Below are 288358 nucleotides of genomic sequence, written 5' to 3'. Positions count from 1 at the left end.
CTAAATGTCAGGTAAACTTCTCTAAGTGCATTCTTGGGGAAAGGTCTGCCAAAGTAAGCCTGCTGTCATTTTCTAGGCAGCCTACCAAATGAAGGCTCAGGAAGATGGAGGGATGATGTTTATGCCATGCCTGTTCTGCAGATTCCTAAACTTTAGCACTGGTTCCAGGGAGAAGTCACAGTAATTACATTAATACAAAATAGGCACATCTACATGTGCGAAATTACTGCATAGTACAGGTACACGTCTACACGTGTATGCCCATACTGAGCAGTAAATATGGCAACTTACGCCGACTTGAGCATAAATTTTATACTTGCATCATGCAGGTATCAAGTTTAGACCTGATTAGCTACTGTACAGTAACACTTGTATAGATGCCTTACTGTGCAGTAACACTGTGTGGACTCACTTAGGACTAACTTTAGGCCCAAGTGAGTCCACACACAGTGTTAGCGTGCTTTAATGCCTGCACATGTAGATGTTGTCCTACTCCCGCTTACTGTGCAGTAACTTATTGAGGAATAAATTTAAGCCAGTATAAATACGTGTGTAGACATGCCCAATATGTTTAATATCTAAGAAGCTGGAACTCATCTCCTGTTTGTCCTGGAAGCTGGAGCAGCTTGAGCTTCTTTCTGTCCCCCAGAGGCCATTGGTGTTCTGAAGTGAACTCCTTCCTGCATGCTCCTTGCCCATTCTTGAATGTTCCACTGTCTCTTCCCCATTTGCACACACAGAATCAGTCCCAATCCCCCAAATACTGAGATGTATTTCAAGCAATAACACACCCTTAGGCCACATCCAGATGAACGTAGCTGTAGTGCTTCGGACATCTGTGGTGCCACACACTGCACATGAAGGCATCCCCCGTGCTGTTACCTTGCAGCACGGGGGTGTTTTTTGACCCAGAGAGATCCCAGGGTCAAAAAAACCCATAATGAAAAAAAAAGTAGGGCACTGAGCCTGTCCAGCCAGAGCCATGCTGCAGCTGACAGTCAAGCTTCTGGTCATGGCTACAGACCCAGGAAGCCTTTAGGGCCCGAAGTAAGGCTGCTGGGTCAAGTACAGTTGGTGGCTCCAGCCTGTTCTAGCCCACCTGGAGTAACCTGCCAGAGTGCATGTGGAATGGGCGTTCCCCAGGAACAAGTAGCATTGGCACAGTATGTGCCGCTGCTACTTGTCCCTCGGGAAACAAACATCCATGCTGGAATCCCAAGCAGAATTGGTGCCCCATGACCATGTCTGTCCCTCCCCTTTCTCTCCACTTAGCTGCTATTCTGTTGCAAGCACAGTAACTTTACTAAAGGATCTTACTCAGGAGAATACACAGAGACTGAGTGAGACCTCAGATCACTCCTTTGTGGTTGAAGGCCAGGACACTCTTAGACAAATCAGGACAGCTGGCAGTGCAGCGAAGTTACTGGATCAGGTCCTCAGCTGATATAAACAGGCTTAATTTAAAATGCGGGGGGGGGGGGGGGGGGCTACATTATAGCGCTGGAAGATATGGCCTGGTGAATATGTGCAGGATAAAAGTCCATAGAAAATAACTTTTCACATGAAATCCCTGCATCCTCTCATTAAACATTGCTCACATTTTTAAATATTTGGTTGTGGGAATGCTGCATTTACTTGCCCCCATTGCTGCTGACTTTCAATATTTGTATTGTGATACTTGATATTCTTCAGTAAGCCTCTGCATCTGGAGTCATGAGAGTGCATACAATTTTAATTTAAAAATAAAGCGTACATTTCAAGCCTTGATGGCTATGGTGAAAAACTTATTAAATATTACCCCCAAAGCTCTAAAAACAAAGTAGAAAACCCAAAGGACTGAACACCTGTGATTTTATAACATCTTTTGATATGGAAGTCTATGTCATGACTTTTTGGGGACCTGAATATGACTTTTCAGCTTGGTGCTGGCCAGACCATACTTCAGAGGGTATTATAGGCCATGTGAAAGGGTTATTACTTCTCAACCCCCATCTTCCTTCTCAGTCATCTGCCAACTTCCTGCCAAGTCCCATTAAACCCATTATTTTCCATACTTCTACAAGTGGGCCCAGAAACCTAAGCACTGACTCCTAGTTTTCAACCCTTCAGATTAGGTACTAGTAGATATCCTGGTAATACATGCTCTCTGCTGCTTCTAGCAGTTAATTCCCTGTAATATACAAGCCAAATCTAAGAAAAAGAGGAGTAATGGCTTATGGCAAACCTTATGCCTGACCTGGAGAGATGAACATTGTGACTAGAATGAGATATAGAAAGGAATTGTGCTAGCTTTCTTCCAAGTCCCTCCTTTATTCTATATACCTTCATGTCTGTCTCTGAGCCAACAGCAGAATCTCCTTGGTGCAGATACAGTGGAAGCTGTAATTCCAATAATGTGCTATCTGCCCATTTTAACAACCTATGCCAGTTTGAACTTCCTTCCAATCAGCTCAAATACAGACATATTTGAGCTAGCTTCAATGCAGCTGGCTGAGGTACCATTAGCAGTCTAGCTGTAGCAGCACTGAGCTCAGCCTGGCCGAATTTACTCTTCTTGAGAAGCAGGGGACATGAACTTCTGTGTGTGAACATACCCAAAAATCTAACCTGTAAGGTCAATGAAAATATATACTTGATATAATTCTGGACTCATATACTCTATTTTAGTTGTGCTGACTTCAGTAGTGGTACTGCAGATTAGCTCTGGTGTATATAAAGGTGCACATCTACCCTCACTTCAGGAAAGTCAAGGGTGCCCTTATTTTACTTCTTATTAATTAATCTCAGATCAGACACTGCACTGTCTTCTGACTCATTCTTCCTCATGCATCCGGCATTCTAAAACAGGGCTGTTTCAGTAAAATAGGGAAAATAACTCTGTACAAAAGACTTTGCCAAAATACATTTATTTTTGATTTATTTACCATCACAGGGCCAGAACCTGGGCCTTACTACAACAGCAAAACTCATGCAACATGCACCCCCCAGGCCAATGACAGGAATCTCCTGCCAGTGAGCTAGGGGACTGAGGGTCGGGGGAGCTCCTATTATCCACCCCCTCCATACTGGACAAGGTAGAGTCCCCAGCGTGGGAGTTCTCAGATAGAAACTGACAGCAAAAGACCCAGGGGGTTTGTTGTTGAGGTAAGTTTGCTATTTGGGGTATTCATTGATAAATGAAGTGTTCAATATGTGGATATTTGGTATGTCATTTGATATTTTGCAGTTTTCAATATTTGGGCTATTTGATATTTTGGAGTATTTAATAGCTGTGGAGTTCAATAGTTGAAGGGGGAGGTAGGTAAGGCATAATTATTATTATTTATTTACCTTTATTAAAGCATTATATTTGTTCAAAATTGCTTGCACTTGGGGAAATTGTTCTTTTAGGACCCCTAGTAAAGTAGTTTTTTCCCAGGTTTTTGGGTGGGGGCTTGAGCCAACCCTCCCCCCCACTCCCCAGTTTGACCCTAGCCATTATACTGCCACCAGGGCCTGGCAGAGAGGTTACAGTAACCCAACTTTTCTGAGAGTACATGTGCAGGTTCACGTGGCTTACAAAGAAAAAGCCTTTACAGATTCTCAAAGTCATGGATTCTGTTTACATTTGCCTAAGCTGTTGTTTCTTCATGAAAGATTTAATAGCTGAATGACTTTCGCAAACTCCCCTGATGATTGCACTCTGATCATGGAACAGAAACAACACAGTTTGACCTGTCACAGCTAACTGACATACCTCAGCTTTTGGATAGACAGCATTGAATACTCTCAATGAACTGTCCACAATTTCCCGCCAGTATTTTTTTTTAAAAGATAGAAACCACTGCTTAGACATGGATCATAAGTAAAAATGAGGAACTCACAGTTTACAGACATCTTACATATTCCAACAGTAAAACAGACTGAATTTATCAAGGGTCTAGGTTGTAGCTGTGTTGATCTAAAGACATATCAGCCCAACCTCTGGCTTTTTTACTTTTCAGTCCATCCAGGAAGAGCACATACCAACTGCAGAAACTTCCTCAGCCTGACAAAGGGTTTTTAAACCTGAAAGCTGGCTAAATTTTTGCCACAACTATTTTTTCCCCCAGGTAAAGGAGATAGGCGCACAGGTGGTTCTCTCTTCTATCCTACCAGTGAGTGGACATGGAAGACGGCATGAAATGTGTATCGTGGAGACACTGGCGGCTTCAGGAATGGTGTCTCGAGGCAGGCTTTGGCTTCCTCAACCATGGCCGGCACATCACCATGACAGACATGCTTGGATGGGATGGGCTCCACCTTTCCCCTAAAGGTAAGCGTGTGTTTTCTTCTAGGTAGGTGGACCTCCTCTGGTGGGCTTTAAACTAGGCTCATCGGGGGAAGGGGAAGACGAGGGTGGAGGAATCATTGGACTGCCTGACAAATCAACACCCACAAGTACAGCCCAGCCTAGACCAACGAGCGAAATGTATACACAGGTAAGCGACAGGGGCCAGGGCAATGCTGTGATTAAGGGGCCAGTACATACATCCACAGGGGGCCTCAAATGCCTCTACACAAATGCTTGTAGTATGGGAAACAAACAGGAGGAACTCACCCTCCTGCTAGCTGACACCAACCCGGACATTGTGGGGATCACTGAAAAGTGGTGGGACTCAACGCATGACTGGGCAGTGAATATCAAGGTCTATAGGTTGTACAGGAGGGACAGGATAGGAATTAACATTAAGGAGGAATACCCATCCTCATCAATTAACAAAGAATCAGAGGAGGGGCACTCTGAAGTGCTTTGGGTTAGAATACAAGGCATTTGAGGGGAAAGAGACTTAACAGTGTGGGTCTACTGCAGACCTCCCAACCAAGGGGAAGAGCTCGACCGGGAATTCTTAGGTCAGCTCACAGAGGTAGTGAAGTCTAAGGATGTGATAGTCATGGGGGGCCTGAACTTCCCGGACATCTGCTGGGGAGAGCAGTCAGTCAGAACTGACCGCTCACGTAAGTTCTTAGCCAGAATGCAGGACCTCCATTTAACCCAGGAGGTACACAGCCCCACCAGGGGAGACGCCTTGTTGGACCTAGTGCTGGCCACAGGAGACGACCTGGTGAGGGGACTGTGGGTGCTCGACCATCTGGGCGACAGTGATCATCGCCAGCTGGAATTCACCATCCAGCACAAGGTGGCAAAGGCCTGCAGCAAGGCAGCAGCCCTAGATTTCAGGAGGGAGGACTTCAATGAGCTAAGGAGAATAGTCAGGGAAGCACTGAAGTCCCAGAGGGGAGGGGAGCCAGGTGTCCAAGGAGAGTGGTCGCTCCTTAAGGAGACGATCCTCCAAGCCCAAAGGGAGGTAATCCCGACACGGATCAAAGGGAGCAGGAGGGCACACAAGCCCCCATGGCTCACCAAAAGCATCGGGGAATGTATCCTAGCTAAAAGAGAGGCATACACCCAATGGAAAGGAGGGGCCATCACCAGGGATGACTATACTGCAGTTGCTCGGGGATGTAGGGAAGCAGTCAGGAAGGCCAAAGCAGAGATGGAATTGGGAGTAGCTACTCGGATCAAGGATAACAACAAGTCCTTTTTTAAATACATAAGGGGCAAAAAGAAGGTTCCGGGTAATGTGGGGCCCCTGCAGGACACGTTAGGAGATTTGGTTGTCACACCAGACGACAAAGCCAACATGTTTAACGATTTCTTTGCCTCCATTTTCCTAAGCAGGGACCGGAACAGTCACCCCCAGTCTGGGCCCCCCTCAGGCCCCAGGGGAGTCACACCTAGGCCAAGGGTTAGTGAGGAACTAGTTAGGGAACTTCTGGAGGGACTAGATGTATTCAAGTCAGCCGGTCCAGATGATCTCCATCCTAGAGTACTAAAGGAATTGGCTGAGGTCATTGCAGGACCCCTGGCATGGCTTTATGAGCACTCGTGGTGCTCTGGTGTGGTGCCAGAGGACTGGAAGAGGGCCAGCGTGGTTCCCATCTTCAAAAAGGGGAAGAAGGAGGACCCGGGAAACTATAGGCCAGTTAGTCTTACCTTGATCCTAGGCAAGCTGTTTGAGAAAATTATTCTGGCACATATCCACAAGGGGCCAGCAGGGGAGGTCATGCTTAGGGGCAACCAACACAAGTTCATTAGTGGCAGGTCCTGTCAGACCAATCTGGTGGCCTTCTATGATCACCAAATCATTAGATGCAGGGGTAGCAGCGGACATAGTCTTTCTGGACTTTCGGAAGGCCTTTGACACTGTCTCTCACGCTGTTCTCATTAAGAAACTGGGGGACTGTGGTGTAGACACCCACACAGTCAATTGGGTCGCCAACTGGCTGGAGGGCTGCACCCAGAGAGTGGTGGTGGATGGGTCATTTTCAACCTGGAAGGACGTGGGCAGTGGGGTTCCGCAGGGCTCGGTCCTCGGGCCCGCGCTGTTCAACATCTTCATCAGTGACTTGGACAAGGGGGTAAAAAGCACCCTGTTCAAATTTACTGATGACACTAAGATGTGGGGGGATGTGGGCACGCTAGAAGGGAGCAATAGGCTCCAATCAGACTGAGACAGGTTACAAGGGTGGGCGGATGAGAATAGGATGGGATTCAACACTGACAAGTGCAATGTGATGCACCTGGGGAGGAACAACTGGCACCATACCTACAGGCTGGGGAACTCCCTTCTTGTCAGTACAGAGGCAGAGAAGGATCTTGGAGTCATCACTGACTCCAAGATGAACATGGGCCGGCAGTGTGGGGAGGCAGTCAGGAAGGCCAATGGTATCTTGTCATGCATCCACAGATGCATCTCAAGCAGGTCCAAGGAGGTGATCCTCCCCCTTTATGCGGCACTGGTCAGGCTGCAGCTGTAGTACTCCGTCCAGTTCTGGGTGCCGCACTTCAAGAGGGATGTGGACAACATGGAGAGGGTCCAGAGGAGGGCCACTCGCATGATCAGGGGGCAGCAGGGCAGGCCCTATGAGGAGAGGCTAAGGGACCTGAACCTGTTCAGCCTCCACAAGAGAAGGCTGAGGGGGATCTAGTGGCCATTTACAAACTAGTCAGAGGGGACCAGCAGGCACTGGGGGAGTCCCTGTTCTCCCGAGCACTGCCAAGAGTGACCAGGAATAACGGTCACAAGCTGGCAGAGGGTAGATTTAGGCTAGATATCAGGAGGTGCTACTTCACAGTCAGGATGGCTAGGATCTGGAACCAACTTCCAGGAGAAGTGGTGCAGGCTCCTACCCTGGGGGTCTTTAAGAGGAGGCTAGATGTACACCTTGCTGGGGTTGTTTGACCCCAGTACTCTTTCCTGCCATGGCAGGGGTTCGGACTAGATAATCTACTCAGGTCCTTTCCAACCCTAGAAACTATGAAACTATTTAAATTGGTCTAGTAAAAGATATCAGATTCACCCAAAGAACCTTGTCTGCCTATGAATTCATCAAGTTATCTGTGCATCTCTAATGGAGACAAACACTAATATAGCCTTTCTAATGACTGCCTTTGTGCATGCTATTTGCCTACTTACCTACTAACTGTAGAGTTTGCTAATGTTCAAATGTGGTAACTTCACATTAAAATATTTAGATGTCATGTAATGGAGACACTTCATAAAATTACTGTACCTTATACTGGCCAGCTTTGTTTCAATTTGCAATGTGGCTGCAAATAGACATGGCATTTGTCCCAAGGATAAATTGTCCATTCTCCCAGAATAAATCCTGAAAAAGCTCATGGGATAAGAAATACTAAGTTTATTCTGAGACATCACGAAAATGCATCTGATGGGTGTCCTGGAATTGCATCATTGAATCAATGGCAGAAAAGTGAAAGTGTATTCAGCTGCTCACTAAACCCTGGCTAGAAGGGCGATGTGTGTACATGCCAATCCTGGGACATTTTTATCCTAGGACAAACACGGGCACAATTTGTCTGGGCACAAATGCAATGCCTATTCCTAGCCTGTCAGTAATAAACTTTTAATCATAATTTTGCCCAGTTTTAGGACTCTTACAACTTAGCTGTGCTGGAAGAATTGTCAGTGTGTTAAATGATTAACAAGTCTCTAGAGGAACATTGGCTTTAACTTTTTGTCCAAAAATGGAAACCTACAGAAGTGAAAATGTCTCATGTAATGAAGAGGGTGTAATGTAAATAACCTGATAAAACATCCCATGTTTCTCTTCTTTCTTGAACTCTAAATGAAATAAAATCAACTGTCCAGCTTCAAATATTTTGTGTTAGAGATTAGCATATGATTCCTGGTTTTATGTGCTATATTTTTCTATTATATTTTGTAATCCTTTGGCACAGTCTTTCATAGATTTCATAGACATTAGGGCTGGAAGGGACCTTGTGAGATCTTTGGGGCAGGAAGTCAGATGGGGTTAGATGATTCCAGCAAGTTAATCATCCAAATGCAACTTGAACATGTCCAGAGTAGGTGCTTGCACCATTTCTGGGGGGAGTCTGTTCCACGCTCTGGAGACTCAGACAGTAAAGAAGTTTTTCCTTATGTTCAATCTAAAACCATCTTCCAGAAGTCTGTGACTGTTTGACTTAGTCTTCCCTAGGGGAACCCTGGTGAACAAACATTCTCCCAGGTCCTGATGGACTTATAGACTGCCACCAAGTCTCCTCTGAACCTATGCTCTTCCAAGCTGAAGAGTCCTGTGCCTCTCAGCTTTTCCTCATAAGGCTTGCTCTCTTGACCTCTAATCATGCATGTGGCTCTCCTCTGGACTCTCTTGAGCTTCTCCGTGTCTTTTTTGAAGTGTAGAATTGGATGCAGTGCTCCAGCTGCAGCCTCAAAAAGGCCGCGTAAAGTGGGAGAATGATATCTTGGGTCTTGTTTGAGATGGACTGGTAGATGCAAGCCAGGGTTTTGTTTGCTTTGCCAGACTGCAGCATCGCATTGGTGGCTCATATTCATCTTGTGGTCAATCATGATCCCCAAGACTTTTTTGGACGTAGTGCTAGTGAGTGAAGCAGTGCCAAGCCTATAGGTATGGTGGGAGCTCTTTCTCCTGAGGTGGAGCATCTTGCATTTCTCTGTGTTGAAGGTCATTAGGTTTTCATCCACCTACTTTGCGAGTCTGTCTAAGTCTGCTTAAATCTTCAACCTGTTCTCCAGTGTAACTACACTTCCCCACAGTTTGGTGCCATCTGCAAACTTAGCCAGTCTGCTTCTGACACCCGAATCCAGACTGTTAATAAATATATTAAAGAGTACTGGTCTAAGTACTGAACCCTGAGGGGCACCACTGGTCACCATATGCCACGTTGACTTGGTTCCATCAACTATCACTCTCTGGGTCTGACCACAGAGCCAGTTCCCCAGCCATCAGACAGTGAGGTTGTCAAGGCTGCAGTTCCCCAGTTTTGCAAGTCAAAGACTTTTTAAAAATCCAAGTATATGACGTCAACCTCATTCCCCACCCCCCCCGCCAAATCCAGGTGACACGTCACCCAGTCATAGAAGGAGATGAGGTTAGTTAGGCATGACCTACTCATAATGAAGCCATGTTGGCTGTCTCTCAGGACAGCGCCATCTGTTAGCCTGTTATTGATGGATTCCTTGAAAATTTTCTCAAAGCTCTTTCCAGGGATTGAGGTCAAAATGATTGGCCTGTAGTTCCCTGGATCTTCCTTCCTTCCTTTCTTGAAGATAGGTACCACATTAGCCCTCTTCCAGTCTTCAGGAAACTCACCCAAGCACCATGAGTTTTTTAATATCTGTGTCAATTGCTAAGCTAAGATGTCAGCCAATTTGTTTAGCACTCTTGGGTGCATTTCATCAGGGCACACTGACTTATGGATATCTAGCCCCACAATGTCTTTCCCAAATGTAGGTGTATGGTCACCTGTACCCTCGTAGTCCTGTGTCTTGTCAGGCTGGTGAAAAATTGATGAAAAGTAATCATTGGGATTAGCTTTTTCCTGGGAGTTGGTTGTCAGCTGCCCCATTTGATTCAGCAGGGGTCCAATGTTGCCCTTATTTTTCTTACAACTTCCTATGTATCTGAAAAAGGACTTTTTATTGTCCTTGATTCCCATAGTCAGCCTGAGTTAGGTTTCAGCCTTGGCTTTTCTGATCCATTCCCTAGAGGTGTGGGCCAGTGATACATAATCCTCCTTAGAGGTATTACCCATCTTCCAACACTTATAGGCCTCTCTTTTAAGATTAAGGAGGTTCATGATTTTCCTATTTAGCCAAGGGGGTTTCCCAGCCCTTTTACTCCTTTTCCTGTGGGTCAGAATGAACTATTGAGCTATTAGGACTGAGTTTATTAGAATTACATCCTTAAGGAGAAACCACTTGTCTTGGACTCCCATCCCTGTCAGATCATGATCTTTCAGGGCCTCGACAACAGACCTTCTGAGCTTTTGGAAGTCAGCTTTCCTGAAGTTGAGGATTTATGCATTCCTGACTGATCTGGCAGCTTTGTTATGGCTAAGGAAGGTGATCAACTCGTGATCACTGTTTTCAAGCTTCCCTTCAAACCTCAAGTTGCTCACTAAATCATCCCCTTTGGCCAGAACCAGATCTAGCAGCACCTTGCTTCTTGTCAGCCTGTGGGCTTCTTGAGTCAGATAGAGCTCATCAATGTAGGCGAGGAAGCTATGCGACTGATCAGATTTGGCTGAATGCTCCTCCCATGAGATGTCAGGGTGGTTGAAATCACCCATGGCAACCATGCACCGAGAATGTGCAGCTTCTGTTAGTTCCCTAGAGAATCTGTAGTCAAGCAATTCCTCCTGGTTAGGAGGTATGTAATAGACTCCTATGGTTATATCCCCTTCACCATGTTCTCGTATTTTGACCCAGAGGGTTTTGAGTTGCCCTTGTTGGATGCCAATGTCAGCTAGTAGGGAAGTGTACTGCTCCTTGACAAAGAGCTACACCCCCACCCTTCCTCTCCTTTGGGCCTCTCCTGTACAAGGTATAGCCATCTATACCTGTAGTCCAGTCATAGGTGGAGTCCTATCCATTATCCCTATGAATATGAGATCATATTTATTATTACTTAGCAGGAGGACCAGTTCCTCCTGTTTGTTCCCCATGCTCCTAGCGTTAGTGTATAGGCAGCTAAGCCTGCCACTGGAAGCCCTAGGCTTCTCTGTGCACTTAGGAGAGTCCTGTCCATGGGCTGGGGTAGGAGTAAGTTCAGTTGTATTTCCTGACCTGCTGATTATTCTTTGACTCTTCCTAGGCTTGTTCTGATGGTTGTCCACCCGTCCCCCAGTGAGCTCAGCCTAAAGCTCTGTCAAGCAGGTCAGCTCTTCCCTTATAGCAGGGGCAGGCAATTATTTTGGGCAGAGGGCTGCTTACTGAGTTTTGGCAAGCCATCAAAGGCTGCATGACAGGCAGCCAGGGGCAGATAAATATTAATTTTCTAAAGTTTTAGGGGCCCCGCGGGCTGGATAGAATGGCCTGGTGGACCGCATCTGGGAAAAAATAACTGTAAAAATGTAACCAGAAATACAGTACTTGAGTGACTACATCTCTGTACTCAGTGCAGTGTATTCCAGGTAGCTTCTATCAACACTGTAGCTGAGTTTAAAGGGTCTTCCTGTTGGAAGGAAATGCCCACTTGAGCACAACTACTGTGCACTTCTGGAAATGAACCAAAGTGTTACACCCAATGTTGCTCTTTAATATTTATTTTATTGTTGTTACAAAGCAAAAAATGCTTCAAAATGCATTTAGAAATCTCATGGGGTCAGATTCTGATATAAAGTCTGCTGGCTGCAAAAACAGGTATGCATCCTAGCACTGAAAAATCATTATTAACATATAGGATATTATCCTGTCCCCTGAAAATCCACAACAAAACCTGCTGAAAAGTAGGGGGATCACTGAGGCATGTAAACATAGTCCACTGCTGAGTTGGGTAGAACACACTGATCATTTTCTGGTGAAATTTAAATTCATAGAAAATTAGGGTTGGAAGTAACCTCAGGAGCTCATCTAGTCGAACCCCTGCTCAAAGTGGGATCAGCCCCAACTAGATCATCCCAACCAAAGCTTTGGCTAGCCGGCTCTTTAAAACCTCCAAGGATGGATATTCTACCACCTCTCTGGGTAACTTGTTCCAGTGTTTTACTACCATCCTAGTGAGAATTTTTTTCCTAATATCTAACCTAAATTTGCCTGGCTGCAACCATTGCTCCTTGTTCTATCATCTGCCACTACTGAGAACAGTCCGGCTTTATCCTCTTTCAAACCCTGCTTCAGGTACTTGAAGACTGATACTAAATCCCCTCTGTCTTCTCTTCTCTAGACTAAGCCCAGTTCCCTCAGCCAAGTTGGTGTTCTGTCATACTTGTTAGTCTTCCTGTGCACTGGGATGCTTTGTTCCTGCACTCTCAGTAAGATTTCTTTAAAGTACAGCCAGCACTCCTAGACTCCTCTCTCAGACTGGCTTCCCAGGGGATCCTACCCATGAATTCCCTGAGTGAGTTGAAGTCTGCTTTTCTGAAGTCCAGGGTCCTTACTCTGCTGCTCTCCATCCTTCCTTTCCTCAGGATCCTGAACTCAATCATCTCATGGTCACTGCTGCCCAAGTTGCCATCTACTACTACATTCCCCAGTTCTTCCCTGTTTGTGAGCAGCAGGTCAAAAAGAGGTTTGAATGTGCTTTGTTGGTTTTGATTTAAATTTTCAATAAGAAGTTTTGGGTATGATATGAAACAAAACAGGGCATTTTATTGTTGAATTAAGAGTTTTCCATTTTGTTGTAGTGGTTTTGTTTGTTTGTTTGTTTTTAGTTCAGCATTTTGTTCTGAGTTTCCCTGCAGTCTGTACAGACACAACTAACCTTCTTCCTTCTTTCAACAAAACTTGAGAAAGGCCCTAATGTTTCAACACTGGACATGAAACATTCTTTTTGACGTTTTCAACACACCATATCTGCAGAACTTATAGTCCATGAACATTTTCAAAATGTTCTGGTTTCCAGCCCATATCAAGGCAAACTGAAATTCTGAAACTGGAATGTTTTTTGAATATACATTCTGTTTTTCACACTTTTCTACGTCACATGCACATGCAAAACTACTTCTATTGCCTATGTGCAAGCAAACATTAAATTTATATGCGATAGCTTTGAAAAAATGCCTGTAGGATTTACTATAGACACAGAATATATATATATAGACACAGGGAGTTCTTCTCTAACAGTCAATGCTTAGAACCACAAAAATAAGTACCTTTCACTGGCATCCTTAATTAAAAATGATGGAGGTCTCATCTACACACAATTACCACACTTGTATAACCATGTACATTAAAGATATGAGGTATGCTTACTAATATAATTATAGGAATACAAGCCTTAGTATTGGATGTAATGATGTTTACATATCTGTAATATATACCAATATAAAGATATTTTAAATCATTATAACTTATTCCCCTTTCCACACAATACCATATTTACTGAAATCCAAGACAAGGTGTTTTCTCCATTTAACATGAAATAAAAAAGCTCCTAGTCTTGGATTAAAAAAAAAGCTGGGGGGTGTGGGGAGGGGATGGATGTGGGGGGGAAAGGTGAGTGCTGTTCAGGATCAGAGTCAGGTCCAAAGCTGTTGTCTCTCCCTGCCACCTGCAGCCTCTACCCTCTCCTGCATATGCCAGTGACTCCCCCTCCCCGGCCACTTGTCCTCTTGTGCCACTGGCTACTCCCCCCCCCCCCCCCCCACCATTGCTTACCTTCCACAGCTTCAGCTCCAACTCTCTGCATGACTCCAGCTCTGGCATGGGGCACAGAGCATATGGTTGCACCAGCCCCTGCCCAGCTACACAGCAGTGGTGATGGTGGCAGCTCCAGTCCAGGTTGGTAGCAGGGCACAGGGGAGCGGCAAATGGAAGGGAAGGCAGGTGCTGGAGGGGAGGCACTGTTGTGCAGGGAGGAGCTGGGGTATGCAGACACCTGGGGGGACAAGCAGCAAGAGGACAAGCAGTGGAGGAGACAGGCAGCAGGGGGCAAGGGGCAGACCACTTGAATCCCTTGCCACCTGCCCCCCTACTGCTGTTTGCCCTGCTGCCGTGGTGGTAGGGAGGAAATTTAAGATGACCCTCCAATATTTAGATTCCGTATGTGGGCAATTATAACAAATATATACATTTTCTGTGTACAGAATCTAATTATTGGTGAGTCATCTTATATTTAAAGTCAGATAGGATTCAGGTAAATATGGTAATAAATTATAATAAAAGCACCTTTATATAGTATTAACAACAACCACAGTTACAAAGGTAGCATAATTTTAACTAAAGCCCAATTTTTTTTTTGTTTAATATCTGCTGTAATTCAAAGTACCGCAAGGTGCAAGCAATGTTTCTGTTTGGACTGCTGTTTAATTTCCTATATGAAAACACTATATTGTCTGCATGACCTTTGGTAAACTCATTTTATGTTGTGAGAAGCTACTACAGCTCTCATCACACTCTCCCCTTTCCTCAAAGAGATTTCTCTGGGAACAAAGTATTTCCCAAGCTGTGGCACAAGAGAGATCTGCACAGATGAAACACAGGAAATGACATGGCCCCCTGGACAAGAATTCTGGAGTAAATTATTTGCTTCTCATCGGTATCTTCTATAGTGAAACATTAAAAGAAGTGTTCTGTGTTTTTAGCTTTAAATCCATAAATTGAGCTAAATTCTAGAATTGAGTTGAATGTGCCATGCAGGGGGGCTGAACCCAATGATCTGTACCCTTTCAGCCCCTAACATCTATGGAACTATGAAGCTGCTTGACAAGAGGTTGAGAGATGTTTAGCCAAGAGAAAACAATGAGTATTGAACACAAGCATTTTGTTTTAGCTAATACTCCATTCACATAGTTCATCAGTGCCATGGCAGATTTCTCCATTTTCCCTCCTGAAAATTTAGCATTTATCTAATAATCCATTGTTGTGTTTAAGTACTGTATTTCACTGCACAAGGAGTATACATAATTTTTTTTACCTTTATCTAACTGAATTGACTATTTATTCAGTCCATGTGCCCAGTTATAGTGAGTTTTTCTAGACTTCTCATAAGATAATTTGGATCGTCTTTTTTGAAAACTGGCATCTACAGTATACACAGGACTCAGGGCATGTGTAGACGACACAGGCATTAATGTAGACTGCCCGAAAATTTTAATGTGGCTTTTTTTTGGTGCGGTGCATTTTTGTTTGCATGACACGGCGTCCGTGTTTGCATAAATGGTGCTTTGGAATGAGTTAAGCTCCCATGTGTCATTCCCCACAGATTTCAGTAAGGGGAGTCAAATACCAATTTACCCCCTAGGCTGGTCGAGTGGGGTGCAGTAAAGCTTTGATGCCCACACCTCTGTGATGTGTGACTTGAAAGAGGACATGGAGATGTGCTACATGCCTCCTTTGGTAAGTGACACCTGACACTTGTTTGTGCCCTGAGGGTCGTCCCTAGGGGGGTGCCAATACAAGTGACCACCCTGGGCACAGCACTTTGGAGGCCCCACAGTGATGGGCAGAGCAGAGGGGGCAACTCCTCAGCATCACCGCTGGCCTCACATCCGGACGCTCGCCAACTCCCCTGCCCTGCTGCCATGGCATGTGGGATTGGCTGTGCGCGTGTGTGTGGGGGGGTGGTTAATTTGCCCATGGCCCTGCACCAGTGGTGTAACATGGTCTCTGAGACCCTGGGGACAAGGCCAGGAGGCTGCTGCCCTCGCTCCTGTATGCATCAGCCCCAGACAAGACCCCTTCTGTGGCAGTTTTGACAGGGGAGGGGAGGGTGAGTGGCGCAGAGTGGTGGCGGGGGTGCATTGTTTAGTTCAAACTTATTGTAAATGGGGCTGGTGGAATTTTAGGGGTGTGAACAAAGTTACTTGAGGTGCACAAGAGGCAACAATACAAATTCTTTTTATCCTTTCTCCCCGTGGTTTTCAGATCCCCTTCCACTCCTAGTTGCAGGCTGATCAATTCCTGTTGGTGTGACAAGAGGCAGAAAGAGAAAAGAGGAAAGAGAAAATGAAGGAGCATGACAACACTTCCTTCAGGATTCATTCTCTCAACAATTGAACTATTATGCATTTGAATCATAGTTGACTTTCATTCTGCCTGATATAGACTTATAATATAATGACAGGTAATACTAATAGTAGGAGGCAGCTATTAATTTCAGTAGTAATATATTAATAAGATTTTATAGTAATAGTAATATTAATGTTGATTTGGTAATGGTCATTAATTATTGTAAAGGTTCAATTCCTTATCACAGCATTTCAAAATAGGTAGATGTCCCTTATTACCCTGAACACATTGCACACATCCTGAGCCTCCACCATATATGTATAGCCAATGTATGATATAGACTTCTGTTCTATATACTTTTGTTCTATATAAAATTACAGTTTGATTGCTTACCATGAGAAAGCAGATACTGAGCATACGGCAGGTGATTATGCACCCACCCTCCCTGCTTCTTTCACCATGGGTGGGGTGGGGTGTGTGTGTGAAGGAAATGTCCACCTCCTGGTTCCTAAACTTGTCTTACTTCCTTCTCCTGGTTGCTGGCCAAAAGTACCGCTGAGGCTTTCCCTTTGTGTAATACTTGAATTGTGGAAGGTTTCTTTGCAGGCTTTGGCCCAAGCATCAGCTCAAGTATGGTAAGAATTGCACAAGTTTTGCAGGTCCATTTCGTATTATTCTTGCCCTTCTCCTGGTTGGTGGCCCTGTTTCCTAATCAGCATAGATTTAAAAGATTTCATAGATTTCTAGGGTCAGAAGGGACCTTGTACATCATCAAGTCCAACCCCCTGCTCTAGTCAGCCTAGTTAAATAACCCCAGCTAGGTGCCTGTCTAATCTTTTCTTGAACACCTGCAAAGCACCACCTCCCTTAGAAGCCCATTCCAAATTCTGGCAACCCTCACATAAAGAATTTCTTTCTGATATCCAATCTAAATCTATTCTTCTTTAGTTTGTGCCGTTATTTCTAGTAACCCCGAGGGACACCCTAGTAAACAGAGTGTCCTCTGTTCCCTGCTGCCCCCCTATGATGAGTTTGTAGACAGCCACAAGATCACCTCCCAGCCTTCTCTTGTGGAGGCTGAAGTGATTCAGGTCCCTCAGTCTGTCTCCATAGGATCTTACCTGCAGGCCCTCAACCATTTGAATAACCCTTCTCTGAACCCTCTCATGGTTATCCACATCCCTCTTGAGGTGTGGCACCCAAAACTAGACACACTACTCCAGCTGTGGCTTGACCAATGCCACATAGAGGAGAAGTATCACCTCCCTAGACCTGCTCATGATGCACCTACTAATGCATGAAAGAGTTTGGTTAGCCTTACTTATTACCTTGTCACATTGGCAACTCATTCATTTTTGCATCGACCAAGACTCTGAGATCCCTTTCCACTGCTGTGGTACTCAGACTGGTACTTCCCAGTCTATAGGTGTATTGGAGATTCTTTCTCCCCAAGTGCAGCACATTGCACTTGTCCTTGTTAAATTGCGTAGCTTTTAAATTACTTCTTTGCATCTGTGTTCCTGGACGCAGATACAAACATGCTTCGCAATAAGACTTTAGTCTGGCATGAGACTAAAGGACCTCTACAGAATGGTCTAGGGCAACTAAAGCAAGCTTTTCTTGGGAGCTATGACCACTGCATTGGCAGAGGGCTCAGGTCACCTTCCACTAAGAAAGCTTGAGTTTTTCCTCTGAATTGCGGTGGCCTTCTTAGGCCTTATTTTTGGTTGCTGGCCAAGACCTCCGCAGTCTGGGTAGTAGATTCTTTGCCCCACTTGCCCTCCGCCTTACACCTCAGCAATGAAGCAGACACATCCCAATCTGACCTCTCTCCATTGCATCCTTGTAAAAAACCTGCCTGCTTCTCACCCAGAAGCCAAGGCTGCTTCACATGCTTTGGCGCGAGCATCAGCACTTGCCCTGTGTCTTACACCTCTCCGTTGCATCCTTGGAACTTTGCTGTTGGTGGTGGCCACAATGCCTTATTCTTGGTTGCTGGCCAAGACCTCCGTGGTCGTAGTAGTAGGCTCTTCACCCTACTTGCTCTCTGCCTTACACCTCTTGCCCTCCTCCTGGTTAGCTTTGACCACTGCAGTGGAAAAAGCTGAGGCTTCCTTCCACTAAGGAAGCTGATGAGACTTGAGTTTCTCCTCTGAATCGCGGAGATTTTCTTCTTGGTTGCTGGCCTTCTTGGTTACTGGCCAAGACCTCCGTGGTCTGAGTAGTAGGCTCCTCACCCACCTTATTCTCTACATTACACCTCTCTGTTGCAGCCTTGTATCTCTGGAGTTGCTGCTGGCCACAAAGCAAGATGTGATTGTGAGCTATGACCACTGCAGTGGCAGAAGGCTCGGGTTGCAGGGGGGTGCCTTCCACTAAGGCAGCTGTGGTTTGAGTTTCTCCTTTGAATTGTGGAGGCCGTCTTCTTGGTTGCTCTGCTTGTTTTCTGTCTTATACCTCTCGCCCTCCTCCTGGTTAGCTTTGACCACTGCAATGGCAGAAACTGAGGCTTCTTCACTGGCTTTGGCCCGAGCATCAGCTCGATTTGCACAAGTACTGCAGGTCCACTTCATATAGTCTTGTTGCCCTCCACCTGGTTACTGGCCAAGTATGAGCAAATTTGGATTGGGGTACATGTCTTCTGACACCCACCCACCACTCTGTCTCCTTGAAGGAGATTTTAATAAGGAGATTTTAAATAAATTTTAAATAAAAAAAGAGATTTTAAATAAATAAATAATAGTAGGAAGCCCCCCCCACCCCACCTGGGCAGGCAGGAAGACAGCAGGGTATATGGGCAGCAAGGGGATAGGACATAAACTATAGGTGGTGTGGGGGCCCAAAGAATTAAGAGGGGTAGAAAATTAACATATTATTTCTCTCCCCTGTCCATGCCTCCCTTCATCTCTCTCCTCCACCCATGTAAGCTTTGTGCCCAGCAAAGATTCCAAAGCTACAAAGTGACATGCAGAGTAAGTAGCATGGCCTGACTAGCCAGCCAGCTGAGTTGGGCCATTCATCTGCACGAGGGGGCCACAAACATGCCTGGGAGCCCCCACCTGAGGGGGTCCCCTTTGGGACCATGGCTGGGGCTCCCCCTTGACCCAGCCATGTTCCTACTGGGACATAGTAACTGCAGGATGTCTCCCTCCCTCTGCCTCTCTCCCCCACCCACCCATCGGGCCCCCTCCATAAGCTTTGTTCCCAGCAAAGATTCCAAAGCTTCAATGCAACGGAGAACAGCATGCCTGCCTAACTAAGTTTTGTGGGTGGGTTTGCTTTCTTGCAAGAAAATGCTGTTTGTGCCTGGTTCTGAAATGGAATGTGATGAAGTTCAGAAGGTTTGCAATATTGAAGGAAGTCATGTAACCACTCACTCCAAAGTTTCAAACTCAGCTGTCTTCCTGCTGGGGCATATTCAGGAACCAAGAAGGGGGTGCAGGATGCCTCCTTCTCTCCACCCCACTCCTCTACCCACCCACCCACCCACCTGGGGTCTCCCTCTCTCTCTCCCTCCATCCCTGAGCTTTGCTCCCAGCAAAGATTCCAAAGTTACAAAGTGACAGAGAGAGTAGCATGGCCCTACTCAGCCAGACAGTTGAGTTGGACCATTCATCTCCACCTGAGGGGGCCTCAACCATGCCTGGGGCCCCCACCTGAGGGGGCCCCTCCCTAACTAAGCTTTGTCGATGGGTTCCTTTCTTGCAAGAAAATGCTGGCTGCAGACTAGTATTGGCCAAGCATTTGACCTCCCTCCATCTGAAAACAGTCCATCCTTCAACATTTCAGTAATGCCATGACTCCATAAAAGTTGTCCAGTCATCAGTAACAAGGAAGGGCCAGTAACCAGGCTGGCTGCCTGCCTCCCTCCATTCTTCCCCTTTGCCCTCCCACCATGCAGCCCTCCATTCATTCATATCATATCAAGGGACTACTCAAGGGACATGGGAGCATATTGTGAATTGGTGTTTTATCCTAGTGTCTTGCATTTTCTGGCAATGGCTGTAGTGTAAAAACATGTATTCACCAGTTGACTACCAACAGCATTGTTGAGTTAAAAAAAAAAAGTCCGTACTGTTTCAGCTTTATTGTGATTTCTCAATGGAATGAATTGCAATTCAATTTATTGTGAAAAAAATTAAGATGAGGAACAAAAAATTCTGGTTTGAACGTGCTCCTGCTTGATTTCACAGACCTGGGAGGTGGGGTGGTAGACCAGTTTGCAGCTGGCCGGGGGGGGGGGGAGGGGGGGGGATTGCAACACAGGACGGACCATGGTTGCTTTGCAGGCTGGACACAAACAAGGTCCATAGTGCAGATTGATTCCCTCCAGACACTTCAATAATATGTCTGGGGATAGCTATCTGATGCCTACAGTCTGGATATATACGTAGTCAGCCACATGTGTGTGGCTATGCATCCAAAGAAAGCATACCTCTGGATGTGCAAGTACCAAAAATGCACCGTAGATATCCAAGAAGGTGACTTAGGTGAGCAGGAAAAATAGAGAGAGAGAGAAAAAAAAAAAAAAAGGCCTAGGAATAAGCAGGCCAGCTATTGCAATTCTTACACAATGCTTTATCTCTGCAACACAAGCAGTTATTACATGGATGAAGCACCCTCCTCACATCATCCCCATGAGGAACTGTCCAAACACCGCCCCCCCCCGCAACCTCCACCCTCTGCAGGTGCAAACCTGACTCCAACTCTGTTTTTCCCTGCAAACATCTGCCTGCACAGCTTAACTGACCACCCTTCCAATGCAGCAGCTGGTAGACACCTGCAAACCCCATTACTCTCTCTGGACTGCTGTAGGCACTGATCTGAAGGCACACACTGTCCCATATTAGTTATTGAGCATGGGATTTATGAAGACCACATAGACCTCAAATGCTGGAGGCTATGAGGAGGGAGAGGAACTGTGGGAAAGAAAAAAAATCATGGGCATAGTGCTTTTTGAAACCATGGCCTTGGCTAATTAACAGCTCCCTGCTTATCTGAGACCCATCTGATGAGGACATGCCAATTCCTAGTGTAGGAGAAGGAGGTATTCCAAATTCAAGAAAATGTATGAAAAGTTCTTTCTGAATACACTTTATTCTGGAGCAGTCACCCTGGAGTGCCTTAGGAGAAGTTGAGAGAAAGACCAGGAGCAGCACTCCCATCCTTTAAGAAGGCTGAGGGGAGAGAGAGATGGCAAGGGAGGACAAAGCAATCCTGAACAAAGTGATAAGCTCTCTCCAGGTTGAACCAGATGTGGGGGGAGGCAGTCTGCAAACCTGGCTGTACAAAATCCTGCATGTAGCACCTTTCAGAGCAAACATTGCATTGCAAAGAAAGCATTGAAAAATAATTATAATTTTTGCATCACACCTCCTACCTGCAAAGAAAAAAGCAGCTGTTTTGGAGCTGTAGAAGCAGGCATTAACCCCAACCCTCCACCCCCCTTGGCGATTATAATGCATATTAAAGACTTACCAAATTGTCTCTAAAGACTTGCTAAAGGCTAAAGTCTTTAGCAAAGACTAAAGGCCATGAGTGGGGTTGTTTAGTTTTTTTCTTACAAGACATATCTGGCTGGTCCACACCCCAGCCAGCACTTGACAAACATTCAGCCTCCCTCTGATAATAGTCCATGCTGCAAGGCTGCAAGTTTTTCCAGCAATGCCATGACTAAAAACCCCCCAGGCACAACAACTCCACCACTGAGGTGGGTGCCATATCTGAAAACAAACCCGACCATCCCAAAAAAACATGACATCTATTATATAGAACAAAAAACTTTACTGAAATCAAATAGCAAAAATAACTATACACAAATCGACAATATAAAAATAAAATAAATACAAAATGTAAAAAAATAAAAAAGGTTCAGACTCTTGACTTAAGAGTCCCTCTTAACAAAAAATAACTATATACAAGTTCACACACACCATAAAAATAAGAACGTTTAAAAAAGATTTTTTGGGGGTTTTTTCCCCCAGCATCTTGATAGTGACTTGACAGTGATAGTGACTGGCCTGTGGGCTTGTCCCCAGCGAGTTCCACCCTCAGAAGTTTTCTGTGAGGGGGGAGGAAAAGGGAAGAAGAGAAGGAGGAGGGGGGCTTGGTGCACAGTTGAAAAACCAGACTTTTGCCACCCCTCCCCACCCACACACACAGTTGGTGGGATATATTACCTAAATATGCAGCTTCCCGGGTGATATCCCAGGTGCCGTGTCTGGCAGGCAGTGTCAGGGTGCCCTTGGACTCCTAGTTCTGGAATGGAACAAGATGAAATTCCAGTTGCAATACTGAAGGAAGTCATGTAAACCCTGCATCCCAAGTTTCAAACTACTTGCAGGAAAAAAAGAAAAAAAGAAAAAAAAAGCTTACCATTATGCTGATCCTGCCATGGTCTTTGGGAGCCATAGCCACTGCATTGGCAGACAGCCGGGGGTGCAGGGGTCATAGCAGGTGGACAGTACATAGGCGGGGAGGTGGGGAAGGACAGAGACAATAAGTGGCGGGGGGCCAACAATTAAGAGGGGGTAGAAAATTATGTTATTTATTTTCCCTGCTCTTTCCTACCTTTTAAGACAATAACAAGGTAAGAATAATTGGCCTGGTCAAGTAAGCAGACATGTCCCAACTTGACTGCGGAGGAGGGAGGGGTGAGGAACGAGGAGTGAAAGAGGGTTAAAAAACAAACAAAAAACCCAGACAGACACACAGCAGCTAACTACTGGCTAGAGGCTGGAACGCAGTGGCCCCTTGTGGTGAAGGGGATTAGTTACAAGTCTCTGAAGTCTCTGGATTTTTTTCATGCAAACAGCCACAGTTGAAGTGGTGTATCATTAAAGCTACACAAATTAAAACATCTCTGAGTAGTGTTAGTTTAAAGGCATTAAATGGACTTTAAAGTGGTGGGAAATCCTGGGTCCTGCAAATACAAATGCAGTTGAATTGGTATAAATGGAAAATTGTCTACACACGCCCTTAGATTGCAAATTCTAGAGGGAATGAAGTGCATTTTTCATAAATACATCCTTAACAAACTCATTCCCTCTCTGGAGATAAATCTTAACAATAACAACACATTTGTTTGTGTAACTAAAGGTGCAAATAGAAAAATCACATATGCAACAGCCATTTTGTGCATTTAAATACATCTTTTGTTACCGAATATACCTGTTGGCAGTGCCATCTCCACTCAGAGGTTGCACTACTTCTGGAGTTACAAGTGTCTACGACATTCTCATGTATATTAGGGACATCTGTTCAGCCCTGGACATGCTGACACAGCAGTTCTTGCCACAAACTTGCTAGTGAATATGAAAGCCTTATAGCTTAGCAAGTTGCTATTTAAATAAGTTTAGCAACAGAGGTTAAATATGAAGTTTTTAAAATTAATCAATAAACATTTCTGCAAATTCTCTGCCTCCATCTTGAAGTTTCACCACTCTGCTAGCACTGTAACATGAGCTCTTTCCATGTATAAATCAGCAGCAAAATCTCCAATAGACTTCATGGATTCTCTAACACTTCACCCTGTTCTATATCACCTGGACATGTAAAACTGAACCTCAACTGCCCAATTGCTGATAACCATAAGATTTACAAAGGCTGGCTCTGAAAAAATTGCCTGTAAGATTTAGCATGGATTTTCTTATCTGGCCAGTTCTAGTTTGAAGGTTAGCTGACCATTGTAAAAGTACATTATAGCCCAGCTGCATTCCTATCACAAGATGTGGGGGTGTGTGGAGAGGCATGGGGGAGCAAAACAAGCCAAAGACTTAGAATTAGCTTGGAATAAAGTCTCCAAAGCAATGAGCTAGACTGAGGGGCCTCTCCTTCCGTTCTCTCCATCCCATCTGGCTGCAACAAGAGCAGCTGCTTTAGAGCAGCCATTTAAGCTGTTCTCAGTCAGTGATCATTTCTCCCCATGTTTCTCATAGGCTAGGAACAGACATTCAAAAAGCCTGAGGCAGAATCAATCTAAGTTACATTGTTTTCTGAAAGTGGCATAGTTTAGATTGGTAACAAACAGAACACACATTTGCCCTTGGGGGGGTTGGGGAAAGGAGGGGGCAAATCTTAGACTGGGTTCTGCTATTTTTAAACCAGTCTGTGTGTACCAAGCTTCTGTTCTGTTATGGGTATGGACTGGTTTCTGATCCCTTACACTGATAAAAGTGTAGTGTCTGTACCTGGCCTGAGTGTTGCCTAGTGACACTCCACAAAGCTCTTTATTTTGTAAGCAGCCAGTGCAAGGAGGATGTTGGGGATTGCCATGTACTTTGCTTTACGCTTTTCTCTGTGAAGCCAAGAGCCACCAAAATGGAAATCAGCACTGGCTGTGTGGGGCTCTATTTGCAGCTGAGTGTGTGAGTACAAATGACAAATAAAAATCCAACAAAACAAAACATAAAACAAAGAGAGAGAGCTGCTACTAGATATTTGTTCCCACATGGGTATGCAGCCACAGGTCTGTTTTCCAGGTGTCATATCTGTAAATGCCAGCCTGAGTGGAATGACAACCTTTTTGGTAAAAACAAACAGAAAGCTGAGTTTTTTATAAGGCTGTTGTAAAGCAGAATATTTTTAAGAGAGTATTGAAAAGATAAACATTACTCAATTTTAAGTTCATTTGAACAAAGATTTTTTTAAAAGTGCCCAAACCACATTTTTCACAAAATAAAAAAAACAATATTTGGGAAATGGGGGAAATACATACTGTGAAAAATGAAAAAAAGGTCAAATGTAGAAAATGAAAAATGGGTTAATCACTACAAGATTACAGCTGCATCTGAAACAGTGAATTCCCCCCCACCATTTTCAGCCAGCTGTCCCGTTATGTGAGAGGGCAGAGATGAGAACAGATTCCTGCTAGATGACCTACAGCAACAGAAAGTCTTTTTTGTCTCCCATGAGAGGAATGGTTTTATTTTCTTTCTTTCTGCTTTCCTCAATCAAAAAGAGTTACCCAGACCAGAAAGGCCTCATCCAAAGCCCTTTAAAGCCAATCAAATGGAGTCCTGTTAACCCCAGTAGGACTTAGATCAAGCTCAAAAGACAAATTTTTGCTTGATGCACATGGAAAACAAGAGTTGAATTTACAAAAGGATGGTAAAAGGTTGTAAAAATTCTTGCTAATTGTCTTTTATATTGTAGGTGAAAAGTGAGCACTTTCTGACATGACTACGTAAGCAAATACTATTTACATATTCGCTATGGAGTACGATTTATATAGAAAGAGGACGGTGACATCCATCTTACAAAGAAGCTGTTATACTGTGTAAGTGCCCTATTACGACATCTCACCAAGACATGCAAGAGTGAATATTACTTTTTATATTAGTATCTTCTGGTAAGAATAATTAAGAGACTGGGGTCCTGCTGAGCTCAGCACTGTACAAAGACATAGCAGGAGACAGTCTCTGATGCACGAAATTTATAACCTATTATAAAAGACCAAACAGACATGAAGGAAAGTGCCATGACAAAGGCTATACAGAACATCAGCAACAGCGCTGAGAACAAAAATAAGAGGGCCCAGCTTCCAAATGAGTATATGCTGCCTCTTAACTAAGAACAGAGTTGTGTGGGGGGGGGCAGGGAATCACTCCCAGCTCAGTCTCTTTGAACTCACCTGCCATGACTTAGATACAAAGAAAAGACAGGGATTCAGTGATGGTGGTGGTATCTGAGCAAGAATTCACTACAGCCACCTGGATAGTAAACTCACAGAGTAGCCTTTATTTGCACGGCAGGAGTCTATATTGTAACAGTATCCTCGCTAATTACCTCATTAGTGAGGGCATTCAGAGCCGCAGATAAGGACCCTAGGCTCCAGATGCCCGAGGGATACTTTGCAATTACCAGAGTCTCTGGGTTTAAGAAGTCTTACGAGAGGAATATGTTCTCCACATCTTTCACAGCTTATCCTGGGAGCTGCCCCTACTTTTTTAAATGGCCGATCTGGTGTTTGAGCTGCCTCCATGAGTTGGTTGCTGCATCTAGCTCCTACCACCCGAGCCCAGTCCTGAAGCCTCTCTCTCTAGCTCTTGGGGTCCCCAGCAGAGCTGTATCCCGGAGCCCTGCAGTCTTTCCCCGCACTCACCAGATTGGTTGGGGTTCCCGGGGGAATATTTATACTTGTGGTCAGCCTGTCGTTGTCCGGAGTACCAAGATCCCAGCTTCCCTCAGGATCACAGGTAAAGTTTCTCTTCTTCCTCCTTCCAGGGTCCCAATGGTCTCTCCTCCAGTGCCGGCTGTGGTGGGCTAATCATCCTGCCCCTCCCTTGATGTGAAACTTCCTTTACCTGGCAGGGTGCAGTCTCAGGTCATCCTTGCCTGAAACCCATACCTGACCCCCTGTTACACACTGGGAAATGGGGGCTTTTCTACACAGAACCTGTGGCTGAATGATCGGTAACTTCCTCACCTCACACACGGTAGTGCAGCGAGTGGTGGGTGATGGAGCACTAGCCATGGGTGTCCTCTAAGAAGGGGCCACATAAATGGAAGTTATTGCCAGTGCTGGCCCAAGTAGTCCAGCCTCTGCTGCCACTATTACCCAAGGTGCAGACCCTGGCTGTTACACCTCTACATACACATAGCCCTACATACCAAATAAGGCTTGTTTTGAAGACATCTTTTGGATTTATTGTTGAATCCAAATGTGAAGAAATTTATATTCTCTACGGTAACTTACCATATTTAAGCCTAACATATTCCAGGAAACCTCCTAACACTAATATCAACAACCATCAAATACTTTAATGGGCTTCTGGTAATCAGGTCAAAAAAGTGAGTATGTAGGAAATTCTTCTCACAGTAATGATGCAGTCTAATATGGCTGAGTTTCTGTCAGTGATTCTATTTAACAGTAATACATTCATAGGAACTAATCAAGATCTAATTTTCTCTGTTCATGTTTTTATATTAATCATGACATGAACAAAGCAGCAGACTGAGAATGATCTCTCTAGCACCTGTGTTAGGCTTAAGTCTGTATCACATGAGCTAGGGACAGAAATTACACATAAACTGATATGAGTGATTGGAAACAGATTCAAATCTGTAACACAACAAGAGCTCAGGGCACATAAATTGCTTTCAGAATGGCCAAAACTGGTTTTATATAAACCTGGATGAATGTAGTATCAGACTTAACTGATTTAGCTTAAATTAGTTTATGGAACTTCTGCCCCAGATTCACGTTAACTCACAGTTCCCCAGCATCCCAGGATGCTTTGCACCTCCCCTGCAAGTCTCCCATTGCAGGGTGGATGGGCTAGCTTTGGCTCAAGCTATCAGCTCCAGCTGAGCAGAAGTGTGCTCTAGCACCCACCAGCTTCTGGCCTGAGCCACTGCAGGCATATGCCTGCATTTCTTGAATCAAAAGTGAATGTCTGTTCACTTGCTTATTGGTTCTATCTACACAGCTTAGACTAACCTGTGCAGACTGAATTGATTCAGCCTCGGGCTTCTTGACTGTCTGTACTTAGCCATCTTGTTTATCTCAATATGCTTCTCTTGTTCCATGGGACTATTGATACTCTTTCTTGTGGTCAAAATAGCATGTATAAATGGATAAACATTAATTTCAGGTGAGATTGTTGTTAACCTGGGTATAGAAAAGGTTACACAGATAACCTGAAGAATCCCAGGTGCTGATGTTTTCATTGTAAAATAACACCAATTATTTTATATTGTTAATGTCATAGCCATGATCCAATGGAACTTGCTTTGTTTATAAGACATTTGCTCCAGGAATTGGGAGAGCTAGAAATTTTCCAAGAAGACAAACCTAAATGCCATATTTCTGCTCTCCAACCAACTAAAACTGTTGAGAAAGGGCTGATGCCACCACTAGAGGGTAAGTTTTCAAGTCTGCTCTTAAAGGGTCAATAAGTAGGAATGAAAATGATACAATCATCTAAATTCCAAGCAATGCTCTTAGCTCAGCTTTTAAATTAAAAAAGAGGAAAGCAACTGATTGCTACTTTTCATGTCCGAAAACATGAAATTTCACATGGCAGGGAATAAAATGGTACTGCTAGCAGCTACTTACAGCAACATTGTAAGGTTATATAATATGCAATGTCTTGTTTTATATACATTGTCTCGTTTCCTCAAAGGTAATGCATATCTTAAAATCTTTGCTGAACATCTATTCAACTCTGAATTCTTTTTAAGATTCCAATACTCACTCTTACAGGCTAAACACTCTGTTCAAGGTTTAAAAAAACACTCCTTTCAAGGCTTCCTTTATCATTGTTTATCATTGTTTTTAGTCTTTACAATTTCTCAAACTCTGTTTCTCAAACTCTCCCTAGTTTAAAAACTAGACTCTCTCCTTGGACCCTTGATATTGACTTCTTTGGGCAGGTCCACATATGCAAGCATGTGCACTTGCAGCAGCTCAAAAAGAAGTGGTGCAAATTTGAGCCAGGGCTTTGTGCCTCGGTGCACGTGCTTGGACATGCACTTTGTTGTGGAGCAAATTGTGCCACTGGGGCAAAATAACCCTGCCTGGCTCCTCTTGATCTTCAGCCAGGGGGAGCTAGAGCCTGGGGCCAGCACCTGTCCTGTCCCCAGCAGTATAAAAAGCTGCCCTGGCAAGCAGCTCAGGGCTACTTGCTCTCAGGAGCTTCTGGGGCCGAGCCAACTGGTACCTGTGGACACTACCCCTTGTGCCAGCTGCACTCCTGAAGCAGTCCTGAGACTTCCCTGCACCCTCTACCCACTGAGGCAGTCTGGCAGTGGGGGGCTGCTACTTTGGCTGTGATCTGCTGCACACCTGTCAGATTTGGATGGGGACTGCAAAGCCACTAGAGGCATCTGCCCCTCTAGCCCAGCTGCCAGTGAACAGCGGTTGCAGGGTTGGCCTTTGTGCGGCACTACTGCCATTTGTGCCCCCTGCCCAGCCATCTGGGCAGCTATAACTCAGAAGATGTTCTGGGTCTGGTGGCCTGCTTTGAACTGTCAAACAGGCATGTGCAGGAACAAAAAAATGTTCCCTTCACTGCAAGTTTGCCTGCGCTGCTTTTTTATACTTCATATTTTTTAGACCCCTGGATATCCAGGGGTCTAAAAAACATGAAGTATAAAGAAGCAGGGCAGGCAACCAGCAGTTGGGTCCTCCAAAAAGATGCTGTGGCTGCCAGAGCATCTATATGGTTGCCCCTCGCCCTGGTACTGAAACACATGGCTGGCTAGGCTGCATGTTTCAGCACCAGGGCTCTGGTGCCTGTGAGTAAGGAGTGGGGGGGGGGGGCTGGAGGAGGGGGAAAGGGACTGTGGGGGGACCCCTGACAGCCCTGCCCACTCCCCCAGCCTCCCCAACCCCCCTCAGCCTCCCTGAGGCCAGCCCCTCCCCCTGGCAGCCCCCCACCGAGCCCTCAGAAAAAGATCACCTTAGAGGGGGGTACCAGATTTACCCCTGGTGGAGGAAATGCTGGCAAAAGGTTATGGGACTGAAGTCTACTTCATGCTGCAGTAGACTGGGGTGTCTAAGCTCAGTCGACAAACAGTCTAGGAGTGGAACTCTGATGGACAAACAAACAGACGCTCTCGTTTGCTCTGGCAGCTCCTGCAGCCAAGCTGGTTCCAAATGTACTGACACCTGCCTTTCCTTTGAATTAAATCACCAGAGGGGGACACTGATGTGTGAGCAATGCAGTATCTCCATACACAATGACCAAGCTTTTGCACCCTGGAGAGGTCACTCCAGCTTCAGTTTATTTTTAAAATGAGGATTCCACACAGGAGGTAGCAGTTAAGAGTTAATCTGGCTCCTAACTTCAGCTCATTTGGCAAATGGGTTGCCTCTGTCAGTGGGAGAGATTATTGTACCTCATTCATCAGCTACTGCCCACCTAAAGCTGGGCAGCCCCCAGCCAGCAGGGTGCTGATCTTAAATTTAGAAAAATGGGTGGGAGAAAAAAATGAAACTGATCACAGATGGTGTGTTAACATCACAGGCCTGAGTTGTGGACCTAAGAATTTCCCAAGCCTACGCAGGAAATTTCATTGTTTTTCCTAAAACGAAAATCCTTTAGGACTCTAGTTAAAATTTTCTAGATGACAAAATAGGCAATAAAACGAACAGAGGCATTCATCCACTAAGTGATATTCTGGTTTGTATCAACTATGTTTATATATAAATGCACATATTATATATTAGAGACATTAAAATATATTTATTTTTCCCTCTCCTTGCAGAAGTAGAGGCTGAAAAGATATCTGAAGCTAAAAGATTAAACAAGATTCAGCTTCAAAAGAAGACTGTACGACAAATTGAATCTGACCTCAAAGGCACAAGAACTGGTGCAAGAAGGCCACTCCCGCCCTCTGATGGCTTCATGCTGGATCCAGCTCCTTGAAGCTTTTACTTCACTTTCAGTCTGGCCTCATGCAGCTAGATTTCCCACTATTGTCAGTGCCTCAGATTGTGGACTCATCTTATGTTACTGTAGTTTAGGCCTTCCCCAAGCAAAACTGCCATACAGAAAAATTCTGCTCTGAGAAAATGCAGGATAAAGGAGATGACTTTTACTTGAATAACTTCTCCACAAATCAATTTCTATCCACATACTAACCAGGATATTCACAAGCATCTTGCATTCTCATAGATTTCATACACTTTGGGGCTGGAAGGGACCCCAGAGGATCACTGAGTCCAGCGCCCTGCCCTGGGGGCAGGAAGTCAGCAGGGATCATAGGATCCCAGCAAGATGAGCATCCAATGTGTCTTGAAGGCATTCAAAATGGGTGCTTGAACCAGCAGTCTATTCCAAACCTTGGGGGCTTGGACAGTAAAGAAGTTCTGCCTTATGTCCAGCCTGAATCAGTCATGAAGGAGTTTATGACTGTTCGATCTTGTCATCCCTTAGGGCACTCTGGTGAACAGATGTTCCCCCAGATCCTGATAAGCACCCCTGATAAACTTATAGATGGCCACCAGATCACCCCTGAGCCTGCGCTTTTCCAGGCTGAAGAGTCCCATGGCTCTCAGCCTCTCATCAGAAGGTCTGTTTTCCTGACCTCTGATCAAGTGCGTAGCTCTCCTCTGCAGCCTCTCAAGCTTCTCCACATCCTTTTTGAATTGTGGAGCCCAAAACTGAACAAAGTACTCCAGCTGCGGTCTCATCAAGGCTGAGTACAACAGGAGAATGATGTCTTGGGATTTGCTTGAGAAGCATCTATGGATCCAAGCCAGCATTTTGCTCGCTTTAGTAACCAAAGCATCACGTTGAAGGCTCATGTTTATCTTGTGGTCAATCATGACCCCCAAGTCCCTTTCATCTGTAGTGCTAACCAGCATAGCACTGCCGAGCCTATAAGCATGCTGCAGGTTTTTCCTCCCAAGGTAGAGAACCTTCCATTTTTCGGTGTTGAACACCATCAGGTTCTCATCCGGCCATTTCATGAGTCTGTCCAGATCTGCCTCGATCACCCGTCCTCAGGTGTGGGGCTTTACCCCAGAGTTTTGTGTCGTTGGCAAACTTGGCTGGTCCGCTTCTGACGCCAGTGACCACGTCATTGATGAAGATGTTAAACAGTATAGGTCCTAGGACAGTGCTGTGAGGGACCCCACTGGTGACCACACACCAAGATATTGGCTTCCATCAACCACCACCCTCTGGGTCCTACCACAGAGCCAATTCCCCAGCCAGCAAATCATGGTGAGGTCGAGGCCGCAGTTAGCCAGTTTTGCCAAGAGGTGATCATGGGATACCAGATCAAAGGCTTTTCTGAAGACAAGATATATGACATCAATCTCTTCTCCCTTTTTCAGGTGATAGGTTGCCTGGTTGTAAAAGGAAATGAGATTAGTCAAGCAAGACCTACCTGCAACAAACCCATGCTGGGGAACCCTCAGGATATTGCCTTCAGCTAGTCTGTTAAGAATGGCCTCTTTAATAATCTTTTCTAAGACCCTGCCCAGGATAGAAGTTGTTACGAATTATGCTCTTAAAGCCACATGCAGTTCGCTCTAGGCTGGGGCAATGATCATGCAGAGCAAGTATCCAAAGTCAGATACAGAATCTTTATTTGCTGCAGCGAGGTGCCTCCAAGAAGGGAGTTATAATACTATTTTATACCTTGTTAGTACATCAGCATTAGTTTGTGATTAGCTAATGCTTGTAAGAATACCCAGCCATCTACTAACTAAATTACTATTCTATCCAATCAAGCGACATGGTGCGTGTGAGCACCGAAGTTTAACTCTCGTGACTGCATGTTTTATATATTCTTGCCAAGTAGTCTGCTTGAAAGAAAACAATTTTTGTACTGCTTTCAAGGTTTCTCTGTTGACGAGTCTCCTCTGTTGACTGGGTTCAGCTAGTTTCATATCTTATCAGTAACCCTTTACACAGCACTTCTCTTCTCACCCATCTGGTATGTGCTGTGTCTGCTTCTATGGATTGAGGTTAAAGGTAAAAGAAATGGCCTTACTTCTATATTGCAAAATCCACACACAACAAGGTCAGGCTGATGGGCCTGTAGTTTGCCGGATCCACTTTCCTCCATTTCTTGAAGAAAGGCACCACATTGGCCTTCTTCCAATCTTTGGGCACTTCGTCAGAGCACCAGGAGTTCTCAAAGATTCATGCCAGGGGCTGGGCTATGATGCTTGCCAGCTCCCTGAGTACCCTGGGATGTAAACTGTCAGGGCCGGCTGACTTGAAGGTATCCAGCCTCTCAAGGTGTTCCTTCATGAGGTCAGCTTCGATGGAGAGCAAGGAATCTCCCTCACCCAGGCCTCCCTGACCCACAGTGGGCAGGGGCATCCCATGAGACTGGTGAAAGACTGACAGAAAGTACCCATTTAGGAAGTTGGCTTTTTCATGGACATCAGTTGTCCCATGTGGTTTATCAGGGGTCCAATGTTGCCTTTGCTTTTCCTCCGGCTCCCCACATATCTAAAAAAAGATATCAATTGTCCTTGATATTTGTAGCTAGCTGGAGTTCTGTTGCAGCCTTGGCTTTCCTGCTCTGCTCTCTGCAGGTCTGGACCAGAGCAGAGTATTCCTCCTTGGTGGTGGTTCCAGTCCTCCATCCTTGTAGGTCTTCCTTTTCACACACAAGAGGTCCACCAGTTTCCTGGACAGCCATGGGGCTGTTGTGCCCTTTTGTTTCCTTTCCTCTGAGACGGGATGGACTTTGTGTGTGCATCCAGGATTGCTCCCTTGAGGAGCAACCACTCATCCTGAACTCCCCTCCCCTTTGGGTTGTTCCCCTTTAGGGCCTCAGTGACAAGCCTCCTTAGCTTGTCAAAGTCAGCTTTCCTGAAGTCGAGGACTTCTGTATTACTGACTGACTTGCCAACTTTATGGCAGATGGTGAAGGTGATCAGCTGATGGTCACTGTCACCCAGCTTCCCTTCAATCTTTAGGTCACTGATTAGTTCATCCCTGGTTGCCAGTACAAGGTCGAGCAGCTCTTTATCTCTCGTTGACCTGTAGACTTCCTGTGTCAGATAGAGGTCATCCACACGAGAGAAAGCTTTGCGACTGCTCGGATAGGGCTGAGCGCTCCACCCACAAGATGTCTGGGTAGTTGAAGTCTCACATGACAACCATATACTGGGAGCACGCAGCCTCAGCCAATTCCCTGGCAAACTCCTGGTCAAGGTCTTGACCCTGGGTAGGAGATCTGGAGTAGACTCCCACCATAGTATCCCGTGCTGTGTTCTCCACGGATTTTCAGTCAGAGGGGCTCCAGTCATCCACTGTGGGTGCCAATGTCGGCTTTCAGGGACACGTAGTTTTCCTTGACATAGAGAGCTAAACTTAAAGCCTTTTTGTCCACTCAATCCCTCCTGTACAGGATATAGCCGTCTATACCTGTGGCCCAGTCATGGGCGGAGTCCCACCAGGTTTCCATTATCCCTATGACATCATAGTTATTTGTGTTTAGCAGAAGGACTAATTCCTCCTGTTTATTTCCCAAGAACCTGCCATTTGTGCATAGGCACCCAAATGTCCCCTTGGGGGCCCTTGCCTTGCCTACAGTTTGTACCAGGGCTGGGGCAGGGGTGGGCTCCCTTAAATGCCTTGGTCTGCTGGCTTTGCAAGGGTTGTTCAGGGGGGCAGCAGTGGCAGTAGTACCCCCATCCCCTGGCGGGTTTAGTTTAAAGCCTGGTGGAGCAGGTCAGCCAGTCTGGCTGAGAAGAGCCTCCTCCCCAGCAGAGACAGGTGGAGGCCATCCCTTCCCAGCAGCTTGCTGCCTCTCTCACCAAAGAGTGGACTGTGGTCAGGAAGCCAAAGCCTTCCCGATGACACCAGCGCCACAGTCTTTGGTTGACTACCTGGATCCTATTTTATATTATTTGAAGCTCTGGCAACTCTACTCTTTGGGTCCTGTCCCCAGGAATAATATCCAGCCCATAATGACTGGGGGTTCTTGCTGTACCCAAAGGGAGCAAAGTTTATTACTTTCACATGCATACATAGCTGTTTTATGCTTTTTCCAATTCTAGAAGAAACAATGAATCAAGTGTTAACAAAATTCTTTGTGAGAAGAAAAAAAATACCTATTTTTACATCAGTGTAAAACCAGAATAAACACACTGACTTCAAGTGACTGTAAAAGTTGGACTTTCATACTTGAATGGGTGCAGACAGACTAATGCAGCTCCCAGCTGTAACTCAGAACAATTTTTGCAATGTTACCCTAGACCAAACAGAAGTTCACTGTTGGTTCCAGGGGGGAGGGGAATCTAGCTAGGGCTATCTGCTACTGCTCCCTGTTTTCAGAATGGGAGCGAGGAAAGACAGAGGAAGTAGCTCATTCTTGGGGCTGCCCAGCTGCTGCTGAAGGGTGAGGTCATGTTTTCACCTGACTGGCCATTTTTTAATATGTCTGCAGCTGTGTATCTGCCTGCCTCTGCTCTACTGTGTGTTCCTGCACCGCCTTTGCCTGGGCAATTGACTGTGCTTTCCAGGGACCCACATTTGGGCCCCAGAGGGTGCTTTGGCTGTCTTCAGGGTGACCCTCTGACTCGCCTGCCATAACTTTGAATGGTTCATCAGTGGAGGGGGTCTCCCTTGAGGGTGCCTCCCGGGCCGTCACGAGTCTTGGCGGGAGTTCACGGGGCTCCAACCTCCCCTACACCCCGGCTGTACGCCAACCTTAGAGATGGGCCTCTGAGTCTATTCCCGCTGATGTCTTTCCTGTCCTCGGTGTTACCTCTTGATGGTGACCACCCAGGGCCCTGGTTGAGCTCCAGTGAGGGTCTGGAAACCCTCAGCTTTCGGGCTTATCTTCGCTGGTGCCCTTAATGACTGCTGGCAGTAGGCCCAGTGCGTTCTGGTAGGGTTTCTCTCTCTCTGTTCACAGGGCCTGAGCCACCCTTGCCTGGTGCTATGGGCTTTGTTGATCCACCTTCTTCTTTTTCTCCCTCTCTTTCTCCCTGTGTTTGCTTCTGTTCAGGCCAGTGGCCCCATTGCCCCTTACTGGGGCTCCCTTTACCCTACCGGGCTACTCCAGCTTGGGGTTCCCCACTGCTGTCGCTGCCACAGCCAGGGTCCCTTCTGATTTTCCTGCCGGCATCTCCAACCCCTGCCGGTCCTTGACTTGGGGATCCTCTGCCACTCCCGCTGTTCCCACTGTCGCTGCAGCCGCTGCCTTTGCTGGCCTCTCTGTTGGCGTCTTCGACCCCCCCGGTCTTCTCCAGCTCGGGGATCCTCAGCCGCCTCTGCTACTTCCACCACAGCAGCCACTGTGGCTGCCTTTGCTGGCTTCCCTGCTGGCATCTCCGATCCCCGCCAGTCTTCTCTGGCTCAGGGATCCTCTGCTGTTCTCGCAGCCTCTGCTGTGGGCTGCCGGCTGCAGTGGCTGGATGCCTTCTGCCCAGTGGTTCCCCACCAGCTCTCTGGTCCTTGGCCGCCTTCCTGCACTTTCGCAGCCCTCTTTCATATCTGCTAGGTGGCGTCTCCTCATGACATCACCTGACCCCAGCTTTATATGGGTATGGCTTACAAAACGTGTGGGTGGTTTCTTGCCCCGAGCTTCCTTGCTCCTCCCGGCCTGGAACAGGTAAGTTGTTTTTTCCTTTCTTTTCTTTGGTTAGGGGTTTGCCTCTGGGCAAGGCTTCCTGCCTTTCTGGTCCTGTGCCCCTAGCACAGTGTACTTATGTTTAGTCATAGCTATAAACTATTTTCTCTTGCCAGATTGGGCAAAAATTGTCACTTCTGTCTGCACCCAGAAAAGGGCCCCCCCTTCACTCTCTGAACTACTATAGGCTCCTGATGCTGTTTCTCATCAAGAATCCAAACCCTTGGCTGCTTTTACTGAAGGAATGAATGCCTGAGGTTACATTTTTGTTTAAACCTTAAAACAAAACTTTGGACCTACATACAAAGATATTCCTTGTATGTTGTAGGGTGCTGAACACATCTCCATATTTCCTCTGTCATGTTTGTCTACCATTTTGTTTTAACTTGCCTTGCCATTACTCTCTCAAGGTCAACACATGCTGTCTTTCCATATTTTACGTCAAGGCTGCTGGTCAGTCAGTGGGACATGCTCACGTATCAGCAAAAGCAAAATCATTCACCGTAGAAAGGCTGCCAGATTTCATTGTGCCCCCAGCCTTCTACAGCTACTGCCAGACTGATCTCCCAAAAGCTACTTAAAAATGATGTTTTCGTGAGCTTAGCCTTCATGGCCATGTCCACATGAGTGTGAATGCTTGTTTCCTTGGGGACAAGAAGCTGTGGCACACCTGCACCACTGCTACTTATCCCTGGGGAATACCTGTGCCACATGCCCTCTGGTGCACAGCAGGTTACCCTGGGTGGGGTAGGGGAGGCTGAGGCCCCAGCAGCCTTACTTGGGGTCCTGAGGGCCTTGTGGAGCTGCAACCGTGTTATTTCAAAAGCTGCCTTGTGACTTTCAACTCCTCCTAGGGCAAAAAGGTTTTCATGGTGCTGTACACAAAAGAGGTCAGAGTCATTGATAATTTTGCATATAAGTGTTTGCTCAAATTCCTCCCTGACCGTCAAGCACAAAATAATTAAATTATTCTGGTACCATGTATTATTACATAGACATATTATTAATACACTAATGTATTTATTCACTATGGCTCAAACCCTACACCCCTGAATATACAGATTCTCAGCAAGCATGGTCAAGTAGACATAACCTCTCCTTAGTCACATAGTTGCAGCAGAGGCACTTCTTCAATGTTAGTCCACCCCAAAGACATACTAGCTTTCCAGAGCTACTTTTGGAATAGTTAGGATGGGATAAAATATGCCGCAATTGGTCCTCCAATCCTTTATCATCCCCAGCCCTGTAAACCAGTGCCCCTTCATGCACAGATATTGAACTGTCAAAGTAATCTCTGCAACCAAAGGAAAAAAAAGCTCCCAATAGTCTTTTCTATACAAAAGAACCCTGTAGTAACAGTTAATGAAATGTTCAAAAGTGTTCAGGCAGATCTGAAACTTAGGACCCAGGTTCCTTTCATGAAGACGTTTTTAAAAACTTTACCTGACATCTTTTTTTTTTTTAAATCCTCCTTTGTGTTGATGGTATGGATTAAGAAGCAATAATATAAATGTTTTTTACATCTACATCTCACTCAAGAAAGCTACTAAGGAGTAAACCACCTGGAAATGTCCAAGAGCATTAGTATCATAGAACACAAAGGACAGGTAATTCTGCAAAACATATTTAAAGCTTGTCCTTTGCACTAAGTTGTCCTCATATGATGCAGGTGAGACTGAGGGAGAAACTACTGCACACAGGTGGTGCCTGTCGACGTGCAGGGAGACTGCTGTAATGCGCTGTAATTACAGCATGTTGGAGCAGACTCGATTAATCAATTCACAGAGTTTCATAGACATCAGGGCTAGAAGGGACCTTGGGAGATCATTGAGTCCAGCCCCCTGCCCAAAGGGCAGGAAGTCAGCTGGGGTCATAGGATCCCAGCAAGATAAGCATCCAATTTACTCTTGAAGGTGTTCAATGGAGGTGCTTGAACCACCTCTGATGGCAGACTGTTCCAGACCTTGGGGGCTCGGACAGTAAAGAAATTCTTCCTTATGTCCAGCCTGAAACGGTCTTGCAGGAGTTTGTCACCGTTAGACCTCGTCATCCCTTGGGGCGCTCTGGTGAACAAACGTTCCCCCAGATCCTGGTGGTCACCCCTGATAAACTTATAGGTGGCCATCACATCACCCCTGAGCCTATGCTTTTCCAGGCTAAAGAGGCTGAGAGACATGGGACTATCATCGTAAGATCTGTTTTCCTGACCTCTGATCATGCGCGTGGCTCTCCTCTGGACTCTCTCAAGCTTCTCCACATCCTTTTTGAATTGTGGAGCCCAAAACTGGACGCAGTACTCCAGCTGCGGCCTCACCAAGGCCGAGTACAAGGGGAGAATGACATCCAGGGATTTGCTCGAGAAGCATCTATGGATGCAAGCCAGTGTTTTGGTCGCTTTACTAGCCGCAGCATCGCATTGGAGGCTCATGTTCATCTTGTGGTCAATGATGACCCCCAAGTCTCTTTCTTCTGTAGTGCTATCCAATGTAGCACTGCCGAGCCTATAAGGATGCTGCAGGTTTTTCCTCCCAAGGTGGAGAACCTTGCATTTTTCGGTGTTAAACACCATCAGGTTCTCGTCTGCCCATTTGCTGAGCTTGTCCAGGGCAGCCTGGATCACCCGCCTATCTTCTGGCGTGGATGCTTTGCCCCAAAGTTTGGCGTCATCGGTGAACTTGGCCAGTCCACTCCTGACTCCAATGTCCACATCATTAATGAAGATGTTGAACAGTATGGGTCCAAGGACAGAGGCTTGAGAGACCCCACTGGTCACAGGGCACCACGATGAGTGACTGCCATCAATTACAACCCTCTGGGTCCGACCACGCAGCCTATTTCCCAGCCAGTGGATCGTGGTGGAGCCAAGGCCACAACTGGCCAGTTTGGCCAAGAGGTGATCATGGGATACCAGATCAAAAGCTTTTTTGAAGTCAAGATATATGACATTAATCTCTTCCCCCTCGTCCAGGTGATGGGTCACCTGGTCGTAGAAGGAAATGAGATTGGTCAAACAAGACCTACCCGCAACAAACCCGTGCTGGCTATCCCTTAGGATGTTAGCCTGGGCCAGTCCATCAAGGATGGCCTCCTTAATAAACTTTTCTAAGATCTTCCCCAGGATAGAGGTCAGGCTAATGGGCCTGTAGTTAGCCGGATCCACTCTCCTCCCTTTCTTCAAGATCGGCACCACATTGGCCTTCTTCCAGTCTTCGGGCACTACACCAGAGCGCCAGGAGTTTTCAAAGATCTGTGCCAGGGGCTGGGCTATGATGCTCGCCAGCTTCTTGAGTACCCTGGGGTGCAGATTGTCAGGGCCGGCTGACTTGAAGGTATCCAGCTTCTCAAGGTGTTCCTTTACAGGTCAGAATTTATGGAGGGTAGGGGATCCCCATCACCCGGATCTCCCTGTCCCATAGCAGGCATGGGTGTCCCATGGGAGTGATGAAAGACTGACGCAAAGTACGTATTTAATAGGTTGGCTTTTTCCTGGGCGTCAGTTGTCAGTTGCCCCATCTGGTTTAGCAGGGATCCAACGTTGCCCTTGCTTTTCCTCTGGCTCCCCACATATCTGAAAAAGGACTTTTTGTTGTCCTTGATGCCTGAAGCTAGTTGGAGTTCAGTTGCAGCCTTGGTTTTCCTGGTTTGCTCCCTGCAGGACCAGACCAGCGCAGAATAATCCTCCTTGGAGGTGAATCCCGTCCTCCATCCTTTGTAGGCTTTCCTTTTTAGCCGGAGGAGGTCCGCTAGGTCCCTGGAGAGCCAGGGGTGCTGCTGTTCCTTCTTGCTGCCTTTCCTCCGTGTTGGAATAGATTTAGCTTGTGCATTGAGGATCGCTTGCTTGAGAAGCAGCCACTCTTCTTGAACTCCCATCTCCCTGGGGTCACGGTCCCTGAGGGCCTGACCGACAAGCCTCTTGAGCTTGTCAAAGTCGGCTTTTCTGAAGTCAAGGACTTCTGTGTTGCTGACTGACTTGCCAGCTTTACGGCGGATGGTGAAGGTGATCAGCTCGTGGTCGCTGTCACCCAGCTTCCCATCAATCACTAGGTCACCAATTAGGTCATCCCCTGTAGCCAGTACCAGGTCGAGCAGCGCTTTGCCTCTCATTGGCCCACAGACTTTTTGAGTCAGGTAGAGGTCATCCACACACGAGAGAAAGCTTTGCAACCGCTTGGATTTTGCTGAGTGATCTTCCCACGAGATGTCCGGGTAATTGAAGTCACCCATGACAACCAAGGTCATGGAGCAAGCGGCCTCAGTCAGTTCCTGGGCGAACTCCTGGTCAAGCTCAGGACTTTGAGTGGGAGGTCTGTAGTAGACTCCCACCATTGTGTCCCCTGTGCTGTATTCCCCACGAATTTTTACCCAGAGGGTCTCTAGCTGTCCATGCCGGTCGCCAACATCAGCTTGCAGGGACATGTAGCTTTCCTTCACATACAGAGCTACACCCCCGCCCCTTTTGTCAACACAATCCCTCCTGTACAGGGTATAGCCCTCTATACCCGTGGTCCAGTCATGGGTGGAGTCCCACCAGGTCTCCGTTATCCCAATGATGTCATAATTCTTTGCACTGAACAGGAGGATGAGCTCCTCCTGCTTGTTGCCCAGGCTCCTGGCATTAGTGTACAGGCAGGCAAGTGTGCCCTTAGGGGCTCTTGCCTTGCCCACAGATTGTGCCAGGGCTGGGGCCCCTTAAGTGCCTTGGTCTGCTGGCTTTGCAAGGGTTGCTCAGTGGGCCAGCAGGGGCAGTAGTCCCCCCATCCCCCAGCAGGCTTAGTTTAAAGCCTCGTGGAGCAGGTTAGCCAGCCTGGCTGAGAAGAGCCTCCTCCCCAGTGGGGAGAGGTGGAGGCCATCTCTTCCCAGCAGCTCGCTGCCATTCTCGCCAAAGAGTGGGCTGTGGTCATGGAAGCCAAAGCTGAGTTATCTTCCCACGAGTCTCAGTTGCTGAGTGATCTTCCCACGAGATGTCCGGGTAATTGAAGTCACCCATAACTGAGTCTGCTGGAGTGTGTTAATTAGGACACTCCAACAGCCTATGCTTCTTGTGTATCAGCATCCCCACACTTCAATATGGCAAGGGAGGCACTTTAACTAAAGTGTGTTCAATGAGCTTTAGTTAAAGTGCCCCTGCCACCATTTTGAAGTGTGGGGACGCTGATACAAAAGACACTGTAAGTGCTTTAATAAGAGTGCCCTACCCCACCCCAGAGATTAAGGGGCTTGCTTGTGACCACAGAAGGAATTAGTGCCAGGGCTCAGAGTCCTTGGCCCCTCTTTCTATTAAAAGCATGTGCCTATTTCCTATCTTCAGTAAGGCAGTATCATACAAAGACAGCTCTTTAATTAGAAACTGGTTTATATCTGCATTGAGGCTGGTTTGGCAAATTTCCTGGTAGTCTATAAAGGAAAAATTCCCTTTATCTAGACCATGTGCTGGTAGCTTATTTACGGAAAAAGAATAAAGACTAAGGGTGTTGCTACATGTTACCTTTAGGCTATACTAAGTGCTGTGGAATGCTGAGCAATCTTAATGTTACAATGAGCTTAGAGCCGTCGCACATTAAGACTTAATGCAGTTTTTGACCTGCAGAACTGTGACTTGCCACTACAGCAGAAGTGGGCAAAATATGGCCCCTGGGCACAATCCGGTCTGCAGAGGGATTTTGTCTGGCCCACAGTAAGTGCCATCTGGCTTGTGCTATATCCCACTGCCCCCTGGATACACAGTGGGGCTGGGGCAGTTCTGCAGCTAGACTGCCTTTCTAGGCAGCCCAGGTGGCGGTGGCTCCTTCCAGCTGCTGCTGCCACTGGCGCCAGCCCTGCAGTACACATGTATGTGGGGACACATACACACAGCCCAGACCGCACCTTGCCCTGCGACCGGTCTGAACTTGGCTCAGTAGAGTGGATCATTTCTAGACCAGCCCCGATCCTGGCATGCACTTTGCCTGCTCCAGACTCACCCACCCAGGCTGAGCAGCAGCAGTGATGTCAGCAGCTGCTGCTTGATGAGGGAAGCAGCCCCTCCCCTTCACCACTGCTGGGCCCTTCCTTCTGCAACTGCCCATAGCTTAAGTCTGGGTTGCCCTGTGGCTCCTCTGCATTGCCACTGCTGCCTTGCTCCGCGACCTGGAGGCAGCAGTGACAGCAGCAAAAAGGAGCCACAGGGCAGCCTGGGCATGGGCTTCAGGTGGCTTCAAGAAGGGCCCAGCAGTGTGTTCTACCCAGCCACTGCAGCTGCTCAGCATGGGCAGGTGGTCTGGTGCAGGTGTAACCCAGGCGGTACTCCAAGAGGTACCCCCTCTCCAATTGAAGGGATCAAAGCAGATGCACAAGTGCTGTGGGAGGTGTAGGGACTCTCCTCCCCCTATAGAGCAGAGCCAGACCACCAATGGGGACTTAACCATATACCTTTTAATGAGAACAATTCTCAGAACATAACAGGTATAAACCAGGGGGTATAGGGGACACTACAATGCCCCGAGAGGCAGGATTCAACAAAGGTTAGACACTTACAATCACAGATATATTCATCCAGCTGACAAAAGACAGGGTTAACAAAAATGTAAAACCCAAACAGCAGAACAAACAATACTGGTTGGTGAAATATAAAAGGCACAAGATGTCAAATGCCAGGAATATAGGGCCTAGGTACCTGGAGGGGGAGAAAGCATAATAGCCCCTTTCCACTGTCAGAGGAATTTCTCCCTGTTAACTCACTCACCCCAAGACACCACAGCTGGGAACTTGAACACAGATCTCCCACATGGTAGGCAGAAGCTTTACCACACAGCCACCAGTGCTGGCACTACTGTATGCTACTAGGGGTCTTGACCTTCCTGGAGCCCTGGCCTCTTGTTGAGCTGGCTGGCCTTTCACTGGAGGAGCTGGAAGCAGAGCTGGGAACCTCTCGGGTCACTGCTCAGATCCTTACTGGAGCAGAGGGAGCCTCTCCTGCTGGCCACAGCCTCTCGCAGGCAATCCTGGAGCCCAGGGGGAAGCCTCTCCTGCCAGCCGCATGCTGCGCTGCTTAGGGTCCAACTGCTGTCTGCAGGTCCCACTTCTTCAGGTTCTTCTGGGGCAACTGCTCCCACCCCGCTGGCTTAGCTCTTTGAATCTCCTTCCTTGTGGTCCCTCACTGGTCTTCCCTGAGTCAGCCCCGCTGCCCCTTTTATCCCCCTCTCCAGGTGACCCAAGGGGTCAATCAGGGGACATGGAGGGTGAGTCTCTGTGGGGTGAGGAAAGGGAATACCAAGTCCTCCAATCATCTTTTGCCCTTTCAAAACCCCTGGGTTAAGTCACTGCCAGCTAGCCCGCCACACAGGCATGGGGCAGGCCAGGTTTAGGGGAGTGCATGCAGGTTCTAGGTGGTCTGCTCCAGCAAGGGCAAGTCTGAAATGGGTGCAAGGTAGGTCAGCTGGGCGCTGTTGGCGGTGATGAGGAGGAGCTGCAGGGCACATGGGCCTTGGGCCATGGTGGTGGGAAGGGTGCTGACCAGCCCATGGCAGCTCCTTAGAACTGCCTATGTTGCCCACGGGCCCAAATAATGGCCCATCCCTGCACTAGAGACCTGGTGAGGTGAAGTGTGAGCAGTTCATTCTGGCTCAAACAACTTTGGAATTTACTGCGTCACTTTAATTGCATGTGTAGATGCACCCAGTGGGTGGCCCTTAGTTGGGTCTACAAGGCATGAATATAGATGGGGATAGGTGGCTCATGTGGCTTGGACTGGTTCAAGGCAGCCCTTAGAGCTGAACCTAAATATCAGTGTAAGGATACCCTTACATTCAAAAGAACTGTGTGAAGGAGTGAGAGAGAGCGAACAAAAGCCCCGAGGTGCCTTACATGCTGGGCAGGGCAGGTCAGAAGAAAAGTAGCCTGCAGCAACAGATAGAAAGACTGAAAACAAACAACACTTACAGCATGGAGGGCTAGCAGGGCTGCAGCTGGAGACTGGAAGGGAAGAGAAACATTCATTGCACTTCTGGAGCAGCATCTTGCTTAGGATTGGAAGAGGGAGGCTGCCCAGAGGTATTTCCAGCCCTGGAGGGGGGCAGAGGAGGGGTCAGTTCCCTGCAAGCCACAGAGAGGGGAGCGGCTATGGATCCTGAGAGATGAGGGAGTGACCCTGAGCAGGAGGCAAGCAGAGGCCTGTACACACACAGCTGTTGATAATCTCTGGAGCGGAGCCTCAGCTGAGGATCTGGGAAGAGAGAACACACATGGTTTTTGATAATCTCCAGAGTGGTGTCTCAGTTGAGGACCTGGAGGAGAGGCCTGAGGAAACTGCTGTTCCAGGTTACAGCCTTGCTGCACATGGGAGAGATCCCATTGGGACTGTGAATGTTCACAACGAAGCTGGGCAGGCCTGTGCAGAACAGTGACTGGACTAATTGATTTATTTCGCTGTTGTGATTGGGATTTAAGAGCCTGACCCTGGGTGAAGGGGACATGGACTGAGCCTGACAAGGAGACTGAGAGCAGTGTGGGGTGGTGTTGGTTTGTTTTCCTTTTTTTTTTTTGATACTTGAGTACAGGCCAAGGCCAGCCCTGGAAGGGGTGCACCTAACCAAAGCCAAAGGTCACCCTGGTGGTAGAGGACAGAATAATAGACTAACAGGCAGTACTGCAACCTGGCTGCAGAGGGTTTTGAGCACCATTTGGAGAAGCTAGGCTGGGGTAAACGGGAGGTTTGGAGCCCCACAGAAGAAAACAGGGATTGAGACCAGGTAAGATCACCTTGCGCATTGCCTCCTAGAATGTAACTTCATCAAAGTCATGGCAGGCAAGAAACACAAGATCAACTTCCTGGTAGACCAGGTGATCTGAAGCCGAGGTCAACCCTGTCACCGCCTGTAGGAAAATGAACTCAGGGCAGTGGTAGCAAGCCCTACAACACCTACAGCCATCACAAACTGACTCTAATGCCTCTATGCTGGTCATTTTATGTAGGATATTTATATCTGAAGTTTGTCTACATAAACTTACCAAAATTTGAGGTGTAGGACTGGACTTTCATGTGTGTCTAAGCAGTAGGGCTGTGCGAAATTTCACTGGCTGTTTCATTTCAATGCTGTTTTGACTCATTTTGAGCTCAAAACAGCGAAATTGAAATGAAATGAAGGGCTTCAAACCAGCCTTGAAATGAAATGAGGGCAATTGAAACATTTTGAGTTTCAAAGCCGAGTTAAGTTCCCCTCTTCCTCAGCACAATCGTAGCACTGGGGAGGGGAACTCAGCTCAGCTGGGCTGAGTTCCCTTCCCCAGCCTGATTGAAATGTTGAAACACGAAAACAGTTTCGATGAAAAGGGAATGGAACAGTGTTTTTGAATCAAAACAGATGAAGAAGCAGAACACTGCTGTTTCGCACAGCCCTACTAAGCAGGTTCCCTGAGCCTTTTGGGAGAAATACTCCCTTTCTTAGACTTTCTTCTCTGTCCATTTGCAAACTCTTCCAACAGAAATGCCATTCATCTCTGCTGCTGAATCAATATACCAACATGAGAAGAGGAGGAATAGAAATCAAAATTGAAGTCTAAAGATTTGTCTCAAAAAGTAGCTCTGATAGTCTGGTAAAGAGTATGTTATAAAGGCAGAGCTATCATCTCATATAGATATAAAACCACACCTACGGATCCATAAATTTTAAAGCATATTTTTATTTACACAGTGGAGACGCCCAACCATAGATTCAGGCACCTTATACTTCAGCTTTTTTGTAAAAGTATATAAATATATACATGAGACTCTATGAAGTAAACATTATAACTGATAGTTACAGTAAACATTCACTACTTTTTCTTAGGCTAATAGGTGTCTTATTATAAGCTTAAATACTGATTTCAAGTATCCCCTACAAAATAAGCTTTAGTGTATTAAAATGGTGAAAAACATAGCTCTGCTATAAACAAGCTTTTAAAAGAGACCATTAAATTGTCCCTGTAAGAGAGTCCACCTAAGATAAAATACTGCTTTGATTTCCCACCCATCCCCAATGCAGTAGAAACAAATACCAAAAACAATCATGTACATGCCATAGGCATTATTACATTATCATTCTTTTTTTTATTAAAACATTTTTATTTCAGCAAGTCATAACAGATTAAGGAAGCTGCAAAAATGCAACTCTATTAAATAGTGTTTAGCATATACAAAGAACCCCATCATTATATATGAGTGGGTTGGCTGGGAATAGGGGCAATACTGTATTGTGTTGCCTTTTTCTGTGTACTACATACTGTAAGTGGAGTGAAGGACAGTCCTTGTAGAACAAATGATGAATATAAATTGAAGAAAAGGGCTGGGATAATATTGGCAGAACAAACAAAATATGCAAGACCCTCTGCCTCTCTTGCTTTCTTATTGTAAAAGTACTTCAAGCTCCGGGATTTTATTTGCCTCTGTGTTGTTCTTCAGCTTGGAGACGTTTTAGGACATACAGGACAACTTGATAGCAGAAAATGTATTGATCCTGTGAGAAAGGAAAAATCAGAACTACATTAACAAAGGTCATACTACCTAAAAAACATTACAGTTGCTAAGATCCTTATTTAAACAGCATTTCATGTAGCTTAAAAATATACTGCAGTGGAACAAGCAAATATTATGCAACTTAAAGTTTAAACTTAGAATGGGCTAAGGAATTTCTTCTTCATAAATTAACTGTACTCCTAATAAAAACACCACCACGACTTGGACCTTATTTAGAGAGCTTTTTCTCTAAGCACTCCATTAAAGGGAGGATGAGTTTCTTACAGATAAAGAACAAAAAAATATGGAAATTTCCAATTTGATCATAATAATACTATACAATATGGGGCTATTCCTGGAGATTCTTTTTCATAGAATCATAAAGACATAGATACGCAGCCATCCCCACCACCCAGTGCCACTGCCTGCACAGCTCTGAGCATGGCTCTGCAGCGGCAGCAGGAAGTTGTGGAGGCAGCGGCCATAACTGCTTGCATGGGAAGCTGCTCCCGGTTGCCTGTAGGGCTGCCCATGCCAGCAGTGACAGCTGTTGCATACAAAACCTCCCACTGCTGTTGTGGAGCCGTGCATGGAGCTGTGCGGTCGACAGCAGTGGCGTGGTGCAAGGTGGTGGGGATGGCTGCATGCTGCTGGGCTACCACCACGCTGCTGCTGCCGCCTCGTGGCCGGCCACACAACTCTAGGCACAGCTCTGCATTGGCAGTGGGAGGCTGTGGAGGCAGCGGCCGTCATTGCCATCATGGCTGTCCAAGTAGGTGGCAGCAGCTGCTGCATGCTAGCCCAAGCCCAGCTCCATCCCCATCCCTCACTGTGGCTGAAGTGTCAGCCACGGAGCTATGCTCCGGCCACATGCCAGTCTCCCTCTCCCACACCCCTGGGCAGCCACCACACTACCTCCCATATCACTTGCCCACTAAGCCCCCGCAGAGGGGCACCCCTACCCTCACCCCCTGGCCCTGCTCCCAGTTGCAATGTGCCACCTGGGGCTAGCAGCAGCCCCCACTCCCTCAGCCCCCAACCATCTTCCCCAGACCTGCCCCACAGCCTCCAAGCCCCACTTACCTCTAGGATCCAGGGGTGAAGGGCATGGCTCCACGGTAGCAGCACTTTCCCACAAAGCCCCCCCCACCCTGCATCCAGCCGCCACCATCCCACACCACTGTGGAGCCATGCAGCCAGTTGTGGGGCATATTGCTGCATGCAAGCCCCCTGCTTCACCCCCCAGCCAGGCGGCACATATGGTGCCCACACACGGTGGTTGCCACAGCACTGCTGCTGCTGTGCCCTCCACTTGCCCACAAAGCCATTCCGGTGGCTGTGGGATGGTAGTGCAGGGCGCAGTATCAGAATTGCGGTGGCGGCCTCTGTGTGCGAACCTCCTGTCAGGCTGGCTGGCATATGTGTGGCCCAGAGCGGCAGCCCTGCCCTCACCCCCCGGGCCTGATCCTGGGACTGGGCACACTCCCCCCTTCCTGACCTACACCCCTGGCACCTTCCCTTTCCCCCGCCCTGCCCCACCCCTTCCCCACACACACACTTACCTGCTGGGGTGGGTGTCAGTGTCAATGGGTCTGGTCCAGGGGGCTGCTGCAAGGGGCATCAGGAGGGCTGTTGAGACTGGGGGGGGGAGTGCAGGGCACCAGCAGCACTGGGGGGGTTCTGGGGGTCCTTTAATTTTTATCACGGATTTTGGGTTTTTAACCAGAGAATTTGCAATTTTTAATCAGAGAAAACCAGGATCCCTGGTAATCTAATAAACTATTAAGGCATCACTTCCCCTTGGAAGTAAAATAAGCACATTCCAAAATGGTAAGAAGTTGAACACAAGAATTCCAAAATGAGATAAATGTCAGATTTTTTATAGTTGACAGACAGGGTTCAACACACACACAGCAGTTACACATAGGCTTTGACCTGTTAAGCTTCATGTTTTTAAGTGCTGATATTTGAATGCGCTATAGAACACTCAAAGTTACATGCAATGAAATCTGTTTCTCTGCAAGTGCTTGGTTTCATTTCTGCAGCATAAAGGAAGAGCTCCTGGGGCACAGAATAAGTCCACCCACTATTCTTCCAAACACAGATATTATCTGCCTTAAGAAATTTCACTAGAAGCTTTTAGATAAAGCACAAAGTAACAAATGGATTGACATACCTCTGTCTGAACCATCCCGTGTCTCTGAAGTCGCATAGTGCGCACCAAATCAGAGATGTCAAACTGCCAAAACAAACAGATGACAAGTGCAAGTGAGACTTCATAACAAAACAAATGCCTGCGTGCTCCCCCACACAACACAGGTATGGGAAATGGCACCTGGGAATCCACATTTTAGTCCATCAGACATACACTAGTAAAATGCAAATAGCCATCAAGTCATGCACATTTGGTGAACATACCAGCATATACTATACTATCCCAATGTAATAAATTGCAAAAAAAAAAAAATCACACATTTTATTAAAAATTATAAAAATAAATGTGAATATTTCATTAACTTTATACAGACAATTACTACAGGCATTATATAACCCCATACACTGCCTTGTTGTTTAGGTTTCAATAAACAATGATACCTGAAGTGTCTCAGTAACCAACTCAGAGAGATTCTAAATATCATTTTTCTTGTCCTTAACATTTCTTCTTCTCATAGTTATTGCATTTTATACCATATACTGACTAAAATATGATTACGCTATAGGCAGGGTCTGAGACTCAACATTGTTGCACTCTGGTAAAATAACCAAATAGTAGTTCACAGTTCTGTACGGTTACAAACACAGTTCAGTCCATCCTCTGGGTACTCACATCCAAGTCTCTGCTGATTAATCCTAGAATGATGTCTATGCAAATAAGTGTCCCTGATCGTCCAATGCCTGCACTGCAGTGAGTGATGATAGGTCCTGATTTATGGATGTGTCTCATATAGGAAACAAAAGCGAGCAGATCATCTGGTCGAGAGGGTGTATCATGGTCTGGCCAGGCCATGAAGTTCAGATGAGAAACACGCCGTATTTCACCTGTCTGAAATGTTAAAACAAGAGGGAACTAATGCATGTGGAAATGGCAAAATATGACAGGCAAGGTCTCAGATGAAATATTCAAAATACTTCATAGTAAAGATAGACTTGCAAAGTATTTGACCCAAAATTTGACTCAAAATTTAGGAAAACAAAACTATGATCAGACCCTTAAGAGGTGACTATGTAAAATAGCACTATTTTCACCATGCAAACTGTGGTAATTGCAAAAACCTCCCCAAATTGCATAAGTTTAACTACATATGAATTTAAATTTCATGGAACATCCTGCTTCTGCAGTCTAAGGCCTTGGAGCATACATGTAGAGCCTGTAACCTGTCTTGTAAAGGAGCAAGGGGCACATTAGGTAACGTGCTTGGCTATCTACTGAAACGTTCATTTGGCTTGCTTATGCAGAATTAGTTCCAGTTGTGGAAGGAACTGCTCACCCACATTCCTATGTGGGGAAAGAAAATCCCATTCGCAATTTTCATAAGCAAGGACAAAAGAAAAAAAACAGACCTAAATACCTTGTCACCTTCCCAGAACACAGAAGGTTAGACCCTCATGAAAGTGGGCAGGCAAAGATACTATGTCAGGATAGGGATGCAAACACTCAAAGAAAGCTCTTTCAAAACCACCATGGTACAGTATGATTTGAGTCACTTACTTGAATATCTTCTAGCTCCAGCACTCTCACAACAAATCCTTTCAGCTGTTGCAGTCTCACAAGGGCAAGCCGCAGTCTATCATTCACCATGATGGTTTTGCTGAGTGTATCAGGCCAATAGCGTTGGCATTTTATTTTCTCTCCTTCTACCTCCTGGGTCATCATGGCTATCACAGTACACTTCTGTTCCCAAGCCATTTGCCAGAAGTCTGCTACTGTTGTAGGGAGAGGTCCCTGACACGCAATGTAAATGAATTCCTCATTTCCCACTGGCATTCGAATGAAGCTGGCATTGATATATCTGCCTTCAGGTCCTAATGGCACTCTAGTAGTATCATCTGCAATCCCAGCATAGAAATATGTTTTACTGATTTATACTTAATTAAACCGATATACTGTAAACCGATATACCTCTTCTTTATACAGTTTTTCTAATTTTCAAAGGAAGACTTACATATCCTAACCAAGTCCCACAAATCCCTTTTTCACAAAACTGATTTTAGCTACGTCTACATAGGAGAAAGAAGCAGCCAGGTTAGGAATCTGATTATTACAGTGCAGAGCACTGGGACCTCCCATTGATTTGGGTATTTGGCACTTCTGAAAATCTAGCTTGAAGAATCTTGCTCATGGTTATGCAGAGTCTTTGTAAGAACAGAGATCAGAACTATCTGGAACCTGAGTATCTTGCTCCCATCATGCCTACTGAAAGACAAAACTCTACTGCTGTGAGATTACCCCCACAATTGTATTACATATTTGGTGTTCCAGACTCCCACCAGTGTAACCAAGAGAAGTATCTGGTACAATAAAAAGTCAGTTAGATCTTCTGCAAGAAACTCCTAAAACAAAAACAATGTTAATCACAGCACTTATATAGCACTTCTGTTCCAAGGTGTATAAACATTAATATCTCTATTTAACAGAAAAGAAAGAGGTGCAGAGAGAACTGGCAATTTGCCAGGCAGTAGGAGAACTGGGAATATGAATCCAGAATTATTTCTCTAGATATGATGTCAAATCCACAAGCCCATACTGTTCCTCTGTTTAAACCCATGTCAACATTTATCAGACTTACATGGCAGTATATTTTTATATCTGTTTTTCTTTCTGTTCTCTTTAGCTTGCCCAACCAGACATTGATCCAAAGGTTTTAACTCTTGAAGATTCTGTGAACAGAGTGTTAAATCATGTATTTGCTAGGAAAGGCAAAATGCCAGGCAATGTTAACAACAGTTAAGTGATTAACAAGATGTATCAGGAATATGTTGAACTAGTACTCATATAGATGAACAAGTTAAACAATTCAGTAATGCAAGGAAATCTTGCTTCATATAGGTAAGAAATGTACAGCTCTGCAAAAACTTATTATCTGGAAATTGCTTTCTAATGCTCACCTGGAAGCATTAACATGGTTGGCTGCTAATCAGAATTTTGACAGGAACAGAGGTTTGTGTTTTCAGTTCCTCCAGTGCTGCAGCTGGAGTATGCAGAGGTCATTGAATGAATCTCTATCCATTTGTGTCACATTCTTTTGAGGACATTTTTTTTTTTTTTTTTTTACAGTGGGAAATTACATTTTTAGCTCTAAACCCAATATAGCTTATGTGAATTGTGGTGGTGAGATGCCACCACAGGCTCCTGAAAGGGAGATGGTAGTCCCCATAGGCCCCAGACCCCACAAACAGCACCCCCGCGGGGGAAACTTACCTCCTGCTGGGCAGCCAGAGCCGGAGCAGAAACCGTGGCTGAGTGAGCCGGTGTTATGCCGGCTGTTTAATCAGCTGTTCCCCAGGTGGGGAACAGCTGAGCCAGTTGCGGCGGCTGTTCCGGCTGCCATGGGAAGATTTAAAAGCCCCACCAGAACCCAGGGGGCAGGAGAGGAGGAGAGGGAGCAAGGCTGGCATAAAGCACGCCAGACGCACTGAGGATCCTGCAACGGAGAGGAGCAGTGCAGCAACCCCGGCAGGTAGAGCAGGGGAGAGGTTTGAGCCCCCTGTAGGAGGCTGGGGGAAAGGAGGCAACTCCACACCTCTCTCCTCCCCAGGGGTCCATTTCTTTTGAGCAAAAAAAACCGAGAAGAGGCGTAAGATCAAAACGCCCTACTCAGAGGCACTGAAGCAGGTGCCAGCCTATGCACATATAGCTTGCCAGTCTCTAGGGTAGGAAGGCTACTCATCGAAGCAGGAGGGGCAGCCTGACAAGTGCCAACAGAACCTGCCTGCACGTGGGGTCCCCCTCGAGGCAAGCCGAGGTCGATCACACATGACTGAAACACCATTGCTGGTGCCCATCAGGTTGGCGAGTGGGCGGGGTATAGGGGAGGCAGAGCCCCGTGAAACATCGCACCCGAGGAGCCCCCCCCAGGAAGATCTCCACTGAACCCTCTCTTTATATAATAACAGCAAGTCGTGGCAGGCGAGATGCGGCGAGGGGCTCCATACCAGATGGATAATGCATCACTCAGGGAACCCCCACTTAAGGCACCTTCCATCACAGAATGAACATAATTACATAGTGATTGTGGAGTGGCATTAGATGCAGTATTCTCTCCCCATATTTGCAATGGTGCTAGTAATGACAGTTTTTAAGGTCTTATGGACGCATCTACACATTGCCATATGGCGATGCTGCTACAGCACTGTGCTTTAGTACTTCCTTCCTTTAGTACTAAAGCATGGCACAGTAAGTGCCCACATAGTGCACGGTTAGATTTTGCTGCTACATCGCCGTAGAGGTACACTAAAATGGGGGTGTGCATTATTACAGCAACATAGCTGCCAACCACATGATGGCTATGCTGCCGTACTGCACTGCTATGTTACTGTAGGGTGATGTGTAGATGAACACTATGTTTCCAACTGCCTTGCCCTGTCCAAATGAGGGATATTTAAAAAGAATCTTATACAGAAAGATTTTAAACAGTCCATATTTGTTTACCTCAATTTCTTTTGAAGGAACTCCCTGTTCCAGAAGTCCACGTAACATTCTGATGACAGACTTCAATTTGGCTCCTGTATACTTGCCTCCAGGAAGCACTTTGACAATTGGGAGTATAGACAATTCTTCATTTGTCATGAAAGAAGAATCTACCAGAAGAACAAGACTGATTTATTTGTTCATATAAACATAATTCTAAGGGCATTGTACAGTATACCATACTGCAATGCTATAAAATAAGAAAGAGATTTCCCAGAAATAGCTACACACACACACATTTTTCAGACTGTCAGTTGCTTATTCATAACTTATGTATTTATTTTTTATGCTTAAAGGTTACCATAAAGTATCCTTGAGATAAAAAATGCTCTCTGTTTAATTCTTTCAGTGGTAATGCTTGTTACCTGCTATCCCCCTACCATTTCCCCCTAAATTTTACATGGATCAATTAATGATTAGCAATGTGAAAAAGTCAAATTAGGAAAAAAAAAATCATCCCTATACATACCTTAACAAAATCAACATATATCTCAGTATACATTCTTGACATGCTGTCATTTACATAATTAAGTGATCACATAGGCATATGAAATCAGAATTGTGCTCTTAAGCCTCAAAGACTATAGGTTTCCTTTAAAGCCTCACCCTAAAATATATTTTAATCATGAAAGTAAAATGTTTTATATTTTTTAGTGAATAATACTTTAGAAAGGCAAGTGTCCTTTATTATTCATTCAAGCACAACAAAAGTCATACAGTGAAAGTTTCCTTGACACAAGAATGAAAAATGCCCGGTGCCCATTGAATTATTCAAAAGGTTTACTAGAAAAATTCAGGTTCGTTTTTATTCATCTTTGTTTAAAACCACCTTGAACCACATACACAACAGATATGAGTCTGCTAAAAATGAATTTTAGGATGTGAAATTCCTGACGATATTCCAGATGGCAGCAGTAATGATTAGATTCTGGCACACTCATGCCAAGTAGCATTTGCTGTCAGTAAGCCAATTAACTTAATCAGCAGTGGCAAAATTAGGCCCAAAGGAATTAAGAAAATGTTGTGTGACTTGAGTTCAACTCTACCAGGCGCACAGCAGATACCAGTGTAAACTCTGCCAGACTGCGCACTTCGTCATATGACATGCACGTCAGTAAAACATATATTGTGAAATGCAGAGTCTCGTTTACTGACTGAAGTTCTGAGGAGCAATCACGGCTTTGGAAGCTTGATTTATGAGGGTACAAAACCTTTGTCAATGGTTTACAACCTTTTCAGACTCAAGGCATCTCTCATTAGACTCAAGGCAGCCCTTAGAAAATGCTGGCATTGTAGCTTTTCACTTCTTTTTTGACTAGAGAAAAAAAAACCTGAGCAATTCTTCTGCTGCAAAGAACTCAGAAAGATAACAACAGGTCAGAATGATTTAAACACTATGAATTCTTATTTGTAATCTCTGGATCTAGTGAATCATGCTTGCACATCTAACAATATTAACTTTACGTGGATCCCATGGCATGTCTGAAAGGCTTTCAAGGAAATCCAGAGTACCATAGCACTGGTGAAGAATTATTGCCCTATGGTGTGGTGAGCAGTCTCATTTCCCATTGTCTAGGCTTATCAGGATTGGGCCCTAAATGATATCCAGTAGACTGTTATAGCTGATAGCTAGAAAGTGACATTTAGAAATTTTCTTTTAGGAATTGGCTTGTAGGCAGAGTAAATACTGCATTAGAACAAGGGTTCAGGAGAATGGCAAGGGTTAATTGGTTTCTAAAAGTTTATGACAAAAGTTTCATGTCCTCAGCCTTTTAGCAGACAGATAAGCCTTTTAGCAGACACTGTAGTACTTGTATAATCAAATACTAAATAAATGTGCAGTAACTGGAGTTACTGTGCAGTAGCCCTGGCAAATGCCTTTTTAGTGATGCTACTGCACAGTAGCCTAATAATACTGCGCAGTAGTGTATTAGCACTGGTTGTGCTTTGACACGTTACTACACTGTATTATTTGGCTTCTGTGCAGGTAGCATCTTGTATAGACATGCCCACTATGTCTGAAGCTAGCAGACCAACAGGCTAGAAAATTGAAAACATGCAAACAGTATTCTATAACAAAGATAAGGGACCCTGCAGAACTGGCATTAGGTCACAGGGGCCAGCTGCAAAGCCCCTGGGATTTCTGGTTTTGGTAAAATAACCAAATGAGGAGGCCAGGTATGCCCACATTAAGACACGTGGCATCCCATGGCATTTTTGATGATCAAATTAAGATATATGTGTGAGATGAGTTTTGGAAATAAAGAATTATGTGGACAGAACAGAACGTGGATAGTATGACAACCACTGGGAAACTAATTCATGGTACTGTGACAGCGAGGCACCACCACAGGCTCCCGAAGGGGAGAGGGTAATCCCCGTGGGCCCCAAAGCCCAGAAACGGACCCCCAGTGGGGGTGACTTACCCCCATCCAGGCAGCCAGACCAGGAGCCGGGACTGTGGCCACAGCTGCGCGAGCTGGCGTTACACTGGCTGTTTAATCAGCTGTTGCCTGTGAGGAGAACAGCTGGACCAATCGTGGCGGCCGTACTGGCTGCCGCGGGAAAGTTTAAAAGCCTCACTGGAACCAGGGCAGGGGAAGAGCTGGGGAGAGAGAGTGCTGGTGGGCAGCATGCTAGACGTGCTGAGGCTCCAGCATGGAAAAGGAGCGGCACAGCCTGCACAGCTCCCACAGGCCACGCAGGGGAAACTTCTGAGGCCCCTGCAGGAGACAGGGCAGGGGAAGTCCTCCAGCTCCCCGCTGAAAGCAAGCTAAGGGAAGCATTTAAGCTCCCTGTAGGGAGCAGGGCAGAGGAGGCATTTGAGCCCCCTGGAGGAGGCTGGGGTCAAGGAGGCAGCTCTACAGCCCTCTCCTCCTCAGGGGAGTATTTCTTCTCAGAAAAAAAAAAAAAATCCCAAAAAAGAAAAAGGAAAATCAAAGAGCCGAGAAAAGACGGGCCGTACTTTGAGGCCGGAGGGAGGAGAGCCATCTGTGTCCATGGCGACATGGGACCCACCCGAATCACACTGCGTGCAACCCTGCAGGGCTGAAATACCCATTCTATGAACACTCATGTGGTTGGCGACTGGACAGGGTGTAGGGGAGGTGGAGCCCTGTGGAACACCGTGCCAAACAACCATGAGTACTGCCGTTTGTTGGGAGGCACTCCCAGGAAGATCTCCACTGAACCCCCTCTCTTGATAGTTTAACATCAAAGTCGTCACAGGCGAGTTGAGGGTAGGGCTATGCACTCGACGAGCCATACAACACGTAAGGGCCCAGAGATCACAGGTACTCAGAAGAGTCATCAGGAGAAAAAAATACAAACAGAGGGATTTTCAGAGCAGTGGGAGGAGGGCACACCCCTCGAGGAGGCTGGGGTCATGGGGGCAGGCCTTGGCCCTTGACCTCCAAGACTGCTGACATAGGTTATTCAACAAAGGACCACAGGGTGGCACTCCCATACTAGCCAGGTGTACCTTCCCTTTGTAGAACCCTAGGTAGAGAAGTAGGATCGGGGGAGGGGTGGATATTTTGTTTGCTTTGCTGCATTACTGTTATCTGCTATCACTGTGTAACAATAACATTGGTCTATTATCAAATGGAAGAAGTCGTGTTTGGTCTGAGGGTTTGGGTCTGCCCCGGAACAAGTTATCAGGACTGGTTTGTAAATCCAGTGCCAATAACAGCTATTTCTAACATTCTGTGTTTACTATAATCTTTATTTTTCATTGACTGGCTATTTGTTCAACTCCTTGCCTTTATCTATATGATCCTGGTTTATCGATTCGATTGGAAGGTCATCACTTCCCCACATAATTTCATCTTCATCTGCTTGCCCCATAAGAGGTTCTGAAAATAACCTAGACAAGTAGAGAATATACAAGTTTATTATTTTATATTAGAAAAAGGCATTTACGTTTTATATATGTAAATAAATAAAAAGTCAACGCTATTGGCCTGATATACTCAGCAAAACCATCATGGTGAATGATAGACTGTGAAATTCCCTTAAAAAGGAGAAACTACAATATATATGTTTTTATTTTCAGGCTCAATTCAATGTTGTTCATTAAAGATGGAAGTCTTAACTTCTCATTTTTCAAAGTTTATTTAGGAAAATACCTAGTATGCACATAGCAACAGTCTAGGGCTGCTGCTACGGCCCCTGGAGCACAGACTGTTGGGGGGAGGAGGGAAGACATAACATTTTGGCATTCCTACAAAGTGACAGCAGGGACTAGTGACTTCCTCATGGTAATAATGATGGAAATATATGCCGACAAGAAAATGTATGTGGACAAAGTTAATCAATTCAGTCAATGTAATCTAAATCACTACCAGAAAGCAATCATTTTCTGTCCTTCCTCACCTGAACTGGTTGCAAACCAGTGATCTAGAAATGAAAGGCACATTTGATCTAGAAATGAAAAGCTCCCCTTACCAATGAATTTGGTAAAATCAGAATGTATGCAGAAAATTGGGAAAGCAGATATTTTTTCTATGTCCAAGTAACACAACGGAATTCTAATGCAGATTTTTACTATTCACAATTCACTACCAGCATCCCTGAACCTCAGGTTCTAACTCAGGTTCTGTAGGACCTCTCACATAACATGAATACAGACCAAACAACCCAAAAGCAACACATTTATAGACAGGCACTTACGTAGTGCCTGTGGTTTGTTTGAGTTTTTACTTCTTTCATTGCAGAGGTGCAAAACTTACAAATGTCATTTTTACACCACAGTAAAAATTCTTACCTTTCAGGCATTGCTTTGTCTTCACAATGTTCTTCACAGTCCCTTGCTTGTACAGGCTAGCAAAGGAAGTAATGTGAAATATAGTCAGTTACAGTTGATAGGGAACTGTGTAACAACCATACTGTTCTACTATAAGCTCAAACAAACGATGTAAAGAAGTAAATTCAGGTTTTGTGAAAGGTGTCACATTGAAAGCAGTGGGCACTAAAGTTAAGTTCTTTATTCTTCCAAAACGAAATCCATTACCATCCATATAAATCACAAATAGGCAGCTTCTCCCTGCAGCGAAATGTAGTGAAGTTGCAGAAGTCAAGTCATGTTCCACTTTATGGCCAGGGATGAGGGTTGCTGTACGGCTTTGTCATAGCTACTCTTCCAGTTTCTCTCTTGTGCTACTTATTGGGAATAGTGGGTCCAATTGGCCTGCAGAACCTCCAGTGACCCTTTCCTGACTGCACTAGACTTCTTGAAAACTTACAAGCACTCCTATATGGCTGTTCCTCCAGAAAAACCCTACTGCTGGCTCTTTGTGGGGTTTAGGCTGCGCAGCAGAGTCCCTTGCACTGATATTCATTTGCAGATCCCTTTGGAAATTCTGAACGGAGGTGCAGACCCCTTTGAATTGTAAGTGTGAATATTCACAGACTTCTGATTGATCATAGTCATCTTTCACTGGCCCCTTAGACAGTCTGTGGACCACATGTTGGAAACCACTATTCTACAGCATAGATGAATTTCATCTCTCATTCTCAGTGAGAACGGGGCATCAGCTGTACAAACACTGCCATGTTGCCAAGTTAATCTTCTCAGTCATGACTTAGTAACCCTGTGGAAGTAGTAGTTCTTTATATATTGACCATGCAGTCCTTCAATTCTGGGCTGAAACAGCACAAAGGCCAAATATGACTATGTGGAGAGGTTTGCTTGTTTGTTTTTAACTATATGGGAAGAACTATTTAGCAGGAACCAGGCGGAAGACAAAGCCTTATTTCACACAGTCTGGTCATCTGAAATATGTGGTGGAATCATGGGACAAACTGTGAGAGTTTGGAGCACCCCTTAGCCCTAAGAATTTTCTTATTTACAAAGTAGGCCCCTTGTAGGCTTTTGCTCCCACCTTTACTCACTCAAATAAGTGGTCTGTTTTTCAAAAGCACTTTACATGAGATGCAGGAGTCACAGTTACCCATGACTCACTACTGGACAGGTTGCTGAATTCTATTTTTTAACCAAGAGACACCAAGCCTTTCCTTCAAATGAGGAAAGGGTGAGTAGAGAAACAAATATTGAAGAGGAAGTGTTTCCATCATTACAAACAGTATCCGAGGTTTCTTCTTCCTGCCGTGAGATATTGAAGTAAGGAACAACATTTCTTCTAAGGACATTTTCATGGTGACAGATAATATATGTTCAAACATGAAACACTCCCAACATTTGTAATGACTAATTTTTCAGAGAATTATAGGTTTTGCTTACAACCCATTTTGGTAAATTATAGTACAGCATCTTTCTCTGTAGGTGACAGGGCATGTGGGAAATTCCTGCCTAAAAGTGCTGACTTGGCTCTAGTGCCTATTTTACACTTAAAATATTGCCAATATAGTAATATTAATTATGGCTGATTTTTTTATGACATGGCTGTCCTGGCACAAGCACTAGTATGGATACTGCTATACCAGCAAAAATACTATTGTTAAGTAGATATTATTTTGTTTGGGGAGGTGGTATAAGCTGTATATACATTAGGAAGGTTTGCTAATATAGCCATAGCAGTGAACCTTTTCTAGTATAAATTAGGTCAAGGAAAAAAAGATGGTCTGACTTAATTCCTAGGCCATTAGTCCACTAAATTCAAATGGTGGGTTTTTAATTACAATGATTAAAAACCCATTGTTTCAATTTAGGGGCTTCTGTCACTGTTACAGTGAGAGGTTGAATCCTTTTTTTTTCCCCTTGTAGAGCCTGCCTGTCTCTCCTGCAGCTGGAGGGCAAGCTGCTGGCAGGCCAATGGCCCCTGAGCTGCAGAGGGGACCCAGTCCTTCCCTCCACGGAGGCAGTGTCCCCTGGGGCCCCCGGGTGGGCGGCTAGTGGCTTGGTGCTGCTGCCATGGAGGAAAGGTCTGGGGTCCCCGGCATCTCAGGGCCTGCTGGCAGCTCACTCATCAACCATGGGAAGGAAAAAAAAAAAAGAAGAAGAGGATCAGGCCCCTTGCCGCTTGTTTTTCCCCCTCAGTGAAGCCTGCACAGCCCTTGAGCTGCATGGGGACCTGGTCCTTCCCTCTGTGGTGCTGGTGCCACCCAGGGCTGCCTGAGCAGGTTGTTGGTGGTGGATTCAACTCTTCCCTTAGCCCACACAGGGAGCAGCGCCCAGCAGGCTTCCAGCGCATGGACTCAGGGAAAAATTGGATCTGGCAGGTGCTGCCTATGAGCTGCGGCAGCACCCACACAGCTAGCACCCCACCTAGGTAGCCCCAGGGGGTGCTGCTGCCACAGAGGGAAGGATCAGGCCCCCATGCAGCTCAGAGGCTGTACGGCCCAGTGGCAGCTCATGCAGACAGGCTCTGCTGAAGGGAGAAAAAATGTGGCGAGGTGCCTGTTCTTTTTTTTCTTTTTCTTTTTGTGGAGCCCGTCCACCTCTCCTGTGGCCAGGGAGCAAGCTGCAGGCAGGCCCTGAGCTATGGGGGGCCCTGGACCTTCCCTCCATAACAGTGGTGCCCCCCAGGGCCACTTTGGTGGGTGGCTGGCAGGAGGGTGCTGCTCAGTTTGCAGGCAGCACCCAGCCCAATCCAACTGCTCCCTAAGCCCGACTTGGGGAAGCACCCACACACCAGCAGCTTGCCTGGGCAGCCCTAGGAGGCACCACTGCTGTGGAAAGGAGGACTGGGATCCGCTGCAGCTCAGGGACACAGGCAGGCTCTGTGAAAAAAAAAAAAAAGAAAAAGGGATCAGCCCCTTACTTCTGCCTTCAGCCCGCCTCTCCTGCAGCGGCGGGCTGTCAAAGGTGAGCTGTCAAAGGCTGCAACCTTACAAATAGCTATATTGCAAACTAAACTACATGCAGATGTGGCTTAGTTTGAAACATAGCAAAATTATTTAAATCATAAAAACCCTTGCATGTATACAACATGATGCAATTAAACCGCAAAAAGGCCAATTTCCATCATGTGTACAAGTGCCTCTCTATTTTATTTAAACATTCAGATGGTTGACTCCATAAAAGTGTGGGGTTCAAGTCTGATCAGGCAGATGATCTACTCGTGGCTGTATTCAATATATGCTTTTTATGAATGTCTTCTGCTAAATCAGCCTACATGACAATTCTGATATGTAACAGCAGAAGGAGAGTGGACAGCACGCAGCAGAATTTTGCCTCCAAACAGAATACTTCTCAGAATACCCCTCCCCTTGCGTGGTCTGCTCCCTACTGGGGTCTCTGGCACACCAGCTGGAGGAGCTCCAGGCCACAGTCCAGAGACTGCGTGCCATCAGGGACTGTGAGCAGGAGATAGACTCCTACTGCCAGGCCCTTCTCCCCCGGGAGCCGCAGGGTAGAGCACCGTCTCTCTCCAGGACTAAGGAGGACTCTGGGACCTCCCGCTCTGCCCAGTCAGGGGCATGGACCAAGGTGGTCAAGGGCCCCAAGGCCCGCCGCACCAAGGCCGCTGCCCCGCCGGAGCTTAGCAACAGGTTCGCACCTCTTGCAGCCCCTGCAGAGCCCACGCAGTTGCCAGCTCCCGCAGGCAACCCAGGCTCGACCGCAGCTACTGGCCCCGCTCTCCCCAAGACAAAGCGTAAGGTGTTTGTTGTGGGAGACTCCATCCTGCGGGGCACTGAGGGGGCAATCTGCCGCCCCGAACCCTTAGCCCGGGAAGTCTGCTGCTTCCCGGGGGCCCGCATCCGAGACATTGCGGAGTGGATCCCGCAGCTCCTCCGGCCCACAGACCACTACCCCATGCTCCTTATTCATGTGGGCACCAATGACACGGCTTGGAGCACCCCCAGCCAGGTCATGAGGCGCTACAGGGAGTTGGGAGCAGGGCTTAGGGGTCTGGGAGCTCAGGTGGTGTTTTCCTCGATCCTCCCAGTCTCGGGCTATGGGCTGAGGAGGGAGAGGAGGATCCACGCGGTGAACCAAAGACTGCGGCGCTGGTGTCATCGGGAAGGCTTTGGCTTCCATGACCACAGCCCGCTCTTTGGAGAGAGAGGCAGCGAGCTGCTGGGAAGAGATGGCCTCCACCTCTCTCCCCTGGGGAGGAGGCTCTTCTCAGCCAGGCTGGCTGACCTGCTCCACCGGGCTTTAAACTAAGCCCGCTGGGGGATGGGGGGACTACTGCCCCTGCTGGCCCGCTGAACGGCCCTTGCAAAGCCAGCGGACCAAGGCACTTAAGGGAGCTCACCCCTGCCCCAGCCCTGGCACAATCTGTGGGCAAGGCAAGAGCCCCTAAGGGCACACTTGCCTGCCTGTACACTAATGCCAGGAGCCTGGGCAACAAGCAGGAGGAGCTCGTCCTCCTGCTCAGTGCAAAGAAATATGATGTCACTGGGATAACGGAGACCTGGTGGGACTCCACCCATGACTGGACCACGGGTATAGAGGGCTATACCCTGTACAGGAGGGATTGTGTTGACAAAAGGGGCGGGAGTGTAGCTCTCTATGTGAAGGAAAGCTACATGTCCCTGCAAGCTGATGTTGGCGACCGGCATGGACAGCTAGAGACCCTCTGGGTAAAAATTCATGGGGAATTCAGCACAGGGGACACAATGGTGGGAGTCTACTACAGACCTCCCACTCAAAGTCCCGAGCTTGACCAGGAGTTCGCCCGGGAACTGACTGAGGCTGCTTGCTCCAGGACCTTGGTTGTCATGGGTGACTTCAATTACCCGGACATCTCGTGGGAAGATCACTCAGCTAAATCTGAGTGGGCACAAAGCTTTCTCTCGTGCGTGGATGACCTCTACCTGACCCAAGAAGTCTATGGGCCAACGAGAGGCAAAGCGCTGCTTGACCTGGTACTGGCTACGGGGGATGACCTAATCGGTGACCTAGTGATTGATGGGAAGTTGGGTGACAGCGACCACGAGCTGATCACCTTCACCATCCGCTGTAAAGCTGGCAAGTCAGTCAGCAACACAGAAGTCCTTGACTTCAGAAAAGCCGACTTTGACAAGCCCAGGCTAACATTCTAAGGGACAGCCAGCACGGGTTTGTTGCGGGTAGGTCTTGTTTGACCAATCTCATTTCCTTCTATGACCAGGTGACCTATCACCTGGACAAGGGAGAAGAGATTGATGTCATATATCTTGACTTCAAAAAAGCTTTTGATCTGGTATCCCATGATCACCTCTTGGCCAAACTGCCCAGTTGTGGCCTTGGCTCCACCACGATCCGCTGGCTGGGAAATAGGCTCCGTGGTCAGACCCAGAGGGTTGTGATTGATGGCATTCACTCATCATGGTGCCCTGTAACCAGTGGGGTCCCTCAAGGCTCTGTCCTGGGACCCATACTGTTCAACATCTTCATTAATGATGTGGACATTGGAGTTAGGAGTGGACTGGCCAAGTTTGCCGATGACACCAAACTTTGGGGCAAAGCATCCACGCCAGAAGACAGGCAGGTGATCCAGGCTGACCTGGACAAGCTCAGCAAATGGGCAGACGAGAACCTCATGGTGTTTAACACCGAAAAATGCAAGGTTCTCCACCTTGGAAGGAAAAACCTGCAGCACCCTTATAGGCTCGGCAGTGCTACGTTGGTTAGCACTACAGAAGAAAAAGACTTGGGGGTCATCATTGACCAGAAGATGAACATGAGCCTCCAATGCGATGCTGCGGCTAGTAAAGCGACCAAAATGCTGGCGTGCATCCATAGATGCTTCTCGAGCAAATCCCGGGACGTCATTCTCCCCTTGTACTCGGCCTTGGTGAGGCCGCAGCTGGAGTACTTTGTTCAGTTTTGGGCTCCACAATTCAAAAAGGATGTGGAGAAGCTTGAGAGAGTCCAGAGGAGAGCCACGCGCATGATCAGAGGTCAGGAAAACAGATCTTACGATGATAGGCTGAGAGCCATGGGACTCTTTAGCCTGGAAAAGCGCAGGCTCAGGGGTGATTTGATGGCCACCTATAAGTTTATCAGGGGTGACCACCAGGATCTGGGGGAACGTTTGTTCACCAGAGCGCCCCAAGGGATGACGAGGTCAAACGGTCACAAACTCCTGCAAGACCGTTTCAGGCTGGACATAAGGAAGAATTTCTTTACTGTCCGAGCCCCCAAGGTCTGGAACAGTCTGCCAGCGGAGGTGGTTCAAGCACCTCCATTGAACACCTTCAAGAGTAAATTGGATGCTTATCTTGCTGGGATCCTATGACCCCAGCTGACTTCCTGCCCTTTGGGCACGGGGCTGGACTCAATGATCTCCCGAGGTCCCTTCCAGCCCTAATGTCTATGAAATCATATCCATGAGCAAAAGTAAAATATTCCGTAGAGCGCGGATTATTTTTAGTTTCCCTTTGAAAAGCATGAATAATGTGGCCTGACCATAACATGTCATGAGCAACTTAGAACTGAAGTCCACTTAGCATGATTCCTGCTGACTTTCTGCTGGTTCAGCCAAAGAGAGTGTTGCTTTTAAATCACCTACACCAGGGGTTGGCAACCCATAAGCCATAAGCCAGATCTGGTCAAGGAAGGGATTGTACTCAGCCCACAGAGCCAGGATGGTGGCAGTATTTGGAAGTGGGGCAATTCAGTGGCATTCAACAGTGTAGGAATCCACTGCATGATCAGTAGCATTTGATGGTAGAGCAAATCAATACCTGCTGAGTTACAGAGATTAGCCTGCTTTAGACTGAGCTCCATTAATTGGGTTTCCCGCTGCTCAAAGTGTGCATATCCCTGATTTAGGCAGCTCCTGCCAATCAAATGTCCAGCTGCGGATAACTGGGCAGGAGGCTCAAACAGTGAGCTGAGAGGGGGAATTCCATTCACTTGGATAAATTTCTTATTGAGACAGTACACTTTGCTATAATGCCACAGTTTAAAGGAAAGGTTATTAGGAATTTAAGAACATTAATTTAATCTTAGAAGAAACGTAAGGGAGAGGGAGCTTCTGATTTGGATTTTCAGAGATAATATACGAAGTATCTGTAATGCTCTTATTTTCCCCCAAACCTGCTTTTAACTCAGATAACTTTCTGCCTAAAACACTTGAAATAGTATTTTAATGGCATTTTGTTAGCACTGCATTTTTAAAAACCCAGTGACTTTCATTTCTGCCTGTGAAAAGGTACTTAAATTAATTCTCTGGTTAGTTCTTTTGCCCAGTTAATGCATCCCAGCTTAATTATACCGTATTTTAAAAAAACTATTTCCATACTCTTGTTTCCTGACACTATTTTAAAAAAAATCTATCAAGTTATAGGGATAGAGCAATTTAAAATGAAGATGAAATTATTTCTACAAATTCTGTGAGATTAAAGAAATGAGAAGTCAAGGTAAATTGTCTGAGAAATAAGGATCAGCAAAGAATGGCACTATCAACTCTGTCATACCTCTGGAAAGTCTTCAGGCAAAGATGATCCATCACAGTCTGTATCTTCATTTTTCTCCTCTCTCAGCTTCCCATTTGCTGCTAAAGAATCTGCTGGAGAAACACAGTGAAATGAAGAGCTGGAGAGAGAGGAGACACCTAATTCTCAGACAGATAAAGGACATCTGTATTGGTCCAGCTTACAAGGACTTAAAAGTATAGTTTATGACCACCTTGAGGTCCATCTCTACTGCCAAAAGAGTGTAAAGAATTTATAGTTTTAAGTGAGAGTCAATCTATTGTTTGGGGGTTTTTTGTAACCGAATCAACATTTGGGGTTATTTCAATTTTGCTTTAATTGAGTAATTATTTGCACTGGTATTAAATAGGTGTATATATATAAAAATGGCAAGGTTTTAATTGAATTTCTATGTTGGGCTGCTCATGCAGTGTTTAAAGGTCATGGCATGCTGGGACACCGGGATCAAGGTGCCTCATGCTGATCCTGGGGACCACATTGCACCAGGACCTTTAAAAACTACGTGTGTAATCAGGCTGCACAGATGATTTTCTGACATCCTCAGTGCATGAAGCCCTGGGACTGGGGAGGGGTTTCCTGATCTTGAGGTCTCTATGCCAAGACCTTTAAAAACCAGGTGTGTAGCTCAGCTAAACATTCACTTTTTAAAAGTCCAGGGAGCAGTGAGCCCGACATCAGGGAGCTGCTCCCTGTTGTCAGGCTCATACGATTTGTCCATCTACCTCCAGGGAGTGGGTGGAGGCATCAGGTCCAGCACTTGGTGCTGGCCCCAGCCTAATTCCATTGATTGGGTAGGGAACAGCTGTGTCTTGGACCATGGGGCTGCCCCATTCTAGATCCCAAAGTTCAGCTGAGCCTTGAGAACCATCGTGGGTCAGCCCTGGCATGCCACACATTCAGTTTGAGGCATGATAGAAATGAACCACAAAGATGTTACACATTGGGTGTGTCTACACATGTTTGAAATGCTTGCCTAAATTTAATGTGCATTAAGGTGTTTCAGGCTCGTATCTACACATGCACAAGTTAAAGCACTTTAATGATGTGTGTGCGGGCTGATGTGGGACTAAAATTGGTCCCAAGTCAGCCCATACACAACATTAATGCTCCTTAACGTGTTTACACATGCATTATTGTGCTTTGGCTATTCGTGCCTGCTTCTGTAGGTATCAAATTTAGGCGTGAATAGCCTAAAATCGCCATTTTTAAGGTGTATTAAGGGTGCATACATGTAGATGCGCACCCTTAATGTGCCTTAAATCAGGCTAAAGCACCTTAAATTGGCACATGTAGATGTACCCATTATATATAGAAAAGCTCTGTGGCTTGTTTGCTGTATTAACATGCTACAGATGGACTTGAATGTGTGTCAGGGTCACTATTTAAAGTACAATTAACACCTTAACTGTATTAGTGTAACACACAGAGGGGACTCAAGTCACAAAAAGCAGCGCAGAGAAGGAAAAGGAACTGTGCATCTTTTGTGAGACCTGATTTTCACGGACTTAAGCAAGGTGCAAAAGGATCACACTCAGGTGCCCAGATCTGATCCCATATATGTCTGTAATTAAATTTACAATAATCCTAAATCAGGATTCTATTTACTCTGTATAGTCATCATGAGTTATCATCAATTGATGATAATCATCAAAATTAGACCTACATTAACTATTTCACTACTATGACATTCCCTAGGTTCAATGCGCAAGCTGTACTGTTGTATGAAAAGCACCAGATCTTCAGAAGTCATGGAACTAATTTAAACTAGCCGAGTCTCCTCTTACTCAGTAAACACATTCTACTAGTTTTAAGAGCATGTTAATAGATGACAACACAGTCTAGAAGGAACAGTAGGAAAAGGGTTAAAAGAATTATAATCAAGTGAGGGGTGCCAAGAACTAAAAAATTCCAGTGACAGCTACCAACTTGGTGTAATGCAGTAATGTGCAAGTCGATTGTGATGCCTCACAGGAACAGTTAGCAAGTACTATTCCCCATTAGCATTTACTATCTGGCTCATTTCAGCTGACAGTGGCTGTTCTGTTGCAGAGACAGCAATAAAGGTGTGGAGCTGTACTGATTTATGCAGAACCAGGTGCAAAGTAAAATACAAGAGTAAGGAGAGGACTGGCAAAAAAAGTACTGTATGCTTCTCAAAAATGGCAGATGTAATTCTGCAACTGCAATGGATGCAATTTGGGTATCTGATCATACTTCTAAAATATTTAAACTTCATCATCAAATCTACCCACAAATGTCTGTAGGCACAAAAGCACTCCCAAAATCAGGGGGGCAGAGGGTGGAGATCAAGACTTTCCCAAACATTCTCGCACTTAGAAGTAGTGTTTTTCTAATGCACTGCATCTTTTGGAAAAATTAATTTTGCAAGCCACTTCTATTCCATCTCTTTTTGTTAGCTGGTCAGTCAATTGCTCATTCAACATTCATTGCCTCTCCTTTGTGTACTCTTCACTTCCACTCCCATACAGTACCTGGCACTTGGTCACCTGACGTTGCCCTACTGCGATTTAAGAGGTTCTGGGCTTCCTCATCGACAACATCCAACAGATACTGAACAACTTCATTGTGATCATCCTCATCATAATACTCATCATCTGGCATCTCAGTTTCTATACAAATAAATTAAACAAGATAACAGAAAATACAAATAGATGAATGGTCCTAAAGGAAAGAGATGACAAAAAGGGGTAGTTTATCAAACAGCAGCTATTCTAAGCCCTTTCCTTTAAGATATGCCAAAATTTACGGTTTTCATTCGTGCCTTTATGCTATATTTTCCATTTCAAAACTGAGCCTGCCAGGGGATGGGGGGACTACTGCCACTGCTGGCCTGCTAAGCCACCCTTGCAAAGTCAGCAGGCCAAGGCACTTAAGAGAGCTCACTCCTGCCCCTGCCTTGGAGAGAGCTGTGGGCAAGGCAAGGGTCCCCAAAGGGACACTTGCCTCCCTGTACACAAATGCCAGGAACTTGGGGAATAAACAGGAGGAACCTGTCCTCCTGCTTAACACAAACAACTATGAGACCTGGTGGGACTCCAGCCATGACTGAGCCACAGGTATAGATGGCTATACCCTGTACAGGAGGGACAAAAGGGGCGGGGGTGTAGCTCTCTCTCTCAAGGAGAGCTACATGTCCCTGCAAGCTGACATTGGGGCCCAGGGTGGACGACTAGAGACCCTCTGGGTTAAAATCTGTGGGGAACACGGCAAAGGGGACACAATGGTCGGAGTCTATTACAGACCTCCGACTCAGGATCAAGAGCTTGACCAGGAGTTCGCCAGGGAACTGGCTGAGGTCGCACGCTCCTGGAGCATGGTTGTCATGGGAGACTTCAACTACCCATACATCTTGTGGGAAGAGCGCTCAGCCAAATCTGAGTGGTCACAAAACTTTCTCTCATACGTAGATGAGCTCTGATGCAAGAAGCTGACGGGCCGACAAGAGGTAAAGCACTCTTTGACCTGGTTTTGGTAATGGGGGATGACCTAATCAGCGACCTAATGATCAAAGGGAAGCTGGGTGACAGGGACCATGAGCTGATCACCTTCACCATCCGTTGTAAAGCTGGCAAGTCAGTCAGCAATACAGAAGTCCTCGACTTCAGGAAAGCTGATTTTGACAAGCTCAGGAGGCTTGTCAGAGTGGTTCTAAAGAGGCATAACCCAAACAGGAGGGGAGTTCAGGATGAGTGGTTGCTCCTCAAAGGAGCGACCCTGGATGTACAAGCAAAGTCTATCCCATCTCGGAGGAAAGGTAGCAAAAGGGCACAGCAGCCCCTATGGCTCTCCAGGGAACTAGTGGACCTCCTGCGTCTAAAAAGAAAGACCTACAAAGGATGGAGGATTGGATCCACCTCCAAGGAGGAATACTTTGCACTGGTCCGGACCTGCAGGGAGCAAACCAGGAAAGCCAAGGCTGCGATGGAACTCCAATTAGCTACAAGTATCAAGGACAATAAAAAGTCCTTTTTTAGATATGTGGGGAGCCGAAGGAAAAGCAAGGGCAACATTGGATCCCTGATAAACCACATGGGACAACTGACAACCAACACCCAGCAAAAACCCAGCTTGCTAAATGGGTACTTTGTGTTGGTCTTTCACCAGTCTGATGGCATACTCTGGCCCATTAAGGGACAGGGAGGCCTCGGTGAGGGAGATTCCTTGCTCTCCATCAATGCTGACCTTGTGAAGGAACACCTTGAGAGGCTGGACACCTTCAAGTCAGACAGCCCTGACAGTTTACACTCCAGGGTACTCAAGGAGCTGGCAGGCATCATAGCTCAGCCCCTGGCACAGATCTTCAAGAACTCCTGGTGCTCCAGTGAAGTGCCCAAAGATTGGAAGAAAACCAATGTGGTGCCTATCTTCAAGAAAGGGAGGAAAGTGGATCCGGCAAACTATAGGCACATGAGCCTGACCTCTATTCCGGGCAAGGTCTTAGAAAAGATTACCAGAGAGACCATTCTTAACCAAATCATGCCAATGGCAGCATCCTGAGGGATAGCCAGCATGGGTTTGTTGTGAGTAGGTGTTACTTGACCAATCTTATTTCATTCTACGACCAAGTGACGTATCACCTGGACAAAGGAGAAGAGATTGATATCATATATCTTGACTTTAAAAAAGCCTTTGATTGGGTATCCCATGATCACCTCTCAGTAAAACTGGCTAACTGCAGCCTTGGCCACACCACAATCGTGCTACCTGCCCAAGCCTGGAGTCTGGTGCATCTTGACCTCACCACGATCTACTGGCTGGCGAACTGGCTCCGTGGTAGGATCCAGAGAGTGGTGGTTGACGGAAGTCAATTGTCATGGTGCCCTGTGACCAGTGGGGTCCCACAAGCCTCTTGTCCTTGAGCCTATACTATATAACATCTTCATTAATGATGCAGACATTGGTATCAGAAGCGGACTGGCCAAGTTCACTGATGACACCAAACTCTGGGGTAAAGCATCCATACCTGAGGACAGAAGGGTGATCCAGCCTGACCTTGACAGGCTCAGGAAATGGGTGGGCAAGAACCCGATGGTGTTAACACTGAAAAATGCAAGGTTCTCCACCTTGGGAAGCAAAACCTGCAGCATCCTTACAGGCTCGGCAGTGCTACACTTGCTAGCACCATGGGTGAAAGGGACGTGGGGGTCATCATTGACCACAAGATGAACATGAGCTTTCAGTGTGATACTGCTGCTAATAAACCATGCAAAACACTTGCTTGCATCCAATAGATGCTTCTTGAGCAAATCCCAGGACATCATTCTCCTGTTGTACTTGGTGTTCATGAGGCCGCAGCTGGAGTACTGCATCCAGTTTTGGGTTCCACAATTCAAAAAGGATGTGGAGAAGCTTGAGAGAGAGCAGAGGAGAGCCACGTGCATGATCAGAGGTCAGGAAAGCAGACCTTATGAAGAGAGGCTGAGAGCCATGGGACTTTTCAGCCTGGAAAAGCGCAGGCTCAGGGGTGATATGGTGGCCACCTATACATTTATCAGGGGTGCTCACCAGGATCTGGGGGAATGTTTGTTCACCAGAACGCCCCAAGGGATGACATGTTCGAACAGTCACAAACTCCTCCATGACCCTTTTGAGGCTGGACATAAGGTTCAACTTCTTTACTGTCCAAGCCCCCAAGGTTTGGAATAGATTGCCACTGGAGATCTGGATGTTTATCTTGCTGGGATCCTATGATCCTTGTCGACTTCCTGCCTCTGGGGCAGGGGGCTGGACTCGATCTTCCGAGGTCCCTTCCAGCCCTAATGTCTATGAAATCTATGAAAATACTAATCCCACCACTTTACGTCCCTCTTTCTTGGGAAATAATTTTTTAGGAGAGCAATTAGGACCTCATGATTACATTAAAATAAATAAATAAATAAAAGAATTGTTAAGCAACAAAGGTATTTTTTTCCCACTTTTTGTATTATTCAACAATTTTTACTGCCTGATCTCTATCTCCTGCTCTTGAATTCAGTGGTAGGGAGATGTGATCAGAGATATGTTTTCTTCTTACCTGAGTTATCACTGCATTTGGAAAACTCTGATATCTGATTTATAAAAACACTGGAGGGCACATCTCTAGAGACAGTGAAGTTCATTAGCCGTTTTGCCTGATGAATATCACCAGCTGCACTTGCTGGAGAATCTCCTGGCATGGTTTCTCCATTAACCTAAACGAAACAGAGAGATAATAAGCACTTGGTATTTGCTCCTTTAATAGTACTCCATTCTTAGAAGCTACAAGGAGTACATACAGAACAATATAGCCTTTTTTGTTTCCTCAATTGAGCAGGGGAGGGGTGACAATATAATCCCAAATGCAACTTACGTTTTTATAGTTTTAAACTGAAATGCAACTATATTAGGAAGCACTTTAATCAGAAGCTAAAGCTAAAACAAAGGAGGAAAGGTTTGCTAGACTACCTGGAAAAGTAAAGCTCTATTTGACTGTGGCAAAGTCCTGCAAAAGAACAATCTCCCCTACAAGTAATATACCTCTTCACTTGCCTAAGGTAAGAGAAAGAATCATTACGAAAGACTATACAATGGTTTGCACTTATATAGTGTGCTCTATCCTACATGCTCAAACATTAATTTTCCCTCAGATCTCCTGTACCCCCTGTGCAAAAGGTGATCATTGCCTCCATTTTTCAAAGGACAAAGGAGAGATTAAATCAGAAGGCCAATGTAACACATAAGCTCTGGGGGATCTAGGAATAAAACCAACTTTCTTGAGTTATAGCCCTGTGCCTTAACTGCAAGACTATTTATCATACCCTAATGCATACCCTAATGCAATTCTGGGCACTGGAAAAATAACTTCAAACCCATGTTCACTTATTGACTGTAGGCAATTCAGATTCATTCACAATGCTGTGTTCCCATTTAAAAACAATAAGTTTTCCTTAACCGGAGATGCCTGTCAAATATATCTTTTTTCTTTACTTAATGAAAATACCCAGACTATGAAATACTGCAAGTCTAGAACCTACTGGAGGGAAACAAATTAACTGTGTAAGTGCAACTGCTTCTTTGTATTTACCTTGGGTACGTAAATATCAGGTGCCTTTTCTGTTTTGCCATAGCTAGCTCCATGGGGATGGCCTAAACAAAATGGAACAAATCAATAACCATTTCATAATAAAAGGCTAGTAGTGATAAATTGCCTTAAATTATTTATTATAAAGAACCATGTTTAACTTGTTAGGAAATGTCCTACCCAGAGATATTGAATAGAATGAAAGAACATAAGCTGAATGGGGCACATAACCACACTAATGAATGCCTGAGTGACAGTATTTTAAGACAACATGGTATATGCAGATTTTGAAGGAATGAGGGAAGATGATTATACAATAAATTATGAACTTTCACAGGGACAATCATTGACAAAAAGCATAATAGTCTACAGCATGAATTATGATGCTAAATGAATGTATGGCACTTTGGAGAAACACAGGAAGGCTGCCCCTCCCAAAAGCCTAGGATCTAAGGCAAGGGTGGGCAAAATATAGCCCACGGCAATTTCATCCAGCCTGTGGGCTCCCAACAACTAATTTAACCCTGCCCAGCCCACAAACCTTGCTCCCACCCTTGTGTGTGGAAAGTCTTCGCTCAGCCAGCACACAGCTTCTTGGCAAGGCTGCTGCTGCCACTACTGTAGCTGCCAGGGGACCCATTCAGCTTTCCTAGCATCCAGCAGCTCCTCCTCCCCTCCCTGTTACAGTACTCCAGGCAGCAGGCAGGGAAGCGATGGGGGTTGGGGAGGGGGATCTGCAGCTGGGTGTGGGCATGGAGCATGGGGCTGGGGCTGGCAGGAACATGGAGCCTGTGCCTGGGGAGGGGGCAGCAAGAACAGGGAGCTCAGGTGGGCAAGGTTTGGGTCTGGTTGTGGGCGTGGGGTTTGTAGGACTTGGCACAGACCTTGTTGCCAGTGGCAGCAGCAGGCAGTAAGTGTTTGTGGCCTCTGAAGGTGTTGCTGTACAGCAGCAGGCAGCACCAGCCAAAGCTGCACATGGTGACAAGGAGTGAGGCCAGGCTGGCCTGCCTATATTGTGTGGGGCTACCTGCAGTGGATGTGCAGCTCCCAGCACTTGCATGCCACCGAGGGAAGCCCCTTGCAATGATGCTGGCTGCCTGCCCCATCCCCTGCCATGCAGGTCCTGGGACTCTACCAGGAAGTAGAGGGCAGGGCTCCCCTCCACTCCTAGCAGGGCTTCCCTTCACATTTTCCAACTGTGAAAAGTGGAGTGTGATTATGTCTTCTCTATTTTTCACAGTACGAAAATAGCTGTGTTCACTACATGACTGGACAACCTGAATCAAGTCTATGTGCAACCGTAACACAGCAAGGAGATTCAGAGTAAACTTCTTTAAGGAAACAACATGTATTCAAGTATTACTGCAACTTCCTGACCACTTAATTAATGCCTTTGGTGGACCAGAATATATTAAGACATATCAAGGATGTGAAATTAAAAATACCAGCCTAACACAGGTGTGGGGGAAAGGAGACTATTTGATGTTTTTTCTGCAGACAAAGTTGTGTGTAAACAATACCTCTGGAAGCACTGAATCACTTTGGGCTGTACCTTGCAACAACAACATATTACATAAACCAAGAATTTTCTAAAGCTTAGTGCAGAACACCCTGTTATTTTTTAAATTATTCTTTTTAATATGACATTCTGTACCATCTCCCATCCATGCCTTTATACAATAAAGGCTTCTTAAAATCTGCTAGAGATGCTGGATAACATAATTAAAACAATGTCACTATTAAAAAAGAATCACTATTCTGGAGTCTTGCATGCAAAAGATAAAGATAACATGTGGCTGTCAATCATAAAAGAAGTTTAATTTACAGTACAAAACGAAGAGTAGCTTACCGTTGGCTTTTTTTGAGTTTGGACTTGAATTAGCATCTTTGAACTTTGGAACCACAGGGTGACCATCCCTATAAGGAGTACACATACACAGTTATGTTTTATTTCCAAAAAGGACTTGTATGCATACAATATTAGGAACGCAACATCTTATCACTTGCCAGAGCTTATGTCTCTCAATTACTTTATCTCCTTCTTCCTGATACAATGGGAGAAAGACTGGGGCTGCAGCACCCTGAAACAATATGAGTCTTCACCTGTTTTCTCAATCCTCTGGAGCTTGTACAGCCTAAAGCAGAGGTATGTGTACATGGACTGTTTCCCAATCCCAGTTCCATTGATAACAAAACATGGTCTGACTACTCAGATGCACATGGGCCTAGAGAATAGACAGAGCAAGAATTTTCAACTAGCAGCCCATGGGCCACATTCAGCCTATGAGGGGTTAAGTTGTGGTCCTTAGGCTTCTACCCCTCTATCACTTCCCCATTGCTTTGGCTGCAACAGCAGTTAGAGTCTCTGGGCTCTCCCTTCCTCCTTTGGTTTCTGCCTCCTGCCCCAGGAAGTCCTTTGATTGCCTCAGTTGCCTGAATAGTGAGGACTATTTCAATAAAATATGAAAAACAGGCATAACTTTTTCATGAAAAGTAAAGTATTTGGACAACACAGAGGTTTTCCTAGAAAGAAAGAAAGTTTATGAAAGCAAAAAAGGCCACATTCTGACCTGCTTTATTTATTACATATAGGTCATTATTCTGCCCTATTTCAGTGTAAATGAGTACTGTTACCTCTCAGCTCCATGTTCTTGGGGAACCCTGACACAGACTGTCCGACTCACAAAGAATCCCCCCCACTCCTCTACCTAAACAGAAACTGATTAAGATGCAGTGAGAGACACACCTAAAACCCTCCAGATAAGGGTGACAAGAGTGAAACAACTGCCCTAGGTCTCATTTGCATCCGAGATGGAACCAGATGACCATTCATTTACATGAGAGATGGAGAACAGAAAGCCTGAAGTGAATTCTGGGATCAGTGAAGCAGGGGAGCACTGCATGATGGGGAATCTGTGCTCCAAATGCTAATCAACCCACACACCCAGCTCAGCGTTTATCAGACCAGTTCTAATCTGGATTTACAAAGGACTTCCCCTCCCTGCCCCCACCAAGCAGAAGTAAGTTTACTAGGCATCTCGGGCCGTACGTTCCCCGGTCCCACTATGGGAGGCCTATGTAAACTTAATTGGCTAAAACTTGGTTGCCAGGTTAGGGAATGCTGAGGCAAGACACCGAGTCGGGGGGATGGGCAACATTTGAACAATGGTACAGGGATCACCACAGTGTCCAGCCCATTGGGGCCCTGACCACAAGTATTGTCATACTTTTCCCGGGCCGACTGATGGAAGTCCTCTCCACAAAAGGTTATGAACACTCCAATAATTGCCTTAAGTCTATAGTAAGATCTGGAAAAGTCACACTAAGCTGAGGCTTATTCATAACAAGTAAAAATCCAAAACCCTGATGCTGCAAGCTATGTATTGCTTCTGAAGAAACCAGGAGATATCCTGTCAGTATATCTGCTATCCATAGGAATGTCAAGTCCTAAGTATGTGTTTCCTGAGGATCAATCAGTTTCCTGAGATGTTCCAACCAGATGACCACCCCTTGTCAATAGAAAAGACAATTTGATTTACACTATTGAGAATGCTTGAAAGAAGCTGAACTGAGGGTATAAAAATCTGTAGAAGAAGCAGCAGTGTGTGCTGACACCACACGCTTTCTTCTCGAGAGGCTGAAGGAGGCAGATCATCTCCCTTCAAGGATCGTGCTGAGAACTTTAACCTGTCAGCTTTGCAACCCAAGTGCCTTGGACTGGTGAGATCCCAGCTCTCTCTCTCTTTTCTCTCTAAGCATAGATTTCTGAACTTGAACGGTATAGTTAAGCTTGAGCTAAGTTTCCCCAAATACTTAGTGAAACCAGGGTAACACTGTAACTGTTTGTGTTTGTTTTTGCTAGTGCCGTTGTACATTTCATATACTTAGCAATAAATAACTTTTATAGTCAAACTGGAGGTAACTGGGTATATTTTTCCTTCTCTACTTCTCCCTCCCCACTTGCTCTGCAGCAACGCTTCTTTTACCTAAGCTAAAGATCCCTGTGAAGCCCAAAAGTACTGTGGGGTCTGCTCATCAAGAGGCTAAAAGGTTGGGACGTGCTGAGTTTGAAACATGTAAGAGAATCAGCTTGTACCCAGTTTGGCTCAGATGTGCCCTAATGAACTGAATGCTAGCCCATAAGGGTGTCATCTGGACACTGAGCCAGATTCAGAGGTATTCTGTTTAACTGTGTTCTTGTGTCTGACTGTAGTTATTGTTGCTCTGATGAACTGATTCTTGGCATATGAGGGTGTCAGCCTGTCCATGCTGATCAACCCGGCCAGGTCAGGCGTGTCATGTTAATCCATGCGTGTTTGTGCGTATGACTGATTTGGGGACTGGAGGAACCCAGCCCCACTGAACAGAGTCCTGCAAGATAGCTCCACTGGGGGTGAGGGCTTGCAGAAGGAAAAGATACAGCTCTGTATAGAAACACAAGTAACACAAACAGCACATTAATAGAATTACCAAGACCCTAGAAACGTATCCCTAATAAATGAGCACAACCCAAAGTAATGGGCAAATCTGGTAACAGTACTTAGCTCCCCTGAAACCTGTTATCTTGATGATAGAATATCCTGAAGGAACAAACCTAAAGATACATCAGCCATTATCACACCCAGGGGTGGTAGTTCTGCTAGAAAAATATTTTAAAGGGGATTAAGATACAATTATTCCAGTTAAAAAGCACAAGAAAGAATTTGCTCCCAGAGGATACCTTGTGGCTTTTAGCACCACATTAGGAAGTGACATTTCCAACGTTCTTCTAGCTTCTTTCAGAGTCATTCCCTGTATGTTGACTCCATTAATGTAATGGATGATATCTAACATACGGAGACTGCCTTCCTTGGCAGCAATTGAGGTTGGTTGGATATCACTAATATATACCACCTGGTAAAGGCTATCATGACCTCCAGATAAAGAGATACCTGTGCAGAGGAAAAAAAAAAATCCTTTTTTAAGAATTAAGTGTGGTTTTTAAAAGTGGAACAACAAACATATTCTATACGAGGGTGAGCAGCAATAAAATTTTTATTACCCAGCTCCTCTTTATGGCATGTTAATATAATATCAGGCAGTAAATGAAGTAATATGGGAATCTTGGGTAACTCCAAAACCCGGCCAACCACTATTCTGACCGTCTTTGGGGCAGCTCTGAGAAAATGTACAGCATCTGTGTGACTCATGTTAGTAACATCCATATCATTAACCTGTGAGGATAAAAGCAAAAGAAACATTCTAGTTTTTACTCCAATTTAAACATCCAGCATTGCTAAAGTAATTCAGTTAATGGCCCTATTAAATGTCCAAACTATAAACACTGCAAGTTGACAGGACAGCGATTGTAGTTTATGGTGATATCCATTTGCATCGATAAACATATTTGATGAAAACATTACAAGTCAAGAATCAAATCCATAACTATAAATGGAAAATGACAAAAAGTTACAGTGTGTAACTGTTCCAGAAACTGAAAGAATAAAATTTTTGTGAGGTCTGTAACTTGCTTCAGTTTGGCTCAAAGTATTTAAAGATGTTTTCCCTGTTGTTGGGCAGAAAATTGCACAAGCTTATCTGAACATTCTGAGTAATCAGGATTTAGTTTAACTATAATCGTAATATCAGCTATATTGAGCCAATTCATTTCAACCCAAAGTTTGGAAGAAGGGTTACACAGTGCCCATTTTTTTACAGTAGTCTTTCAGGTTTTATTTTATAGTTATATTTAAGTTAATTCCACAGCTGTTATATCATGATTTCAACATATGCATTTATTTTTGCTTCCGACCCACAATTCATTCAGTACTCCAAACAATTTGGAGTCCATATTCTTCTGACTAGAAGTTTGTTGATTTCCACTCATTTTTCAAATAAATCCCTTTAGCTCTGGAATATATTCTACTATGGAGTTTTAATTGCCTTACCTTTATAAGACGGTCTCCTGGTCGTAGTCTACCGTCACTTTTGGCAGGATCCTGCACAATGTCATGAATGTAACAGCCAACATTATCATTACCTTTGGTCACTGTAAAGCCAAGGCTTCCCTTTTCTGATTTAGTCATGGAGACTTCAAGCTCCACTTCCTATGAGAAGAAAATTATGTTTTAGAACATAAGCTTTTGAATATGGACAGTTTCATATAGGCAAATAAAGAGTGTGTACTGAAAAAATATATGGGTAGTCTGACTGAGTTATTTAAATTCACATAGGTTAAGGAGACTTTATTAACCAATTCACTCAACACAAATACAGACTCAAGGGGACTGCTCTTGTGCATACAGTTGAACATAGGCTTGTCTATACATGCAAATATTCCAGACTAGGAAGTCTGGATTAACTCTGCAGGGTTTTTTGTTGTAGCCATGTTGGTCTAAGGACATAGGCAGGCAAGGTTCTTTGGGTAGATGTGATATCTTTTATTAGACCAACTGAGTAGCTGGAACAAAGTTCTTTGCAAACATTGAGGCACAAGTACCCTTCTTCAGGCATAGGGAGACTGCTGTTGTTCTGGGATTCCTTGAATTAATAGGTATAAAGTCTTTAAATGTTATTTAATTCTTGATTAACTTTCAAGATTAGAAAAGCTCGACATGTTTGCAGGATCAGGGCAAAACACTGATGGATATAAATTTGAAGGAAGAAAATGGTCTAGTACAAAAGGACAAAGCTGCACATTTCAGTTGCCAAAAGGCAAGACTATTCTGTGTAGATTGGTATTATACACATGCATGCATTGGGTTTGCATTTGAATTTAGTGTTCCTTTTTTAGATCTGGGAAAGGTGTACACTTGGCTGTAAAGCTTATGGTGCTTTGTACTACAATGAGAAATACGAAGGCTCAGTTTTGAACCCTGTCTTCGACTGTGAACTGACAAGAAAAGAGAGAGCAGGAGACACTTCGAGATGCACAACAACAGTGCCTCACAGGTATTAAAAACAAATGTCAAAAAATTCTGAAGAGAGCAGAGGATCTTGTGGATGAATGTAGCACAGCAAAAATGGAGGGAATGTAAGGACTTCAAGAAGTCTCAGAGGATGTTAACGGAGAAAGTATTATTTGATAAATGAGTAATCTCAAAACACTGCCTCAGGCTAGTTAGACATTTAGGAGAGAATACTGTTTTCCTTTGCAAGCCTAAATGGAAGTTTCTCCCTTGTGTGTCATTTTTGGTGCTTATGTTCAGGATGTGCCTATTACATCTGTAGAGTGAACACGTTTACAAGTTACACAGGCAGTTTTAGAGCTTGTGATGACAGTTTTACATCCCAGCTAAAAGAAAGAGCAAAACCTCTGAATCCTTTAGGTGGCCCAGGCTCTACATACCTAGGGACACTTGTGTGAATAATGACAACATTTCAGATTTTACAAATGGCTGCCTACAATAAGCAGAATGTACACGTCTTTTCTAAAATATGCCTCCAGTCAAGTATAAACTTAGAATGTCATCTAGAAAAACAGCTCTAATTGTAAGTAAACATGCACAGCTTGCATTTGGTTGCTGCCAAAATCATGACTGACCAATGCTCCAAACCCTCCCTCCCCCACAGAATTTAACACGCATGATGCAGAGAAAGAAAGAAAGAAAGAGAGAGAAATTACTGGTTCATATTCATCAGTATGTTTTTCGAATTGGCTGAGCGATGATTTCATCCCTCCCTCTTGGGAAGTTAGCTCAGAGACAGAGCTGGTGTAGGCATCCCCCATCAAACCAGGAGCAGCAATATCAGGAACAGTCCTACAGCTTGGTACTGGTGGCAAGTCCAGTGGTAGTGGTGATAGAGGATTACTACAGAAAGACATGGAAAGAGTTTAAACAATCTACTAGAGATACAATGCATCACTTCACAGAGAGTTCACCTCTGAACTCTGTTTTTGACAGTATTTAAAAACCCAAAGTCAGGGTGGATCTCACACCCCCAATCCAAATAAACCAACTTTTGATGTTTATTTTATGTGAAATAAATTTTGACTTTTCACAAATAAGTCTAATTTATCTGGTCTATCTTCCATTTTTGTAGGGGAATTCTACCCTTCTGACTCTTCTGCACCTATGAAACCCTAATACAACTTTTGCAAAATAAATAACTGTTAGAAATATACCTATCCTCAACCTCTGGCTTCCGAGGGGCCTCACGAGTAGAGTAGTGGATGGCCACCTCTTCTTGGCTACGAGTCATTTCATACTGACTGTGTGCCTGAGCAGTCACTTGATCTGGAGTATGGTATAGGGCAGACTTCCAGCCAGGGTTTCCAGCCAGTATTGTCTCTGCTGGATTCCCTGCTACTTCTTGTTCCCCACTTCCACTGCTATCACTGTAGCTGTCTCTCCTGGAAGGCGATTTTAATCTTTTCTTGCTTTTATCATTAGCTTCGTTTTCATCTGAGCTCTCCCCTTGATCTTCATTCATTGGAGAAGAGACCTCTCTCCTGGCATCTGGAAATATTTGTTGGGGAGAATGTACGGGAGTCTGCAATTAAAAGAGATATTTAATCAGTAATATTAAGCAGTAATAATCATTTTTGTATTAGTCTGGGCAAAAAAAAGTAAAGAGGGCAGAAATAATCAAAACACTCAGTTAAGATTCATGCTATTTACTATAAAAATCAATATAATAAACTTAAACCAGAAAGGGTTTGGTGTATCTGTTTCAAGCGATTTAAAAATTTCTCTCATTCACAAGAAATGTGGATTTTTCAAATGCATACCCACATTATATAATATTGAACATAATGAATCACAGAAAAGGAGGGCTAGAAGGTACCTCAGGAGATCATCTAGTCGATCTCTCTGGTCAAGCATGGACCATCCTCATCTAAATCATCTCAGACAGTGTGTTTGTCTATGTTGCTCTTAAAAACTTCTAAGACGCAGATTCCACAACCTGCCTAGGTTGCCTGTTTCAATGCTTATCTTCACAGTGAGAAAATTCTTCCTAATCTCCAACCTAAATCTCCCTTGCTGTCATTTAAGACCATTACTCCTTGTGCTGTCCTCTGCAGCTACAGAAAACAGGTCTATCACCATCCTGTTTATAACTACCCTTCAGGTATCTGAAGACCGACACCAAATGCCCCTCAATCATCTCTCCATATGAAATAATCCCAGTACTTCCAGCCTTTCCTCATAAATCACGTTTCCCAGATCTCTAAACATTTTTATTGCTCCTATGAGACTCTTTCTAATTTGTCTAAGTCTTTCTTGAAATGCAGTGCCCAAAATTGTACACAGTACTCCAAGTGAAGCCTCATAGGTGCCAATTATGACTATGGTTAAAGAAATCATCCACAAATTGGACCATGTTAAGCATGGTTTAAACAGGGACTGCAGATTCTTATCCCAAAACCTGGATTAGTTTTTGTGACTCCTTTGTTCCTACAGGTTCTTTGCTTGATGCCTCTCATAGTACTCCTCTCTCTCCTTCCTGCTTTCTCACCTATTGTATACTAATTAATCACTCCACTTTATAGTCAGCTCTAAACTATCCTTTCATATCATCTAATGAAGTGAACTTTGGTTCACAAAAGCTTGTGCTTACTCTCACTCTTATTTATTTTGTGTATAAAAGTGCCTATCTACCCTGCCTTCTGACTGACTTTAGATTAACATGGCTAACTACAGTAAAAACTCTGTTATCTGGCATCCCTGGGGAAGGGATATGCTGGTTAATCAAATATTTTGGTTAATCAAAGTACACCATCCCCGGCATCAGTGTGCCAGGGGACAGGGAGGGGACCCCTGCGCAGGCTGCTTTTCCTTGGGCTGTGGGCCAAAGAAGTGGCAAGAACTCTGCTCGCAGCGGCGGTGAAACCCAGAAGTGGTACTTCCGGTGTCACTTTTGCCATGTCCCTCGGATGCCGGTTAATAGAGTTTTCCAACTAATAAAGTGCCAGTTAACACAGCTTTTGCTGTACCTTTCTATGGTTAAAGTGCAATAGTTGTCCAAGTTTTTCCCACTATACCTGAATGAGAGGGCATTTTGGAGGGATGTAGGGAACATTTTAATTTTATCCCAAAAAGTTATGGCAGTTCACACCGGGGAGGATCTGCCTCTACCCACTTCCTATTAGTTTAATCCTTAGGGTGTTGTACCACTGGAAGATCAAGGACTATTTTACCAAGATCAAGGATTGATAATCCCATTAATGGGGTACATGAATCAGTAAATACAGAAGGTTTCACCACTCCATTTGCTCATTCCTGCTCAAATTTCTGTACTCATGTACTTGCCAAGCTTACATGCTGACTTCTGAAAAAGATGTCACTTGCACACTTGTTCATTTACTTGTCTGGCACATTGAATAAGCAGAACTTAAAAGCCCAAGTATCAAAAGCTCTAGACCTTACCAATAAAGAAGGATCAATTTCTGGGAGTATACCAGGGGGTGGCCTGCACAGGAGGAGAGATACTTCAGGGAATGTTCCTCTGAGAGCTGAGATGACCTCCTACAGGCAGAATTAACTTAATATCAGACAGATCCTACTTGTAAGAGTTCCACAAAGCAAATTTTGCTAGTGACAAACAAGACAATAGGGAGCTCAAACCTGCTGGGATAGTCCTTTTAATGATGCTCCATTTACTTTCAGGATGACATCCCCAGTTTCAATTTTCCCACTTTCAGCAGCAGGCTGTCCAGGGAAAAGCTTTTTAACCCTTACTATGCTTGAGCCCAACTGCTCCGGTGTAAGGTTGTCTTCACGGCAAAAACTGAATCCCAGGCCTGAACTGTTCTTCAGCACCTTTACCTCAAACGTATTGTCTGTGAAACAAACAGATATAAGGGATTGCTCCTTTACTTCCTACTGACTGTACATTCAGTAACTGTGATCAGAACCAAAACTGAGGTTGTTTTAAGTCAGTCCCCTGCTCCTGGCAGGATCACCTCAGACTAAACCATCCCAGCCATGTGTCTGTGATAATTTCTGGGATCTGTTTAACTTCATGGTCTCCTGGCTGAGGTAATTCAGAAAAATCAGGGGAATGATTTAAAGTTCAGACAGTTTTCCTATATGGCCTGACCTTCAGTAACAAAGTTGTAGTCTTTGGTATCTGTAGTTTTTGCTGCTGACTTATCCAGGGAGTCACTCTGTCCCGCCTGACTGGGAGGAGTGCATTGGGGTGTAACTGGAGCATGGACTTCGGCAACAGGAAGCTGTCCCTTTTCCAACAACAGATGTACTACCTGCAGAAACGTAGTACATTTAAGTTAGTCAGCCCTACTCACAAAGGTTATACATTCACTTAGGTAATTAAATTCACTTAGGTAAATTCACAATTTAACTGAATTCACTGATTCACTTAGGTAATTAAATTCTACAGCAACAATCTCTGGATTAATAAAAGTAATTATTAATTAATTTTAAACACTGTAAATGTTAAATGTCAAACAACAGAGAAACAGACTGGTATATCACCAAGACAGGCATCTGCAAAAATAATTTAAGACCTTTTCCAATGAAGTGTGAAACTTAAAAAAAAAATTACTGACCACATAATTCACAATCTGGTACTGCTACACAGAAGTTTGTATGAAAAGACTTTTTATGATGTGTGTATTTGTGGCATGTTGGCACTGCAGAGATGCACTATTTGTATATGCACTATCAATTTGTTAGGCTTGGATAGCTAATGTCCGGTTCAACTGGTAATACAAGAAACAACAGTTTTGTGCTAGGAATACTGCCATTGATTTAAATGGCACTTTTGTTGGAGTAAAAGGATACCAGTGGATAAGGCCCTACCAAATTCACTGTGAAACTGGGTGGTACAGTGGCTCCTTTAAGTCTTGCAGGTTCTCCTGTATGCACCCCACCGCCCACTGGCAGAGGGGCCCCGCTGCTCGCTCCTGATGGGCAGGCACTGTTTTAAATATGGCAAGGTTTTTGCCTCCCAGCCGGTCAGCACCAATCAGCAGAGCTACTGGGGCCCTTCAGCAGGTAAACAACGCGGGGAGGGGGAGGAAATGCATGGGGGAGCCTTCGAGATTAAAGGACCTACTGAGCAGCCCACTTGCGCTGTGAATTTGTTGTCCAATGGAACTAAGTGTGTTATAACAAAGTCCCTACATAAATGTGGAAACGTTCCTTCCATCAGTGCTGTCTAATGCACTTTTACTGACATTAAATTCATAAGCTAAAGACAGAAGATTTTTTTACCTGCCCCGTGTTTCTCAGTGTTTCCACAGCTTGTTTATGGGTTGCTCCTTCCAAACTAGTCCCATTAACAGAGAGCACACGGTCACCTAAAGACAAATAATGACTGATTTAAGAGGAAGGGAAGAAGACAACAAAAAATCATTTACATACAGCATCCTTTTAATTCACTGTGATATATTACATCAAGTTGTTTGTTTTTCTTGTTAAATGAAGGCAGCTACTTGCTGTAATGGGCCCCCTACCCCAATACTGAAGAGGTGGGCCCTCAAGGAACCATTAGGAGTGGAGCACCCTTTCAGAAAAATTGCTGCTTGCCCCAACCGGAGGACCAGAAGCAGTGGTGAGGGGAGGCTTGGAGACTGCAGGGAGAGCTTAGAGAGGCACTGCCACTTCGCTGAAGAACTAGACTGAAAACTGAGGGTCAGGAGACTGTGGGTGAGGACTCATATTTTAAGGGACAGAGGATGAGAGGGGGCCCAAAGCCCCAAGGACTGTGAGAGCAGGCCCAGAGCCAGAGAGGGACAAGAGCAGGGCTGAGGGGCCTAGGAGCCAAGGTCTGGTAAAGTGGATCGGGGCTCAGGGACACAGCCAGTGTAAGAGGGTCAATGCCAGAAAAGTCCAGAAAATGATTTAAGGCCTGAAGGATCAAGTGCTGCACTGGGGGCCAGGGCTCCAACTTGAGCAGGCCAAGCTGGGCCTAAGGAGAACTGGGGCTGGAAGAATATCCTGAGCTCAATGACCCCTGAGGGCCACCTCCTCACTTTATTTTAACATCAAGGCATGGCAGGAGAGACAGCACCTGGCAGAAGTGAGCACCTGAGAGGTCAGGGTGGGCAAGTGAGGCAGGCACCAGGCAGCCACTGACGGGGTGATATGGCTATCCTCAGGGCCTGACTTGCTAAACTCCTGCCAAAGCTCCATGTATTGAAATAAGGATTTTTGTAAGCTTGAATCAGGCTTGAATAAGGCTTTTTTGTAACTACCGTGTTACGTAATGATCCTAAATCTAAATTAGTTTTAAGTAATCAGAGCGATACTTCCCTGAGAAATCTGAAGCATGTAGAAAAAGCCTTAGCCTAACGCTGGCACTCCTCGCTTCACTGGAAAATAGGGACTGGCTTAAGAACAAGAATAATCATAGCAGTCACATGGATTTTTTGTACTGAGATACTTGGTATGTCAAGCAAGGAGATCACTAGCAATCCAAAGCCCTTTTCTCCATCCTCCAGGCATTATCAGAACACCATGCTCCATTAAAGCACAATGCATTTGAATGAAACACTGACTACAGCATGTTTTGTAATTGGCTTTCGTCACAGGAGTTTCAGCATTTCCTATCACAGCTGCAACAGCCTCACACTTTGTCATCAGTTCTTACTGCCTTTTCCACAGCACCAGTTGTCAAGTTTAAGACTTGGTATTTATTAGCTTTTTATGCCTTCAGAGTGCCATTGCAAAGATCAACCAAATAATCCTCCCAACCAGCCATCTGAGGTAGACATACTAAGGTGATAAGTACTACAGGAGAAATTCAGACAGGTAGCTGTTTCCCTTACTGATAAATGTGGATATGAGCACATGGAGAATGAACAGGAAGTCACCAAGCAGTCAGGAAAACTCTGGGGTACTTTTTCTCTTGCTATATATCACAGTGTTGCCACAAAGGTCTACACAAAATTAGGTTGATTTGACTATTATTTGTGGTTAAGCACACTTGTGGAAAGAACAAAATATGTACCTTTCTGAATTCTGCCATCTGCTTCTGCTGCCCCTTTAGGAATAACAGCCTTCACATAAATGCCACCATGTCTTACACTGGTATTTACCCCACCCTAAATGAAAAACAAACAGGCAACATATAAACATTTTAATATTTAAACAATTTAGTAAAATCTCTGTTCAAGAAAGGTAAACAATCCTTACATTGAGGAAGCAGCTCAGGCCATTGGCAAGTAAAAGCAACTGCTAAACTGTTGAAATCACAATTTTGTATAAAGCAACATTTTGAGATCCATGCAAGTACACAAGTGCAAGCAGAGGACAATGGGGTACTACAACTATCAAGCACAAAAATACAAATGCTGCCATTTAAAACAACATCCTTCACACAGAAGTATGAAGAACGCTTATGCAAGTTATTATGCAAGTGCCAAGATCTGTGTGCACATGTACATCTGCCGAGACTTTAGGCACATGCATCATCAGCCAGGATGCATACATGCAATGTCCTAATTTAATCTCTCAGTAAAGTACTGAGTATGAAGTATTCCTTTCTCTCAGGTTATGGAAAGCTGTGTGCAAGGCAAAATGTATTCAGTTAAGAGGTACCAAAACTGAAGGCTTAAAATTTGCTTAAGCTTCAAATGGAAATTATTTTGAGGAACTCAACCTTCTTATATGGTGCACATGGACACACCACATACTCTGAAAACATCTTAAAGATCCCTTCATAGGTTTAAAGGACGAGCAGTTAGATCAGAAATTATTTCAACCTGTGTCCCCAAACTGACTGATACAACTGTTTATTTTGGAATTACTTCAAACCAATTTAAAACGTTACAGCAATTTCTTAGAGCAGTGCAAGGATAAGGTTGGAGGCAGAAAATGGAAATAAGAGAAACCTACCACTAGTTAAATCTTCAGGAGAAGTCTTTGTACTGATGACTATTGCCAAATTTTACAGAATCAAAGTATGGATAGAGCAGGGTGGCAACAAGTCAGTGGCTAAATCTTCATTTTACCCATGCATAATTTACACTTCTATTTGCCAGTAACAGTGAAGCAAGCTATCACTAGATATAATCGTCTAGGGATAGCTGTTCCATTTCTTTAGATTTGGAACATATTTTAATTTATAATTCATATGGACAGTTTATGAAATCTAATTGACTGGTAATCCAGACCATGGACCCTAAAAGAAATATTTCCCCACTGTTAACACTGTAGCTTTACATGTAAGTTCTCCCTGCCACTAGAAACCAGTTAGCATTGCTTTCTCCTGCTTAAGATGATCAAGAATAGAACATTGTTTATAGCCACTGTTTGTCAGTGCAGAGCACTCATTATCATAATTGTTTTAGAAGAACAAAAATTGTTCCATTGATAGTTAATAAAGGCGCACATAAGATTGTATTTGGGCTTTAAAAAGAGGAGAGTTTTATTCTACTCTCATCTTCATTAAAGGATACATTAAAACTTGGTACACTTGAAAGACAACATCCCATCTAAAGTGTAGTGTTAACACTAGATCAGGAAAATGTCTATATTTGTAATACATCAAACAGGTATTGAAATTATCTGTTCTGCTCTATAAATATCTGCTCACCATTATCAACATTTACACTCTTGTTTGCATTTAAACTGCTTGGAGTATATGGAGATAGATCAGCTAATCTTTTAATGTTAAATTGCCTAGGGACCAAAACATTCTCTGACACCTACAGAAACACACTGAGTACTACAGATATAGTGTACTCATTCCTGCCTTTGAAGTGCCCCTGGTCCAGTAGGTTATACCCAAAATTTGAGTTATTTCCAAAAGTTTGGTATGCCATGTGTAAAATTAAAAGAATATATAGTCAACCTCCTTATTGTCTTGCCATAAACATAAAAAAATACACCGCAAAACAAAACAAAAACTTCAGCCAGTCCTCACCTAGATAAAATGTTTTATGCTCCTCTGCTGCTTAACCAGCAGAGGGAAACCACGGAATACATGACAAGGACTGTTTGCAGAGCTGTTTTGAAATAATGTTGCTAGTGTAAGGCAAAAATAACCTGGACCAAAATTAGTCTCATATAATTCCACTAGGTTCAGTAGTTTTCCACTGGTTCAGTTGGTCAGGACTGAATTTGGCCTGCTTATTAAGCTCCAACCATTACTTGCCTTTGCATTCAAAGTCCTTCACAGCCTATCTACCACACCACTTTCTCATGCATCAATGTGAGATCAGGTGTGAGAAGCCCATGAAGCCAGCCCTCCATTGCTTGCTTGCTAATTTTTCATTCAAGCATCTTTGTACTTTCTCCCATGACAACCACAGCTGTAGAAATTCCGTTATCTTCTTTCACTTGTGCTCCTTAAAGCCCTCCTTTTCTGGGACTCCTTCAAAATGTTTGACAAGAGTTAGGCTGCTGGTGTGCTAAGACTACTGTTCACCATACTGACCAAACATGTTTCACTCCCTCCTGCATGGCTCCCCAGGTGGTTTGTTTTGTATTTAGATTGCAAGCAATTTGATCAGGGACTGTTTTTTTTGTGTTTGTAAATTTTTTAGAGTATAATGCTGCCCCAGTCTATAACTAGGGCTTGAGACAAGTAATAGCAACACTATTTACTATATGGAAAATGACAAGATAAGAGAGATGAAAAATGTGCGTCTTCTAGTTTCAGAGAGGTGAAATAGCTATAAGAAGGTACTTAACAGAGGCCTTTTAAAATACTTGCTTCCCTGTAATTTAGTAATTTAACAGGTTGCTGGGAGTAGAGAAAAAAAGAGAAAACATCTAAAAACCTTGTCAAACAGTACCGTGACACTTATTCCCAAGCCGTTATCTTTTTTGGCTAGTTCGACCTCAAAGATATCTCCAGGTTTAAGAGGAGTTGCAGAAAGCTTTTTAGAGTTCATTTTGTTTGTTGTATTCATTGAAGAAGAATCCTTTACAAAAAGGAAAAAAAAAAAGACAAGAAAATAACAATTCCCTGTTAGCACAGAAAATAATAACAAGGACCTTACTGTGCATTTATGGGGGAGAGAGAGAGCGAGAGCAGAAAGGGGTGCAAATAGGGGAGGACTTCATAACAAAATAGATTCACTGAGCTTGTAGTTTATCCCTGCTGCCATTACATTTACTGCAAGAGAGCTTAACCCTGTGATGGACTTGACACATAATAGCACTTTAGAGGTGCTATCAGTCCAATACATCAGTCCAATATCGCATCGGCACCAATATAAAGAAAATGGACTACATCGGAAGTCAGCCTGAAGTGGCTGATAATCTGGCTGATAAATGCCTGTACATGTGTGCAGCCACAGCACACAGGCATCAAGGAGCACAGCCCAGCAGTGTAGAGAGCTGTATGCAGCTGGTAATTCTGCTGTGACGGAAGGGCAGGGGGGGGAAGGGGAGAGATGGCAGGGCAGATCAACATCCTCCGCATTGAGAGAGAGTGGGGCTGGAGCTGCCCAGACAGAGCAGGGCAGGCGCAGGATGGAGCCAGTTTGGGGGGGGTGCAGGCAGCAGGGGGGGGGGGGGGGGGGGGGGGGGGGGGGGGGGAGCGGGAAACTGTGCACCGCTTGTCCGGGAGTCACTTGTCTGGTGGCTCGTTTGGTGCTTGCCCACTCGCCCGGTGGCTCCCACTGATCACCCGGGAGGCATGGGGGGGGCAGGGGTGCCTCCAGATTTGCATGGGGCAGGCAGGTCTGGGCTGCAGCTGCAGGCTGAGGCCAGGGGCCACACTGGTCTTGGGGTGGGCAGTGGTGGCATTGGGAGGGGTCTATGATGAAATCTGAGGTGGCTGCAGCCCCCCCAACTTAGCCCCACCCCCAGTGCTGCCACTCCCCACCATGCGTTGCATGACTCCTGGCCCCAGCTGCAGCCCACCCTGTGCAGATGTGGGGGCATATGCCCCCCACTCCCATGCCCACCTGGACGAGTGGCAGGAGTTGACCTGCCCCCCCCAGATGAGCCGCAGCTCTGTCCTATGCCTGCCCCAGCTGGGCAACACTTATCCCAGCTCTACCCCCTCACTGCGGTGGGCATTGATCTGCACCCCCATGCCCCTTCCCTCCTCCCTCCTGTTTCACCACAATAGACTTGCCAGCTGGACACAGCTGTATCAGAAATCGGATTGGTATTGGCCGATATGCCTGTGTAAAAATTGTCTATCGGCATGGGCCTCCAAAATCTCTATCAGTGCCCCCCTATAGCATTTTGTTTTAGGCCGCTATATCTACATGCACTGGGTCCCTAAAAAGAAGGAATCATCATCACAAGAATACACTGGGCCAGATCCTCTGTTGGACTAATTTGGTGGAACACCCTTAACTTCAACAGAAGACCTCTACTGCTGATTGGACAAATATATTATTCTTAACCATATCCTACAAAAACCCTCTTCTGTAACTAGCCTGCCTGCTAATACAATATATATATCACTATTGCTTTCCCCTAATCCAGGAAGACAGCAATTAATCTGGTAAATAAGGAAATGTATAACCATGTCGATGACCAGTAGACTATATGGCCAAATTTTATATCTGGGGTTGAAAGCAGATTTTCTTTTGAAAGCAACTGAGAATTGCCACCATACATACACAGGCTGTTAATTGGTTTTAAAAAGGCTCAAGTGATGTCATGCTGAGGTTAAGCTAAAAAGTCCTCTATCCATGCAAGTAAGGCCCTTCTAAACTGTTTGAAACTTCAGGAGTTCATTTGTCCGGGTATTTTGGAAAAAATCTCCTAATTACGAGAAAGATGTACTAGTAAACCGTTTCTTATAAAACAGACAATGGTTATTTCTCCATTTCCTTATCTTTCATACATTTTAAGCATGAAGGGAGTTAGTTTTTGAAAACCTGTACTTAAATGTTAGTAAAAATGCAGTAGCCATTAGAGTGGAAAATGCAATCCCTCCCTTTCTCACTCTTGGAGCACGTCATGATCGAGGGCAGTCTGTTTAGTTATGTGTGTGTGTGAATGTTTTCAAACACTTAATAGAAATGGACTGTGCCTTTTTAGCTGCTTGTTGCTCCTGACTACTGGAATAAGTTGCTTCATCCATGTCAGAATCCCCCCGGTCAGAATACTCCACATTTTCCAGATTACCAGGCTTTTTCATATTTGCTCTGTTACTGTCAGTAGAGATTTTCATTTTCTCATTGGTTTTGGCATGGACAGATTGAGAATCATGGCAATGCTGCAGCTCCTGCTGTGCTCGGTCACTGATGTGGTTGCCAAAGAAGCCATTCATTTGGCTCTGAGACAGACTGGCACTTTCAGTCCTGGAGTCCTGGGAGCTCAGGCTTCCATCCCTTTTGCCTCCAGATAATCCAGCTGAAATCCCCGAGATAGGCCTTTGGTGACCTCGTGACCTGTTGTGTTCCTCTGAAGATGATTCTGCCTCATTGTCCTGCGTTGATGAAGGCCTTCTTAAATAACTTCTTGTTCCATTGGCAAGATGTATGGGACTAGATAACGCTAAGAATGAAAATTTAATTTAACAATTAATAAACAGAAATATTAACTTTCAGATATTGGAAATGCATGATGATGATTTAAATGTGCATGAAAAAGAGTACTCTTCAATCACTGAAATAAGAGCAACTGCTCAAAGTTAAATACAACAACCTATTTCTTACATAATCTAGTTCTGAAGCATTTAAACTGGAGTTTTACTTGCATTGACAATTCAAGCTTGAGGAAATCCAACTCATGTATTCAGATGGTAATCTGCCACAAGTTGCAAAACTGTGGGAAGTTTCAGGAAGAGGGAGGAAATTATATTCTTCTGTATTATAGTGGGAAAGGGAGAAAGTAATAGAATGCATAGTAAACTTAAGGGTTTGATTTTTAAAATACCTTTGGGAAGTTTGTCTTTTGGCTGAGAGATAACAAGTGTTACGTCTTCAGGAACATTCTCCAGAATTTCTAATGCTGTATGGTGGCTGGCACCTTCTAAACTCACACTGTTCACAGATATCAGCCGATGTCCTGCAAAAGGGGATATATTCAGATACAAGCCACTTAGTATTACCACTTCCAGAATTTAATGAGGTTGCAAGGTTAAAACTCTGCACAAAGCTCTGAATTCATTTTTGTTTCTTAGTTTGTTGACACTGAATGCCAAGTTATTTTGGCCAATAAAATTACATTGACACTGGCAAACTTCAGTGTGCTTGAAGTAGTTTTAGTACCTAAACCTACTTGAGCCTCCCTGCCGATTTCTTTTTGGATGTAGCAGCCACATTTTTCTAGATTTTATAAGCATTTCTATTTTCCCTATGACTCAGTGAAATACAAATAGGGGAAACTGAATAGACCAGATGTGGGAAACTGACTACATACAGTATAGTCAAGTGGACAAACTAAATATATTGAGGTATCAAATAGGTATTCAACATAAACAATTTTTTTCACTATGGTAATTTGGTGTCATTTGGACAATATTAGGTTCACTTTTTAGAGACAGAAATGGAGCTATGGAATTATTTGAAACAAAATAGTAGTCATCAAATGAGGATGGCAAATACCTAGGGAGATATCTAGTAAAGGCATTTCTTAATCTGTTACTAAAGTACAATAATCTCTAATCACATAATTTTACCTGGTTTTAAAGACCCCTCCAAGTCAGCTGGCCCTCCAGGAATAATTGAATGAATAAAAATTCCTAGATCAAGTTTTCCAGCCTTCTCCCCACCAACTATCTTAAAACCTATTTAAAAAACAGCAAACACACACAGAGATATCAATCAAAAGTAATTCCATGCATTACATGCTTGTACCATTCATTTGATACCAAAGACTTACTATTCAAGCTTTCAAAGAGCACTTAAACAACACGTTAATTTAAAAAAGTGACATTCAAAAGGAAGAGACTGACATGTGCATGATAAAGGCTTAAAACTATTTCAATAAACTTTTCTTCTCTGCTTGAGTTTTATATAAGAAATTCAGATCTGATCTAACTAGCTTTTCTGGGGTGATGGGAAAACTTGTAGAACTGGGATTTAGAGATAAAACACATTTATTCAGTGGGTGACTGTGCGAGAGCATTGGAGCTGACAAGCCCCGAGACACGTGGGGCGAGAATCTCCGCAGTAACAACACGCCCGCTGCCCCGGAGGGCGGGGTGCTTACTTAACTGTTTCAGGTGTGCAGCAGAGCAAGAGGGCTTAAAGGCTGCACCGGAATGGAGGAGAGGGGGCGTGGAACCGGAAGAGCCAGAACGGGAGCTGACTGCCGGCGAGAGTCCGGAGCGGCAGATGCATGCTGGCATGCGCCTAGCCCGCATGTTCTGGGGCAAGGGTAAGGCCCCAGAGAGGCGGGACAGCTCGGGGCGGTGAGCCCTGAAGCCAATTGGGGGAACTAGGCCGACCGGGAGCGTCCAGCCCCGGCTGGGGCTACTCGGCGGGAAGCCCTGGGACCAGGGCAACTGACCGGGCAGCACTGTGTCCATGGTGAGGGACGGAACTGCCCCAGGAGTAGAAAGGCCCTAAGGGGCAGACAGCTCTTCCCAAGAGAGAGGAAAAGGAGACTCTTGAGTGGGAGAGTCGGACTTTACTGAAACCAACACGGGAACCTTGAGTCTGCTGCTCCAGTCGGGAACAGGGTATTTGGTTCAGCATTTACTATTTTGTTTTTCGTTCGAGGAATTGCCCCCCCACCCCTCCAGAGAGGAGACTTGAAGGGCAGCAGTGACTTGTGGGTGTTGGACATTCCTGGAGACCCGGGCGAGGGTGTAGGGGAGGAAGGAGCCCTCAATTACCTCGGACCCTGTGTGACCGGAAGTCTCATTTTTGGATGTGCATGCGTCAGAGAAAACACTGAACCAATGAATCATCAAAGACGTGGCAGGCGGTTTGACGCGTACAGACTCTAAGTGAGTACGCTTTCAGGCCAGGGGTTATCGGCAGGACGTGCACTGACGGGTGGACAACCAGACATGCCAACAGTAACCTTTTCATTTATTTAAAACTTCAAGTGTTGCTTGGTTGGTTAATACCTATTAATTGAAAAGTCTGAACAACATTTTAAGGAAACTTCTCTCAAAAATGCAACACCCAGCTCCCTTAATCAAGGCTGAAAGACCTGATCTGCAAAGGACCACCCTAGTTAAATTTTAAGAACACCAGTCTTGATCTTCTCTCCCATTTTTCAGGTATCTTTTATACATCTCAGAGCAACAAGAGTGGACGCACACCAATCTTCTCTCTCTCTCTTCCCCATTCCACCACTCACTCTCTGGCAGGCTTCAAGTTTAAAGCTCAAATATGTCATATTGCTCATTGGTATTTTCCTGTTTGAAAGCAGTGGCTGGTATTGCTTTAAAACTTACAGAGCAATGTTCAAAGCAACATAAAAAGGGACCTTACACATGTGGGATTGGTATGAAAATATTATAGAGGAAAAAGTTAACCAAACACACCTAAGTCAGTGGCAGAGCAGGGAATGAAATCCACATCTTTTTTCTTCTAGTCCTGTGCTTCAACATGCAAATAAAAGCTCCTTCTCTAATGAAATATTATGCTACATAGTAGAAAGTTGGCTCAGAATGATTTCTGCATAGTTTTTAAGATCTCACAGCCATCTCTGTCACTTGAACATAGACCAAACCTGAAAGCCCAGTTATAGAACGATTTTTTCTCTTTAGATTGCAAACAGCATTGAGATTTTTTTTAGTAGGTTACAGATCTATAGAATTAAAAACTAAATGAAACAGTTATGGAGATATTAATATTGTTTTAGAAAGGCAGATACATTATCTTTATCCTCATTTTGCATATGGGGAAAATGAGACAAAGAATTGCCCAAGATCTCCCAGTTATTCAGAACCAGGAACAGAGCCCTAGCCCCAAATTTCAGGTCCAAAGACCATTTCACTGGCCCAGGCTGCTGTCCCCTGACCAGGATTCCTCAGTTAAAAAAAAAAGAAACAGTGAGAGAAACTATTTCACTTCTAGTTTCTTGTATTTAGAAACTATGGGGTATAAATGATGATATCAACTTACCTAAACCATATTTTTCATCTTTTTTCAGATTCACCAAGGTGATCTCTCTTTCTGGTGAGGATGCCAAAGACTGACTTATTTGTAGACTATCTATTGGATGACAAGAAAGGAACTAGATTGTCACGAAATGATATATCACAGCCTTTAAACTGATTTTCAAACCACTGTATTAATACTAAAATGTTCTTCCTATAGCTCAAAATGTCACCCTCAAAGTTGGTACCCCAAACACAACCTGTTTTCTTCAAATAGTCCCCATGATGACGTGTCCGTATAGTGCTCACTCACAACTAAAAAGTGATTCAGATATCTTTTTCCCCAACCTAAAAATTCTTCAAGAATTACTATGTGGGGGTCATAACCTGCCCTCTAATTTTACAACTTGTTAATCTCAAGTCACCAAAGTGTGACAAGTCAGCATGTCCTTATGTGCTTTCCTGAATAAGGAGGGACTTAAGCCCGTGGTTTTCAATGGACATCCCTTGGAAAATGTTAGTTTAGTTATTTTTCTGTAGTCAAAAATAAAAAACAAACACAGCAATTCTTCTGTTTGCAAGAACTCAGAGCAAAAGATGTCACAGTGCTTTTTACACTCTGGATTCCTATTTGAAATGTCTGGGTTTATTCTGTGAATCATGCTTGCACACCAAATAGTGCTAACACTGCATGGCAGTCTGTAACACCCCTAAGGCCTTTACAGGTATTACATGACTAACTGGTTAATTGTGCTATTACCTGGAGACCAGTTACACGTGCAAAGTACTTATCATGCCATAAAGAGTTCACCTGATGGGGCTCCCAGCCACAGGGATGCCCAGCATAAAACCCCTGGGCCCCAGGGATTGTGGCAGCCATGATCCCCAGTGTTTGGAGGTGCATAAAACCTCTGGACCCTGGGGTCAAGGCTGCTGCAATCCCTAGAGCTCCAGGGTGTGGGAAACCAGCAGGCTGGAGGATTTCCTGCCCCAGGGATACATGGAAACTCCGCAAGGGCCAAAGGAGTGCTGCAGGGATGATTGCCTCAACCCAGGAGTATGGGGACCTGCAGGCCAGAGGACTGAGCAATCCCCTGGCCCTGGGAAGGACTGCAGCAATCCCATTCCCCCGAGGTGAGGGGATTCCTGTAGCAGTGATTCTGTAGCCCCACAGGTATATGGGGCATTCCTGAGGCTGGAAACCCCTCAGCTGGAGTCATGGGATCTTGCTTGTTACTGGTGCGGGGGGGGGGGGGGGGCTGGGTTTGGGCTCCTCCTGCTCTGACAATAAGGTTTGATGTGATCTAATGCACAGTCTCATAATTGCGCTGCCTGCCATGCATGTGTTGCATGGCAGGAGGCACATTTGTATGAATTGTGCATTAGATCCCAGAGGGGCCCTGAAAAGATAGTAAGTAAGGCATTCCAGGATGCTGCAGCATTTAAGACTATGCTTAAAAAGTTAAGCCCCAGACATAAGTGCTTTCCTGCATCAGGGAAATGCACACATGGGAAATTCTGGGAGGGTTATATGTGTGAAGGACTTCAGAAGAAACTTGCAGCTCACTTACAATATGTATTGTTGGCTATTCTTTGCAAATACAGCATTTAAAAGACAAAAAGAACCCTGCTTGCTCCATAGTTATCAGAGGACTTTTGGCATGTACAATGCAGGAAAAGGAGAAAACATTTCAACTGCTAGCTTCTGTAAGTACATTTATGATGCTGAAAAATGTTTCAACCCAAGATGCTCTGGCAAACGCCTGCAATTATTTATTAACTGAATGCCAGATTTTCTGTTCAGCACAAAACATTTTGAGACAGGAGATCAATTTCCTATATGTGGAATACCAAAATATAAATAACTCTGTAGTTTAAATCTGTCTTAAGCCCCTTGCTGCAAAGTTGCAAGGTTTCTGTCCATGTGGTCATTTAGCAGATGCTCAAACAAAAAATAAAACTTCACACAACAGAAAAGGACCTCAAGACATTTTAGTTAGCCCTGGCATTTTCTATACTTCCAAAGCAGGTACACTTTTTCTTAAGTAGTGACAGGCAAGCAAAATTAAGAACATTCAATATCTTTCTGGAACCTAAAACACTGTCATATTTTTTAACTGAATATCAAGCTACTGTAATTGCTTAAATATTAGTTAAATGCTGAAATGTAATATAGTTATTAGGTGCTAATGATTAGTAGGTTCAATTTATTGTTACAAATAAAAGCTAATATGTATAAGGAAACTCAGCAGCTATCAGGGCAACTTATAAGTCTGACGATCCAGTGAAAACATGCTAAATTTACAAAATAACTCCACAGAACAAGTCTGTAAGTACAGAACTGAACTTAGTTAATATTAGCATAAGGGGTAAATATGAGGAGGGAAAAACTGCATTACTTCATATGATATACTGACTAGATTATAGCTTCCAGAATGTTTATTACTACTCCCAGACTTTAAATGTTTTAATGAAACACAAATGTCACAAGTATCTATAAAAATGATCCTTTCTTGGATTAATTTCTTTCTTTACATTTGCTGTGTTGTTTTAGCCTGACAAAATTGGAAGGCCCTACAACTTTATTAAAGTTATTCTTAAAAGTGAGGTTTACTTTTCTTGTTATCTGTCTTGTGATGACATTTAGAACAGGTGAGAAAGAGAAATAAACGGGTAGGATCAGTAAACTGCACGACCACTTTAAGAGTGGGTTAAACAGTAACAAAACCTGAACTCAGTGCAAATTATTTACAAACCTACCATTTTGTTTCAATGGTGCTGATGAAAGAGGATTTCCAGAACTACTGATGCTTATACCTGGGATATAAATATACCTATTAGAGATAAATATAAGTTTTTGCTCTCTGTACTTCTTGATCAGCAACACTGCACTATGATAGACTCCCATTGATTTATACCCAGAAGGGTGACTGCGCCTGAAAGCTTGCCAAGGAATTTTTTCCAGCTACTGAGTTGGTCTAATACAAGATATCACATCTACTCAAAGAACCTCAGCTAAATATTGGTATTCAAGTAGGTTTCTGTAAAGAAATAGGTATCTTTGGAATTATTCATTTCAAGAAGATAGTGCTGAGACATGGAATAAAATATTTCAGACTTTTAAATGGAAATAGTCATGGAGCTATAATTATGACTAAGATCTATCTTTTTTAACACATTTCATTTAATCTCCATCTGGAAAAGATTAGTCCAAGAAAACAGTTATTATATAATGCCCAGTGAAGTTATTGCAACTCTGTGCAAAACATTTGTGGCCTCAACCCTTTGCAGAGTCATGGCCTAGGCAGGTATGAGTGACTATGTGATAATGTCGTCTAGTTGCTGGTCCACACATACTCAAAGGAAACTTCTACCTCCTCAAAAAACTGAGTTCTTTAGCCCAGTTTTTGGCAGCTTTACTTCCTCAGCACTACAAAAAGAAAGAGTCTTTGTCCCATATGTATGAGCATGCATGTGTATGTGTGAAGGAGTGGGGCCTAGGAGCTGCCGTGAACTCCCTAGCGCCCCCTATCGTCACGTTAGGGTGGACTAGGCAACCTCAAATCCTCACCTGCCGTGACTCTGCTGTTTAATAGGTTAAATGGGAGGCTGCCTTTGTTCCCCTAGTGAGCAGTATGTGTGTTCTTGCCCCTACTCCAAATGGGGCGCCTCTGTGCGCCCCTCCCTTAAGGAGTATGCGTGCCTCCAAACCTCCCCTTTAGCATGCCCCAAGCCTCGCAGCTATTCCGTGGGATGTTGTACGGTCCCCTGCCCCTCAGGTGCTCTCCCCCGGCACCCTGGGCTTGTCGCCCGCCCGGCGCCCCTTGGGCCTGGCTCGTCGCCGCCGCCCTGTTCCCCGCCGGCGCCCCTTGGGCCTGGCTCGTCGCCGCCGCCCTGTTCCCGGCGCCCCTTGGGCCTGGCTCGTCGCCGCCGCCCTAGCTCCTACTATTCACTCCAATGTCCTGCTACTGGTAAATATCGAATTGGGCTCAGGCGGCCGGAGCCTTACCTGGCCTCCCCGACCCTACTGGGTCTTTACCACGAATCCCGGGTTGGGCTCAGGCGGCCGGAGCCTTACCTGGCCTCCCTGACCCTACTGGGTCTTTATCAATCAGAGCCTGCCCCACTCTGGGGCCTGTGCTGCGCCTCTCGCGCCCGCCGCCCCACTCTGGGGCTCTCGCGCCCGCCGCCCCACTCTGGGGCTCTCGCGCCCGCCGCCCCACTCTGGGGCCTGTGCCGCGCCTCTCGCGGCTGGGGCTACAACCCCCGCTCAGCGAGTGCCCTCCTGGCACTCCTTATGCTGTGCCCGCTGTGGCACTGTGCCCCTGCTGGGCACCGGGAACCCCCAAGCTGCTGGGGAGCTCCCGTGAGGCCTCCTCACTCCCCTACAGCCTCACCCGGTCCTCCAGATGTACTATAACCAAGACACCAGCCACCTGGCTTCAACATAAAACACAGAGCTTCCTGCTCATAACCTAAACACTGAGCCCCCCCACCAGGGCCTCCAACCCTACCTTTCGTCAAGGGGCTCTCATCCCCAGCATCTTCGCAGCCAGTCAGCCCCACAAGGCTGCCACTACCAATTCAGGCTGCTCAGCTCAGCCGCAGAGCTCCTGCTCCTGCGGCTGCCAGAAGGGAACTGCTAGTCAGGCTCCGGCCTGGGCTGTTTATAAAGGCCCAGCCCTGCCCCCTTCTGGCCACCTGACCCGCCTGGTTGCCCTGGCAACCGGCACCTGAGCTGCCTGGTTGATTGGCAGCTCGGTTCCTTTTACTTCCATGGCACAGGACACCTTGGTGCTCCTGTGACAGTATGCAAATACAAGACAGAGGTGTCTATACTGCCAGAAGGCATATATTATGTGTGCACATCAACTGTTGTATGAGATTTTTTTACACTGCATATTTCTAGAGCTTCAAACTTGCAGAATTCTCATTTAAAAAGCAAATTAATATAGGAAGAATCTATCACTCAGACTTTGTGTTACCTAGCTTAACAAAGATAGTGGGAACACCTAAATGTGAAGTTACAACACAATACAACAGCACAGGGCTGTTCAAGTAGTGGCTAGACTGCATGTAGCCCACAAGCGGTTAATTTCGCACCCGCCCCAAACTTCAAAGAAAGCTCCCCTGAGCTGCTACTCCCCTCATAGCTGTCACAGCTGGGTGCTCAGGCTCCCCCTCCCTTCTTTCCAAGGGGCAGTGCAAAACAGCACAGTGCACCCTGCAGTGCTGGGGGAGCCCTCAGTCAAGGAGTTATGTATGTAGGGGGAGCTCCTGGTGCAGCAGCTGGGAGGTCTGCCTGCCCACACAGTGCTGGGAGAGCTTGCAGCTTGGGAGGTGAGAGGAGTCTATCACCCCTGCTGCTGTAGCTCCCAGCCCTAAGAAGTTGCACAGCCGTGCATTACAAGATGCTTATAACATTATTTTAACTCCCTGGACATTCTTTGGGTGTGCCTATACTGCTTCTGTGCTGAACCTGCTGCCAGGAAATAAGCCCTACCTACTCCTTCCTTCTCATTATAAATATCAAAACTAGCAAAATGGTGTTCAAGCTGTGAAGCCCCATCCAGAATGTTTGCCGAAATGTTTATTGCTTTGAGGAGGAATTTTTTGATTCATGATTATATTTTTATTTTAAAAAGGGGGAAATTCATATGTAAAAACAATGTAAGCCAACTGCATACAGTGCCTTAAAAGAATATTAAAGCAATCCATTAGCCTGCATGTTTACACTTGGCAGCAGAAAATATTCCAGATTTTAGTTAGCAAGTAAAAAAATAATACTTTTTTGTGCTGACCTACAACATAGGCTTGACCAGTATCTTCGATGGATGATGAGTCTGATTCATTTTTCCTCCTTTCAAGACTTCTATTTAAACCTGCATGAGATTTGGAACTAAAGGGGAAGGGGAAAGAAAAGGAAAGGTGGTCAGAAGTGGGGAGGGAGGAAGGAGTGTCAACATAATAAAATAATGGTGTAAATAATAATATGGAACCAAAGAAAAGTGATACTAAAAGTAGATTTATTGCATAAAAATATATTTTTGGGAAGTAAAAGACATTCTTACTTGTTCAGCTTTATTGCTCCTGATACTGATCCAGTATCAGATATTGGCGTCTGCTGGAAGACTCTTCCCAATAACATCTCTATTTCCTTTGGGGAGGAATCCATAGTGGCTATAACATTTTTTCGCTGGGGGAAGATAGAGACTTGGCTCTGACTCAGATCATGAAATGATTTGCTCATGGCTTTAGGTCTTTCCTCCCAGGAAGTTTTCTCATTTTTCTCTTTACAACAGCCAGGAAGTGGTTGGAAAAGTGAGAGCTCAGAACAGGACAGTCTCCTCAGAATTTCAGCCTCAACTGACAAAGGTCGGACTGCCAGTCTGTTAATTGTACTGCTAGCCAGACTACCTGTACTGACTGCACGGCCCATATTGAACCCTTTAACAGACTCGGCATGAAGGTTCAGGCTCCTAAAGGAAGCTCTCTCTGCAAGAAATTAATAATTTTGCATAGATTATAATACTACTATAGCTCTTTAAAAATATAAAACACATTTATGTAATACTTTCATATCAAATACACATTTTAAGCTTTCATTGCGCATGAGGCATTTTAAGCTCAGCTGTTTAGCATATAGAAATGATTTAATTAAGATACCATGGAATCTAGCTCAGATACCCCAGTCTGGATTTAACAACAGTATGCACACCTCAGACTTAGCCCTCAAGCTAGTCCAGAGCACAAACTTCACACAGAATATTTCTTCTAATCAGTATTCACATTATTTGCTGCGACTAAACTGCAATGGTGCACAAAAGACTGTTCCTCAACCACTTTTACAAAGTGAATATACTCCATTCTACATCAGGACAGTTCAAAGACTTGAGGAGACATTTTCTCTGTCAGTGCTCACATTATACTATTAATTTCACTAAAAGACTGAGGCCCTGCATTAACATTAATGCACAAAACTGTTAACACAGTGTTGGGTGAAAGCCCCTCAAAAGGCCCAATAACTTCTGAAGACTTCTCCAAAGCTTCACTGAACACTTTTGGGCTGGAACCCCTTTCCAGATCCTCCTACTCTCCTTCCCCACCTGCCTTTCAACTGTTCCTGAACTACCTCTCTGCTCAAGCTGGCCTCTCTTTCAATAGCAAAATCTACTTTCTGACTCTTTGGTTCTCCCTTTTAGCTTCTCCTGGATTCCTAATTTGTGTACTACTTGTGAAGTTCCTGTTTCAGGGCCAATTTAATTTGGCAGCCTTTCCTGCTGGGCACTGAATGCCATTTCACTCAGGTATATTACAGTTTGGGATTTCCTCAGTCAACAAAGTCTTTTGACATGGAACAGAATACAACTGACACTTGGCGCTTAAACAGAATAAGCTCATTTGAAGCCGTTAATAACCCTGATTTTAGTTCAGATCCATCCTATGCTCCTGTCTTTAAAATGCAAATTTGTATACTGCATATATATCCTCTGCACACAGACTGGAAAAGAGATGCTTACAAACAGAAAGAAACTTAGGTGCATCTTTTCACCCCCTTACAACTTAACTGGACATCCATACTTTTTGGCTGTTCCAGTACGTCTACTTACAGTTCAGTAGTTACAATTTAGAAGGCCACCTGGGAACAGTTTTCACAGTAGTGGCTGAGCTACTACAGTTATGTCTTGTACTTAGAGCAGGACATAACTGCTTTAGTAGTTCAATATTCTCTATAACAAATATACAGATTCTTAATAAAGGATTTATCAAAGGTGCATTTGGCATTTTTTAAAGGCAATGACTGCACACCTGTTCTTGTCTTTCAAGTCTATTACCTGCTCCAATCACTTCTCTTAGTACCTATTCCTTGTTATGTGGCAGTATTTGAAGAAAAGTCCCAGCAGCTCCACAGTTCACATCATGTCTTTTCCTTCTGACAAGACCCCTCCTAAGACTCTTAAATGCTTATAGGAGTGAGCATGCATGCATGCACGCATGCACGCACACACACACACACAGAGTAATCAAGTCCTTTCTCTGTCTTGTTTTCCTTTTGGCTGAACATACACAAGTGCTTGAAGTCCTTCCTAATAAACCTGACCTAATCCTCAATTAATCCTTGCAAACCTTCAATGTGTTCCTTTGAGATTTTGAATATCCATTTCTAAACTTGGTATCCACTCCATACAGAATATTCCAAGTGTGCTCTTAAGGTTGTAAGATAAAGTATCAAATGCATTGGTAAAACTAAGTTGAAATGTCTTGGGAATCTCCTTTTAGACATGATGGACTGCATTTTTCAGAACTGGATTTTGGCCTTTTCCAAACACCAATTTATAATCTCCCTATCACTGGTGCTCAAACTGCACTGTCTAATGAAAGCAGCTAGTAGGGCTGTGCAAAGCTTTAGTCCCCGATTCAATTCGGCCCAATTCAGTGGCCTAATCTCTGAATCCGAACTGAATCAGAGGACCCTTTAATCTCCCTGAATCAAATCAGAACCCTTCGAATTGATTCGGAGAGATTCGGACATAGACACAGCTTTAAATGTTTTTTCCACATACCTCTAGGTAGCAGGCGGCTCATGAATGCTGCGATGCTGGGACGCGTGCAGTGTCCCACAGAAGCGCAGGGGTTTCTCTAGCACACTTGGCAGTAGACCCGGAAGTAGACCACAAGCACTTCCAGTCCACTTCTGGGTCTGCCAGGGAGCATGCTGGGGGCCCCCCACACCTCCTCGGCTTGATGACTGGTGCCTCCTGGGTCTGGGGGGGCACCCGGGGTCCCCCTGCAGCAGATCGCCAAGCTGGGGGGTGCGGAGGGACCCCCAACATGCTCCCAGCAGACCTGGAAGTGGACTTCTGGTCCACTTCCGGTTTTGCCACCAAGCATGTGGAGGGCCCCCCCCATACTCCTGTGGGACGCTCCATGCACCCCAGCATCCACAAGCTGCACTGGTGCCTCAAGGTATGTAGACAAAATATTTAAAGCTGTGCCTATGTCTGAATCGCTGATTCTCTGAATCATCATCGAATCTTTAGGTTCGGATTCAGCTGAATTGAATCAGGGACAGTGATCTGAATCAACGACTTGAATCACTATCCCTGATTCAGGCCAAATCCAAATTGAATAGGGCCTGCTTCACACACTGCCAGCAGCTAGACAGATGGCTTACTAGAGACAGTTCATAACTTTTTTTGTTCATTTATACAATTTGAAAAAGATATAAACTATCAACATTGTACACTTTCTATTAAAGTCAGTCATTAGTGGCTATTACCAATCTTTTCTCCCCCATGCTGCTGTATTTGGCACCTGTGTGTTACATCATGCTCCCATCAAAAGCTCTTTTGAGAAAACCACTTTCATTTTATGTTCGTACACAGCTAGTAATAATGGTATCTGAACACTACTGTAGTAGGCAGGTGTTAATAATAAAGCATTATCTTGTTTATCTGTTCTGCGATTGTTACAATTTAACTGCATATTAGTGGTGCTCTACTTTTTCCCCAAAGACTATTTTTCTTACACCATTTTCTATTCCTGCTATAAGAAATGTAGCTCATTTTAAAGGAGCTGGCACAAAAAGAGAGTATACAGCTGTTCAAGGGGTTTCTTGCAAAAGGGAACTGTTTTTTCCACAAAAAGTTGGATCACTTCCTATCAAGAAAACCTCCCTCCTCCCATACTAACTTGAATGGCTGAATGCTTCTCTCAAGTGTTGAGGACACCAAGTGTCACACAGTATCTTCTCAATCAGGAAAACTGGCAGGCTGTCAATCAATGGGCTCTGCTAAGAGCCTGCATACTTGCGTAGTTTTCCAGCCAGGGGCAGAAACACACATGTGTTCCAGATCCTGGGCTATTTTCCTAGAAGTTAGAATTTATGTGAACTTTTTACCACTAGAAATGAATACCTGTCCATGGCCTTTATTTAATTCTTGCTCAGAAATGATGATTGAACTCCAAGGCTTCTGAACTTAGAGAAGGCTGCTGTGCACACAAGCAAATGTAGCCTATCAGTTTCCAGACTCCCGTAACAAAACAGAAGCTGTGTAAGTGTAACAGTTACTGAGTCTGGCAGGCCAAAAAAGCCCTGTACGCAAAACTTTACTTGCTTTTTAAGTATACACTAATACTGAGCTAGAATATGGCAAGAAAGCCTCAAGCCACTTGTTCCATTTCTTTATGCCAGGGGTTTTGAACCAGGGGTACACATACCCCTATGGGTACTTGGACTGGTCCTAGGGGGTACACGTGGGCAAGTGGGAACAGAGCGCTGCCGCCTCCCAGGAGTAGGGCCCGGGTTGCGCGAGGGCAGCGTTACCCTTCTGCAGGGCAGGGAAGTTTGCATGCAGCAGCTGCAACTGCCACACACCAGGCTGGTGAGCTTCCCTGCCCCACGGAGGGGCGCCACTACCCTCACCCCAGCCCAGTGACCTTCCCCGCCCTGGCCTGCTCCTGTTCCTGCCTCCTCACTCAGAGTCCTGCTGTGCACCACCTCCCTCACCCCCCGCCACTTGGCTGCACACTCCCCTGCCCCATGGCTGTACACTATCCCCTTGCTTGGCATCCGGCTGTGCGCTACCCCCCCGCACAACAACATGCCCTCGTTGCTGAAGAATGTGTGTATCCAGAATCGGGTTCCTCACTCACCTGAGGACCCATCAAGCCTGATGGATGTCATCCTCAACTCTGAGGGACTGCCAATGACACCCCCTCATCCCTGTTTATTGGCCATTGTGGGTACTTAGATTAAAAAAGGTTGAAAACCCCTGCTTTCAATCTCCAGTGGTGCTCAGTCTCCAGCCAGCAGGCCAGATCCAACCTGCAGGGCTCCCCACATGTCCAGAAATTTGGCAGTGAGTGAGAGGCAGCAATTAATATTGGGACCTCCACTGCCAAATTTCCAGGCCCTTCAGGCCAGCGGATGGGGCTTGGAGCTAGAGTTGGGGTTCTTTGCTGGGACATCCCTCTGCACCAGACTGGGTCATGGCCCAGCTGGCCCCACACCCCAGATCAAGCCCTAGCCAGGCATGCTAGATTGGGCCCAAGGACTGGATTTGCCTGTGAACTGACCCTGAACCACTCCTCTGGCCTGCAGGGCTGAAGGGATTAGCACCACTGGGATAAATGGTGTGCACTGTCTGACAGAACAAACAGGCTGCAACGTTGTTCTCCACTATAAAAAAATCAGCACCTATACTGTCAGGGAGCCAGCCTCCAAACTCAGCTAAACTGGTAGAAATTTAGTGTGTCAGCAATTGGAATGTGGAGATATGGCTATGGAGGTAGGTCACTCAAAAACAAAGAGAGCATGAACAAAGTAGATTAAATAGTGCTTTGGGAAATGTGTAAAAGCCAGCCAAGTCAGTTGTGTTCCAGGTAGGTGTCAAACTCAGCTATTTCAAAGCAGAGGACACTGTTCAAGCCAAATTAAGTCCCTAATCTAAGAAAAGGACTTGATTTGTTTTGCCTTACACACTCATTAAAATCATCTGTCCCCAACTCTCTAAAGCAACTGTCTCACGTTGATAATAAATTTGTTACTGCTATCAACTACAGGTTTTACTTAACAAAAAAATTAGATACTCCACAGCTTTCATAGCTGGTATCATGAAGTGCTTCCTCTCCAGTTTGTAATGCTTTGGACCACCTCTTTTATTTGCAAATACACTCTGTTCTACAGCAGCTATGAATCAAATAAAATGGAGAAGTTGCAAAAGGAAAATATTTTCAGCTGTCTTTTATACAGATGTGGCTGCTGGAAAAGAGAAGAACAAGTACCAGGTGAGCAAGCAACTTTTCAGACAGCATTTAGAGAACTGCTAACCTAAAGAAAATCTACTAGAACCATGGTGCTCAACCTTTTGGCCCTGCAGGATAGATAGTGGTATGGGGCCCATCTGTGGGCTGAACTGGGTCCTGGGACTGAGTCCTGGGGGCCCAGCACTGCCCCTGCCCAGCCCTGTGTGCTGGGATCAGGAGCCAGATCCAACGCATAGGTCCTAAGATTTAACAGCACCACTCCCCCTATGCCAAATTTCTGGACTGTGGAGAGTCCCATGGGCCAGATGACATAGTGCCACGGGCTAGATTTGGCCCATGAGCCAGAAGTTGAGAACCCCTATATTATAACAGTCACCTTCCACAGAGGTATGTTCCACATTTCAGTGAAATTGTTACAGTACTCTACGTAAAATTTGTTCATATAATAATACAACCATCTCCAGTCATTACCAATATCCTGAATATCTTGGTTGCTCTGTCTGGTTCTCATCTGTAGCTGGAACTTGTGCTGGGAGGAGCACAGGTGCAGGAGATACTGACAAGTCTTACTAGTGTCAGTTTGGAAGGTGTGTTTTATACCATCTGATGTGTTCTGTAGTGTTATTTTCTTTTTCTGCAAGAAAAAAATAGGGAATAAAAATAGTGATTTTTTTTAGCCTAAAATGGACATAACATTTCTGTGCACACAGACGGCAGGATATGCTGAATTTGCTAAAGCAAATCACATTTGCTGGATGAATTTTGTTCAATATTTTGACGAACAAAAATAATTTTGATGTTATCCAGTGAAATAACAGGGCAAAAAAATTTTTTTATATACCAGTCAACCTCTACTACTGCCTCCTGTTGGGTCACTAACAAACTAACAGAAATAGAGTCCGTACTTAGAGCCTGGGAATTTTAAAACTCTAAAGGGAATTACAAACCCAGCTGCTACTGAAAACCAGTGGACCCTGGATACCCAATATATTATTTATTTATGAAAGTGTTAACAAATTTTTGAGGTCTTTTCTTCACCTTCTTTTAAGTGTTCTTGACTACAGCTAACCAACTCTAGGTAAAATCTAAGTAATGAAAAAACAATTTGCAGTTTTCACATAGATAAGCAGTTTGAGATGGAGACTTTTTTTTGTTTATCAGTTGCTAAATTAACACCAGTAAATTTCAAAATTGCCAAGCAATTCCACAAGAAAGGGATAGAAATCCATCATCCTTTGTCTATACTGAGTTTGGTGCTTCTGCAGTTTACAGGCTGTATTAATACAACATTTTAAAACATCAAAGCCCATGGTTTTACTCCTTGGAAACAGAACTTCAGCCATACTAAAAGGTATTCACAGATCACACTGGAAAATGCTAATTTGCCAAATGCCAAAAAAATTAAAACAAGACCAAAAACTATATATACAGACATACACTAAAGGATATTTTCTTTGTTTCTCTCCAGGGGAAACGAAGAACTGGTGTCCGGACTCCATTGTGAACCTCAAAAATAATGACTCCCTTGGAACAGACTCCCAGTAAGATTCCAGTTTGGGATTTCTTCTCGGGCAATACACGATGCAAATAGACTCCATATTCTGTCAGCCGCTGGCATATCTATATGAAACAATATAATAGCACATATGTGAGAATATCAGATTAATCCAAAAGGGTAGTGCCAGTTAAAGATATATCATATGGTCATGTTTGGTACTATTTACCACACTATAAAATTTCAGTTTTTATAGCTGTTTTATAGATGAGTGTATGGTTTGCTACAAACAAATGCACATATCAGTAGAAAGTGTTATAGAATATTATAGGCCATGGTTATAAGCAACCTATTCACCTGCTGAGCTCTGTAACAGTCAACTGCTTACTAAAAACCCTCTAATCTATTAATCCTTTATAAACTATTTAAAAATAACATAAAAAAAAATTGTTATGGGTCACATCTTAAACCATATTTATTTTTTTACTTGTTAATACCACTTTGACCTACTCAGAGTGAAGTAGTATCAAACTCTGTCAGCCTGCTTGAGGTTGTAATACCTGAAAGCATCTTACATGGTTTAAATAACGTATGTAGTAATGAGAAAACAAGGCAAACCTCTGAAGATCTGTAAATAGATTAAGGTTTAGAATCTTCTCTTGTGTGCTCTGAGTGAGCGCAGTGTGAACATCTTGGAAATTTCTGTTACCTTTTTTTGGTTAATCCTTCCCGGGATCAGACAGCTTCCTACAATAGGCCAAAACTGACTTGAGAGCTCTTACCAGAGCCCTTTTTCAAAATCCGAACACAAAATACATTTTGCTGTTGTGTATTCTATTTGCAGTTCCTTGTTACACTTTCCAATGCTGCATATTTGTCTTGTCCATGTTCATTTGTCTAACCATGTATTGGTATAATCATTCCAATCGTTTATTAATACTTTCTAAGACTGTTTAGTATTCAGTGTATCTGCATGAAGGCAACAATACTGTTCCCACTGAAGTTAAGGACAAAATTCCTATCCATTTCAGTAACTGAAAATTGGGCCCTTATACTAGCAATCTGTATAGTTAATTTAGAAGGAAAACATTTTGGAAATATATCAGAATATGTAGGTGGTTAAATTCTCTCTTTTATCTGCAAACACAGCCTAATAGGTATATTATTGACATAGCACATTAAAGGTTATCTGCAATAAAAAAGGAAAAAACAATGGAGTTAAGCAGTTTTCAAATGTTTTCAGTACTCCCTTCTTTACTGAAGCTGTTTCAAAAGACATCAGCCCAAAATAGAAAGCATCAATTGCAGTAAGACTTCTGATTTATTGTGGTATCACAAACTGGGATTCATTTATTGTTTGAAGTAAAATTTCAGAACAGGAGAGAAAAAACAAACCCAGAGTTTTGGTTATAATATTATAAGGATCAGATTTTGTTTTAATTTGTGATGACATTTTAGTTATAGACCCAGTTATGCCAGTGAAACAAACGAAGGAAGAAAATTAAAGGCTTATTCTATCAATTTAATAGTTTCCTTTCCTCAGTGTAAGTAATTTACTTTTTAAGTAGTTCTTCTTTACTTTTTTGCCTCCAAAAGCTATGTTGGAAGTTTATGTATTCCCCTTGTTTTCCACTCTAAGTCCATTTTTTTTTCATTACTCATAGTCTCCGACAGTGATTCTCATGTGAAGAAAGAGGCCAACTCTGAGAGGCATCATAACTAACCTTCAAAAATTCTAACTCTGTTTCTTTTTCAGATGCTCCCACGTAAGTGCTGTGCAGCTTGCATAGTTCTTCTCTGATGTAGGACAGATCTAGCTTCTCTGTCACTCTAGCTGGTAAATAATGTTCTAGTCGAAAATAGGACATGCCATGTACCTATAAAGCAAAGCACTTTTGTGAGATGTTTTTCATGTTAGTATAAAAGCAAAACTCACAAAATAAAAGTTTAAAGATGGACTTTAAACCAAGATTCTGAACCTAGATTCAGAAATAAGTTTCCCATGTGGTTTTTTACTATAAGCCTGATTTTAGTCACACTGATACCAGTGGGATTTTATAGGGTTTGATTCAACTTCCACTGAATGCCCAAATTAGCACATTAGAATAAAATATAGAAGGGAAGATCAGTTCAATACACTGATCCAGATCTGAAGTTTAAAACTCTGTATGAAGACACATGTCTTCTCTATTAGACTTCAAAGAGCATTACAATCGCTGGAATATCAGATCAATAGAACCTCTAACTAACTGCAATAAAGCACTGATTCATACCATAGAGTACATTGCAGAAATTGAACAGCTATCATCTATAGAAAAAGGCATACCCTACCTCAGCCTGGTAATCTCCATACTCCGCCTGTAGGGCCAAGGATGCCAGCAGTAAGGCTGTTTCATCATCACAGTGCATCTTCTCTTCCAGAAGATCTTTCCTCAGCTGTAGATAATACTGGTGACACGTCAAAGTGTGCCTAGTAAGAAACACCACACAATACTGCTTCTTTCAGCAAGCTTTTCTATACAATCAAATTACATCTAATAATGTGCATAGGGAAATTGAGAATGAAACTTACAAGGTAGGGAGTGGACCTAAGTAAGAGGCTGAAGAGAAAATTAAGTGGCCATGTACTCACTGTATGAGACTGACATCATCCACAAAAAACTTAACACGAAAGAACAAAGTAAAGCTGACAGAGGTTTTGCTTTTTTTCTTGGGTTCATCTTTCCATCCTTCAGGAGCCACTTTACTTAGTTTTATGTCAGGATCGATGAAGAAAAATTCATTGTCTACAACAACAAAGGGACAGAAGCTTTCTGGTAAAACAGATATTTCCTCCAGGTGCATAATTAAAGCTAGGCTTATCCTTTTCCAGTTTGGTCTGGATCACTTATTTTGAAATGGACTACATCTCTCATTTATTTTATGACAGCTAACAGAGACTTGTAACACACAACAAAATGAAATATGGGAATATCATTATCGGAAGACTGAATATATGGTCCAGTAAAGTAACAGAACCTTTCACCATTTAAGACCCACATGAGATCTGTGGAAACAAAGTACTCATTTTCATGATGACTGCTTGGTGGTGGCCCACATGAAATACCGTGTTTTCTCACGTACACCAGTTGTCCCCCCCCAAAGCAGCTGCTGGGCTGAAAATTACTGTGTGTATTACATGCAAGAAATATGGTAAGAACAGTTTCTACCAGGGTAAAGAGAAAGTAAAATTTGCATAAGACTCACAGGCTAGGGACAGACATTCAAAAAGCCTGAGCCTAAACTGATTCAATTGTTGCAGGTTACTCTAACCTGCCTAGGTTGAACCACTTTTCAACAGTACACACATTCCCTCTGGACTCAAGAAATGTGGGCACATGCCTGCAGTGGCTCAGGCTAGAAGAAAGGGGGTGCCCTCCCTTCCCTTCCACTGTGGTGCACTGAGAAGGAGGGGTATGGCCAGGCCCCAGCAGGATACTCCAGTTAGGGATGGATGTACATCTCTACCAGGCCTTGAACTGTCCCAGGCTTTTCCACACTCACTGCTCAAGGGGCGGGAGTGTTGCCAGACCCCAACTCCCAGCTAGCACTCTGAGGCAAGAGGGGGTGAGGTGTGTAGTGCATGCATCTGTTGATGATCCTGAGCTTCTCAATCTTGTTCTCCCTGGTTCTTCATACTGTCTGGAAACTTGACAGGGCCGCAAACCAGCAGGAGGCTGGTAACACACTGTTTATCAGCCCATCAACAAAATAAAAGCACCTCTCATTAGCTCAAACTCTTCATAAACAGATTTTTTCAAGGAAGGAACAGAGGGACATTACCAGCTGACCTGTTAATTAGCTCCAAAAAGCACTAAGCAGACACTGTTCTGTTTGCCTGTCCCAGTGAAATTAGAGACACACACACAGAGACAACTCTCAGCATTAGTTAACATACCACATGCCTAGGATCCATGGGGCTGGGGTCTGTGCTGTGGGAGATGGAAGGGAGGAAGGGATGGGGGAATCCCAGCTTAAGCAGCAAGCACTGAGGGAAGCAAGGCAGACCCTGCTGTGCTTGCAATCTCCCTTGGTACGGAGCAGAGGGGTGGGGCCAGCCCTGCTCTCTGAAGCAGACAGCACAGCCCAGCCCATGGCTGCAAAGCAGCTGGGATGCTGGGGGACTCTGGTTTAACTTAAACTAGGAAGGGGTCTGGGACAGACCTTGTCCCAGATGCATGATAACCATACTTTATCGTGCATTAGCAGGTGTATCACAAACCAGTCCAGGGAAGTGATACCTCCCCTTTATGCAGCACTGGTGAGGCCGCAGCTGGAGTACTGTGTCCAGTTTTGGGTGCCACACTTCAAGAAAGATGTGGGCAACCTTGAGAGGGTCCAGAGGAGGGCCATTCATATGGTTAGGGGCCTGCAGATAAGGCCCTATGAGGAGAGACTGAGGGACCTGAATCTCTTCAGCCTCTACAAGAGAAGGCTGCGAGGGGATCTTGTGGCCATCCACAAATTCATCGTGGGGGACAGCTAGGGATAGGAGATACTTTGTTTACCCCTTGGAGTAACTAGAAATAACGGCCACAAACTGACAGATTCAGGTTAGACATCAGGAAGAATTTCTTTATGGTAAGGGTTGCCAGAATCTGGAATGGGCTTCCAAGGGAGGTGGTGCTCTCCACTACCTTGGGGGTCTTTAAGAGGAGTCATTTGACCCCAGTGCTCTTTCCTGCCTGGGGCACAGGGTCAGACTCAATGATGTGCTGAGGTCCCTTCCAACCCTAATATCTATGAATCTATGAAGTGCATAAACTGGTTTGACCCAAATCAGTTAAGTCTGATGCTACATTCAACCACGTTTATCTTAAACCAGTTTCAGCCATTTTGAAATTGGTTTATGTGCATTGAATTTATGTTTTGTTACAGGTTTAAGCCACTTTCTGATATCTTAAGCCACTTTCTGATATCTTAAACCAGTTTATGTGTAATGTCTGTCCCTAGCTATAGGGAGCAGAACATTAAGTAGCCTTGACTCCCTAACTGCTGTTACTCAGTTACTTACTACAAAGAATATATTTTCTTCTTCATTCTGCCTTTAAAAACACAGTGAGCATTTTATTCTAGGGTGTGTTCTATGTGAGAAAACATGGTATGTTAAGCGGTCTTAATGGAGCGGTCATTCATTCCTGTTATTCACAAAACCTAATGTACCCACCAGGTAGGCACTGTAAAAGTTTTGGTTTGGTCCCTACAGCTGAAATAGATTAAAAAGACTAGATTAAGTAAAAGATTTAGCAAACTGAATAGAGCAGGGCAGAATTACCATTCTACAGGAATTTTTCAAAAAATGTGTTCTGCATCAAGAAAAAAAAAATCTCAACAGCATAAAATGTTCTATGGCATAGGAAATTATCCAATTTTGTTCAGAAAAAAAAAGAAACAAGAAGGTTATTTTAATTACATTTCTGCAAAACAGTGTAAGCTTCCCTAAACTGTACAGAACATGAACTGGAGTGCCTTGAAGCCATCAGAAATCCCACCTTAGCCAAGGCTCCCAGGCTTCTGTTTCCATGGTAGCTTGCCAGAGGGATGGGCAAGTGGGTAAGAAACTTGCTGTCAAACAAACTGAACCTGTGGATTATACCAATTTCGCCAAACTGACATTTTTTAACTGAAGAATGACTCACTTGGGCAATTTCTGACCAAATGTAATATAGAATTGCTAAGGCTCAGTGCTGCCTCCCTTCTATAGAAATTTTTACCTTTCCACACCAGTAGTTCTAATGATCCTAGCCAGACTATCTGTATAGTAAAGTTCTGCTGAGTCAGAGTAAGGTTAGCAGACTCCAACAGAGCAATTAGGACCAGACCCAGCTTCAAGTAGTGGAAGGGGGCTGAGAACGGTGTTGAACAGAACGGTGTTGTAAGTAACAAACAAACTGAGAAGCAAAGAAAATGCAGACTAACAAGGGGCACTTTTACATGTGCTCTGGGGGTGGGAGAGGGAGGCAACATTTTAATTAGAGTGGCTCTGAGAGCTGCTATAATGAAAGAGCTGCAGCATCTCATGCATCAGTGTCCCCACGATTCAAAATGGCAATGGGAGTGCTTGCACTAAAGCTCATTCAACGAGCTTTAGTACAAGCACCCTCACCACCATATTGAAGCATGGGGACACTGATGCATGAAACATGGGAATCTGCTGGAGCACAGTAATAACCATGCTCCAGCAGGCTCGTTTAATCGAGTCTGCTCTGATGCACTGTAATTACAGAGTGTCAGAGAAGCCTCTGCATTCATGTACAAAGATACCAGGCCACTCAGAAGTTGCTTGTCACTCATTTTGCATAGCACTTTGCTCATTTGAGCAAATGGGATCATTCACAGAACAAGGTAATATACTACTAGATGTGAGGAAGGGCATGAGTGAGGGCAGCAGAAAGGGACCCAAAGAGGATTAACCATAAATGACTAGTCTGGTATTCTAGTCATCATAAATTTTCCTTTATTTGTCCTCTATTACATATTCAATTCTAGTAATTTTACACTACACCAAATAAATTAAGATATTGATCTTACCTTTTAAGGTAGCCAAGCCAAACAAGTGATGCTCCACTAAACCAATATGGGCTACAACCATATCAAAGACATCTTTACATATGGTCTTGGTATCACAGGTCAGCTCCAGCTTCTGTCCACTTAGAAGCATTACGTTTACTTTCCGTCGATTATCCTCATTTTTCCCTTTCTTAGTCTGAAGAAAAGAACCCATAAAATTTCCATTCGCAATGCAAGTGTATTGACAGTTTAATACCTTTCTACTGTAACTGACTCCTAAATAAATGTTTCTTACCAAGATTGACTTTGGTAGATCCAAGGAGATGAATGGCTCAATGGTCATTTTTACAAACTCAGGCCCAAAGAAATTCTGCAAAGCATAAAAGTCTGAATTAACACTTCGTATACCAGAAACAAGAAACTGAGAAGCAATAACTTTTAAAGGGGAAAGTGCAAAGCCAAAATCAATACTGATTTAAGATTATAATATTTGTAGAAACCAGGTTACTTGCAAGAATGCAACTGTGCTAGCATGTGAGAGATGTCACATTGACTACTGTAACAACTGATGCATAACATTTTTCACATATTTTAGTACTGTACAAATCTTATTTTCTGTCACATGCAACATGTGAACATGCTGCCATGCCTTTGGATTGCCAGGTGCTAGGCATAGCCTGTCTGTCATTCATTGACATGGTTAAAAGACTGAATGCTCAAAACTAACACACAAAAATATTTCAGTCTCAGTCTTATACACGGACTAGGGGCCCCTGCCTTCGCTGCTGGCCCAAGTGGGGCAGAAACTAATTCACTACTTACCCAGTGACTAATAATTACAAAATGCAGAAACATCATTGGGGCATGGGCCAGAACTCAGAGTCCCTTTCCTTCTAGAGGAGTTTGTCCAAGGCAATGCACTATATTCTCCTTGGCTTTCCTTTTGATCCAAAGTATTTTGTCCACTTGGCTACCAGTGGGCTATGTTCAAGAGGAGGAGTGAAAGGTGCTCTTGGCAATGTATAACCAACGGCTGGTAGTAAGGGCACTATGCTGGGAAGTGGGAAAGGTATATTCAAACACTTCTGGAGGCAAGCGCCCTAGTACTGTGCATCACATTTCCTGGGCAAATGCCCTATATACTAGACTGCTGGATCAAAAGTGGATGGTCACTCTCCTATGCACTACTTACATAGAGTTACTTGCCTTCCTAGGGGGAGTGGGATGAAAAAAAACACATAAATTGGCCCCAAGTGCCACTGATGAGGCTAACTTACCTGTTTAAAAGGTGAGGTTAATTTAAGCCTATGAAACTATGAATTTATCACGACATGTTAGAAGAGGAGTTTGATTTACTTCATTGCTGTACATTTTGAATAAACCTACTTCCCTACTCCTTTTAAGGAATCTCACAGGGCACATCCACACATGCAAACATGTGCACTTGCAGCAGCTCAAATAAAAGGGGTGCAAATTTAAGACTGGGGGGCTGGGGTGGCAAGTGGCAACCAATCGCCTACAGGCACCACTGACAGTGTCGGCAGCACCTTTTTTGAGGGGGTGCACTGCCATGCTTAGGGAGTGCATGTGCATCCCCTATGCATTGTCAATGGTCCCCTGCCCCTCACAGGGCAGAGCCCCCACCACAACACATGGGCTATCCTGTCTGCAGAGTCCCAGGCCCCCCCAGGGGTGACAGTCCCCCGCCTCCCCAAGCTGGTCTCCAGCCCCCTGCTCATTCCCCTGCTCTTCTCCAGCCTTTGGAAGGGCAGTAGAAACAAGAGAGAACCATTTTGAGCAGAATATTCCAGAAGTCTTGAGGGATAAGTTTCTGAGTATAGCCTCTCCATTGATTTGAGATCTAGTGAGGGAATGGTATGGTAGAAGGGAAAACCGATCATGGCAGTAGGCTTGCCAGGCCATAAAAGAGACCATTTGGGAATATTTTAATGAAAGTTATATCAAACAACAAGAATGCATTTTTTGTAGAAAACAATGTTTAAATCAAGGCTTCCTGACCAGTGATTTAAATAATGATTTAAACTGATTTGATTTAAATCAAATCTGTGCTGTTTGAGAACCATGAGAGAAACTAGAACCAGAAACCCATCTCAGTCCTAATTTCATTCTACTCTGAGCAACACTGTAAGAGTTTGAATGGAAAGAAGGATTTCTCATTATAATACAGTGTGAACTGTAGCGGGGGTGGGGAAGATCTCATTGGGATTTTAGCATGGCTGATTCTCTGACTGGTTTCAAAGCCAGACACAGTTGTCCCAGCTTGTTGGTTTAATGATGCCTGATGCTGTTGAAATATGTTTGCATCCATCCTAGAGACCACGTGAAAGATGGATACAAACAGCAGAGAAAACCGCATTCTAAGAATGTACACATTACAACACGTGGCAGTGAAGAAGCTTACAGTTTTGACATTTAAGAGGCAAGGATCTGTTTTTTGGCTTAGCATCTCCCATTAAGCTAAATGCCTCTCTTGATACTGTACTAGAATGTATACCTATGGACTCCTCAACACAACAGGTGGACTGGTTTGTCTGATGAGAGCTGTTTCTCCAATGATAAAAACAGCCATCTCACATTTCTTTCCAGTATTGCAACTTAGAATCTTGATCAATGGGAAAGATTCTGAAACCTTAAACACCACAAAGTTGATTTCAGCCTTCAAAATAAATCGCCATACTGTTCTTGAAATGAATTAAGAAAGAGTTACCCTTAGTTTTCTTTGGGTCATGGCTGTTTCCAATGCAATCTCTCTCAGAGGATCTCTACTGATGTCAAGCACTGATGACCTAACTGGATCTCCTGGATAGAGGCTAGGTCGAGATTGCCTAAGTGCCATTCTAGCTTGTAGCTGCACCATTTCCTCTTCTTGACGCTTCAACATCATTTCTTGGCTTATCAAGTTGCCATCAAGGTGTGTTTCATGTTGCCTGCTATAGTTGGAGAGAATGAGAAGATACCGTTTTAATTAAAATATTCTTACATGCTAAGATTCTGTGAGAATGGGTGTGCAGGAGAAACACCTATACATGCAAACAGACCAGAAATACAGGAAATCTAATAAATTAATTCCATACAACATGTGTTTACTCCAGCCCAGAGGAGTTAATGCAGAATTTTCTTAAATTGAAACATCCCACAGAAATATATCAATAGAAAAAGCACGTAAAATGTGCTGAGCCTCTACCACTGCCTGTCAATTATTTGTATGCGAATATGTGCTCAGCTGCAGTCTAACAAAAACACAATACCAATAAACCCAATTAATCCAAAGAGGAAAAAGGAAGAATGCTTTGAAAAAGTAAGACTTCTCTTCTCCAGCAGGGGGCATGGGTAAGGTTTTTTTTTAAGTATCACTTTTTAAAAAGAATCTTAATGTCAGTATTTAACAGGAGCCTTTAATACCTAAAAATATAATTCTGTAAAAAAAGCCTTTATCAATTGCTTAGATGGAATTTAATGTTACTGCTTTTGTATTATTCCACTATCGTTAAAGCAATATACATTCAGATTCCTGCAGAACTGCTGCATTTTTTAATATTTTCACCTGTTCAGTTTGCTGCAAAAGAGGTCTTGCCCTTTAAAATGCTATAAATCAATCTTATCCTTTGCTCTGTGTTTGCTTTTGGTAATGCCTATTTATACAAGAGTCAGAGAAAGACTAGAGAAAAGTGGGTCTTTGTGAAAAGCTCAATGACCCCAATCCCACAACTGAGGTCTGAGAAAGTCCAATTGCCATTCTCTAGCCATCCCATGAATCCTCCAGAAAGAAAGGGAAGAACAGATACTCTGAAGTCAAAAACAAGCTGGGGAGGAAGGGAGTAACACCTCTTTTTCTGGTGGAGAAGGCACATTTTTCAAGCTTTCTTTCTACGTGAAAGTGAGGAAAAAAAAGTGGTTGTCCTTTGTGTCCGCTTCCCACATATGCATTTAGGACTATAGCCAGGATACATGTGAAAAGCATCTCAATCTATGCCGTCTGCTGGGAAAACAAGCCTTGACTATTTCTGCATGTTTCTGGAGCAGGCAAAATGTTTGCTGTGACTGCTATGTGAGTAGGTATGCACAGATGGGGCAGGGCACAATGAATCTCTCTCTCCAAGACGAGGGACACACATTAAAAAGCCTGAGCCTGAATTGATCCAGTCTTTGCATGTTAGTCCAACCTGCAGAGAGTGAACTGGTTTGCAAGTGGATAGACTTTTGGCACATGCCTGCAGTGGCTTAAGCCAGAAGCCCAGGGGTGCTAGAGCAGCCCTGCCTTCCACAGGGAAGCTGAGCTGACAAGGGTGGGGGTTGCCAGGCTCCAGCAGGCCTGCCCTAGTGGCCCCCTGACAGCTGGGAGCAATCTAGGCACACAGGGCTGCCTGGCCCCAGAGGGGAACTCTTTCCCTTCCTCCCTCTCCCCCACCAATGTGGGGCTGGGAGGGGGTCTCTGTTGGGTGGTGGTGGTGGGGAACTCTTCTCCTTCCTCCACCCTCCCCTGCGGTGGGGTGAGGAGGGGGCGCTATGAGGCTGCCTGGCCCCAGGAGGGACTCTTCCCCCACCTTCGCACCCATTTCTTGTGATGGAGGGTGGGCTCTATGGGATGCTCTTCCCCCCACTCCTCCCTCCCCAGAGCAGGGGAGGCTCTGCTCCATGTTGGGGGAACTCTTCCCCCTCATCTCCTCCCTGCCTCCTTGTTTCCAGGCAGAGGGGTACAGTGAATTCCACTATATGCATCCTGGACAAATGCATAACTATAACACCAGTTCCAATTTGTTGCCTAGATCTTAAATTTTAACAAACTTTGGTTAACAGCGTATCAGCTAGGATGCAAACAGTGTTAGCACAAAGGAAGTTTATTTTGTAACATAACTGTACTGTATCTAATTCATGAAACTGACTGTAATAAGTGCCCTTTTCAAGGCTGCTAAAGCACTTTGGGAAACAATGTAACAAGTCTTAATGAGGTAAAACAACCTTAAGCTAGGCTGTTCCTGTAGTTAACAAGCACTGTATACATTGAGTTTAGTGTACATAGCCTATTTTCAGTCTGAAGGCCATGCACTTAAACAGAATAAACCATACATGAAACATCTGTACAGATGTGTCATGCCATAACTGCTAAAATACATAGTTTGGTGAATGGATTATACATAGAAAACCAGGCCTAGTTTTGCAATGATCTGATTCACCCAGTACATTTAAGGACCAGGAACCCATTCATCTGTCTGTGAAAAGATGACACTAATGATCAACATTTGTCAAGAATTATGAATAGATGAAAAGCTCTGTGCAAATGCCAAGTAGCAGCTTATCTAAAATACGTGCCCTTACCCTTCAACAACATGGTCTAAGGCCACAGCGTCAGCCTGAATTTGTCTATGATTCCATGGATAATTCTGTTAATTATTAAGCCAATTCTACTGGGTGACCAGTCCACTGGAAGACTAATACCTTTAAAAATGGGTACTTAACTCATTGCCTAATGTACTTACCCAGAAATGACCCAATATGGATCAGAGAAGGAAGCTGAGGAGAGGGAGGGATAAAGGAATCTCTAATGAACAGTGGGGTGGGAAGATCAGGAGCAGATTTGACTGAGGGAGGACACACAAGGAGCAAGGGAAGAGCTGGAAGTGGAACCTATCAAATACTTGGAAAACAAAGGTAACAGGAGGAGGAGTAGATCCATGTCAGTTGCTGCCCCTAGAAAGGAAAAGGAAGAAGAAATAAAGGAGGAAGAAAATATGAAACAATAGAGGAGAATAGACACAGAGGGAGAATACACATTTCCATGGTATTGACAGCATTCCAAAAGGCTTAGGGCAGTGGTTCTCAACCTTTTTAGACTCAAGGCACCCCTTAGAAAATGCCAACTCTTAGTTTTCACTTGTTTTTTGACTACAGAAAAATAATGGAGCGATTCTTCTATTGCAAAGAACTCAGAAAGACCACAACATTACAGAATGCTTTTAGAAGTATGAATTCCTATTTGAAATCCTGGGTTTATCTTGTGTTTGCACACCTAATGGTACTAACATTGCATGGTACCCTCCATCACCCTTGTAAGGATCACAAGGCATCCCAGAGTGCCACAGCACCCTGGTTGAGAATTACTGGCTTAGGAAATACAGCAGTAAAAACTGTAGAACATGAAAAGGCTTCAACTGTATTCATAAAATGGATGAATTGCTCATAGGCTCTGATATCATATGAGTATACCAAACTAGCACACTTGATGGTCTGACAAAGCTGAGCAACCGTATTGTTCTTTTGGCACTAGCTGTAGCTTTCCATACTCCCAACAATTACTACAAAGCTGAGCTGTTACAACTACTGCATAGGTAATTCAACAGGCTGCCCCAACAGGCGTACACCAAGGGCAGTAAATTTAATGGAGAAAAAAATATAGCATGTTTGTATGCAGATGAAATCTTTGGATATTGTGAAGTCAACAGGGAACTATGCCCTTTGATACTAAACTGCATAAGTCATTATACTGTAATGTCATTATGCTATAAGCCAGGGGCAGGCAAAATATAGCCCATGGGCTCGATCCGGCCCACCAGACCATTCTATCTGACTCATGGAACCCCTAAAAAATTTAGAAAATTAATATTTCTCTTCCCCAGCAGCCTGTGAAAGCTGACAAGAGCAGGGGCAGTAGGGCCCAGGGGGAGCCTCAGCAAGACTGAACAGCCCAGCACCGCCCACCCACGGCCATTTCATTCCCTTCCCGCCCTTGCCCTGTTCCAGCACCATGTGGCTGCCAGCTGAATCACTGGACTGGGGAGCACAGGGTCACACCAGTATGCAGGTGTGTGTGTGTGTATGCAGGCAGGGCGTGCGTGTGTGTGAATGCAGGCAGGGAGTGTGTGTGTGTGTATGCAGGCAGGGCATTTGTGTGTGTATACAGGAAGGGACAGTATAGGAAGCAGGCAGGGACAGTGTATGTGTGTGCTCACAGATTGAGTCCCACACGCACACCCTACCATACACACGCACCCACACCCACCTCACACTGCCCATACACGCAGACCCGACACCTACATCTTAGTATTGTCTGCGAATTTGAACAGGGTACTTTTTACCTCCTTGTCCAAATCACTGATGAAGATGTTGAACAGGTAACCCTGAGTTGTAACCTGAGCTGGATACATTCCAGAGGGAGGGGGAAACCTGCTCCCTCTGTCTCTGTGACTGGCCTCACATACCTGGGTGCTAAGGAATGTCATCATGACTGGGACGGGGCTAGAGACCCTGCCAGTCTACCCAGCAACCAGTGATGCATTTCAAATTGGTTGGCTGGCAGCCAACAGTCGCTGGCCTTCATTGGATCAAGTAAATGATGTCATAAGGTCATAAGTTAAGGACTGCCGAGGAGGAGGGGGAAACAGCCATGATGAGAACTCTCAGAGCAGCTGGACCATCTGAAACTTGCTCTCTCTTTTGAAACTGATGATCAATGAACTGCCTGTCTCCAGAGGGAATCTCCACCTGCCTCTGGATGATATTTGTGAGTAAGCTACTTGAGATCTAAATAGATATATGGCTTGCAGTAACCCAGATGCTTAATCAAAGGCTACCATGCCACTGTTTCCTCTAAGGGATTTCTCTGATGTTGCTCTACCCTGTACCCTATTCCAAACCTACTCCTTGTAACCAATAAAGTTCTCCTTTGTACCTAGCATGGTAGGCTTATTGGGAGAAGGCCTGGATTATGCCTTGGGGGTCCCCTTGGTTTGGCTGACTAAGGGAGATCAATATTTGTGCTTCAGACTGAGGATAGCACCCCAGGTTCTTGTAGTGGGTCAAGTACTCTCAAGGACTACTAGGCCTGCGTTTCCCAGAGGGCACAGGTCCAAGATCAGTCCAGACTTTGGGTGGTGGCAGTGTTACCCTCAGGCTTGCGGGAGTGCTCCAGGAAGGGGGTCGGCTGGACGTAAGGCACCTCCAAAGAGGCACTCAGAGCCTGGAAGGTAGTCAGGTGCAGTGAGGCGGGTGAGTCAGCACAGGAGCACTTCCTACTGCCCCCCACAGGGTGTATGAGTGTGTGTGTATATTCAGGCAGGGACAGTGTGGGGGGGAGGGGCTGGCAGGGACTGTGCTTGTGTGTGTAGGCAGGGGCAGAGTGCATGTGTGTGTGTTCATAGGCTGAGCCTCACACGCACACCCCACCGTACATATGCACCCACACCCGTCTCGCACTGTCATACACAGACCCCACACTTCCCCTCAGATTCCTGGCACCCACTCCCCCACAAACCCCATACCCACCCCCACCCCACATATCCACATACATACACATGGTCTCTCACCCCACATACCCACGGCCCCCCACAAACCTATACCCACCCCCCACAATATACAAGAGTAAGACTTCATTTTAAGCTATTGTGCAATCACCTCTATGTACACTATACAAACACATGTAAATCAGGACAAAAATATTTTTGAAACCAAATTAATGAATGCTGTAGGTATTCACTCTTTAGAATATAATTTGGTATTTTTCTGGTTCCAAGATGGCAAAACTTCATGCTGAAAGGAGTACTTCTGGTGGCAAGGGGAGGGACTTCTGGTGGCAAAGGTCAGGGGGTGGGACTTCTAGTCACAAGATGGGGGGTGCGGGATCTGTCAAGGGGCGGGGCTACCCATGCAGCCCTTGACAGCTTGCCAAAACTTGGTAAGCGGCCCTCCACCCGAAATAACTGCCCACCTCTACTATAAGCTCTCCAATGCTAAATCACATACCTTGTTCTAGTATTCATGAACTCAGATGACAAAGATATAATTAAGACTCCAAACAATTGGACATTTTTTATGGGTGGCTGAACAGGGCAGGCCTGACTTAGAATAAAAATTACAACACCTAGAAGAAATTAAAACCTGGCAGTCTTGAGCGTTTTAATTTTGGCAGTGAAATTTACTTCAGCAACTATAAATCTTCAACCCTATAAAGCATTACTTTTCCATAATACAAGAAAGTACACTGTAACTGTGAAAACTGCTTTTTAAAAAACACAGCATGCTTTCACCCTACTAATTTGCTCTTTAAGCCATAGTATAACTACTGCCTTTACTGATAATAACAAGACACTTCTATTTACTGAAGTTGTTAGTGCTGCCAAGTCTGTAATATTGTTGGAGAGGGATCTGCTTTCTATCTAAGACAATCAACAGAAAAGTTACGTAGATCCCTACCGCAGGATCAAATTCTGCTCTTTGATTTACTTTGAAGAACACACTGTTTTCAGTGAAGCAACAGAATTGTGACACCAACATATACTTTCAATATCTTTTTAAAAACCCAGCTGAATTTTCAGATTTTAGCTGCATTTGCTGAACCAGCAGTTAGAAAAGCTCTTTAATTTGTGAAGACAAAAATCATGGAAACTATTAGGACAATGAATGGGGTACTCACAAGCATGCCACTTCTGAGTAAGAACAGAAACTCTGAGGCCAAAGCAGAGATATGGCAATAATCTGAAACCATGGATCCAAACTTCACTGCATTTTGGAGTAAGATCAGATACAGATCTGATCTTTGCAGCTCAGCCCATCTGTAAGCCTTTGCAAAGTAATACTTTCCTTTCTAGATTTTGCATAATACACATTGCTACGTTACACAAAGAAAATATGTTCTCATTGAGTCAAAGAAGGACTTTCACTTGTGAAACAGGCAACCCCAACAGTATGATCCATTTACATATCACATAGGCTGGGAACAGACATTCAAAAAGCCTGAGCCTGAATTGATTCAATCTTTGCAGGTTAGTCTAACCTGGCTAGGCTCAATCTGTTTGTACCAGCACAGACATCCCAGACATGCATGCACATGCCTGCAGTGGCTCAGGCTAGAAGCTGGGGGGTACTAGAGCAGCCCTCCCTCCCTTACACAGTACTGAGCTGGGGGGGGGGCGGTCGTGGCTAGGCCCTGACAGGACACTGATTAACCCAGCAGGGAATTGATAACAGCATTTATCATCCCATTACGAAAACAACAGAGGGACATTGCCAGCTACCTGCTGATTGTGCCTTTGATTCTACCACAGCACAGACCGTAGCCAGCACATGGTCTGCTAGCTAATACACAGACACCTCTCAGCAAGTTAGAGGAGAAGGGGGAATTCCTGCTTAACAGGGAGTGGTGGGGGGAAGTGGGGAGCATTCTCCAGTCTCTGCCAAGCTCCAGCCTGGAAGCAGAGTAGAGGGGCCACAGAGAGCCCCCCCGGCCCAGAGAGTGTGCTGGGATGCTGGGGGTGTCTGGTTTAACTTAAACTAGCAAGGGGTCTGGGACAGTGTGAAGGAGGGAGAAAGAATTTACAGCATGGAGGGCCGGCAGGGCTGCAGCTGCAGCCTGGAAAGGAAGGAAAATACCCACCCAATTTCTGGAGCAGCATCTTGCTCAGGATTGGCGGAGGGAGGCTGCTCAAAGGTATTTCTGGCCTTGGAGAGGGGCAGAGAGGGGTCAGTTCCCTGCAGGCCGCACAGAGAGAGGAGCGGCTGAGTGTCTTGGCAGACAGAAACTGCAGAACGGGCCTGAGGAACGCTGTGTGAGTGACCCTGAGGCAGGCAGAGGCCTGCGAACAAGCGGCTAGTGGGAATCTCCACAGCACAGCTGCAGCTGAGGATCTGGAGCGAGGGAGCCCACGAGGACAGAAAGAATCTCCAGACTGGAGTTTTTCCAACAGAGGATCTGGAGGAGGGCTGGAAGGGAAAAATCTACAGTCACAGGTAGAGCCTTTCTGCACAAGGGGGAGACCCCAAAAGACTGTACGTTCACAGGGGTACAGGGCAGGCTAGCACACAGAAGAGAATGGACTAAGGGATTGTTTTTTTGGTGGGACATTGCCAGAGACTGACAAGAAGGCTGAGAAGCAGCTGGGGTTTTTTCTGTGATTTCTTTTGCTGTCTATTTTGATTTTGTTTGAGCACAGGCCAAGACCAGCCTGTGGAAGGATGTACCCAAAAGAAGCACTAGGACACTCTGGGGTGCAGAGAAGGTTACGACAGGCAGCACTGCAACCTGGCTGTGGAAGAACATCGTAAAACACCATCGGGAGAGGCTAGGCTGGGGTAAAGTGGTGGTCTGGAGCCTCACCGAAGACACAGGGAGCAAGAACAGGCAGGATCACTGTGGGCATTGCCTCCCGGGAATATATAGGTCATCAAAGTTGTGGCAGGCGAGAAAAATGTAAGATCCACTTCCTGCCAGACCCGGTGATCCAGAGCCAAGGTCTACCTTGTTGCCACCTGTAGGCAGACGAGCACAGGGCAGCACGAGGAAGCCCTGTAATACCTACAGACATTGCAGACAGACATTGTGTAAACCAGTTTGAGCCAAATCAGTTAAGTCTGATACTACATTCAACCAGGTTTATCTCAAACCAGTTTCAGCTATTTTCAAATTGGTTTATGTGCTCTGAACATCTGTTCTGTTACAGGTTTAAACCAGTTTCTGATCACTTAAACCAGTTTATGTGTAATGTCTGTTCCTAGTCATAGGGTGCTGACAGACATGGGAAAAAAGGCAAAACACAAAAAGTAAAAAACAGTGCTTTATCAGAAGATGAACTGCATCAGTTTGACTTGGCTCTTGAGCATCTGTATAACTCACGCACTTTAGCAGGGCTTTTTGGCGCTTTTATCTAATAACTAATTGAATCAGCTATCAGATAAAAGCACCAGAAAGCCCCACTGAAGCATGGGAACTATACAGATGCTGGGCAAGCCAGGTCAAACTGCTGTAATTTCTCTTCTGGGCATGTGCTGGACTTGGTGCAGGGGTGCACCAAGCTGAAAGTAAAACACTAGATTCTTTCCCCACCATGTCTGTAAGCACCCATAATTCCTTAATATTCTTTAAATGCTTTGCTGTAAACTCTCACTGCCTACCCCTTTGGTTTATTATCTTCCAATGTTGCTGTAATGTTGAATTCGCAACTTCACTGTCATTTATAGCAATTTGATTTCATTGTGGGACTTAGTAGCAGTCATAGTAGTTAATTAGAAAAACAAGGATGGAAAAGTCGAAACAGAAAATTTTAAGATTACTTTTTGTGTGGAAAATGTGTTGTTTTCCCATTTACCTTTGCATGAAAGTCTCTCTCTGACTGGATTTGGAACAACATACATAATAGTATCTTATAACACTATTTTTAATGGGATTGTACAAAACAGAAAGCTTTCGCAGGTTCCTAGAAAACTTGCCTTAAAAATTCAGAAACTGGTCCACAATCTCCTGCATCAAGACCCAGATCGCTAATGCATTCCCTAGAGTTACTCTGAGAGAATATCTCTCTATGCATTACATATGCCTGCATATTTAATATATGCATACCTATGTATACATACCAACACAATTCCTGCAGAATGTCTCCTTTCCATCAATAAACAAACACAAATTTCTAAATGAGTTCTTGAATGAAATTATATGATCTCATACACAATGCATATATTAGAACATTAAAGTTGCAAAGGAAAGCACAGACATTTAGAAAGTGCCGAAGTTCAGGCTGGTTATGCCATTTTAATTTTGCTCCTTTGGGCATCAAGTTTAATATCGTCCTTAAGTACATGATCACCTATTTATCTAGAGGACCACTGCCTCACTTGGTGCATTGAGTGCATGGTGAACAGTGCATATGGCAGATGCTCATCATTTATTTTAACTGCACTATTCAATGTGGAGCTCTCTGCCTCAGTTGCATCACTCCATTGTATATCTGAACTGATGGAAGCAAGATTCTCCCATTCTTTTACTGACATTTTGATGCATTCATTGACATGACTCCAATTTTCATGTGTACCTTCATTTTTGGCATGGGATGAGGCAGGGCTCCTTTTCAATCTGTTCCTTCGTACTGATACTTCCATAAAGATTACATTTAACAATCTACCCCAAACAGCTGAAGTCAAGGGTTGTTAATTTTTTTAAGTAACTGTAGAATTGACCTTCTTTCCACTCCTGTATTTTTGTATTCCTTGCATACAACACACACGTCCTTCCAGAAAAACAGCTGCTGGAGATTAGAGTATATAGTATATGGGAGAAATATGGTACGAACAGGTTCTATCTTGGTGAAACTGAAAGTAAGATGTACAGTGATCCACAGAGGGCAGAATAATGAGCAGGCTCAGCTCTCTAGGTGCTGCTGCTCAACTATTTAATACAGAAAAAGATCATTTTATCTTCAATCTGCCTTTCAAAAACAAGATGAGTATTATGTTTTGGGTTGTGTTGTATGCAAGAAAATAAGGTATTTTGGTTGTACTTTCTAAAATGAGTCATCATTAGGCAGAGACATTTAAGCCTCAAAGGGGGAATCACGTGAAAATTATATGCCACATGAAAGACACTTCAGAATAGAAACACATATGCAACTTTGAGTACACAGCTGCTATTGTAACATGCTCTAGGGAGAAACATAAAGACATACATGGCTTTGGTGATACTGATAAGAGCATGATATTAACAGGAAAACTGACAGGAGCAACAGTTCAAAGTCATAATTTTGGTGGCTATAAACCAGGGGTGTCAAATGTTCATCTTTCAGGCCAGATCTGGCTCATGGAGCCATGTCATGTGGCCCATGAGGCTCCTAGACAGGCTAGGAATTTGGAAGAAGGGTGAGTAGGGATGGGGGCCCTCCTCTTAAATCTGGAGTATGGGGCCCAACTGAGGGCATGTGCCAGTGGGGTGAGGGTGAACGATGGCTACTTTAACCCTTATGGCCTCTAGGTCTAGATCACAAGGACTCCCATAAATTTAACATCCCTACTATAAAGCACGGATAAAATGGTCCAAATAATAATTTTTGAGTAAAGGTCAGCAACATACGACCTATGGACTGGAACTGGCCCATGGAGCCACTGAATCCAGGAAGTGGGGGGGGCGTGGAGAAGCAGCAGTGGCATATATGCAGGTCCTAGCTGTGTGGCTCCAGCAGGAGCATAGGGAAAGTCTTTTAGGGTCTAATTCAACTCAGACTAAAGAATGCAAACTGAGTTGAACTTTTAACTGGATTATGTTAGATTTCAACCAGGATATGTCTTGAATCATCTACTGTATGCAAAACAACACTGCTAAAATGTTGCTCCCACCAAGACAAAAAAATATGGCACTTTTTTATCTTTGGAAATTTAGCACAAGTGGTAAAAAAATTAATCACATGAATGCAACTAAGGAGTAATTCTTGTGAGGGAAAGCAAGGATTGGAAAATACGATAATTTCATATAATTTACCTTCCCCTTTGACTTGATAGTGAGGTATCATCAGCTCCTGGTAAAGCACTGCTGGAATCATCTCTCTTTACATCATTATTTCTTTTCCCTAGCACATGAAAAAGACACATGGATCAATTAATTCCTGCAAAGGCTAGAAACCACAAAGAGGTAATCCTACCTAAATATCAAGGATTTATCAGACATGTGAGTTTACTTCGAAAGGATCAGACGTACACATAGTGAACATGCCATTACAGTATTAAAGAAATTAGCATTAAAAAGTCAATTTCAGTTTGAAAAAAGATTGTATTTTCCCACCCCTCCAAAAACTGCTGCACAAACATTTGGAGAAATGTGTTAAAAATATGGAATTGTTTATGTGTCATTCTAAACTGAAATCATTCTATTTCAATAAAACTGTGAGACCTCAGAATTGCAGTAAGTAAAACTGAAGTGTAAAAAGATTCTGTATGCCCAGAACAGCCACCGGTGAATATTATATTGTCTCAAAACAAGGGATGCTACCCTGCAGCTCCAATTTTTAGTTTTGTTTCTGGATTTGTCTTTGTCTTCACAGTTTATTAAATATAAATTATCTTTTCTCATAATGGAGATCTTGTTTATTGCAATTGTCTGGAGGAGAAAGTCAACATCTACCCATACTAATACTGCAATTGGGGCTTGATTTAGTAAGGTACAGAGACCTCCATTGTCAACATCCCACCCTTCCCAGTGAGTAGTAATGCCACTCAGCACTTTGTGCAGAGTGCTTTGTAACCTACACATTTTTGATTTCTTAAGTAGATGAAAACAGCAGGAGGAGCATTCTCAGATTCTGCTCTGTGATAATCATGTCATCAACCACCACTATCCCACCTACATTAAGTAAACAGGAGAGTGCATGAATGGTTTCTCCATTCTTTCCAAACACTGGAAAATAACAGTAGTTCCACGGAATGAAATGTTAATTTCATCTGCCCCCTCATGCAGGTCCAGCTGTTAAGGCCAGAATGCAATTCTGGGATAAAATAATAAGCACTGAGTTTCACCCACCACTCAGAAATGCATTTCCCAAACCCAGTGTCTTTACTTTTCCAATCATAACATCCCTGAACTGAAAAACATTAACCATATGGAGTTCAGGCAATCTCAGCCTAGGATTTGCACTCTCGTAATGTGTTGCACAGTTTACATCTTCCTAGAATTTTTGTGAAATACATTTTTTTTTGTTCTTTGGAATAATTATATCCAGACAAAAACTAAAATCAAAAGACTCAGTAAAATATGGTTATAGTCCAGAAAACTTTGTAAAGTTTCTGGTTATAAAACTTTCTGATTATAGTCCAGAAAACTTTGTAAAAAACACAGTAGCTACATAATACACTTTCCTGTTGTTTTGACTCTTGGTTCCATCCTAGAAAGGGACATTGCCGAGCAAAGTGAATCAGCTGTGTTGGGCTGTTGTCTCTGGAAATGGGGAAAACCAAGCAGACACTTCTGAGGCTCGAGAGGCCTGATCCTAAGCAAGATTTACTGGGGCAGGACCTTGCCCCTCAACCCCCAAGAATGCCTGCTTGGTAGGCCTGTGCAAATAGGGAAGTATTTAATTTGGATTTGGCCTTTTTGGAGGACAGTGATTCAATTTGGCCAAATTGCCTTTGGAAAATTTGGCGTCAATTTGGAGAGTCGCCATAAAGTATAATGGGGAATCACTGAAATACCTATAACTGGCAGGGGTCTTATGACCCCTGCCACTCCCAGTGCTCCTTCCTGCCCATGGCAGGAGGTTGGACTAGATGATCTGTCTAGGTCCCTTCCGACTCATTGATTCTATGATCTGTCATTTTTGGCTGATTTGGATAAAAATTGCAAGGATGATAGCCCCCTCATGAAACCTGCCAAGTTTCAAGGAGATAGGTGCAGGGGTTTCTGGGAAACTGTACCTCTAAGTCTTGAAAGCAAAACTTGTATTATGTGTGTGCATTAAGGCACAGCAGGCTGAAAACTGCAGGCATGCTAGCCCCTGCTGAGGCCACGAAGCCTGCCACCTTTCAAGGAGATAGGTGCAAAGGGTTCTAGGAAACTGCACCTCAGGCTGCTGACAAGCAAAACTCCTGACAGGGGTGACACTGTATGTAGGTTAAGGCACACCCTCACTGGTGCTGGGGCATCTACATTACATGGCAATGGGCCCCAATGAGGCGTCCTTCTCTCCTACAGCCTCAGCCTGATCCACCACTTTAAATACCAACAGGTATAAAATAACTTAGTAAGCAGTAGCACTGTAGCACCAGGAGCATCTCAGGCAGCCAAACTGTGTCAGAGCCTTTCTTTCCTCTCCTGCAGGAAGGAAGGAATAGTAAAGAAGCCAAAGGTTGGCATGCAATGCAGGCAAGAAAGCCAGTGAGCAAAAATGGAAATGGAGGCATCAGGGGGTGAGGGACAGACTGGAGTGGGGAGAGGGGGAGGGGGATGTAGCAGTGCAGGAGGTACCTGGGGAGTCACATGTCTGACAGGTTGTAGTGTGTCATAAATCTAATGTCTATACTGAGTCCATGACTTTCTGTACCTAAGAGGCTGACGAAGTGAAGTTCATAGGCCCGGCTGTGAAAAGTGGTTGTAAATTCAAACAAGCACCAAACCTTGATAACCTAACCTCATCTTCAGAACTGAAGCCAACTTCCTACAACTCAAAACACAAAACAAGCCAACAATCTCCAGTACCCCCACAAACTGCACACCAGAATCTATCAAAGACAACAATACCCAACTACCCGTGGGAGTGCATTCCTCACAAAACCCCCCACTTTGTCTCCACTCTCTCAGGCCTGATCCTGAAAGGGAATTTACAAACCACTTTTCATAGTTGGGCCTATGAACTTCACTTCATCAGCCTCCTAGGTAGTAGGTACAGAGGCTGGGGTCTGGTGTGTCTGGACCCCAGCATTGAAGCCATGCCCTTGGCCCATATTGGCAGTGGCTGGCATGGAGGAGACTGGTTGGTACTGGTGCTGGGAATGTTGGCACGGGAAAGTGGATCCCCCTCTTCCACATGCCCTCGCCTCTCCCCTTCTGCCTTCCTGACTGTTCACCAGCACCTCTGTCCAGTGATCGAGGGTTTTGGTGCTGCCAGTGCACATGCTCCCCTTCACCTTCGGGTCACACATGCCCGCCAGCATGTTGACAGTACTGGATTGTAAGGGGTCGAGCTGCTTCCTGATGCCCTCCTTCAGCTGCCTCATCAGTGCCTGCACATCTGGTGAAAGTAGCTTGCCCCAGCCAGGAACACTGATCCCCTGGAACTTCTCCATTTGGTTCTCAAGTTCCCTCACTACGGGGATCACCTGGCTGAGGAAGGCATCACCAGCGTTGACAGTCTTGGTGGCCCTGAGGAAGGGCTTGAGGACCACCAAGATCTGAGAGATGGTATCCCACTCAGCTCTGTTAAGGGCACTGCTGATCCCAATCTCCCTGAGCAACGCCATCTCATGGATGGTCTTCTGTCGCTCCACCAACATTTCCAGCATCAGGTATGTGGAGTTCCACCAAGTCTCCACATCCTGCACGGTTTTGTGCTGTGGGATGCTCAGCTCTGCCTGTTTCTCCCACAGCATCTTACCCTTGATGCTGCGATGGAAGTAGGCCACCACTTTCCTGCATTAGGAAATCAGCTGGGTGGTAGTGATGGCCCCCACCAAGGTGTCCCTGACTTTGAGGTGCAGCCTGTGTGCCACATGGCAGATGCCAACAAAACTGGCATCACAGATGGCCTTGACTATATTGGCCCCGTTGTTGGTGACCGTGAGCCTGCAGGTGAACTGGCCCTGCCCGACAAGCCACCCCTGCATCATGCAGTTCATGGACACCATGACCTCCCTTGCCGTGTGGGACTCATTCATCACCTCGGTTTGAAGGAGAGCCCACTGACAGCCTGACTGGTCACACCAGTGCCCTGTGAGGGAGAGGTAGGCATAATCTCCACCCCAGCTGCTCCAGATATCAGAGGTGAAGTGCAAGGCTACCTGTAAACCTGCCTTTTGCAGTTCCTCCCTCAAGTACTCCCTGCATACCTCATACAGGGAGGCCACCACTGTCCTGCTAAAGGTGGTGCATGTAGGCACTTGGTAAGATGGGGCCATGAGTGCCATGAGCCTCCTGAACCCTGGCCGCTCAACTAAGGAGAAGGGCTGGCCATCCAGAGCAATCATCTCCACAATGCTCTGGGTGATCTTAATTGCTCTTGCAATGCAACCCGCTTTGTCTGTGGCTTTCCCCTACTGCTCCAGGGTGGCCTGCAAATGGGAGCTTTGCAGCGAGTGGGGCAACGAGCTGCCTGAACCCTGGCCATTCAAATAAGAAGGTTAAGCTCTCCAATGCTCTGGGTGACCTCACTTGTCCTTGCAACATGCCCCACTTTGTGTGTGGGTTTTCCCCACCATTCCAGGGTGGCGCCTCTGCTTCATGGGGATGCCGGCTTTGGAGTGAGAGGGGGACTTTCCCTTGGGCATACTCCCACTGGTGCAGGCTGAGGAGGAAGAAGGGCAAGGGGGTGCTGCCTCCACAGATGCAGCAACATTGCTGCGGTAGTGAAGTGTTTCAACTCTCTGTTCCAGCTGATCTGCCTTTGGCAGTATTGGCAGGGGGTGCCGCCTCTTCAGATGCAGCAGCATCGCTGCGGTGGTGAAGTGTTTCACCTGATCTGCCTTTGGCAGTGCTGGCAGATAGCATACTTGGAATCATCTGCCACCTCAAAATGATCCCATACTACACTACTTCCCCATTTCTGGGTTGAGGGTGGAGATCCTACCTTATCCCCCTCCTCAGCAGGCAGAGGCACAACAACAGGAGGACCTGACTGACTTGCCTCCACAACCTCCTCCAAGGTGCCTTTTAGTGAAGGAAACATAGGTCTAGGGAAACTTTGAGAGGTGTGGAGCACAAATTCAGCAGGCAGAGGCTTCTGTTTGTTCTTCCACAACAACAGGAGAATTCCTTTGACAGACTGGGTGACCCCTGACTCCCTGATCACTCCACAACCTCCTCCAAGGTGCCTTTTAGTGAAGGAAACATAGGTCTAGGGAAACTTTGAGAGGTGTGGAGCACAAATTCAGATTCTCTCTTGGTCCCCAGAATTTCTGTGTGTTTGTGTGTGTCAGACCAGTGATTTACTTCTGTTTGTTCTTCCAAGGTCATATTTTTTCTCTCTCTCTGTCTTAAATATAAATATGCCTGTAAACTTAGAGTTCGAGAATTCCTTTGAAACAGACAAGTGGGTGATTCCCCTTGCTGTATGGAATTCTCCCTGATCACAGTATAGCCCTAAATAAACAAAGGCTGGCTCTGTCAGTTCTGATTCAACCACAACGCAAAGTTTGATTTCTTCCCCAGCGCTCAGGTCCCCTGGTTTCAGATCCAGGTCCTCCTCTGGCAGTGGGATGCTCATGCTGGGAGATGAAATTTGGGTGGAGGAGACTGTCATTCTGCTGCTGGTGCCTAATTCTGGAATTAGGGGAGGTGGTGCAGGTGCAGGGACAGATACTCTTCCCACCTCCTTGCTTCCACTGGCACATGGCTGCCAGGCATGATGATGCATCTATGTTTAAGGGGAGGGAGGGACTTGCAGCTCTAGCTCTCCCCCTATCCTCTCTAGCCCTCCCCTGCTAGAAGACTTGGCATTTGCCTTCCCAGGTCACTTCATATTAATCTTTCCTGTGCTGGAAAATGTGTGCGTGTGTGTGTGTGTGTGTGTGTGTGTGTGTGTGTAACTTATTAATAATAGAATATAAGTTGTCTTCTTCTTCTCTGATATATGACTGTGTCTGACTTATTCTGTGTTGTGTTTACAGTTCTGTGTTGTGTAGTGTACCTAAATAATATCTCTTCTTCTTCCATGACTATCTGACTTCTGTTGCGTTAATCTGAACCTGTATCTGACGTCAGTGTTATCTGTAGTCAAACTGTAACTATAATTAATAATAATAACTATATATAATCTGATCTCTTCTTCTATGGCTCTCTGACTTCTTCTGTGTTGTTTTTACTGTTGTGTGTGTAACTACAATAATTTCTTCTTGTTCTTCTATGACTGTCTGACTTCTGTGTTGTGTTAATCTGAATCTCTGGCATCTTCTGTGTTGTTTGTAATCTATATGTGACTATAATTAATAATATTAATAACTATATATAATCTCTTCTTCTTCTATGAATGTCTGACTTCTGTGTTGTAATAATATATTTTATAATAACAAAATCCTCATATGACTTGTCATTTTTCTAGTATTGATTTTGCTCTTAAGTGTTCTAAGTTAGGGTTTTTTTTTCTTTATACATGCTGGATTTATTTTAAATTACTTCTAACTGTTTCTCTTTGTTTTCTTCTGCTATTGTTATTTAAATTCAATTTTAAATATTTTAATGTTCTTACCTTGCCTAAAATCTGGCTCAGAGGAAGTAATAGATGGACTTTCACTGGAGGTACTATAAACATCGCTGTGGTAAGATCTGTACCTTCTTGTGGGGTCTGTAAGTTTAGAGGCATGCATTAGGAAACCAAAGCAACAACATTCTTATACTAAAATCAAGAACAATTAGCTATCATAAAACCAACTTTTCCATAATATCTATACATATCTGTGACCATAGCATTTTGTAACAGAGAGAAGCATTCACTAGATACTGTGCTGTCCACAGTGCTATCTCAATTTTGCACAAAGAATAATTGCCCTACTCCTCTAAGGCCTAAACATGAGAGAAGATAACCACAACCAGTAGAGTTAGACCTTTTCAGTTTGAGCACATGACATGGAGATGGCCTTACACAAGAGTCTGATTCTGTGAAGGGCCACTCCTCACCCATTTTAAGGAGGACAGGGTAGACTCTACCCACTCAAAATATCTGACAAAGTTCAGACTAGGAGAGGGTGGACACCTAGGACTTTTTTTCCAAGGAACTGCAACTCTCTAATCTGTAAGAGTATAATCAACAAGGTCAAGCAGTCCTTTTGCTAAACCTGTGCTCTTCACTTTTCTGACCTGCTGTTTTCCCAGTAAGTTAAACCAAGCAAGGCCGGAGTTCCCATAGCATTGGTCGAACAGAGAGAGTCTGAGCAAGTGAATGGTGGGGAGGTTCTCTCAGATACTAGTGTTTAGGGTCTAGGGCAATGGATGGCAGCCCAGGGTGTCAAAAAAGGTCAATACCTGTGAGTGTGCCCTAGAAACTCTAAACTAGAAATACTAACTAGTATTAGAATTTAACCAGTCCCAAGGAGTTGGAAATATATTGGCTCCAGTTATCCATGCAGCACAGACAGTGAAGTTAAATAATGGGCCAGGCTGTGGCACGGAGAGGTTGAAGGAATTACAAGTGCTTTCTCTACAAAAGAAAAGGTTTAGGGAAGATATGCTATATATGTAAAAGGTTATCACAAAGAAGAGAGTAAGCAGCTGTCTTCCCTGTTCACTGGAGACAAGTCAATCAGAAATCAACTGGATTTGCAGTAAAGGTGATTTAAGTTACATACTAGGAGAAAGTTTCTAGTGATAAGAGCAATGAAAAAAAAACAAAAATCGATTGAGTTAGCCAGGCTCCCATTCCAATGGAAATTTTAGAGAAACATCTATCAGCAGTAGTCTCCATAGATTTTAACATTGCCTCAATGTAGCAGCACATATACTGGAGCACAAGGCCCTGATTCTGCAAAATATTCTTTCTATGTACAGAGCTCTGCCTTGAAGAATCAGAGCCTAAATTGGGTTGTCTCCACTAAAGTGTTTCAATTTGTTAACCCTTAGGGGCTTGTTAGTAACCAAGTAATAGTAATAGTTCTTAAAGAATCATAGGAAGAACAGTCAACTGTTGACTGGGGGTTATTTCAAAGTAAAACAAGTATCTTCACTTTCACAGTTAGTTTTCTAGTTAGCCAGTTTTCCTTGTCTGTGCAAATCTTTCAGACAATATTGAGAAAGAGAAAATTAAAATATGCAGGAAAAATCTGATTTTGAAGGGAAAAATGGGCTGCAATCAAGTGCACTACCTAAAGTTACTTTTAAATTATTTTAGAAGATCAACTGGATTTCAAATCGATTGGTAAAAATGTTGAAAGTATGTAAATCAATTAAGTATTCTACTTTCATCAGTTTTCATTTTAAAATGATCACTAGTCCAGCAAAGATAAGATCCCAAATCCAGATCCCAGGAAATAAAACACATCCTAAAGAAACCCCAGAATAAGAACAAATTGAGTAAACTAGCAGACATAGTTACAGAAAAAAGAGGGCGGGAATTAATAAACCTCTAATTCAGTCTTCTGAAAAAGGTAGGATGAAAGTAAAGCAGAAGTCTTCAAATAAAACAGAGAAAGAAAACTGTACAACTAGGTAGACCTGACAGAGATAAATTCAAATACTTTTGGAGAATTAATATTTCCAAAAGTTTTACTCCATGACATAAAAGTAATAATATTGGAAGTGCATGTTGTTGTATGAGATGTTTGTTCTCTAGGTTTGATACACTTCTCTATGGTCTTAAAACAGAGAATACTTCTGTTAACAATTCTGGAAGATTGCTCAAACCCTGCTCCAAAAAAACCAACAACAAAACTTTGTAACTATACAAGTTGATACTGTGCTGCCATGAAAATTCCAACCAAATGAGTGTAACTGAGAACTTTGTTTTTCTGGAACAAACACAACTTTCCTTTCTTCTTTCAATGGAATGAGAAGGTTTATTTTTCCTTTGTTTTTTAAATGATCTTGCTTTAAGGCATTTCAAAATGGCTACTTTTTTGTATTCTGTTTTGAAAAATACAAAATTTTGTATTTAGGAGCCACAAAAAGGGGGTAGGCTAAGAGGTCATAGGAAATGAAAAAGTTCACAGAAATACATTTAAACAATTTTAAAAAATGCATGCAAAAAGTAAGACTTGCTACGATGTGTCCCTTTTACTGGTAGCAGGATACTTGACTTAATAGTTACTGACTCGGCCTACCAGCAGAAGTTAAAAACCTGCTGGAAGCCAGTGGGCAAATTCACCAGCTAGGGAAGGTAGAATAAAACTCCCAATCACCATTCAGCCCATGTTCCTTTCCTCTGGAGGAAAAAAAATTCTCAATACCATGAGTACAGGGTAAGAGAGGCCTGCCACATTTTCTTGTGCGTGGGAAGGGAGACATGTAGCAGAAGGCTGGGTGCTCCTGCTACTTTAAGAGAAGGCAGGAGGTAACAGAATCAAGCTGCATGTGTTCCAGAGAGCAATTTAGAGCCCTGACCAAGAGGGAGCTGAGCTAGCAGTATATAAGCCCAGGGCCTGAGCTAGTCAGGCAGTCTAGCCCTGAGAGCCACGGAGAGAGGAGCTCCAGAGCAGCAGGACTGCATCAAAGCTTCCTGGGGAAGTAAGGAGTTCCTAGCTGGCCCAGGGAGAGAGGGCCCAGAGACAGAATAGGGGCTAGAGAGAATAGAAATAAAGCAGAGGGCCCAGGGAGCAGGTACAGCCAGGGTGTCTGTAGGTCTCACTGGCCTAGGAGCAGGGCCAAGGCTCAGGAGGTGCCAAATGCCAAGAAGGGCCACAGCTGGAGACTGGTGGAGCTGAAGACCCCATGGATCTCAACTAGCCTAGGAGCGGGACCAGGCTCTGGGGAGAAAAACCAAAGGCCAGGGGGGCCATGGCTGGAAACTGAGTGGGGGGCAGAGTGCTCATAACCCAGACAGGGAATGGTGTAAGGACAAAAAGAGCCAGAAGCCCATAGCCTGTAGAGGTGGTTATGATCTGATTAGTATGTGTGACATCTCAGAGGCATGGCCGTGGATACTGGGAAGGATGTAATTACCCATGTAATTATCCCTGAAGGTGATGAGCGGTAACAATGGCACTCATGAGTGAAATCTTGTTTGGGGAGCCCTGTGGCAGCCTTCCTTTCAAGGTGTGGCAGATGAGGAAAAAAGGAGATTGTCCAAGGACAGAGAAGTTGATAAGGGCTGAGGTGGCTCCGGGCATCAAGGCAACCCTTGGTGTGAGACAACATTGAAGATGGCACATGTGTTTTGTTACAAGGGTTCCATAAAAGAGACCCAGGTGGATAGATGACATGAATGGCACACTCCCAGGCACAGCTGCCCGGTGCCTGCAAGGCAAAAAATTCAAAATGTAAAGTGTAAGAGGGAAAGGTGTGAGAGGGGGGGGAAGAGGAACAAGCACTCAGTGACAGTAAAGCATCTGATGGAAAACTGAGGTTTAGTTTAATATCCCAGCTACCTCAGTAACATCCACTCCTCCCGAAGGGGCACAAAGATGAAACAGCCATACGACTACAATACATAGTTATGTTCTCCTTTCTTCTTTTCAGTATGCATATTCATATTCAGATAATGCTGTCAGTTAAGTAAGTAAATTGCTAATCCTATTTAATGACTTTTCAATGATTACCACAGAAATGACATCCAAGCTTTCCAGCCTGAGGACTAAATATTTCAAACAGGCCACAATCTTTATGTTGGGGCAAATCCTCCGGCCTTGCCTACTCTCTTTGTTCAGGTTCTGGAGAGATAAATGCTTACTCTGGTGTAATCAGCATCACACCAGTGTGAAAGAACAGGCAGATGATGTATCCCCTCCACTGGGATAACCTTGCCCAATCAGGTGGAAAATTATTGTTGAAAAAGTTACACTGGTTTAGTTTCTACCACGTCTGCCTAGGGTAGATATTTGCTAAAGGCAAACAGGTTATTTATCTGATCTTCTATCACTTATTTTAAGATGCAGTAGAAAATCCACCTAATACCAGAAGCTACTCCAGGATAATTGATTTGGAAAAGATTCAGAAAAAGATTCAAAGATTCAGAAGGCAGTCTTTCACAAACCTGGAGGTACAGGCCAGAGCAATGGGGAAAGAGGAGACCCCAGGTCCTGGGCATAACCAGTATTCCCAGGTCTCCTCCTCTGGAAAGCACCTCAGAGGAGGCTGAGGTTGAGGAGGCAAGTGGCTCAGCTGAGTCAGCTCCTGCTGTTGTTGTGCCTTAGTCTGCTGAGGAGGGGGATAAAGCAGGATTCCCACCCTCAAACCAGAAGCCGGGAGGTAGTGTAGTGTTGGATAATTTTGAGGTGGCAGATGAACCCAAGTATGCCATCTGCCAGCACTGCCGAAGGCAGATCAGTTGGGGCAAGGAGGTGAAACACTTCACAACCATGGCAATGCTGCTGCATCTCAGGAGGCAGCACCCCCTTGTCCTTGCTCCTCCTCAGCCTGGCACAAGTGGGAGCATGCTCAAAGGAAAGTCCCCCTCTCACTCCAAAGCCAGCATTCCCATGAAGCACAGGCAGGCCACCTTAGAGCGGTGGGGAAAACCCACACACAAACCAGGGCGCGTTGCAAGGATGAGCAAGTTCACCCAGAGCATCAGAGAGTTTAACCTTCTCCTTAGTTGAGTGGCCAGGGTTCAGGCAGCTTGTGGTCCCATCCTACCAAGTGCCCGCATGGACCACCTTTAGCAGGATGGTGGTATCCTCCCTGTATGAGGCATGCAGGGAATACTTGAGGGAGGAGTTGCGCAAAGCAGGTCTGCAAGTAGCCTTGCACTTCACCTCTGACATCTGGAGGAGCCAGGCTGGAGATCATGCCTACGTCTCCCTCACAGGGCACTGGTGCGATCTGTCAGGCTGTCAATGGGCTTTCCTTCAAGTAGAGGTGATGGATGAGTCTCACACAGCAAGGGAGATCATAAACCACATGCTGCAGGGATGACTCGTTGGGTCATGGCCACCAACAACTTTGTTGGAATCTGCTATGTGGCATACTGGCTGTACCTCATAGTCAGTGACACCTTGGAGGGGGACAGGGCTGCCAAAGATGGCACCATCACTACCACCCGCTGATTTCAAAATGCAGGAAGGTGGCAGGCTACTTCCACCTCAGCATCAAGCGGGGCAAGATGCTATAAGACAAACAGGCAGAGCTGAGCATCCCACACCACACAATCATGCAGGATGTGGAGACTTGGTTGAACTCTACATACCTAATGCTGTAAAGGCTGGTGAAGCAACAGAAAGCCATCCATGAGATGGCCTTGCTCAGGGAGATTGGGATCACTGCCCCCTAAACAAAGCGAAGTGGGATACCACCTCCCAGATCTTGGTGGTCCTGAATCCCTTCCTCGAGGCCACCGAGACCTGCAGTGCTAGTGATGCCCTCCTTAGCTAGGTAATCCTTGTAATCGAGGAGCTTCAGAACGAAATGGAGAAGTTCCAGGGTATCAGTGTTCCTGGCTGGAAAGCCGCTTTCACCAGAGGTGCAGGCAGTGGTAAAGGGGCTGAAGGAGGGCATCAAAAAACGCTGGATCCCTTGTAGTCCAGTACCATTCATGTGCTGGCAGGTACGTGAGACCCGAGGTGAAGGGGAGCACGTCCAGCACCAAAACCCTCAATCACTGGATGGAGGTGCTGGTGAACAGAGTCAGGGAGGCAGAAGGGCAGAGGTGAGGGCACGTGGAAGAGGGGGATCCACTTTCCCACGTCAGCATTCCCAGCACCAGCCAGTCTCCTCCATGACAGCTACTGCAAATGTGGGTCAAGGGTATGGCTTCAATGTTGAGGTCCAGATTTCTCAGATTTCACAGACATTTGGGCTGGAAGGGACCCTGAAGGATCATCGAGTCCAGCCCCCTGCCTCAGGGGCAGGAAGTCAGCAGGGATCATAGGATCCCAACAAGATAAACATCCAAATATGTCTTGAAGGCATTCAAAGCAGGTGCTTGAACCACCTCTGGCAGCAGTCTATTCCAAACCTTGGGGGCTTGGATAGTAAAGAAGTTCTTCCTTATCTTCAGCCTGAATCAGTCGTGGCGGAGTTTGTGACTATTCAATCTTGTCATCCCTTGGGATACTCTGGTGAACCGACATTCCTCCAGATCCTGGTGAACACCCTTGATAAACTTACAGGTGGCTACCAGATTGCCCCTGAGTCTGCGCTTTTCCAGGCTGAAGAGTCCCATGGCTTTCAGCCTCTCATCATAAGGTCTGTTTTCCTGACCTCTGATCATGCATGTGGCTCTCCTCTGCACTCTCTCAAGCTTCTTGCATTTTGCTTGCTTTACTAGCCACAGCATCACATTGAAGGCTGTTCATCTTGTGGTCGATCATGACCCCCAAGTCCCTTTCATCTTAGTGCTAACCAGTGTAGCACTGCTGAGCCTATAAGCATGCTGCAGTTTTTTCCTCCCAAGGAAATGCAAAACCTTGCATTTTTCGGTTTTAAACACCATCACGTTCTCATCCGCCCATTTCATGAGCCTGTCAAGATCTCCCTGGGTCACCCTCCTGTCCTCAGGTGGGGATGCTTTACCCCAGAGTTTGGTGTAATCAGTGAACTTGGCCAGCCCACTTCTTATACCAATGTCTACATCACTGATGAAGATGTTAAAAAGTATAGGCCCTAGGACAGAGCCTTGAGGGACCCCACTGGTCACAGTGCACCACGACAATTGATTTCTGTCAACCACCACTCTCTGGGTCCTACCGTGGAGCCAATTCCCCAGCCAGCAGATCGTGGTGAGGTCGAGATGCACCAAACTCCAGGCTTAGGCAGGTAGTGCCGAGGCTTCGGTGGCTACATATCTCGCTGAGGACATGAAGTCGCTGGACTACAACTCCTTGGCCTATTGGGCAACCCGCAGCCAGATGTGGCAGGATCTCTCCACGGTTGCCCAGCAACACCTGTCCTGTCCACCAACCAGTGTTCCAAGTGAGATGGTGTTCAGTATTGCTGGGGATGTTGTGACACCACACCACATCTCCTTTGATCCTGGTTTGGTGGAGCAGCTGGTGTTCCTGAAGATAAACCTCTGACTGCTCGGATTCCCCAGCTCCATCTACAGACAGAGCGAGTGCCACTCTGCTCATTCCATCTGCACCAATTTCCTTCTTTTTTTTTTAAAGCATTTAATGCCCCGCTCTCAGAGCTGGAGGCAGCACTCACTGTATCACCAGCCAGCAGGAGAAGAACATCTCCCTGCTGAGCTCCTGTGCCAGGATGAACTTTTGGGACATCTGCTTAAAACTTGGCAGGCTTCATGCCCTCAGAAGGGGCTACCATCCCTGCTGTTTTCATCCAAATCTGCCAAAAAATGACAAAGATATAGGTATTTCAATGATTTCCCATTATAGTCTATGGCCGAATCACTGAATCTCTCCAAATCAGCGCCAAATTTTCTGAAGCTGATTTGGCCAAATTGATTTGGGACAGTGATCTGAATCAAATCACTGGCCTCCGAATTGGCTGAATCTGAACCGAATACTTCCCCACTGACACAGGCCTAGTATCTGCTCATCTGTCTAGGGCCTCAGCATCATCTTTCCCTCACTGTGATGTTTTAGGTGTGTGTGAATCTGGAAATCCATCCAGTTCAATGCTGTAAGCAGGATGGAATCTTTTAATATTCAGAATGCCTCAAATCATTTCACAACTTAGAGCTGTGATTTAAAATATCCTATAAATAAAACTGTGGTAAGTCAGTAATAAAAATGTAAATTATCAAGAGGCATAGGCATGATCCAACAAAACTTTATGTCTGGCAAATCAGTATTCATGCTGAATCGTATTGGGTTTATGCTTTTTCAATCTGCCTTTCAAAATCAGCAAAGCACAGCTTCAGAGGCATAACAAAGCATAAACTAACAAACACCCCATTTACCCAGGGCAAGATATGCAAGCCCAGACAAGTAATACACAGAAAGCCTCATCCTAGCCAACTCAATAGAAATTGAAGAACCATGTTTAGCCTGGAATGTCATTATCCTGAACACATGACTCAAATTACAGAGATACAGGTTTGCAAAGGCATTATTACGCAAATTACTGGCTTCACAGAGGAGGAAGAAGACAGCAAAAGATGGTGGAGTTAAGTGAGTATTACAGGGGGGAAAATGTTCTTTTTGTAATTTAAAAAGGTGCCTAAACTACTAAAACTATTTGTATTACTTAATAATATTTTTTTTATACAACAGTCACACAAACAGAAACTGCCAAATGGATGTCCTAGTCACAGGCTGGAGAGTCACTCTCACTCTCAGTGATTCTTCAGTTCTTTGATCCAAAGCACCACAGCTTCCCAAGGAAGATGCAAGACTGGCATCTCCCACTCCAGAATGGCATACAGCTTGTTGCTTAGGCCACTCCTCTAAGAGATAGGAAAGGGGGATTTGAGCAGAGGAGGGAACAAAATCCAGGTCTAAGACATCTTGTGTGAGTACTCCAGCCATTAAGCAGAAGAATGAAAGGGCACAGGTGACATCACAATTTGCCATGTTTAAAAAGAAACCAGTGCCTGCCACTGCATTTTGTGTGAAGCCTGATTCAGTAGGTGTGCTCTGAGAATGCCTACCAACTAGAGATCCTGAGGCAAAATAGGTCAAGAAACACTGACTTTATGGATTCTGATGGGGCATAGGCCTGAACTAGGTGCTGAACTCCTCAGCACTGTCAAGACTGAGGTGCTTTGGGGTATGCATAAAAACAGAACCTTAGTTGTTGGTTGAACTTTAATTGTGAGAACTGAGGAATCTCCAGAACTTAAGTACCTCTAGTTAGAGAGCAAGTGAACAGGGGTTTTGAGGAGCACAGTTCTAGATTTCAGTTAAATATGGTTCACTTTAGGTGTCTAAGTTCCTTTCTGGATCTGGGTCCCGTTGTCCAAACTGTGAAAAAAATGGAAACAATAACCAAGGAAATAAATGGAACCAAATAAAATATTAAAATTAAAAATTTGATTTAAGTGATTGGGAATAGGATTTGGATTTATCAATTTTAAATAAGCAAGTCTCTTTCTCAATCTGACCTCATTGATAGAAGCCCATCATTATTTTTATATGAGTGTTCATCCAACAAGCCAATAAAATGTGCATTCCAATATAAACATGAAGTTGTAAAAACAGTTCTGCCACTATCTGACACTAGTCCACATCATTCAAAACAAAATAATATTGACACTGGAACCTTCCACAAGGCATGTTGATATGACGTAGATTTCATTTAAATCTGTTGTTTAAATTTATGGTCACTTTTCCTCTTTGAAAAGCCCATTTATGCAAACTATGTAATTAATTCCCTGTGTGATAGAAATGTTATCACCAGCTTTCCAGAATAATTTTATTTTCTACTTTTCACACACAGATTAAAACATGACTTATGAGCATTCTTCTAACATAACTGACTCAGTTCCATACCAGATGTACCAACTATCTGACAGTCCTCTTTACTACTACTGAATTTTAATCAATACCTAAGCATGTCTCCACACTATGTTGTAAGGCATAGTGCGAATGGGGGCTTAATTTGCTTCTACTTAAAAATAATACATAATATTATAATATTGCTGACTTATAGCAGGCTCGCAGACACCCTGGCTAAACTTTCATACAATGAGGTAAGTAAAAAAAGGGATTACAAGAGAAAACATAAATTCAATTGTTTTTCTGGGGTTCGTTCACAAAAGAATTCATCTATTTAGTCTAAAGGTTGTTGGAAGTCTTGTGTTGACGTTTTCATGGACCGCCCCCCGTGAGTTTATGAACATTTTTTTTTAATTTCATCCTCTGCCTCCTCATTGTGGACCATGTGGTCCAGCCCTAGGTATGTCCCAAAAACTGCAGTCAGTGGAATTCTGGTGAACTATTACTGCTTGCTAGCTGCTGGCAACCATACTCACAAGTCACTATCCTTCTGTAATTCTACCTGCCACATTGTTTTTTATACTGCCTTTATGTAAAGACATAAAATGTTCCTAACATCACTTTCCCATGTAAGCATTTGTTGTTCTTAGAGCATAACAACAACAGTTTTCCTGAGATCAATGTGGAGTTTTAGTACAGGTAACTATTTAGTTTAAAAATGACAGACAGAGACCATTCTCATATGCAATTAATTACTTAATGTTTTTTAAAATAAAAGCTAAGTAAATGGAGCTGAGGGAATAATACCTTTGTTCCAACTGCCCTCTGCCAAAATCTTGGAGGAGAACGGAATTGTCATATGAACATGAATCTGAATTTTTCAGCTCAGACATCCTTAAAGCTAGTGGACAAGTATTCTCTCTCATGAATGTTTTCTCTATGCAAGCAAGAAAGTCAGTCAGTGAAAATAGAAATGGAGGCATTAGGAGGTGAGAGGCAGGCTAGGGTAGGGGAGAAGGGGGACGTAGCAGGTAACAGCAGAGAAGTACCTGCTGCTACCTGGGGAGTCAGATGTCAGGCAGATTGTAGCGTGTCATGAATCCGATGTCTATATTGAGTCCATGAGTTTCTCTATCTAGGAGGTTGATGAAGTGAAGTTCATAGGCCCGCCTGTGAAAAGTGGTTTGTAAAATCAAACAAGCACCAAACCTTGATAACCTCATCACCAGAAGCCAACTTCCTCCAGCCCAAAACACACCAAATGGATCCAGATCATACCATGACAAGAAACCTGCCAGCATATCTCCAATACCCCCACAAACTGCACACCAGAATGTATTACAGACAAGAATACCCAATGTGCCTGTGAGAGCACATTTCTCACAAGCAAACCACTCTGTCTCCAGTCTCTCAGTCCTGATCCTCAAAGGGAATTTACAAGCCACTTTCCACAGACAGACCTATGAACTTCACTTCATCAACCTCCTATATAGAGAAACTCATGGACTCAATATACACATTGGATTTATGACACACTGCAACCTGCCAGACATCTGACTCCCCAGGTATCTCTCCACTTTTACCTGCTACATCCCCCTTCCCCGCTACCCTGGCCTGTCTGTTACCCCCTGATGCCTCCATTTCCATTTTCACTGACTGGCTTTCTTGCCTGCATTGCATGCCAGCCTCTGGTTTCTTTACTATTCCTTCCATCCAGGAAGAGCACACACAAACCAACTAGATGCTTCCTCAGCCTGACAGAGTTTAAACCTGAAAGCCCATGCCTCACAGATGGCATCCCAGGCAGCTAGGCTGAGATCACCTGAAGCCTCACAATTCCACTGCGACCACCAAGCCTCAGGCCTCTCAAAGATCTTAGGGGTCTGGGCTTTCCCCAGCCAGGACTGTGCGCGTGTGTGGTGGCTGAAGGTTATAAGGCACCTCCTATCCACATTTCACCAGACAGGTCCTCAGTCCTGGCATTTCCTGGGGCTGCCACATCACTGGCAGTCCCACTAGGCCTCCTGACCCTGGCAGGGAGCAGTTTTAGGTCAAGCCCAGGAACTGGGGCCTCCTCCTTCCCCATGGCCCCAGCTCATACCTCCAAGTTCATCCTGGCATGGGAACTCAGCAGGGAGATGTTCTTCCCTTGATGGCTGGTGATGCAGTGCATGCTGCCTCTAGCTCACCCTCAGGTTACTCATGCCCACCAGCATGTGGACTGTACTGGACCTCAAAGGATCAAGACATTTTTTTGATGCCCTCCTTTAGCCGTTTCACCAGTGCCTGCACATCTGGTGAAAGCAGCTTGCCCCAGCCAGGAACACTGATCCCTTAGAACTTCTCCATTTTGTTCTCAAGTTCCTTGACTATGGGGATCACCTAGCTAAGTACAGCATAGCCAGCACTGAGGGTCTCGGTGGCCTCAAGGAAGGGCTTAAGGACCACCAAGATCTGGGAGATGGTATCCCACTCCGCTTTGTTAAGGAGGCTGCTGATCCCAGTCTCCCCAAGCAAGGTCATCTCATGGATGGCCTTCATTTGCTCCACCAGCCTTCCTAGCATCAGGAATGTGGAGTTCCACCAAGTCTCTGTGATTTTGTGCTGCAGGATGCTTAGCACTGCCTCTCTGTCCTGTAGCATCTTGTCTGCCTTGATGCTGAGGTGGAAGTAGCCTGCCACCTTCCTGCATTTTGAAATCATCTGGGTGGTAGTGACAGCACCATCAGTGGCAGCCCTGTTCTCCTCTAAGGTGCCCCTGACTATGAGGTGGAACTTGTGTGCTACACAGCGGATGCCAACAAAGTTGGCATCATAGACCACCTTGACCATATTGGCCCCGCTGTCAGTAACCATGAAGCCGTGGTTACCATGCGGTACCTGGTCACTATGATCTCCCTTGCTGCATGGGACTCATCCTTCACCTCTGCTTGAAGGACAGCCCACTGAGACCTTGACTGACTGCACCAGTGCCCTGTGAGGGAGAGGTAGAAATGATCTCCACCCCGGTTGCTCCAGATATTGGAGGTGAAGTGTGAGGCTACCTGTGGACCTGCCTTCTGCAGCTCCTCCCTCAAGTACTCTCTGCATGCCTCATACAGGGAGGGCACCACCATCCTGCTAAAGGTGGTGCATGCAGGCAGTTGGTAGGATGGGGCCACGAGTGCCATGAGCCACCTGAACTTTGGCAGCTCAACTAAAGATAGGGCTGGTTATTCACAGCAAGCATCTCTGCAATGCTCTGGATGACCTCGCTCACCCTTGCAATGTGCCTTGCTTTTCTGCAGCTTTCCCCCACCGCTCCAGTCTGGCCTGCCTCTTCTTCATGGGGACAGAGGCTTTGGAGCAAGAGGGGGACTTCCCCTTGTGCATGCTCCCACTGCTGCCAGGCTGAGGAGGAGTAAGGGCAAGGGGGTGCTGCTTCCTGAGATGCAGCAGCATTACCATGGGGTAAAGCGTTTCATGCTTCCTTGCCTCAGTTGATCTGGCTTTGGCAGTGCTGACAGGTGACATACTTGGGATCATTTGCCATTTCAAAATTATCCCACACTACACTACCCCCTAGCTTTTGGGTTGAGGGTGTGGATCCTGCCCTATCCCCCTCCGCAGCAGGTTGAGGCACAACAACAGCAGGAGCTGACTCAGCTGAGCCACTTGCCTCAACAACCTCAACCTGAACTTCTTCCGAGATACCTTCCAGAGAAGGTTCTAGTGGAACTTTGAGGGGTGTGGAGCACAAACTCAGATTCCCCGTCATTCCCTAGAATTTCTTTTGTTAGGGCATTCAGGTCCCCTGTTTCCAGATTCAGCTCCTCCTCTGGCACTGGGAAGCTCATGCTGGGAGATGAAATTGGGGTGAAGGAGACTGTCCTGCTGGTGCTGGTGGCTATTTCTGATGTTAGGGGAGGTGGTACGGGTGTCTTCTTCTCTGTTTGTATTTTGCTAGCTAATATCTCCTCCTCGTCTCTGATTACTGTATGTGTCTGACTACTATCTCTTCTTCTTGGTTGTCTTTACTGTATGTGTGTGAGTATATGTATGTATGTGCTTTCCTGCACAGTGATGGATCATACTGCCAGGGAAAATACAGCTTTCTTTTAAAGTGTGGGGGAAAAACATAACAAGAACTAATACGAGGTTTTTGGGGGACGACTAAGTTGAAAGAAATGGATTGGATAGGGATAAGCAAAGGGATTCTAGGTGAGGGTATTTAGGAAGCTGTATCCAATCCTTTCCAAGAAGAGAGACTAGGAGAAGACTGACTAGGAAGCTAAGCCAGTCCAGCAGTACCTTTCAGACGCTGTTGCTCAGCTGTAGAAACAGCTGACAAAAGGGACAGAAAGGCTGCAGGCAGAGGCTTGTATGCTATTTCTATGTCCCTCCCCCAGAGCACTGTGATCAGAAGGGGACTCAGGGAAAGATCACAGTCACTGGCTAGCTACAGTTATCACTCTTTCCCTCCCTGTTCTCCCTGCCTCTTCTCAGTTTCTGTTCCCCTGAAAGATTGTCTTCCAAATCGATTTGGAGGCTGCAAATCAGTTTGGAGGTTGTTTTTTGGTTTCCTGATATATATAACTGGATGAAAACAAGTTGAGGGTACCATAAAAAAAAAATCAGTAGAACACAAGAGAGGGAAAAACTGTGGTGGTAAAAATCAAGAAGACAGACTGAAAATAAGAAGTGGTCTTAAAGAAAGAGGGCAGAATAAAACTAGTAGTGCTGGATGGCACAGGGGTAAGAGCTGAGAAGGAAGCTGAGAAATAAGTTGAGGGGGAAGAGACCTTCCAAATATAGAGTGTGCTCTCACACCTAGTTATCATCCCAGTAACGTACTTAGAAGTGCATAAAAAGCAAAGCCAGATCAAGAGGGATAAACTAGGAAAGCAGGAGATAAAAAGCAAAGGAAAGAACATGTAGTGACAGAAGTTATAATTTAGAGATGCTCCTTAACTAAGGAGACTGAAGGAGCTGGGAACTGGAACATGTCCCTCAGTTAGAGAGCAGCTAGCTAGTTGGCTAGAGAAACAAAGGGTCTGCAGAGGTTGCCCACTGCTCCAAAATAATTAATATAGTTAATTGTTTGGTTCTTCTCATTTACATATGCCTGGTTTACTGAACCAGGTGATCACAAGAGAACAGAAGATGACTTTGTATTTTTTGGTACCCAAATGCTTCCCGACTAAACAAATCTCTCACAAAAAAACAGCTGTCCCCACTTCCTCACACCTGGATTCCACATGCAAATTTCAGAAAGATCAACTTCTACTCTTTAGTTGCAGTTCTTTCTCTCTTTCCTCCCCCTCTGCCTTTTTATCTAGTCAGCTATAATGGCAGTGCCTGTTCACCCTTCTGTTTTTGTGCCACTAACCTTCCTCAGAGCATAAGTGACTGCTATTCCTTGGCCCCCTCTCTGCATTTCGTTAAAGATCATGTAACCTTACTCTTGTAAGACAGAAAGGTAAACATATACTTCAGCAATAAAGCACTTCAGTTTTAGCACACTTACACTGGAGAAGAAATAATTAAACATGACAAAAAGCCTACCAACGCAATACATGAAAGGATGGGGAGTGAAGGAAAAAGACTAATGCTGGAACAGCATCAAACTGATACATGCTGTACTGTCAGGCTCATTCAGGGGCAGGCCTGGGATCTAAAAACCAAAAGTCTGTTTACAGCTTTGTTTCTCAGAAGATACAATCAGCTTTGTGGTAAGATTGTGGTGAAAGCTATTGGCTGGGAAGTGAATATATGCTGTTAACCAAAGAGCCCTGTCTGTTGTTAACTATGGTCTTTGAACAGCAAGCCACTCACTAAATGTACAGGCCAGAATATTTCCAGTCTCTAAATGAGGACATTTCCCTGTTGGTGCCAAGCAACAACTGCCAAGTTTCAAGAAAAACAACACAGATCTATTTACTATGGAAGGATGATCTTTCACGTTACACGGTTTTATAGCTGCTCCATGTTATAAGGTTTTATAGCTGTAAAACCCAGAACAAACTCAACACTTGGAAAAGCAAAGTATAAGCCTAAAAAGACAATAAGTATGGACATAGTAGGCATGTCTTTAATTTCTTTGGAGGGAAGGGAAGGGAAGGGGGAAAAAATGTCACGGATTTCATAGACATTAGGGCTCGAAGGGACCTTGCAAGATCATCGGGTTCAGCCTCCCGCCCAAAGGGCAGGAAGTCAGCTGGGGTCAAATGATCTCAGCACAATAAGCATCCAAGTTTTTCTTGGAAGTGTCTAGAAACATTTTGAGAGTTTGTTTTTAATATTCAGAAGCAAATCATGTATGCTTGTAACCACCTATGATATTTCTTCTTTCTCCATCTCCCACCTAAGCACTGGGCAATGAACAACTGTCCACATTTTTATGCATATGGAGAAGATAAATGTTCTCATCCTCAGAAGAACACAGCTGAACACAAGAGTGCAAGTTGTCTTTAAGAAGCTTATGAAATTAAACCTGAAACATTCTAAAACACAACTGTAGATTGTAACATAACACAGTTTATATGGTTTGTAGTTTGTATGGGTTTTTTTTGCAGACTGCTGTATTATAAAGCTGCTATAATTAAGGTTGTGTCAATCTTTCTACTATAAACCCTATTTTCCTGAGCTTTCTAATTTGGTTGTAAAATGTGTTCTGAGTGAACACTTGGGACACCAGCTCTTATGTGTGGGGATATTTTTACAGTCATTCAACAAGAACAAGTGCTGACCATGTATTTGCCAGGGAACTGGCTGAGGCTGCATGCTCTCAGTGCATAGTTGTCATGGGAGAATCTCATGGAATGAACACTCAGCCAAATCTGATTGGTCACAAAGCTTCCTTACATGCATGGATGAGTTCTACCTGTCCTAAGAAGTTTATGGGCCAACAAGAGGCAAGGCGCTGCTGGACCCGGTACTGGCCAAAGGGGGCAATCTAATCAGTAACCTAAGAATTGAAGGGAAGCTGAGTGACAGTGACCACAAGTTGATCACTTTCACTATCCATCACAAAGCTGGCAAGTCAGCCAGCAGTGCAGTAGCCCTTGTCTTTAGGAAAGCTGACTTTCATAAGCTCAGGGGGCTTGTCCTTGAGGCCCTAAGAGGCCATGTTTTCACAGGGAGGGGAGTTCATGATGAGTGGTTGTTCCTTAAGGAATCAATCCTGAAGCACAAGGGATTCCATCACTACCCGTAGGGAAGGTGGTAAGAGGGCTCAAGAACCCCCTTGACTCAGCAAGGAACTCATGGACCTCCAACATCTAAAAAGAGAGGCATATAAAAGATGCAGGACAAGAAACATCACTAAGGTGGAGTATACAGCACTGGCCTGCACCTGCAGGGAGCGAACTAGAAAAGCCAAGGCTGCAACTGAACACCATCTGGCTACATGAATCAAAGACCATAAAAAGTCCTTTTTCAGATATGTGGGAAATCGGAAGAAAAACAAGGGCAGCATTGGACCCCTGCTAAACCAGTGGGGGGCAGCTGACTACTGACACCCAGGAAAAAGCCAAACTGCTTAATGATTACTTTGTGTAGGTTTTTCACCAGTCCAAAGGGTTAGCTTGAGGATATTTGAGAACTCGTGGCGCTCAGGCAAAGTACCTGAAGTATGGAAGAGAGCCAATGCAGTGCCCATCTTCATGAAGGGGAGGAAAGAAGACCTTGGTAACTATAAGCCAATCAGTCTGACCTCAATCCCTAGGAAGATTTTGGAAAAAATTATCAAAGAAAACATTCTTGACAGGTTAACAGAAGGCAACATTCTGAGGGATAGCCAACACGGGTTTGTTGCGGGTAAGTCTTGCTTGACCAATCTCATTTCCTTCTATAACCAGGTGATGTATCACCTGGACAAGAGGGAAGGGTTGATGTCATATATTTGGACTTTAAAAAAGCCTTTGACCTGGTGTCCCATGATGTTCTCAAGGAAAAATTGGGCAACTGCAGCCTCATCTACTCCACAGACTGATGGCTGGGGAACTGGCTCCGAGGTCAGACCCAGAAAGTGGTAGTTGATGGAACTGAATCAACATGGTACTTGGTGACTGGTGGTGTCCCCCAAGGCTCCATTCTCAAACCTGTACTCTTTAATGTCCTCATAAACAAACTGGACACTGGTGTCAAAAGTGGACTGGCCAAGTTCACTGACAACACTAAACTTTGTGGAAGAATCTCCACACTTGAGGATAGGCTGGTGGTCTAGGCCAATCTCAACAGGCTTGCAAAGTGGGTGGATGAAAACCTGATAGCATTCAATACGGAGAAATGCAAGGTGCTCCATCTTGGGAATAAAAAGCCGCATCACACTTATAGGCTTGGCAATGCTTTTGGTCACTTGCTAGCACCATGACCGAAAGAGACTTGAGGGACATGATTGACCACAAGATGAATATAAGCCACCGATGCGATACTGCAGCTGGTAAAGCAAACAAAACTCAGGCTTGCATCTACCGATGCATCTCGAGCAAGACTCAGGATGCCATCCTCCCACTGTACTCAGCTTTGGTGAGGCTGCAGCTAGAGTACTGCATCCAATTCTGGGTTCCACAACGTAGGAAGGGCATGGAGAAGCTTGAAAGAGTCCAGAGGAAAGCCACATGCATGATCAGAGGGCATGAAAACAGGCCTTATGAAGAGAGGCTGTGAGCTACGGGACTCTTCAGTCTGGAGAAGCACAGGTTCAGGGGTGACTTGGTGGCAGCCTATAAGTACATAAGGAGTATGCATCAGGATCTGGGGAAACACCTGTTCACCAGAGCACCCCAGGGGATGACAAGGTCCGATGGTCACAAACTCCTGCAAGACCGTTTTAGGCAGGACATAAGGAAAACCTTCTTTACTATCCAAGCCCCCAAGGCCTGGAACAGATGCCCCCCAGAGATGGTGCAAGCACCTACTCTGGACTCTTTCAAGAAACATTTGGATGTTTATCTTGCTGGGATCCTTTGACCCTCGGTGATTTCCCAATGATCTTATGAGGTCCCTTCCAGCCCTAATATCTATTGAATCTATGAAACACTTCAAGATTTATAAATAGAAGAAAGGCCAGTTTAACTCAAAACAATTTTGATTTAAAAATGATGTAAGCCTTTTTTGTTTGCTAAGTTCCCTTGTGATTTAAAAAGAAATCTCTATTTGGTAAAGTTTAGTCTGCACTAAAGTAACTGCCCTTCTGGGATTTGAAAGAAAAGGTTAGAAACAGATTTACAGACAAGGATATATATGAATTGAGGAGAAATAGGACCTTGATGCAACAAAATGTCAAATACTGCAAAAAACCTGGAAGGTCCTGCAAAAAGACTCTTGTTTCCCGTTAGGATTCTGCTAGCACTGTACTTCCAACTCTTCCTAGGTTTGTCAATCAGGCCTGTGATTAAACACTTGCTCTTTTTTGCAGAATGCTTGATCTGCTCTATAAAGAGAGTAACAAGCCATCTCTACCTAGCAGCCCCTTCCTTCAAGGTCACACTAAGTCAAGTACGAATGCATGATCTGTGAAAGAGGCTGGACATTGAAATTCTTTTCATTAAGTCCTATCACTTCATTCTTCTTTGGTTCTAGACAATCTTCCCCTAAACTGCACATTCTGCAAGAGGCAGACAATCTGCAACTGTGATGATTGTTTCTGTTGCTACCTAACTGTTTCTACTCGCTCTTTGAGGATGAGTTACACAATCTCCATTACCCAGTGAACTGGCAGCTTCACCCATGCACCTTCCATGAGCTTCCTTGAAATGATGAGCTGATGTTCAGATTTGAAGATCTCTCTCATGTGCATTCCAAAAGGTACCACCATACATGGTAGGACATACCTAGTAAATAGGCATTCAAATTTGTATGTGCTAGATATAGATACTCTTTGCGTATTACAGCTTTCTTCTGCATAACAAAACGAGCAAGATAAAGACAAATTCATATTTCTCTCTGCAAAAAAAATCCCTCAAATTGATAGAATTCTATTTTCCTTTGTGTGTCCAAACAGTAGTTTTTTTAGCCATGTAGGTGGCTCTGAATTGCCAGCAGAATGCTTTAATCACCATGCTACAGGTTAGGAATTATCCATTTCCCTCTCTACCATTCCTTTTGAAGCTGGACTCCTACATGGATGAGACAGAGGGAGATTGTGGGCCAGAAGGGACAGAACAAGCTATAGGGTGCATATCTCAATGAGATGGCTGCTGGGCTGGATGAGTGAGGACCCTGGGTTCCAGATTGCAGCCTTGCTCCCAAAAGGGCTGAAAATTCCCCATTGCAATGGTCTCCACCTGCTTTATCCAATTAGTATTAAATACAAGGGATAGTGACTCACCTTCAAAAGGAGCACTGGAGATACAACTGGCTAAAGCTTGACCTGTAACATGATGGTTAGAACACAGTGCTAGGAAATCAGAAAAATAAATGTTCAAACCTGCTCTGGGTAACAAAAACCTGGAACCTGAGTCTCCAACTTCCTGGATAAGTGTCCAAATCATTAAGCTACTAGGGCAGAGATATAGGAAAGCCCTCCTCACCTCCCCTTCCTCTCTCCATCCACCCTTTTATCTGAGTTATACAAAGGTACATGTGCCTGACCAGTGTATAGTCTCCAGGGAATGCTCAGTCTATGCATGCATGCTTATGTGTCCACAGCATGTGGAGAAGGCCAAAAATGCCTAGGTTCATAAAGGGAAAGAGTTTAGACCCTTAATTCAATTTATTAAAGGCAAGATAAGTAGGGTGACCATAGATCCCGTTTCTACTGGGACAGCGCTGTTTTAAACACCTGTCCCAAGTGTCCCATTGTTTTGCTCAAATTAACCATTTTTTTAAACCATTTTCATGGGGATGCCTGGGTCATGTTTAAAACAGGACTATTTCAACAGTCCTCCTCCTCTTTACACCTTACCCCCAAACTCTCTAGCATATTCAGCTGAGACTGGAGCTCAGAGACATCACAGACATGCTGGAATAAAGCCGGGAGGAATGAAGGTGTGGCAGTATCCCCTTTTGAGGAAACTAGGGAAACATGTTCCATCCTAAAGACCAGAAAGTAAAGAATGCGGAGCATAGGAAAGGAAAAAAGAAAAGACAATTCATATTTTATACAAATGCTGCTTCCCATCCAGTACAAACATACAGTAAGTACCTCCAAAATCAAAAACCTTTGAATTCCAGCCTGCTAAAAATGTTCCTCACTGAAAACGTTACAAATAAGTCTCATTGGGAATTCATTTTCAGAACAAGATTTTAGGTAAAGCCTTTTTTGAATAGTTAGTAGACAAATATAGAAAACAGCATTAACAAAAAAATAAAAGAGCCCTTTTTTGAAGATTACATTGACAAAAAATTCTAATCTAAAATTCTTTATTGAGAAAACCAAAATCCTTGCCTGAGCAGGGAAAGCACGATAGAGCTCTTGTATACAGATATTTAATTTTTAAAGGGCAGATTAAGATGAGTATGTTGCAAGTCAGGCCCATACCGGCAAATTATTTTATAACCTTTTCTACTAAACAATACTGTGAACTCTTAATGATGGAACATCAATCATCAATCATTGTCTGCATCTTCTCTAAGTAAATAAGTCACTCAGCACCAAACAGGTAGCCAGTAGGGCTGTGCGCAGCTTCAGTAGCTGATTCAATTTGAAAGAGATTCGGCCCAATTCAGTGACTGAATCTCCAAATCCAAATAGAATCGGGAGACCAATTAAAAGCTCCAAATCGATTCAAAGCATCAGAATCAATTCAGAAAAACTTCAGGAAAGATTTAGCCACTTTGGATATTTGGCCATAGACTAAGCAGGCAGCTGACACAGCTGCCTCTATCTGGTAAGTCTTTTGAGGTTGAAGGGAGGGAAGGGGCATGGGGGAGGCAGGGATTGGGGGTGGGACTGGGACAAAAAGCCAAGCTGGGATGGGGGGGATGCGCTACTCTAGGAGGGGGACGGGGAGGGCTGGGATGCGGGCGCATGAGCGCTGGAAGCAGGAACTATGCCCTGCTGCTGCCCAGAGTGAGCCACACCCCCATCGCGCCCCACCCCCCACCCGCAGTGGAGTATTGAATGCTTCCCTATTCGCACAGGCCTAGAAGCCAGCATATCTATTATCACTAACTGTACTTTCACCCTTCCTTGTGTGAATCTGGTATTTTCCTGCATTTGAATCATCTCAACATTTTTTTTCAGGGCATGGACATGCTAAGATTTCTTGAGTATCCACAAACTGTCTGAATGGGAATGACAAACTGTTGCTCATTAGTGGGATTGGCCACGTCTTGGGTTTTGCAACTGTGCAATACTAACATGCACAGAGAAGAGCTCTTGAACAGTGAAACTATTTTATTTTCCTTGTTAGTGCAGGGAGTGGCTTGCTCTTTAGTTTCATGAACTGCATGTCTTCAGAGACTGGAGGTTAAACTAATTAATAGATTAGCTACACTAATATAGATTAACTTTAAATGTTTTCAAACAAAATTGCCAAAGACAATGATATTTCAAAAGTAAGCAGTTTAAAAGGAAAAAAACCAACTTTATTCAAACACAAAAAGCCTCTGAAAAACACAAAAAGCCTCTGAAAAACAGTATAACTCAATGTCATGTAATGTTTTTTATTTTATTTACTCCATTTTTTTCCATTTTAGGAGCACAAGAGTTCTGTTTCAGAGGAAACAAAAAAATGAAGCCTTGCGGTCCCTTTATTGATGCAGTGCCCTTCAACTAAATATTTTTTAATGGAAAACGCCTCCATCTGGAAACCTAGGAGATGAATCATTAAAGGTCTGATGTTAATTCCAGATACAGTGTTTCTCTCCATGCCAGTGTTTCCCCCTCTTCCCCACAACTTTCATTCTTCCACATTAAGAGTAGCATTATGAAAGATGAAATACTGATAGCAAGAGAAACTCAAGTCCTTCAGGGTGGTACAGAAACAGCTGTGGCATTTCAAGCTTTCCTCTAACACCCCAGTGCGCTTCAACCCTGCATAGACTGCATCTCCAGCGGTAGGGGGAGGAAGTGGAGTAGATCTACATATTTTGGGTGCTGACAGAGATGGGGAAAAAAAACAAAATTAAAAAAACAGTGCTTTCCCGAAACAGGAACGGCATTAGTTTGACCTGGCTCCCCAATGTCTCTGTAGTTTGTGTGCTTCAGCCACTAAATAAAAGTGCCAAAAAGCCCCACTGAAGCACGTGAGTTATACAGATGCTGGGTGAGCCAGGTCAAACTGATGCAATACCTCTTCCGGACAAGCACTCCATTTGGTGTGGAGGCACACTGAGCTGACAGTAAAGGACTGTTTTTTTCTTTTCCCCCCACATCTGTAAGCACTCTAAGTCTCTGCTGTGGACTAATGTAAAACATGAATACCTGACTCAACAGGCCACTATTCTGAACCAGTATAGCAATAGCTCTTCAATAAGGAAGCAACCCTCCTTATGTTTTTCAGTTTACTTAAAAAATGAAGATTAAGTGATAGTCGTGATCAAATAGAGAAAGCCACTTGTGGTAAGTGTTCCACTCATCAACACAGCACGCAAATCACACTAACCTTCTACATCCATGGCTTCCCTCAGAACTTGCAATTTCCTCTGTCTCTCTCTGATTCTGTCAAAAGCACTTAATAATGCCGCAGACGTTGATGTTTCTGACGCCTGGCGCAGCTGATCCAGTTTCTGTGGACCAAAGACATCTAGTGCTATGCTCCCATCAGAATATCTTGCTTCTTTGTTCCTGGTGGTAGTTAAAGTCCGTACTGTAACTGTGTCATAATGATGGTTGTGCCTGCGACACTCTCCAGAATGGTCTCTTTCAGTTGCTTTATCAGTTGTGCGTAGCAAGTCTGTGGAGGAAGCCCAAACCTTCCGCCTGCAGGAAGCATTTACCCCAAGCTTATTTTTTCTTTCCAAGTCATCAGTTCTACATCGATAGGGACAGCAAGTGTCTTCATGTCCAGAGTTGTAATCTGAGGAAATATCCAGAAAAAATTCTCCCTCTCCTTGTGCCTCTCTCATGGACAGGAATCCCATAGACTTACTAAGACCTTTGTTAAGCGCAGAGTTTTGAGAGAACTGAGTCTTATATCCTTCTGGTGCACTTTCCATTAAACTTTTTCCTGGAATGAGAAAAATGCATTGTAGATGTATTTTCAATTAATTAAACAAAGTTATGGATTTTACTAAGCTATCCAATAATCTCTAAAGCAACATTGGTTTACCTGAAAATACTGTAAAAGCTACTTTATAAGATTTCTCCTGTGTGAATGAATAACTCCAAACCAATATTTCTGAAGTGGTCTAGAATGCATTTTAAGCCTAGTAAGCTCAGAAGTAATATTAATATTTAAAATATATTTCCAAAAATATTTATTTTAATACTGTCTGATTACCAAATGGTCTTTTTTAGACTGACATAATTTAAACAATATTATAGCCATATTTTACATATTTCACCTATGCTTCAAAGATACAAATTATGTATTTTTTAAAAAAGTATCTGAGGCCAAATTAGCCAAAACTAATTTTAAATCCAAGAGTCCAGAACTATAAGTGGCCCTGCTACTGGCAAACATCCTCCACCCTCACCTGGAGCTTCAGATGTTTCCGAAACCTTTGGTGGGCATCCTACTTGCAGGCCCAAGCCTGGAGGCTTAGGGTTTGGATGCCCCAGAGTTTTGCTTGCCCTTAGTGATAAGGCCCTTGGAGCAAGCACGGGAGTCCCATTTCCATAAACTGGACTTGAAGCTGCTGCACCTTGGCAAGTACTGAACCACACCAGAAGAGCAGTTCTCCTGTGAAGTAAAACTGCTTTCTTAGACACAGATACATTGTTTTTCCCCTGCCACGTTAAGAAGCCACTATGCTTTATCTGAGCCTTCAAGAGGCTGAGCTTCAAAGATACCACCTACAATTTTATAACTCAGTGTCATGTAATGTTTTTTATGCCTTATGACCTGTCTAGGTTTGCTGTTTTGAAGTTGAGGATGCCTTAAGGCAGTGTTTCTCAACCCATGGGTTGCAACCTAAAATGGGTGACAAGAATATATGAAAGGGTCATGAACAAACTTTAAAAATGGATCAACAAACTTTAAAAAATGGATCCTCCTTTAAAGAAGAAAAACATGGGAAACCATGTCTTTTCCTTTGCAGGTTGGCAGAGTTTCAGACTGCCAAGGGCTGCTTGGCCCCTGCAGGGCTGGGGACTGGGGGTAGGGGGCAGTGGGTTGGGAGTGAGGGACACTGAGTCAGTACTGGCCATCGATGTTTACAAATGGGTCCTGGTACAAAAAAGGTTGGGAACCACTGCCTTAGGTATCATCTGGAGAGAGATATCACTATGTAACTTGGAATTTAAAAATCTTGGATCTTATTAATTATTGTTATTTTATGGTGTTACAATCTCTTGAGATACAGCTTTATAAACTTAAAATAAGCGTTCACATAAAATTTTCAAGGGCAGAATAATTATTGTAACAGTTTTTTTGCTCCAAATTTTATTACGTGGTGAATTAGATATGTTCAAATTCTATATATTTAGGCATTTGGAGGAACCTCTCCTGTGCTTTCAAACAGTATCAGAAGATGGTGACTTGTAACAGACTTCTCAATATATCAGGCAAATAAGTTATTTTGAAATTATTTCTTTTTTCCCTTAAGAAAGGCTCACTAATAGGTAGAATAAGATACTGCTTCTACAAGTGTGTTCAGATGACCATTAGAATGTAGGCAACCTTGAAAAAAGGGCTCTCTGCTACCAGATGTTTTTGTCATGTAACATTCTGATAAGTATTCACCTAATTTTATAAACGCTACCTGAAAAAGTACTTATGACAGTACGTAACCATACTGTCCAGCAAGTGGCTTCAATGCTCCAAAGGTATATTTAAAGCCTGAATCCATCAAACACCATTTGTTGAAACACAAAATGTAATAGCTGACTATTAATATCCCAAGGGAAAGGCAGGCTTAGAGAAAACTCAGTTGCTATGTCTCTTCTACTCAACAGACCTTTTTATAGAAACATTTGAAAGCTATATTGAAATTTTTGTGAATATAAATTGAACCCCCCCCCCAAACCTACTGTGCAATCCAGGCATAAAGTAGCTTAATCATATCTATGCTCCAACTCAAGCAGCATTTTGTTAAATTATAGGGATGATATCCAGCTGTTTTAATTTAAGGTATACAAACATTACGTATGTTGATTTTCAACCTATTGTAGTTTCCCTTCTGGGAAAAAACTGATTGAAAACAGTCACTGGCACATTGCCAAATAAATGTCTGCCAAATCTGCTGGAGATGTAGCAGTGTACATTATTATTCCTGGAGTGAACTTCTAACAATATCCCAAATGAGATATTAGCCTGTATTTCTTCTGCCTGAGTCAGATTTTAAGTCCTCTTGACAAAAGAAGACAATCTGTGAGTTTAAACTAATTTGCTTCACTGACCCTTGTATTGTGAAAGACAGCTCTGGAATCCTAACTACTGTAGTTCTTTGAGAGCTGATCAGCTCCATTCTAGAACAACACTTGTATTTCAGTCATTAGGTTCCTGTAGTTTGCTGCCAGTCTATTACTTTTCATTGTAGTTTATTGAGTGCTTCAGGAAAACACTTCAGTGTGTCCATAAACAACACACTGGAAGCTCAGCTGATTTGTAGCCTGAAGCTTTGATGCTTTACTCTTGTTTATTACAGTCTTGGTTTAATATTCAATATGATTAAAAAAGGTAATTCTTAGCCTTGAAAAGTCATAACATTTTAATTTACGAGCTTCCAAAAGGATAAGAACAAAATGTTTCATAAAAGCATTCCAGAATCTGGAATGGGCTTCCAAGGGAGATGGTGCTCTCCACTGCCTTGGAGGTCTTTAAGAGGAGACTGGACAAGCACCTGGCTGGGGTCTTCTGATCCCAGCGTTCTTTGCTGCCCAGGGCAGGGGGTCAGACTTGATGATCTACTGAGGTACCTCCCGACCCTAAAAATCTATGAAATCTATGAAAAGCTGCTGTGTGTTCAACTACTGTACTCAAAACAGTATGGTACTGTAAGGTTGGTACTGTAGCTGTGATGGTCCCAAAATGATACAAGAGGCAAGGATTTCAAGGATTCCTTCAAATGGCTATTGGCCATGAAGCCATCAAAAACCTACTGCTGCTAAAGTCCCCTACACCCACATCATATGTAGGGACTTAACTAACTCACAATGAGAGAAAGCAATTTTCATGGCTTGAAGAGCTGATTTCACAATAAATTCGCAGCACCCGTACCCCTTGGTGCTGATTGAAAGGGAGGCCCTGAGGGAAGGAGTAATGAGGGGCTAGCTGCCATCTTGACTGCTGGCTGCACTTCATGCAGCCCCACCCCTCAACACTTACTGGGGAGAGGCACCACCCCTTGGTGATGATTGGCAAAGAGGCCCCACAGAGTGGGGGGGAGGAACAAGGGAGCAGCTGCCATCTTGACTGCTGGCTGCCCTTTGTGCCACCCTGCCAACTGATGCCTTCCTCTCCCAGGAAGCTGCATCACCAGCAAGGATCACTGGCTCCCTCTGCGGAGTCATCATTTCATTTTTATTAGGTTTTTTGTTTTTGGTTGATTTCCTGGGACATCACGGAGATCATCATTTTTCACAGTTTCTGTGAAAACCATAAAACTGATCTAAGTAAGTACCTTACTTATATAGTATTGTAAGCACCGTATTTTAGAAACGTGCAGATGTTCCAACATGCACAGATGATGGGAGCACTTGCAACAGCTAAAAAAGTTAGACACACATTTAAATAAGTATTTTGGGGGGGAGGAAAACCCATGTGTGAGGATTAAATATCTAACAAAGAGTAAAATGAGTTTGGCTAGAAACTGCTATGCTAGTACACAATTGCATGCTCAAGGTTCATATGCTTACCGCAAGCTTGTTAGCCTAATTCTATTACTTTTGAAAACTGGTTGGACTTGTAGTTATGACTGTACACAGGAAATCTAGAATGTTTTTTCTTATGTGCTATAGACCTTCAGGACCTTAGGCAAGTTACTTAGTCACAGTGGTTCAGGTCTCCAGGGAGACCAGTATTTTCCTACCTCACAGCAACGTTTGGGATATTATAATGGAGATACAAAAGAAAATGGAGATTGTATAAGATAAACAGCTCTGTCCTTCTTGCAAATTACCACTTCACTAACATATTATCTATTCCTGCATGATCTAAAACATGAACTAACAGGGAATCAATTCCATGCATCCACAATATTGAATGATTTCTTGCTTTATGTAGATGATGAATGCACTATTAATGTCACATTCCCAGATAGGCCTTCAAAGTTTATTAGTTGCTTTTCAACAATATTGTGTTTCATACAAGTTGGAAATCAACTCTGCTAAATCCGAGGTAGTGTTTTTTTGGGAACAAAAAGAAGAAGCTAGCATGATTTTTCCAGGCATATAAATTAGATGGGGTGTCCATATTTAACTATCCCAGAATTTATTTGATCAAAAATCTGTGCTGGAACAAACATGATGAAAAACATATGCATTAAAGCAAAACATGCCTTTGGTACAATCTTACCTTTAAAAACAAGACTGGTAGAAGGGCAGTACTGGTAACACTATAAAAGCCTAGGAATCTAAGGTAGAGACTATTTTATGTACGGAGTAGAACCATGAGGTGCTGATCACCTGGTTCAGTCCAAAATAGAAACTATTTCTAATTACTTTGAAAGGTGGCTTTATCTTAACCAAACTCTATGACAGGGGACTCGCACAATCTGAAAGAGGGCTGCTTAACGTGAGCACTTCAGTGCAATTAAACACTTTAAATTACTGGATGAAAATCAGAGCCTGTACTCCAATCAGATACCTAAAGGAATGCATTTTAGGAGCCTCTTCCAAATAAATCCTTATTTGTGTGGTTAAACAACATTTATACTCTCCTTCACACAAGTGGACTGGAAAACGTGCTAACAGTTACTGACCCAGTATTTTCCCCATAGTTAATACAAGATATAAAATTAAGAATGAAAGATACCAGCATGCAGACATATATGCAGGCAGTGAAATCTTCAAACTTACCATTTTCTGAAATTAATAAAGCATACTTCTAGCCTAGAAACTTACGTATCCAAACTATAAAACTACAAATGAAAGGCCATTACAAGACCACAATACACTCTAATAAGAACTGCAGTGGTCATGCTGATGTCAGACCTTGCGTTAGGACAGGGTATGTTATGAAGGAAGAATGAGATAGTTGACCTAAATCACTATATGTGGTGACCTCACTGGTTTCTCTTTGAACAAGAGCACAGGAGAACATTGCCCTATACAACTAGGTCACGTCCAGATGAAAAAAAAAGTTCCCTGAACTGCAAATTTGCAATGCGGGGGCAAAATTAGATCCCTGGATATCCAGGGGTCAAAAAATACCCCAGGCAGAAAAAGTGGGGCAGGGCATGTGGCAGGGCACTGTTGGTGCCTGGCACTTTAAGGGCCAAGCCAAGCAGCCAGCAGGTGCTTAACTGCGGCAGCCATTTTAGATCTATGGCTGCCTATATAAACAGGGCAGTTTGCTGCTGGCAGGGCAGGCAGTAACACTGCCTGGAACATCCTGGAGGTAAGGGCAGGAGCTGTAGGAGATGGTTTGGAGGCTCCTGGTCCTGGGCATGACCTAAAACTGCACCCTGCTGGGAGTGGGTGGCCTGGTGGGGCTCTCAGTGGTGCGGGAGACCCCAGGAAATGCCAGGCCAGTTATCACCCTGGTGAAAGGCAAGTAGGGGTGCCTTAACCCCAGCCCTCACCTCTGGGTATACCAGGTAAGCTCTGGAGGCACCTAAGCCTGCTGGAGGAGTGACCCTGCAGGGCCAGGCATGCTTCCAGGAGCACCTGAACCAGGAATGGGGGACCCTGATCCCTAACTGCAGCCAGGAGGTGAAAATCCACCCCTGAGGCACTTGATTGGTCCATGCTGGGGCCAGGACTAGAAGGGTCAGAAGGGCCAGGGGCTTATCACGAGGGACACCCATGATGAGCAAAGAAGTTCAGGGTCCCAACTGGCCTGAGATGGGGCCAGGGCTTATGGAAGCTAAAGGTCCCATGATTGGGGGCCACAGCTAAAGGGTGAAGGGGACAGTTGAGTCAACTGCCTGAGATGCCATCTGTGAGGCTTGGGGTGCGGTGTGGGGGTGCAATGGAGCTGTGGATAGCCCCCTGCCCCCACAACATCGGGGTGTAAAATAGGCAGCTTCCTGCCTTAACTACCAACATGATTAATTAACAAGGTATGGCAGGAGAGACAAGTGGGTAGTGTGCCCAGAGGCAGGTGGGTAAACTAGCCCCGTGGCTAGTCAGGGACCCCCTACTTTGCCACAGGGCACAGTCCAGGACCATGCCCAGAGGCTTGGGTCCTCCAGAAATGCTCTGGTAGTCAGCCAGAGCATCTCTATGGCTGGCTCTTGTCCTGGTGCTAAAGCATGCTACATGCACGTGCAGGGCAGGTAGCACGCCAGCCGCAGGGAGCTGGACCTGGGCTCCATGCCATAAATGGTGGTGGTGCTGGAGGAGGGGGAGGGGGAAGGGGACCATGGGAAGACCACCACCAGCCCCATCCTCCACCCATTCCCCGAGCCTCCCTGATAGCTGCCCAGCCCGGCCCCATCCCCCTCCTGCCCCCTGTGCCCCTCTATCACTGCCTTGCCTGGCCCCATCCCCTGCTTGCCCCTCAAGCTCCCTGATCGCTGGGCCCATCCCCCACATGGCCCCCCAAGTCCCACCTATCAGTGCCCTGCGCAGCCCCAGAATCAGGACAATTTGTGGGGGAAGCCCTGCACTCACCAGCAGTAGCAGCTACGGGGGTTGGGGTCTAGTGGAGCAGCCATCAGGGGATCAGGTGGGGGTGTGGGGCCAGGCAGGGCAGCCATAAGGGGGCTACAGGAGCTGGCAGGGGATGGGGCTGGGCAGGGCAGCAGTCCAGGGGCTGGGGGAGCAAGTGGGGGTGATATCCTCTGTGGGGGCCATGTGGCCCCTGTTGGAGGGGCTGTAGCCCCTGTTGGGCTTGTGGCCCCTGTGGGGAGGCTGTAGCCCTTTGGTGGGGCAAACTGTGAGCTGTGCAGGGGGGCTGTGCCCTGCAGGGGGCAGAGGACCCACCCATCCTGAGCAGGTCTCCCACACTTACCCTCAGCTCCCCACATCCCCCCAACCCTGTTCTGCAAACCTCACATCCCCCCAGCACACACTCTGCATGCCCAGATGCCACACAGGATGAGACTTGCTGGTGGGAGCTGTGGCTGAAGGGGCAGTTGTCCCCACACCCTGGTTAGTGAAGGGGTTGGGGGGAGCTCTAACTGCTCTATGGTAAGAAAACCAAAGGCAAACAGCAAAGGCAAAACATACAGGTATTTATAATTTATTTTACTATGATGACAGACACTGGTAGGCTTCCAAACTGCTTTAACACTGCAGATGTATCAATAAAACACTGCCCAACTGATCTCTCTCTCTCTCTCTAGCGATCTTTTGTTTTAATAGTGGAGGAACATGGACTTCGGAATTTTTTTTTTTTTTTTAAATCAAGGATTTTTCAGTTTTCAGCTAGGGCACACCAGAATTCCTGCTGGGGAGACTAGTGGCAGGACACAGGCAGAGGAGCCTGCTCAGAGCAGGCACCTTGGACCCAGCTGGAAGTGGCTGACATTCTAGCCAAATGGGGCCAGGAGGACATGTTTTAACAGTTCAAAGCAGGCCACCACACTGGGAACATCTTCCAGGCAATATCTGCCCAGATGGCTGGGCAGGGGTACACATGGCAGTAGTGCTGCATAAAGGCCAACTCTGCACCCACAGCCCACTGGTCCAGAAGGGCAGATGCCTCTACTGGCTATGCAGTCCCCATCCGGGTCTGGCAGGTGCACAGCAGGTCACAGCCAGACAGCAGCCCCTACTTCAAGACTGCTGAAGTAGGTAAAGGGTGCAGGGAAGTCTCAGGGGTGCTTCAGCAGTCCAGCTGGCAAAAGGGGTCATGTCCCCAGGTACCAATTGGCTGGGCCCCAGAAGTACCTGAGAGTGAGTAGCCCTGAGTTGCTTGCCAGGGCAGCTTTTTGTACTGATGGGGCCAGGCCAGGGCAGCTTTTTACACTGCTGGGCCCAGCAACCAGGCTCTAGCTCCCACTGGCAGCAGATCTGGGAGGAGCCAGGCAGGGTTATTTTTCCCCAACTTGCACCACACCAGCTCTAGTTTTTATTCTCTATAAAGGAGCTAGAACACTCAGTGTTTTAAATCTACTTCTCTACATGAGAGCTTTTGCAAACATTCTCTGGAACTTCTTTCTAGGTAGCTAAACTTAAGAAAAAAATTCTGAAGAGTGCCAAATAAGCACAGCAATTTTTATATAAAAATGTCTTTTGTTTCTTCATAATTCCATAGACTGTAACGATCAGGAGTGGGGATACATCTGTTGTTTTTCTGTTTGTTTAATCATATAGCTAAACAGAGAATTTGTCAACACCTAAGGTTTTACCCAGGATGTTGAATCATTTCCTCCCCTGGTTTAATAGTTTCAAATGAATGCAACCCACATGAAGATAAGGCTGCTCACTTTGACAAAACCCTTTAAAATGATCCCTCATTCTATAGAAGTGCCTATATCCTATCAATATAATTAAGAGGTGAAAGTTTGCTTGACAGACCATCATCAGATAACTCTCTCCATTAATAATTCTATGTTCCTAGGACTCTTGAGGGGTCATCACCCTTTTGCCACTGCAGGCTGGAGCTTGCGATACAGATGCGACAGCAGCCTAGAAGTTTCTGACCTTTTCCCCTGAGCTGGCAGCTCCCCCACTAACCCAACCTCTGCAGTGAGGGAAGCACAGATGAGTCAGAGCAGCCACTCAACACCTGAGAAGAGAGCAGCAGAGGGAATAGGCAGCATGGCATGGCTCCATGTCACTGATCCCTCATGCCAGACTGGATCTTTGCGGAATGAATTGGACCACTGTGGGACAGATCCGGCTTCTGCCATCATAGGTTACCAACTTCTGCTCTATACAGTTCAAAGCCAGAGAAATTTATGGAGGTGAAGACTGGGCAGTGAAGATGGTAAGGATATCTTGAAAAGAGGAGCTGTTTCTACCACAATTAATATTTTTCCTTTGTGAGCTTATAAATTGATGGTAAACATCTGAATTTAGTGGGTGAGTAGATGAGGAAAACCACCAGCATTTTCATAATAATTAGAGCTGGACAAACAGAATCCAATCTTGGTAAGGAATTGTGTGGCCAGGACCTTGTGTCAGATTTGGATAGGGCTCTGCACAGATGTTTCATCTTGAAGAATCAGGGACATAAAACTTATAACAACTAATTGGATTAGTATATTTTCAATCTGTGGTTATGAATCGGTTGTGAGGACCTTACCATTAAAAAAAAAATTAATAGAAAAAAAGAACAGTCATATAAACTGATAAATCATCAGTTTTCAAACACCTTGCAGGAAGATACGATACCAAATGGCACATCTTAAAATAAATACAGTAAACTGTCTGGTAACCGGCACCTTACAAGCTGGCATGCTCTGTTAACTGGCATGCGGCTTGTAAGGAAAACTCCGAGCCCCCACAGCCTGGGGCTAAGCAGCCTGCACTGCCGAGCACCCATGGCTCGGGGGCATAACAGGCTGCACAGGGCTGTGCATGCTATTTTGGCACTGACATTTGTGTGGCACCTGGAGGATTTCTATAATTTGCAATTCTCGAAACAGTTAAAAAAAGGACATATGTATTAGACAACTCTAACTCAAATATACACAACAGATAAAAAGTAGGGGTGTGCAAAGCTTTGGTAACTGATTCGATTCAGAGAAGATTCAGCCTGAGAAGAGAGAGTGGGTGGGGGGGAGGGGAAGACTGACATCTCTAGCTAGACAGTGACTGTGATCTTTCACTGAGTCTCCTTCTAATCACAGTCCTCTGGGGGAGGGACGTAGAAACAGCATATAAGCCTCTGCCTGCAGCCTTTCTGTCTCTTTTGTGAGCTGTTTTTGTCTGAGCAACACCATCTGAAAGGTACTACAGGACTGGCTTGGCTTCCCAGTCACTCTCCTGCTAGTCTGTTTTCTTGGAAAGGATCAGATACAGCTTACTAAATACCCTTACCTAGAATCCCTCTACTTATTCCTATCCCATCTATTTCCTTCAACTTATTCATCCCCCAATAACCTTTTATTAGTTCTTGTTATGTTTTTCCCCCACACTTTAAAAGAAAGCTGTATTTTCCCTGGCAGTATGATCCATCACTGTGCAGGAAAGCACATACATACACACACAGTAAAGACAACCAAGAAGAAGAGATGTCAGACACATACAGTAATCAGAGACGAGGAAGAGATATTAGCTAGCTAAATACAAACAAAGAAGAGAGCTTCACACACAAAGAGGCACATTTTCCAGCACAACAAAGATTAATATGAAGCATGCTGGAAAGGCAGGTGCCAGGTATTCTGGCAGGGGAGGGAGAGGGGATAGAGGGGGTAGGGGCAGAGTTGCAAGTTCTGCACCCTCCAAACAAACATAGATGCATCCTTTTTCCTGGCAGCGATGAGTCTTCTGGGAGCAGTACCTGTCCCTACACCTGCACCACCTCCCCTAACACCAGAAATAGCCACCAGCACCAACATGACAGTCTCCTCCACCCCAATTTCATCTCCCAGCATGAGCCTCCCACTGCCAGAGGAGGAGCTGAATCTGGAAGCAGGGGACCTGAGTGCCCTAGCAAAAGAAATTCTAGGGAATAAGGGGGCATCTGAGTTTGTGCTCCACACCCCTCAAAGTTCCACTAGAGCCAGGTCTCCTTCTCTGGAAGGTATCTCGGAAGAAGTTCAGGTTGAGGTTGTTGAGGCAAGTGGCTCAGCTGAGTCAGCTCCTGTTGTTGTTGTGCCTCACCCTGCTGCAGAGGGGGAAAGGGCAGGATCCTCATCCTCATTCCAGAAGCAGGGGGATACTGTAGTGTGGGATCATTTTGAGGTGGCAGATGATCCCAAGTATGCCATCTCCCAGCACCGCCAAAGGCAGATTCAGCTGGGGCAAGGATGTGAAATGCTTCACCACCATGGCAATGCTGCTGCATCTCAGGAGGCAGCACCCCTTTGCCCTTACTCCTCCTCAGCCTGGCAGCAGTGGGAACATGCACAAAGGGAAGTCCCCCTCTTGCTCCAAAGCCTCCGTCCACATGCAGAGCCAGGCCACCCTGGAGCAGTGGGGGAAAGCCGCAGACAAAGTGGGATGCATTGCAAGGGTGAGCGAGGTCACCCAGAGCATCGCAGAGATGCTTGCTCTGGATGGCCAGCCCTTCTTCTTAGTTGAGTGGCCAGGGTTCAGGTGGCTCATGACACTCATGGCCCCATCCTACCAAGTGCCCGCACATACCACCTTTAGCAGGACAGTGGTGCCCTCCCTGTATGAGGCATGCAGAGAGTACTTGATGGAAGAGCTGCGCAAGGCAGGTCCACAGGTAGCTTTACACTTCACCTCCAACATTTGCAGCAGCTGGGGTGGAGATCATGCCTACCTCTCCATCACAGGGCTGTTGCGATCAGTCAGGGCATCGGTGGGCTCTCCTTCAAATACAGGTGATGGATGAGTCCTACACAGCAAGAAAGATCATGGTGGCCATGAACCACATGGTGCTGGAATGGCTCCTTGGGCAGGCTGAGCTCACCTGTGGGTTCATAGTCACTGACAGGGGGGCCAATATGGTCAAGGTGGTCTGTGATGCCAACTTCGTTGGCATCCACTGTGTGGCAGACAAACACTATCCATAGTCAGGGATGCCTTGGAGAGGGGACAGGGCTGCCAGTGATGGCACTGTCACTATCACCCAGCTGATTGCCAAATGCATGAAGGTGGCAGGCTACTTCCACTGCAGCATCAAAGGGGGCAAGATGCTGTAGGACAAATGGGCAGAGCTGAGCATCCCACAGCACGCAATCATGCAGGATGTGGAGACTCAGTGGAACTCCACATACTTAATGCTGGAAAGGCTGGTGGAGCAACTGAAGGGCATCCATGAGATAGCTTTGCTTGGGGAGATTGGGATCAGTGGCCCCCTCAACAAAGCGGAGTGGGATATCACTTCCCAGATCCTGGGTGTCCCCAAGCCCTTCCTAGAGGCCACCGACACTCAGCGCTGGTGATGCCCTCCTTAGCCAGGTGATATCCATAGTCAAGGAACTTGAGAACCAAATGGAGAAGTTCCAGGGGATCAATGTTCCTGGCTGGGGCATGCCACTTCTACCAGAGATACAGGCACTGGTGAAGCGGCTGAAGGAGGGCATCAAAAAATGAGTGGCTTCTTTGCAGTTCAGTACAGTCCATGTGCTGGCAGGCATGTGTGACCGAAGGGTAAAGGGGAGCATGTGCAGCATGAAAACCCTCGATCACTGGACAGAGTTGCTTGTGAACAGAGTCAGGCAGAAGTGCAGAGGCAAGGGGATGTGGAAGAGGGGGATCCACTTTCCCATGCTAGCGCTCCCAGCCCCAGCCAGTCTCTACGGCAGCTGCTGCCAAAGTGGAACAAACATATGGGTTCAATGTTGGGGTCCAGACGCACCAGACCCCACGCTCAGGTAGGTAGCAACAAGGCTTTGATGGCTACCCATCTTGCTGAGGACATGGAACCGCTGGACTGTGACCCCTCGGCCTATGATGCCTGGAAATGCCAGGACCAAGGACCTCCCTAGTGAAAGGTGGGTAGAACGTGCTTCATAACCTCCAGCCACAAGATGCACAGTCCTGGGTGGGCAAAGTCCAGACCCCTAAGATCTTTGAGAGGCCTGAGGCTTGGTGGTTGCAATGGACTTGTGAAGCTTCAGGTGATCTCAGCCTAGCTGCCTGGGATGCCATCTGTGAGGCATGGGCTTTCGGGTTTAAACTCTTTATCAGGCTGAGGAAGCATCTAGTTGGTTTGTGTGTGCTCTTCCTGGATGGAAGGAATAGTAAAGAAACCAGAGGCTGGCATGCAATGCAGGCAAGAAAGCCAGTCAGTGAAAATGGAAATGGAGGCATCAGGGGGTAACAGACAGGCCAGGGTAGCGGGGAAGGGGGATGTAGCAGGTAAAAGTGGAGAGATACCTGGGGAGTCAGATGTCTGGCAGGTTGCAGTGTGTCATAAATCCAATGTGTATATTGAGTCCATGAGTTTCTCTATATAGGAGGTTGATGAAGTGAAGTTCATAGGTCTGTCTGTGGAAAGTGGCTTGTAAATTCCCTTTGAGGATCAGGACTGAGAGACTGGAGACAGAGTGGTTTGCTTGTGAGAAATGTGCTCTCACAGGCACATTGGGTATTCTTGTCTGTAATACATTCTGGTGTGCAGTTTGTGGGGGTATTGGAGATATGCTGGCAGGTTTCTTGTCATGGTATGATCTGGATCCATTTGGTGTGTTTTGGGCTGGAGGAAGTTGGCTTCTGGTGATGAGGTTATCAAGGTTTGGTGCTTGTTTGATTTTACAAACCACTTTTCACAGGCGGGCCTATGAACTTCACTTCATCAACCTCCTAGATAGAGAAACTCATGAACTCAATATAGATATCGGATTCATGACACTACAATCTGCCTGACATCTCCCCAGGTAGCAGTAGGTACCTCTCCCTTACTCCAGCCTGTCTCTCATCCCCTGACACCTCAGTTTCCATTTTCACTAACTGGCTTTCTTCCCTGCATTACATGCCAGCCTCTGGCTTCCTTACTATTCCTTCTATCCAGGAAGAGCACCCACACACACCAACTAGATGCTAGTTCGGCCTGACAAGGGTTTTTAAACCCGAAAGCTTGCAAAGAAGAATTTCTCTAACCATTTAGTTGGTCTAATAAAAGATATCAGATTGACCCTAAGAACCTTGTCTGGCTATGTCCTTAGACCAACACAGCTACAACCTACACCCCCTTAATACACACAAGTGACACAAGTTTTGCTTTCAGCAGTTAGAGGTGCTGTTTCACAGAAACCACTGCACCACTCTGCCTGAAACCTGGCAGGCTTCCCTCATGCCCACACAAGGGGCTATGTATGTGGCAAGACAGGTGCTAATGAGGGCGACCTTTTAATGCTTCACTCCCAGAGCCGGAGGCGGCAGTTTAGTTTCTCACCAGACAGCAAGGGAAGAACATCTCCTTGCTAAGCCCCGTGCCAGGAAGTACTTGGACGCATAAGGGCTGAGGCTATATGGGGGGGAGGAGGCCCCATATCATCCTGGGCATGACATAAAACTGCACCTTGCCAGGGTAGGAAGGCCTGGGTGGGATTGCCAATGACATGGCAGCCCCAGGAAACGCCAGAACCACAAACCTCTCTGGTGGAAGGCAGGTAGGAGCAGGAGACAGCTAATAACATCCAGGCAGCTCAGTCCTGGCTGGGGAAAGCCCAGACGTGTAAGATCTTTGAGAGGCTTGAGGCTTACTGGTTGCAGTAGAGTTGTAAGCATGAGAACAGGGGCACCGTGCCTGCAGTTTTCAATATCCTGCTGCCTTAACACACACACAAAGTCACGTATGTCACGAGTTTTGCTTATTAGCACCTTGAGGTCCAGTTTCCCAGAAAATACTGCACCTATCTCCTTGAAACCTCAAAGGCTTCATGGCCTCAGCAGGAGCTAGCATGCCTGCAGTTTTCATTGAAATCTGCCAAAAATGACAAAGTTATTGGTATTTCAGTGATTCCCCATTATAGTCCATAACTGAATCACCAAATCTTTCCGAATCAGTGCTGAATCTTTTGAAGCCAATTTGGCCAAATTGATTCAGGTCAGTGATCTGAATCTTCGAACTGAATCACCGTTCTCCAAATCAGCCAAATCCAAATCCAAATCGAATACTCCCTATTCACACAGGCCTAATAAACAGTCTAATGTAGAAAGCAGGCAAGAACTGAACATTCCACTCTTTATTTTACTTTTCTTAGGCACATCTTTATTTGGGCCACCTACTATTTTGGCAATCTAGGATTATTACTGGTGTGATTACTAATGCATTCTAGCCCTCTCGTTGCCAGACAGCTTGATGCTGTACCTTTAGGAGAGGCTGATCTAGTGCTAATGCAGAATTAGCATCAGTGGGCATGAGTAGATGAAATGGGGGACCTAAATTGAAGCAGTGGGTTTTTAAAAACACTGCTTCAATTTAGGGCAAAGTAAACCCCTTTGTCTTACTGCCTCTCCAGCGGTGAGAAGGGGAGGGCGAGCCGCCAGTGGGTGGAGCAGTCCCTGGGCTGCAGTGGCAGGGGATGATGGCTGGTGCTTCCCTCTGTGGCAGCAGTGCCCCTTCCCACCCCCCCACCCCCCAGTGGCACCCACCTGCAGGCACCTGGCTCAGGCAGTCCCAGGAGGGGCACCACAGCTGTGGAAGGAAGGACCGGGTTCCCACACAGCTCATGTAGGCAGGCAGGCTCGCTGCTTTTTTTTTTTTTTCTCTCTGGTGGAGCCTGCCTTCCTGGGCTGCTGCCCAGCTGCCTGCACGTGCTACTTGGACAGTCCCTGAGCCGCAAGGAGCCTGGTACTTCGCTCCACGGGTGTAGGGCATCAAAGTAAAACTCCTTGGAGGTGTTTTAGTTTGCTGTCCCCGGAAGTCATTTAAGGTGCATTACGCAGCTGAATATGCAATATGCTGCCAACGCATGAAACACCAACACCATTAAAGTGGTGCAAAAGCATTTTACTCACTTAAAGTATCATGTACACATGCCCCTTGTTTTGTCTACACATGCCCACTAAAAAGTATGCATCCTTGAAGATAGAAATATTAAAAGGCCTATATTCTCTGCATTTGGACAGCTACTTGTCACTCATTAGTCATTACACAATCACCTCTGCTTGCTCTGCTTTATGAAATGCCTATTGGAACTAACAGATATGCTCATCCACAGATGCTGTCTGATTCCATACTCCCAGTGATGGACTAAAATGGGGATTAGGGAGAGCAGCTGACAGAGTGAAGAGTCAGCAAGGTGGTGTTCAGAGGGAGGAGATAGAAAGCCAGCACAAGGGGACAGGGAGGTTGGGGAATACACTTAGAAAACAAGGCCAGGAGCAAAGAGAACAGAATTCCTTAGGGTTTCAACACAATGAGGGCAGGGCCAGAAAATCAGCAGTATGAACCAAGTAGGCCTGAAGCAGGACAGATAACCAATAGAGAAATTAAAACCCTGAATCTGTATCTAGGAACATCAATATATTTTATTTCTTTGCAGACTGAATGCCGGGCTCTTCTTTTAAAGCAATGTAGGACCCTAATATGTAGCTCCTAATAGAGTCAGAGTATGCTTACATTTATTAAAACCCTGGGGAACCTTACCAATACCACCAACCTAGTATATAAATTAATGGTATATAGCTCAGGGATGGCCAACTTATGGCACAGGTACTGTAATTGGCATCTGCAGCCTCTGTGTGTGGCATGTGGCAGATGACAGAGATGACAAGCAGCACAGGGGCAGATAGCGTAGGAAGCAGAATGCAAAGTAGCAAATTGGGCAAAGACCACAGGGAAGGAAGCAGAAAGCATAGCAGTAGATTAGACAGGGGACACACTTCATCCACATTACATAGGGGTGAATTTAAGTGCAGAAGAGGTAGTTGCTTGACAGCGGGCTTTATAAAAAATTGATCCTAACTTTATTGCCCCTGATAATTCAGTGCCAGGCACATGAAAGTCCTTACTCTAACTTGTTCTTCTGAGCAGTTAGGAGGATGAACATAAAACTAGCAACACTGGGGTATTTACTGAAAAAACAATTTGGATCCAAAATTTGCTTTTAGGCGATACCCATCTGCAAGCATCATTCATCTCTCTACTGAACATTCTCAAATTTTAGTTTATCCTGCACAGCCTTGGAATTCCTGGGAAGGATTGGGCCCCTCCAGCCTCTGGAGTACCCACCTGACTTTTCCCACTTACATAAACACTCTGGGGGAGCCTGGGGGTATGTCTCTGAGCAAGGAAAGCCCAGAATTCCATGCTTTTGAAGGCATACCCCCAGGATCTTGTGAACATGTCTCCTGAAGCAGGTAACCCCACCCAGGCTCTCCCTGTTTACTGACACATGCCCAGAAGATCCCAGGGGATGCATTTCCTCTAGGCTTTCTTCACTTAAAGAGATGCATACCCAGAAGGTGTGGGGAGGTACAAGAGATGGGACATTCTCAGCTTCCCATGCCTCCAAGCTGGACCCCATGCTGCATTTCATGCCACCTTGTGCTTTGTGTGGAGACATGGCTCAGTATGGATCCTGGTTCAGGGTGATGGTGAGGTATGGAGTGGTGTGGGAGCTGGGGAATCCCCAGCATCCTGTGCCTCCTTGTTGGGATCCACGTTGACTTGTTCCCCTGCATGAGGCATGGGTGAGCATAGGACCTGGTGCAGGTCCCAGCATGGAGGCATGGGGTGCCAGGAATTCCACAGCTCCTGCAACACCCTGTGCCACCTTGCTAGGACCAGTGCTGCAAGAGTTAGTGCGAATTCTGATAAGGAGGTGCAGGGCAGTGCAAGAGGCATGGAATCCCCTAGCAAGGTGAACATATCACCCCTTGTCCCACACTGGCCAAGGGCCTGATGAACGGACACGGTGTGAGGTCTGTTTTACTTAGTAAAGCGGATCTGTTTCTGTTTGGCAACATCTGTGTGTACCCTAAATAAGTAGTAACTTTCTATACAACATTAGTTCTACTTTTGTCACTTGTTCATTTTTTTTCTCATCTTCTCGCATTACTTTTTTTTCAAAAATACACACTCTTCATCTTTAGTGTGATTTGTGAGAGAATTAACTGCAATTTTGAGAAGGTTTAACATCAATCATTTAGGCGTATGTTTAAGGGGATGGTGTCAGGGAAACAGCCTGATAAGGAGAATGCCTTTTATCAACTTGATATCATTGGCTCAACACTGGCACCGCCTCAAAGTTGTGCAGTGATGGAAATGAAAATACATTCCCATCCCACACTATATGATACAACACCCCCCCCCCCCAAAAAAAAAAATCCCTATAACTTCAGGGCAAGGACTGAAAGGAGACACTGAATAGCACTGTTATTATTCCACATATCAGGGTGAGTTACATTAGTGAATGCTATATATTACTTTCTATCTAACTAGGTCCTTATCTGTGCTTCCTCAGCCCAGCATCTACTGCTGCTCCTGTTGTGCCAGATTTGGACAGAGGACTTCATAAGGATCATAGGACTGTAAAGAGCCTCCTGGGCCAGTAAATCCAGTCCCTTTCATCTACAGGCTACTGTTACCCCAAGGTATCTCTCTAATCACCTCTTCAAACCTTCACCTATACTGACAAGGAACAATATCTGAAACATCAGCAAATGCCCTGTAATATGATGCAGTCAAGCTGAGGAGATGAGGGCACTGAGAAGGCCCTACCAATAAAGTGAAAAGGTATACCTAAGCATATATTAATTAGTTATTTCCACATCCAGGTCTAGCAGTCCAGATGTTTTCTGTATCCAGGTCTGTCAGTCCAGGGAGAAAAGGAAAGATTGCAATGTGACAGGGCAATATAACTTACCTTAAAAAGGAACAGATAGAAAGAGACAACTAACTTCAGATCACTTTAAAACAGTGGTGCTCAACATTTTTGGCCAGTGGGCCGGATGGGCAGTGCTCAGGCCATCCAGAGGCTGGATCCAGCTGATAGTCCCAATTCGGCATGAGGCGGTCATGGCAGGTCATCTGACTGCACGGAGGGGGGCAGGGGGCACCCTGGCTCCAACCTGGCTCTGCGGAGGGGAGGGAGAGGGCATGACCCAGTCCCATGGGGAAAAAGTGGCATGGCCTAGCCCCAACCCAGGCCCACAGGGAAAGAGGGCATGGCCCAGCCTCATCTAGCCGAGGGGGTGTGGGGGAGGGGCATGATTTGGCCCCAGCCTGCTGCACAGGACTTTCAGGATTGGGAGTTTGGCAGTTGGGGAGGGTGGCCATATTTATTGCCACCAGCCCCCTGCTGCTAAATTTCTTGATCTGCAGGGAGCCCTGTGGGCTGAATACCTACGGCTCTGCAGGCCAGAATTAGCCCACGGGCTAGAAGTTGAACACCTCTGCTTTAAAACATCAGGATGTTGATATTTCTAACTGAGAGTGGTTGAGCAAAGCAGATTCATCTACTCCAGGATCTCTTAACTCTTCTTTCACCCAGTGAGCCCACAAGAAAAAACAACACTAAAAGAATCCTGTTATTCTTGGCATCTTGAAAGTAAAGGGATGGCTTAAAGCCAAAGAAGGTCAAAATGGCTAGCCAAACCCTCAGCTCCACAGAGCTTCAAAGCCAGATGCCACATCCCAAATCTTTTAGTAAACAGCATTTCTTAAATAAAATTAAAAAAAACTTTTTAACCATCTCACTTAAGTACTAAGTGATATAAAGAAATACAGGGTGGAAAGAAAAATATCTTGCACTGTGGTGCTTTAACTAAATCAGAGGCTACAGCAGGAAAACACCTATTAGTTCATCTATTCCATCAGCAGACATTAAATAAAATACCCTGTGGTTTAAAGACCATGGAGATACTGGCCTGAACTATAATACAAAGCTCCAAAATTTAGAAATATAACCCAACTAGAAGCTTTGTTATTAACACACAGTTAAGACTGTGAAGATGTACAACTTACTTCAACAGAAATTATTTCTGCTACAAGCCTCCAGCAGAAAGTTATAGGGGTAAGGCCAAAAGGGGGAAAAAAATCAAAGAACAAAAGAAACAAATACAAATAATGCTTGGAATGGAGATTTTAAGTTCAGGACTCACAATGGAATTTAAGAAGAAACAGTAAAAATGACTCCTCAGCAATACAAATTTTAAAAAAGTACAAAAAAAAAAGATATTGCTATGTACGGATGACAGACATGTGGTTAGAAATTGAAGATAATCTAATAAGCCTCAAGAACTAAATGAGCACTTTGCTTCTGATTTCAAAAAGGATAATGTTGTATGATCCTGCACTGAGCCCTCAAATTCTGGTTAGGCTAAAGCCAATCTTTCAGAAAGGTATACAGTCTTATGTTAATGATTTCAAGTGATGATGAACTGATATAAATAGTTCTAATAGTGAAATACTCTTAATAAGAAATCTTACCCTAAACAGAATATGAGAATTAGTTTTTTAAATGTACCATTTTAATCATGGGTTTTTTAAAGTTATATATTTTCAGCACAACTGTTATTATCTGTTGTCATTAAGAGCTTAGCTGAACAGTGTTCTTTGAAGCACCAACTCTCAGACTTCTGAGCAAGTCAATGAGGGTTCATCTTCCCTTATAACACTCATTTGGTTGGCATAATATCCTACCAGTCTTCCACAAGGCTAGTGCCCCTGTTGTCCTAATCACAGAAGAATGTTTACCTGTGGGAAGTCCTTTTCCTCTCAGCCTGTCCCGAATGGCCTGGCTCCTGTCTGGCTGTGATTTTCTATCTCCATTGCTGGAAAGCTGATCCATCTGAAAATGGGCAATAACACAAAGTCACATGTTTTGGAAAGACTGTTTTATAACGAAGGCTGGATGGTTCCAGACAAAGGTCAGCATGTTTAGTAGGAAATTGGCCCTCTGTGGCAAATACATATTTAACATAAAAGATTAACAAACATTTATATTGTATTTGGTCTGCTAACTTCAGAATGATTTTTATAAAATAGGATTAACAGAGCTTCCTTAAAGTTTAATCTTTCAGAAATCCCCCTGCCCTGCCCCCCCCCATACATTTCATCTTGACAATATTTATTTGGTACATTTTAGACAATATGATCTATTATAGACACTATAAAGAATAAACCCACAAGCCTACAAAACAAGAATTTTTTTTCATTAAAATAAATTGGAAAGAAAATAACTGAAGTAGCTTTAGGTCAGTGATTCCCTACCTTTTTAGACTCAAGGCACCCCTTGGAAAGTGTCAGCTCTTAGTTTTCACTCAATTTTATAGAAAAATAGAGCAATTCTTCTGTTGCAAAGAACTCAGAAAAAACAGATCAGAGTGTTTTTAACACTGTGGATTTCTGCTTCAACTATCTGGATTTATGTATGCATACCTAACAGTACTAACTTTGAGTGGCACCCCATTCTTAAAAGGATCTCAAGAGATCCTGGTTGAGAATCACTGCTTTAGAGATTCCCCATAAATGCCCAGGGTACATTTGCCAGGTTCAGTTCTTTACCTATTACTAAAGAAAGCTTTTATGTAAATGTAGAAGTAAATGTAATTTTGGCTGTTATGCACAGGCAGCTATGCCACTGGGACATATAATATCTTTAAGTGTTTCCCAGTAGCATTTCCTTAATCCATTGGTCAGGCCACATTCCAGCTCTTGAAATTAAGTAAGTAACATTTTATCATAGCTTTCCACCTTTTAAGCATGCATTCAGTACATACATTCATCTTACTTGAGGCACATCTAAACATATAATGCAAAGATAGGGTTACCATATTTCCAGTTCCAAAGGAAAGAACACCCATCAGGGGGATACCTCACTCCCCACCCATAACCCCCTGTCCCTGCTGCTTCCCCTCATTCCCGACCCACAATTCCTCAATCCCCTGGGCTAGGCTGGTGACCCTCAGTCCCAACTTGCAGCTCCCTGACCAGTGCCTCTCACTACTGATCTGCAGTCCCCTGGCCCTGCTGGTGCCCCTCACTCCTGACCCCCAGCCCCCCTAGTACCCTACACTCCTAATCCACAAGCCCCCCCACCCTTTCCCGTGCCCTCACTCCCAAGCCACAGCCCCCCTAGCCCTGCTGGTACCCCTCCTGATCCAAAGTTGCCCTGCTCCTCCCTGGTGGAGGGGGCCCCAGCTATCCCTGTCCTAACCGGGCTGGAGCATGGCAAGTCCAATTCACGTCGGTGGCAGTGGAATAAGTCCAGCCCCACCATGGGCTGGAGGAGGCAGGAGGAGAGGCTTGTGGTACCCCCTGCACTGTGCTGGGGCTCCCACGCCATGCCAGCCCATGCCTTTCCCTTCCTCCCCATCCTGGCAGTGTCTTCTGACCGCTCTGGCCCTGTGAGCACAAGCATGAGCACCAGCCTCTGTGCCGCTGGCCCAGCCATGGAGTTCCCAGCTGCACTCAAAGGGTCCCACCACCCCCTTCCCCCACTGAACAAAGCATGCACCCCTCCCCCACCACCCTGCCCCAGCCCCAGCCCCAGCGCCACCAGGCACCTTCACACATCTAGGTCCTCCCCCTGCCCCCCACACATACACAGACCCCCAAATAGCCCTGGCCCTCCAGCCTCCACAGACATATGTGCATCCAGCTGTGCAGCTGTTCCCGCGACCCTGACTGGTTGCATGCTGACCACATGTGTGTGTGCGTACAAACGTATGTGTGCCTGCTGTTTCCAGCTGCCCTCCCCCTGCTCCCATCAGTGGAGTAGAATAAAATTGTGGCCATTTGTTCAGATTTCAAAAAACCGCTGAGATGGAGATCAGAGAACTCAAAAAGAGAACTTGCCTGGGAAAACTCAACTGCTTTATGCTGTACCTACAATATTTAGCCAACCTTTTAAGTTAGAAACTGGTAGATTTTGTACTGATGCTTATAAAAACCATGCTGGCTTCTGTCACATTGAAATGCAAACAAGTAGCAATAACAGACTGAACCACTCACTTCTCCCTCTGTCATTTATAAAATATGTAAAAATATGAAACACAGCCAGTCAATATGACATTTTACAATGGGTTTCACACAAAGAGATAACTTACTGTATCATGCAAGAGAAAATGCATGACACAGAATGCACCATACAAAATTCAAGTAGGTCAAATCCTGCATTCCTGAATTCTCTGTGACCTTGCACATCACATTCTCTATACATAATCTGTGTCCTTATATATTAGGTCCAAGTATTAGGCATCTGTATAGAGATAGCCATTAAAATAATGAAGGAATCAATTTGGCCTGGGCTAAAACAGTGAGTGATTTTTCAGGTAAGGTGCTGTGAGATCCTTTTAAGGGTACCATGCAATATTCATAGTTCAATGTCCAATGTTTTTCTGTGTTTATTTTTTCCTTGAGAGAATGTTCAAAAGTATTCTGACCTGCTGTGGTCTGAGTTTTTGTGCAAAAGAACTGCCTCAATAGTCTTCCGTAGTCAAAAATGAGTGAAAGCTGGCATTTTCTGAGGAATCCCTTGACCCTGAAGAGGATGAGTACCAATGTGCTAAAATAACCACAGGCAAAAGAAGGAAAGGGAGAAAGAGCCCAGGGAGAGCCCCAGGTGGGGAAGATTGCAAGGGAGAAGCTGCAGGAGAGCTGGCCCAGGGAAGTAGGGACTGTGAATGCTTACTGCAGAGCTAACTGTTCTGCAGTAGAGCAATAGGACAATGTCTGCATGAGCAGTAGGAAGCCTACTGCAGTGCTAGCTGCTGCACAGTACAACTACAGGCACAACACTGCAGGGGAGGCAAAGGTGTTACTGAGCCTAATTACAAGGCATGTGTGGCCAGCCCTGGGGATTCACCTGGTTGGAAAGGGGCAGACCCTGAGAGAGAAGCTAGGGCCAGGGTCCAGAGCCAGAGCAGACAATCTGGCCCCAGAGGCTGAAGAGGGAAGAGCTCTGTGGTGAGGTGCCTGTTGTTGAGTGATGGACTGTGAGCATGCTATGCCTGGAGACAGCAAGTGAAAGGCTGAGGGCTAGTAGAAGGCTAAGCCCCATGGCTGGATAGGAGTTTCGGTATATAGTCAGGAGGCTAGAGGTTTAGTTTAACCAGAGTACTTATGCTTTTGGTTTTAGTTTTAACCTCTAGTTTAGGTTTGTGACTGTCAGGAAAGGTGGAGTGTTTGAGGACATGGGAGTGTCTTCAGCCCTGCCAGGGAGTGGAGAAGGGTGCAGTCAGGGCCAAGGGCCCACAGCCTAGATAGGTGAAAGCCAGGGCCAGGGCCCTAGGAGCCCAGGAAGGGCACAAACCAAGCCAGGGGGCCCAACCAGAGAAGGGCAGAATCAGGGCCAGGGGCCCAGTGCCCAGAGAAGGGCAAGAATGGGGCCAGGGGTCCAGCACAAGGGATACAGAAGCCAGAGGCCCAGACAAGGCTGAGGGCAAGATAGCTGGATCCGAAACCGTGGGCCAGGGCTGGAGGCTTGCAGCCAAAGGAAAAGGGTGTAGGCTGAGAAGGTCAAGGCCCCAACAAAGAAGTGACTGTACAGTAACTCTGCAAGGCATAGGGCATAGCTGATACCAGCAGGGTCCAGGAGGGATCTGCTGGCAGTTAGGAGAACAGCAGCTTGATCTAGGATCCTTAGGCAGCCTTTCTTTTGATCAAACAAATACATCCAGGCATGGTAGGCAAGAGAGAAGGGGAGTGACCTTAGAGCTGGAGCAGGGCAAGTGTTGCATGGTCACCAGGAGACGTCCTGTCCAGCTCTGGAACACAAACCTCTCTACAGAAGGAAACAGAAGAATGGGGTGGGTTTCCTCACTCTGGTTTCCTGTCTTGTTTACTGTATATGCGGCCCGCCAAGCCATTTTATCTGGCTAGCAGCGGTGGCAGTGCCGCCACCGCCGCCATGGAGCATGGAGCCATGGCAGCGACGGCAGGGCAGGAGCAAGGCGAGGCAAGATAGGCAGAGCCTGCCCGCAGGCCCCAACTGGCAGTGAGGGGAGCTGCTTACTCCTGCGGGGCCGGGCTCATCACAGCTGGGTCCTGCTGCTGTTGTCCCGAGGGCTGGAGACAGTGCATCCAGCCTGTTCCTTGGCTCCGCCTCTTGCCCCGGCATGTGGCCAGGGGAGCTGCAGCATGGCCTGCCTGCATGCGTGGTGGAGGGAGGCACGAGGTGGACACATGGTGGACGGAGGTAAGTTCCTGCACGTGGAGCTGGGGGCACCTGGGGCCGGGCTGGAGGCACAGGGTAAGTTCCCGCGCGGAGCTGGGGGCGCCTCGGGGTGGGGCCGGGCTTGGGTGAACGGAGGCATGGGGTAAGTTCCCGTGCAGAGCTGGGGGTGCCTCAGGACCGGGCCAAGGCTGCAGGGCACACGGTTGCCAGAGCCGGGCTGGGCGGGAGGCGGGAGGAGCTCGGGCCAGAGGCTACATTTGTCCCCTCTGGGCCAGGCTCCTCCTGTCCAGCCCAGCTCTGGCAACCGTGTGCCCTGCAGCCCTGTCCCAGGGCCTCCAGCTCTGCGCGGGAACTTACGGATGTCAATTCAGCCCCCTCCTCCCATGCCTTCCTCCCCTTCTGCATTTCCCCTCTGTTGGTACTGCCCCACTCTCAACAGTAGAGATGGGGCAGAGGGGCAAGCAGGGCTGGGGCTGGAAACAAGGCAGCATCAAGGGTCAGGGGGCTGTTGGGGAGATGCCCCGAATCAGAGGGAAGGAGGCAGTAGTGTTGGGGAAAGAACACCAGGCCAGGGCCAGGAACAGGCAGAGGAAGGGCTAGGATTAAATGAAAGGAGAGATCCTTTCCCTGCCTGTGGGGAAGGGTGAGATGGGAACAGCAGGAGAGGACACACGGCCTGTGGGGAATGGAAGAGGTGGAGGAGGCAGTAACTAAACGGACAACCCCTGCCTCCCTCACCCAGGACACCCCCCACCTGTCTGCTCTGCTCCCTCCCTGCTGCTCTCTTGGCCCTTGGGAATCGGGTACTTAGAAGGGGGCTGTGAAAGGTAAGAGGGAAGTGTTGTTGTTGAGGAGGAGGAGACAAGCAGTTGGTTTGAATTTGGAGCTGGCATCTTTTTTAATTGGGAGATGTACTGAATGTGCTGGACTGATATTACAGGTTGCAGGAATGAAGACATGAGGCAAGGGCCTCTCTCTGCCTTTGGGTGAATCACTGATGAACCAGGGCTCCTCTGGGGTCCCCCGCTGTCCAGTCTGCAGAGCTGCAGGTCTCCTGCAGCTACAGCACTGCTCCGCATGGGCACCTGAAGCTGGGGTGGTAGGAACTGTGGGACCCTGCCCCACTCAGAGCAAGCCCCAAGCTGAAACCAGTGAGAAGCTACAGCCCTCTAACAGATTTTAGCAAGGGAAATCACTTTTGTTGATGCTTGCCCATTTCTCCAGCTCCTGCACAGAGGAGCTGATTGGGACTGTTCAAGAAGGAGGCAGAGCTCTTTTGCATCTACTCAACTGTGCAATCTACTCTCAAAAGAGAACAGCAAGAATATAGAGCAGAAAAAGGCCAGCAACACAAGAGTCAGGTATAGACATTACACTTTTACCAGTGTAAATGATTGGAAACCAGTGTATGCCCATAACAGAACAGAAGTTTGGCATGCATAGACTGAGGTAAAAATGGCAGAACCAGGTCTAAGATTTGCCCCACAACCAAGGGGCAAATGTGTGTTCTTGGTTAGGAAAGTCAGTAAGACCTTGAGCATGCTGGGAGGGAGAGGAAAATGTTGGAGGCTGGCAGCCTAAGGGCCCTGTGGAGAGTGTTTGGAGGGAACTTTCTCTATGAACAGGAAAAGGGTTTGATAGATTGAAACAGGTTGTCCCACTGAAACACTGACTGATCAGCAGGGATCTGGGTTTTCCGTTTCCTAAAGAAAAATGGAGAAAATCATGGACATTTCCCTTTGCCAGGGGAAACCGTGGATTTCTCATTTTCCTGGAGAAACCCATGGATTTTGCTGTTTTGCAAAGAGCTCTCTGCAGGCTGGCACAGTTCTAGCTTGGTTGAAATCAAAATTCAGGATGTAGGTTAAGGTGTGGGTTAAGTCCTGCCCTGACTCCCCATTGGCATTTGAGGTTGCACTTGACATATGATGGCAGCACCTGCACATGTCAGGCTGTACCTTACATATTATGACTATACCTGATGGGTGGGGGTCCATATTGATACCACAGTATTATTACATAGTAATAAAATGGTGATTTTGAACTGGTGAGTTGTTTTTAACTTCACCTGTCTCTGCCAAACTAGTTTTTCTATGACTAAAATTAATTTTGGCTCTATTAGCTACAGGGCCTACGCCATGCTCAAAAAATGGCGAATCAGAGGAAATGAAAAATTGATGCTGAATGTCAAGTTTTCAAAGATAGTTGGACCACTGACTTTTTTGTTATTGAACAAAACGGGAACATCCTGTGTCTGATTTGCCAAGAGAAAGTAGCTATTTGCAAGGAGTACAATGTGAAACGACATTATTGTACAAAACATGCAAATAAATTTGACAGCCTGGTGGGTCAGATTAGAACTGATTGGGTGAACTCTCTAAAACAGAGCATGAATGGACAACAGTCTTTTTTCAAAGCTGCAAGGCAGAATTCTGAGGCAGCAACCAAAATCAGTTTCTTGATATCCGAGCCAGTAGAGAAGAGAGGGAAACCTTTGTCTGATGGAGAATTTGTGAAAGATTGCTTGGGCATATTTACATCTGAGGTATTCCCTGATAAACAGTCAATGGTGGAGAATATCAGCCTTTCACATCAGACAGTTGCTAGAAGAGTAGATGACATGGCATCCAACATTGAAGATTCACTGTTGAAAAGACTCAGTGCCTGTCAGTTTTACAGCTTGGGGGTTGATGAAAGCACAGATGTGAGCGATACAGCTCAACGGGCAATCTTTGTACGAGGAGTAACCAAACAATTCCATGTTGTTGAGGAACTGCTCAACTTATGTCCAATGAAAGGGAAAACAACAGGACAGGACATTTTCAATGAAGTAAAACATGTCTTGTTGAAATTCAATCTTCCAGAGGACAAACTCTGTGGTCTAACAACTGATGGAGCCCCTGCCATGATGGGCAAGCACAATGGATTTGTCAGTTTACTGGTCAAGTCAGTGCTTCAGGATGTCATCACACTTCACTGCATAATTCACCAGGAACAACTGTGTGCAAAGGCCCTGGAGATGAAACATGTGATGGAAAAGGTTGTTTCTATAGTCCGTTTCATAAGGTCAAAGGGGCTTAATCATAGACAGTTCCAAGAACTTCTTGCTGAGATAGGATCAGACCATGATGATGTTATTTACTTCTGCCAAGTTCGTTGGCTCAGCAGGGCAGCCACGCTAGCCAGATTCTGGTCACTGCTTGAAGAAATTAAAACCTTCATGACGACAAAGGAAAAGATGTTAGCTTTATGGACGATGATACATGGCTGAATGACTTGACATTCCTAGCTGACATCACCAAGTATCTTGCAGATTTGAATCTAAAACTACAAGGGAAGGATCAATTTGTCAACAGACTGTATGAACACATCCAATCCTTCATTCATAATCTGAAATTGTTTCAGATACAGTTGAATAAAAAGAATGTCAACCATTTCACAGCACTATTAACAAGATGTGCTGAGACTGTGAACCATGACAAGTATTCTGCACTGATCGGCCTTCTGCTGGATGAATTCAAAGAAAGATTTGCGGATTTCAGGTAACACAGCAATGAGTTGAAGCTGTTTGCAGATCCATTTGGAACAGATACACCGATGCTCCTGACACGTTCCAAATGGAACTAATCGACATCCAAAATAACGGTGCTGTGAAGAGAACTTTTGCAGAACATAACCTACTGATATTTTATAGTCAATGTATTACATGGCACTCTTTCCCAAATCTATTGAATCATGCACTTTGGTTCATTGCACTGTTTGGCAGCACGTAATGCTGTGAACAGCTTTTCTCAAGAATGAAGAACATAAAAACAAAATCAAGATCACTTTTGACAGATGAACATTTATCTGGAATACTCCGCATCGCCACATCAAGTGTGCCAGTAGATATTGACAACTCGCGCAAGCAAAAACAATGCCAGGTATCACACTAAAGAAATCAGTGTTCATTGTAGTTTTCAGAAAGTTAATAAGAGTAGACTTGTATACACTGTTTTTACACTGTGTACCGGATGTGTTACTAACAAGTTATTAATGCGATAAAAGTAAATCTTCTTGAAGATTATTCTCAAAAATGCCCATATTTTGTTGCTTTGATTAGTTTCCACTCTGGGTGATATCTTTTCCACATTTGATCTGTCGACTTGCATTATGCTTCTTTCATTCATTGAGAAGAGAGTAGAAGCAAAAGTGTTTATTTTAGTCAAGTGTTTGGTATTATTTCATTCTTGCTTCTATATTGTTTTTATTTTGGATTTTACACATTTCCAGACCCATTTCATTGTCACTTCCTGCAACTTCATTGGTGTGAAAGGTCATGTTACATCACTTCCTGCTGTGATACCACTTCCTGTGAGGTCTTTGAATATGGCTCGCCAGCTACATCACTTCCTGCTGTGATACCACTTCCTGTGATGTCTTTGAATATGGCTCGCCAGCCCACTGGATGATAAAAAGTTCGTCATCCGGCCCCACATTCACAAAAAGGTTGGACACCTCTGCTGTAGATAATGTTATCATAGTTATTCCAATACATGGATGAAATAGGGATGTGAATGATTGAAATAAGGCTCAGTTCAGACAAATGGTAAGGGATGTTGATTCACAGAAGAAAACAGAATTAGCCAAATCTCAATAATCATCCCCTCTATTACTGAAGTGAGACAAAACAGGGGCTTTCATGAATTAAAAAAGGATGAAATGAAAATTAGAAATAAAGTTGATATCATCAATAGTTAATGAGCTCCATTTGTATTCAGAATCCTAAAATTATTTAACCATCCTATGAGTATGCACTAATGCAACAGTGAAGGGAGAGGTTGCCAGTCAGGAATGGTAACTTTGTGAAACTAGTTAATGTGGTTTCACTCACATCTGAAAATAATTTAGTATGTTTGTCATCATTATATAATATAGTCCCTTCATAGTAATAATGGCTGACAGCTCAGTAGAGCCCAAGAAGAATTTAAATGGATGCCTGGTAAGATAAGATTCCTCTTTTCCTTCAACTTTCCAAAATTCAAGTTAAAATTTAAAAGGAAAATCCTGTCAATTAAAAAAAAAAGACTTAAATATTGTTTGAGGTACATGCCTGCCCTTGAGCATCCCCTGGAATTTTTGTTGTTTTACAATATAATTTCTAATTTTTCAAATAATATTTCTCCATATGATCACAAGGTTATGTAGAAGAAAAAAGAAAACAACTTTCCTGGAGAAACAGTGAAATGGACTGCCCCAAAAGCACTGCTGAATGCACAATCTCACAAAAACAAGAGAAAAACCAGAAAAATTACTGTTTTAATATTTCAATTTTTTTTTTTTTGCAGATGTTACTTGTTTAAAAAATAGGTAAAAATATTTGAACAGAAGGGAAAGTTTTTTTGGTTGAGTGTCCCATTAAGCAAAATGGAGAGAATAAAGAACAAGCAGCATAAAGACTTTGAACTAAATTCTTCACTATGTGCAGATCCAAGTTATTGCTCAATGGCTTGTAAACACTTACCGCAGACAGGCTTCCCAGAACTAGTTTAACCAACTGTTTCACATATGAGAAAGAAGGTGCGCAATTACTGTTTCTTATATGGGCACTGCAGGCATCCAGAACAGTTCGTACAGACAGACGGGAATAAATGGCATCTTCACATAGGCCAAGCAGTATGCTGTTTAGATGGTCTCCGAGCTTGATGGGCTGATTATAAAATAGACAAAGAAGAAACACTGTTAAACATTTAGCATTTATGAATCATACACATACTTAATGATACATACGATGGATTCTGTTTTCAAAATCTTCAAATGAGTGTCACTGAGACTTTTTTTCCCTGTCACTGTGGTGCAATATAATCAATCTAAAAATAATCTCAGAGATGGGGAAGACAGAATGATCTGCTGATTACAGTTTGGGGGACTGAAATTTAGGACTCTAATTTAATTCCTAGCTCTGTCACTGACATGTCTGATCTTGGGCTAGTCACACAGCCTATCAAAGTGAGTTTAATCATTTCTTATCTCAAAGTTGTAAGGGCTAATTATGATTTTTCAAATGCTTTGACAACCTTGAGTAAGACTAAATGCCATCCTCATTTTAACTGCTAACCATAAGGTACTTTATGAGCAAGTACTACAAAATTTGTTTGTGAGCCCTGACAAATAAATGTACTTTAGAGGCTTCCATAAATATTTAAATTAGGCCTCCAAAGTTTTACTTCAAAGGCATTTGCACTTCCATAGTCTAGGAAGATATTAGAGTACATCAGTATTAGGAAGAAGGCACTGAGGGAAAAAAATGTCTGGCTAAGAAGTGAAACCTTGCAATTATGAGATAACACACATATGGTTGTGAGATATTTAGCCATTTTCCCCCTCAGTCAATCCTGTAATAATTTAAGTGGAATAATATTCTCCAGGACATGCACTAGTCATTGATAACACCTCTTCCCAGATGCCACAAGCACTTGGACTTCAGCCCTGTGCCTCCCTACGCACCCAGAGTGGGTGGTTATCTTAGCGTTGCATGCCCTGTCATGCATTACTTCTTACCAACACATTAAGTTATCACAGTTTTTCCAGTTTTTGTTTTTTATATCTCAGTACAAAATCGATTCATTAACACCCTGATTTAACATACTGATTTTATTAACACAGGATTTTGACATTTAAGCACACTGGTTGGCATTACTGTTTCAGGAAACATACGCACAGAGGAAGAGGTGGAAAACCACCATGAACACTGGTAGACCTACAGTATAAAACACAGCCAGCATGACAGTACAAGGGCTCCAGAACTGCTACACAGCCATGTACGTCCCTGAAGGCACAGAGGAGCAGATGAGCCACTGCAGAAGCACAGCCACAGTCTCATCATCTGTGGAATCCAGTACCATTTCTGAGCACTAGGCTCTTCAAATTCTAGCCATTCAGAACCAAAAAGATGGGATTGTGGGCAGTCACAGAACTAAAGAGTTGGGAGTTCTTTGCTGCTTCTTTCCCCAATCTGTACACCTGCATAAAGCTAGCCACAATCTGGACACTTTCATTATTTGCAAAACACGCACACTGAAGGAAAGATTTTGTTTTTAGTTTTATGTCTATGGAACTGCCAATTGGAAACATAGGTTCAGTTCCTAAGTCTGGTCTCAATTCTAGTGCAACCTGGGGCAAATCACTCTCTTTCTAAGCCTCAATTTATGCCACATATAATGCAGTTTATAATAATTAATTAATCCCCCTTTGTCTGTTTTATTTAGTCTGGTAGGCTTTTGATACAAGAAACACCTTTTACTGGCAATATCACCTTCCATATAAAGACATCTCTGTCAAAGTCTCTAGATACAATGGAAATACTGTTAATAATTCAATAATTTTTTCCCTCCAAAATATTCTAGTAGCTACAGAACATACTGATGCTGTCATTAAAGAGCTGACAATGACAACATGTAAACAACCCAAAGGGCTATATTCATGAAAACAGCAGGACTAACATCTGGGTGAAACTCATCAGAACATACCATATTTTTCCATGCTAACCAAATTATCCTTGCTTCTACAATTACAAAATAGATGGTCAAGCCTCCTGTCTCAACAATGGCCTTAGCATAGGCACAGGTCATCTGGCTGTCAATGTGTAGATGCTTTCCTGCCCAAGGGAAGCAGAACCCCCAAGACCCCTTTTTAAAAAATCATTAGAAATAGGGCATTCAACTGACATTTGGACTTTCAAGTCTCCCTTTAATTTCTCAGCCATGACATTACATTAACAGTTTTTTACCATTTACTTTGGAATATATATATATATATATATAAAAATTCTGTGCTGAATTTTTTTTCTTTGACCAGGAGTAAGGCTCAGACTATAATATTTATACATCAGCTATTCAATCAGCTATTAAATAATAGTGCCCAAAAGCCCTGCTGAAGTGCCTGATCTATACAGATGTTGGGCAAGTCGGGTCAAAACTAATACAATGCTTCTTGTGGGCATGTGCTGTGCTTGGTGCAGGGGCACACCAAGCTGAAAGTAAAGCGCTGTTTTGTTTTGTTTTTTTCATGTTTGTAAGCAGCTTGAAAGTTCTTTTTGGACAGAGGCTCCTTATTTTCAATCATTTCAGATACTGTCTGTTAAAGTTTTTAAGAATGAAAGGGTTCATGAAGATGATGAGTCGTGTGTTAAAGACTAAATCTTCCCAGAAGTGAGTTAAAGAGTCCCATCAGGTGTGCACACTGTATATGGAATATCTTAACTGAGAAATCTTGTTAAGCTCTACCCAGTCTTGCAACTGTGTTTACAGCTGCTCTGGAGCCCATGGCAAAGGAATCCACTCCCTATTTGAGCAAATACCTTCCCTTTATGGGAAGCTGTGCAACAAATTCATTCAAATGTGCCAACCCCAGGTTTGCAGAAACTGTATCAGGGAAAAACAGAGCATAAGAGATAGTTTCTTCTTAAGCAAGTTACCAGTAATGATTTTATAAGGTACATTTCACACAATGAGCTTGTGCACACACACTTACACAATACACATGCACACTTAACACAAACACACACAGACATAATTAAATTACTTTAGAATCTTTAACCCTTCATGATGTCAGCAGCACTGTGGTGCTATTAAAGGAAATCTTGCTGAAACTTCAATGTATATTTAAAAACAAATGACAGCAGTGCTATTCATGTGTCATTTAATGCATTAAATGATGGGGCATAATTCATTCCATGTTTCATTCAGCAAAGTCAGTACAATTATCCCTTTGTTTTACATAGGCTGATATCAAGGACAATAAATCTTCTGTGATATACTGATACCAAATGCAATTTATTGTATGCTGTCCTACTTTTTGATTTTCAGTATACCAAGTTTTTATGTGATCAATGAATAATTGCTTCACAGATGCTGAAATGCCAGAAGCTGGAGTTTTTGGTAGCCAAGTGATGGCTTTTAACACCTAATTAAGTATAGAAAGTAATTTAGAATTATGTAATGAGTAACATTCACTGAATAATTCAACTGAACTGATCAACAGTTCACATAAAATGTCCTTGTCAGACTTCAGAGTTAGTAATTTATTGTAATGAATGACCTCTTACAACTATCTTCAGATTTACAGATATGCCTGGGACCACAGCAATTCCAACTGGGGTGCAGTAGCCCTGGGCTGGCAGATAACCGGGAGGGGGATGGGGGTGAGGGCGGGCACAGGGGTCAGCCCCAGGCTGCAAGTGGCAGTGTTGGATGGCAGAAGGGCTGGCTGGGGCACAAGGGTGCTACTGTGCAGGAGCAGGCAGCCCCTGGACTGTAGCACCGTTATGCCCCAGCCAGCCCTGGTCACAGTTTACATGTTCATTTGAGTGCACATAATTACTCCACTGTAGTATACTACTTGCCCCAGACATTACTATCCTACAGCAAAGTTAATTTACTGAGCCCTAATACGGATGTGTGTGTAAATTGTGATGCTTTACTGCAGAACTAATTAGTCAACTTTGCAGTGAACTGGATTTGTAGATGCACCCAGTTAAAAGTTCATACTTGGAAACATCATTCTTTTTTAACAATGTTTAGTACTTCTAGGTAAGGGTTTGCTTGGATTTTTTGTTTTGTTTTGTGTTTTTTTAACAGGTGTTTAGATTCTGGAACACAACAGTAAAGTTAAGGATGAATTTCATGACAAATTCTCCATCTGAATAACATAGAATACAATACTCTAGGCTCTTATTATAGCCCTTAAACTCTAGTAAGCTTACCTTTAGGTACACAAATATTTGAATTCTTTGTTTCAGCTTTACTTCCTATAATCAGGAAGGAATCAGGAAGGAATGACTTATCTTACCTCTCATCCTACCTATTTAGTCCCAGTTCTGAAACTCCAACTTCCATCGACTGCAAAAATGTTACACAGTTTCATAGTTGTTAGGGTCGGAAGGGACCTCAATAGATCAAGTCTGACCCCCTGCCCTGGGCAGGAAAGAGTACTGGGGTCAGATGACCCCAGCCAGGTGCTTGTCCAGTCTCCTCTTAAAGACCCCCAAGGTTGGGGATTGTCCAGCCTCCTCTTAAAGACCCCAAAGGTATAGATTGTCTGTGTCTCATAGGTTAGTGTCCTAGTACCCTGACCTCAGCCCACATTTACAAATATAGCCCTACAAATATTACTGGGACTACTCTCTTAGGTAATGGCCCCCTAAATTCTACTGAAACTTCTCTCTCTCACAAATACCTTGTAGTCATATAAATTACAAAAATCCAGATGCTGGAAAAAAACCTTCCTGCTGTTCAGTGCCCCATGGGTATACTTTGCCCTGCTATGGTTATTGCTTTTAGAGATGATCAAACAATTCAGTTAAAAACATTTAAAACATTTGCAGGGAAAGTTAAAAAAATACTTACTTGGCTTTGAGGGACTTCATGGTCAGCTCCCCAGTAAAGAGTCATTCCAAGAGAATAAACATGAACCTGTAATAAAACACAACCCATCTGTCAGCTCAATGAGGGAAACAAGACTGGAAATGTGAATAGTATATCTTTAAAAGGGGCACAATGACTTTAGTAGTCAGAAATGGGGTGATCTTTTTGCACACATGCTTTTTTGAAAGTCAGGCTCAGTTCCATACTCAGTTGCCTCAGAGAACTTTCAGGTAGTTCTCTCTCTCCCCTGTCATTACAATTCGAGTAGCAAATCCTTTGAGGAAACAGTTGCAAGGTCTTCTCAGTGGTCTTCCTTTCCCATCTGACTTTTAGCCTCATTTGAGATAAAACCCAAGTATGCATAGATAAGATGACAAAAAGATTTTATGGCACAGTCACCTGATACATTCTGAAATGCATCAAGAACATTGCAACACCTCAAGGATTTTTGAGTGTTGTGTCTTCCTGAAGTCTGAAAGTGGCAACCAGAGGTTAAGAAACTGAGGGAGCTATGTTATGAAAGATAAGTCAGTGGACTTTCAGACATACACAAAGCTATCATTTCAACATTTCACCTAGGGTGCACACAGATCTTGCCATTGTGCTGCCATAAATTTGTTTATGGTAACATCAGTTGTGAGCAAACAGATGTCCTAGCTTGCTATTGCACTCCAGCTGGCCAAAAATGTTGCTGCAACTAAAAGGTAGTCACCATTAGCGACACCTTAAATGGGAGGATGTTTCTTTATCTATTGTGCACTGTGATAATTCTGTTGCAGGGGATGCCTGTGGTTGCATGTATTTGTTCCATTGACTGCAGACATATTGAAAAGGGAAAGGCGGGGTGAGGGCTATACTAGAGAGAATAGATACAAAAAAAACCCAACAGAAGGTATTTCGGAGAATCCCATGAAAAAGATACATTAGTTACATTTGCTATTATTTGTCCAGTTTTCAATACACAATTCTGTAGCATAATCATAGGTATAGAATTATTCAATATTTTAGATATTCTTATTGAAAATTTCTTGACTTATAAAATCAGCATTCTAAATCATGAATGGACTGATAAATCCAGGCCATCTCTAACCAGAGAGATTTCCATTTCCAGCCTCCCATTCTTGGAGCAGGTCATTGTACAGATGGATGCCTGCAGCTCCAGGCACATCTGGATGTTATTGGATTATTGTACCCCTGTGAATCTGGCTTTCATCTTGGACATAGTACAGAAACTGCACTCATGGCATTGGTTGACAATTTTTGCCTTGAGATTGCCTGGGGAAACTGCACCCCATTGATCTTACTAATGCACTCTTTGTAGGGCTTCTTTTGGGGCTAAGCAGAAGCTGCAGCTGGTGCAGAATGTAGTGGCTTGACTTCTGATAGGGTGTTCACCAGGAACATATTACTCCAGTACTCCAGAGTCTGAACTGGCTCCCAGGACTGGTATTCTGGGCCCGATGTACCTGGGAGACTGACTCCACCCTTATGTTCCATCACAGTCCTCAAGCTCAGCTGAGAGCACCCACTCTGCACGTTCCATTCGTGCACCATGTCTGTTTGGTGAAAACACATGGGAAGTTCTCCTCAGTGGTTCTTTCAGCTCCCTCTGTCCTCAGGTCTTCCAGAGCCAGAGTTTGGACATCTTCCAGAAGCACTACAAGACACTGATTTCTAGCACGTAGGATTACATTTTGGGGTATTGTTTGGGGTTGTTTTATCAATTAATATTTTTAACGTTTTATCTGTTTTTACAATTTGCCTTTTTTTAAAAACTGTAAGTCACCCTAGGCCCTTTTTTGCTGAGAATGGCAGACAAATGAAGTAAATAAATAAATACAACAACATATACCAAGCACTTGGACCAGTGAAAGTATTATGTTAAGAAGCCTGATTTGGATAATAAATAGGAGTGAAATTGGTAGCCCCCTTCATTTCACTGTTAAGTAACAGTTTTGAACATAAATGCTAAAGGAAAATAAAAGCTTACACAGTACTACAGCAAACCACTTCAAAGAGCCTCTCCTACAACTAGTCTCATGGGTGGTGTCCAGCCACACCACAAAGTGCAATACTTTATTAATTGCACTGCGTTGGTGTTGCAGTTATGTTTCTATCAGCACTAACCAATTTGCTAAAAAACCCCAAACCACCTACATATTCATCCTGCCACAGAGGTCTGACAAAAATAATTAGTAGCCTATTGTCAGCTAGGTAGTGGCAAGAGATGCAAGTGTAGGATTGCAAATCAGATCCCATCATGCCTTATTGCTGGTGCAGGGGGGTCCTGGGTTCCCTGCACTACCGAGAAGCAAGCTCCTGAGGCTGGGAGCCCTCTTGGGTAATGGGGCTCCCAGCTGTGAGGGTTCACCATGTACTCCTACAGCTAGAAGCCCCTCAGCTGACCCAGGCTCCCAGCCCCTGGCATGCCCCAAAGGCCCCCACAGCAGACAGATCACACCTGAAGCACCCCCATGGCTAGGAGACAGCATCAACTGTGGTCTCCCAGCCGCAGGGGTGCATGAGGCACCTCTGTAGCTGGAAGCCTGCATCAACCGCTGTCTCCCAACCATGGGGAAGCACAGAGCATACCCACTGCTAGGAAACTGCCTAAGCTAGGGATTTCCAGGTGTGGGGGTGTATGGGTGCCCCCATGGCTCAGAGCCCTGTCAGCTGATGGGGCTCCCACTACAGGGTCCCCTGGCAACACGTTAAATTTATGGCATGATAGGAAGTAGCTACAAAGTTTTTCCACATTTTTTGAGGAATAACTTTGTAGCTTATTCCTCTTTTTATCACTATATTAGCTGAATTAATTAATTCACTCTGTTAACTGAATGAACGTGTGGCCGACTGACCACTCAAGGCATGATAAACTGGTTAACCAAGCCTTATGCATTACGTGTAGATGGAATCTATGTTTTTCTCTCAGAATTTCCAGTAAGCGTATTTGTTTTTAAAAAATGAAAATATTGGATATCTGAACACGGTGTAATAAGCAAAAGCCTTTAATTAAAATAAACCATAGAAATATTTTCAGTCTTTCATGACAAAATAAATTAAATATATTTCTTTTATTCATTCTCTTCAATTTAGCACTAATGGTTGTAGTGATAGTAATACACAGTAATGACAGGTACTGAGGAGACTCAAAGAGAATATATTTATTTGGATTTCTTACTTCGTAATTTTTTAAAATGTAATTACATTTATTCATATAAAAAGTTATCTGTACAAGAAGAATACTATAGTCTTAAACTTCCTCTAATTAATCATAGGGAGGGTATGGCTTCAACACCCAGTGCATGAGTCATGCATAGCACTACACAAAGGACTCCACTGATATGAGTCTGTGATTCAACTAATACTGCTGACATAATCATCATAGACAGTTTAGTTCAACTGGCTAATAGAACAGTCAAGGGAACATCTCATATCTGAGCTATACACGGAAAGAGAGATTATGGAATGCAGAAAAAATTAAAGAAAAATATGTATTCTAAAAAAAAGAAAAAATATGTAAGAAAATTGAAGTGGGCAATGTAGAGGAGGCCTTGGAAATCATTCTTAAGGAGGAGACAGTGGGCCCAATTTCACCTTCTGTTAAATCCATGTAACATCTTTTGATTTCAAGTTCTTATTGAATGATCATTGGATTTAGTGGTGCTGTACTACCTAGAAGCAGTTGAGACACAATTTGAACTACTACACAGAAAACAATACATAAGAGCCAATCTGCTTTCACGTATCAAGTAGTCCTCCTTTATGTATTTTGAGCAATGGAATGCCACTGCAAACAACATGATTGAAATACTACAGCTGATGTCCAATCTGTGAGAAAAGTGATGTTCAGCCGTGTCTTGGTTGTACCATTGTAGAGGAGCATGAATTTAGCTCAATTACTTGTCCATCCCATATTTGAAAGCTAGGTGAGAAGGGAGCTGGAAGAAATCCTTGTTTTTCAGCCTTTACCTACTATATTTTTCAATTGGAATCCCTTAGCTGCTAGGGTGGTCATCATAGAGGACATTCCGGTTTTCTGCTACTCTGACCTCTGATATGAAACCGGATGCCTCTATGAAAAATAGAGGACATAAAGGTGTTGGGTTTCATATCAGTAGAGGACAGAGGACAACCAGACAAATGTGGCAAACGTGGACAGCACTTCAGTCCAAACTCTGTTCCATCAGTAAGACTTTTAAGTCTCTGCTCCAATTAGCCCACAAGGTACATATCAAAGCACAAAACTGATCCTATGTATTATACCTAGAGTGCTGCATGATTCTCCCATACCAGCAGGACCAGCCTTATAAGACTCTAGCAGATACCTGTATCCTGGCCAGAAAGGCACAAAGCTCTCTCATACTATTAATGGACGAGCCTACATACTTCGATATATCAGGATCCAACCCAACCGAACTCCCGCATAAAAAGAAGTGTCCTGTACTCAGAAGGTAGATTCTTTCAGGAGGAAGGGAGGCCTGAATTGTGGCACTGGGAACAGGGGCCCCAAACTAGGACTGTCCCTCCAGTAACAGAACTTGGGTGTGGAGGAGGGTAGGTCCCAAGCATGGCATTGATTCAGAGTGGGGTGCCAGAAGGGCAGCCTTTAGGGAGACCATGCCACCATAGGAGCCCTTGTTCAGGAAGCTTGCGTGCAGGTACGTGACTACATGTGGAGGAAAGCACTGACTTCCCCCCTCTCTCAGGCCACCCAGGAAAATTTCATTTTAAGCCTCTGTCTTCCTCTCTCCCCCAGAACAGTGCCCTCCTCATGGCTCCATCTTTTATGATCTCTTTTTAATAGCTTTTGCATTTGTTTCCACCTGCTGGCCCAGCTTCATAACAGGAGGGATGGAGGAGTGTCCTCATCCCTGCTTAGCCCATAGTCTTGAAGCTAGGAAACTTATAGGAAGAAGTGTAGACATGAAATTTTGCTGAAATACTATATATTTCACAACCTATTACCTGTGAGAGAGTGCTTATGCTAAGTAAGGCCTAGCATTAAAAAAAATGCACTAAAACTCCCAGAATGCTTCAAGGAGGTTGAGGAGTCAGCTATTGACATTCTGGTAATCACTTTCTGACCCTTAGATGAAAATACTGAACTTCTGACCTTTAAACAAATGATAAAAATAGCAGACATGCTGCTTACATTGTTAAGAATAGGAAACTGCATGGCTAAACCGCAATGACGAAAAAACAACCGCATATTATGTCAGTTTTGACATTTTAACCCTGCAAAAACCAGCAAAACATATAAATGAATAATGTATTTAGGTTATAGAAAATTAGCATAAGAAATATAAAGGTCATTAAGAACTAACATAAGAAGCGTAATGATTATAATACAAAGCGTATCACCTGATATTATAATATAGATAAGTTAACTAAATAACCAATAGAAGTAAGAATTAGAAAATGCATATGTATAAGTGTTATCATATATAACTAATAGTAAAGTTATGTTAGATGCCTCACTTTCACCATGGGGACAGTTTTGTATCTTTTGCCTAAAAAAAGATAAGGGACTCCTTTTAAATGAGCTGTTGACCAGTTCTGAGACTACTGAATCAGGCAGCCGCACCTAGCCTCCGGGTTAGAGAGCAAGGGCTTGATTTGGGAACCTCGTGAACCAACAGACCTCCTTTAGTTTATGACTTTGTGAAACAATAAAAGTTTTAAATTGAACAGGTCTGAGCCTGTGCTTAATTCAGTCCTATATAATTTGGCATCGAGCTCCCACATTACCTACAACCCCTGTAAAAATATTTTAAAAATACGGGTGACATATATGGTGAGTAAACTCCTTCACAGTATAGAAAGGCAATGTAAAAACAAAATTCACTTATTCCTATGTAATACAGTTTAACTTTGAAACCAGATACCTAGATTGGTTTCATGATCGTACTTAACATTTTTGTACACAAATATTTTATACTTTTTTCTAACTGTTCATTATGGTTTGATAGGCATATGTAGTTCCAGATGTTTTGGAGGACAAAAAAATCCCACACCACAGTACTTATATGATTATCACTGGTTGAGGTTTGGATAGCATTATATCAATGCATGAGATAACATCAAAACACATAAAAATTAGATTGAAAACACCTATTTAAAAGCTGTTCTGACAACAGCAGATTAGAATTAGGTTAATAATAGTATCATATAAAATAAATGGTATATATTCTATAGCATGTTGCACTATTTGAGAAAGATAAAATATAACCTTCACTAGAAATTGAAGATACTCTAAACCTGCAAAATTATGGAAATTATTAACAATTTTTACAGTTATGTTTTTTATCAAACTATTTTGAACAGTTTCCACAAAACAGAAGCAAAACTAAATTCATATCTCAAATTCATCATATATTATTTCTCGAGTGATTTGTCATTCCGCATTTTTAATAAAGCTATAATTAAATATTGATGCTTTTTTTGTTCAAATTTAGTGAGCAACTTGGAATCAATAGAGCATTCATCATCTGACTAGCTAGCTGGCTGATATTCATTGCTGAACACATCATTTCCTTGGGTTAGCAGAAATGAAGTCATAACCCAGAGACTAAAGCAACCCTGTTATTGTGTTTTAAAACCCATAACAAACAAGGGGTCTGTTTTGGTTTCAGCACTTTTCAGACATGACACAATTCCAGAACAAGAGCTAAAAACAAAAAAGATTCCCATTCAAACTAATTTGGTAAATGTCAATGAATCGTACTGCAAAAAGAGAGGTTTAAATGACTTGAAAACCAGATGAAATCGTTTTTAAGTTACACTGTGCAGACACTCTAGTAAATAAGTAAAGAAAATTAAACATGATACAATGCAACCTTAATTTAACACAGAGGGTAGAGGAGACAAAATTCAGGTTAGGAACTAGAGGAAGGAAAGATATTGCATCTATAGATATTTTAATAAAATCCCAAACACAAATTAGTATTAGGCAATATTACTGTACTTCAAAGAATACTTAAGAGTCATAGAAAAAGTCACCCTTCATTAAAAGATAGAGTTGACGCCTACTTACTTCACTTTAGCAATATACTTTGTTTTGTTTATTATATATTCCCCCAGATTCAAGAGCTTGCTTTGTCAACATCCCTTTGCAAAAGTTTAAAATATTACCCCAGACAATGTTTTTTTCAACCTTAATTATAACAAACACTATATTATTTTTGTACTGAAACAGCAAACAGAGAAACAAATCCAGATTAAGGCTGCATCCTTATAGGTACTGCACAAAATATACAGTTTAATACACAGTCCCTGCCTCAGAGAGCTTACAGTGCAAATCTTCAAATCCAGTGTTGTCATTTCTTGCAAGTCAGTGATGTTTGGTGTTTTAGGCTCCAACTCCTGTCATGTGACTACATGAGACTCTACTATTTTATTACAAAAATAGGGGTTTTTGCACTTGTGGTTGTAGTGAAAAGCTTGAAAAATGTGATCCAAGCAAACAAACTTCGTTATTCTCATTATTCTAAACGTTGTATGGAGGAGAGGGGAGAGAGAATGGAAGGACACTTGATTCATAATTTTTGAGCACTTGGGAGTCCTGTAACTTCTCTGTGGGCCTGCATTTCTGAGGGCAGAAGCATCACATCTGCATGGAGCAGACAGCTGACTTGGAACCCAGGACAAATGGGCTCAAAACAAATTGTGATTTTTTTTGCTCTAGCTCATCAATAATTAAATGAGCATTTAATTTTGGGATGAAACAAAACTGCACCAAAACTCAAGATGCAGCTTTTAGAATGCTCCTAACCCCAACAGTTTCCTTCTGCACAGGGCTATACCATCAGGCTGAAGTACCAACTAACATGTAGCTATATAAAGGAAGAGGACTTTTTCTAAACTAGTGGGAATCCTTACCAGATCTCTTCAAGTCAACAAAGAAACACGTGCAAAAACGTACACACACACACACACACACACACACACACACACACTTCACTCTCCAGCCCACTGGGAAAAGATCCAGTACAGAAAAAGTATTCACCCCAGTAAAAGACAAAATTCCACAGAAGAAAGAATCATTTACAGCCATTTTTGAAAACTTAGCTGTATGTTGCTACATAAATAAAACAAGTTTCTGCTGACCCAGTTACAAGTTTATATACCTTTTCAACATCCAAGAGAGATGACAATGACTGGTTCTGTAGAACCTCTGGTGCTGTGAATGCTCGCAGGTCCTGGTGGGAAACATTTTCATCTGTAAATGACACACTGCCAGATGGAAGCAACAGCAGAGACCACGGAGAAACGATGAAGCCCAGAGCAGTAGGATCAGCTATATTTGAAAAAAAACAAACAACCTACAATTACAATGGCAGCTGTTAGCAATCAAAAGAACTTCATGGAAAACCATTTTTCTAACAAACGGAAAGTTGGAAAATGGAATGGATGATCTAACTTATTCTATTTTTAGCTTCTAAGACTGCAAAAATTTAAAAAATAGCCTTCAACACAAAAGGCTGACAGGTAATAAATGGCAAGATGTTTTGCACAAACTGGAGGACCTACCATCATTTCAGTCTTCCAAAGTTTTACTAACTGTATTTGTTGTATAGATATCAAAAGTATATACAGCCTTCAAACTGATCCTTGAAGTTCAGCACAGCTAACAGGATAGATACACACCTTATAAACAGAAAGGATGGATTCTTATCTCTTACCTGGATTAGTTTGATCTTTTTGTTCCTACTGTTTCTTTGGTTGTATGCCTCTCAGCACTGTCACCGTCACCCTTCCAACTCTCCCTCCCTCCTCTTTTCCAACCTTTTGTATTCAAAGCACTCACTCTGCTTTATACACTGCTCTATGCTGTCCTTTTACAGCATCTGAATTCAAATTCACAAAATCTTGTACTCCTGCTATATAAACTTATTTAGTTAGTCTATAAGGTAGTCTACCTTGCCTTCTACCTGACATCAAACTAACATGTCTAACTACCCCTCTCTGAGCATAGTTAACATACATTTTATTCAACAATTCCTATCGTCTTGGAAATGTAAAACTTCACTTCAGATAATAAGAATATTTAAAGCAACACAAACAGAAATATCACATCTAAGAATGGGAAGGATCCACTGGATTTTAAATGCAGTAATTATGATCATAATGTTTAGTAATTCATGAAGGTAATACTATGGACCAACCAATATAAAATTATATCCTTTACTTCAAAATATTTACTCTTGCCTACTTAAAAAGCTGAGATTTTTTTTTTTAGTATCTGTGATTAAACTGATGATGGCATTTTTAGCAATCTTTAAGGCATTCTAATTACGATTTAGTTACAGAAACTTATGACTGAAGTTGCATTGTTTCACTCCAATATATATAATGGTATATTCACTTGTAATTATCTCAAAGGTGAAGTGGGGGAAAAGCCTGACTGCAGAGAGACCCCGGCTGGGGTCCCGTGTTGGTGGGAGAGGGATAAGAAGGGGGATTAAACCCTCCTCTCCCCGCTCCCCTTTGCCTCAGGTGGTCAGCCCAGACTGGCATCTGGCCATAGCCCTGCTCCCACCACTCAAGCTGCAAGGGTGGGGATGAGGGAAGCTAGTAGGGGCTGCTGCTCCCCTGCAAGGCAGACCCTGGTTAGGGTCTCATGGGAAAAGTCTGGTAAGAGCTGCTCCACCCCAGCCAGGCAGATCATACTGTGTCCCCAGCCAGGTTTCCCACTCCTACTCCCTTGTCAGCCAGCTCCCACTGCTCCAGCTAGAGAGCAGAGAGGTGGGACCAACCTTACTCTGCTGGAGCAGGCAGGCAGCGCAGCGCAGCCCAGCCCAGCCCAGCACTGCAAAGCATCCTGGGATGCTGGGGGACTCTGATTTAACTTGAACTAGGAAGGGGTCTGGGACAGAAGTTCTATTAACTGGTTTGACATAAATCAGTTAACTGAGACAACATTCAACCAGGTTTATCTTAAACCAGTTTCAGCCATTTTGAAACTGGTTTATATGCACTGAACTTCTGTTCTGTTACAGGATTAAACCAATTTCTGATCAAATAAGCTCTTGTCCCTAGCCCTTGTGAGTAGAATAGAGCTGAACCTGTAACTCCAGCAGGAGCTGAACTGATACGGTAGTGAGCTCAGAGATCACTGCAGGTGTGCTGCACAGCTAAAATGGGATCAAGCCATTACACCTCCTGGACCTGGGATCTGCCCCTGCTAGGAAATATTCTAGAAAGAGAAATACATGCAAAGACTAGTGGCATAGAAATGGCAAGGAATGATACAAGGATGTTTCAAATACCAAATACTCTTCCTGCTCATTTCATATTTTTCTCTTGTTAATTTTATGACAAAACATTTGTCATGTACACTTGACCAGATTTGCAGAAGGTCTCCCTTTGAAAGCTTCATTTACTCTGAATTAATGACTTCAACTACATGGTACACAGTAAGAGAGCAAGATTTCTAGTTCTAGTATTTAGCAATCATTTGATTCTTATTGGCTTTAGATATTAAAAATTTGCCTTTCTTCTATTTAAGAGGGCACTGAATGTCCTAAGAAAGCATGACTTTTTATAGGAGGCTGGGAATGAGCAAGAGATGGAGAAAAATCAGTAAGTCCTGAAATAATTATGTCTGTTACTGTTCTTGATCCTTTTTCATGATGGAGTAATGAAATTCTGCTCAAGGATTTTAAATCTTCTGGCTTCACTGCTTTCGCCTGTCATTAAAATGACTAATCCATCAGCTCTACATTAGTAGAATATTAAAGCCAGGATGCATGAGGATTGTCTGAGTAATTTGTGCAAGAGTTTAGAAACATATTTAAACACAGTAATATCACTGCAATTTGTGTCAAATGAAATTATGGCCATCCTTTTACAAAGAAGAATGCAACACATCTCGAATCTGTATTTAAATAATGTATGAAAGGTTACATTTAAGCAGGTTATAAAAATATTACAAACTGAATTTTTACTGAATTTTCCGATTGAGCTACTCAGACAGTTATTCTTAATTGTTTCACTCTGTGATATATAATGGTATAATTTACTTGTAACCATATCAAAGGCACATATAAATCTTACTGATTTAATTATCACTGACCTGATCTTGAAAAGGTCTCACGGCATTCCAACTGCAAACTAGTGCTGTACATCAACTTTCACATTGTAGCATCTTTTTTCATTTTCTTTTTTTTGTTGTTGCTTTTACTATACATTTATCACACCAATTTTACTTGGCCTTGTTGTTTATGGGCAAGTTAGCACAAATAGCAGAAATGTCCAGGGAAGTCACAGTAGGGACAAATTTAATGAACAAAGGACCATTTATGTATTAATTACTCCTGGAAGAAAACAAATTAGGCTACTTAATTCCTGCTGCAGCTGGTCCTGTTACAACTAACACTTTCCACCTGAGAACTCAGGGGTCTTTCCTTTGGGGTAGAAGTCACAGCATTATGGCACTGTGTGCACCAATAAACACTCATCCAGCTGACATACTACAGTACTTCTTTATAATTGCAGCTGGCTTTTAGATATTAATCCCAGTCTACACAATTCAAAGTAAGTGTTAGGGTAACGATATGGATTTTGGGTGTTGGGATAATGATATGGAATCTGGGAGTGCTGTATGTGCAGCTGAATAAAAGTTTTTCCTGTATCTCAGCAAAAGCTGTTAGTCACAAGGCTGGATATATATTAAAAGCAACTAACTTGACTAATGCTCAAGTAAGTCGATTCTTAACAGGAGGGTAGGGTGCAAAGTGCATGATGTGTTGAGTAAAAATAGAATAGCTGACCAACTAGTGTCAGGAGACAAAAGCAGAAATATGGCCTTGGAGATGGTGCTGAAGTCAGCAAGAAAACCAGCAACAACCAGCGAGAAACCACAAGTGACCAAAAGAAGATGGGGGTCAAAGTCTTATATATGTGCTTTTAGTAGAGAGGCATGTAAATGAATGAAATGCATAGGCAATACCATGCTAAGGAAGCAAACAGTAAACAGAGATGGAGCTTGAGATGGGAGGAGAAATGGGTGGAACCAAAGTAGGGTTATAGGTGGGGTGAATGTTAATATGTATGAACCAAGGTGTATAAATGTTGGAAAGAACTGCTGTTCAAGGTGGCTCCTCGGTTTGTTGTTTTTTGGGAGCTAATCCAAAGCTTTCTCCATTCTGAATAAAGCTGTTGTGAGCAATGTGTGCTGGTGTTTGCTCCCTGCTCGGTCTGTATAATGAGTAACAGGATCCATGGGCAATTGGACCGTCATCTCCCTAGTCGCTGGGCGCAAGATGGAGTTGGGGTCTAACAATAAGCAACTCACTTAATGTTATGGAACGGATCAGTGGCCAGGTAGGAAATGAAATCCAGACATTTGGAGTTTCATTCCAGTGTCTTATCCAATGGACCATGCTACCCCTATATTTCTTCATACCAGGAATGAAACTGGGAAGAGTCTTTACTGTCATTCTGCTGCTTTCTTGAAGCAGAAGTTCTGATGCTTTCTACATATCCAACAAAGCATCCACTACTTTATTTTATACTGGATAATATGAACGTGAACATTTTTGAAACCATAAGTACTTGAATATTTTGTCTTAAAATGATCTTCCATGTTGAAGATGCTTATAAGCCTCACCCCTCAGACCTTCTGAAGTGCCCCAAGTAGTCAGATATTTTCAGGATGGGATTCAAAGACCGCATGAATAGTCTGCTAAGTATCAGAGTTAATTTTTTTTCTTTTAAGAAAAAAATCATGGAAGGCTGTGTACTTTTGTTTTGTGTGACTGTTTAAAAGCAGACTGCCAGCTTGACATTGTGAAAGCTATCCTTTAAATCTAAATTTGTGAATTTATGAATTCACAAAAATATTATTTACATATTAAATGTCAAAGTCTCTTTTAAAGTAATTATCTCTTGTAACTGAATCTATATACTAAATATGCTGTAGAAGATTATTGCTGAAAAAAGCCAAGCTTTCAGAGAAACTATGCTCATATTTCTGAATTAAAAGACATAATTTTAAATCATTTTCCCCCAGATTGTGCCAAGAAAACAGTCTGCTTTGTAAACTAGCCTCCCTCTAAATAAATAAAAAAAACCCAACAAAAACCAAAGCTCTTTTTTTCAATACTACAACATAATAAATAAAAATAGGTTCTAAAGAGTGAAAACCCCCACAAAAGTTTGGCTGAAACTTACAACTGAAAAGACTCTGTCTGTGAATATGTAAATATATCTACCACTTATAAACCTTTTATATTTCGGATTCCTTAAACCAAGGGATGGTAACCTATGGCCATGGAGCTACTGGGAGCAGCCTGTGGAGCTGGAGCTTTGACAGCATTCAGTGGCAAAAGATGGGGTAAAGTGGATGGGGGCTGGGTCCCACCAAAAATGCACCTGGGACCCCAGCTGAGTCATTCTGGCCTGCCACTGGATATTGGTGTTAGACAATCTGTTCATGTATTCCAAACAGCATAGCTAGTTTAATTGCAAAATATGAATTCCATGACAATTCTCACTAAAACACTCTTGGAGAAGTTTCTAAAACCATGTAAATATGTACAACGAGTCATCACTGAAAGAAAAGAGAATTGGCAAGATTTCTGGTTGCTATTCTAATGCTAGGCTTTTATAATGGAGTAAGTTTTAGTTAATTTTAGAAGCCTGTGAACACTTTCTTGTTCTTATGCAGTCCTCTAATTCACCTTATAGACTGTAAGTGTCAGAACTTGTGTGTGCATATATGTATGATTTATTTTATGAGGTGGGTTTTTCCCTTGGAAAAAATGCTATTCTTTTTTTCCTGTCTACTGTGGAATGAAGACATTATGGATTTTTGTGCTGCATGTGGTTCATGTGTATGTGCTGCATTAAAGTGGCAAAAAGTATTTAAGTTCATTCTCTTAATATCTACATTATTCAGCTATTACTGAGTATTACTTGGGAATCAAAACTCCAGTATTCTGAGTAAGTGTATCAAGAGCTGCAGGAAAGAATACCGTAATAATGCTAAGTACTGTGTTTGTATTCATGAAGACACACCCCCTTACCCCAATTCTCAGTGTGTGAAATGAAAAAGGAATTCTGGCACAAGGCAAATGCAATGGGTAAATGCAGCTCCTTGCTCTGCAAGCCACTTGTGGCCAGTGGAACCTTTACGATGCTGCTCAGTGAAACCTGCAGACACACATATGAGAAGCCCAGATAAGGGATATGCTCACCACGTGGACCTGTGTTTTCTAACAGTACCTCTCACAAAAAAGACATGAGGAGATGGCTTCTGCAAGAGTATTCAGGACTATACTAGGTCCCTCTCTCTCACCCCCTCCTTCCCAAACACACACTGTCTCTGCTTGTGGAAGGACATGGGGGTTATACAAATAGACTTTTTGCCTATTGCTTTTAATTTTATGTATTTTCTTGAGTTTTGCATTGCCTTAAGAAACTCCATTTTGTATTGCTCTGTAGCTTGATTACTCTTTTGGATCCTGTATGGGTGAGAGTGTGTTTGTGGAAAAGGAAAACACCAGCTGGCGACTGGCTGAAGAATGCAGACAGATAAAAGACCAAAAACAGGAAGAATCCACCCCAGAACAGAAAGACAACATTGGCAATTGACCTTCAAGGAAGAACACAGTAATAACATACCAAAAGCCCAGAGGACTGGGTGAATTGACAAGGCTATAAGAGATGAGGCAAGACATATTGTTTTTTGGGTCTTGTTCTGCATGTCATCCTGGAGCACTCTGACAAGATGGACCAGCAGGAGCCTGGTTCCTACTTGTGATCAACTTGGCTGGCCACTAAGTTGATCCAAGCACCAATAAGACTGGTAACATATACCAGCGCAGAACAGAAATCGGGGTAAGAATGTGGTGTCTGTGTGTATTAAGCGCTTAATCAATACATGCTCCCTAGCTGGAGAAGTGAGAGCTGGCTGACAAGGGAGTGGCTAGGGGGCACAAACCCAGCTGGGGATGTAGTCCAGTCTGGGGGGGAGGGGAATGCCCCCCCAAAGACAAACCCTGACTAGGATCTGGGGCCAGGGAGGGGAGCTAAACTCTTCCTCTGCTCAAACTTACTGTTGGCTGTACCTGTGGACTACATATCCCAGAGGCACCTGGAACCAGGAAGAGGAAGTAATGAGCAACCCTGCAGAGTCCTGCAACTGTCATTCTGGACTGCAAGTCCCAGAGACCTTAGGGGCAGCAGGAAGAGGAAGTGAACACAGCCAGAGAGTTGTGCTCTAGCACCTCCCTCCCCGCCCAGCTTCTGGTCTGCACCACTGCAGGCATGTGGCTGCATTTTCTGAATCAAAGGTAAATGTCTGTTCACTTCTGTTTCAGTTTAATCTGTGTAGCTTAGACTAACCTGCAAAGACTGAATCAATTCAGCCTCAGGCTTTTTGACTGTACCTAGCCAAAAGCTGTATATATTTACATCCTCTGACCTTTTCTATCCCCTCCCTCTTATTAAACTGGGTTGTTTATCCCAAACAAGCTCCCATTCAGTAAAAGCTATTTAAAACAGAACAGCCATTGAGCAAGGTATAAAGAAGGTAATATTCTTTTCTTAGCAACTCCTTCATAGGAACTGCTTGAAGGCTTAAGCAGAGGGTTAAAGGAACCTCTCACTAATTATAATCAATGAGACTTTGCATCCTTGTTCTCACGATCCATTTGTTTAATTCCTTCAGAAAAGCTTTTAAACAAGTGAAACTTCTCCCAGCACTCTCTTCCTCCTACCCAAATCACAGACTTTTTCTCCCATAAAGATGTACCCAAATCTTCCTTCCAAAACCACTGGAATTTTGGATATGGTTTCTGATCAGTGATATGTCTGGTACTCTCTAGTGAGCTATAGCTCCTAGCCTTCTGAGCTAATTCCAGAACTATGCAGCTTAGTAACAAAACAATTGTGAGAGCAGAGTTTATTAAACGCTGCCAAAAGACAGATAAATAGTGTGGTCCAGTCAAAAACAGAAAGAAGGAGAGAGAGAGAGGGCGAGGATGAACTGTTTTTTTAAGTTAGGGAGATGATTCAGATAAATAATACACAATGAAAGTGAAAGGCACTATTTTTTAAACAAAGCTTTATGCAATGCAATAAATATGAGTAGCCAAAATAAAAATAGAGAAAAACACACCATGACTTTGGGTGGTATCTGAAATATTGCCACTTTTAAGATGGAGAGGACTGGTATTTGTGAATTCCCACTTAAAAAGTTAAAATAAAAACCACACACACAAAATTTAACTGCATCCAAAAAGCATCTTATTATAACCTTCTTTGAATTGTATTAGACCTAACTTCATTTTTTCTCCCTTATTGCAGACCCTCCCTCCCAGACCATGCAATGAAAGTATATAAAACTGACCTATATTTCTGGAACCAACAAACATTTATTTCCATATACTAGCTTATAAATATTACTCATCTTTTACCTGAGGATCAACGACATATGTAAAATTTCTTTCAGAAATATTAGTGTTTATGCCAAAATTATGCTGTAGGAGGTCAGACAGACCTCCCCTAACTCCTTAGATCAAACCAGATTGTAGCCTATCCTGCATGCCAGTGCAATGAAATGGACAGGGAGTAAGGCACCCACATACTTTTCTGTGCTGGGTCACCATACAACTATTTCCTGTGAAGACCCTGCACCCATGGGCAGGAAGGCATGGTGGGTGGAACAGGAAAGTGCTTGTCTTTATATCCCACAGTAATTCAGAAGTATAGTTACAACAGCACTAGGGCTAACATACACTGCAGTTTACTGCCTTCTCAGAGCAGAGGAAAGACTGGGAGAGAGAGCAAAACTTGGAGTTACTCTCTCCTGGGGCGCTCCAGGAAAAGTAAAATGACACCATGCCCCTTACCGCTGGTTAGATTGCTCACTGACCATCTATCCCTTAATTTCCATGTCTTCTATTAAAGTTTAAACAGGGTCAATTTTAGTGTTTAGTATTACAATTTACTTTTACAACTTGTGAACTAAAGAACAATGAGGCATTGCTTTGGTGTCCTTCTCCACCTGTAGCCTTTCAGGATCTCTCTTCCTCCAGGGCTTCAAACTACATAGTTGAAAATACATTTCCCCAAAGACTGGCCTCTCACAAGGCTTACTTTGGAGAGTCCTGTAGTTTCAGCTGGCACTTCTGTATCAAAGCTAGACAGTGTACTCTAAAGCCTGGTCACAACTTATTTTTCTCCACCCCCACCTTTGCCAACATTATTTCAGCTGAAACATCACAAGCAATGCTTAGAATCCAAGCAGAGGAGGGCCTGTCCACCACGAGTGCTGTTCTGTGCATCACTCCTAGCAGGGCAGAGAGCTGGCAGTGCTGCATGTTCAAAGCATCTCTCAAGCAGTAGAGGAGGAGACTGTTGAAAGCTCAGACCCTAAAGGGATGAGCATGGCTCAAACCCTACATATTGCTGATTTCACCTCCTTAGCATTCAGGCGGTCAGTCTCTAATCCTACAGTGAGGCTGAGCAGGCACATACATTTGTCTGTGGCTGCCTACAGAACATGCAGAGGGAAATCCCACTCAGGATTTCCAGCAGTAGATTATAATGGCTACATGGCCTACCTGTGCTGTACACATGTGTGATGGACTCAACATGTAATGCCTAACATCCAGTGTCTGTTGAAAGGTAATACTGTTGGATGAAGGTATGAATGGCACGTGCCCCCAGGGGCTGGGGGGACACAGCTGTGCTGGCAGTGGGAGCACAGCGGCAGTGGCAGGAGCCCAGCAGTGTTAAGTGTGGAGCTTCCACAGATGCTGCCAACATAGTAGGCGGGGGGGGGTGGGGGGGGGGGCAGGGTGGCAAGCACCAACCACCCACAGGTGCTGCCAGCAATGTCGGCAGTGGCCAGGGGCGATTGTGGACCTTCCACAGACACTGCTGGCAGCGTTGGCAGCAGGTTGGTCAGTGATGACCGCCTGCAGGCGCTGCTGACAGTGTCAGCGGTGCCTTTTTGCAGGGGGTGCACCACCATGCTCAGGGGGTGACCATGCACCTGCGTACACCCCCTATGTGTTGCCCCTGGATGAAGAAGATTAGGTGAGCTTGATTCTAGCCTGCAGTTCCTGGGGGGAGCATTCTGGGGGGCTCAGTGTGGGCAATCAGCATTCTGATACCCCTTTTCCTTAAAGGAAAAAAACACTCTCTACTTCTCAAGAACTGACTGAAAAGAAGCTCCCAGAGGTAGGGGTGCTACAGATCTTTGGGGAAGACAGGGACTGAGATGAACCAGAGTCTCAAAGCCAGAGGCTTGGCCCTTGTGCAGGGGGGTCATCTCAGGAGAGGGTGACCAAATAAGGCTGCATCTTGGGAAGTCCCAAGGAAAAGCTTTGCCCTCCCCTTTAAAAGGGGCGTTTGAGCCTTGTGTGACAACCATATTTACCTGAACCCAAGACAACTTCAAATTTAAGAAGACCTCCCCCACGCCAAATTAAATTTCTATACATTGAAAATTATAAAAAGTTTTTATAATTATGAACTTTTTATAATTTTCTATGTATAGAATCTAATTATTGGAAGGTCTTCTTAAATTTGTCCTTACCAACTACCATTTTGTAATATTTACCCCTTTCCCCTACCCTCTCAAATGCACTTTCATTCATACATCCAATTTGTAAGCTGGCCTATTATCTCCCAATCCTTCCTTTGTATTGTATTTAGTTATTCCTGTTGGCTCTTCTTCCCTCCCAGCTCTTCATTTTGGCATCAGATTCAACTGCATCTGGTACCAAGGTGTCCAAATGGCCAAGGTGTCATATTCTATCTTCATCTTTAAATTCAGCACTTCCTCACAAGCAAACTAGTCAGACAGCTAACACCTGGTTTATTTTTCTTTGCAATAGAATACACAGTATGCTCTTTATGCTTGTACACACACACACACACACACACACACACAAGATTCTTCACTTGAAAGTCTTGTTACTTCTGACCTCGCAAAGCACAGCTTGCAAGATCTAGCATGCCTGAAACAGCTGATACACCCTCTAAACAACAAAATTGTTATTGCAGGTAATTAAGTAGAAGGAACTGTAAGACAGGTCTGGGATCGGCCTTTTCAAGTCTACAAATTAATCCAGCTAACTATCACACGGACAACTGACGTGAAATCTACAAGTAGCATGACAGGATTGCCTGACTTTCTTCTCCTTTAACCAGCTTGTAACAGGCTGACAAATAACTGGCCAGGGCTGATCTTATAAACAGGTCTTTGAATGACTAGCCATTCAAAACCATATTTTCATTACTTGTCACAGAATTAATTTGTAAGGTTCCTTTAATAACTCTATCATCTAACAGAATTTTAACTAAGAGGGCACACACATTCAAATGTTTTAGTCACTGAATTATGCTTAATATCAATATGGGATTTGTGATTTCAAAGGGTATAAGGCTTTTTGAAAGCAGACAAGTTATGAAATCCACAGTAGTTGTTTACTTTTTCCCACAGAATTGGGAAAAATGAGTTCTGAAGTGATGATAAATGCTGAAATTTAAGTGCTCATGAAAAAAAAGTTGCCTTTTTGGTTCAGAAAAAAAGCATTTGAATGATCATCTGAACTTAAAGGAGAAAGAAATGTATGCAAATTTTTTTAACATAATTTAAAGAAATTATTATTCAGATTTTTAACTCAATGAAGTAATTATTTCCTAGGGGAAGGGAGACGTATTTTTTTTTATTATTATGAGGTAAGTGATTGTATTTTTTTAATCTGAAAATTATTGAAGCTTTAGGTCCTGCTGTTTCACATGATTTTTAAACCCAGGGTAGAAAATGTTAAACAGAGTTGTATCTAGAAATCAAAATTAAACTCACATTTGTTAACAAGAGAGGAGAGTTTGTTCCAAGCTGCAGAGCTCTAGTGGAGTAAGCCAATCCTGGTTCAGAAAGGCAGAACACAGTTAAAAATCAGGGCAACATGGGATACTCAAAAGCCTGTAGTGCTGATCCAGCTCTGCTTTCACTGACATAAAATCATTTACTTAAGAAGAAACTGGTTGCTTTTGAAAATCCAGGGCACCTATACGTGTGACGGACCTTGATTCATCAAGTCTACTGTGAGTCTGCTGAAGCATGCTAATTAGTGTGCTCCAGCAGCCCCTGTGTCACGTGTATTGAATGTCCCCCATTTCAAAATGGCAGCAGGGGAAACATTTAGTTTAGTTAAAGCATGCCCACTGCCACTTTGAAGCGTGGGACACTGAATTCATGATGCTACTGGTGCTTTAATTAGAGTGGCTCTGAGAGCTGCTCTAATTAAAACTCTCCCCCCCATGTATAAACGCCCTCAGTGTTCAATTCTGCAATGCACTAGGTATGAAATTTGTCCAGGTAAGGTGGGCATCTTCATAAGGTCTGATGTACCAATTAACCCCTCCCTGGGGAAAGAATGTATGGAAGGCAGTGCAGAGACTTTTTGGAGCCTCCCCATCTTATGAATGCCATCAAGGAGGCTCCCTAGTTGATCCCAATAGACAAGCCCCAAACAGCCAGTTGGCCAAGTCAGAGGAAAGCTCAATATCTGTACTTAGTATCCAAAGCATCATATGACTGTACCAAGGGGCTGTTCTACTGTTCTAGTCTTGCAGCAACAGAACACTGCTGTAGGAAAGGGTGGATTCCATCTGTCAATCCTTTTGTACAGTTCCCCTAAGCTCAATACATGGGCTTTGGGCAGGGGAGGCAGTTCACCTTAGAACTATATCCTATACTAAAAAAGAAGATGCAGATGCAAGCTATTTCAGGCAAAGCAGAAAAAGGGCAACATGTGAAATAACCCCATGCTGTAGATGAAACAGATCCTTCTAAAGCAGATCTTAAAGTTTTTTTTTATGCACAAAATTATCTTAGAACCTCCTCTACTTAAAACTTTAAAAGTCTCAGTTGGAGGCTTATCCCCAACTTCTGTAATCAGGAAATTCGAAATTTTCCAATCCTTATCTTTGAAGGATGTGAAACAAATGTGATAAGAATTGGGTCATTATGTATGCTCCCTAAATTACAGAGTTTCTGGTGCGTGTGATACTCTGATTACATGACACTACCTAAAAACCTTGGAGGAAGCTGAAGCAGATGGTGAGGGCTTCCCTTTCATCTCTTGGAGAGAGCCCATTGGATCACTGCTCTTTTGCTCCAAGGGAATGCTCATCTGGAGCTCTTCAGGGTTACATTTTGTTTTATTTGTGCATTAGGAATGAGCATTTTAGAAAGGTAAGAGGAAGCACAGCTTGATGTACATTCAGTATTCAGAGGACAGTCAGGTGAAGATTTCCCCATCTCTGCTGACACAAACAGTACAATCAAGCATGGATGAGACTGGAGCGTGAGTCAAGCTCAGTCCAGATAACAGAAATGATGTTTTGTAGGTTTATAAAAAGATAATATACTTTTTACATCTTTCACTACCTCAGCCTTCCTAATGGCCACATCCTTGGAGTTTGGTTATATTCACAGAATCATAGAAGCATAGAAAATGAGGGTTGGAAGGGACCTCAGGAGGTCATCTAATCCAGCCACCTGCTCAAAGCAGGACCATTCCCAACTAGACCATCCCAGTCAAGGCTTTGTGTAGCCAAGTTTTAAAAACCTCCAAGGATAGAGTTCACAACCTCTGCAGTAACCTGTTCCAGTGTTTTACTACCCTCCTAGGGAGACAGTTCTTCCCAATATCTAACTTAAACTTGCCTTGCTGCAACTTGAGATTGTTGCTGCTTGTTCTGTCATCTGCCACCACTGAGAACAGTCTAGCACAGGGCTGGGAAAAATGTGGCCTGCCAGGCCATTCTATCCGGCTTGCAGGGCGCCTAAAAAATTTAGAAAATTAATATTTATCTGCCCCGGCTACCCGTCATGTGGCCCTCGATGGCCTGCCAAAACTCAGTAAGCGGCCCTCTGCCCAAAATAACTGCATGCCCCTGGTCTAGCTCCATCCTCTTTCAAACCCCACTTCAGGTACTAGAAGGCTGCTATTAAATTCTCCCCTCAGTCTTCTCTTGTCTAGACTAAATAAGCTCCCTCAGCCTGTCCTCATAAATCCAGCCCCCTCGTCATTTTCATTGGCCTCCACTGGACTCTCTCCAATTGGTACACATCCTTTTTGGAGAGAGGGGCCCAAAACTATACACAGTCCTCCAGATGTGGCCTTACCAGTGCTGAATAGAGGGGAATAATCACTTCCCTTGACCTGTTGGCAACTCTCCTACCAATGCAGCCCAGTATGCCATTCGCCTTTTTGGCAACAAGGGCCACTGGCTCATATTCCATTTATTGTCCACTGTAATCCCCAGGTCTTTTTCTGCAGAGCTGCTGCCCAGCCAGTCAGCCCCCAGCCTGTAGTGGTACATAGGATTGTTCCATCATAAATGCAGGACTTTGCAGTTGTTCTTGTTGAACCTCATGAAATTCCTTTTGGCTCAATCCTCCAATTTGCCTAGGTCACTCTGAATCCTAGCCCTACCCTCCAGCACATCTACTACTCCCCCCAGCTTGGTGTCATCTGCAAACTTGCTGAAGGTGCACTCTATGCCATTAGTGAAGATAGTGAACAAAACCAGCCCTAGGACTGACCCCTGGGGCACTCCACTTGATACCAGCTGCCAACTAAACATCAAGCCATTGAGCCCAATGCTCCAGCCAGTTTTCTGTCCACCTTACAGTCCATTCATCCAGCCCATACTTCCTTAGCTTGCCTGTGAGAATGTTGTGGGATACCGCATCAAAAGCCTTGCTAAAGTCAAGGTATACTGCATCCACTGGTCTCCCCACATCCACAGAGTCAGTCATCTCATCATAGAAGGCAATCAGTTTGGTCAGGCATGACTTGCCCTTGATGTATCCATGCTGTTACTAATCACCTTCTTCTCCTCCAAGCACTTAGAAATGGATTCCTTGGGGATCTGCTCCATGATTTTTCCAAGGACTGAGGTGAAGCTGACTGGTCTGTAGTTCCCTGGATCCTCCTTTTTTCCCTTTTTTAAACATGGGCACTATATTTGCCTTTTTCCAATCATCCAGGACCTCTCCCAATTGCCGTGAGTTTTTAAAGATGATAGCCAGTAGCTCTGCTATCACATCAGCCAACTCACTCAGCGACCTTGAGTGTATCTCATCTGGCCTCATGGACTCGTATATGTCCATCTTTTCTAAACACACCCTAACCTGTTCTTTCGCCACTGTTGGCTGCTCACTTCTTCCCCAAGCTATGCGGCTAAGTGCAGTAGTCTGGGAGCTGACCTTGCTTGTGAAGACTGAGGTGAAAAAGGCATTGAGCACTTCAGCCTTTTCTCCATCCCCTGCCACTATGTTGCCTCCCCCATTCAGAATGGGCCCAGACTTTCCCTGATCTTCCTCAAGTTGCTGACAAACTTGTAGAAACCTTTCTTGTTACCCTTCAGATTCATTGCTAGCTGCAACTCCAATTGTGCTTTGGTCTTCCTGACTTCATCCCTACATGTCCAAGCAATACTCCTATACTCCTCCTTAATTGTTTGTCCAAGTTTCCATTTCTTACAAGCTTCCTTTTTGTGATTTAGTTTACTGAAGAATTCCCTATTAAGCCAAGCTGGTCTTCTGCCATACTTGCTGGTGTTCCTGCCCATCAGGATGTGTTGCAGAGCACTCAGGTGCCCTGCAACTGAAAGCAGAAATAGCTTGGGAGAGACCCCTAGTGGTGGGAAGGGGGAGGCTCAGCTGCCAGTCACCATGACTGCACAGGTGCTGGTTGCTAGGGCAACCAGTGAAACCTAGTGACAGGAAGGGGCAGGGCTTAGCCTTTCTTAAGCCCAGGCAGGAGGCCAGGAGGGCAGTTACCCTCCAGCGGCCGAGGGAGGAGGAACTTGGCTAGTGCAGATGAAGGGGAGAACTCTGACGGTGGGAACATCCCTTGGTTGCTGCCGGGGTTGGGGCGCTCTCTCTCTGGTAGGGATTGAATCTTGTTTGACTGGACGGTCTAGCTTTTATGTTGTAGCCCAGGGACTTTGTGTTCTTGGGTTTATCATTCTGACCGGAGGACCGGGTGAGGCTATTAGGGGTTGGAGGAGGCCTCATAGGAGCTCCACAGTAGCATGGGGACCCTGGCGCCAGAGAGGGCACAGAGTTTTGGGGGAGCAGTGACCCCAGCCCCAGAGTGAGAAGGGGGCAGTGAGGAGCCCAAGAGCAAGAGGGGGGCAGTGAGGAGCCCCAGAAGTAAAGGAGAGGGCCAAGGCATAACAGGGCCCAGGTTAAAACACGTCAGTACCATCTGTGAGGCTTAGGCTGCGGTGTAAGGGGAGGAAAGGAGCCACAGATAGTGCCCCTGGCACCGAGACAAAAAAATGGGCAGCTTCCCACTCGATTAATATCTTCCAATCAAACAAGTAACAACAAGGCGTGGCAGGTGAGAAGGCAGGCGGTTGGCCCTTAATCAGTGTTGCGGGGCACTAGCAGACAGACCCAAGGAGGCACAACTGTCACAGGTTAGTTTGTTCCTGCACTCTTAGCAAGGTTTCTTTAAAGCAGACAGGTCTCCTGAACTCCTCTCCCCTTTAGACTGGCTTCCAGGGGATCCTGCCAATTCTTGCATGTCATTTGATGATCAAACAGAAGCAAAATAGCTGTTTCCCTCATTACCTTCGACTTAAAAGAGCACGGGGGAGTTTGGTTGCTCGATATGGACACCACCCTCTTGGGCGTTTATAGATGTGCTCCAGGAATGTGTGGGTGTGGGGGTGCTTTAATTAGAGTGGCTCAGAAAGCCGCTTTAATTAAAGCACTCCAAGTGTCATGTGTATCAGCATCCTTGTGCTGAAAAATGGTGGCAGGGATGCTTTAACTAAAGCTCGTTGAATGAGCTTTAGTTAAAGAGCCCCTGCTGCAATTTTTCAGTGCAGGGACACTGATGCACGTGATGCTGGAGCCTGCTGGAGCACAATAATTACCATGCTGCTCCAACGCACTGTAATTACAGCATGTCAAAGCACCCTCCCTGAATGTGTACAGGAGCCGCTCTAGAGAATGATAGTGTGGCCCGCTAAGGTCTGCTCATTTAATATGTTCAGAAACCAACGCTTATACTGCAACTTGCTTGTTAAGGAGTCTTTTCTCTTAAGTGCATTACATCTGTTGTTCCTAAATCTACACTATGGGTCCCCGAAAGCGGGATCTGAGGTGTTGATTCTGGCTGGTAAAATTCTAAACAATTCAGTTACTCAAGAGGCCATCAAGCTGGTGTCTCTGAAGGCACTTACGTTGGAAGGGGGCAATGCGGACAAGTTTCCTTTCCTTCAGAACATGCTCCCTCCTGTCTTACTTTTGTCCAACCTAGCTCAAATCTGCTTCTAGGCACGCTACAAAGCTAATCTTTTTGAAGCAGCATTTGGGGAGGTACATGCTCTGAGGTGTTGTATTTAGTGAGGCTGGGTCTTCACTGCACAAGTAACTAAGTTTTGATTGTATTTTTTGAGATTACTTTTCGTTCTCCTTCACTTATATCAACCATATTTTTAACCTACTAGCAAGGCAACTCTTAAGAGCCTGGACATGCAATATGTTTATATTGGTGTAATTTGTACGTAAGCTTTGTACATCACTGTAAGTTGCACCAGAATCCCGAGTGAACAGATGAGCAGTTATTCCACAGCAGGTACCCACAGTAGATACTATTACAGCACCTTACCACTAAGCAGTTGGGGACCTGACAATGGCCTGACTGCATGGAAAAATGGCTGCCACAAACCATTTGCTGTCTTTGAACAGGCATTTTTTTTCATGAGAAACAGGCTGTTGCTTTAAGACACGATAGCTACACTGCTATAACTTACATAGTGTTGTTTTAACCCTGATTTTCCTCAGGATAATTCTATATCAGATTCAAGTCTGTTACAGTGGCGTAAGGCTTTACACTATATGCCTGCTCTTTTTTCACAACAGTATAAAGATCAATAACATGAGTATTAAATGTGTCGTGTCTTGATAGCCGTTGTCATTTTAGTAATTCCCTGTTTTTGGAAATAAACATATGCATCAGAGTATCTCTGAACAATAACTACTTTCTATAACCCAGTCCACCAAACACACCAAGATTACACCCACACACTAGTTACTGTAGATAAGTCAATAACAATATTTTCTGCAATATTATTTTTCCTCAAAATTTAGAATGGAAAATAGTTCAGTATGTTCAATACCACAGTGCAGGGTCCAGCAACCTTTGTAAGTCATGGGCTGGAACAACATTCTGCAGGATGTTAATACTTAAATCTTTCAAGTACAGACTAATTTAACATACAACTAAATTAAGCACAGATTAATCAGCTCTCATTGTTCTCTATTTTTCAAGCCTGAGGTGTGATGGTAAAGGTTTTTGTTATTACTGTTTTGTTTTTTTTAAAGAGAGAAAAAAAGAAATGCCAATTTTCGAAGGTGTAACAGAGATTTGAGTATATAGTAGCTTACCTCCATTGAAATCATACACAATACATAGACAATTTTTGATTCTTGAAAATAACTGTATGGTGGAAATTAATGGAGATTCTCAATTAAAAAAAAAAAAAAAAAAAATCACATTGTTCCAAGGGAATCCTAGAATCACTGCTGGATTTTGCTGGGTACATATTACTTCATACTTCAAAGAAATTGGCTAAAAAGTCTTTTATCAGTTCAAAAATAAAAGCCTAAATGAATGATTATTCTACTTCTTTAAATAGCTGTCCAATTAACAAACTGTTTTTTCCCATAACTTACTTCCTAACCCTGGAAAACAAAGCTATTTTTCAGTATGACTGATCCCATATTTTCAACTTTGAAATTTTTGGCTCATAAACTTTAAAAAATGTTACAATAAGGCCTCATCCTATAAGTCCTTACTTATATGAATAGTCCCACTGAAGCCACCAAAACAACTCAGGAGAGTAAGTGCTTGTAAACCTTTGCAGGATTGGGCTCAGCCTGATATCCAAGTCACCTTTCAAAAACAATGCATTTGCCCCTAGAAGGAGATGGTATAACAACTATAAAATAATGAGTGGCACAGAAAAGGCAAACTGGGATGTGACCAAATGCAATGAAGAAAAATCATCTCACAGCAGTCCACTGCAGGGTTCCTGCACCTCTCTGTGAAGTAGCCAGTACTGGCCATTATAAGAGACAGGATACAGGACTAAACAGCCCTTGAGTCTGATGTGTTCTGCCTTGTTCCTATTTTTCACTTCTATGTTTTAAACAAAAGGAAGTATTGAGTCTAAATAATAGGGAATCTACAGGCCTGAAAAACAAACACTTACAAGTTTTTTTAATTGCATCCTCCAGTTTCCATCCTTATTAAGCAACAAAAGTAGTCAGTTTCAAAGAAGTATTTTCTAGTTTTCTCATCGTAAAATTGAACGTAGAGCTAGGTGAAAGCACACGTATGGAAAAAAAAGCACATCTAAATTACATTTGTCTGAATCCAAGCATATTGTGGGTCCATACATACTTTCTGAGACCAGTTGAAGGATACCAAAAAGAGCCTGACCTTCATTGTCCACTATTTACTAAAAAACAAACAAACAAAAAAACCCCATGATGGAACCTTCCTGAGTAGATGTGAAAAGGGCAGAGACCAAGGAGTACTGCTTTGGCCTGATGCTTGAAGAACTCATAATAAACACTACACCAAATATTCTAGATTGCAGCCTACAGTATGGTCATTTCCTTAAGCTTTTACACCCTTGTTTTCCATCATTTTTGTGGTCATCAACAGGGATCCAGGTTTTCCTTTTCCCATGGAAAAACAAAACCCCCCCCACAGATTTTCCCTTTTGACCAAGAAAAACATGGATTTTTCATTTAACAGGGAAACATGCAGATTTTCCACTTCTGCAGAAGTTCCAGCCTGCAAAGGGCTGGGGGGAGTGGGAAGAAGGCACTCAGACAAGGGGTGCCATGTGCACATACACAGGCACATGGTCGCCAGGCAGCCTGGAGAGCAGCTCCTACAGCTCCCCACAGGTAAGTCTGAAGGTGGGGAAGGGGGACTGAGGTTCTCATAGGGAAGGAGGGAGTGAGTTGGCCAAGGTTAAGGCTGCTGCCCACCTGGGCAGTGTGTGGGGCTTAGGGCTTGGGGCTAGAATGTGCAGCTGCAAGACCCCAGCAGGGAGCAGGATGGAGCAACGGATGGCTTGTCCAGAGAGTGCGGAAGGGGATGGCTCTCTGCCGCTGCATGCATTCCCAGGGGGCAATGGGGGCATGTGCCCCTCAGATCTGTGCATGGGGCAGGCACAGAATAGGACCTCCACAGCCCACTGGGCAGGACCTGGCACGGCAGGGCAGAGTGGGGCTAAGCAGGGAAGCTCTTTGCTGATGCAAACCCCACACCACCCTAGCAAAGTGCCTCTTGACGGCCCAGCAGCAGTGGGGGTAGCACTGTAGAGTTGTGCCCCTCGCTGCTGCTGGGCCATTATGGTGGCATGGGGCTTGCAGTAGCAAAGACTTTTCCTGCCCAGTCCAACTCTGTCTTGCCATGGACTTCGCTCTGGCCATGCAACCTGTGGGGACGGGAGAGCCAGGCCCCATGCTTTGTTCCGCCACAGCAGCCAGGACTTGGCCACTGCTGTGGGGGGTAGGGGACTGTGAATCCAGGTCCCTGGCCCCATAACTAGTAACTGGGAGCCCTCTCTGGCAGGCCGGCAAGGGGGAGCTGCTGGAGGGCTGTGTGTGGGGAGTGGAGGGCACCAGCAGGGCTAGGGGGACAGTGGTTGGGGAGTAAGGGGCCTGGATCTGCATCCTGGTGAGTGAAGGGGACAGAGGGAGCTCTGATTTTCCATGATAAAAAACCCAAAATCAAATACCAAAATTTATAGGTACTTAGAATTTATTTTATTATAATGATTGAGGCACTGGTAGGCTTCCAAATTACTTTAAAATTGTAAATATATCAATAAAACATTGGGTTCCCATATACATATCTATATATAATGTGACATTTCATTTTCATGTATTTTGGGTTTTTAAAAATCAGAGAATTTGGGTTTAAAAAAACCCCAGAATTTGTGATTTTTAAATAGAGAAAACCAGGATCCCTCGTTATTGAGATGCTCATCCATGACCATTTGCCACATGGCATGGACATCGATTACAGGATGGATGGGAACTAGGGGTGCACTGATAGAGATTTTGGGGGCTGATACCGATAGCAATAAGAAGGGATATTGGCCGATACTGATCCGATACAACTGCCATCAGTTGGTAAGTTCATTGTGGTCGAAGGGGAGGGGGGAGGGAAGGGGCATGGAGGTGCAGATCAGTGCCCCCAGCAGTGAGGGAGGGGGCATGGGCAGGGGCAGCTGCTGCCCAGCCAGGGCGGGGGAGCGAGACGGAGGTACAGCTCATGGGGTGGGGGTAGCTGCCACTGCTGCTTGCACCCAAGGAGCGTGGGGAGAGTGTCCTCAGATCTGTGTGACACAGGGCAGACTGCAGCTGTGGGGTAGAGCCAGAGCCAGCACTGCACAGGGCTCTTCTCATCGGAATCTGGGCTCGGAGAGGGCTCTGGTGGCACTCAGAGGAGGCCGCAGCCACCCCATCTTTACCAAAGATATTTAATTTTTTTCTCAAAGGGACTTCAAAACTACTCGTATTACAACTCTGAAGCAACAGATTACCTTTTCTGAACAACTCTTGAAGACTTTCCGCACTTTGATTCAATATAGCCCATATTTCCTCTTCCTGTAATGGTCCTCCCCGAACCTCCAAGGCCTCAGCCAGTGACACATGCATGTTACCTGAGAAAGAAGACATACTTGGTTTAAGAATATACATACCCTCACACAGTTATTTTTTTGTGTGGGTGTGTGTCGAACTTAAATGGTAATACTTATTTTTAAAGTCTAAATCTAAAAGTTCTTTAAAAATCTGCAGAAAATAAAATTTTATATGGGGGGAAGGGTTCCCTATGTTTTAGTCATGAGGGGGAAATATTCTACTATGTTGCTTTGTTTAAACAACTGAGCAGAATGATTAATAGCCTTAGTTGATTTACAAGATGATAGCTAATGTGGTCCCCATCTTCAAAAAAGGGAAGAGAGAGGACCCGGGTAACTATAGGCCCATCAGTCTTACCTCTATCCTTGGGAAACTCTTCGAGAAAATCCTCAAGGAGCACATCTGTGATGGGCCGGCTTCAGGGATGATGGTCAAGGGCAACCAGCACGGTTTCATTAGGGGCAGGTCATGTCAGACCAACCTGATTGCCTTTTATGATCAGGTCACAAAGGCAATGGATGCAGGTATTGCCATGGACATAGTCTTTCTAGACTTCAGCAAGGCCTTTGACACCATCTCCCACCCCATCCTCATTAAAAAACTAGGCAACTGTGGCATTGACGCCTACACAGTCAGATGGATTGCAGATTGGCTCAAGGGTCGTACTCAGAGGGTAGTGGTGGACGGGTCATATTCGACCTGGGGAGAAGTGGGCAGTGGAGTCTCCCAGGGCTCGGTCCTGGGGCCTGCGCTGTTCAATTTCTTCATCGGCGATTTGGATGATGGGGTGAATTACAACCTGTTTAAATTTGCTGATGATACCAAAATTTGGGGTGAGGTGAGCACGCTAGTAGGGAGGGAAAGACTGCAACAAGACCTGGATAGGTTACAGGAGTGGGATGACATAAACAGGATGCGTTTCAATACTGACAAGTGCAGGGTGCTGCACTTAGGCAGTAGAAACCAGCAGCACACTTATAGAATGGGAAACTCCCTTCTTGAGAGCACGGAGGCAGAAAGGGATCTTGGAGTCATTACTGACTCCAAGATGAACATGGGCCGACAATGTGAGGTCACGGTTGGCAGGGCCAACCGGACCTTGTCGTGCATCCACAGGTGTATCTCAAGTAGAGCCAGGGAGGTGATCCTCGCCCCTCTATGCGACGCTGGTCAGGCCACAGCTGGAGTACTGCATCCAGTTCTGTGCATCCCATTTCAGGAGGACTGTGGACAACATTGAAAAGGTCCAGAGGAGGGTCACCCGCATGATCCGGGGACTACAGGGCAGACCCTACATAGAAATACTGTGGGACCTAAACCTGTTCAGCCTTCACAAGAGAAGGCTGAGGTGACTGTCTATAAACCTGGTGTCTATAGACCTGGTGACTGTCTATAAACTCACTAGGGGGGACCAGAAGGGTTTAGGGGAGACACTGTTTCCCCTAGCGCCCCCCGGCATGACAAGGAACAATGGACACAACTTATTAGAGAGTAGATTTAGATTACACATCCGCAAGAACTACTTCACAGTCAGGGCGGCTAGGAGCTGGAACCAACTTCCTAGGGAAGTGGTGCTGGCTCCTACCATGGGGATCTTTAAGAAGAGGCTTGATGACTACCTGGCTGGACTCATTTGAGTCCAGTCTTTTCTCCCGCCCAGGCCGGGGGTCGGACTTGAAGATCTACAAGGTCCCTTCCGACCCTACTTCTATGATTCTATGACATTAGCAAACCCATTAGTGCTTCTTTACAGAAGCAAGTAACATCAGCTGTTATTAGAGAATAAGGTATTCTCCTTCTAACATAATTTTTCAGGTTCTTTGTGCCTTAATCAAAATATGATGCAGGCTCCTAAGAGACAGATTAGCTCTGAACTGGCATCTGCTATGTTCAGCCCATGCTCAGTTCACTTGGGGAAAGAGAAGGGAAAGAGACACTTTAGGGGGTGTATATAATATAGTGTTATTGCTTTACAGCTAGAAGTTAAAAAGGTAAACCTGCAAAGAATTTGACAATTGGTTCATATAGTCTCATAATACTATAACCCTATTAGAACTAACAATTTTTGATCAACAAACTACTGACACTATAAACAAGAATGTATAGATTGATTCAAGGTTCATTCATTCTCACAAGCTGAAATACTCAAAAGATTGACCACAAGGTCAAGACATATATCCACTAAATGTTTGCACTTATTTACAGAAGCTAAATGTTTTCATTTGAAGAAATCATAATTTTCCAGATGCAGATTAAGGGTGTTTTCTGTCTCGGTTGCTTTCTTCAGGTGCAATACTGTCTTGGAGCGCACAGAAGCATTTCATTTTTATTTTTTTAACTTTCCAATGGAAAGACTGAATTTGTCCTTTGTTACACAGAACTCAACAATGAACCAATGTTCAAGAATAGCTTTAGAACACACAGTGTTGCTGGAGGTACTTTTTTTCCCCCCAGAACAGATGAAAAACTAGAAGTCCTGACCATTGTCACATAGTGGGGAAGTATCACCTCTTTGGTTCTATTTGTCATGTAGCTCCTGATAAAGTGCAGTTAGCTTTGCTGATGATTTCATTACACTGATGATTCATGTTTACATTGGAGTCCACTATGACTCCAAGATCCCTTCCACTTCTGTGCTGCTGAGAGGGTCACTTCCCAGCCAGTAGATGTGCTGGATATTTTTGTGCCTTAGGTGTAGCACTCTGTACTTGTCCTTGTTGTCCGGCATCCTATTGTGTACTGCCCACTTTTCTAACCTGTCCATGTCTGCCTGCAATCGTTCTCTACCCTCCAGAATGTGCACTTCGCCCTACAATTTAGTATCCTCTGCAAACTTGGACAGAGGACACTTCACACCCACATCCAAGTCACTGATGAAGATATTGAAGAGGAGAGGTCCAAGGACTGAACCCTGTGGGATCCCACTACCCACATCCTTCTAGGTCGATACTGACCCGTCTACTACCACTCTCTGGGTGCAACCGCTAAGCCAATTTGCCACCCACTGGACCGTGTAAACATTTATGTCACAGCCTCTTAATTTATGAGAATAGGATGAGGTACTGCATCAAAGGCCTTGCTGAAGTCCAAGAAAACAACATACACCCCTACTCCTGCATCTAAGCATATTGTGACCCTGTCATAAAACAAAACCAGATTGGTCAGGTATGAACTACCTGCTACAAACCCATGCTGGTTTCCCTGCTGCATTATTTTTCCTGCTGGACTTCCACAAATATGATCCTTCATAATCTTTTCAAAGACCTTTCCAAGGATGGAGGTGAGACTGACAGGCTTCTAATTACTTGGATCCTCCTTCCCCCCCTTCTTGAAAATAGGGACCACACCGGCTCTTTTCCAGTCCTCTGGGACCTGACCCAAGCACCACAAGGGCTCAGACAGCCGTGCCAGTAGTTCTGCTATGACACCAGCCAATTTCTTCAGTACCCTCGGATGCAGCTCATCTGGGCCTGCTGACTTGAATACATCCAGTCCATCCAAGCGACTCTGCACCAAGTCATCACCGACAGTTGGTAAGCTGGTGTCCCTCTGATGCCCACCTAAGAACCCATTAGGAAACTTATCTTGAGCCCTATTCAGGAACACTGAGGCAAAAACTCATTGAACAGTTCAGCCTTGTCCCCCCTCTCTGTCACTAATTGCTCCTCCTTGTTCAGTAGGAGTCCTACGCTGCCCTGCACCTTCCTTTTACTCCCTACATACCTAAAAAAGACTTTTTGTTGTCCTTAATTTGTGTTCCTAGCCTCAGCTCTGTAGCTGCTTTGGCCTTTCTAACTGCCTCCCTGCATGTGTGGGCCAAGTAGGTCTACTCCTCCTTGGTAGCTTCCCCCTGCTTCCAAATTTACCAGTGAAGCTTGAAGTTTGAGAACTCCCAAGCAGAAAAGAAGGGAAATAATTCTGTGTTACCTTACTACACCCTACTTTGATTAAGTAATCGGAGGCTTGGGGCAACTTTAGACTTGCCCTAAATGGATGGAAAGCCGGAGCTACACCTGTTAGCAGCTAGTTATTGGTTATTATCCTTAACAGGGAATTTTGTCTCAAGTTCTGATATCCAATTTTATAACAACATTGAGTGAACCAGAAAAAAGGAACTCTTCTGCCAGCAAGGAGAATACACTCCCAGCTCCCAGACTGTCCCTTACCCCCAACACCTCAATTTCCATTTTTACTAACCAGCTTTCTTGCCTGCATTGCATGCCAGCCTCTGGCTGCTTTACTATTGCCTCCATCCAAGAACAGCAAACACACCAACTACAGGTGCTTCCTCAGCCTGATTGTGGCAGGACGGTCCCTAGGGGTGCCGTGACCTCCCCTAGCGCCGTTGCCTACCTTGCCAAGTCTGGGTCCTGAACGCACCCTCTGTCTCGCCCGCCACGTCTTTGATCTTATATTATCAATGGGAGGCTGCCTTCTTGCCCCCACTTGGCACGGGGCCAGTCTTGCTATACCACGATTCTGGGGCTACTCCCTGTGTCGGCCCTCGCCGGCCTGTCCCTGTGACTGTTCTAAGTAACCCGCTCTCTCTCTTCGGGCTTCCTAGTAGACTTGCCCTTCTCTCCGAGGCCTTCCACTGGGCTTGCCCCCTTCCGGGGCTTTCCCCTCACAGGCAGTGCCCCACTGGGCCTGCCCAATGTCCAATATACACACCCTCTCCCAGGGTCTGCTTGGTATGCTCGCCCCCTCAGGTCTGCTTGATCTGTTCGCCCGCCCTGGAGCTTCCTACGTACATGCCCTCTCCCTGCCCGCACCGGGGCCCTTGCCCGCGCCTCTTGCGCTCCCCGCCCACACCGGGGCCCTTGCCCGCGCCTCTTGCGCTCCCCGCCCACACCGGGGCCCTTGCCCGCGCCTCTCGCCCACTCTGGGGCCTATGTTCACGCTCGGGGCTCAGGTGGCCTCTAGCCGTGCCTGGCCCCCTGACTCTTGTTCTGGGTCGTATACCTCACTGGGCTTTACTCCCAATAGTGCCCCCACTGGTCTGGGGTCAGGACACCCCCTAATTCCTCCCGAGGTTGCCCCACTGGGGCCGGGACACCCCCAAAACGCCATGCCTCATCCACAGTGCCAGCTCTGGCACCAATCGCTGTGCCCTCCCTGGGCACACCCCGAAACGCAGCGCCCTCTGCACCGCCAGGAACCCCCCTGTTCTGCTGGGGTGCTCCCCTGAGGCCTCCTCCTTCCCCTACAGCCTCACCCAGTCCTCCGGTACGTAATTACCACTATCAACCCAAAACAGAAACTCAAAGCCCCTCGGCTACAACGTAAATCTTACGCCAATCGGCTAACCTTCTCTCATCCCTGTCAGGGTCCTCTCCACCCTGTATCCGCACGCTAACGCACAACACCACCCTGCTCGCTCTAGCAGAGCTCTTGCTCCTCAGGCTGCCAGAGGGGAACTGACCTCTGGCCTCAGCATCCTCTGCTTATAAAGGCCAGGCCCTGCCCCCTTCCGGTCAGCTGACACAATCAGTTGCTTTAGCAACTCACACCTGTGCTGCCCTATTGAGTGGCAGCTAAGCCCATGTTACCATTATCAGTAGCAGGCAGCTTAGTGGCCTGCTACACTGACGTAGGGTTTTTCAACCCCAAACCTTGCTAAGATATATTTCTCTAACTATTCAGGTGGTCTACCATAGAACCTTGTCTGCCAGTCCCATGTCCTTAGACCACCACCCCTAGCACCTTTCCTTCGTCAGTTGACAGGAAGGACGCAGGGCCCTGGGCACAGCTAAGCCCCACAGCTGGGGCAGGCAGGGAAAGTTCTCTGGCAGCTGCTGGAGAAGCTCTTGTAGGAAAGGAAAAAAAAGGCTCTGTGACAGTTTGGCTGCCTGAGATGCTGCCAGTGCTATTTACTAAGTTATTACCTGTTGTTATTTAAACTGGTGGACTGGTACGAGGTTGGTGGGGGAGGAGATCTTATTGGGGCACACTACCATGTTGTGTAGAGGTCCCAGTGCCAGTGAGGGTGCACCTTAACACACACACACAAAGTCACACGTGTCACAAGTTTTGCTTGTCAGCAGCTTGAGGTAGTTTCCCAGAAACTCCTGCACCTATCTCCTTGAAACTTGACAGACTTTGTGGCCTCAGCAGCGGCTACCATCCCTGCTATTTTCATTCAAATCAGGCAAGGAGTAACAAAGTTATAGGTAGTTTTGTGATTCCCCATTATAGCCTATAGGCAAAACATCAAAACAGCGAAAGTTTCAACAAAACAAAGCAGAACAGTGCTTCAAAATGAAACAAAACTCGAAACAAAACACTATCCTGTCAAAACAGCAAGATGGAAGTAGAACTGAAATGGTGCTGTTTCGTACAGCCCTAGTGTCCACAGTCTTTTGAGCTGCTGCCAGACTCAATAAATGATGGGATTGTTTCACAATGTATAGTAGCATACATACTGAATGGTAGCCAGATCTAGGCAGTCAAACTAGCAACTTGACACACCTGCCTACTACCAGTCAGTCGCAAGCAAGATGGATGGGGCAAAACTAACCAGGAAAGCTATCATGATGAAAATATGCACCACCATTAAAAATCTACTGTTGCCACTATAAAGCTTGAGAATCCTCAGGGGATTATCAATGAGTTTGCACTGCCAGAATTCCCCGGTAGCATTAGCATTGCTGGAACCCATTTTCCAAGTCTTGTCCCCCTTACTAGGCCTCAGAGTTCACTGGCTGTTTAGGGCATCTACCATACATACTTTCTGTGTTATCATGAATTTTAAACATTGCAGGCTTTTAGCTGTTAGTGCTGGATCATACATAGGGCCTGTTTTGAATGTTTCCAGTACTTCCATGAATTTTAAATACTATAGATTGTGATTTTTAAGGCAGAGGTACGTGAATGGCTATACAAGCAACCTAGGTTGACCCACAGTCTATAACAGGGGCATCAAGTTCAATTGCATCTAGGCCAAAATCATGCTGCATGGCTCCTCATTGGCCAGATCCAGAGTTCAAGGAGTCTCATGGGCTGGATCTGGACCCAGCTATAGCAGTAGCAGCAGCAGGACAAGCAGTGGTGAGAGCAGAGGCTTGGGGAAGGGGGGGAGGGTTAACACAAATACTGCACACCTCTCTCTTCTCCCCCTTCCCCCCCATTCCCAGTAGGGCTCCATGCCTGGGAATTCAGTCTCTGCCCCCACACACCCCATCTCTGAATTCTTAGCACCTCTGGGAGCTTCATGGGCTGGGTGAAATAGGTCTGTGAATCAGATCTGGTCCATTGGCCATATGTTTGACACCCTATGTCCATAAGAAAGGTCTATGAATTTTGCAAACAGTAGTTGCCTGAATGACAAAAGAAAATAGATTTTCATTTTAAAAAAAAGACAACCAGACATTATTTGTCTTTAAAATGCATAAAGAAGACAACCCCCAGTGGACAAAGTACAAGCTTACAGAACTTCTTGAACAGTGAGAACCAGTCAGCCAGGAAGTAGCTGTCAATGGAGGTACTGCTATTGAATGCCTGCGATGGTAGGTACTCTTGAGAGTGATGTTGTGGTTGTGATCATCCAAAAATGATGCCAGAGGCAAGGATTTCTTAGGGGGATAATTTTACTGGACCAACTATGCAGTTGGGATATAGTTGGGCAAGCTTTCAGTCCTTCACTGGGATTGCAGATCTTCTGGTTGCTGTGCAGGCTCCGAAGTGACAAATGGGGTAGAAGTAGGATGAGCAGGAGCTTTGGAACATTTTCTCCAGCCGTTGCTTACTGGTTAATCCTATTAACTGTTGCTATACTTCCATTTGTACACTCCTTAATAGCCAGTCTCCATTCATTTAAAATAAGAACTTTATCCATCAGCTCTTGGTTCAGATGGAGCCCCCCTAACACCAGTCTTGTGCCAGAAGTGCCCTTATCTTGCCTCAGGAACTACTCTCCCTTTCCCATACCTGGGCTGTGCTTCCCTCTCATGTTTCACCAATGCCTCCACAAACTCCAAGAATATCATCATTGTGTTTTTCCCACTGGACCATCCAGTTCACCAGACATTATGTAATGATTAGAACTAGTGTTGTTCCCTGACATTCTGACACTAGAAGGGGAGAATAATGGTAAGTAGCTATTGTTCACAGTTCAGTGTTTGTGCCACCACAAGTTAGTTTCCCCCCCAACCAAGCACACCTACACAGGGTTGAGGTGCTGCCTCTTCTAGAGCCTTGACCCAGCCTTGGGAGACGCTGGAAGCAGTGGGCCCTCCTCCAGACTTTGTCTTGTGCCCACTGGTACACAGATGCACTGAACTTCCTAAACTCCCTAAGCAGGATTCTACTGAGTTACAGAATGGGTTACCTGCTGTTTTGCTGCTCTGCTTCATTTAACTTTGTAGGGGGTGTCAGGACTGGGCATCTATTTAACAGTGTTAGAAATGGGTGGGAGAGATTGGAGATGAAAAATTGGATGAATGTTTCTCTAAGAGGTGCTAACATTAAAGGGCATGCCTCTACTCTAGGTGAAAAAACAAAGTATTTGTGAAGGCAATGGAGAAACCTACAGAACATCCTGCTGTTATCTACCAGGATGAAAAAAAAAGGAAGTTGTGTGCGAACAGAACAGCCACCTTTTCTGGAATTAGGTAAAAAGGCTGCGGAAATAAGGAAAAGGTAGCCTTGCTCTGTAACACTGTAGCCCCACTGTGCATCTGAAATCCCATTTTATATCCCCTGAGGACATGCAAGTAGGTGGCTGTGCCCTCTGTGCTGCTTTGCAATGAGTTAGAGCCATTTATAGGGGGAGAAAGTGCTTGGACTTGTAATTAGTTGTTTGAATTCTACCTTGTTTGTGAAATAGATGATGCAGGTATGAAATTAATTGCAAACAAACTGCCAAGACTAGATGTCACAGTTCAAACCCTGAGAATTGTATTTCTATTAAAGCCTAATGATTTTGATATAAAAATGATTTTACAGGTTTTGTTGATATTAAAAGCTTCAGACATGTTTGTATTAAGCCATACCAAGCTTGCACTGATTTTTTGCATAAATCTCAACCAAAATGCAGTATGTACTTTGATACAGATTCATTGCTCAAGATTCATTGCTCAAGGAAATGCATATATATACTGAATGTAATGGAAAAACTAGGACCTGAATAAGAAACGAGAGAGGAAAAGACATTCAGGTGAGAAGAGCAACTGTTTTGGTGGTGAATGGTTCCAGTGCTTGTGATGGCATAGGAACTAGTGGGGGAGAGTGCCTGCCTTAACTGGGAAGATGAAAAATTGTCTTCAGAAACAGAAGGGCATTTTTGCTGACCATGTTCAATGGTTGCCATTCCAGCACGTGGAGGGATGGGGAGCAGAATTCCAGCAAAAATGGAAGTGCCCAACGCTGGCTATAAAAAACAAATACAAGTTGCACAATTCAGCACACAAAAATTGGTAACATGAACGCAAGGATACTTACCATTCTTCTCAAGTATGCTGTATGCAGGAGTAAGCAGTGGAAGCAGTACGTTGGCTGACTTTGTGTTGCTAGATTGGGCTGTGTAGACAATCTCTCAATACAATCTCCCACCCTCTAAAAATGGGGGTGGGCAATTATTTTGGGTGGAGGGCTGCTTATTGACTTTTGGCAAGCTGCCGAAGGCTGCATTGGTAGCCCTGCCCCTTCATGGATGTCCCACCTCTGGTCGCCATCTTCTAACTGGAAGTGCCGCCCCCTAACTCCTGACCTTTTCCACCAGAAGTCCCATCCGTTGCCCCCAGAAGTACTTCTTTCAGCAAGAAGTTTTGCCATCTTGGAACCAGAAAAATACCAAATTATATTCTAAAGAGTGAATACCTACAGCATTCACTAATTAGGTTTCAAAAATATTTTTGTCCTGATTTACACGCGTTTGTGTAGTGTACATAGAGGTGATTGCATAATAGCTTAAAATTAAGTCTTACTCTTTTATATTGTGAGAGGTGGGTATAGGTTTGTGGGGGGCTGTGGGTATGTGGGGAGAGAGACCATGTGGGTGTGTATGTGGATATGTGGGGTGGGGGTGGATATGGGGTTTGTGGGGGAGTGGGTGCCAGGAATGTGAGGGGAAGTGTGGGGTCTGTGTGTATGACAATGCAAGAGAGGTGTGGGTGCATATGTACGGTGGAGTGTGTGTGTGGGATTCAGCCTATGAACACACACACACACACACACACACACACTCTGCCCTTGCCTACACACACAAGCACACAGTCCCTGCATGCCCCCCCCCCCACTGTCCCTGCCTGAATACACACACACATTCATACACCCTGTGGCGGGCCAGTAGGAGGTGCTCCTGCATTGAGCCACCCGCCTCACTGTGCCTGACTATCTTCCAGGCTCCGAGTGCCTCTCTGGAGGTGTCTTACATCCAGCTGACCTCCTTCCTGAAGCACTCCTGCAAGCCTGAGGGTAACACCGCCACCACCCAGAGTCTGGACTGATCTTGGACCTGTGCCCTCTGGGAAACGCAGGCCTAGTAGTCCTTGAGAGTACTTGACCCACTACAAGAACCTGGGGTGCCTTCCTCAATCTGAAGCACAAATAGTGGTCTCCCTTAGTCAGCCAAACCAAGGGGACCCCCAAGGCATAATCCAGGCCTTCTCCCAATAAGCCTACCATGCTAGGTACAAAGGAGAACTTTATTGGTTACAAGGAGTAGGTTTGGAATAGGGTACAGGGTAGAGCAACATCAGAGAAAGCCCTTAGAGGAAACAGTGGCATGGTAGCCTTTGATTAAGCATCTGGGTTACTGCAAGCCATATATCTATTTAGAGCTCAAGTAGCTTACTTACAAGTATCATCCAGAGGCAGGCAGTTCATTGATCATCAGTTTCAAAAAAGAGAGCAAGTTTCAGATGGTCCAGCTGCTCTGAGAGTTTTCTCATCATGGCTGTTGCCCCCTCCTCCTGGGCAGTCCTTAACTTATGACCTTATGACATCATTTACTTGATCCAATGAAGGCCAGCGACTGTTGGCTGCCAGCCAACCAATTTGAAATGCATCACTGGTTGCTGGGTAGACTGGCAGGGTCTCTAGCCCCGTCCCAGTCATGATGACATTCCTTAGCACCCAGGTATGTGAGGCCAGTCACAGAGACAGAGGGAGCAGGTTTCCCCCTCCCTCTGGAATGTATCCAGCTCAGGTTACAACTCAGGGTTACTTGTTCAACATCTTCGTCAGTGATTTGGACAAGGGGGTAAAAGTACCCTGTTCAAATCCACAGACGACACTAAGATGTGGGGGAAGTGGGCACGCTAGAAGGGAGGAATAGGCTGCAATCAGACCTAGACAGGTTACAGGGTTAGGCGCATGAGAACAGGATGGGTTTCAACACTGACAAGTGCAAGGTACTGCACCTGGGGGGGAAGAACCAGCAGCATACATACAAGCTGGGGAACTCCCTTCTTGTCAGTGCAGAGGCAGAAAAGGATCTTGGAATCATTATTGATGCCAAAATGAACATGGGTCAACAGTGTGGGGACGTGGTCAGGAAGGTCAACCATACCTTGTCATGCATCTACAGATGCATCTCGAGCAGGTTCAAGGAGCTGATCCTTCCCCTCTACACAACACTAGTCAGGCCACAGTTGTGGGTGCCGCACTTCAGGAGGGATGTGGACAACATGGAGAGGGTCCAGAGAAGGGCCACTCGCATGATCAGGGGGCAGCAGGGCAGGCCCTACGAGGACAGGCTAAGGGACCTGAACCTGTTCAGCCTGCACAAGAGAAGGCTGAGGGGGGATCTAGTGGCCATTTACAAACTAGAGGGGACCAGCAGGCATAGGGGGAGTCCCTGTTTCCCCAAGCACTACTAGGAGTAACTAGAAATAACGGTCACAAGCTTGCAGAGGGTAGATTCAGACTAGACATCAGGAGGCGCCACTTCACTGTCAGGGCGGCTAGGATCTGGAACCAACTTCCAAGAGAAGTGGTTCTGGCTCCTACCCTGGGGGTCTTTAAGAGAAGGCTGGATGAACACCCTGCCAGGGTCATTTGACCTCAGTACTCTTTCCTGCCATGGCAGGGGGTTGGACTTGATGATCTTCTCAGTTCCCTTTGGACCCTACCAACTATGAAACTATGAAGCCAATGGGGCCAGAGTTGTCTGCCCTCTGCAGCGACCATGGTAACCAAATTGTCAGATAGCAGAGTTTGGTGGGAGACAGATGGTATTCTGCCCCACTCCCTGCCTGCATACACTACAGTGTAGGCAGAACCATCAGTGAAATGGTAGAAGTGGTTTTTAACTTTAAAAGTAATAGTGCGATTGTTACTAGATCCCACTCTAATTTGTGTCACAGGGTGGAAAAGGCTCTTAATATAACCCACTCCAATGGAATAAGTAAAACATTGTGTTACTATTGTCCAAGGCATTCACAAATAAATGACTCCAGCCACAAGTGTAGAAAGAGTGCTGCCAGACTGGGAGGTACAGACTGTGTTGTAAACATAACGTAAAAGTATACATGTATTGGCCTTAACAGATTCAAAAAAGAAAGTAACTTAAGATCCACATGTGCAGATTCATTCAACACATTCATGCATCTCACACTCTGCTTGCATAGTAGGAAACCAATGCAAGTAGAATCCGACCAAATTTGGTAGTCATTGAAAGTTGTTATCGTACGATATCTTGTTGCTTATCCAAGTACAGTACTAGTCCCAGAAAAGTGGCTTTTTAAAGACCTTGCTTAAATTAGCAGAGGGCTCACCGGAAAAAAGCAAGACAAAAATTTTAAACTAAACTAATAGTATTCAGTTTGTTGGTTTTAAGGCATTAAATATAAAACAGCCAGTGAAATCTGTATTCTTAGAGTATCACAAAGCCATCCATCAACAAAGTTGGAAAATATTGTTTTTAGAACCTAAAACAACTTTGGTTTGGTTTTTTTTCATCATAGGATTTAAGGTTTCATGCACTATTATATAACTTTATTTCTTCTCCTAGATCATGTCTTACAAGATAGTTCCATTTTTCCTTCTGCACAATAAATTTGAAATAAACATTTTAGACCTCATCTGAGAACTGTGGTGTCAGAAGATTTTAAATTGTATAACTTCTTCATGTTTTGCAGAACACTTATCAACTACTAGAATATCAGGAAAATATTTTTATAAATCTCATTATAAAAAACACGTCAGCAATTTTGTCAAGAAGTTCCTAAAAATCAGACTACTACTTTAAAAGCAGAACGTAATATAAATGAATTAGGTTATGTATTATATGTTCTGCAGTTTTGAATTTTAACTTTATTTTATTGCTCTTTTTCTGTTTATCAGTATCAACATTCTTCTATTTTGAAAGTTTAAAAGAAATGCTAGAACATGACCAAAGACAAGTGAAAGGTCTGGTTTACTAGTTGTAGTGCGCTTGAAAGTCTGGAGCTTTTTCATACTTTTTACAATCTCATCAGCCTACATTGCCAAAAATAATCTATGTAACAAAAGCTCAAGTAGCGTGCCATACAGTCTCACAAACATGCTAGAAGTTGTGGAAAACTGAAGATTTAGTAACTGATAGAGTTTCTGGATCTTCATTTCATGTCTGCTGTAAAGTTACTTAGGACTTCATATCAGTTACGCTTTTGATTAAATTAAAATAGAAAAGAAATAAAAAGAGAATCTCTGTGTCCCTTCATTTTGTTCTACATTATCCAGAAACTGAAAAAAATTTCACTTCATCTCTATATAAAAGCCAGTGGTATTTGCATGTTTTTCATCCCAAATTCTGCACATTAGACTTAAAATAAGAGACAAATTGAACAAGTACCAACAAAATTATGTGGATGAAGGGTACTTCTCTTAATCAACAGTTAAGTAAAAAACCCTCCACAGCCTCTGCACCTCCCCTGCAGATTAAAGGTATATAAGAAGGATCAGGGTTGGGCAAAACATGTTACTTTAGGTTTAATAACTTGAAATCTGGATGCCTAGTTAGGCTTCCAACTCCATATTTAGTCTCCTAATTATAAAATGACCTGATTTTCAGAACAGCTAATCCTAATGAAGCCAACACAAGCTGTAAATCCTCAGAGAACCTTTGACATTCCAGTTACTAATTTTTTAAAGCTAATTCAATGACCTATATCTTGATTATATTGCCATCCACTTTATATGCTTCCATTTAACAACCTCCCCCTTCCAAGAATAAAATATTTTCGTAAGTTTCAGTCAATCACTGGCAGCACGGTTTCTGACAGTATTCCAAATGAAGAATCTCGGAACAAGTATATTGGATGTAATATTTTAAACTAGAATTTTGGACATGTGCACACAATTGTGCCTAAGACTACAGACCTAATTTGCATTTACACCCCAAAACACAAAATAAGGACAGAGAGAGAGAGAGAGAAAGGAATATACAACAGGCAGCCTGTCTTACCATTTATTCTGCTTAAGGGTAAGGAACTTGTGCAAAGTCCATCTCTTTTACTTTTTCTGGGGAGTAGAGAAAAAAAGGTTTTCCTTCTGTTCTGTCAGCCATAATGCTTAGCTTTTGTAGACTCTAAGATGCTGTTATTGCAGATTTTTCCTTCATGTTAAATAACTCTCAGATTGCATGTCAAGAGTTTTGATGACGTATGAACTTGCTTCTCTGGTGCATTTTGCTCACATCAACTAGCTATCTAAGTAGCATATTGTGCATACCACGCCCTTACTGTTGAAATGATTTATTGCCAACTCAAGCCTTTTTTTAAGCTTGCAGGAGTGATAAGGAAGTTTTCCTTTGCCCATTTTTCCAGAAAAAAATTGCTACTTATTCTTACCCCTCTCCACATTGGCAGATGGGAAATTTAAACAAATATTAGGAATGCGGTAGACCTATCCTCTTCAGCTAATCAAGGGATAGGAGGAGGATTCCTCTCAACATAAATCTCTTTTTCCAAGGAAGATGTCAGGCTAGTAGAGTTTAAATCTGTCTTGTAACAGAGCAAGAAAGAGTAGGAAGCTTGCAGTAGAACAGAGAATAGTCTTTACCCAGTAAAACTGCAGAAAACCCCTCAACAAGATACAAATCCACTGTATACCACTACTGTTGGTAAATCCAGCTGAGCCATGCAGTGATGTTCATTGACACATGCACACTGCAAGTATTAGGACATGTGGATTTACTTCCAAGCTTTCAACTCATCCTCTAATCTCCAATACCTGGAATGTTTAGAAACATATTGGCAGACAAGGTTCTTTGGAGAGATGTGATATCTTTTATTAGATCAACTAAATAGTTGGAAAAAATGTTCTTTGCAAGCTTTCAAGAACAAATGCCCTTCTTCAGGCATCAGGAAAGTCTGTCGGTGTTTGTGTGCTTTCCCGCGTAGAATAGAAGCCAAAATGCCAAATGCAGGCCTGCAAAAATGCAAATGTATGGCAGTAAAGTTCAAAGCGAAAGGGAAAGGTGTGAAAAGGCAGCTGCCGTGGGAAGGAAGGGGAGGTGATAAAATGTAGCTGATAAAACCTGAGAACATGTGCTATTCTTAGAGTTCTGGCTTGCATCTACAGTGTTGATACTCTTTCTGTTGCTCCAATCCCCACCCCCCTTTGATTCTTGATGATGAGAAGAGGTCAGCCTGCTGCACTGAATTAGTTTCACAGTGGAAGGCTGGCAAGGGTTGCTGCTGACAATACACTCTTTCCCTTTCTTTTCTGTACTCTCTCTTAAGAACCAGATAAACTTGTTTATTTCATGCTCCAAGTTAATGCAAACAAGAAAATCTACTTCCAAGCTGTTTATCAGAATCACAAAAGTCATATTTTCTATCAGACTTGGTATGTTCTTTCATATGTTGAGAATTAACAATGGTCAAGGCAGCTGACACTACACATCTAAAACTACAACATTATTTAACATGCTTTATAAACATGACTATGAAGGAAGCTTAAATCTTGTAATTCTAAACAGCAGCAAAACACTTGTATCCAAAGAGTAACACAACACGTCTCAATTTAATCTTTAGCATAAGAAGCTGAGACAACTCCCTTGTTTTACTGGTGATCTGCTCCACCTCAATAAAGTCAGCAAGGAAGAGACACGTGTGTGTGCGCGCGCACATGCGTGCATGTAGAAACATGCACATTTCCCATACTTCCAAAATTCATTTCCACTGCTAAGTAGGAACACTGGTGCCTTATATAAATCTAATAAATGAAAGTGCAGAGCTTTTAAACCTGAAAGGATAGGTTAGCAAAACCTTTTTTCAAGTAGGCAGCTGAGCCAATCTTATATACCTGAGACAAAAATTCAGAGCACTAATCTAATAACATATGAAGTCATCAAACATCAGAACAATATGCACTGCAGAACAAATCACCCTATGATACAGTAATAGCTTTTCATGATACATCAGCTTCTATTCCATTTATTAGGAGCATAAACAGACTTAGCTTGGCACACAATCAGCTGATGGTCAATCCCAACTGCAGGATCACACTGGAGCTGCAATTCCATGCAGTCTTGGGTCTGGGACTGGTTCAAGTGTCCAGCAAAAGATGGATGGATCCTCCTCCCCACCATTGCTTTTTTGTGACTCATCCTCAAGGGTAAGATGAAGGTGTGTTACAAAAGCACACATATTAATAGATTTTTAACACTTGAACTGGGGTGGAATAGAATTGTATTTAGATGTAAGCACAATTAGTAGATGTAAGACACCTAGGAGACTTAATAGATTATGGCTTTATGTTCACTACATTTCTAAAGTACACAGCATAATCCTTAACAAACACACCCTTATAGGTATTTCTGTCTCTCTCTTAGTGGCTATGTGAAGACACCATGTAATAGCAGAAATCCCTTTGAAACTGCAGAGCTTGCCATGACACTAGACAGGTTTTGATTTATGAAGTAGAAGTAACAAACCTAGACTAGAGACCAAGACTGCTGAACAGCACCTGGGATAGTAGCTCCTTCAATCCCTTTCATTAAAATAGTAACAGGTACTAGCCACAAGCTTTATACACTTTCTGCTCATATCTCAGCTAAAGGAGAACTAAGGCTATGGCAACATGTTCATTTCTGGGACTACAGAATTTCTGAACAAATGGATCTGCTATTTTTGCAGCTTTACAGAGAATCTAAACATATGGTCATTCACTTTTTATAACACTACCAATGCCCTTGTAGCACTACAAATACATGTCTATATGCTAAAAAGTTAGAAAAGATAACAGTTAAAACCTGTTTGAGAAAGGTTTAAAATTTTTCTTTACATCAATCACCTGAAGGTTTTGTTCTGAAGCAGTAGCTGCCACTGTCTCATAATTATTCTCTGGTATTTATCAAGCTGCCTACCAGTAAAATCTTGGAACGCCCAGTGCACTAGAAATAAGTAGATAGTGGTTTCATAGATCATTGTGTTTGAGGTTTACATGAAGTAGACTCTCTCAATAGGGAAGTCCAGCATTCAGTATTCTCCACTTACTCTTGAATTCACCCAGAGATATACCAGTATAGTTAAATTGATATAACTTCCTTTCAAACACTATTATTCCAGAGCAAGAATGGCTTTTTTGTTTTAATCTTATATAACATTCTTCCCAACAAAGGGACAGGGTGGCTTAAAGCAAGAGGACAGAGAAACTTATAAAACGTGTGCAACAAGAGAACAAAACTTAAAAGGAACTAAAATATGCATGTAAAACACAGACCCTGGAAACACAGTGATAAACCAAAACAAATCAAACAAGCTACTCTTACTATGGAATAAGAGTGTCCATGTGGTGGGTTACATTAATATAACTCATGGATATCAAACTCACCCCTCCTCATGGGGACTGAATCAAGGCAATAGGGCTCTTGCAGGCCAGATACAGATGCAGCAGTGGCAGAGGCAGGACAAGCAGCACAGCAAGAGTTAATGTAGTCATCATTCTTCCCCACTACCAACACATGACCCCAACAGGGCTCCAGCCCCCAGTTTTTAATGGTGGGTCTTATCCCCAAATTCTCAGCCCTTCTGGGAGCCCTGCAGGCTGAACAACATATAGCTTTGTGGGTTGAATCCAGCCTTCAGGTGGTATTTTTGACAGCCCCAATTTAACTGATACGAGAATTTAAATCTCTTAGTTAATACCTGAAAACCTTCCCTATGTCTCATACAAAAAGCTCTTTGATCTAAGTACCAAGGAATTCATAGTCCATTAGATATCAACTGGATAATTCTTAGTCACAACAATTAATACTTTGCTATATAAACAGACCCCAAAAAATCTACAGGGCTGTGTGCACACTTAGGTAATATTCAACAGGAGATGCAATCAGGTCTTTGGTAAAGAGCTAGACAGGATATGCCAGGAGACTCAGACTTCTGGTACACTTAAGTGCAATGCCTGGAAATTAAGGCCAGTTTTGGGATGCCATTGCAGCTCTTTATTCTGAGTTTCCTCTTTCATATGCAAGTTAAACACCTTTCCATTCATTGGATTTTCAGTCTTTTTGGCTGGAAATAACATTTTCATTATTTTTAACTGTAATTGTAATAGGCAACAATTACATATGCCTTCTACAATTCCAACACCTTTCTTTTAGAAGTTGCTACATTTTTAATATAGGTTAGTTCCAAACCTTTGCACTGGATTGGTTTTAAAATCTGGATATTTGCCTGTATTGTACTATCCATATAGCTGGGGTTTTTTATGGAGTTCCATTTCTTTTTTAAACTGTTTCCTTTTCAACTGCAAACCACTTGTGGGAAAACAAAAACAAACAAACAATCTCAGCCTCAGGTATCTCAGTACTAAGATGCACTTCCAAAAAGAACACCAGAACAAGAGTTATTTGTTTTGCTAGAATACCAGAACCTTTTTTTAAAGCAAAAACAACCTAATTTTTGTACAGCTTGCGTGCATCATATTCTATATGCAACTGTTCAGAAGTCGACTGAAAGAAATAGCCGTTATTTTTTTCCTCTCACTAGTTTAGTGATGTTAATATCTGTGTATGTTCAGGTAAATATTCGTAAACAAAGAACTCCGCACTACAGCCCCTGCTCAAGTTCAGTGAACCATTAACATCACTGGATGACTTATTCAGATGGCTACTTTAAGTTTCACGTTACTTGCTTGCAATTGTCAAATGCAAAAAAGTTGCAGCACACAGCAAAAAAAAGGGGAAACTAATGTCCATTGTTGCATAATTCCTCTCCGAAAGCTCCATTTTTTAGCTAGAGGAAAAAATACACAGGGTCTAGTTTTCTCCTCTTTCCAAAAGTGAAATTTTCACTTAATTAAATGAAATATTTAGAAAACTGCTTCACGGAATTCTCTTTCTTACAAAATATTTCACTACGATGACATTAACTTAATGATGCTGCCTGTCTTTTTTCCTTCTACAATGATAAAAATGCCTCTATCAATCCAATTAAAAGGAACAGAACAGATAGTATGTTTCCACTGAGTCAGTTCTGTACTCACTTTATAGTAATTATTAGCCATTTCCCGGTCAAGAATGATGGGAAGGGCAGGCAGGAATGGAGCACTGCCACCCACCTCCCTGCACCATGGCTGCCTCCCAGGAACAGGGATGTGTGGGGAAAGCTTGCACACAGTGGCCACTGCCACCATCCACGGTCTGGTGTGGTTGCTGCTCCACATCTAGTCATGAGCAACTCACCCCCCACACTCCGCGTCCGGCCCTGTGCACCCCACCTCCATACCCCACTGCTCCGTGTCCAGCCTTGCGCCAACCCCCACCCCCACACCTCCAACATCCGGGCCTGCAGCCCCTCCCGCTGCTCTGTGTCTGGCCCCATGCCCAGAGGCAGATTAATGTGTACTGTGGGGCCTGGGCAAACACAAAATTGGATGCTTGCGCCCCCCCCATGGGAGCTGGGCTGCAGGGAGTGAGGGGCGGGGCCCCATCTTCCCCTCCTGGTGCTGGTAGGGGAGGCTGGGGGTACCCTGCCAGGCTGAGAGGGCACATGCCGCCTCTTCTCCTTGCTCCCTGCCCCACCCCCATCCTGCTATGTCCTAACATACACGCACACAGGCACGCACACACAAGTGTGCACATGGACAGGCACATACTACTCTCACTCACTCTCTGCAAAGGACACAGACACAAACACACTCCCTCCTGCCGTGAACACAGACACATGCATGCACACCACAGGCGACTGATCCCCCCACAACCGATCGCCAAGCCAGCAGCAAAACCAGAAGTGCATTTCTGGTTTCACTAATGGTGCTTCCCCACTTCCAGGGGCCAATCTCAGGGGGGCACATCCCCCCCGCCCCCGTGCCTGCCCTACACATTGCCTATGACACACACTCATGCACGCACACACACTGACACGCACGGACAGACGTGCATGCACACATGCAGACAGGCACACACTGTACTCACTCACTCTCTGCACATGGACGCAGACACAAACACACGCTCCCTTCTGCCATGAACAGACACACGCACGCACACATGCACTGACACATGCATGCATATGCAGACAGGAGCACACTCTTATCACTCACTCTCTGCACATGGACACAGACACAAACACACTCTCCCTCCTGCCATGAACACAGATGCATGCATGCACATGCACACACATACAGACACATGCAGATGGGCATGCACTGTACTCACTCACTCTGCACATGGACACACAGAGACAAACACAGTCTGCCTGCCATGAACACTCCCCCACCCCACCCTGATGGCCCTCACTGCTGACCCGCAACCCCCACTCTGTTCCCGTCCCTGCTGGTACCCTCCACTCTTGACCCACAGCTCCCTGGCGCTGCCAGTGCCCCCCGCACTCCCAACCCAGTCCCCACCCCACCCCACCCCAGTGCCCAACACTCCCAAGCCACAGCCCCCCCAGCCCTGCAACTGTCCCTCACTCCCAACCCACTGACCCCAGCCCTGCCAGTGCCCCTCACTCAGCAAACTGCAGTATCCTGCCCCCCAGGGCCCTGATGGTGCCCCTCACTCCTGACCAGCAGCCCTGCACCCCCCACCCCAGCGGGTGCCCTTCACTCCCGATCTGCAGCCCCCTGGCACTGCCTATGCCCCCTGTAGTCCCAACCCAAAGTTCCCTGCCCTCAGCCCGGTGCCCCTCACTCCCAACCCACAGCCCCCTGCCCTGCTGGAGGGGCTCCAGCTGTGCCTGTCCTGGCCAGGCCGGAGCCTGGTGGCTCCAATTCATGTAGGCAGCAGTGGAGCATGTCCTGCCCCAGCACAGGCTAAGGGAAGAGAAGGACAGGCTTGTGGGCCCCTGCCCTGGGATAGGGCTGCAGTGTGCCGTGGGCAGCCTGGTCACAGGCCCCTCCCTCTCATCCCCCCGAGCGGCTCCCGCCTGCTCAGCCCCTCTGAGCTCCTGCCTGGAGAACAGGCAATCCTCCCTGATGCAGCCCCTGCTCGTCCCGACTCTGCTCAAATGTCCAGGACTTTGCTGTGCTCTGGGAGTGGGAGAGGGGGAGGTGATTGGAGGCAGCAGGAGCCCCACAAGGGTCTGTGCTTCCGCAGCTGCAGGCAGGTTCATGTGTGCTCTCCACTGCCTCCAGTCACCCTCTCCCTGTTCCCACCCCCGGAGCAAAGGGAGATCCTGGACAACCCCTGGGCCCAGCCTGCCCCTTATTGGCTCCCTCCCACCCCCCCGTCTGCCTGCCCCTAAGGCTGTGGGCGGCACATGCACAGTTGGCCCAGAGAGTTACAGACAGACACAAGTAGTACCACTTTTATTATATTAGAATATCTAGCCAATGTACCTCCATTTTACTAAGGCAGACAAGGTTCTTTCAGTGAATCCGATCTTTTATTAGACCAATTCAAATAGCTGGAAAAATTCTTCTTAGCAAGTTTTTGGGCACAAACACCCTTTGTCAAATAAGCATGTCTTCTGGGAGTAGACGAAAAGCCTTTCTAAAGTCCACTGCATTCCCTTCATCTACCCAACTAGTTACTTTATTAAAGAATAAGGTCAAGTTGGTTTGACATGATTTGGTCTTAACAAATCCATGCTGGCTGCTAGCAATCAACATATTTGCAAGCTGATTCCTTGTTAGCTTGCTTCAGTAAGTACTCAGCCCAGCAAAAAAGGCTAGGTCCCAGCAGATAGCCTAAACATCAGGATCATGATCTGTAACCCGGCTACACCCAAGGGTGTGCCCTATTCTCAATTGAATGGGATGGGTAGGCAGGAGGGGGTGCTGTGAGGGGGGTGCAAGAATTTCAAGCAGATCCCTCTTTCCTTTACAGAGTTAGCTCAAGCCCAAAGTTCTTAACTAGATACAATTTATTAAGTTATAATATACATATACATAAAACTAAATATCATATACATATATTTACATGGAGAACATTAACCATTAACCAAGGTCAAACCCTAAATTTACAACCCTATTTACAACATTACAATACAACATTTCGATTACAAAATATAAGGTGCAAACATGAACAATCTTAATAACATCTATTCCTCAATATAGTCCATGACCCATGACAAGAAACAGTCCTCCTTCTAATGGGGCCCCTTGCGGGGTGTCAAGGAAGTACCAGGGGCCCTCCCCTCAGGGCCTTGATTAGGCAAGGGGCTGCTCACCCAGCCCCTTCTCTGGGTTTGCCCTCCCCAAACATCTTTCCCTTGTGGGACCCAAGGGCCCAATGACTCACGCTCCCTCAGGTGGCAATGGTCAGGGTGCAGCTTGATGGGTTCTCTTCTGCTGGAGCGCCTCTCCAGGCCTCTCCTCCACTGCTGGGCTCCTCCCCACCCTGTACCCCGCTTTGGGCACCGAGGGCTCAGCTTCTCTCGGCTGTTACACCAGTGCTGCTGGCTCCTGGGTGCTGAGCCTCATGCTGCAGCACTACCATTTCCCCGTGCCCCAGCTCGGCACTGAGGGCTCTCTTAGCACAGGCCTTAGCTTCAGGCTCCGGCCAGCTGCCCTCACTCTAGGTGGCTAACCCAAGCAGCCTCTGCTGCTTCCTGGCTCACAAGGCTCAGGCCTGTGTGCCAACCTGCATGCCGTGGGACCTGACTGCTTGCCAGAAGATGGGGCCTGAGCTGTCACTGCAGCCCCAAGGTCCCTGCCCTGTGCTCTGCTCCACAGACTGTGGCCTGCTGGCCCTCAAGCTGGCTCAAGTCACTGCTTATGGCTCTCAAAGCCTGGGCTCCATGCATCAAACCGCACACCGTGATGGACCCGAGCAGTCTCGCACCACTCCCAGGGCCAGGTCTCTGCACACAGTCCCTGTGTGCTGTCAACAGCTTGAGCACCGCTCCCAAGGCTGCTCCTCCAGTGGCAGCTTCAGGAGCCTTGGGCCTATTGCCCACTGGGGGAGAGCTCCCCAGCTTTTCTTGGCTCTGCTCCTCTTGAGTCTCTCGCCGCACCTGCCCCTCGTCCTGGGCACACAGCTCCTTTTATATGCTCCAGGGCTCCGCCCCTGAAGTCTTACAGACCTGACAGTTTACAGTCTTCAAATAGGGCTCCACCAATCAAAATAGCAGGATGTCAAGCCTGGGACTTAACCCAAGCTCTGAAAGTTGAGCCTGCTACAATCCAATGCATTTCTTGCCCATCAGCCTCCCTGCTTAACCATAAATCTCACAGATGCCAACCTACTATGGTTGGCAGAGCTCAGTCTAGGGAACTAAAGAGGGCCAAGAACTGAAAAACATATCTAGGCTTGTGCACCACATGGGCTGCACATGCAATGGATCTTAAGGAAATCTTAAGCCTTAAAATCCTATCTGAATGCTGAACAAAAGGCCTTGTAGAGGCCTAGGAACTAATATAAATCCAATAAAGGAAAGAGCAGAGCTTTTAAACCTGCAAGAACATATTAGTAATGGTAGCCCTCTTTAAAGTGGCAGCTGAGCCAATCTTACTGATCACTTGCAACAAAAATTCAGATTGCTAATTCAATGATGTATAAAGTCATCAAACACCAGAACAATATGCATCACAGAACAGATTACCCTATAATACAGTACTCTATTTATACTCAGGCTAAGTACAGACAGTCAAAAAGCCCAAAGCAGGTTACTCTAAGCTGCAAAGATTGAACCAATAAGCAAATAAACAGACATTTACTTTTGATTCAGGTAATGTGCAGTGACTCAAGCCAGAACCCAGGGGACACTAGAGCATGGCTCTCTGGCATGTAGCCAGCATGGGTTGTGTGTTCACTTCCTCTTCCTGCTGCCCCTGAGGTTATGAAGTAACTGGCTGGGTTGATATCACAACAGAGTTGTCTTTGAGGTGACTTAAACAGGTATGGTGCACTGATTTAGTTCTTTGTAATGTGAAAGAACAAACTGAAGTGATGGTAGGGACTCAAACTTGCTGGGTTGATTTCACGGCAGAAGCCTTTGGGCATACTTCCCTAACACTCAAACCTATTAGACTGACAGCAGTTCTTAGGCTTCTGTAAAGTCACAAGCTTAGCATGCAGATCCATTGTATGTGCAGCCTGTGTATTGAAACCCAGCCTTGTGCAGTTCTTGACTCACTTTCTTCAGTCCCCTGGGTCAAGCACTGCAATTATGTCAGACTGGAGCCTGTGAGATTTCTGGTTCAGTAGGAAGATTCTAACTGGCAAGAAACTGATCCTGCTCCCCTTCCTGAAACTTCTTGTTTCAGTGATGTTCAGATTTCTTAGCTATGACCTGCAGGGTTGCAAGTATGATAGAAGATTGTGTGAGGTAGAATTCATGCATCTAGTGTTCAGACAGAGGCGTTGGAAGAACTGTGAGTCAAGATGCCTAGAACCTTGCAAGGCATCTGATAAAGCAACAGAGACTCTCATTATACTCTGCATTACAATAATAGAATGTTTTATTTTATTTTTTCTTTACAGGTGTTGAAAAAACCTTGAGGCATGCCAGTATACAAAGAATTGGGCGCAAATTCTAAAGGATGATGATGATTAGTTCTTTCCTTGACAGCCTCACTCCATCATCTTACTCTTGATTTTATCAATTCTTTCTGGAGAGGAAAAAAAGTTTCCTCAACTGGAAAGCCGGTTTATATTTAAGAGGTCTAATGTGTGTGAGGGTTGGTGTGCTGGTACATCGGGGGAAAGCATATGGGGTTGCCTACACTGATCATTGGGCGATACTCTAAAACCAATTAATATAGTCCCTGGTTACTTCTCCCTTACTTCTGGGAGATGCTGTAATCAAGGGGAGTTCCAAGTGCTATTGTTCCATTGGAAGCATGCTCCTAGGTAGCTGTGGGATGTCTGGAGCTGCATTTCAGGTGTTTAGGTCATCAAGGCGTATAGTTTTGGCTTCCTGCAGATCTAAGGGGTTCGTAGGACTTTTCAGCTGGGGACCAATCTTTCCATTCCATCCCTTCCCTTGTAGGAAGAGAATTCCCTCCACCCATTTTTTGTGCGCAGAAGGGGACAATAGGAGACATAAATTCTCCACCACAGTCTGGAAATTAAATAGACCTACCAGTGACCTGGGGATTGCTTCTAATGTTGGATGTATGGGCAGGCATCACTATCTACCCTCAACCTCAGCAGGGAAATTTTCAGGACACCTGGAGATGCACGTCTACCTGGCCAAGAGTAGAATGCAGCCTAATGAGTAAAAATAATGATGAAGTCCATAATTGCTCCACTGACTGCTAATATCAGCAGTTCCCAGAGGTAAGCACGTAGATAAGATGATGCCTATATTGTCCAATGGACTGGGCCAGGGACTGACAAAAGACAGGGATTGTGTCCTCAGCTGGTTCTTTCTCTCTTTGACCTAGAATAGTTTGTTTTGTGCATTCTCAAATGCTTAACAGTTAAATTTGGTGCTAGTTCTCTCTCTCTCTCAGGTTCATAGGATCATAGGAAAGTAGGACTGGAAGGAACCTTACAAGGTCATGTGATTCAGCCCCCTACTCAAGTCAGGATCATTCCTGACTGAACCATCCCAGCCAAGTATCTGCCTAACTTGCTCTTGAAGATTTCCAAGCATGGAGATTTCACAACTTATCTAGGTTGCCTGTTCCAAAACTTGAGCACTCTCATAGCCAGAAAGTTCCTTCTAACCTTCAAGCTAAATTTCCCCTTCCGCAGCTTGAGGTCATTGCTCCTGCTCCTGTAGGCACAAAGAAAAGCCCATCTCTAGCCTCTGTGTTATTGCCCTTCAGGTATAAATAACCCTAGGTCTTTCGGCCTTTCTTCTTAAGTGTTGTCTCCAGGCCCCTAACCATTTTTGTTGCTCTGCACCAGACTCTCCAATGTTTCCACATCCTTCTTGAAGTGTGGGGCCCAAACTGATATATAGTACTTCAGGTGAAGTTTCACCAGTGCTGAATAAAGAGGAAGAATTACTTCCCTTGATTTGCATGTGACACTCCTGTTAATACAACCTAAGATGTTATTGGGTTTTGTTTTGTTTTTTTTCCTCAACAGAGCAGTTTTGGCTCATATTCAGCTTATGGTCCACTGTAACCCCAGGTCCTTCTCTGCACTACTGCAAACCAAGCCATTCATTACCCAGTCTGTATTTGTGCATGCAATTAGTCTGTTCCAAGTGCAGAACTTTGCACTTGTCCTTGTTGAATCTCATTTGGTTGATTGTGGACCATTTGGCCAGTCTATCCAGGTTGTACTGGATCCTAGCCCAGCCCTCTTGAGTGTCCAGAGTTCCACTCAACTTGGTGTTATCTGCAAATTTGCTAATTGCACAGTGATCATCCAAATTCATTGCTGAAGATGCTGAACAAGAGAGGACCCATGGCAGACCCCTGGTGAGCCCCACTTGATATTCCCTCCCCCCCAAAAAATAGAGGACTACTCGTACAATGATTCAACCATTATGTACATTCACGAATGCTCGAGAGGTTAAAACTGGTGCTGTTACCAAGTACTGTCCTTGGGGTGAGAGGAGCTGGGTTGTGTGGGGCTTGACCTCACTGGGAACTGTGGCAGCGGCCAGGGCGCATTTTCCCTGTCCTCACACCTGCTCCTGTCCTGGAAGGGAACACCCAGATGGAGCCAGCAGGGAGGGGAAATACACCAGTCAGCTGCAGCACTGCTGTGGTCCTGTGGTTAAGTGCAGACCCCGTGCAGCTCAGCCGGGCTGGGCAGGAACTCCCTTCAACCCCCAGCAACAGGTAGGGGAGAGAGGAATGTAATGGCAGGGGAGGGGGTGTGCCTTTGAGAACAAAGGAGAAGAGAGTGGAGAATGCTTATCTTTTTGAAGACTTAAGTCCCAAAAAGACTTCTGCTGCTTCAGTGGCATAGCAGAAAAGAGGGGTGTGGCTGCACTACTGCACTACCTTTGGATCCACGCCTGATTATATTGCTATCATTTTTCCCATTCATGAATACTCAGAGTTAAAACTGGTGGCACTTAATGTGAGTATTAATGTAATGTTTTCTTGCCTGTGAAAGGGGTGGGTTGGGGGAGTACAGTTCATAGCACACAATATCAACAATATCGTATCACACTTCAGATAATCAGGTACTACCTTTAACCACCATGATCCAGCCAAATCTTTCAGACTTGCAAAATAACCCATTTCTCTAAATGGACATTTACAAAATCATTAGTGTATTGTGAGTGCAAGGAAATAATATACTTCTTATAGGGAAGCCTACTGTGAATATGCTGTGTTGAGGATATTCATAATTCTCATGCATAAATAAGGGATACTGATCTTGCCTTCGAAGCAGAGAAGTGGGGAAAGGAACAATGACAATAACAACGATACCGACTATGGCAGAGCACTGTTTGTGCCTGCCACTTTAAGGGCAGCCAGCCAGCAGGTGCCTGATTAGGGCAGGACTTCAGATTCAGGTCTGCCTATATAGACAGGGTATTTTGCTACTGACAGGCAGGCAACAACATTGCCTGGCTGCAAGGAACATCCTGGAGGTAAGGGCAGGAGCTATAGGGGATGGATTGGAGGCTCCTGGTCCTGGACATAACCTAAAACTGTACCCTACCAAGAGTGGGTGGCTTGGTGGGGCTCTCACTGGTGCGGGAGCCCCCAGGAAATGCCAGGCCAGTTACCACCCTGGTAAAAGGTGGGTCAGGTGCCTTAACCCAGCTCCCACCTTTGGGTGGTCTGGGTGACACCAGAGGTAGTGGGGCCAGGCACAGCTGTGGCCACCTGAGCCCTATGGGTTACAAGACCCTGAGGAGGAAGAGTGGGGACCAGGCATGGCTACAACCACCTGAGCCCACCGGGGAGGAAAGCCCTGTGGCCCCGAGTGAAGGGGGCAGAGGTGTGGAGCCTCGAGTGAAGGGGGAAAAAGAATCAGAGGGCTGAGGACCCGTTACAGTTATATACACATAGTGTTGCCCTGGAAGGGGCTGGAGTAAGTTTGCAGCCTTGGGCTATGTTGTGCTGTCTGCTCCAGAGAGCAGGGCTGGCCCCAACCCTCTACTCCCTAGCTGGAGCAGTGAGGGCTGGCTCACTGGCCTCAGTAGCTGACTCACTCCCCCCACTCCAATCCAGGCAAACCCTGGCTGTGGTCTGAGGCTAGGGCTAGGAATTAAATTTGCCTTTCCCCAAGTACAGAGCTACCCTGCTCCGCTGGCTGTGACTGGACTACAAATCCCAAAGGCACCTGGAAGAGGAAGTGATGACCTACTTTAAAGAGTCCTGCTGCTGTGACTGGGGACTACAAATCCCAGAGACCTTGGGATACACTTAAAAATCAGAACCAAAACTTTTCATAGATGTTAGGGCTGGAAGGGGACCGCTAAGATAATCAAATCCAGTCCCCCTACCCCAGGGGCAAGAAGTCAGCTAGAGCCAAAAAGGATCCCAGCAAGATAAGCATCCAAACATACCTTGAGTGAGTCCAGAGTAGGTGCCTGCACCACTTTTGGAGGGAGTCTATTTCAGGTCCTGGAGGCTCGGACAGTAAAGACATTTTTTCTTACGTCCAGCCTAAAACAGGCTTGTAGGAGTTTATGACCACTGGACCTTGTTTTTCCTTGGGGCACTCTGGTGAACAGACGTTCTCCCAGATCCTGATGTACACCCCTTATGTACTTATAAGTAGCCACGAGGTCCCCTCTGAGCTTGCACTTTTCCAGGCTGAAGAGTCCCATGGCTCTCAGCCTTGCTTCATAAGGCCTATTCTCTTGCCCTCTGATCATGTACGTGGCTCTTCTCTGGATTCTCTCAAACTTCTTGACATCCTTCTTGAATTGTGGGGCCCAGAATTGGATGCAGTACTCCAGCTGTGACCTCACCAAGGCCAAGTACAGCGGGAGGATGACATCCTGAGATTTACTTGAGAAGCATCTGTGGATGCAAGCCAGTTTTGTTTGCTTTATCAGCTGTGACATTGCATTGGTCGTTCATTTTCATTTTGCTGAAAAATTCTGAAGCAAAGGGTTACAGACCTATTTTTCAAGAGGAAATCTGCTTTCCATATGGGTCTTTCTTTGACAGAACTGAGCTCCATTCCTGAACGTGTCCAGAGAACTATAGTAGTCCCTAAATGACATCTTAGACAGAAAACTAAACACCTTCAGAGAAAGTTAGACCCTTGGATAACTATTTTATAAGACTGTAAATAATACAGTAATAAAGGCCCTGGACCCTGTCAAGGTAAACCACACAACTGACATACCAGTTCATATTTTCATCTTCAAATTCAACATGACAAAGAAATTCATCCAAAGAAAAGAAATTCTAGAGGAAATCAGAAGCCTTGGCAGGTAGGACTGCAGTCCTGGCTCTAAGATTTTTCCTATCATGAAAGAAAGAAGTGCTTTTTTATAGAAGAACTTGCTGTTATTCGGTCATTTTATAGGTGATGAAATAACATGGAAGGACAGGTTACATTTTTAAGGATCCAGGCTTTTAGGTGTATTTCAGGAGTTCTCAGTCAACAAGGTTCAGTTCTCGCTGTATAGTCTGTATACCTTACTAAGGTTTCTAGCCAAACCATGGTTTATTGTAGGACTTTGCAAGCATTTTTAAATAGATTTGGTGCCACCAGACAGTCTGGAGCTGTGGAATGAGCTTTCCCTGTGTAAAGAAACAAATCTTTCCCTCCTACGCTCATGGTTCTGCACGCACAGGGCCCTGGCACTACTAACTTGTTTGACAAGGAAGAGCTAGTTTGTATATGTGCGAATCACTCCAGGTTGCCCAGAGAGAAATCTGACCTACATGACTACTACATAATCATATTGCTAAGGGGATACTACAAATTCTTCCTCCTCTACAGCCAAATCCAGATGTACAGGCACATGTGGTTTGTGGCACTGCAAACCTCTTTGCAGCACCACAAACCACACACCCAGTATGTTAAAACATGCCCTGTGCTGCAAATTTGCAGTACAGGTACAAAATTTGCTACCAGGAAATCCTGGTAGCAACAACAACAAAAAAGCAGCGCACCTACAGGAGTGTGCACTGGCAGACAGAGAAGCTTGGTCCTCCCATGAGCTTGGGCTTCTCCAGCACACTAGGAGCTGAGAGGAGCAGGGAAACAGCAGTTTCTCCAAAGCAGGGCATTTTTCCCTGCACCAGAGCACATGTGCAGGGGCATGTGCAGTGGCAAAAAGTAGCAGCACAAATTTGCTCCACTACTTGTTGTGCCACTTTAAACACATGCCCCTACATGTGGGGGCATACCCTACAAATGGAGCATATTTTCTGGATAAGCAAGGGAATGCCATCAATTCTCCCAGAATGCTACTTTTGAATAGGAATACAGTATACAAGACACATGGGGCATATTTATGCACGTACCTTTGTCTGCTCCAATGCGTCAGAAATCCAGTGCGTTGGAGAAGACTTGATTAATCTGGCACTGCATTGCATACATTTGTATAAATGGAGAAATATGAATCAATGTGCAGAAAGTGGCGGCAGTGAGCTTTTGAACTAAAACACCTCCAATGTCTTTCAGCTCAAAAGTGCGCCGCCATCATTTTCTCAGTGTTGACATGCCTTTTGCCGTTTATACAAATACTCATGGAATCTGACCATATAATTTCAAGAAAAAGATGTTAAATGAAACACTTAATTTGTTGCAAGTGTTAGATCCATCAGACATTCAGTTACAGCAGTGGTTCACAAACCTTTTAGACTCAAACAAAGCACCCCTCAGAAAATGCCATTTTTAACTTTTTTTGACTACTGAAAAATAAGAGAAATTTTGCTGCAAAGAACTCAGAAGCCCACAATAGGTCAGAGTATTTTTGACATTACGGACTTCCATTTAAAATCTTTGGGTGTATCTTGTGAATCATGTGTAAGTTTTTGCACACCTAAAAGTTGTAGAAGAACCTACTTCAAAAAAAAAAAAATCCCCCTGCTCCAAAAAAGTTATCTTTGAATACTGTCACAGAAGTCTTACCTCCCTTCAAACAGAACATGACCTGCCACTGCCTTTGTTAGGTTCACAATGTACAGCTAGAAGAGACCTTTTCTTGATTAAGGACTGGATTGTGTAGTTTTGTGAATAGAATTCTTCACAAAGGCATTTAAGAGTGGGGGTGGAGGAAGGCTTCATGGTATAGAACATATGTGCTCTGTGACTCAGGTGCTAAATCAAATACATAACTAATCAAACATGAAATACTGCTAAATCAAATACATAACTAGCATAGCTGGGTCCAGGATGACTCAGGCTGTCAACTTATAATTTCAGAGCTTAATTATCATAGAATCATGGAAAGTTAGGCTTGAAAGGGACCTCAGGAGGTCATCTAGTCCAACCTGATGCTCAAAGCAGGACCATCCCCAACTAGATCATCCCAGCCAAGGCTTTGTCTAGCCAGGTCTTAAAAACCTCTGAAGATGGAGAGTCTACAGCTTCTCTGGGTAACCTGTTCCAGTGTTTTACTACCCTCCTAGCTACCATAAAGAAGGGGTTCTGTCATCTGAGAAAAGTTTGTGGATGCATGCTGATTTCTGCCATCAAAACTCAAGTTCTACTGACAGAACACTGGTATCTAACATTACATTTAGACCAGGGGTTGGCAACTTTTTGCCACTGCAGGCCCAACTGCTTGCAACTGAGTCCCTGCCACAAGCTGCATACTCTGCACCCCCCCAGCAATCCACAGCTGCTGTGAAGGGAAGAAATAGGAAAAACCAGGAGCCTCCTTTGCTACTATGGCTGGCATGTGCTGCCTATCTCCTGAGCTGCCAAAAACCGAATCTACCTTATTCACAGGTCAGATCCAGCCTGCAGATTCTAGGTTGCTGCTATCTGATATAAACAAAAAAAACCTTTCTAAATCATATGCTCAAATCTTCATCTAAGAATCAATTATATTTAAAAAGGACATGTAGCTATTATGAACTCTATCATAAAGACTTGCATATCCTGCTGTCTGATTACTTGGTTAAGGTGCACAGGCAATACTAATTACAAAAACATTTTGGAGTATTCTGAGGTGCCTGGAAACACAAAGGAGCAGACTAAGCTACATTAGAAGATGCTGTATTGCAACCTAGATCACACTGCCAGAAAGTGGGGAAAAACAAGATATCTAGAACTTCCTATTGTGACACCATGCCAAGCCGGGAACCAGAGGTCATGGAACTCACAATTTTCAGATGATAAATCCTTTCATATAAGCAGAGTTCCAGGACAAAGAGGCATATTATACTCTTGGCTGTAAGCAGGGACTTAAACTAGAGGAAACTTCTGTGTGGAGCCCAGAAACTCTCAGAGGGATGCATCATTTTTCTGCCCTGGTAATTCTGTCTGTGTGAATAATGGAAAGAATGACTCTGAAGGGCAGTTATGCAGATCAGGAGCACTGCCGAGGAATGAATGTATGGCAGTTTCCACTGGCATGAATGTAACCAAGCATGAAGTAGCCATAACCTCCAAACCCACTATTCTGAGCATTGAGTGTTGAGCAAGGGTTCAACAAGGACAAGCAAGATACACAGGGAAATATCCCGGGTCCTGTAGAGACTCCCAAAACATCAATCATAGCTTATCAGAAACATTTCCTGCTTCCAAAATGTTTTATTTTCTATTGCAGCCACCCAATATTCCCTGCCTAGAACACATCATGTCATCACCACATCCAGTAATCTCCTTTCACCCTGCCCTACTATAAAAACAAACATAACCTTTCATTTCACTGGGAATACAGGTTGGGGAAGAAAAACTCATATTTAAAAGAAGTTAGACCCTAGGCATAGGTGCAACCATCGTCACAGGCATTGAAAGGAAGGGTCAGTGCGAAAATGGTGGGCTACTTTTAGAAGCCTCACCACCTGTCCTTGTTGCTACCAGTCACTTATGGAAGGAGGACCAAGCAAGGTAGTCCCATCAAGCAATTCTTCAGAATTGAATCCTCAAATATAGTATTTTGAAATTCAGTAAAAGAACAAGTAAAGTATAAACACAAACTTTTTTTGCGGGTAGTAATGTGCATTATGTAGAGATGAATCCACATACATTCAGATGATGATATTTAGGAACACTGCTGCACTTGGATTTTTCTTCCCCTTTGCACCTTACTGCCACTGAAACTGTGGCCTGTAATAAAATCTAAAGAACAGAAAGTCCTATCCCCTCCTCAATTTTGGCACCCACAAAGTGTTCAGTTTGATACAAGGATTACAGCCACTCCGAATAAAATGTAAGTGATGTAAATCAACAGAAAGGAATGCAAGAGAATAAGAAATACTGCTATAAGAACATGGAATAGTATTGCTATTCTATTTACTAGAATACTACAAAAGATTTGCAACTGAGGACATCAAATTTTCCTCACTCCATCTAAAACAGATGCCAAAACCATTCATTCAAGTTTGCCATTAGGTTTTGGGGGTCCCTTTTTCTGTACCAAACATAAATATATGTATATTTTTGTGTTATAGTGCAGATGCAGGATTAAGTTTGTCTATGGTCCAGACTGTGTGGAAGGGTGTAGACTTTTTTAGGTCAATATGTCTAGCTCCATTTTCTCCTAGTGTTTCCTGTAAGTTTTCCTATAAAGAATTAAAAAGAAAACAGAAGATGCCCAAGTGGTAAATGATGCCAATTTTCAATCCAGTGATGTGTGCATGACAGTGGTTATCAAACTTCAGCTTTTCCATTTCTACTATCATTCTGTATTGACTGAATTAAGCACTGGATTAAGTGTACTAATGGAAAACAGCAGTACAGCCTCTCTCACTTTTTAACAGGGAAAGTGACCGTAGGGTCAACTCTAATTACAGATATTGCCCAAAATGAATTTACACTTGCCCTTTCACCCTGTCCCATGACTTGCCTATATCTCCAGCAGTAGGGGAGCTGTCATAAAATAGAAACTAGTGGACGAGCTGTATAAGTTTACCTCATGAGCAGTATGCAGTTTTATAGAAAAGTAAAGAATCCTAGCAGAAAACATTACCGAGAGGAAGCAAGCGTTCAAGGGGGAGACAGGGCCAGAATGCATGTAGTTAGCCTGAGAGTAGGAAAAACAAGGGCCTCTTTCAATACACGAATCTGGGACAAGAATACTAAATATATTTGGCCTAAGATGGGAGAAAGAATCCTTACATTATTTTGGGGGGAGTGGGTAGAGGAAAGGGAAGTAGTACGTTATTAAATGGTATCTGTGAGAAAATGGTGCATCTGAGAGATGCACCTTGTTGCTAAATGTAAAGTGGCACAAGGACCATTGTAGGTCAATTTAGAAGAAAATTATTTTCAAGGAGTGGCTGAAATTCTTGCGTACACTAATTTGAGAAGTTAAGCATTGCTTAATCATCTGGAAAAAGATAATTAAAAGAAAAGCATTTTCCATGAAAACACCAATGTTTAAGATGCACAGAGGTAATCATTTTAGTTATTAGCAGAAACATTTAAAATATAGTTACAGTTGCCAGTAACCCAATTTTTACCTTTTGGCTTACTGCGGTTAAGGCGAGCCTCTTACTTTTTTGTAGCTACATTCTCAAGACTGGGCGGTTTCCAACAGAGATCACTAGTATTTAGGAATAGAAAATACAAAATCCTACAAAATCATAATTTACAGGACAAGTACAGCCACTCCCCCTACTAGGGAAAAAAGCAAGGACAAGAATGAAAACAAAACTCCACAAGTTCAGAAGTCACATATCACTGATAGTTGTTCTAGTTATATTTGATCTCCACCAGAAAAAAAGCTACTAGTCCACTAGTTAAGGCTTTTATGGAGATTATAGACAGGAAAATCTGAATTCCACATCAGAGAAACTAGAAGAAACTAATTACGTGAGAATATTGTGTGTGATAATATACTGTTTGGTATTTTTAAGTAACATATCAAACATCACTTTCATTAGAAATATATTAGTTCTTGGCATATCTGTTACAAAGTTCTACTAATTTTGGTAGCATATCATTAAACATGCATCATTTGCCTTGAAATAAATGCTGTTGGCACTAACATTTTTCGTGAAGTCTAGACAGGCAATATTTTCTATTCTACTTCTCTAAAACCACTGAAGAGGAAAAAGAAAGGAACAGATTTTGAACCATCAAACTGTAACTTGCAGTCCACACAAAGGTGAAAATGTAAATGTTATGATCTATAATACCACATTTCCTAATTAAAATAACTTTTTTCCCCCTCATCTTAGAATCAAGTATGAGATGGCACGGGGCAAATAGCTGCTGCAACTCTTACCCCAACCCTGGGTTGTGGCTGGAACTGCAGCTGCTGCCTGCTTCTCCCCACACCACTTCCTGTACCCCCACCATTCCTCCCCTACAGCCTTAGACCCCTGCTGCCCTGTCTGCCCCCCACACTGCTTCTCTCTCCCCTCCATTGCACCCCCTCTTAGCTTTGTGCTGGCACTGGCAGGCCCCACCCCCAGTGCAGCCTGGGGCATGAAGCATGACCCCCAGAGCTGACACCACTTCTACAGGGCCTAGTTGGGGGTCTGTGCCTCAGGCTGCAGCAGGGGCAGAGCCTGCTGATGTCAAAGCAAAGGTAAGGGGGAGGTGGAGAGGCAGACAGGGGGGCAAGGATGGGGGAGAAGTGGGGAGGAGACCCAGGACTGGGGGGGGCAGAACTGGTGCAGAAGAGGAAAGGGGAGGCAAGGGCCTGATGCTGCAGGAGGCAAGTATAACTATGGGGGGGTGGAGTGTGGGGGGGAGGGGACAGGCAGAAGTGGGGAAGATACATGCCTCCCTCACTGCCTGCCCTTACTGTCCACCCACCACCTGCCCTACTGCATAACTTGTAACTGTCTGTTCCCCTCACCATCTGCTCCATTACTGCTGCCCTTCATCACCTGTCCATCCCCTCCCCCCCCCACACCTGCAGTGGTAAAGAGGAGTGAGGGGGCACGAATTTAAAACGACCCTCCAATAATTATTAGATTCTATACATGGAAAATTATAACAAATGTATAAATTCTCCATGAACAGAAGTACCTAACTATTGGGGAACTGTCTTATATTGTAGTAAATATGGTATTTTTACAGCATAGATTGCGTGAGACAGAATTAGAGGGAACCACTGAGAATATGAAAGGACTCAATGAGTGGCAAAGCACAGCAAATGTTTCCCCATCATGCTAATCTAGTTTGGAAAGGTATTAATTTATACCTTTAATTTTATGTTTAAAAATTAAATTTACGTTATGCTATTTAATATTTAGCACTGAACCAGTCAAATGATGTCAACATCTAATGAACCTGCAAAAATTCAAATATTAGTTTGAAAATACGCTCTCTCATTTTGTACTAATTTCAGCCTATGCGTGGCAGAAGACCTCATATAGTCATGCAGATATACTAGAAGAGTCTAACCCTGAAGTAAGACCATGAATTTTAGCATTAAAGAACTTCCTTTGAAACTCGATTTATAATTATAATTTATAATTCTTTATAATTCTGATTAGTAAATCCTAACATTTTAAACTGCTCGCAAGTCTTCTTTTTTTTTTAAAAGACTACCAGCTTAAGTAATTACTAACAGATCATATATTTGGGCTGATGCAAAAATGCACAGGACCACTGCAAAATGAGCCCCAGCAGCTTAAGTGAGTTAAAAACTTTAATTATTGTAAAGTTATTAAATAGTCAGATTGTTATTTCAACCACAAAATGGATGTAGTAAATACGAGCAGAGTTAAAACATATGACAATCGCATTTACAAACAGAAAGTTATCTTTGGTGCAGCTCTTTAGATATCCTCACAAAATGATTATATTGACCTCTTATCTATAATAGTGCTTAACTGCTACACGTTAGGGCTGTGCAAAATGGCACTGTTCCATTTTAACTTGAGTTTCAAAGTCTGAATGGAACAGTGTTTCAAATTTCAAGTCAAAACAGCTGTTCCGTTTCGCTTCACTGAAACAGCGAGGCTGTTTTGACATTTCACCCGACCATTGTGCTAGGGAAAGGAACTCAGCCTAATCACTGGGGCTGGGGAAACAAACTCAGCCCAGGTGGGCTGAGTTCATTTCCCCAGCCCCGACTGTGGGGCTGGGGTGCTGGACTGAGTTCCTTTCCCCAGCCTGACCATTGCAATGGAGTTAGGAACTCAGCCCAGTTGGGCTGACTTCCCACCCCCAGCTCAATCATAGGGCTGGGGAGGGGAACTGAGCCTGGACTCAATTCTCTTCCCCTGCGCTGCTCTTGGCTTCCTGCAGCCAGGCAGCAGGAGATGGGGACAGCCAGGGCTGTGCTCCCAGCTGCTGCTGGAAGAACAGCCCTGGTTCTCCCCTTTCCCACCACCTTGCTGCTGGCTTCAAAACACGAAATGTTTCAACTAGCTTTGTTTTGTTTCAAGGCTGAAATGAAGGACTTTGAAACAATTCCATTTCGCTGTTTTGAGCTCAAAATGAGTTGAAACAGTGTTGTTACCTCTCAGCTCCATGTTCTTGGGGAACCCTGGCACAGGACGCAGCCTGTCTGACTCGCAAAGAATTCCCTCCCCTCTTGCACCTCTACCTAAACAAGAACTGACTACGAAAGACAATGAAGATGCAGTGAGAGACGCACCTAAAGCCATCCAGATAAGGGAGCAACTGCTGTAGGTCTCATTTGCATCCGAGATGGAACCAGATGACAACTCATTTAAATGAGAGATGGAGAACAGAAAGACTGAAGCAAAGACCGCAGTGAATTCTGGGATCGGAGAAGCAGGGGAGCACTGCATGATGGGGAATCTGTGCTCCAAATGCTAATCAGCCCACATTTACACACACCCAGCTCAGCATTTATCAGACCAATTTTTATCTGGATTTACAAAGGACTCCCCCTTCTCCCCCCACCCCTGACCTCATCTAACCAGAACTAAGCAGAAGTAAAGTTCAATAGGGATCTCAGGCCGTACATTCCCCAGTCCCACTATGGGAGGCCTATTTAAATTTGATTGACCTAAAACTCAGTTGCTGGGTTAGGGAATGCTAAGGCAAGAGACCAAGTCAGAGGGGGTATGGGCAACATTTGAACAATGGTTAAGGGTTCATCACAGCATCTAGCCCATTGGAGCCCTGACCACAAATGCTGTCATACTTTTCCCAGGATGACTGGTGGAAGTCCTCCCCACAAGGTTTATGAATGCTCCAAGTAATCCCCTTAAGTCTGTTAAAAGACTACAGTAAGATCTGGAAAAGTCATGCTAAGCTGAGGCTTGTTCACAACAGGTAAAAAATACAAAACCCTTATACTGCAAGCTATCTATTGTTTCTGAAGAAACAATGAGGTATCCCATCCAGTATAACTGCTATCCATAAGAATTTCAAGCTGGCTCCTAAGTGTCTGGTTACTCCTTAAAAACCTATGTTTTCCCTGGTTGTTGATCAGTTTCTTGAGATGTTCCAAACCAGATAATCCCTTGTCAATAGAAAAGGCAATTATTTACACTATTAAAAGAATGCTTTGAAGCTGAACTGAGGACATAAAAATCTGTAAAAAAGCAGGAAAGGTGTGTTTCAAGAGGAGAAATGTCTCTGACACCATCCGCTGTTGTTCTCAAGAAGCTGGAAGAAACAGATAGTTCTCCCTTCAAGAACTGTGCTAAGAATGTTACCTGTCAGCATTGGAACGCGAGTGCCTTGTACTGATGAGAACCCAAATCTTGTTCTCTCTCTCTTTTCTCTTCTTCTCTTTAGGCATAGATTTCTGAACCTGAACTGTACTAGTTAAGCTTGAGCTAAGTTTCCTCAAATACTTAGTGAAACCAGGGCAGTATTGTAATTGTTTGTGTTTGTTTTCCTTTGCATGTCTATTACTACTAGTACCATTATATATTTCATATACTTAGCAATAAATAATTTTTATAGTCAAACTGGTAGTAACTGGGTGTATGTTTCCTTCTCTACTTTCTTTCCCCACTTGCTCTGCAGCAACGCTTCTTTTACCTAAGCTAAAGATCCCTGTGAAGTCCAGAAATACTGTGGGGTCTGCTCATCAAGAGGCTACCACTACTAGAACAGTTAGGACAAAAGACTGGGACATGCTGAGTTTGAAACACATAAGGGAATCAGCTTGTACAGACTGATTGACCCAGTTTGGCTCAGATGTGCCCTAATGAACAGAATGCTTGCCCATGAAGCATTTTTAGCTTGATTCAGAGGTATTCTGTTCACCTGGGTGCTTGTGTCTGACTGCATTTTATTGTTACCTTAACAAACTGATTCTTTGCATATGAGGGTGTCAGCCTGTCCATGGTGATCAACCCAGCTGGGTCAAGCATGCCACGTTAATCTGTGTGTGTTTGTGTGTGTATGACTGCTTTGGTGACTGGAAGAACCCAGCCCCATTGAAACTGAGTCCTGCAAGATAGCTCTTTTGGGGGTGAGGACTCGCAGAAGGGATATATACAGCTCCACACAGAAACACAAATACACAAGCAGCACATTGACAGAATTACAAAGACCCTAAAAACATATCCCTAATAAATGAGCACACCCCAAAGTGACTGGTAAATCTGGTATCAAAACTGGTGGAGAAGGCTGGCAGCACATGACCCTAATCACGTGGTAAGTGTTGAGTAGTTGCTGCACAGTGGTAAACTGAGGCACTGACCTGAAAGCCTTATCTTCCTTTTTCTCTTTTCTTTCTCATCACACCAAGCTCCTTCAGCTAGGTCCCTCTTTCACAGAACCTCCTGTAACTTTTAAGTTAAAAACTGGCTGGAATAACTTTAAGACCGTGCTATAGTGTTAAGAGTTGTACTTTAGAACTAAGATTGTAGAGTAATATCGTGTCAGTGTGAAATCTAAGTGACTGTGTAAAAGAGGCTTTTTGATAGTGATCATTAGTGTGATAAGGGAAATGCAGATGTCTAGAAAAACCCCTTTACCTGCTCGTTTGAGGCAGGAGAAACCCTGCAGGTTAGAGAGGTGGGTAATGAAAAAGGAAAATGTCTCTGGGAAAAAGGGTGCTTCAAGGGTGAGAATCCCCTGACTGAGGCAGGTTTGAGTTTTGAACAGTATTGCACCACTCTTAAGCCACGTAGTAGTGCAAAAGATGCAGCTGCTGCCTGGGTGTTGTTTTATGCATGTTTGGAAATGACTGAAATGTTACAGGGGAAGCAGGAACTGGAGCTTGAAAAAGATCAGTTACAACAGTGTTTGAAAGATTGTGAGATAAATGGGTGTGATTTTATAGCAGAAAAGCTTAAACTGGTAACTTTACTTAGAGATATACAGGAAGAGAGAGACAAGGCAAGCAGGACTTTAGAGCTGTAGAAGAAAGAATTAACACACACAAAAGTGTTGTTAGAAGAAGCAAGAGCTGCAACTCGTTTCCTGGCAGAGGAAAACAGCAGCAAGCCATCAGAAGTGCGAGGCAGAGATCAGTAAATTGCATGCCCAACTTAGTGCCCATAAGGGGGTGGCAGCAGCTGTAAGGTTGAGACAGGATTGTGACTTTGAGTCCCCTGGGAAAGTAGAGATACTCCCTGATGCAGTCCCTAACAGCCCATTCAACCCCGATTGGCCCCACATGCATAATGTTGCCCGTTACCACAAAGGAGGTTAAACGCTTATTTGCAGGAGATGATATTCCCACAACAGAGATAGTCACATAGCGAGATGGTCCCCCAGTCAAGCCAAGGCTATTGCTGAGAGACTGGGGCACTGAACCGAGACACTGCCATTGCATGGCTGGCTCGTGTTTGGCAAATGTACCCCTCTGCTGATGGCATAGACTTAACTCGATTAGCTCAGTTATGTGCCTCTCCTTGTGATGCAGATGATCTAGACGTGGGCATAGGTTCTTGGGAGCGAACTGCTCCTGGACCCTGGGAATGGATTATAAGCAGTCTTAAAATATTACTGCCTGCTTCTTCCCTTAAGAAACTGTATGTAATGGAAGAGCAGAAGTCAGGAGAAGCCCCAGAATCTTACCTAATCCAGAAGAAAATGCTAGCAAGTCTCTCTGATTCATTACCCCAGACAGAAGAGAATGGAGTTGTCACTCTCCATTATCAGGGACCTGAATTAATACAGAGCACCTATGCAGGGTTAAATTCCCAGACAATAATGACCACAGGGGTTGTGGATTTAGAACACACAACCTGGAATGAACTAGTGGCAAAAATCAAACAGGCAGGAGATTTGCTGAGAGAGACTTTCCTCCAGGCATTTCAGCTAACTGTAGATCTAGCTAATGGGGTGTTATGGAAGTTAAAAGGAAGACCTGCAGAAGTCTCTGCTGTGCATCGTTGTGCTGCCATAAAGGCACCTACTGCCACCCTAATCTCCATTTGTGATCCGTGGCTACAGGAATTTCCCAGTGTGGACTAAACATAAGGCGGAGTGTGGAAACATAAATGCTGAAGTTTTGATTGAAGGAAAGCACCCCCTCCTCAAGGGCAGTATAAATACCCAGCTGCAGCAGAGGAAGGCATTAAAGATACTATAGACTGTCTCTTAGAACAATGAGTGTTCATGCCTATGCAAAGTATTTGCAATTCACCAGTATACTCAGTCCGTAAAGTGGACGGGGTCACTTATAGAATGACAATAGACTTCCCTGCCTTAAATGCAGTCACTCCTGCTTCCGCTCCTGTGGTAGCTAAATACAATGAGATCTTATTAGCAGTAGCAGCTGGCTCCAAATGGTTCTCTGTAATTGATTTGGCTAATGCTTTCATGGCTATACGCTTCCATCCTTCATGGTCCAGGGAGGTGATCCTCCCCCTCTATGCGGCACTGGTCAGGCCGCAGCTGGAGTACTGCGTCCAGTTCTGGGCGCCACACTTCAAGAGGGACGTGGACGATATGGAAAGAGTTCAGAGGAGGGCCACTCGTATGATCAGGGGTCAGCAGGGCAGGCCTTATGAGGAGAGGCTACGGGACCTGAACCTGTTTAGCCTCCACAAGAGAAGGTTAAGGGGGGACCTTGTGGCCTGCTACAAACTGGTCAGGGGGGATCAGCAGGTATTGGGGGAGTCCCTGTTCCCCCGTGCGCTGCCAGGAGTGACCAGGAATAACGGTCACAAGCTGGCGGAGGGTAAGTTTAGATTAGATATTAGGAGGCGCTACTTCACAGTCAGGGCGGCTAGGGCCTGGAACCGGCTTCCAGGGGAAGTGGTGCAGGCTCCTAGCCTGGGGATTTTTAAAAGGAAGTTAGATGAGCACCTTGCCAGGGTCATCTGACCCCGGTGCTCTTTCCTGCCAAGGCAGGGGGTCGGACTAGATGATCTACCTAGGCCCCTTCCGACTCTAGCTACTATGAAACTATGTTGGTATGAGTTTGCTTTTACCTATAGGGGACAACAATATGCCCTCAGCCGAACTCCCCAAGGTTTCCACTCTTCTCCTAGTATTTGTCATGTCCATGTCACTAAAATGTGGAACTGTTTGCACCCTAAACACCATTCGCATGTAATTTCATACGTGGATGACATTTTGATACACACCCCCGCTTATGAACAGAGAAGTCACTAAGGAGGTGTTGACTATAGTACAGGAAACTGGATTTAAGGTAAGTAGAGAAAAGGATGAATCTCGGGACACTTCTGTCGCTACTTACAGACTCTGACTGGACAGCCAGAGCAATCACTGTGTGGCTCCCGCTTTGGTTAGATAGAGAAATGGTAGGTGCAGATGGGAGTCCCATTTCTCATTCAGACAAATGAAAACAAATTGCTAACCTGATCAAAGAAAGAACTGGGGACACCTGGGTGACTCACACAAAGGGGTATCAAAAAAATCACTCAGAAGAAGGACAGTGGAACATGGGTTAGCGAGGATTTAGTTATGGAGCTTCTGGAGGGGTTGGACGTATTCAAGTCAGCCGGTCCAGATGATCTCCACCCTAGAGTTCTAAAGGAACTGCCCGAGGTCATTGCAAGTCCCCTGGCACAGCTTTACGAGCACTCGTGGTGCTCTGATGAGGTACCGGAGGACTGGAAGAGGGCCAACGTGGTTCTCATCTTCAAAAAAGGCAGGAAGGAGGACCCGGGAAACTATAGGCCGGTTAGTCTTACCTCGATCCCAGGCAAGCTGTTCGAGAAAATTATTCTGGCACACATCCAGGAGGGGCCAGCAGGAGACTGCATGCTTAGGGGCAACCAACACGGGTTCATCTGGCAGGTCCTGTCAGACCAACCTGGTGGCCTTTTACGATCAGATCACCAGATCATTAGATGCAGGGGTAGCAGTGGATATAGTCTTCCTGGACTTCCGGAAGGCTTTTGACACTGTCTCTCACCCCGTTCTCATTAAGAAACTGGGGGGCTGTGGTGTAGACACCCACACAGTCAAATGGGTCGCCAACTGGCTGGAGGGCCGCACCCAGAGGGTGGTAGTGGATGGGTCCTTCTCAACCTGGAAGGATGTGGGCAGTGGGGTTCCGCAGGGCTCGGTCCTCAGGCCCACACTGTTCAACATCTTCATCAGTGATTTGGACAAGGGGGTAAAAAGCACCCTGTTCAAATTTGCTGATGACACTAGATGTGCGGGGACGTGGGCACACTAGAAGGATGCAACAGGCTACAATCAGACCTAGACAGGTTACAAGGGTGGGCGGACGAGAATAGGATGGGTTTCAACACAGACAAGTGCAAGGTGATGCACCTTGGGAGGAACAACCGGCACCATACCTACAGGTTAGGGAACTCCGCTCTTGTCAGCGTGGAGGCAGAAAAGGATCTTGGGGTCATCAATGACTCCAAGATGAACATGGGCTGGCAGTGTGGGGAGGCAGTTAGGAAGGCCAACCACACCTTGTCATGCATCCACAGACGCATCTCGAGCAGGTCCAGGGAGATGATCCTCCCCCTCTATGCGGCACTGGTCAGGCTGCAGTTGGAGTACTGCGTTCAGTTCTGGGTGCCACACTTCAAGAGGGATGGCGACAGCATGGAGAGGGTCCAGAGGAGGGCCACTTGTATGATCAAGGGACAACAGGGCAGGCCCTATGAGGAGAGGCTGCGGGACCTGAACCTGTTCAGCCTTCAGAAGAGAAGGCTGAGGGGGAATCTTGCGGCCTGTTATAAACTTGTCAGGGGGGATAAGCAGGCACTGGGGGAGTCACTGTTTCCCTGAGTACTGCCAGGAGTGACCAGGAATAACGGTCACAAGCTGGCAAAGGGTAGGTTTAGGTTAGATATCAGGAGGCGCTACTTCACTGTCAGGGCGGCTAGGGTCTGGAACCAACTTCCAAGAGAAGTGGTGCAGGCTCCTACCCTGGGGGTTTTTAAGAGGAGGTTAGATGAACACCTTCCTGGGGTCGTTTGACCCCAGTATTCTTTCCTGCCATGGCAGGAGGTCAGACTAGATGATCTACTCAGGTCCCTTCCGACCCTAGAAACTATGAAACTATAAAGCCAAGGCTGCTGCTACTAGTAACCACACTGAAAATCAGGTTGAAATCCTGACTGGAAAAGGTAGAAAACCTTGGAAAAAATGGTTTCATTCTTCACAACTCAAGGAATGGAAGGATAAACCACCTGACCATCAAGGAATAGGGTAAACAGTCTTTTATTCTGCCGGCCACCCTTCTTGGCTAGCAGGAAGGAACAGCTTCAAGCCATTGGAAAATATGCGTTGGATAGGCTTGTCAGTGCCTACCCCGAAGTTGAAGCAGAAGGCCAGAGAAGTGCTCAACTTGTTATGGCCACCCTCTTGTATATCAATGATCCACTTTTACCCTGCAATGTTAATCTCAGACTCTCCCAGTATACACGGGGGGAGTGTGGGAGTTTGTCTTTCTCTTCTCTGTCCCCTCACAGGTCTCCAAACACGATATTCCACAGCTGCACCAAAACTCTAATGTACCTGGGGCCTGATGTTCAGACTCTATTCTGAACCTGAAATACCTCTGAAACTTTGGGAGTGTTTGCCAGTTGGAGCCCGGGAAATAAAATGGCTGTGCCACATACATGGATTCTACAGAAATGGAAGCAACCCCATGGCCCTACAGCGTCGCTACCAGTTCTATGCTGATAAGTTCGCCTCAAGCTGCCCCTGGCAAACCTTTGCCAGTTGCACACAAAGTACCACTGGGAAGCCGCTCCAGTTTTGTTATGGAACTAAGGCTATCCCAGGCTCCAGTCCATTTTGCTGTAAGCCATCATGGACTCAAGAGGAACCTGCACCATAAGTGACTGAATTGCATCTGTATGAACAGGAGTCTCTTTAACTGATGCTGCAAATCTGAGTTTGTATCGAATCCAAACAGCCAGCAAAATTTCGTACACCCCTACTGCCCATAACAGGGGCAGGCAATTATTTCGGGCGGAGGGCCGCTTACCAAGTTTTGACAGGCTGTCAAGCGCATGGGTAGCCCCGCCCCTTGACAGGTGCCCACCCCTGGTCACCATCTTGGAACCAATGTCCCAATGTCTTGGGACCAATGTCCCAGGGCCAGCACTAATGGGGCCCCAAAGTGGGGCGCAGGCTGGCAGGGGTCTATGGCGCTGGACTGGGCTGTACCAGCAGGGAGAGGGGGGAGCTGGCCTGGCTCCATAGAGCCCCTGCCAGCTGGGACCCTGCACTCCTGTCACCCTGCTTTGGGCCCTGCCAGCACTGACCCCAGGGCACCCGTGTGGGCCTGGCTCCCCACCCACTCACACCCAATGCCCCCCAGCCCTGCAGTACAGCCAGGGGGCAGCGCGCAGCCCAGACCCCCTGCTTGCTGGCAGGGAAGTAGCTGGTGCTGAGCGCAGGGAAAAGTGGCCCCTTGCCCACCCCATGGCTGGCGCTCCCTGATGCAGGCACTCGCAGCCCATGCGGAGCTGTCTGGTGCAGGCACATGCAGTCCCAGGCAGGCTGTGAGTGGCTGCAGCACGGGGCACCAGCCACATGGCAAGTGAGGGGCCACTCTTCCCCGTGCTCAGCACCAACTTATAACCTAGCCCTGCTGCAGCCTGGCAGTGGGGCCGGGGTTACAAGGTGAAGCTGAGCGCAAGGTGGAGGGAAGCAGTCCCTCACCCGCCCCATGCCCAGTGCCCCACACAGCAGCCGCTTGCAACCCTACAAATTTTCTACATTTTTTAGGGGCCCCATGGGCTGCATCTGGCCCACAAGCTGTATTTTGCCTGCCCCAGCAAATAACCAAAGTATCTGAAAGCCTTTTGTCTCCACATGAAGCAACAGAGTTGTATGCAAGCCCTTCTACAGTGCCATAGGAAATGGTCTCAGCACTTACAAACCATGAGTTGTTTAATTTAATGACTCATATGCTTCATTAATTTAACAACTCCCATACTTCTTTATGTAATATACCTAATTTAACATACTTGCATTCAGAGTCTTCATTTTTACATTTTGTGCCAAGATATAGTGGAATAAAAGCTCTAATTCATGTGGAAAAAACTTTTTTATTAATTAAAATAAATTTTATTAGAAACTGAGGCTGGCTCATTGATGCAGTTTTTTTAAATGATGTAACATCTGTTATTAACTCAGTTTATAACACACTGCTTCAACAGTAGCAGTGATGGCAACAGCTTTCTTGCTGGTGCAAATGACCTATACAAATCTTACTCTGCTCCTTCTCCATTTGTAATTTTTAACCTTCAAAAGATTAGATATAATGGACATGTAACACAACTCTGACCACTGCATCCCTTTCCTGCCTTTGCTCACTCTCTCAAGGACTTGGGGAAAAAGACCAGGTAAAAAGACAGATAATAAAAGAGCACAGAAAGAGCCTATAAAGAACAGAACCTGCTTATTTCAGTCTTATACCTTCAGCTCTGGGAAGCCTTTCCCACATAGGAAGATTATCCTTCACCTTGTTTTCCAGGTGGAACTGCCATGACTGTTGCTGCCATATCATAAGCAGATACAGAACACCAAGACATCCTTTAATACAATTTCTACTACAAATGAATGAACCTTATTTTAATCCAACTACATGGTATTACTTTATCTATTTCCTCTATTTGGGAACTGGAAGTTTAAGAAACTACCAGAAGCAGTAGTGATGTGCCTTTATAAACATTTTAAAAAGGAAAACTACAAAAAAAAAATCTTTTGTTGTTTTTCAAAGTAGGACTCTTCTTCCCCTTGCCCCCTCTATTTCTTTTTTTTTTCTTTTTTTGGTCAAGATTATGTAAATTAAGGTGTACTAACTTTAGGGCTAAGTACAGTAAAAGCCTGAGGCTGAATTGATTCAGTCTAGGCAGCTTTCTCTAAGCTGCGTAGGTTGAACTGATAGCCAACTAAACTAACATTCAGATTTCAATTGGGAAAGGCAGGGGGAGGCCTGCACTGACCCAGGGGAGCGCTAGAGTGCATTTGCCAGCCTACTGGCTATTGCCAGCCCAGCCAAGCGTCCCCAAACCCCTGCTGTCCCCCACAGGGTCCAGGTGCTAGCCCACCTTGGGGGAGCCTCCACCTCAGGAGGTTTCCCGCAGCCTGGGTTCCCCAGCCTAGGCAGCCCTGGGGAGCTAAGGAGAATTCCCCCCTTCTGCCCCTATCCAGCTGCTGACTGGTTCAGCCGCTGACATAGGAGGATGGGAGAAGTCGTTCTCTGGGCCAGGTGTCTGCCCATGCAACCTAGCATGGGGGCATTGGGGAGTCCCTGCTTCGGGCGCTTCCCTCCACCCCAGCCCAGGGTCCCCCAGAGCTGCTTCCCTTAGCCCCTGTGAGTCTCAGGAACCTTCAAGGAATGGAGGGAAATTGTCCTGCTCCTCCGCAGCCAGTTTTGCCTCAGCTGCTGCAGGTCTGATGCAAAACTAATGCAGGGGACCACGGGAATTTCCCTCTACTCCCTGAGCTATCCTTGAGATTCACAGCAGCTAATGAAAAGGTTTAGGGTTGAGGAGGGGAAGAATTCCCTTCAGCTCCCTGGGGTTGCCCCAGGCTGGGGGACCCTGGGCTGGGGTGGGGAGGAAGTCCCCACAAACCAGGGGCTCCCTGGTGCTGCACGGGCAGGCACCTGACTGGGTGGACTTTTTCTCCCACCCTTCTGTAGCAGTCACTGAAACAATATGCAGCTGGGAAGGGGGAGGACTACCAGGGTCTGAAAGGCCCCCACTACAGGGGCCCTCTCCCCCCCCACATCCTGTGTAGACCCTGGCTATGTAAGGCTGGGGGTCTGTTCCCCTACCTCCCTGTCCTTATGGGCTGATAGGCACAGGCAGGAGACAGGCTAGGGAGCAGAGGGGAGAAGCAGTCCCCACTCCACTGGAGCAGGCAGCATAGCCCATAGCTGCAAAGCATCCTGGGATGCTGAGAAACTGTGAGTTAACTTGCACCAGAAAGGGATCTGGGACAGAAATTCCATAAACTGGTTTGACCTAAATCAGTTAAGTCTGATACTACATCCAACTAGGTTTATCTTAAACCAGTTTTGATCATTTTGAAAGCAACTTATGTGCACTGAATTTCTGTTCTGTTACAGGCTTAAACCAGTTTCTGATCAATTAAACCCGTTTAGTGTAACTTTTGTCCCTAGCCCAGAAGAGAAACATTAGGAATTCTGATACCAACTATGGTCTTTCCATAGTTTAGTGGAGGATTTGCAGGCTGTGTTAGAGAATATATATTAGCTCCAGCACTCTCCTTGGACTTGGTGAGGATTTTGAGACCTTAACAAACAATAATTACCCCCAAAATACTAATTAGTCAAAGTAAAAAAAAAAAAAGGAAAAATTAGACAGTAACTAATATACCTCTTTCTCTCAGCTATTCAACTTTCACTTTTGGTCCTTGTGATAACGTCACAGAGAATCTTCCAAGCTAGAAAAGATTTGATAGTCTACTGTAAATGACAATTATTTAAAAAAAAACCTTGCTAGGCCAGCACAAAGAATTTAAAGACCCCTACAAGACCAGTTGTTTTCCTCTTTGCAGGCCACCTTGAAGGACTACGGTTTTCAAGGCAGTGAAGCATGGCAGCTCTTTCCAATGACAAAATATTGGCAATGCCAGAACTGTAAGGAACAAGGAAAACTACAGGAAATGAGCTAGACTAATTTGCCAGTAAAAGTATGCAAACACTGTTACACCATTTAAATAGTGCCTCAGAAAAGCTACCTAATGACTGGTTCTGTAAGAGATTTCAAGAACCTGTCAGATACCGGTATTTCTGCCCCATAAGCAATAATTATCTATATGCCGTTTAGTTAAATATTAGAATAGCACACCCAACTATTTCACTGATCCAGGTCTTCTCATTAGCCTGTATGTCAAACCTTCAAGCTGACTTGACTGTTTTTTGTGATCCACTAAACAAAAAAGAACTTTTGGTGCTGCCAACCAGCAAATCTTTTTAATCAGATATTTTTAAAATTCATGATTAAAGCCACATAAGGGATTTTAATGACTGGGTTCAATAAAAATGAATGTAGCATATAGCTGCTCAAAATCTAAAGTTTCTGAGGCATTAGGTTGTTTTCTCCATCTTAAACATGCACAGATGCAATACAAATAGCATCCGAAGAGCTAAAGTTCTTTAACTTTTGAAGTTTAAGATTTTGAGTACCTCCTTACAAGAAGTTACAGTACTGCCATCTCAATGTTTATTCTCAAGAGAATCATCAGAACAGGCTCCCAAGTCCTAAATATTAAGTTTAGGTATTCCCTGACCAAAAAAGGGTAGCAAATACCAGTCCTGTGGAAAAAAAAGATACAGGCATGCTAAATCACTATGGATTTCAAAAACTGATTTGACATACCAAAGTAACTCCAAAAGCAAAGAATATACACTCATTCCTCAAAACAGAGATACTTTTATGAAACCCCACATAGAATATACTTGATTTCTTGGGATAGGCTATGATTTGTCTGAAATAAAAGCGGGTGGGGGAAAATCAAATCGTCTAAATCCTGACCAAAGTGCAGATATTTATCAGTGTATTTGTAATTCTTCACCAGCACAGGTCCTAGTTTTCTTAGGCAGGACACAGCCTATATGGACAAAAAGTGTTAATGGACCTCCACAACATTTCAAAAGAAACTAAATAAGCAAGTATGCTCATTAATGTAACTGAGAATGTTATATGCACCTACTGCAGCAAACGTGTCAGGTAACACTGAACCTACGCAAGGCTTAAAGAGTACTGTTTTAGCTATCTACTTTTGCTGAACAAAAACCCTTTATTTCTGTATTGACATTGGCCAGCTGGAATGCTAATAGAACTCACTAGGCAATGCTGGATCACTGGCCCACCTCTCAAGTTTCTGTCTCGTATACATCTACACCCTTCTGAGCTGTTCTACTTCTAAATAAAACATTTTTTACTTGTATGTATTAAATATGCTTAAGTTTGATACCTTTACTGTCAGAGACTTCTGCATCCTATTCCAGCATCTATTGAACTCAAAAGAAAGACTTTTACTGGACACTGGATCAGCCGTGTACGTACATGTTCACATATGCCAACTCTGCCTTTTCTTAAAGGCTGTTCATAGTTTCCTTGCTCTTTTCCTACAAAAGAAAACCTAGACAAAACTTCCAACATACTTCAATCGGGTCATGAGACACAAACTTAATTTAAGTACTAATTATTGTAATAGATTTCTAATTGTAGGCATGTTCTATGTTTTAAACTAAGCATTTCTGAATGCTCATTTTTTAAACATTTTATCAAAAATGGAATATATTCAGAGGCACAGTACTGGCTTCCAAAAAAACTGAAGCTAACCACTAAAGAAGATACAGAAGAGCTGGACAAGTGCAGGACTACCTGAAGGATCATAGGCGAACCATAGGAACTAGAGGGTTGCTATAGACAAATACTCTTTTGTGCAGATGGAGTGTAGTGACACCTCTAGTCTCAGGCTCAATTAAGATAAGCATCTAATAAAAATAATGCAAACACTGGTTTGAACTTAAAATACATACATAAGTACAAGGTTCAGAATTACAAAAAGCATTCAGTCAGTTACATACTATACTTATTTAAGAAACCTGAAAGAAAATTGATAACTAAGAACAAAACTGAAGAGTGGGAAGGGAGGGAGGGAGGTAAGCAAGCAACATTCACTTTCTGCTGTACACTGTTAGTGAATCTCATATATATACAATGTAGTTAAGCAGCTTTATACTATCCTCCATACAATATATAATTGTACAGCTCTTGAGCCAGCAATAGCACATAGTAAAATACTACTAAGATGTTCTTTCAAAAGAAAATATTCCCAACAAGTTTTTTATATCAGCACTTCAATTATGAGAACAGGTAAGAATTTTTTTTAAAAAAAAATCACAAAATTGCATTGACTATTTTTCTGCTGGGGAGTTTCCTGAGATGCTGGGTTATAGGGTGACTCCACTTTGATTTCTGCTTCACCCAAACTTTAAAAACCACTGCCTGAGAGGGGCAGCAGCATTCCTATTGAGGCAGGCTAATAGAGTCAACTGCCTTCATGGCTCATTATATACTTGATTCATGCCAATTTCTCTCCACACCTGTGGCATTAATAACACTCACTTTTTTAATGGACTTGTTCAAACTATCATTTCTTCGGCAATGTTATTGTCTGTTAGCTGCTCCTAACTATGATGATTACAGGACTAGACACAATATCATTTGACTATTTTTTGCCTAATTTATATTAGGCAAACTTTATATATAATCTAGAAAATTACACCAAATACCAATAATTATATTGGTTTTTGCTTTGATCTTAAATAGAATAACACAGAGCTAGGCCCCTATCATATTAGCAAAGCTTCTTGTTTCTCTTTAACTGGAAAAAATAGCTGTTGTGTTCCTGTATGACAAAATACCACACCACCTGCACCCCCCTTTTCAAAATCCCAGATCCACCCCTGCTGGCTTATCACATCATCTGCATATCCTTAACGTAATATCACTCTCTGACAGCTTTGAAATATGAAGACTTGAAGTCTTAAGAGTTCTAGGTGGGACTGATTTTGGAACATGAGGCAATAATGCTTGACCCCCTTAATGCAATTTTAATAGTCCTAAAGGTTTCCTCCCATGTTGTTTCCAAGGCTGTAGTGGACCATTCCATCCAGTGTTCTGTAGGTCAGGTGCTACCATTACTCTTTTACCAGTATAAGAGATTGAAAACCACTCTATACCCGTAAAAGAACTGAAGTTCGGTGCACTCATACTGGTTTAAAAATTGTAGAACCTGGTCTAACATTTACACCCCCCACTACCAAAGGGTGGTGTTCACTACTGATCTAAACTATCTAAACTATGTGGCTTACAGAAAACTGTGCAACTTAGATTGATTCCACCTCGGGTGTCTTGAATGTCTGATCTTACTCCCATACAATTCAGTGGCAAAACTCCTTCTGACTTCAACAGTACAGAGTGAAAGCTTGTGTTAGGCTGTTAAAAGATGAACTTTTATTGTATGCTTCATTAGTATAACCATTAGAAGATATGACTGAGTACAAAGTAGGATCAACTTACTAACAACAGAATATTATGCAAAGAGTCAAACTGCTGACCCCCCCCCCCTTAAAAACGTAAATGGTATGATGAGAAAGGGCACTGTAAGATTCTGGTTATTAACACTGTTCACTGATGTTGATTAGCATTTTGTTGCGTCATTTAATTGCATGTGTTTGATTAAATCGATGGAGTAAAACAAGCAATTCTGGCTGAGAAAATAATTAATAGTAAAAAACAAACAAAATACAGTGTATTTTATTATGAATTAGAAAGAAAAGCACTAATGGCAAGACATACTAGTCACAAATATCACACAAGCCTTTTGGCTGCAGTATTCATTATTCTTATAATTTATTTCTCACTTACTTTTTGGCAGAGGCTTAATCAACTACTACACTTGAGACATAGTGACAAACAGCAGGTATTTATATTTTGATAAAATGATCCTTAAAAATAAAATAGCAATAAGTTTAGATTTGTTTATATAAAATTGATATAAAAATCGAAATTGGTTATTTTTGAGCCATCTTTCCTGTAACGCAACATGCAAACTTAAATTTATATCACAGAACATAGAACATGAAAACTTCATTTTACATCAGAAATTATACCTTACAGCAGAAGCTGAAAATACTGCATTCCTACTTCAACCATTTAAATAAATCTAAGCTTTGCTTTAAACCCTTCTGTTGCTTTTATTTGGTGAATTTATATATTTTAAGTAATTTTTCTTAAAATAGCATACATAGTAAAATTAAACACCTTTGCTACTGAGCAAAAATAATTTAGGAGTTATACATTTTGCAGTTTACCACATTTCAATAATAAAGTGAAACAGCTTCAAAAGAATCTAACTCATGGTAAGTATCTGTCTTTATTAGCTCATCTCTTTTTCATTCTTTTCTCTGACCTTACAACAGAGAATTATGTAGGTTTATTGGTTTTTATTCTTCTTACACAACCACCTACTCATGTTTACATGAAAAGTAATGCAGCTGACATGTATGCACTATACAGTTCAGAAAAGGGATTAATATTAAAACGGGAAAATCCCTTCAATGGAACAAAGTTAATCACTGGGAACTTAATACACTGAACAAGGAGCTGCAAATTAGAGTATCTGTAATCTTTGATATAATGAGATAAATTATGTTCTGTCTGCAACCAGTAATAACTTAAAACCTTGCACTCAGTTTCTGGTCCTTTTCTCAAGCAGGATTTGAGAGACTACCCAATCCCCAAGTACAGAGAAGGCGGGGGGGGGGTGGAGAACCAAACAAGAAAACCCAAACAGAGTATGGAAATGGCACGAAATGTTTAAAGACTTGTGTCTCAAACCTTTTAACTTAGTCAGGAATTATATTAGCCCGTGAAGCCAACAAGTATACACCAATGCCAAACAGTCAACAAAAGCAGAGTTTTAATAAAACATAAAATCTTAAAATCATGTTAATGCTAAAAGGATATCTAGGACTTTGCCCAATACCTAGAACTGGTGCCATTTGGCCCTTAGATAACTGGAGGTTTTCAATTTCACTTGCAAAATCACTGGTGCAAATCTGAGCAGTTATAGCTTGTGTGTCATAAAAGGATAAATAAAATGTAAGATGGTAATCTAAAAGTTAAGGTCCTTTTTAGAGCAATTCTTTCATTATACCAAAGCCACATGTGAATGAGATGCTTCTAAAATATTATCTGCTGTGAACTCTTGCCAAAGCAATATCAGGTTGGAGTCCCAACATTCCCACACTCATTGAAGGGAGAAAAAGTTCTTGAGACCTCTCTGAGAATTACTTCTCATCACCTATTAGCTTTACACTAGGCATACTCTGAAGAATTCCTCTAGTGCCAGGACACTGGACTCAGGTTGCACTTATTTGGGATTCCCAAAAAAATCTAGATTAAAGTCTTAATTAGATGCCTCCATATCTTCAAAACAACTTCAAATGAAATATATGAACATAAGACAGAGTGGAGAGGTACTTAAAAACAGTATCAGGACTTCACTGTTGGATTAACTATGATCTTTATTGCACAGTATGCTCAAACTGCACTTTCAGACAGCTGGGAAAGAGATTTAACAAGGAGAAAAACACAGGAGCATTTCCTGTTAAAGTTGCAGCATGTATTTCAAGTTTACAGCACATCTACAAATCATCTGTAATTGCACACATGCAGTATAGCCACCCAGGCAGTATTTCAGCACAAGAGTTTGTTTGTTTTTTTAATACAACACTGGACAAGTTTAGATATGCCACTTCTGAGCTGCCTTTTCACATGTATTCCCAGGAGCAGGTGTATATATTAAGTACAATAATCAAAATTAAGATGACATTGTCAAGACAAGAGCTAAGATTCATTTTTTTCCAAAACCTCATCCAGTTCAGTAGGTAGTTTCCCTTCCATCTCTCAAAACAGAACTACAGTACATATTAGTTAAAAATTATAGCATTCCCACTAGCTTTTTCCCTAAAATGTCATCTGCTAAGAGCAGTTATGGTTAATATCATGCCCTTTTATGGCTGGAGTTATTCAAATACACATTTTGTGCCCTTCTGGCCTGATATATTTAGTTTACTAAAGAATACATATGAGGTAACATAACAGAACAAACATTTTTTTCCTCTGCAATGTTAGCAGCACTGGAGTTTCTTATGCTAAAAGGAACTGAACTACATTATGACAAATGTTACAAATTTATGAAGCACACTGTCAATTAGGAGAAATTTCCTCACTTGCTAAATTGAATCCGGTAGAGACCATGATGAGCATGCTAATCTGGTACAGCCCAAGATAAGCACACTTCTTCCATGGATCCCACAGAGGGAAACTTAGTGCCTTACCCTGCCACTGGCCTCTTACATGACCGTAAACAATGAACTGGCCGGCCAACCTTCTTCCTTTTGACTTTTATGAAGGGATGAAAGTATGTTGATGCCAAAGAGTAGGTCTGTCTACTCACCAGCTATTTATTTATTATTTATCATAATTTGTGTAGCACAGGCAAGATCCTAGGCAAAATAAAAATACCAATACTATTTTCCCTATTTATAAATACAAACTTTCCTGTACCCTAGGAGCAGGTAGGGATGGGAAACACTTCTTTGAGATGTGCTACCCATATTTGCAGATGTGCAGCATTCATTAATAGTTAACAGGCGACACACATTAATTTATTATGACATATACGGTTTTCCAACCTCACTTGCCCAACAGGAAATGAAAAGCTAGCATAATCACTTACTAGATGTTTACTTTATCCAGTAAGTGCTTTGTATCAAGACCTTATTTCTCTCCTTGTTTCATTGACTCCTCTTCATTTCAAGATAATAAAACTCTAGTACCCAACTGTTGGTAAATACAGACACCTGCATGCAAGAAAGGCCTACCTACAAGCTGACCTGCAAAGCATTCATTAAACCTTCCTGTCAGATCCATGCCTGAAATAGTAATTTCTTTTCAATTCTAAGTCAAACATCCAAGCTGTGGAGCTGCCAAAACTTCTCTCTTTTGAGTCTGATCCAGCTCCCAGTAAAATTAATGGGGATGTTATCAATGATATCAGTGGAAGCAGGACTGTATCTCTTGAGATGGGTACACTGAAATCTATTCAAAAGCCTTTCTAAAGACTTGTTACACCTCTCATTTAAGTCAATGATGGTCTTCTGACTGACTTCGGTAGACTTTGAACTAAGTTCTGTGGAAGTGGTACTCAACCACAGTGCCACAGACTCTTTCAGGAGTGCTGCAGCATGGGTGTCAGAGCCAGGTGGAACTGCCCAGCATGCCTGATGCCAAGCCAGGCAGCATGAGAAGAGCTGAAGCATGGCCATGGGTTCCTGCCTGTGTTCATGTATATGATAAACCTAAAGCAGGTAGGAGTGCCCACTCTTCCTGCAGCACTTCCCAGTCTGATCTTGCATGGTGTCTCCCAGAAATAGGCGCATGGGACTCTTTATCTGCCCTGCACCCCTCTGTTTCTGGTAGGAGCATGGCAGGGCCAGGCTGGGAAGGGCTGCAACAAGAGTAGGTGCTTTTGCCTGCTTTGGACTTCTCCAACTGTGTAGAAGGTGTGTAGTGCACTTTTACCTGGTGGCAGCAGCAGTTGCAGCACCCTGGTAGAGAAGCCCTGAGGTAAGGTGAGGCAGAACGACAGAATTTCTCAAATTGGGTGCTACCAAATTCAAAGTCAGTTATGGAAGGGTGCCCTGAATCTAAAAGGTTGAGAACCACTGCTCTGTGGTATGATCCTGTCAAGAGAAGCCCTTCCACCAGTGGAGGAATCCACATGAAAGCAAGAGTGGGATCTTTATCAGTTTAGAATATATGCTCATTAAAATGGGAGAAAATTTAGCCAGACGGTAAGCTCTTCAATGTCTGGCTTTTTTTTTTTTTTTAATATAGAATTACTTAACAACAGTGAACACTCATTCTGATTGTGTTAAGGTACAGGTAACAAGCAACTTTATTACTGGGGCTTCTAGAAGTTAGAGAAAGGCCTTAAGTCTCTTTACCTGAATAATTTATGCTAAGGGCAGCTTCCACAGAACAGTCTATTCAGCCCCATCTAGTTACCTATCTCTTTTTGCAGTAGCGTTAGAGTTTGCTACTTATGATTTGTTAACAAATGTTTTATTAAACTACTTTTCAGTGACAAGAGATAACTGTACAGCTCCAAAGTAGTAAAACCAAAAAAACCACAAAGCTATTTTGACATATTTTGTCTCTTGTGGCCACCATTCTTGTTTTATGTTAAGATATTTCTTACATGTAAGCAGCATCTGCAAGAGTACTATAGATGCTGGCAAAAACAGAGAGGGGCATGCAAGATAAAATACAAATATTCTTGATAAAAGAAAAATATACTGGAAGATTTGGTTGCATATTGTATTGGACCTGTATTACCAAACAAATCTATGTAAGAGCAATATGATATTTTCCCCAGCTGTATTTTTTATACAAGAACATTGCTATTTAAATAGGTTTCCTATCTAAGATTTGGTTATTTATTCTAAACCCTGGTTGCTTCTCAGTTCCAACTCGCACATCCTGTAGAAGCCTTGCTATACATATCTAATGTCCTGCAATCCACAGGCTTACAGAGACAGAGGATGCAGCTACCTGAGATAGTACTTAGCATGGGACGGAGTGCCTCTTCCCAGGGTTGGAACTTACAGTATTAACTGAAATCTTTACATTTTCATTTTGAAAATAATGTATGACTTGGAAACAAAGACTGGGTTTTTTTGCATGACAACACCATGCAGATGCCAGCCAAGAGCTTGGCAGAACTACATGGTATTAACCCAGTTATACCATTCAGTCAGATGCCTGACATCTTCCCATTCCAGAAATTTGGGAATTCATTGTTACTGCCCTTGCAAGTTCCAAAAACAAGGACTTTTACATTTACTTCCCACAATTCAACCCAATTAAGGTGCTTAGACATATATAAAGTGCAACCAGCTCCACAGCCTTAAGTTTTCACATCCTGCATTTATTTCAGATCCCACCTTCAAAATAAAGCCGGTTCCCTAATATTTCCCCAACAAATAGGAGGAATACAGAACAGCTCCTGACACCTCCCTATGAAGTTGCTGCCTTTGTTGTTTTAAACATGCAATTTTAAGAGCATGACACAATCTACAACAGAAGAAAGAGTATCCTGTGGTTTGCAGAGGTGTTGATCACAGCAAGTTAAGCAGCCAACGAAACCTACGCTTATTTCTCATCACCAGCCAGCAGAGTCACCTTTAATATCTACCACGTACTGCAAACACTAAATTCTTCCCTCAAAGTATTCATTCTTGACTTGTAGTACCCAATGACAAGCCGTCCTCAAACAGCAACTCCTTCCCCACACCCAGCTACACACATTCACTGCCTTGTGAACCTTAAAATCCAATTCAACCCTATATTCTTTAGACAAGAAGTAAAAGGGGGGTGGGGAATGGAGAAGGAACAACAATCAAACTACTTGCTTGATCTACTATTACTCTCTCTCTCCTCCCTGCATTCTTTTAATGCAACATGAACAGAAATTCTGCCAGCATGTTAAAAAAAGAAAAAAAAGAAAAAGAAATTAGAAACAGACATGGGCCTGCTTTTCAAGCTTGCCCACAAATCCGAGTGGCTCAACTTGCTCTCCTCTCTACCTGTAGCTTTTTTGTTTCATGGAGCCCAGGTTTCATTCAAGCCAGGCAAGCATGGGTGCAGAAGGATGAATGGTGAATGTGCCTGGCAGAGAGACACCTATATGTCTGCCTCACAGACCCTCCAGAAAGCCAAAAATCAACATCAAGCAGCAGAGAAACCCCATCACTGTCCCTGTTCCCCTGTGTCATCTCCAAGGCCTAAATCTCCCCCAGGAAGCTACTTTGTAGGCCCCACTGAGGCAGTTCTCTGTGAGGGATCTCCCCCATCCCTTGGCTATTTGTGGGTCCCACTGAAGAGGGTTTCTGGGCATCTCCCCCATCCCCAGGGCTTGTTCAAGGGATCTCCCAGCTACTTTGTGAGCCCAATGAGGCAGTTCCCTGGGAGGCATCTCTTTCATACCCTGGCTATTTTGCGGCTCCCACTGAAGTGGTTCTCTGGGTAGCCCCCTCCCCAGCGGGTCACTTTGTTCTCTGAAGCTCTCCCCCAGCTGTCACGTACTTTGCAGGCCCAGCGAGGCCGCTCCCAGGGCATTCCCCCAACCCCAGCATAACCCAGCCTCCACGCAGCTGCCCGGCCTCAGCCCCTCCACTCCTCGGGCCAGGCCGGGCCGGGGCCGGGCCGGGCCGGGCCGGGCCCGGAGGGCGACGCAGCGCAGGAAGCCGAAGCGGCGCCGACTCACCGGGCATCCCAGAGCACGTCCTAGAGCGCGGTGAGGGGATGGCGGAGGCGCGGCGGCATCTCCTCCTCGTCCTCCTACTGCAGCTGTGGAGCCCAGGCCGGGCTAGACACCGCGGCGTCCCCCTGCCCTGCTGCTGCTGCGGGCTGTAACCATTGCAACGCGCGGCAAGCCGCTGCCGGCCCGCCCCGCCGCGGGGAAGCTGCTGACACGGCCCGGCCGCCTCCCTCCCCCGCGCTGGGGCTTGTGCTCCTCAGCGGCCTCCAGGCCCGCCCAGCTGAGGTTCTGATTTTGCCCACTGTGTGCGGGGGAGGGAGGAATGCGATGCCCTCCCTGCAGGAGAAGCCCAGCCCCTCGGAGGGGGAGGGCTGCCAACCCTCCAGGATTGCCCTGGGGTGGATTCGATCTAAATCTTCAGGAGACTGTTGAGTCACCTAGGAGATAGAGGGCATTCATTAAAACAAACATTAAATGTTGAATCTGATTTATACAGTAATCCAGTGGGTTTTTGAAATGTAGATGACTACATGTGTAAAGTCTATGCGTCATAATCCATAACTGATATAGGTGAGCATGCAGGCATGTTCACATTGTGTGTCCCCAGATAGGCTGGCGTTCCGGAAACCTCCTGGAATAGATGCAGAGTTGGCAACCGTAGGGAGGAGGGTTTCCAACTCTTCATTCTCCCCCTCCCCCTCCCCCCAAGTATTGCTAGGTGTACAATAATTATTGTATTAATACGATAATTTCAACCCTGGTACCGTCCATCAGAGTAAAAGTATTCAAAGTGTGGGATAATTTTGATGCACGATATGCAAAAACCAAGTAACTGCCAGGGGGCATGTTTGCACATGCACATTTACTGCACGGTAACCATCACTGTGCAGAAACTGAAAAATTGCTGTGCAGTCCTGGAGGAATCTACATGTGCATGCCTGTACCGCACAGTAAATATGGCAACTTATGCATAAGTGGTGGGGGGAAATATTATATGGAGGGGATAAGACCCGCCTGACCCCCACTCCGCCCCTGCCTCCCGCCAACTGGGCCATTGTGGGGCTTGCATGTGCTGGTGGTATACATGGTGGTAGAGGAGCAGCTGCATCCTGAGCTGCATCAGGCACTGTGGGATGGCAGTGCCATGAAGCTACTGCTATTGCTGGCCACCATTAAAAGATTGGGGGGGCTAAGCCCCGTTAGCCCTGATCTTCCACCACCTATAATCACTTACGCCAACTTGAACGTAAATTTGATACCTGCATGCAGGTATCAAATTTATGCCCAATTAGTTACTACGCAGTATCACATACGTAGATGTCTTACTGTGCAGTAACACTGTGTACGTGGACTGACTTGGGACTAACTTTAGTCCACACACAGCATTACTGTGTTTTAATGCCTGCACATGTAGGCGCCAACATAAACTCGCTTACTATGTAGTAAATTACTGCACAGTAAATTTAATGCACAGTAAATGCACATGTAGACACTCCCAGGGAGTCTTAACTGACCTTTGGGCTTGCTGTCAGCACTTTCTTATGACTCCTTGCTTCAAAATATAGAAATGCTTCAACTTTGATGACTCAGTTCTCTCACTCCTGGCATGTTATAGTGAGCAATATAAAGTAAATATGAAGACTTATTTCCATGCTTATTTGCATAGTGTTTTGCATATTTTTCAGTGTATGATAGTTTTTCAGCAAATATGATAATTTTGAGCTTACAATAATTTCATATTTAAGACCTGGCAACGCTGCCCCTCTTTGTGTCCCCTGAGCCCAGTGGCAGTTCTCAGATTCTGGCACCGGCCTCAAGAGGCATGAAGAACCTGGGGCGCAGGGGGATGATGAACATCTGAAAGCTCTCCTCCTCTCAGCTTCTGCCACCAGACTGCATCTATGTGAAAGGAAATGTTTCTTCTTGGAGAGAGATGACCACCCCTCCCCACCACCTTGGTCCTCACTCCTGGGGTCTCATCCCTTTGGCAGAAAGGGAAAGAAAAGGAGACTCCTTTAAGGGCTTACAAAGAAGGAATGGTAACCCAAATGGAAACCATCATAATGCCCCTTTCTAAATCCATGGTGTGCCCAGACCTGGAATACTGTGCCCAATTCTGGTCGCCACATCTCAAAAACACATATAGAAGAACTCAAGATGGTCCAGAGAAGGGCAACAAGGATGATGAGTGGCATGGAGGGGATTCTGTATGAGGAGACTAAAGAGGCTAGGCCTATTCAGTTTAGAAAAAGGGATGCTTGGGGTCAGGAACATGATAAGCATTTACAAAATACTGGATGGCAAAGAGAAAGCAAATAAGGATTTATCATTTAATCTCTCTCTCTCTGAGTACAAGAACCAGGGGTCACAAAATGAAACTATTGGGTTTAATTTGACAGATTCTTAGAGGAAAGTAGTTACTAAGTGCAGGAATTAGGGGCACAGCCTTTGAATCAGAACTTCCTAGACCTTAAATGTTGGAGGCTGCTACTGAGAGAGGAATAGTGGAAGAAATCTTGGTCACACCCAGTTTACTTTCCCTTTCAACATCCACTCTCTGCCACTATGTGACACTGGTCTATTTGTTGCTTTACAAGATTCATGGGGCAATGCCCACCAAGTAAACTGTTAGCTTCCTTTACACAGGGAGGCTACTGAGAAGGCAACAAGTTATTACTTGGGACAAATGATGAAAAAAGGCAGGGATGGCAGTGACAGTCAAAGAAGTGTGCCAAGGGGGAACACTGAGCAGAGTACACCGGGCAGTGTCCACTGGCTCTTGAATGAGTCCAAGGAACCAGTGGATGCCTCTCAGTGGTATTCTGCCTGGAGATGGGACCATACTGGGGAAACATATGGGGGTGCTGTGTGACACATGTCACTGGGCAAAGTGAACCTATGGTCTGGCCCAGTAAATGGCAAGTCTTATGTTTTTATATTGTTATATCCTTCTCTGAGAACCCCATAACTTTATATTGGGAGGGAAAGGAGCCATTTCTTTGGAGAGGGAGCCTCCAGCTTGAGGGCTGGAGGAGGAATGAAGGTTTAATCCCTTTCCCTAGGGAACGCATGTCAGAAGTAGGACAAGAATATGAGAGAGATGCCATTCTACCACACCATTCTCCTTTGCTTCTCCAGGGTCCCATATATTAGCAAGGCTAGGGGAAGGCAGTCTGATATTCTTCATGCTGCTTCTCATCCCAACATCTTGGAGGTTTGAACTGTCTTTAAGGTGGGCACACTCCTGTCTTCTCCATCTTGGTTTTCAAGGTTGCAGGAGAGTAAGGCCTGACTTGATTAGGCATGTCACAGGAGCACTGAGGTGTCCTGTGCCTTAGATAAGTGGAAGGAGAGATGTCAATCAGCAGGGCAGTGTAGCTGCAGGTTGCTATGGCAACCAGCTGGTCAGGTGACCAGAAGCGGGCGGGGCCGGGTCCTTTATAACAGCTCAGGCTGGGGCCTAGCAGTAGTTCCCCTCTGGCAGCTGTAGGATCTGCAGCTCTGTGGGAGAGCTGAGCAGCAGGGTCAATGATGGTGGTTTGGCTGGCTGCAATGATGGGAGGGGGAGGACACACACTGTGTGGAGTTTGGATTATAAACCGGTAGGCCTTTTGTTATGTTGTGGCTGGCTGGCTGGCTGTTTGGTTTATTTATGGTTATGCCGGAGGACTGGGTGAGGCTGTAGGGGCGTGAGGAGGCCTCACAGGAGTGCCCCAGTGGCTTGGGGGCTCCTGGTGCCCAGCAGGGGGCACGGAGCGGGTGCCACAGTCAGCACAGCGGACGAGTGCCGGAGAGATGCTCAGTGAGTGGGGGTTGTAGCCCCAGCATGGGAGGCGCGGCTTAGGCCCCGGGAGGGGGCAGCAGGGTGCGAGAGGCGCGGCTTAGGCCCCGGGAGGGGGCAGCAGGCTGAGTGGTAGCCCAAGGACATGCCAGGCCCAGGGGCGCTGGTAACAGGGCGGCGGCTACGTGCCAGGCCCAGGAGTGCCGGTAACGACAGAAGTTCTAGAGAGGGGCGCCGGGGCGAGACAGCCCAGGGGCACCAAGAGTGTGGTAAGCCCAGGGGTGCCAGAGAGGGGCACCAGGGTCTGATAGGCCCAGGGGCACCAGTGAGGGCGCCAGAGGGCAAGGGACCAAACAATGTCCAGAGAACAGCTGCAAGGCTTGGGGCGTGCTAAAGGGGAGGTAGGAGACACGCATAGCCCTTAAGGCAGGGGGTGCCGAGGCATCCCATATGGAGTAGGGGTAGGAACACTCACACCGTTCACCAGGGGGACAGAGGCAGCCTCCCATCTAAACCTATTACCATCA

General features: G+C 44.4%; 1 protein-coding gene and 1 long non-coding RNA gene across 7 annotated transcripts; both read right to left on the bottom strand.

The window, feature by feature from the left end:
• Positions 1–21719: 21719 nt before the first annotated feature.
• On the bottom strand, positions 21720–24720 carry LOC149870870 (uncharacterized). The gene is made up of 3 exons (XR_016440858.1): positions 22356–24720; positions 22160–22238; positions 21720–22041 (listed from the first exon to the last, which is right to left on the bottom strand). It is a non-coding gene; the product is annotated as an uncharacterized LOC149870870 (long non-coding RNA).
• A 20949-nt stretch (positions 24721–45669) lies between these two features.
• Positions 45670–284396, bottom strand: PTPN13 (protein tyrosine phosphatase non-receptor type 13). 6 transcript variants are annotated; one of them, XM_090037019.1, is made up of 47 exons: positions 284057–284396; positions 224463–224582; positions 202967–203136; positions 194820–194885; positions 189938–190123; positions 180012–180105; positions 159177–159740; positions 135912–136007; positions 129506–129593; positions 117983–118205; positions 115550–115624; positions 115276–115450; positions 111338–111491; positions 111037–111175; positions 110430–110582; positions 108648–108830; positions 107682–107844; positions 101513–101936; positions 101243–101340; positions 95467–95556; positions 93063–93170; positions 92318–92449; positions 91470–91936; positions 89251–89394; positions 86475–86568; positions 84737–84822; positions 83601–83763; positions 83126–83340; positions 82928–83026; positions 80683–81050; positions 80182–80368; positions 78506–78664; positions 77620–77791; positions 77299–77509; positions 74428–74495; positions 72582–72643; positions 71553–71709; positions 68011–68148; positions 65501–65592; positions 57954–58009; positions 56950–57053; positions 53150–53298; positions 51288–51378; positions 50210–50547; positions 49328–49543; positions 48677–48739; positions 45670–46501 (listed from the first exon to the last, which is right to left on the bottom strand). In XM_090037019.1, exons 1-47 carry the CDS (start codon positions 284061–284063, stop codon positions 46421–46423), a joined length of 7488 nt encoding a protein of 2495 aa, XP_089893145.1. In that variant the 5' UTR covers positions 284064–284396; the 3' UTR covers positions 45670–46420. The 6 variants fall into 6 exon arrangements, with proteins under 6 accessions (XP_089893145.1, XP_089893146.1, XP_089893147.1 ...); XM_090037020.1 differs by having other exon boundaries at positions 65501–65589; XM_090037021.1 differs by having other exon boundaries at positions 89266–89394.
• Positions 284397–288358: the final 3962 nt, after the last annotated feature.

Source organism: Crocodylus siamensis, chromosome 2 (assembly GCF_052110815.1).
Source record: "Crocodylus siamensis isolate JL-2025a chromosome 2, ASM5211081v1, whole genome shotgun sequence".
NCBI lineage: Eukaryota > Metazoa > Chordata > Crocodylia > Crocodylidae > Crocodylus > Crocodylus siamensis.
The sequence above is the reverse complement of the archived record's forward strand: the minus strand, read 5'-3'. Positions and strand labels throughout refer to the sequence as shown.

Bases quoted from the DNA above. Each gene is read 5' to 3' on its own strand.
- PTPN13 (XM_090037019.1), bottom strand. The intron at 84,823-86,474 runs GTACATATTTTG...ATTTGTCTTTAG, and splicing joins AGATGGCAGAATTCAGAAAG to GTGACCGTGTGCTCTCTGTT. The intron at 83,764-84,736 runs GTAAAAAAATCT...ACGTTTCTGCAG, and splicing joins CACTGAGAAACACGGGGCAG to GTAGTACATCTGTTGTTGGA.